Genomic DNA, 243,793 nt, shown 5'->3' with positions numbered 1-243,793 from the left:
ATGTGTGACGGGCCCTAAGGGAACAATGATCCTGCATGGTTTATCTTCTCCTCCTCTCCCTACCACCTTTGAATCCCTCCTTCTCCTAACCTCTCTACCTTCTCATATCATTTATCTACTTTACAATGCCCTCACCAATGCCCTATCAAATGGAGTTCCTCTGTATCTTGATATCTGGCAAAACAAGCTGCTGATTACTCGGAGTCAGATCGCCTCAAAATATTTACCTTGACTCAGTCACAAGATGTCAATATCCTGATTTGCTCAAGAAAATAACTTTAAGATCATAATTCGCTGGTACAGATGTCCTATGCTCCTACATGGAATCCTTCCACAATCTTCCAATGTGTGCTGGATATGTGGTGTTGGAGTTGACACTATGACCCATATCTGGTGGTCTTGCTGTAAAAGCAACTGCGGACGGTAGCCATAGCTAACTTTGTCTGCCCCAGGGATTTCCCATCCAGTCCCGCAGTGCACCTGGCATCCGTTACTTTCCATTCACGCGGTTACAGATCCATCGTATCCTGCACGCTAGATGATGAGGCACTCTTCGCAGTACCTGTACCGAGTGCTGAGCTTGCAGGATTGTCTGCAAGGGATTCCAGTAAGGTCTCCCACTTCCTTTAACAACAGGTTCTTGCTGGCACTAGCAAACCAGGGCACTTGAATTGACCTTGGTTACTGTACTTGTCTATCTGAGCATCCACTAGGAACTATCCCCCTTTACTGGGACTTTCCACCCTCCCTCTATGGGCCAGTCCCAAACTTCAACCATGCCTATCTCTACAGTATAACCTTGTTCACACGGTAATATAACTCAATTCGTGACATCAAGGGCAGGAAAACATTAGACTAGTCCACCACTCTTACGTTGCGTGCCATTTTGGCATGCATTGTTTAAATTTGCTCTCAAGTGACAGGTATTTGTCTGACCCCTTCATTTCAGGTTACACTTCTTTCTTTACTTCCTGGATCCATCTCCTCTACTAAGAAAAATATACTGCGATTCTTCCTCACTGCTGCTCGTACCATAATTCCCAGACATTGTAAATTCTCCATTATACCCACTACTAAGGAATGGATCACTTCTCAGACTTTTGGCCAGATCAAGTTTAGTATCTTTTGAAAAGTTGGTTTTAAGACCGGCTGCCTTAAATTGATACAATATACACATTGGGTTTGGTACGCTTGCTAGTACAACGGTAGGCCTATATAGTCACTGGTGTATAGAGTGGGTTAGGAAGGGTTATTTTGGGACCTTTCTCCTGTAGGAGGGGTCTGCAATACTGTAGATCGCATCCTAGTGCACTTTTTTTGTGGCACTTAGTCACCATTTCAAGCGCACTTGGGTTTCGAGCACGATTTCGGACTTTCAAAAAAAGAAAGAAAAATGCTACTGTAACTGAGATGGATCATATAGAACGTATGGGATCTCTTATGGCACATGGCCATGATAGCTGGGACCAGTTTGGTTCTCCTGGACTTTAAAGAAAGCCCCCTCACCAATGGACTGGGTATAACTGGTTATATCTATTTATCCTTTGTTAACGTCACCTCACTTTTTTCTCATCCCTCAATCTTTCATTTGTTCTATTTTCTCCCTCTATCTTAATTTTTTTCTTTTACCTTTAAGTCATAAATTGCACTTGATACTAGGCCCATGGAAAATATACCCTCGGTATAGCATACAGTACTATTTTTCGACAAAATCTTAATTTCAATTATTTTTAAACACTTTTTGTTTTGTAAAGACTTCTTATATTTATACAAACTTTCTTCTGACTTTTCTTACAATATGTAAAATCAAAGTTTACCTTTTTTCTTTCAGGGTTTTACTGTATTTTACCATTGAAAACTCAATAAAAGCATTATTAAAAAAAAAAAATCATTGTATGCAGTAAACACCAAAATGAAAAAAAAAAGATCAAAATGGATGAATCACTTTTTTGCTTACCTCAAAAACTACCGTAAATTAATTAAAAAAAATATGTATTGACTCCAAAATGATAGCAATTAAAAAATGACAACTCGTCCTGCAAAAAAAAAAAAAGCATATATGTTGTGATGACTCTAACCAATTTTTTTTTTTTAAACCACCATAACCATATTGATTTATAGAACAAAGCTACCAGGTAATTTAATTCAGAAAGTTAAAACAAAACACAAAACACGACAACAGCAGAATTTTTATGGTCGAATGTATGGTATCAATCAAAACTACATCTCGTCCCTCATACGGCTATGTCAGCAGAAAAATAAAAAAGTTTTAGCTCTTGGAAACCAGGGAGGTAAAAACAAAAGCCCAAAAATTAATTGTTAATTGTTCATGCATTTTGGATGTTCTCATCCTTTTTCATACGTGTCATTTGTGTTCATTTTTGATTCTGTTACACTGCATTGGACTTTAATAATGCATGCTCCCCTTTGTTCCTTTATATATATATTGACACGTTGGAATATTTCACTGTACTTATTACAATATTCTTTCTACCATTTTGCATTGTATTGTAGTCCCCTTGAGAAAGCGGCATTGTGCCACACGAAACGTGCGTCGGGGAGGACATCTGGTTCAGGGATCCCCCCTCTGATACCTCCACTACCTTGGTAAGCCCTGCCATTAGCGTTCTTAGCTGATTTTTCACTCTGTTATTGGTAGTACGCTGTACTATTATGGGTCACTTGGCCTGGGCTTCCTATACTGAATGGGGATAGTTTTTTCAGAGGGGTTGTTCCCTGTTTCTGCTTGTATGTGTTTTTCAGAGGGGTTGTTCCCAGTTTCTGCCTGTCTGTGTTTCTGGTGCACTATGGTCACTCTGTTACTATGTCTTTTAGACTTTTTGCATTTTCTACTTGAACAAAATTGTTCACTTTTTAAATCAACAAATTCACCTAGTACTCCTTTATTCTCCATTGTTGCATTGTATTGTAGTCGTAGAGATAATCATTATATATGTAACTTGTACCATCTGGTGGATTTTGGTGGGCACAACTCTATTACGAGCTGTATGGTCGGTATTGTTAGGCTGCAGGATTTTTTTAAGTGTTTTTTAATTATTTCTGGCTTGTAGTTGTTGTATCAAAATGTGGCGCCCCCAGGAGTATGGTTGCCACAGTGGCATTACCTTCCTCCTAGGGAGTGTGATGTCATGCTTGGAAGCAATGAAGGGTCTCTCTGTCAGGTAAATGCAACACACAGCACAGTTCCCACTCCAGGCCAGCAGAGGGAGCTCTGAACCAAAATTGGGGGAGGAGCTGCTCTCTGGGGGCCAGGAAGGGGAAGTTTAGTTATTTTGTGTGAGGAGGTAAACATGTGTGGATGTGAGGAGAAGAGCTGGAAGATTGAGCAGAGTTCAGGCTCACGTCTAGCTGTAGCGCATGTTCTGGAGTCCGGTCTCCAAGGTTGTACGGATACTGATGTTCCTGCAGCAGAAACTGGAGGAATACAAAGCTGTAAATGCTCTGTTCCCACATAAGAATCGGAGGCACAACAGCAACGTGTGAGCCAGAAGAAGAAGGCTACAGCTGTCTGCCATACAAGGGAGTTCTAAAAGAGAACAAGCAAGTGGAACTTCAGTGAAACACAGTACTGCAAGTACCTCAGATAAGCGCTAGAAAGGAGACTACACAACCCATCTGCATAGAGAGATTCCTTAATTGCTTCCAAGCTGGCCAGCCTCTGTTCCATCTGTAATCTGGACCCTGGACTGCACTTACAAAGCACAGTAAGGGTACGTGCACACGCTGCGGAATCCGCTGCGGATTAATCCGCACGGATTTTGCAAAAACCGCAGATAATCCGCAGGTCCAAAGACCTGCGGATTATCTGCGGTTTTGCCTGCGGTTTGGTCCTGCGGATTCACTATCTCCACAATGGTGGAGATAGGAACCCGCAGCGGTTTCCGCAGAAAGAATTGACATGCAATTCTTTCTGCGGATTCAAAACCGCAGCAAATCCGCGCGGTTTTTTCCGCAGCGTCGGCACAGCGTTTTTTTTTTTCCCATTCAAATGAATGGTACTGTACACCGCAGCTAAAACCGCTGCGGAAACGCAGCGGAATCCGCAGCGTGTGCACACAGCCTAAAGGTAACGGAAACTGCACCCTGTTGTGTCATTGCCTTCTTCCTGAAAACCCTCCAGCACTGCTACATCTCTGTGCCAGACAATACACCCTCTTCCTCTACACCTATTCTCACTGCCCTGGGACTACAGCTCTACCTGTGGGGAGCTATTACATCTTGCTGCCTTATACCATCTGTCCCAGAGGATCTGTCTGCAGCGTCTGCTTAACCCCTACATTGCCGAGCACCACAGGTGGCGTCACGTATCATCCACTTATAAACTTTAACCAGCCACGCTTAACCCCTTTTACATGGACGCCCAGGGCCACGGACCGGGTCACCGTAACTGTGGCACTTCCCTCTAAGATACCGGCCCAGTACCGAGTACCCCACTGCCCTGGCGGGCGATCCAAATACAATTTATTTTTATTATTATTTTTGAAAGATCCCCATTTATTGCATTTACTCTTTTCTCTTTTCTTACTGATAATATATGAAATTGATTTAATAACTACACATGTAAATTAATTTGAAGCCTCTTATGAAAGTCTTAAAAATAATTTATTAAAATCATTATCTACATTAATGTCAGTAACTCGGCATCATAGTCCATGTAAACATTAAGCACGAGAATACATCTTCTTTGGACACCATCTCTGTCTAAAGAAAAAGTCTCTCTTTAAAACGGCATTTCATCATGGCTATCATCTTCAGGACGCCCTGCCTGGCAAAGGCAAATGAAAGGTTGTCCATGTCGATGCATAGGTAATCTGCGAAAATGGGGCTGAGATTATGTAGTAGCTCTCCATTCTGACTCAGAGGATGATCCCAAAGCGAGGACTCCCTCTAAAGTGTCTATATCTCCTAAAGATCCATTTGGACAAGTTCTACTTTTATGAGACAACCCCTTTAAGCGTTCCCATTAGGTCCACTCATTTCATTGGGTGCAGTCTTCTTCCTCCGTATGCTGCGTCCGGTTGAGATGAGCTCGCCAAATCCCCTCTGATGGGAGAATGCATAGGCTGAACGTCGTATAGATGAAGCGCGTCGGATCGGGCTCACTTCTTCTTCCACTGGTTCCTTCTCTTTGTATCTCTCTGGATTTCTTTGGACCTTTAGAAGTAGAAAAAACATATTACATGAGACAACAATAATCAGGTGATTACAATATGTAATATACTCCAGAGGTGCATTCACAATTCTGCAGGCTTCGGAGATGAATTCATTGATTTTTGATTTGCATTGTAGGGAATGTAGGGTAATTAAGCAGGAGGTAAGGTCCCGGATGGCAAATATGTGCCACCGAGGTGATTGGCCTCTATGAGAAAACAGATTCCATATTTTGAGTGTGGTATCCATCTTATCTTCCAACCCCTTTGTTATGGTGATAAAATAACTCTGATGGTCGAGGTAGTTTTTTACATTTCAATTCCTTCCCCTTAAGTTCTCATTGGCACGACACACGATTTCAGTAGCTTACATATTCTAATAAACCTGAAGTCCTGAGTACACCATACAAGGCTCTGCAATATTTATTTCCTAGGGCTCGTAAAACAAATGTTATTAATATGGAATTCGAAAGGCATAGAAGAGAATGTATTTCATTCACAGAATTTGGTAACAAACTTCTGAGAACAGACCTGCATTACACCATCCAGATCTCGAGTGAGAATGGACCCTCCAGTAAAAGTGAATTCTAGCGCTGCAGCATAAGGTAAGAAGCTTTTACATTTGTACTTCACTTTTACTGAGAGCTTGGTCTACCTCCGTTCCAGGTGAGTTATTTTGCATTAAATATAGTCTGGTCCAAGAACTGGAAAAGATAACGATGCCGTTTTGAACTTTGTGCATGTGATGGCATCAGTGTAAAAGTGTAAAATGTTGTGGTACTTGTACTTGGAGATTTGCTAGTGCTATGTCTTGTTTGGCTGTTTAGAATGATCAGCCTAGGGGGTAACGTGTTTCCGTGAGTGGACCCTCTGGGACACGGCACTGAAGCTCCCTCGAGCGAGCGGACCAGGTGGGACTAACCCCTGTACAGGGATCGTTAGGGGCAGACCCGAGGGAGACAGGTACCACGAAAGCTGGCACCAAGAGGGACGGCTCAAGGGGGTGGCAGAGAAGCCACTCGGACTGAACTGGAAGAACGGACGAGGCACAACCAGGACGGAGCAAGGGGACAGGACTACCAGGATGGAGCAGGAGGACCAGGGACAGACTTAGGAGAACAAGGACGTACTAAGAAACAGAGAGAGTAGTGGGCAGAACACGGCCAAGACTACGTATAAGGTACACACGATAATCAGGCGCCTCCAATATGGAGGAGCCGCCTGATATATCCTGTGCTAGCACCTGATTGCAGCACCAGTGCTTCCGGGTCAGGTGCTGCAGGGTTAAAGAAGTGAGGGAGCGGGCGCTGGCGGGCTAGAGCGCATGCGCGAACCTGCTGCCGGCCGGAAGGCCGACAGTGATGGAGAGAAGTGCCGGGTCCCCCGAGCAACAGAAGCGGAGCGGCGCGAGGCGGGCACGTGAGTGGAGCGGTGCGAGGTGGGCTCGGCAGCGGCGGCCATGACAGGTGCAGCGGGCACCGTCATGACACAGAGGGGTATCTTGTAGTCTGTTTACTGGGCTTAAGGGTTTTTAACCCCTTCACTCCTTTTGGCATAAATGTGGACATAGGTTGTGTTGCTATATATTATAGTCTGTAGATAATTCATTGCTTTCTGTCCTAATCAAATCTCATAGTAGGAGACAGTTATTTTCCTTTTGTGCTTCCTAGCAGGACATGGACGTAAGGCCTCAGCAGACGGTAGTCTTCTTTGGACAAGGCGCCAAACATCTCACAGACGAAAGGAAGGTCACAATACAGCAGCTTAAAGTGCCTTAAAAATGCGATCTACAGCAGAGAACTTTGGTTTATTGTTAAGCCAGACTGGATCCCGTCCCCATATGGGTGGAGGCACCCTCTTGTGTCAGCCATTTCTGCAGTTCATGCAAGAAAGGCCACAGAAATGTTTCTTGAAGTTATAGTTTACATGATATTTATGGTGTTCTCGGTCAGGTAAAATGCAGACACATTTCAATGTACCCCCTTTCATGCCCCAAATGTAGAACACAAGTGATGAATCCAGCTACGCCCTTGTCACTGGATTCGAAAGATACGGAAAGTAACCTAATTTCCCTTAATAGAGGAGGGCACATCAGACATCATTGCACTGCTCTGACACAAGCACATTTTTTAATGCATACCGAGATGCTGCTCGATTCTACACTGGATATGTTTTGGTCACACAACGTGAGGTAATGTGGCGCCCCTGAGGCTCGGTCGCCACAGAGGTACTGCACCTTCTCCTAAGGTGTAGTGCCCCACCATCCAGGTAAGGTGGGAACTCCCTGCCACACTCCAACACCTGCATCCCACACACAGGATAGTTCAGCAGGGACACCTAGCAGCTTCAGGCTGGGGGTAGCAGAGCACCCTTCGTGGAACCCTGCTTCGTAACATGAGATGTGCTGGGAGGTGGGTGGAGTTAGTATAAAGAGACTGGGAAAGATAGAATTACAGGTCAGTCTCCCAGAGGGGAGGACAGGTCGGTCCCTGAGGAGGACAGGCTGACAGAAGGTCAGTCGGGACGGAAGCCACTCAGACAGGAGTGAGGGTCCCTGGAAGAAAGAAAGAGAAGAAAGAGTCCTGCAGCTGCCTCAGTGACCTGAGCCAGCTGGCACGGAAAAGAGAGAGAGAGACGTAGAACTGCAACCTGCATTTCCATAAGAGAGAGAAAGACAAGTACGGAACGAAGTGGAAGGAGAACAGAGAGGAGGAGTGGGTTGGATAGGAACCCTGCCTATAGGTTCTCAGCGCACGGCCGGGGCCCGGTCCCCGAGGTTGTATGGACACTTATGGTTCTGCAGCAGACACCGGTGGAGTAGTTGGCTGTAAATGCACTACTCCCATCCAAGACTTGGGACACAACAGCGAAACGGATAGAGAGCCGGGATTCAGGAGAAGGGAGTCCCCGAAGCAGGCTACAGCTGTCTGTCATACAAGTGAGAGAGTTGTTAGGAACATCTGACAGGAGGAACTTCAGAGAACCACGGTACTGGAGCTCTTCACATCAATAGGCGCTATAGAGGAGTCGTTCAGCAAAGGCACATGTTGGAGGGGTGCTGGCGGGGAGAGCCCTATCTTGCCTGGAGGTTGGTTGGGTCTCTGTCCGGAGGACACGGTACCGAAGCGGGCACCTGTGTGCACTGCGAACTGTGAGTAAAGCTTTGAAACTGCAAGCCCTGGTTGTTATGAATGAGTCACCGTAGGAGGCAAAAACAGAAATGCTAGCTAAGTCCAGAAAACCAGAGAAGTTGGCAGCTATTGGATTGCAGACCCCTGAACCTATCAACAACAGCTAGCAGTAGCCGTGGGGGGTTCCTACGATGCCCTAGACCCCTCGATCACAGCCGGAGAACTGCCTAGCCTAAAGACAGAAAGGGAAATCTAAACTGCCCCAGAGCAGACCCCAAAGCAATAGGCAGCCCCCAACATATAATGACGGTGAAGCAAGAAGAAAAAACACTAACACAGATAGAAAGATAGACTGAGCAAATGATGGGGCCCAAGCTAACTAGATAGGACAGGATAGGAAGACTGCTGTCTGCAATCCGCGAAAAACCCTATCAAAATAATAGCCAACAGACTGACGGAAAAAGGCCCTGAAGACGCTAGGCTTCAAAAAGACTATGTCAGTACTCAGGTATTTTCTGAAGACAGAGCAAACCGACAAAAAGGAATTCAGCTCACCCCAGCAGGGAATGGCAGAATCCAGAAAAGCAAGGCAAACTAAAACCAAATCACAAATGCAAAAAAGCAAAGCAGAAAACTTAGCTTTTGAGGAGCAGGAATCAGACTGGTCTCCTAGAATTCCACAGAGAAATCACCAGCGAGGCAGAAGGGCGTCGGCTGCCTTATATCCAGTCAGAGATCCCCGTCGCCCAGTCATCCTCTCCCAGCTCAGGTGCTTGGCAATCAGCCTCACTACCTTCCTTCACCAGAAGAGGGAGTTCATCAGCCCTCAATGGTGAAGGGGAAAATGAACTCCTAACACCTGGTGTTCTCCATTCATTCCCGCATCAGCACCGCTACATTGGGGGTATCAACATCTACACCATTCTGTGCCCCTACTCCTCCATCGCACCTATACACTGCCCTGAGACTACAGCTCCACCTGTGGGGAGCTACACCATCTTAGCTGCATCACACCATCAGTCCCAGTGGATCTGCAAGCAGCGTTGGCTTACCACCTTACTTGCCAAATACCACGGGTGGCGTCACAAACTTTATATTACAACCAAACACCACCGCCATTGATATTGGGGTCCAGAGCCACGGACCGGGTCACCGCTGCTGTGACACATCATCCCCCTGACATCGGCCCGGTACCGAGTACCCCACAGCCCTGGGTGAAGCCAGCGGGGGCGACCCAGTAACAAAAGCGGAACCACTCCTTCCTCACGTGTCGGCACAGGAGCCAGAGCTGAAGGCACTCACTGAAGCTTGTAGAATGGCAAGGGATAAAATGGCCAAATGTGTATGGAGACAGTAGATCTTTCCTCATGTCACATGAGAAATCTATTAAAACTGCAGGGGCCTTGATGGAGGCTCTACTATTACTGACCAAGCTTGGGATAGTGAAGCCACCAATGAAGCCAAAGGAAGTACTCGCTCAGATGTAGTAGACAAGGAAGCAGGAAAGAGGCCTAGAGTCACGAGTCAGGTACTAATGTAGACCAGGACCTCAGTGACACCTGTCACTCCTGATGTTTTCGAATCCCTACAGTTACAGTAAGAGAAGGAGTGGGAGACGCAGGGAGCCCATCGGACTGTGGATAAAGGGCGGTAAACTCTGTCTACCATGAGTTCTCTACTCAGTGATAGCCAAGGTAACCCGTGGACTAACACATTTGTCAAAAACAGCTGTATGTGATTTGGTGGACAAGGTATGGGTGGCGCCAGAGTTCTGGCCAGGTATACCCAGTCTTGTATGTCGTGTGCCCGAAATGACGTGGGAACAACTGTTAACATCCCACACAAACCCACCCCTCATCCTCTCCGACGTTTCAGTGATTGCAGATGGACTATACACAGTTACCACAGATAGGGGTATATGAACTTGTGCTTGTTTGCGTTTATCTTTTTAGATTGGCCTGAGGCAAGGATACTGCTCAAACACTCATGAAGGATGTGGTATGTAGATATGGGATGCCTGAAGTGATAGAAGTACACATCTTACAGGATAGGTCATGAGGCAGCTTTTGTCGTCTCTCGGAGTTAGCAGGCTTTCCACACGCTTTACCATCCACAGAGCAGCGGAAAAGGTTGATTGGGATAGTATTAAGTTACGTACCGGTAACGGTATTTTTCGGAAGCCCATGACAGCACCACGAGAGAGGGGATCCGCCCTATAGGAACAGGAAACCTACAGATACAAAAAGGGCGGCACCTCTCCCACGCATCAGTTGGATTACAGAGCTTGAGAGGCTACCATGGTTAGTACACAACATATAATATATACAACCTATCCACCCTATTTACCAGAATTATTTTATACCATCTCCCACCTAAGGTGATTTTATGAACAATCTTCTAAAGGAGTGCACCCCTATATGTGAACAAGGGAGGGAACTAATGGTGCTGTCATGGGCTTCCGAAAAATACCGTTACCGGTACGTAACTTAATACTTTATTCGGACTCCCATGACAGCACCACGAGAGAATTACAGAGATGTAAACTAACTTAGGGAGGGACTACAGCCTGCAGCACCCTTAGCCCGAAGGTGAGGTCTGAGGAGGCACCCATGTCTAACCGATAGTGGTTAAAAAAGGTGGAAGGAGATGACCAGGTGGCCGCCTTACATATTTGATCAATTGATACTCCAGATCTTTCCGCCCAGGATGATGCCATGGCCCGAGTGGAATGCGCCCTCAGATTCTGTGGAGCTGGGCCGCCACCTGCTGTGTAGGCAAGAGAGATAGCCTCCCTAATCCACCTTGCTAATGTGCGTTTTGATACTCTATATCCTTTCCTGGGACCTTGGAAGGATAGGAATAATGCATTCTCCTTCTTCCAAGGATCCGTGGCCGCTAAATATGTCAGTAAGCATCTCCTAATATCTAACGCCTGAAGTTTCTGCTCTTTAGGGTTGGTTGGATTAGGGAGGAAGGAAGGCAGAACTATCTCCTGTGTCCTGTGGAATTGTGTTGCTACCTTGGGAAGGTATGCTGGATCTGGCCTTAGGATTACTCTATCCTGTAAGAACTCTGTGTAAGGGGGCAATCTGGAAAGTGCCTGTATGTCGCTCACCCTACGTGCGGATGTTATTGCTACCAGAAATGCTGTCTTAAGAGATATAACCTTTAGTGAGGCGGAATCTAAAGGTTCAAACGGACTTTCCGTCATGGCTGTAAGGACTAAGTTTAAGTCCCACGGCACGCATCTGTCTTTGTGTATAGGTCTCGATCTGGCCGTTGCTCTGATGAACCTTGCTACCCAATAATTTTTTGCAATATCACCTGCAAACAGGGCCCCTAAGGCTGAAACTTGCACTTTTAGCGTACTTGTGGAGAGACCCAATTCGAAACCTTTCTGGAGAAATTCCAGAATATGTTTCGTGGGAATTCCGTCTCTGATGTCAAAGTGAAAGGTGGACAGGAAGCGTTTCCAGGTCCTAGCATAGATATTAGTGGTAGTTAATTTTCTGCTTTTTAGGAGGGTGTCAATTAAATTCTTGGAGAACCCTCTATTTTTTAATAGTGACCTTTCAAACACCACGCCGTCAAATGAAGTCCCGCTACTTGTGGGTGGCTGACTGGCCCCTGGTAGAGGAGATCCGGAAGGTTCGGCAGTACCCAGGGATCGCATACCGACATGGTCCTCAACCACGCGAACCAGGTCCTCCTGGGCCAAAAGGGGGCAATCAGTATGACTTTTGCCCGATCCTCTCTGATCTTCCTGACTACCCGAGGAAGAAGATTCAATGGTGGGAAGGCGTATGCCAGAGAAAAGTCCCATCTTATCAGGAGGGCATCCACCGCCAGGGGATCTTCCCTGGGGTTCAGAGAGCAGAACAATCTTTCTTTCCTGTTTTCTCTGGTGGCAAAGAGGTCTACCTCTGGCTGACCCCATCTGCGGACAATCTGGTGGTAAATATCTTTGTTCAAAGCCCATTCTCCTTGTCTTAGAGCCTTGCGGCTTAAAAAGTCTGCTCTTACGTTGTCCTTTCCGCTGATGTGGAGCGCAGTTAAAGATAGACAATTTCTCTCTGCTATCTGGAGGAGCCGTTCTGTTATCTGCATCAGAGCGCTGGAGCGGGTCCCACCTTGGTGGTTGACATATGCTACCGCTACCTGGTTGTCCGAGTGTATCCTCACATGATGGCCCTGTAGGTAGATAATGAGTTTCTTGACTGCCCGTTCTATCGCCAATAGCTCTCTCTGGTTGGATGAGATTTCAGAATCAGAATCCCACTGTCCCTGTAACACTATGTCCCCCATATGGGCTCCCCAACCGAAGGAACTTGAGTCTGTGGTTATAATACGGGTTATCTGTGTTATCCAGGGCACCCCTGACGCTAGGTTCTCGCTATCAAGCCACCATCTCAGTGATGTAACAGTTGAGGGGCTCAGCAACATCCGACCTTGTAAGGAGCCTTCCAGGGCCCTGCTATTAACCAAGACGTCGTTTTGAAAGGGTCTGGTATGGAACTGTGCCCACCTAACTGCTGGGATGCATGACGTTAGAGAGCCTAACAGGGACATGGCCTGTCTGAGGGTCATAGATGGATTATCAATTGCCCGAAGAACCTGCTCCTGTATCTTTTGTAATTTATCTAGTGGCAGCAGGCACCGCTGAGTCTCTGAATTTAGTACTAACCCTAAAAATTTCTGTATTTTTAAGGGCTGGAGTCGGGATTTCTCGTAGTTTAAAATCCATCCAAGGTTTTCTAACCTGGATCTAGCTTTTTCTATCTGGGATTTACAATGACCCACTGATTTTCCTACAATCAAGAAATCGTCTAAATATGGAATGATTAAGACGTCAACCTCCCGTAAGTGAGCCATAACTTCGGCCACTATCTTTGTAAAAACCCTGGGTGCTGCTGAGAGACCAAAGGGAAGGGCTCTATACTGAAAATGACGTACTGTGCCCTCTACTGAAACTGCCACCCTCAGGAACTGCTGGAAGTCTGTATGGATAGGTACATGATAGTACGCGTCTTTCAAATCTATGACTGCCATAAAACAACCTTTAAACAATTTTTTTATTGTTGTATTAATGGACTCCATTTTGAATGTACGATTAATCAAAAACTCGTTAAGGGAACGAAGGTTTATAATCGTTCTGAATGTCTTATCAGGTTTCTGGATTAGAAACAGGGGAGAGTAAAACCCTCTTCCTCTTTCAGCTTCTGGAACCTCTACCAGGACATTTTTCTGGCATAGGCTCAAGACTTCCGCTTCTAAAGCCGCTTGTTGGAGAGGAGAAGATCTTAAAGGGGTTAGTTTAAAGGTGTCCCGCGGGATCTGGGTAAATTCCAACCTAAGCCCGGTGGATATTACCTTGCGCACCCAGTCACTATTCGTAATCTGTGACCATGCCGGGAAGAAGGATGACAGTCTACCCCCCACGGGAATTGCTAGTCATTGATTTTGTCTCTTTTGATCTCTCGACGAGCGTGTGAACATATAGCCCGTACCTCGTCTCCTTCTGTCTTCCCATCTGGGCCGATCTCTAACAGGCGAAGAGTTGCGCCTTCTCCCCTGGCCAAATCTCCTTCTACCAAATGGACGACGGTAGGACGCCGATGAAAGGTTTGGGAATTTTTTCTTGTCGTCCCCCGCCTTCTCAAGCAGCTCGTCTAGGACAGTTCCAAACAAATATTCGCCCTCACATGGAATCGCACAGAGCTTTGCTCTGGACTGGATGTCTCCCTGCCAGCACTTTAGCCACAGGGCTCTGCGAGCTGCATTAGAGAGACCTGCTGCTCTGGCGGCCATTCTCACTGCATCCGCTGAGGCATCTGCTAGGAAGGCTGCTCCCTCCTGGATGGTCGGTAGGGCCCCAAGAATTGCCTGTATTGATGTACCCTGTTTTAGTTGTGACTCCAACTGGTCCAACCAGACCATCATGGACCTGGCCGTGCACGTTGAAGCCACTGCTGGTCTTAAGGACCTGGCCGCCATTTCCCAGGTGTTTTTCAGGAAAGTATCAGCCTTCCTGTCTAGGGGATCTTTAAGGGATCCCATGTCCTCAAAGGGGAGCGAGGATTTTTTTGATGCCTTTGCAATGGCTGCGTCTAATTTGGGGGCTCTGTCCCAAGAATTCACTGCCGGATCGTCAAAGGGGTATCTTCGTTTGAGGGCTGGTGGTAGCGACCCTCTTTTGTCCAGTTTTTTCCACTCTCTGTGGATCAGATCCTGTATCTTTTGATTTAACGGAAAGACTCTCCGCTTCCTCTGTTCCAGCCCACAGAACATGACATCCTGCATGGACAAATGGGGCTTAGGCTCCTCTACCTCCATTGTCCCTCTGACTGCTTTGACCAGCTTGTCTACCCGGTCAAGAGGCAGACAAAATCGCCCCGAGTCCTCTTCTCCTGAGGAGGACGAGGGAGATGAAGCCTGGGAGTCTCTGATTTTTCTCCACTCTACCGAGGAATCAGACTCCGCCGGGACCTCGCCCCTTAAACTTTCCGGCTGGGACAAGGACTTTAGGGTTTCCCTCATTTCTGCCCTGACAATGTCCCTTAAACTCGCTGCTACTGCGGGCGACTCTTCTGCCACCGTCTGCTGAATACAGGGGGGGGCACAATTTTTTGAGGCAAGCGTCCGGTAATGGGCATGCACAGAGTGCGCATTCCCTATGTTTATTTTTACTTGTAGCTTTTTTCCCCTAGAAAAAAAGAAAACACAAAAGGGGGGTCCCGTCACTGAGTGTACTTTCACGAAGATCACTTACCAGTGCCACAATCAAGTACCGGAGAACGAGGGGGATTTCTTTCGGTCGATGCTCCTGTCTGCCTGGAGGAGCTCTTACGAGTGGACTGGTCACTTCGTCCCGGCCGCTCATTACTGTCACGGGACACTTTCTTTTTCTGTTTGACCTGCCGAAGGTCATCCAGGGGCGGCAGTGATGTTTGCCGCTGCTGTCGCCCTTGCTTCTGCCGCTGCTGCTGCTGCTGCTCTCGATCACTCTCCATTACCACTGCTGCTGCTGTACACTGCTGCATGTAGTAATGTGGCCAAGGCAAGGTACCCTGCCAGGGTCCTGCCTAAATACCCCTCCTCCGGTCAGCAGTATCCATGCCGCGCCCCTCCCCCCCTTAACGTGGCTCCCTACCCCAGCTGGCGCCCGACCCGGTCCGCGCCATCGGTGTTTCCGATGGGCGCCGCCATCTTGGATTCCTCGCGCATGCGCAGTGGCGCGCTGACCCGGAAGCGCATCCTCCGCCCGCCCCCTGACGTCACCGCTACCCCGGGAAAGACCGGAAGTCACGCGGGACGCCCGGGAGCCCCGGAAGCAGCGCCACCCGGTCGCAGCCCCCTGCACCGTGCTGCCGTCGTACCTGCGCCGCCGGAGCCGGGAACCCCCGGGAGGAATATACTTACCGGCGGCGGCCTAATTCCGGAGACGGACATCCTCCGGACGCCGCTCCCTGCTGCACACGCCACGTGCACACGTGGCGTCCTCCAGGAGATCCGCACCAGGCCGAGGTAGGAGACCCCCTCGCTACCGGTATCGGCTGGCCGGCCTGGGATCCGGTTCTTCTGTAGGATCCCGTCCCCTCAGGAACAGGAAACCAACTGATGCGTGGGAGAGGTGCCGCCCTTTTTGTATCTGTAGGTTTCCTGTTCCTATAGGGCGGATCCCCTCTCTCGTGGTGCTGTCATGGGAGTCCGAATAAATTAACGTTAAAAATCCAGAAGGAGACGAAGACTGGCAAGCTATGGACCGAATGCTTGCTTTTAGCTCTTGTCCCAATAAAATACGCTCAGATAGAAAAACAAGTCTCTCTTCATATGAGACACTTTTTGGTTCAGTACCCAGAACAGGATTATATTTTCCACAGTCATTTCAGATGCAGCATGATAGTGTCACGGGAAGCTTAGGTAACTCTAGGCTGAACCCCGGGGCCCCTGCGGTGTCCCTCAGACTAGAGGAAACCCTGACTTTCCCTCAACCCAGGATTTACACTGAAGGTGTGCCTGCCTGGGCCTCCACCCTGTCCTTGTCTCCTGTCCAGCCCTAAGCTGAGCCCACCACCCTCCACCCAGTGAAGAGACCAAACACCAGACCCCACAAATAAGTATGGACAAGGGTAAGGGAAACGCACCACACCGCGTACACACAAGAGAAAACAATAAGGTGCAAGGGCAACCAAATAATACCACGCAGGGAGGAAATAATGGCAACAACGGAATATACTACACCAGATATTGTATGCTCCTAAGACGCCCCCTTCAGACCGGCAACGCTAGCACAAGGCAAGAGCTTTTGTCGGCGACGCCCATAGTCACGCAGGACAATTTAAAGGCAGGGGGCGTGGCTAAGCCCTCACCCAGACTAACAACCTGGTTAACCCAATCCAAGCGGGATCAGAAGACCAAATGGCGCCGCTGAGAACAAAGTGGTAGGATGGGGTATTACCGCTGTCTGCCGGACAACCTGGTGCGAACCGTGTCCGATATGACAGATAGCTTGACCATCAGAGCAAACGCCTTGCAAATAGACTAAATAGTGTTATAAACAGGTGTATTAATCCATTCCAAATCCTAAATAAGTGTCAGGAGCACATGATCTCTAGCCGGGAAACTGGATGGTCCAGAAAAGTCATGCGAGAAAAAGCCAGGAGTCAAGATTTGAAGCTTACATAGGAAATGAAACTGTCCCCTTATTTTACATTTAGCTGAGTTATTAGGGAGTGAGCCATTGCATTGATAAGCTTGATGACTATTTCCAATGCAAAAAAAAAAAAATCAGCAGAATTGTGAATGCAGCTCTGGAGTCTAATTAAAGCTGTATTTATGATGCAGCTCAATGTTTTTTTGCAGATTATATGCATCCAAAAATGATAAAAGTGTTTCTATTGTAAATCATGAACTTTTAGATGAAACCTAAATAAAACACTCATAATTTGCGTAAATGTTTGCTGCCGCTTCAACAAACTATGCATTAATTAATAGTACAAGCGAATATAAGAAACTTTGTAATATATTTTATCAGAAATATGCTTATTTCTCCACTTATGAGACCTCTCTTCTCATTCTCTCAACTCCAGAATTCTATATTTACTCTGAAAAATTGCTAGAACATGTCCTTGTCAAGAGGGGATGAACTCCTGGCTCACTGAGATATCAGATAGCAGCTGCCTATTGAAGACTATGGAGAGGGGCTAAGTAAAAAAGAAAATAGAAACTCAGACACACATAGATGGGGTTTCTAGTTAGTGTTTAATCTCACCCCAGTGATGGATTCACAGTTATAATGCTCAGTACTGCTAAATAATGTTCTACATGTTTCTACGTAGAGACAGGAACACAGGAATCCCTCTGGTCTGTGTGTACTGTATATAGGAGACAACATAGCAGCTAGGCTAGACTCTGTCGCTCAGAGACAACTGAAAAGTAGAGAAATAGCCTGCAGAGGGGCAATCAGTGAAAAATACAGACTATTAGTCATATAATGGCCAGAACTAGTGATTTATTTTTTTGTGTGCATAAGAGTTTACTGAAATGACCGGTACACTTTAATTTTTTTTTTCACAATTTTTGCTATTTTTTTTAACATTTTAATATATTTGCATTCACTGCTCATAGATTCCCTATAAATATATATATTTTTTTTATATACTTACTTTATCAGTCACAGATGGCCAAACGGTCTGCATCAGAAAATTTAATGCCAAATATGGCAGCAGACATATAGCGGTGGTCAGGATGATGATTAACCAGATGTACGGTTGTCGCAATGCATTCGTAATAGTTCCTGGATTGGGATAAGGAAAAATTAATTATTGAATCAAGTGCTTACTCTTTTGACTCCAAATACTTAGATATAAAAAAGAAATCAGACTCCTACATTTATATATACGAGTTGCATTATTGTAGTAGTTTGTGAGTTAAAGAGATAGTCAGGTTTCAGCTTATTCCCAGTGCCACGACTCTGCCCTGATTGTGTATTGACTGCGCAGGTCGGTGCCGGCTTCAGGTTTATGTGGACCCTTGGATGACTCGGTCCCAATGGGCCCCTCTTGCCTTTCAATATTTCCTCCTCGTTTTCCAAAATTCATTTATTTTTTGCAGTATGAACTGTAGTTTTTTATTATTATCATCATCTTGTGGCTTAAAAGACTTTCTAATTTTTATTTATTGATTTTTGGGGAAGCCAAAGTCCATTACCTTTTTGTTTTTATTTTGGCATTCACTCTATGGGATAAATATTATATACCCCCATTTTTTTTTCTGATGTTATTTTATGTTTCAGGATTATTAGTTTGATTTGATACAGGAAAGATGTATATCTTTGTACCGTGTTAGCCAGTAGATAGAAAAATATTCAGGATTGAGAGTCCTCAGTGGTTGATACCTTTTAATGGCTAACTGAAAAGATGGTAATACATTGCAAGCTTTCGAGACTACTCAGGTCTCTTCATCAGGCTAGACTAATACAAAATCTGAAGTCACATATTTATGCACAATACAGCCTAGAAAAAATGCAATAGATAAGACAAGTGACGTGAAGCAGAACTATCAATATGGGAGAGGGAGAAACAAATATAAACATTGGACCAGTTCATAGATAAGGAGTCTGGATGTTTGATTTGAACTTTTATGTATTTACATTTTTATTAGTCCTCCAAGGGGACTTGAATCTGTAACTTCTCCAATGCACTTGATACTTTCATATTGTAAAATTCCCAATCTCTTGTGAAGCCCAACCACAAGTGTACATACATAGCAGAAACGGGGGCTTTCAGTAGGCCCCTGGTTGTCATATAAATGCTATCGGCCAATGCATTTCCAATAGTGATGAGTGAACGTGCTGGGATAATGTGCTATCTGAGCATGCTCAAGTGAAAACCGAGTGTCTTTGGCATGCTCGAAAAGTATGTTGGCATCCCCCCGGCTGTTCGACAGCAGCAACACATGCAGGGATTCCCTGTTTGTTAGGCAATCCCCGGATGTGTTGCAGCTGTCTAACAGCCGCGAGACATGCAGCCGCGGGGACTCAAACATATTTTTCAAGCACGCCAAAGACACTCGGTTAGCACCTGAGCAAGCTCTGATAACACCTTATCCCAGGATGTTCACTCATCACTAATTTCCAACCTTCTAAATGCCACTGTCAAAAGGGGGTACAATTGGCGCAGTTATACTAAGGTGTCGGCTGTATAACACAGCTGGCACCCGTGCTGTATAAATTGGGCTCAGCTCGCTCCATACATGCAGTGGGCACAAGGCTGAGTGGGCACAAGGCTGAGTGGGCCCCCTGCATACATTCTTTGCTGACTCCTCCCCTGGCACAGAGAAATATGTACCATCATAGCTTCTGTGCTCCTTATGAGGTTGATATGCCGGGAGTATAACTCTTTCACTTATTGTTTTGGGTACAGTATATAACTATTTTAGTCATCTCCACAATTGATAAGATGTCCTTCAGGAGATGTGAGGCCACTCCACCTTTACTCACATTTCCGCTTGCCCCACATCCTTTTCCCAGGCTCTTTCCCATGATCAGACCCTCTATGGTGGAGTATCCTGACATGACAAACAGGAAATCTTTTTGAAGCACCATTTTTTTGAGTTTAAGATGGCACAAGGTGGTGTTGCCAAATCTTTCGGGAGTATGGAAGTTCTCCCTTTTTTTGGGAGAGTTGGTCCTTATGCTTTTACGTCCGCTATCATCCTACGTACCTGTCATGGTTAACATGGAGGTAAACAAGAGGTGCATGCCCTCGCCGTGTAAGTCGTATGTGATCGCAAAGTAAAGAATGATCGTCCCGAACACAGAAAAGGTAAACAAAAAAGTCCAGTATCTCATGATGAGGCCGACCTGCAGATGAGAGATAGAAAAACGTAAAGGACCACAAGGAATAATAATGCAATAATGTATGCAGTTGGATTCTAATGTGTAAGGGGGTCTCCCGACCTTAGTGGGCCATGCTCAGGCTGAGGTCCCCTGCACAGACGGTGGGTAGGGTTCTGCTATGAAGGGAAAAACAGTGAAGGTGGACGCAGCCCCTTTCCATCGATGTGGAAATACAGTAGCGTGCAGGCACTATATAGTAATATTGGATACTGCATGGAGGTATAGTATGGCCGTAAGACTGGCACTCCATGGTAGTATTGTTCTGCTGCAGCTCAGGTGTGCATTATAATGGTCTGCAGCAGATATGTATATTATGAGGTTCTTCTAGTTGTGTATGATGATGTTCTGCTGCAGCCGAGATGTGCATAATGATGTCCTGCAGAAGCTGTGGTGTGTATCATGATGTTCTGCAGCAGCTTATGTGTATTATGATGTTCTGCAGCAGCTGAGGTGTATATTATGAAGTTCTGCAGCAACTGAGATGTGTATCATGATGTTCCGCAGCAGTTGAGATGTGTATTATGAGGTTCTGCAGCAGCTGAGGTGAGTATCACAATTCTGCAGAACATATTAGTGACTTACCTGGAAGTTCACAACAATGATAAGAGCGGTGGCGGTTGTAAAAGCAAATGTTTGATAATCTGAATTCACTTTTCCTTCATTTGTGGTCATTTGCCAGAAAGCTCCATAAGGTATGAAGAAAATGGCAATGGAGGACACGGTGCCGTGGAAAAGACTCAGGAAGAACTTTGTGTAGTTGAACAATTGCCCTTTTTGCCCGGGGATATACAGACTAGGACACTGCATGCTGAGCTTGTCACCTACATCCTGGATGGTAAAAGAGAAAAAATACATTTACATGAAAATATATACACTGCTCAAAAAATAAAGGGAACACATGAACAATACAATGTAACTCCAAGTCAATCACACTTCTGTGAAATCAACCTGTTCAGTTATGAAGCAACATCGATTGTTAATCAATTTCTCCTGCTGTTGTTGAAATGGAAGACAAGAGGTAGAAATGGTCGGTAATTAGCAAGACAACCCCTAAAAAGGAGTGTTTCTGCAGGGGGTGACCACGGACTATTTCTCTGTTCTCATACCTTTTTGGCTGTTGTTTTGATCACTTTTACATTTTCTCATTGTTCTCAACCATAGAGCTACTGTACAGTAGCATGAGGTGGTGGCTATAACCCATAGAAAATGCTCAGGGAGTGCAGCTCATCCAGGATGGCACATCAATGTGAGCTGTGGCAAGAAGGGTAGCTGTGTCTGTCTGCACAGTGTCCAGACCATGGAGCAGATACCAAGAGACAGGACAGTACACCAGGAGATATGGATGGGGCCGTGGCGCCCCTGAGGATTCAGTTGCCACAGAGGTACTGCACCTCCTCCTGAGGTGTGGTGCCCCACCATCCAGGTAGGATGGAGGCTCCTGACCACGCTCCAACACCTGCATCCCACACAACACAGTAGTTCAGCAAAGCCACATTGCAGCTCCCTGCTTGGAGTGTAGCAGAGCACCTTTGGTGGCTCCCTGCTTGGAACACGAAACGTGCTGGGAGGCGGGTGGAGTTAGAATACATAAAAGAGCAGGAAGGTTTAGGATTTCAGGTCAATCAGTCGGGCAGTCAGAAGGAGAGAGTGAGGAGAGAGGATCCCTGGGAGAGGGATGGAGGAAGGAGGTGCTGCAGCAGACCTCAGTGACCTGGGTCTGCTGGCACGGGAAAGGAAAGAAGGAGAAAGACATCGAACAGAAACCTGATCTTCCATAAGAAGGAGAGACTAGTAAGGAACGAAGGAGTAAAAGGGAACAGAGGACATGGGTTAGGAGAGAACCCTGCCTAGAAGTTCTAAGCGCAAGGCCGGGGCCCGGTCACCGAAGTTGTATGGATACTAATGGTCCTACAGCAGACACCGGTGGAGTGTCAGCACGGAGGCAGGCACCTGTGTGTACTACAGACTGTGAGTAAAGCTTTGGAACTACATGCCCTGGTGTCCTCCAATTATTCCTGCGCTAACTGTTGTGAGCTCATCTGTTCATTCATCTTTTGTGTCCGAGGATCTCCCTCTTCTGGTGAAGGAAGGTAGTGAGGCTGATTACCAAACACCTGATCAGGTGGATGGTGACTGGGTAACGGGAACTTCTGACTGGATATAAGGCAGCCGACGCCCTTCTGAGTTGCTGGTGATTTCTCTGCTGGATTCTTGGAGACCAGTCTGATTCCTGCTTCCCAAAGATAAGTTTTTGCTCTGCTATTGAACTTATTAGTTTTGGTTTTGTTTACCTTGTTTTTTGGCGTTCAGCCATCGTCGGTCGGGGGTGTGCTGGATTCTTTTTCCTTGATCAGTGTTCTCTTTTGCTCTGCTTCCAGAATATTCTTAGTGTTGATATAGGGGTTGAAGTCTAGTGACTTCAGGGTCCTTTTGCTTATCAGTTGTGTTGGTAATCATTTTAGCAGGGTTTTCTCGGATGGCAGACAGCAGCTTTTCTATCCTGTCCTTTTTAGTTAGCTTGGGCCCCATCGTTTGCTCTACCTATCTTTCTATCTGTGTTAGTGTTTTCATCTTGCTTCACCGTCATTATATGTTGGGGGCTGCCTATTGCTTTGGGGTCTGCTCTGGGGCAGTCAGTTTGTCCCTTTTTAGGCTTATGTAGATCTCCGGCTGTGACGAGGTGTCTAGGATCACCGTAGGAACACGCCACAGCTACTGCTAGTTGTGTGATAGGATTAGGGGTCTGCAATCCGCTAGTTTCCAAACTCTCTGTTTTTCTGGGCTGAGCTTGTGTTTTGTTTTTTCCTCCTCGGTGACTCAATCATAACAGCTAACACACCCTGTACCACTACATCGGGGTACCAGCTTCTACACCGCCTATGCCTCTCCTCTACCCCTACATCTACACTGCCCTGGGACTACAGCTCCACCTGTGGGGAGCTACACCATCTTGGCTGCACCACACCACCAGTCCCAGAGGATCTGCATGCAGCGTTGGCTTAACACCTCACTTGCCGAACACCACAGGTGGCGTCACAAACTATTCATTTAAACAACTACATTCCACCATTCAAACTTCCCCTATTAATTGGGTGCCCAGGGCCACGGACCGGGTCACCGCTGCTGTGACACATCCCGCCGACACCGGCCTGGTACCGAGTACCCCACAGCCCTGGGAGGGTGACCCAGGGCCATAGGAGGGCAATAACCCAGCAGCAGAACCTCTATCTCCTCCTTTGTGCAAGAAGCAAGAGGATGAGCAGTGCCAGAGCCTGGCAAAATGACCTCCAGCTGGCCATTAGCATCAATATGTCTACTCATACTGTCAGAAACAGACTCCATGAGGGTGGTATGAGGGCCCAACGTCCACAAGTGGGTGTTGTACTTACAGGTCAACACCGTGCAGGACTATTGGCATTTGCCAGAGAACACCAAGATTAGCAGATTGGACATTGGCTCCCTGTGCTCTTCACGGATGAGAGCAGGTTCACACTGGGCACATGTGACAGATGTGACAGAGTCTGGAGACGCCGTGGAGAATGTTCTGCTGACTGCAACATTCTTCAGCATGATCGGTTTGGTAGTGGGAAAGTATTGGTGTGGTGAGGCTTTTCTTTGGAGGACCGCACAATCCTCCATGTGCTACCCTGACTGCAATTAGGTACCATTATAAGACCCTCAGACCCATTGTGAGACCATATGCAGAATCACTGGGTCCCGGGTTCCTTCTGATTCATGACAATGCTAGGCCTAATGTGGCTGAAGTGTGTCAGCAGTTCCTGTGTGGCGCCCCTGAGGCTCAGTCGCCACAGAGGTACTGCACCTTCTCCTAAGGTGTAGTGCCCCACCATCCAGGTAAGTTGGGAACTCCTTTCCACGCTCCACACCTGCATCCCACACACAGAATAGGTCAGCACTGATCACATTGCGGCTCATGCTTAGAGTGTAGCAGAGCACCTCTGGTGATTCCTTGCTTCGTAACACGAGATGTGCTGAGAGGTGGGTGGAGTTGAGATCCATATAAAAGAGTGGGAAAGTTTAGAATTGCAGGTCAGTCTGACAGGAGGTCAGGCAAGAGGAGTTCAGTTCGGAAGTTAGTTTTGAGTTCAGTTTGAGTTCAGTTTAGAAGGAGTGCTGCAGCTGCCTCAGTGATCTGAGGCAGCTGGCACGGGAAAGAGAAGAGAAGGAGAAAGACGTAGAACTGCAACCTAAGCTTCCATGAGAGAGAGAAGGAACAGCGCGGAACGAAGGAGTAGGAGAACAGAGAGGAGTTGTGGGTTGAATGAGGAACCCTGCATATAGGTTCTCAGCGCAAGGCCGGGGCCCGGTCCCCGAGGTTGTATGGACACTTATGGTTCTGCAGCAGACACCGGTGGAGTAGTTGGCTGTAAATGCACTACTCCCATCTAAGACTTGGGACACAACAGCAACACGGATAGAGAGCCGGGATCCAGGAGGTCCCTGATCGGGCTGCAGCTGTCTGTCATACAAGTAAGGTTCTAGGAACATCTGACAGGAAGAACTTCAAAGTAACCACGGTACTGGAGTTCTTCACACTAAAAGGTGCAATAGAGGAGTCGTTCAGGAAAGGCACATGTTGGCGGAGTGTTGGAGAGGAGAACCCTGACTTGCCCGGGAGGTTGATTGAGTCTCTTCCCCAGAGGACACGGCAAGGAGGCAGGCACCAGTGGGTACCACGAACTGTGAGTAAAGCTTTGAAACTGCAAGCCCTGGTGTCCTCCATTCATTCGCCGCTAACACCTTCAGCACCGCTACATCTGGGTACCAGCATCTATACCATTCTGCGCCTCTCCTCATTCATTGCACCCACACTGCCCTGGGACTACAGCTCCACCTGTGGGGAGCTACACCATCTTTGCTGCACCACACCATCAGTCCCAGTGGATCTGCATGCAGCGTTGGCTCAACATCTTACTTGCCAAACACCACGGGTGGCGTCACGAACTATCCAAATAAACTATTACACTATTAACATCACCGCCATTGATATTGGGTGCCAAAGGCCACTGACCGGGTCACTGCTGCTGTGACACATCCCACTGACACCAGCCCGGTACCGGGTACCCCGCTGTCCTGGGTGTGAGGGTGACCCAATTTTGGCGTCACGAACAGGATGACGAGACCCAATGCCATCGGGTTCTGTGCGCCTGAAATTTGTGAGACTTTGTACTTTTGAAAATGTGCAGAAGACCTGATTTAATAGACTGTAAAACGGACATTAGAAATGGCCGCTGGCGCGGAGAAGAAGGGCGTGAAGAGATGGGAGGTCCTAGGAAAAGACCGATCAGAGTATTGGGCCTTCCCTGCCTGAATTACTATGTGACAGCGACATGGCCCACCCCCCGAGGGGTTCGTATACTGGCTTGGTATGGAGGCGCTGGAAGAAGACGTCGCCCCCGGAAGGAGGGGCAGAGGAAGCCAGTGATGGGAAAGGGGCCGAGGCAGGAAGAACGCCATTTTGAAGAGTGAGGGAAGGAGGCCTGCGAAGCGCAGGGAAACGGATCTCCCTGGCGCCATGGCTGATGGCTCCAACCCGAACTCCGGAATGAACCGCCAGCAACTGGAAGCCGAAATTGCTGAATTGACAGCCAGTCTGCAGCTGAGGAAGGATGCCTTAGAGAAGCTGAGACGGCAGTGCACCCCGGAGGGGCCTACACCAGCGGTACCCTCTCCATGGATACCTGCCGCTACCACACCGGACTGTCCCCGGGCAGCGCTGAACTATACTTCTACCCTGACTGTACGGCTAGGTGCCGCCTGCCCGAAGGAGTTACCGGAGGACCCGGGAATGGAAGAGGAGCTCCCGCCCGGACCTGACACGGCTGTGCAGGTCCCCGCAGAGACACCTGCGGATCCGGAGCCACCATCCGTTCCATCACCGCCTGCACCGGAGCAGAGGCCGCACCGCCTGGAGGCCCCAGGTATGTCGGATGTTCCTCCACCTGGGGAGGCCCTGGGGTGTACCGCAGTTGCAGTGGCTGGCCAGGTCGTCCTGGATCTGGTCTGGGACCGGGATGCCAGTGCCGTGGGTGAGGGCAGGTCCCGGGAAGAGCGGGAGGAAGAAGAGAGTTGGGCAGGATGTCGGGACACCATTCGACAGCTGGCAGCGGAATACCGGGAGAGAGAGCAGAGAAAGAAGGCTGTGCTGGGCCCGGATCTGGCCCGGAAGGAGAGGGCCCATGCTGGGCATCATGGTCCCCGGGATGCAGCTGGATGGGGGCAGGTGCTGAATGTCAACCGAGAGAAGGGGTTCGGATTTATTGCGGACCCCAAAAGAATCAGCGACCTGTTCTTTAACCGGCGGGATGTGGAGCCCCATCTGAGGAGGGGTCATCCTGATAGAGACCTGCAGCCTGGGGAGTATGTGACCTTCACCTGGCATGAGGGACTCCGGGGGTGGTACGCCCTGAATATCCGCCGTATTCCGGAGGAGTTTATTGAAAGGTACAAGCCAAAGAGACCTGTTGCTGCCCGTCCACCCACCATTGCCACTCAGACTGCTCAGGTACCCGATCCTAGGAACCAGGCTGCTCTTGCATCACCTCCAGTTCGGCAGCCCAAACCAAAGATCCCTGGCTTGACACCGTGGAAAGAGGAGTACTTAAGGATTGCCAATGACTACTTTGAATCTGGTAGCAGTTCCAGTTCTTCCAGAACCCCAGGAGGGGATCAGCACTAAAAATTCAAATCCCGTTACCCAGGAGGGTTTGTTTGCACCAGTTGTGCCTTTTTCTATTTTTCTATTTTTGTTATCATGTTTTTCTGGTAGCACTTTTGTTGCCTAAGTTTTTGCAATGGCAGCGTTTTTCCCAATTTGAACTAGCGATCATGAACTTGGAGTGATCCAAAATTTTTTATTGTAAATAGTTGCACCTCTTTAGGCGCTCTTTCTTGCTTTTACATAAAAAGACACTTTGCGAAGATAATGTTTTAGCATGAACACTTTGCGAAGATGATGTCTACCTCAAAGGACACTGCAGGAGATCCCGGCTGGGAGCGGTGTCCAGCACCTTACAAGAATAATCGTTGAATGTTTTACTGTGAAGTATTTGATAATGTGTTTTATAAGAGTATTAGTAACTGAGAAATGGCTTTTATAGAAGAATTAGGAATGTATGATATAGAGCTGAGTGATATGAATAAAGAATTGAAAGTAGACAGGTGACGGACCAGGTACTTGCGGTCAGCATCTTGCGTCTAGGAGAGACAGTGAAAGTAGATAAATAAATGTGTACTAGAGAAGGAAAATGAGAGAAAATGTGTTACAGAGAACAGCACTTTGAATTGAGAATTGCACTTAGAATTAAAAATTTTAGATAGAATCTAAGATAGAATTGTTTGTAACATTCAAGAATGAGTACCTCCTATACTAGGAAGATTAGTATAAGAAATGTTTATGCATTACAAAATTTTTGTATGCTTCTTTGCTGTCTACTTTGTTATCTTGCAGCCCGCTGACGTGCTGTGTTTAACGGGGGGGTATGTGGCACCCCTGAGGCTCAGTCGCCACAGAGGTACTGCACCTTCTCCTAAGGTGTAGTGCCCCACCGCCTAGGTAAGTCGGGAACTCCTTTCCACGCTCCACACCTGCATCCCACACACAGGATAGTTCAGCACTGATCACATTGCGGCTCATGCTTAGAGGGTAGCAGAGCACCTCTGGTGATTCCTTGCTTCGTAACACGAGATGTGCTGGGAGGTGGGTGGAGTTGAGATCCATATAAAAGAGTGGGAAGGTTTAGAATTGCAGGTCAGTCTGACAGGAGGTCAGGCGAGAGGAGTTCAGTTCGGAAGTTAGTTTTGAGTTCAGTTTAGAAGGAGTGCTGCAGCTGTCTCAGTGATCTGAGCCAGCTGGCACGGGAAAGAGAAGAGAAGGAGAAAGACATAGAACTGCAACCTAAGCTTCCATAAGACAGAGAAGGAACAGCGTGGAACGAAGGAGTAGGAGAACAGAGAGGAGTTGTGGGTAGGAAGAGGAACCCTGCCTATAGATTCTCAGCGCAAGGCCGGGGCCCGGTCCCCGAGGTTGTATGGACACTTATGGTTCTGCAGCAGACACCGGTGGAGTGGTTGGCTGTAAATGCACTTGGGACACAACAGCAAAACGGATAGAGAGCCGGGATCCAGGAGGTCCCTGATCGGGCTACAGCTGTCTGTCATACAAGTAAGGTTCTAGGAACATCTGACAGGAGGAACTTCAGAGTAACCACGGTACTGGAGTTCTTCACACTAAAAGGCGCAATAGAGGAGACGTTCAGGAAAGGCACATGTTGGCGGAGTGTCAGAGAGGAGAACCCTGACTTGCCCGGGAGGTTGATTGAGTCTCCGGAGGACACGGCACGGAGGCAGGCACCAGTGGGTACCACGAACTGTGAGTAAAGCTTTGAAACTGCATGCCCTGGTGTCCTCCATTCATTCGCCGCTAACACCTTCAGCACCGCTACATCTGGGTACCAGCATCTATACCATTCTGCGCCTCTCCTCATTCATTGCACCCACACTGCCCTGGGACTACAGCTCCACCTGTGGGGAGCTACACCATCTTTGCTGCACCACACCATCAGTCCCAGTGGATCTGCATGCAGCGTTGGCTCAACATCTTACTTGCCAAACACCACGGGTGGCGTCACGAACTATCCAAATAAACTATTACACTATTAACATCACCGCCATTGATATTGGGCGCCCAGGGCCACGGACCGGGTCACTGCTGCTGTGACACATCCCCCTGACACCGGCCCGGTACCGGGTACCCCGCTGCCCTGGGTGTGAGGGTGACCCACCTGCATGATAAAGGCATTGATGCTATGGACTGGCCTGCCCATTCCTCAAACCTGAATCCCAAAAAGCACATCTGCGACATCATGTCTTGTTCCATCTACCAACACCATGTTGCACCACAGACTGTCCAGGAGTTGACTGATGCTTTAATCCAGGTCTAGGAGGACATCCCTCATGAGAACAACCGCCGCCTCATCAGGAGCATGCCCAGGTGTCGTAGGGAGGTCACACAGGCACGTGGAGTCCACACACACTACTGAGCATCATTTGCTTGTCTTGAGGCATTTCCACTGAAGTTGGATCAGCCTGTAATTTGATTTTCCACTTTGATTTTGCGTATCCTTCCAAATCCAGACCTCCATGGGATATTAATTTTGATTTACATTGATCATTTGTATGTTTTCTTATTCTCAACGCATGCCACTATGTAATGAATAAAGATTTGCATCTGGAATATTTAATTCAGTGATATCTATGATGTGGAATCTTAGTGTTCACTTTATTTTTTTGAGCAGTGTATATATACGTAAAAAAAACAAGAACAAAAACACCATACAGATAGCCCTAAATAAAAATATAAAATCTGCTGTATCGTGATGCCACACACCAAAACTTAAAATTAAACCCACTCCTGTAATTAAAGAGTTATCCCAATCTTATCAACTCTAAATTGCCCAATTTGAATACACCTAGAAAAGCTATTCCTAGTCTATGGCACAGTGCTGCATATTCGCGGCCATTCGCGAGGGGTACTGCAGAGCTCGGTGAGCATCACAGCAGTGGGACCCTCGCAACTGATCAGCAAGTTATCACCTATCAGAAGGACTTTCAAAGTTGGGAATAAACCGTTACGGGGGCTGAAGGGGCATTAAAGAGCACCATGGATCCCCGAATTTTAGTGATGTTTGCACCTGCACCTCACCGATAAAATCTATTGCCGTCCATATACCTTGTAAATGCACTCTGCTTACCTGGTCTTGCAGTCCAACAATAATTATAGGAAGACTGGAATACAGGAGGTTGTAGAGCGCAATGAACACAGTGTCATAAACAGTCTGATGAAAGAAAGAAAAAAATCATCAATAAAATACAACAAAAAGGCAAAAATGTAGGGGTGTCCACCTTTAAGGACATTTTTTTTTACTTAAATGTACATATTTCAGGCTAAAAATAATTTTTGCTATCGGCTTTCATTAAACTTTTGCACCCTCTGGTTTTTTGCTTCCCTCCACATTCAACTTTGATGGGGTAATACATCACCTAAGAGGAGCTCAGAAAAAGACAGATAAAAGAGTTCCAAACTTTCATGTCATTCATTCTGATTGAGCTCAATGACTGATTCTCAGATAACACATTCTGCAGCCAGCAATAGGCGGTGCGACTTAGAGGCTATAGAAGAAAAATTTTTCAACATTTTTGCTTAAACGCATTTGCAAAAAATGTTTTTTTTTTCGTCCAAAAAAAGAGGGTATGTATGAGATATACGTGCTCCTGGGTCAGTGGGCGCTGCCTCGCTTTCCAAACACTCGTACAAAAGAAATAACTACATTAAAAGTTGATTTTTGATTCAATGGCAGAAATGTAATATATTTTAAGTGAATGTCTAATTTTCTAGTAATCATTTTTCCATGATACCTGACCAGAGAATCCATTGAAGAATGAATACCAAAAATGCACAAGTGTGTAGGCAAAATTCTTGAAGAAGAAGTAACTTAGGAATTTGCACATGCGGATGTACGACCAGCGGCCGTGAACAAGGAGGAGCCTTTGGAGGTATCGGAACTGAGCGAAGGAGTAGTCGCTGGACATGACGGCCTGCATCCCCTCCTGTCCACTTATACCTACTCCTATATGGGCAGCTGTAAAAAAAAATTAAAATGAAATGAGGCACAACCATGATAAGAGATAAAATCAAGCACAAAAATTCTGTTGGTTGCTTTCGGCATCTGTCAGCACTGTGCTGACAGACACACCCAAACTACACCATATCCTTGACTTGCCAACTCTTCAAGATTGAAATAGAAGGGAAGATCTCCGAGACCTTTGGAGGAGTTAGAGAATCTCCCTGGCAATGCTGAAACCTCTTGTAAAGTAGCATCTCTGAGCATGATTGGTTGGGGAACCAGTCAAGGGGAGGGTAACTGGGAGAAAAGGGTGCCGCATTTAGACGTCTCTAAGAAACCTGAAAGTTGTCGAGTACGTGTGCAGAATTCATAATAGTAGAGCACTCAATGTGCAGAATAAATCAGTGCAGATCAGGCCTTGTAAAAATTGTAATACAACTTGGTTGGTGTCTACTTTGAAGCTCCTGGGGCAAAATCTGCAGTAGGCACCCACCTGTACTGGTGCCTTTGGGACTTGTTTAGGTAAGGAAGGCATTAATGTTTCCAGGCCTGTCAAATCTAACAAGGTGTGGAAATAATCACCAGAACACACTGAAACAAAGGCTTGCTGATGGCTGTGACTAAGTTGGAAGGATGCAGGAATTGTTTTTACTTATTATGCAGTTATGTATTGTGCTATTTGCAATTATGTAAAAAAAAAACCAAAAACCTAAATTTTAGTACGGAACACCTATATTCATCAAGCCTATAAATTAAATGGACACTCCAGAACTTGTTGGAGATCACAAGCCTGTGCATTTCTTTGTTTTTACCAGCCTTGAACTGTATCCGAGAAAAATCTAAGTTGGATTTAGAGTTGCTCTTAGGCTACGGCCACACGATCAGTATTTGTTCAGTATTTTTTCTCAGCATTTGCAAGCCAAAACCAGGTGAGGAACAATCAGAGGACAAGGTATAATAGAAACAAGTGCACCAATTCTGCATGTTTGACCCACTCCAGGTTTTGGCTTACAAATACTGATGTGAAATACTGACTAAATACGGATATGTGGCCGTAGCCTTATAGGGTCTTTCAGACTTTGATGTTCAGGTGTGACTTTTATTTCTGTACACTTTCATAGCAACGCCCCTGGTTAACCTACTAGATGTTTTCAGCCTTACTCTGAATTCCAGAAGTTGACTGTCCATAAGATAATGAGTGCGGCCAGGAATATCTCTATGCCCCATGGAAAGTGTAATTTGGTTCTGTCTAGTAACACTGGCATAAGACTCAGGAAAACCTTCTGAAAGCACTATGTTCCAGTATGCTTCTGGGGACTTAAGAGACCCATGGGAAGTTTGCCATCTTTTCGGGAAAGCATGGTGAGATCTCCCTTTTTATTTCTGGATTCTTCCTGCATTTTTCAACACAGTTGGTAACAATGCCGTAAGACTCCCATATCTCTTACTTTTTATCATGCTGACATCATTAGCGCCATCACCGATTGACAAGGTTACGGCCTTCTTGTACTTCTTCACCAAGTCAACCACCATGGCTTTCTGTTTAGGGGTCACCCTACAGCAGATGACAGATCTGCACTCGCAGGCCAGGTCCACAAAGTTCTTCTGTCGTTTTTCCTTTAGGGTCTTGGCTTTGCGCATCTCATCGGGATCCTTTGGTTTTTGCTCGGTCGTCTTTGGTAATCTCAGCTTCAGTCGTCTTTTCTTCCTTTTCTTCTTCTCCAGCAAGATTTCGTTCTGTTTGGAGAAGAGAACCAACATAAAGAAATTGTCACAGGGCTGGGTCCATCGGCCACATCTGCAAAAGGGGGCTCCCTGGACCACCACAAATCTTCATATGAAATGATAAGACTCATCATGCACTATTATTAGATTATAGAGCTATCAGTACTTGGGCACAGAATGTCAGTATTTATTTAGGCACAATGACCTACAAATTATTGGTGCAATGTATTGTGCTGGGAGACTTTTTTGGGTCATTTTCACATGCCCACACTGATTTTTTTATTTTTAATATATATATATGTGACCACTTACCAACCACGATCCGGTAATGATTAATGTCCGCTTTTTATTAGACTCTGGATTAAGCTCGCTGTTCATATCCAGTTCCCGGTGGCTGATGCCAGAGTTTTGGAGATCCATTCTCTGTTGTATTAGGGTGCTGAAAAAACATCAAGTCTTTTATATTCAAGTACCACAATGCAGCTTCAAGGGGGGTTGTTAACTTTAATTTTTACTTAAATATAGTAATTGAACCTAAAAATCATTTGTGTAATTTGATTTCATAAAAAAAAAAAAATTGCACCATTTGTTTTCTATAGCCTTTGTATTACACTGTCTATTGCTGGCTGTAGAATAAGCGACTATAGGTCAGTCGGCCCGCTATGGTGGTCTGATGGAGAGTTTGTAACTGATGTATCTGTGCATCTGTCCTGGGTTCTAATCCCACCAAGGACAACAACTGCAAGGAGTTTGTATGTTCTCCCCATGTGTGTGTGGGTTTCCTCCGGGTTCTCCAGTTTCCTCCCACACTCCAAACACATACTGATAGGGAATTTAGATTGTGAGCCCCATCAGGGACTGTGATGTTAATGTGTGCAAACTGTAAAGCGCTGCGGAACATGTTAGCGCTATATAAAAAAAAGATTATTATTATTTTTTTGAGCTTCTTTGTGATGATTTATAACCACAACTTTTCTTTCTGGTCACTGCCATCTTGGTAGAAGTGTGCGTCAGAGCTAGAGAGAGGATTCTCCTGTTACCTCTATCCTCCAACCTCTATCTTCTACCTCTTCCGCATCTCTTCATTTTCTATGACATCTCAACCTTATCATTGGTCAAGGTATTGTGAATAAACTACCTCAAAGTTCGTCCACTACATCTTGCTTCCTGGATCATCAACTTGCAGCTGGTCAGACCAGAAAGGCTAGAATAGTGAGTAAGCTATCTACCATTGCTTGTCACATCCTTCATACACATCTTAAATACATACATCGGTGGCAGAATAGTAGCAAATAACATACAGTAAGTCTACAGTGTCTGTGGGCATAGTCTACTATCAAGTCTAGAGCCGTCCACCATTTTAGAGAACACGTGTCCATCAGACGCTTTGTGGATTCCTCAGTGAGGCAAATGCATCATGTTTCTGGCAACATAGACACACCAGGAGCAGAGTCCATGCTAACTTCAGAACATGGCATACGTCCCAAATGTGTAACCAAACCAACAACAAGGGTTCAGAAAAAAACTTAGAGACAACCAGAGACGAGTTTCGTGACAACCTAGATGATTTATGGGGCAGAGTTAAACAGTATGTAGCAGAACTTCGACGCTCTAACAGTGTTGCAGCAGAGTTAACCGTCATATCGAATCATATATCTGCCCCCTATGATCGCTACCAGCGTAGATCTGCAAGGTAACTCACATTCTTATGTAAGTCTGACATGGAAAATGCCACAATAGAGCTTGCTGAAATGGAGACTCTACTCCACGAAAAGAATGCAATAGTGTGAGGTGCCCAGGATAAGGCAGAACTCCGCATAGAACACCAAGGTATGATAAGACTATGACCAAACGTAGAGAGTTAAACAGCAAAGTATCTGTTTGGAAGACTGACATTCCACTTACTGCACACTCCTTCACTAAACCAAATCCTCTTGCTATTAAAGATATGGACACTAACCTTATGTGCCCTATTCACAAAAGGCTTCACCCACTTAAGGAAAGTCAGGGCAAAGACTTTACTAGAGTGCAGAGATTCAGGGAGCTAGAGATATGTTACAAGTGTTGTGCCTCCTCAGGCCATATTGCTAAGGGCTGTAAGGCTGTCATTTAGTGCACCCAATGCAGTAGTGACAAACACGTTATGGACATGCTTACCTCACCATTCACAACCTTCAGAAGCTTCCATCCATACCCCAAAGCATGGCAGGGAGCTTCCAACTGGAACCGTTGTTTCCTCTTCGTGCATTGAAGGAGAAAATACTGTGCAAAGGTATGTCTGGTCAAGGTCTATGAAGAAGGACGACCTAACAATTTCACCAGAATGTACTCCAATGTACACCATAATAGATGAGCAAAGTAACAAGTAACCTAAATTCTTAGAGATCTTCAGAATAAAGGGACATGCGGCTCCGTACATCCTTAACGACTGCTCTGGTCCTATCGAGACTTCTGGCAGCAGAGCTACCCAATAGATTATGGCTTCAATCAAAAGGAACATGCACATACAATTGAATGTGAACAGATACCTGATAAAAGGGCAGAAATTCCCACTCCAGAAGCTGCGCTTCATCATTCCCATTTGAGTCACTTAACAAAGGAAATTGTTCTTATAGACATGACGTTGGGATTGTTAAGTTGTTTCCTTGAGGGGAGACAAGACCATCCCAAAGCCCCACACCACCCACATGTATTAACCCCATACGCCACTTAATAACTCCAGAGACCAAAAGTTTCTTTGGAATTTGCATGGCCACAGCAGCCTTTTTATTAAATCAACAAACAATAATAATGTATTATGAACAACATAAATACAATAACTTGAACACTGATGAGGAGTCCTTGAAGCCACAAGAACTAGGTGAATTACACCAAAATGCTGTGGACAAAACCCAACATATTACTCCCAGCCGTTACCCCACAGGCTCAGAAGCACCAACACACCGAGACATATTGTCCACTAAGCAACTAGGGGATCTGCCCACTTTACGGAAACTCCTCCTCCACTTTTCACCAGATCACGACCACCATACCTACAGTTGTGGCCAAAGGTATTGACACCCCTGCAATTCAGATAATACTCAGTTTCTTCCTGAAAATGATTGCAAACACAAATTCTTTGTTATTATTATCTTCATTTAATTTGTCTTAAATGAAAAAACACAAAAATAATTGTCCTAAAGCCAAATTGGATATAATTCCACACCAAACATAAAAAAGAGGGTGGACAAAAGTATTGGCACTGTTCGAAAAATCATGTGATGCTTCTCTAATTTGTGTAATTAACAGCACCTGTAACTTACCTGTGGCACCTAACAGGTGTTGGCAATAACTAAATCACACTTGCAGCCAGTTGACATGGATTAAAGTTGACTCAACCTCTGTCCTGTGTCCTTGTGTGTACCACATTGAGCATGGAGAAAAGAAAGAAGACCAAAGAACTGTCTGAGGACTTGAGAAACCAAATTGTAAGGAAGCATGAGCAATCTCAAGGCTACAAGTCCATCTCCAAAGACCAGAATGTTCCTGTGTCTACCGTGCGCAGTGTCATCAAGAAGTTTAAAGCCCATGGCACTGTGGCTAACCTCCCTAGATGTGGACAGAAAAGAAAAATTGACAAGAGATTTCAACGCAAGATTGTGCGGATGTTGGATAAAGAACCTCGACTAACATCCAAACAAGTTCAAGCTGCCCTGCAGTCCGAGGGTACAACAGTGTCAACCCGTACTATCCGTCGACGTCTGAATGAAAAGGGACTGTATGGTAGGAGACCCAGGAAGACCCCACTTCTTACCCCGAGACATAAAAAAGGCAAGCTGGAGTTTGCCAAAACTTACCTGAAAAAGCCTAAAACGTTTTGGAAGAATGTTCTATGGTCAGATGAGACAAAAGTAGAGCTTTTTGGGCAAAGGCATCAACATAGAGTTTACAGGAGAAAAAAAAGAGGCATTCAAAGAAAAGAACATGGTCCCTACTGTCAAACATGGCGGAGGTTCCCTGATGTTTTGGGGTTGCTTTGCTGCCTCTGGCACTGGACTGCTTGACCGTGTGCATGACATTATGAAGTCTGAAGACTACCAACAAATTTTGCAGCATAATGTAGGGCCCAGTGTGAGAAAGCTGGGTTTCCCTCAGAGGTCATGGGTCTTCCAGCAGGACAATGACCCAAAACACACTTCAAAAAGCACTAGAAAATGGTTTGAGAGAAAGTAATGGAGACTTCTAAGGTGGCCAGCAATGAGTCCAGACCTGAATCCCATAGAACACCTGTGGAGAGATCTAAAATGACAGTTTGGAGAAGGCACCCTTCAAATATCAGGGACCTGGAGCAGTTTTGCCAAAGAAGAATGGTCTAAAATTCCAGCAGAGCATTGTAAGAAACTCATTGATGGTTACCGGAAGCGGTTGGTCGCAGTTATTTTGGCTAAAGGTTGTGCAACCAAGTATTAGGCTGAAGGTGCCAATACTTGAGTCTGGCCCATTTTTGAAGTTTTGTGTGAAATTATCAATGTTTTGCTTTTTGCTTCATTCCCTTTTGTGTTTTTTTCATTTAAGACAAATTAAATGAAGATAATAATACCAAAGAATTTGTGTTTGCAATCATTTTCAGGAAGAAACTGAGTATTATCTGACAGAATAGCAGAGGTGTCAATACTTTTGGCCACAACTGTATGAATGTAGGAGACCCTATACCGTGAATCTCCAAAACCAATTTCCAAACGACTCCAAGGACTCCCCCCCCTTCTGAACTGCCACAACGAGGGCCCTTGAACACCTCAACGGCCCGACACCCCCGAACACGCCAAGCTATGGCCCTCTCAATGCCATCCTGAAGGCCCAGAGTCCAAATGTCGGAACCGACCGCGTTCAAATGGACACCATCAGCCAACCAAAAATCCCCTTCGCCATTCTCAAGATCAAAATGACGCACAACCACGCCCCCATTCCTAACCACAAAGGAAGACACCGCCCTGTTGACTTTAATCCTGGCCTTGTTGACCTTCACCAAGGACCTCATGGAACGCCAACGCTTGCGTGGAACAATTTCAGACCAGACGATGGTGACCCCCCCCGATACAACAACCACAAGCAATCCTGTTTGATGTCCTTTATCAGTTCCCTAAAAGGTCGGACCGCCAAATCGTTACCCCCGACATGAAGAACAAGAATGTCCGGTGCACGGTCCAACTGAGCACAACCATGAATTTCCTGTAATATCCTTCTCCACTACATTTCCCTAAAACTGGGCCACTGCACCATCGCCACGATCCTGGGTAAGCCCAGTTGTCTGCCTTCGTTCCTGACATCAGCTCGCAATGCTCCCCAATGAACGAAGGAGTGACCAAAAATCCAAACCAGCAAAGGCTCGATACCTGAAACAAAAAAGGGGAGTGCTAACATCAAAACATACCACAAATGCAAGAAAAACGTAACACTCCATATCCACCACCTAGCCTCCACACGAGCCACCCCCCCTCACATTTAAGACCTAACGTAACTTCGGTACCGATTAGACTTCCAACCACCAATATGCATAATAGACGCTGGACCCAATCCCCCAGCTGCCGCTTCCGTCGCTGCCCCTATCCTGAAAGAGTGAGGAGCGAAGCGGGAGTCGTCCAGGCCCAACAACCGAACAGCCTTCCTAAAAACAGCTCCAAACTGGTACCGGGACAAACTACTGCCATCAACATGACACAACAGGGACCCGCTCAAGCTGGGACGAAGCTCCCAAAAATTCCGTAAGCACTGGGCAGGGCACATTGGAGAGCCAGGCACGCTGCCCAACACCACCCAGCGGCCTCTTCCCGACTGATCCGTCTTGGACCGTCGCAAACAAAATTCCACACCGCACGATATCAATACAACATCCCTAGCCAATAACCCATCTACCGATCCTTTGCTGGGAGACACGAGCTCGCCCGCCCGTAAAGCCCCAAAAAAGGCGAAGGAGAAAGCTAAATGAAACAACAAAAGCTCATAACTTGAAGAACAAACCGACTCCAAAACAAGGCCCAACCGTTCCAATAGATTGAAAGATACCGGCCTCCTCAAATCCCCCCTGCTTTTGCAGCGGTGAAAACCCTTTGCCGCTTGTTTCTTTGTCAGATCCCGACTATCACGTAAGCGAAAGCCAAAGGACAATCCAGCCAAAACACGTGAAACTTTTCGCAAGACCAGCCCTCGATAGAGCCGCTCCCCAACCAAGCCAACAGCATCCCTTCTTGATCCTGCTCGAAACCAATGACCGGGCCGGCTGCAACAACTTCCTCCCACATCCGCCATACTGCCCGGTAGGCCTCCCAAGTTTTTGGAGCCAAGGAAGACTCAATCAGCGACTCTGCGGCCCGTAAGCCAATCTCCACAGTTCCTCCGGGTAAGCTAAACCCTCGACCTCTGCTTCTGGCGCCAAAGAGTGAAAATGATCCCACTGCGAATGAGAGCGAGAGAGAGTCAGCTATCTCATTCTTGACTCCAGGAACGTGAAACTCGGTCACGTATGCATTCAAAGACAAGCATAGCAAAACCAATTGCTGCAACACTCGAACGACTAGAGGAGACGATGCGGTAAGCCCGTTGATTGCGCACACTACGCCCATGTTGTCACAATTAAACCGCACGCGCTGATCCCGAAACTCCCGCCCCCACAAATGCACGGCCACAAGGATTGGAAAAATCTCCAACAACGTAATGTTACGCACCAGACCAGATGCAATCCACTCGTCGGGCCAATGAGACGCGCACCACTGTCCTCTGAAGTAAGCACCAAAGCCAAAACCCCCGGCCGCATCCGTAAACAGCTGTAGAGTGTCGTTTCCAACAACGTCAGACATTACCAAAGAGCGGCCATTGTACCCGACCAAAAAAGACTCCCAAACCGCCAAGTCCGCCCTGAGCTCCGACGACAATCTGATGAAATGATGGGGGTCTCGAATCCCTAGCGCTCGCTAGCCTACGTGAAAAAACTCACCCCATCGGCATCACACGACACGCAAAATTCAACTTCCCCAACAATGACTGGAGATCATGCAACAATATTTTCTTCAAACGGCGTGCTCGGACCACCTCAGCCCGCAGATCTACTAACTTGTCCTCAGGCAGCCTGAACTCCCACTCAACAGTGTCGATGACAATCCCCAAAAAACGCAGGCACGTACTTGGGCCATTCGTTTTACCGGGTGCCAGCGGGACTCTGAAATGCTCAGTCACCCACTCAATGGTTTGCAATATTCTGTGACAACACAACGAATCGCAGGACCGACACACAAAAAATCATCCAAATAGTGGATGACTGATTCAAAACCGGAAACGTAACGCACCACCCACTCAAGAAAGGAACTAAAGGCCTCAAAATACGCACAGGACAATGAGCAACCCATAGGTAAACACCTGTCCACGAAAAACTTGCCATCCCAAAAGCAACCTCATGCTGTCCGGATGGACCGGTAAAAGGCGGTGAAATGCAGCTTCAACGTCGGTCTTAGCCATAAGTGCCCCCCGACCACACCTCCGCGCCCACCGTGTGGCCTCATCAAACCAGGAGTAGACCTCCGAACATATCTCTGGATCAATACCATCGTTGACTGACCTACCCCATGGAAAAGACAAGTGTTGAATAAGCCGAAACTTATTTGGCTCCTTTTTCGGAACCACACCCAAGGGGGAGACCACCAAATCCGGAAACGGCGGGGACACAAAAGGGCCAGCCATGCGGCCCAACGAGACTTCCTTTTCAATTCTTTCCGAAACCACAGCGGCGTGAAGCAGCGCCGAACGCAAATTTTTTAAAACGAGCGGAATGACAAAAGGGGGGTGAGGAATCACAAAACCATCTCTAAAGCCCGCGTACACTGCCGCTTTTTCCCTGTCCGTGTATCTATTTAGATAAGGGACCATCCAGATTCACTGGAGTATCCCCCTGGAGAATTACCGCCCCCGGCTCTAGGCTTCCCTTTTTTGAAACACTTGGACGCTCCGTGGGAAGCGCCGTTGCAGGTGGAGCAAAGGTGTTTGAATTTGCAATTCGCCCCAAACTTACACTGTCCGTCGTTAAACTGCCAGCAAACCCCCAACTTGTGGCTTCCTGCCTGCCCCTGCCCACTTCCGCTCCTGGCGCTGGAGTTACCGCTTCTCTGGCTGGTGCTACCAGCCCCCCATGAAAGGAGCTTCCAAACTTGTTTTGTGCAATGACGCGCATCCACAACCCAATATCCTTCTGATCCCAATGGATGGCTGGGCGAATGGCCTTCCTCTGCCGGAATTGTTCGTCGTACCTCAGCCACGCCTGACCCCCATAAACTCTGTAAGCTTCACCTATCGCGTCCAGGTAACAAAATAATGCAGAGCAATTGTCCGGGGCCCTTTCCCCAATGACGCTTGCCAAAATGGCAAATGCTTGCTGCCAATTCACAAACGTCTGAGGGATTAAGCACCACCTGTGTTTCTCCTCCTCCTCCTTTTTGCTATCCTCCTTCTTGCTCTTATCCAAGTTAAATTTTTCGACGGGCAACAACGAAAATATCTCCACGTATTCGTCTTTCTAAATGCGTTCCTTTTATTCCTTCTTTAAATGAGCCCCCAGTGGGCCTTCAAAGCATACGTAGACCTCTCCATGAGGTCTGTCATCCTGTCACTCCTTCTCTTTTTCCGTTTGCACAGACACCGACACCGGTTCACAAGGGCGCCCTGCCATTTCCAACCCGCTCTGCCAAGCCTGTCCCCCAGCCTGCGACCCCACCCAAGCCGCCAATGGAGACTTTGCAACGAAACCCCGCTCCAAGCGTGAAAGTATATTGCGCACGTCAGCGAGCATATTCCTAACACCCCCCCACCACTTAAAACAGTCCACCGAGGGACCCACCCCCCCGGCGATGAAGACAACAGTGGCTGACATACAGAAGACACAGAGGCATACTCACCGGGCTGCGAGGGGGCTGTGAGCCCTCCAGCCGGACCGTCAGGATCCACAGATGAGTTCTCGCCCAATTGGCTCATGAAGCTGGACCTGCTGGACTGCCGCTGACGTCCGGGACTCCCCCCCCGAGGGAACCGGATTACAGGGCCTGACTCCCAGGGGGGATCCCGCTTGTTGATCCCCGGGTAACGGTGCTGCCTGGGTCGCCGCGTCAGTAGCCCTTGGTGTCACACCATCCGTCTGCGATGACACGTATGCGGCCCCGGTGAAGCATTCAGTGGAACCGGAGTGTACCCCCTGCCACCGTTTGTGGAGGTGGATGGCACATGCCCTGCAGTGCAGCAGGCCGTTATATCGCTGTTGCGTGGCCTCCTGTCACTGTGCCTGGGAGAGGGAAGCAGGCCGCGTTGGTGGCACCCCCTGCCGCGGCCCCCCGATGAACCCGATGCCCCCCCGCTGGAGGGTGGAGGACTCTGCCCTGCTGTTTGGCAGGCCGCAGCAGCTGTACTGGCCGACCGCGGCCTGGGGAGAGGAGCAGGCCACACGGCAGTGGAGCCACCTGCGCAGCCCTCCGATGAGTCCAGGATGATGCGCCACCAGGCGCGTGTCAGCCCCGCCCCCTGCACGAAGCGAGACTGAGGCCCAGACACCGCCGTAGGGCCTCGACGGGCTTGAGGATTTTTCCCAAGCCGGGGCGCGCTGGTGCGAGCAGCGAGCGGCGCCCGGCCTGGAGGGTCCCGGGAGGGGCTCCTGCGCCGACGGGAGGCCCGAGGAGCCGAATCGGGTGAGAGCCGCTCAGGAGGCCTCACCCGTCTTGCGCATCGCTCCCTCGATACTGGCTGAGCCGACTGCCAGAAGTCCCCGGGATGATCGCCGCCACTTGTGCCTCCAACCAACCTGGCGGCTGTAACATAGCAGCCACCCTGAGGCACACCAGCACCCGTCCACATCAGCCATGGTGAGTACAAGCTTCCTGGGAAAAAGAGCGGGAACTGTGGGGAGGGAGGCCCGTTGCTCCACACTATATATCGGCTACGCCCCCTCCTACCAAGCCCACTCCCCCGCCTTCACCCTCCAAACCCCCAGTCATGTTGGCCTCCGCCCACGCCTCTTCTGGGAGGAGGGGAGGCTCAGCTCCGGCCATTGCTCGAATGCTGATATTCTAACCCTACTCGGGAGGGACATTCTGGGTGTCTACAAGGTGCACCAACAATGCAATGGACCGGATGATGCTCCATATGCTAAAAGACTTGATCCAGGCTGGGTAATTGTGGGTGATGTATGTTTGGATAAGAGTCACAAACCATCCAAAGTTAACGCCTTCAAATGCTATGTGCTCCAAAATGGTTGCACTACTTACGTTAAGCCATGCTCTCATCACTACAAGGTGAAAGAAAAGTTCTCCAGCCTTATCCAGGAGCCTGATCTCATTCCTACTACTGTACCTATAATGAAAACTTAGGGAGAGCAGTTTTTTGCGGAACACAAGATGACAAAAAAGTCCTTTTCCATACAAGACAAGAAGTTTATTAAAATAATGAACAGAATGAACTTGACTGCTGGATTGCTCCCTTACACTTCAAGGCTGTGAGAGCCAAGCTTCATAACAACCAAAAGCAGCCTTTATCCAGATTAATCTAACTGCAGAGAACATTAAGAAACAAGACTGAAATGAAGGACCATTTTGTGTCCTTTATGGACAACATATTTTGCAATGACCACGCAGAACCAGCTCCAACCTTGCAACAGAATGAAGAGTGCAGGTATCTTGCTTCCTTTGGAGTATATCACCCAAGAAAGCCTAAACAAAATCAGAGTGGTGTCCAATTCAAGCGCCAAGCATTATTATTATTATTTATTATTATAGCGCCATTTATTCCATGGCGCTTTACATGTGAGGAGGGGTATACATAATACATACAAGTACAGTAATCTTAAACAATACAAGTCACGACTGGTACAGGATGAGAGAGGACCCTGCCCACGAGGGCTCACAATCTACAAGGGATGGGTGAGGATACAGTAGGCGAGGGTAGCGCTGGTTGTGCAGCGGTTTGGTGGATCGGTGGTTGCTGCAGGTTGTAGGCTTGTCGGAAGAGGTAAGTCTTCAGGTTCTTTTTGAAGGTTTCCATGGTAGGCAAGAGTCTGATATGTTGTGGTAGAGAGTTCCAGAGTAGGGTGGATGCACAGGAGAAGTTTTGTACGCGATTGTGGGAAGAGGAGATAGAGGGGAGTACAGAAGGAGATCTTGTGAGGATCGGAGGTTTCGTGCAGGTAAGTACCGGGAGACGAGGTCACAGATGTATGGAGGACTCAGGTTGTGGATGGCTTTGTATGTCATGGTTAGGGTTTTGAACTGGAGTCTTTGGGTAATGGGGAGCCAGTGCAGGGATTGACAGATGGGAGAGGCCGGGGAATAGCGGGGGGACAGGTGGATTAGTTGGGCAGCAGAGTTTAGAATAGATTGGAGGGGTGTGAGAGTGCTAGAGGGGAGGCCACAGAGCAGGACGTTGAAGTAGTCAAGGGCTTGGATATGTGGTTTGAAAGAGAGATCAGTGTCTAGGATAACCCCGAGGCAGTGAGCCTGTGGGACTGGAGAGAGTGGGCAGCCGTTTACTTTAATGGATAGGTCCGTTGGGGGGTCACATGAGATGGGGGAAAGATGATTAATTCTGTTTTGTCCATATTAAGTTTTAGAATTCTAGCGGAGAAGAAGGATGAAATAGCAGTTTAGCGAATTCTGCTTTGAGCAGTGGGTTGGACCAGATGGCCCAGGAGGTCCCTTCCAACTCTACGATTCTATGATTCTATGATTCCGACATTGAGGGATTCTGTTTAGTAGGGAGGTGATATCTGGTTCAGAGATGTAGATCTGTGTGTCATCAGCATAGAGGTGATACTGAAAGCCATGAGATTCTATGAGCTGTCCGAGGCCGAAGGTGTAAATGGAGTAGAGCAGTGGCCCTAGGACTGAACCTTGCGGGACTCCAACGGATAGGGGGCGTGGTGAGGAGGTGGTGTGTGAGTGGGAGACGCTGACTGTCTGGTCTGTTTGGTATGACGCAATCCAAGATAGGGCCAAGTCTGTGATACCAAGAGGTGAGAGGGTCTGTAGTAATAGAGAATGGTCCACTGTGTCAAAGGCAGAGGACAGGTCTACGAGGAGGAGGACAGAGTACTGTCGCTTGGCATTGGCGGCTAGTAGGTCATTGGTGACCTTAGTTAGGGCAGTTTCAGTGGAGTGGTGTGGCCGGAAGCCAGATATGGCGTCTCTGAATTACGTTCTCCTCACTGCTCCCAACTTGACCAATAACCTGGTGGGAGTGCATGTGAGATTCAGAAAAAAGCCAGTCGCTATTACTGTTGTTAACAAATGTTCTGTTGTTTCATTGTACAACAAATCACAAAAATTATCTCAGGTTTCTATGGAACTGAGACATTGACACCAGCAAAGAAATGGTTGAATACCGCAAGAAGGTACACATGTTTGGAAACAGTCCTCTTGCAGTCGATACATACGGCCTATGTAAGACTGCTTCAGATTGCGACTCAGAGTATAGGAATGATGCCCAACAGTTTGTTGAAAAGGACTTCTACCTGATCGACGGAAGTTTTAAAACCTGAACAATGACAGTATGTCCCAAATTAACCTTGCTGACATTGCTACTAGGCCAGCTTCTGCTGGTGTCTTCGCAAACTTTTCTTGGTTGACAGGACCGGAGTTCCTACTGAACAAGTTCGAAGGAACTACCAATGAAGATGTTTTCGGCATTCAAGATCCGGACATTGATTCAGAGATTCGTCCTGATGTCAGCACCCTCATCACCAAATCCAAAGAGAAAGTTAGCTTGGGCAGAAAGCGAATTGAACACTTACAGTTGGACAAGGTTTATTTGTGCCATCACATCTGGAACCTGAACTTGGAACTTGTATCACAGGATTCCAATGGGGTTGGAGACAGTTTGGCTTAGTGCAGCTTCTCCAATCTGAAGATGGGTCATCAATTGGATTATTCCATAGAGGAAAAGAAAGATAAAGAGCACCTTGTGCAGATCAGAAAAGACAAATGAAAAAAAATCTAATGGTGAAAGGGTTCACCTGAATAAGTAGTGCAGACACAGGCACAACATTGAGCAAGGTAGGGCGTGTAATCCACTGGCTGCTGCTCCACCATGCTGGATGCCGTCCAGAGATCCAGAAATGTAATCCAGTGAGAAGAGAGAGTGACTGGGTATAGCTCTGCCGGTAATGATTAAGATGCCACCAAATGTATTCTAAACAATAAAAAACAAGTTTTATAATACATTTGGTGGCATCTTAATCTTTACCGGCAGCGTTATACCCAGCCACTCTCTCTTCTCTCTGGATTGGATTAATCCAGGAACTTATTCATCAACCTTGTTCATATATTAATGGTGCTTTGTCTTTGAGGTTGAAGCGTCCTTCAGTGAAGTTCATTAATACCATTACATTAATAAAGTGAAATCCAAGGATTTCAGACAGGGAGTGTGCTGTCCAGCCATCTCTTCAGGGCATACAGACATTACTAGGACATACCTATATTGTTTATCAACTATCTGTATTTACTTCCTGGCTCAGATCTCCAGTTAACCCTTTGTCTCCTGTAAGTATAATTGTCACAACTGTAACAGTCCACAGGTTCAAAACGGCTGCCTTGGACAAACTTGACAAGCCACTCCATCTAGTCGATTCCAAAGATACCCCAAACTTCAACCTTTCACTCCTGTACAGGGATCTGGTCTTGCAATGGGGTCCAGTAGATTGCTTCCACGGCATGGCTGCTGTCCAAAGGAGCAAACTAGAGGCAGGAAGGGTTGCCAAGCAGGGTCAGAGAAAAAAGTAATGTCAGGAACAGAATGGTAAAACAAAAGGATAGTCAAAGTTCATGCCAAAGTCAGAAAACAGAAAGATTCAGGAAATCAGCAGAAGTAAGGACTAGATCTCTAGTCAGGCAGCAATACTAATTGGCTGACAGTGGAAGTTAGAGTCCCAGGAGTTGAAATAGCAGGCAGCCCAGCCCAAGGCTCTCATAAAGGAGTAACAAAAAGGCCAGACAATTAACTCCATAGCTCCCTGATCTAGCGGCACTTAAAGTCTGAGTAATTAAATACGACCAAAGCTGCCATAGTACTGTTGCAGGATTTCTCTGGGAAAGGAGCTTTTCCCTATCTCTCATGCTAGAAGGCACCCTAGTCTATCCTTGTTCCCTGGATTACCCTGGAAGGTGGTGACACCGGGGTCATTTGCCTTGCTATGCTCCTGACTTACCCTTATCTGTTTCCTCCCTCATCCAGGATGATGTGAGGCTGAAATATATAGGATTACACTAAACAGACACAAGAGAAATGGATAGGGATAAATGAAAGTTATGATCATACAAAATACAATCACGAAACAACACAGTGGAAACACAGGGGAGGGTAAGGTAGGTGAAACCAAATAGGAGAGGATGATGACTAACACGAAAGCAAACTCCACACAGAAATCTCCAGAACTCCTCTCCAAAGGCCAACTCCAAATACCATACAACTCCTCCAACCCCAAACCAAGCAGAATGAACTATCACTGGCAATTCCCAAATGCCAGTGGCACCAGAGGGGAGTGTCCAACACAGAACAGCTGAGGCCATCCGTGATGGAGAGCTCCAGGAGTTCAACTGAACTGATTAACCCTGGCAATGCCAGATCAAAGAAAACCTGCACTGTTTAGTATGATGGTGAAGCAGTTATAACCAGTGCAGGAGTTCGAGTAATCAGACACCGTGATCTTCTGGCCCCTCTCTGTTGTGGTATCTCTTTGACTGATGCATCACCCCGAACAAAAGCAAGGTGCTGCCTAGTGGCTAAAACAGGATCAAAATGGAAAGGAACAGGCACAAATTTTACAAAAATAAACTCTTCTCTGGATGCTTTTCACACTACAAATGCTGTTGCAACAGTGTGAATCTTCTCTAGAAGCAAATATTTATTTTGCGTGTACATTTGTGCTTCCTGCGGGTGAAAATTTGTTTGCTGATTAACCCTTCATCTACTGTAAGCATAATAAATTCTTCTGTGGAACTTTTCACACTATAAAAGTGGCTGCAGCAGTGTGTATCTTCTCTATGCAAAGGTCGACCAGGGCTGTAGTCATGACCGAGGTTACTGCAGAACCTGAGCCCTGGCCTCCCTTCACAGACACACTCCGATTCCTGTAGAGCATACGTGCCTCCTCACACTTGGGACTGTAAGGCTCCTTTGATGAATGATCAGATGCACAGTCACAAATCAACTTGATATGTAACACTTTAATATCCGAACTTCTCAGAACATCCAAATCCAGCACAGTGTAACAGCAGCCTTAAAATCACATATTAACTCTTCCTTCGTTTCCCTGCTTGTCCTGTCACACGGTTCTACAATGGGTTGTAACGCTCTGTTCGCTTCACCGGTATGTTCCTTGTGCAGCCTGGCTTCTTTCGGGAGTTCCTTTTGCTGTTTCACCCCAGCTAGAAAGGCGTCTACCCTCGCTAAGTACTGCCACAAGCTGAACATCCGCTCTCTTGATCCTGCTGTGACACTTCTCTTAAGAAACGTTCCTGTCAGCTCCTCTGACCATATGTGTAGCTCCAGCTACCTGCTTACACTTGTGGTGGGTGCTGGTGCTGCTGCTCAGGGAGACGATGCTGCTTCCTCCCACTATCTGGATGCCTGGGCAGTCTCTTCTGTACAGACGTTGCGGGGTATTTACCTTGCCCGGGCCAAAGGCCACCCAAGCACACAGGGCTTCCTCGCCCTGACTGCCTCCAACCAGGAAGCTCCCTTCCTCTAAACTAAATGACCCCTCCTATGTTAACTAAGTACATCCCCTAATGAAGTACTATACTTTCCACAGCTAGTGAACTCAGTGCCCTCATCTAGTGGCCAAAATACTTACTTCACGTTCCCTATTATGTATATGGTGCAGTAAAATGAAGTTTACATATATAACATAATATTTCAGGACTACAGCATAAATACTGTATGTATACACGTGCAATAATAACATGAGGGTTTAAAGGGGTAAAATTCTCAACCCCTTACATCTACAAGTAAGTACTCATCGAGCCTGTTAATCACTGCTACCTACCTGCTTGCCAAAGTAAGGACAATCTGTCTGCTGATCACACACCATTCTATCTTTAACCATTACTTTGCTGCAAGTACTGGACTGACTATACATCTCAAGTTCCTGTGTAAATTCATGGCTTTATGTCTCCTGGTGTTTCTTTGTCTTCTTGTCTGCCTGCTGTCCTGCATATCCCGTTGTCCTGGTCCTCACTGAAGCAAGTGCCAACCGGCAAGTTCTGCCCACTGTGCTTGCCTTTGGTCTATTGTGCCCACTATGCCATCACTTTTGGTTTGTGTTGCTCAGTCTGCCCCATGGTTTAGAGAATCCGCCTCTTCAGGTGAGAATTTAAGACATTAGACAGGACTCTGAGCAGAACTGTCAAGGCTCACTAGGTGAAGTGTATCCTCTAAGCCTTAGGTCCGGTGAGCACACGGATCCCGGGCTTCGAAGCAGAAAGCAGGAAGGTTGTGTGCAGCGAGGACTATAAAGGCTGACCAGGAATCTCATTTGTACTTATTTCTGCAGGGTCCAAATAGGCAGCACCTGACAGATCCTCCTAAAATTTGATTATAGCAGCATACCTATACATTACAGGCCTAAACTCAGAGTATAATTTTCTTGTACTTACTTGACTTCCTCTCCGTAGGTGATGACAGATTCATCTGTTAAGAGCTTACAGGCAAAACCAATGTTTTCGGCAGTCTCTGAAATAAAAAAAAACAAACATATAAATGTTCATTATTTTGTATTTCCAGTTGTTTCATCATGGTGTAAAATTGTGCGAATGTTACAGGCTATAGGTACAGTACACTAAATGGCATCATAATGTGCAGCAAAGTCAGCTTCATCTGTACACAGCATTAGGGTTATCTCTGGCACACTTACCTTTCTTGTCTCCTGTCAAGACCCAGATCTTTATGTCGGCTTTAGCCAATGTATAGATTGTCTGAGGAACGCCATCCTGCAGCTTGTCCTCTATAGCCGTGGCTCCCAACAGCTACGAAAATACATTGATTAGTTACCATCATAATTCCAAGTAGAGTATATGTGGTCGCTTGGTATTGAGGTGTCAGCACGGTAGGAGCATAATACAATTTTGGGCAATGCTGCAGAAGGGTTCTACACCTAAAGAGATTGTCCCATTACCAGGTTTCTAAAATGAGACCCGCTGATCACTAGGGGTCTGGCATCTGAAGCTTGTGACGATTTGTTGGCTACTTGCAAGTTTGCTTTTTTTTTTTAGTATATGGACCTATCTCAACAAATGGACATCCCTAGGTGCCACAGTGCTCCACGCTGGCCAATAGAGAGTAATCCCAAATATGCTACATAGGCTATTGATTGACAATCCTTATAAGTGTCAATAAATTAACGCTACGTCCAAAAATTAGCACCAAAAATCTTAGCACTATCTTCTACCAAATCTATGAAAGATAATGCAGGGCAGTAGGCAGAGCTTACTATTTTAAGTCTTCTACATGGTTCCACTGATTGTGCTTAATGCCGGTGCCAATTCGACCCTTAGCCACGGTTGCTACAGACCACTCATAGACAGCAGCCAAGGTCAAGGAGAAAGTGAAACTCTAATAGAGTTAAGTTACACACATATCACATGTCACATACCACTAAGTTATTCTCAATGTCTTCATACACTTTATCCAGAGCTTCGTCACGATCGTTGATGGCCACACTGGCTTGCTGGTATTTTTTATTCCATTTTTCAAAATCTTCCTCACTTATGTCCTTGTAGCAAAGGCACAGGGTCCTCAGAGTCTCATTGGCAAACACCTGGTAGCAAAACATTTAACAGCTTAATTTTTTTTTTTTTATTAGTACAGCTTAAAATAGAAAAAAAAAAATTTGGATCAATATTTGGAGTGAATCAAATCTTAAGGTGCATCAGGAACTGTTAAAGAGATCACCTCGTCTTTGAATTCTACCACTCGTAGATTTTTTTTGATCACCCTTTTGAAGGTTTATATTTACAAAAATGAATATCTAAAAGTTCTGCTGTACAATAGACTGCCTCTTGATACTTCACAGGATTGTTTTAGGCCCCTCCCACACAGGAAAAAAGGGGATGACACAAAAAGAAACATGCATGACAAGGGATCCCCATACCTTCCTGGCTACTTGATAAGTTAAACACTGAAGATCTACATGGTCCATGTCTACCGCGTCATATGAACTTACATCTAGAGCATCCTGAGTCCCATCTTTGATAGGGTTGTCTGGATGTAGGCGACGATAAATGACGGTGTCGGCTCCCTTGCAGTAAAGTTTTATTTTTCCATCTGGATCCCGAACTGAAATCAAACAGAGATTATTTTGGATATTAGACTGCGCAGCTAAGGATATAGGACTGTTTTTCTCTCCACGTTATGGGGTTATCTATCAGACAATGAATTGATAGTGACTGAATCCTTTCAAAAGGCATTGTCCACCTTAAAGTCGGAGTTAATATAATATTGAGGATCCTCCTTTCTTGGCCAGAGCATGAGTGGTCATAAAGACCTCATGCAGTACAAGCATGGCCTATCATTTTGCTATGCCAGCTTATTGGTTTCCTTAAAGGAAAACTCTTAGATCACCCATCAAAGTCCTCTTACCCAGCCAGCCCCTTACTTTTCACTGATGAGGGGCAAAAACCTGAAACAGCTGCCTGAAAATGGAGAGATTTTCCTTTTGAACAAAGATTCTGGTTTGGCTTTATATCCTAAGCCCTGTGCCAAGGCTTAATGTCGATTGTGATTGCTAGTTCCAGTAATTGGAGACCATGTTCCTCTCCTATCTGAAGAGGTTATTTTCATATTTCATTTCCCAGGGAGCATTGCATGGCTTTCAAGCCTTTGCAAAGAAAATTTTGCAATCTCATTTTTAAGGAATAAGTTTACCTCTTCGACTTACCTATTACAGACATGCGTTTTCTATCACTGTTGAAGTCAAGGATTGCCAGTCGTTCATAAGTCACTTCTTTCCCAAGCTCACTAATGGTGATGGTACTTTGAGTTCTCGAAAGAAAAACAAAGCCAAAATTTCTAGCAGCTGTTACCAGAGCACCTTCATCTGGAGAGGCTGCTTCGTAGCACAGTTCATCTCCTACAAATCAATGGACATATGCGGTAATTATCTTAATTATATTATTTCCCCGGAATGGAGTTTTCCTCCTGTCTGGTCATACATCTGGTGTCTCTATAAATAGGTCCTCCTTTTTATATCTTCAGAATGGCTTTAGATCATTCTGCACGAAGTACGAAATGCCAACATAACGACTAGAAAGGACCACTGAAACCTTCTAAAGTGATGGTCTCATGACATGAACCCCCATCCTTCATAGATTGGGGGTCTTCCACCAAGCACATATTAAATGGTTCATCCAGGACTATTTATTATGTAGTAACTACCTGCCTGTTCTACTTGACACAGATCGGTCATTGACCACTCCTACCAGCGATTCAGCTGCTCTACGTTAGCAAAGCAGCTCTGTCAACGGGGCGTGGCTGCTGTCATCATGCTGATTGTCAGCCAGCTCCCTGCAGTTAGGCTGTCAATCAGCATGGTGCCGGCAGTCATGCCAGTCAACTGCTGATCTGTCGATGTGATGTTAGCGGAATTGTCGGCAGTAGCGGTCTGTGACCTTTCTTTGCCAGTAGAGATCGACGCAAGGCACAAGAGGCAAGGAGGTAGCAACTACCTGCCTGTTAGTGCTTAGGCCCACAGTAAAAAAATAAATAGTCTCGATTATCCCCTGTGAGTTTAGACTGATTTACATGTTTGTTACAAGTATACATACAAAGATTATTGGACTTGCTCTCCTACAGACTTGTCACAACCTCAAAGCCACCAATTTGAATGTATCTGAGTAATAGACCACGGTCATGACTTGGATGCCCCCATTAACTTCACTTGCATCTCCCTACAATGATGAAGACACCAATGCCGTCAGTACGTACCATCTGCCTTGTCCACCATTACTGTGTGGCACAGAGCGAGTAACTTAAAGAACTGTTGAACATACGGATCCTTTCCAAATCGGATTTGTTGAATTAAATTATTGTCATTGTATGTAAAGCTGGGATCTGCTAAAGGATTCCAACCGAAGTCTACGTTCTAATGAAAAAGGAATCTAGGTCATGAAGTTATACAGTTCATCAGCAAGATCGGTAAAATAGTAAACGCTTTATCAAATTTTACTTTATGTTGTTTTGATTATTTTTGTAAAAAGCCATTGTCAAAATAATGCACAAATGTCAGAGTGAGTGAAGTTATGCTTCGCCGCAATACATCAATGTATAAGATTTGAATGTGCGATTTTTTTTTTGTACAGTTACGGTATGTTTCCAATTTCTACTAAGTCTTTTAGCTTGCTGCAGAGCTGGATTCACAGCTACACTGATCAGTACAGCTCTATGCTGCCTCATAGGGACTGGAGAGCAGAAACTTCCCATGTCTGTGTATGCTGTTTAGGAGACAACATAGCAGCCAATCTGCATCCACTAGCTCAGAGACAGCTAAAAATGAGAGAGAGAGAGCCTGTGAGGGGAAATCTGGTGAAAATGCAAGATACAATCATTTAATGGCCAGAGTTATTCCTTATGTACACATATAACATGTTATTCTGAGCGGTCACCTGAAATGATTGGTATGTTTTACAGTTCATATTGACCTCTGTGATACTAACCTTTTTACTATTCATTTTCTTCTGATTACCTGGAAGAAATATCAACATTTTATGATGGCAGCACTCCAGTCTTCAGATATTATATGTTTATGGTGCAAAATAAGATAATTAGATAAAAAAAATTCAAAGCTTCTCACTACTAGTGTCTTCTCCAAAGAGATGTTCTTAATTTCTAATTGTACAATCTAACAAAACTCAGAAACATCCAATAACATCTAAAATTTAAAAAAAAAAAATCTATCCTGGATGAGCCCCCAAGTTACTTCTAGGCTGTTGTTCTTGGGGTTGTCTTTTATAAGAGGTCCAGCACAGGGGAAACTAGGTACAAATACATTAGAAAAATAGATTTAATGCTCTAGTTAATCATAGGAAAAATGTGGCGCCCTATTAGTTGAGGGGATGGCTTTTACCACCTAGTAAAATAAAAATACTGAAACATTTTTCTTTGCCCAAGTTTTCCCCAAACATAATTATCCCAATTCATTTTTTTTTTTACCGTAAATGTTCCCATTGATAGAACACTTTTTGAACGTCATTATATTCTGTGTCAATGTCCCGGTCTTGTCAGTGAATATGTACTCGATTTGACCAAGCTGTTCGTTCAGTGATGTTGTTCTGGCCTTGGCTCCCGTATCTTTCTTTGGGTAGTACATGTGTAAATCCCAATTGATAAAATAACTCTGACCCAAACGAATCATTTCAACACTAAAAAAATAGATAAAAAATAAGTCAAAAAGTTTTTCTTACTTTCCATAAAGTTTTGTATTGCCGGGGTTTAGAAAAAAAAAAAAAGATTATTTCTCCCCAAAACAGCATCACATATCTCCGATATTACACCTTAGCACCATTCACTTTAATGGGGCAGAACTCCAATACACAGTCCATGGACAGATATGGTGCGGTTTCTGTAAGAAAGTAACCATGTGCTTTAGTTTGAAGGGGTTTCAAAGGGGTGAATGTAAAAATCCATTGGGAGGCCTTAAATGTGTGTGTATATATGTGTATATAAATATATAATATACATACACTGCTCAAAAAAATAAAGGGAACACTTAAACAACATCTGTTGAGGTCGGGCCCTCAGACCATCCTCATGGAGTCAGTTTTTAACCGTTTGTGCAGACACATGCACACTTGTAGCCTGCTGGAGGTCATTTTGCAGGGCTCTGGCAGTGCTCCTCCTGTTTCTCCTTGCACAAAGGCTGAGGTAGCGGTCCTGCTGCTAGGTTGTTGCCCTCCTACGGCCCCTTCCACGTCTCCTGGTATCACCTCTAACCTCTGGACACTACACTGACAGACACAGCAAACCTTCTTGCCACAGCTCGCATTGATGTGCCATCCTGGATGAGCTGCACTATCTGAGCCACTTGTGTGGTTTGTAGAGTTCGTCTCATGCTATCACGAGTGTGAAAGCACAACCAACATTCCAAAGTGACCAAAACATCAGCCAGAAAGCATTGGTACTGAGATGTGGTCTGTGGTCCCCACCTGCAGAACCACTCCTTTATTGAGGGTGACTTGATAATTGCCAATAATTTCCATCTGTTGTCTATTCCATTTGCACAACAGCATGTGAAATTGATTGTCAATCAGTGTTGCTTCCTAAGTGGACAGTTTGATTTCACAGAAGTTTGATTTACTTGGAGTTATATTCTGTTGTTTCAGTGTTCCCTTTATTTTTTGAGCAGTGTATATATACTATATATATTTATATACACATATATGCACACACACACATATGTTGCCAATCGATACCCTATTTGGCAATCGATACCTTGTTCTTGCAGTTTCTTTATACATTACGTACTCATATTCCTATAGTAACTATGTATATACAGTATGTGCATTACCTTACATAGAGCGATATCGGCACCATTGTATTTAGAACAATGATGTATCCCCAAAAGCCGAGAAATCCGCGGTAGTTTGGTGCGTAGTCATACCCGTCGTATAGATACCAAGACATGTTCCCGCTATTTACATTGCTCTCCCAAAATGTCTGACCGATGGCTAAACCAGCCGCGCATAGGATCAGCAGGACGAATATCTGTAAGACACACGTACACAGCGTATATAGAGAGGGAATACAGGATATAGGGTTTACTATAATGATGGCGGAGAATCTTTACCATGTACACCATTCCGTTCATGAGATGATCGATTTTTGTTCTTTTCAGAGTCGATTTTCCACTGTTTCTCATAATTTTAGTGTCCGGACCTAAGAAATAAAAGAAGTAAAGCATAGGACTTCAAGGGTTAAAGACGTTCCCCTGTTTCTCTATTAGTTGATTGAAAATAAGGTGACTACTATGTGGGCGTTTGAAATATCTTCTGTCGCGATCAAGTCATTGGCGACTCTTTTCTTTTATGTCATTAGAATTTTTAAAAATTGTCATTTTATGAGTCTAGGCCCCCCAAATTGACACCCATTGCTATAATTAAATGGACACAGTGCTCCTCTAAGACTCTGTTCACAACTGAATCCGGTTACATTGCTGTGACGGACGCATCACATGAAAGGCATTGCCAACGATCCATGGATCCATTGACTTATACTGACGTCCATTGGGTTCCATTGATGTGTCCGTCAATTTTATAGAAGAAAAAGCATCTCAAATGGAGCAATCAACATCATGGGCTCCTAGTAGATGATAGCACCCCATTACATCTCTTGGTGAACTTTCCACTTAATGTGGACATTTTACTGGATATTTTTTAGATTCAAACTGAATACCTTTCCCAATTGCCGCTGCTCCACTGACTCTGGAACAGTTTTTCTTTTTCTTCTGTGTCTTTCCTTTCCAATGTTATGTCCCCTGCAATAATGGTGAATTTTTTCCCTTCTACCAACTTGGCGTATACCACAGAACTTCTATGTGGGCATTTTCTTTTTTCCCCCACTAATTCTGGCCAATCAAAATGTAGCCACACCAACCGAGAAGTTCTGTGGTAAACGCCCAGTGCGTGGAAGGGAAAATTTTCACCATTATTACTGGTGGGCATAACTCTGGAATAGGGGGACACAGAAGAAAGATAAAAACTGTTCCGGAATCAGTGGAACAGCGACAAATGGAAGAGGTATTCAGTTTGAATATAAATCACAATCAAATCCTAAAATCTAAGGGGACACTAAGGCTTATAAAAGCTCATTAAATGGTGGTATGTGGGGCCATGCTACAAACTGGCCCAGACTATAGACTAAAACTTGACTTTAAAAGCTCTGCGGCTATCAATATGGAGCCATTAACGCTATCATAGATGAAGTCATCTAGTCTGCTTAAAATCCTGACTCGTACATGTCTAGTTTTCCAGAATTATGGATGTCTTTGAATGATCAAGGGTCTTAGGTGAACCCTCACCTTCATTGCATGAGATACTTGTTGGCCAATCCAACCACATATGGTGGAATCGAGAACAAAGATCATAGGCCTTTAAATGGCTGCATCTTCCAAATCAAACCTTAGCTTATGTTTTCGCAAGCAATAGTCAATGTCCACATTTTTTTCCATAAAGTTTATTAAACTTGATCATGAGTTTGACCGAGAAACAATGAAGCAGTTGTGTTGGACATCTATGGTACCTACTCTTACAGCAGGTCACTTGTACTGTAGACCACGAAGGTGCATCACATATACATTTACATTTACATTACACTATCCATGGAAATCAATACTGAGCCCATTTCTTGTATAATTTTGGTCTGCCATTGCCCAGAACATAAAAAGAACGTGGCATGAAAACCCCTTTCTAAGTGCATATACAGAAATATGAATGCAAACATTACCTGCAAATATGACAAGCCCAGTGCAGTACTGTGTGTTGCGGATTTTACAGCCTCGGAGTAAAATGTTATCATTGTCGAGCCCTGAACTTGATCCTCTCCAGAATAAAGTGCCCACAAACTTATCCAGGCGATTATTTGGTTCCTCGCATTCAACCAGACCTACAAAAACAGAATGCAATAGTAAGTATAGCTTACATATACAACTCACAGAAATATTATCAAGGCCGTGACAGCCTCACCATCAAATTCTGAAAGATCCTGCTCTTTCTGGAGAAATGTATCAGTTATTTCAAGGGACATTTTGAACTTCAGGTTTGTTTCACTAGAAAAAAAATATGATATATCGGTAAGAGAATATGAAGACAGTTGACAATACCAACTTCCAACTTAAAGTAAAAAAAAATAAAGAGCATTAAGTACTTCAGTCACTGTGTACATACATTAATTATTCTGTACTAATCCTGAGTTACCTCCTGTATTATATCCCAGAGCTGCACTCACTATTCTGCTGGTGCAGTCACTGTGTACATACATTACATTACTGATCCTGAGTTACATCCTGTATTATACTCCAGAGCTGCACTCACTATTCTGCTGGTGCAGTCACTCTGTACATACATTACTGATCCTGAGTTAAATCCTGTATTATACTCCAGAGCTGCACTCACTAATCACTGTGTACATGCAGAACTGCTGAAAGTATCAAGTTCTATAATTAGCCATCAATTAAACTAATAAACATCTATCATTGGGACAGGGCCTGTTAATGAATCTAATAATATAGGATGATGTGCAACAACTTGACAATTAAAAAAATCTATATATTTGTGATTTCTTACCCATCAAGCTCAGCTGTTTCCACATAGCACAAGCTGTTAGGCTCAGAACTTGAGAGCAGCAACACATCTGCCTATAGAATATCAGGACATGAGACGCATGAGACAAATGGAGCTGAATTTAGTAGTCATATTTTTGTATATACTGTAGGAACAGTATTATAGTAGTTATATTCTTGTACATAGGAGCAGTATTATAGTAGTTATATTCTTGTACATAGGGGCAGTATTATAGTAGTTATATTCTTGTACATAGGGGCAGTATTATAGTAGTTATATTCTTATATATAGGAGCAGTATTATAGTAGTTATATTCTTGTACATAGCAGTATTATAGCAGTTATATTCTTGTACATAGTAGCAGTATTATAGTAGTTATATTCTTGTACATAGGGGCAGTATTATAGCAGTTATATTCTTGTACATAGGAGCAGTATTATAGTAGTTATAGTCTTGTATATAGGAGCAGTATTATAGCAGTTATATTCTTGTACATAGGAGCAGTATTATAGTAGTTATATTCTTGTACATAGGAGCAGTATTATAATAGTTATAGTCTTGTATATAGGAGCAGTATTATAGCAGTTATATTCTTGTACATAGGGGCAGTATTATAGCAGTTATATTCTTGTACATAGGGGCAGTATTATAGTAGTTATATTCTTGTACATTGGAGCAGTACTATAGTAGTTATATTCTTGTACATAAGAGCAGTATTATAGCAGTTATATTCTTGTACATAGGAGCAGTATTATAGTAGTTATATTCTTGTACTTTGGAGCAGTATTATAGTAGTTATATTCTTGTACATAGGGACAGTATTATAGTAGTTATATTCTCGGACATAGGAGCAGTATTATAGTAGTTATATTCTTGTACATAGGGGGCTGTTATGATTGAGTCACCGTAGGAGGCAAAAATAGAAATGCTAGCTAAGTCCAGAAAACCAGAGAAGTTGGCAGCTATCGGATTGCAGACCCCTGAACCTATCAACACAACTAGCAGTAGCCGTGGGGGGCTCCTACGATGCCCTAGGCCCCTCGATCACAGCCGGAGGACTACATAGCCTAAAGACAGAAAGGGAAATCTAAACGGCCCAGAGCAGACCCCAAAGCAAAAGGCAGCCCCCCACATATAATGACGGTGAAGCAAGAAGAAAGAACAAAACACAGACAGAAAGATAGACTGAGCAAAGATGGGGCCCACGCTAGCTTAGATAGGAAAGGACAGGAAGGCTGCTGTCTGCAATCCGTGAAAAACCCTATGAAAATAAGAGCCAACCAACTGACAGTAAAAAAGGCCCTGAAGACGCTAGGCTTCAAAAAAGCTATGTCAGTACTCAGGAATATTCTGAAGACAGAGCAACAGGCAAAAGGAGATTCAGCTCACCCCAGCAGGGAATGGCAGAATCCAGAAAAGCAAGGAAAACAAAACACTAATGCAAAAAGGCAAAGCAGAAATCTTAGCTTTAGATGAGCAGGAATCAGACTGGTTTCCTAGAAGTCCACAGAGAAGTCACCCGCAGGCCAGAAGGGCGTCGGCAGCCTTATATCCAGTCATTAACTCCACTCAGCCAGTCATCATCATCAGCCCCAGGTGTTTGACAATCAGGCTCACTACCTTTCTTCACCAGAAGAGGGACTCCTCGGGCCTCAGTAGTGAAGGGGAAAATGAACTCACAACAGGGGGCAGTATTATAGTAGTTATATTCTTGTACATAGGAGCAGTATTATAGTAGTTATATTCTTGTACATAGGGGCAGTATTATAGCAGTTATATTCTTGTACATAGGGGCAGTATTATAGCAGTTATTTTCTTGTACATAGGAGCAGTATTATAGTAGTTATATTCTTGTACATAGGAGCAGTATTATAGTAGTTATATTCTTGTACACAGGGGGCAGTATTATAGTAGTTATATTCTTGTATATAGGAGCAGTATTATAGTAGTTATATTCTTGTACATAGGGGCAGTATTATAGTAGTTAAATTCTTGTACATAGGGAGCAGTATTATAGTAGTTATATTCTTGTACATAGGAGCAGTATTATAGTAGTTATATTCTTGTACACAGGGGGCAGTATTGTAGTAGTTTTACTCTTGTACATAGGAGCAGTATTGTAGTAGTTATACTCTTGTACATAAGGGGCAGTATTATAGTAGTTATATTCTTGTACATAGGGGCAGTATTATTGTAATTATAGTTTTATAGCATTATATTCCTGTCCTTAGTGGGCAGCAAAAACCAACTTTGGGTTTAGCATTGTGTTGAAGGTTAGGATTTTTATGGTTACTCACTGGAATAAATGCATCTTTTTTTATCCGTACAATATCTCCGACATGAATATCCTTCCATTTCGTGTTCTTAAAGCTTTAAATGAAAATGAAAATTTAGGTTCAAAATCATGTACATACTGCATAATACCATGATGTGCCTCTGTAGTATTCAAAGCAGTCTATTAAAGCTTGGACGTTATCCCCCATAATAACAGATTTATATACAGCTAAGAGGGGGATTTATCTCAGGAGCGTCGCAGAGCCAAAGAAAAACATCGCGGGTTGAGGACAACAGCAGAATTTTCAGCAGGAACAACATGTAAGGGAAGTGACAGGTCTTATTTAGGAAAACCAAGACAGTGAATGCTCCAGAACCTGCTCAGTGACCTCCCTGAACTGTCTTAGGTCAGCCAATCAACCGTTTCGCCCCATCCACAGCTCTCATATGCTAAAGAATGGTAAGTGCTAATGAGAAAGTGACTTTTACCTTCCATCTTTTATAACTTCACATTGTCGGTTATTGATCTCATTGTCCATCCTGTGACGAGACTGGAAAAAAACAAAATGAGGGACTTTAATTGTTCATGTTTTGCCAAAAGTAGGTGAACCCCCTTCTCTAATTTAGTGGGTTTCGCCTTCTATCCCAAATTCAGGGAAGCGCAATACTTAGGTTGATGGGAGCCCCTTGGCAATAAAAGTTACCTCATCCCATCTCTGAGTTCTGGACTTTGACTCTTTGCGCCGTTACTATAAATACCAATACTTGTACCATGCATTTTGCCCACTTTTTTTGAAAAAGTGTACCTGTTATCTCACAGAATAAAATAGACTTGTCGTCAAATGGAGGAAAAAGCACCTACTAGCTCCCTTGCACCAACTGATTCCTGGCTCTCCTGATCTGGTTTAATCTACTTCTAGCTAGCTCTGATCACAGCAGTTTTATGCCTTAGATGCAGCGGTCAGTCGTGACCATAACATCTAAGTGGTTAGACAGAGGGGAGATCCGCTATGTCACTGCAATGGCCCCTCTAGGATGCAATTTTTGGTTGCTAATGATTTATCATGGTAGCCTTCAGGCACCTGTGTCTGCCACCATGTTAGTCTGTAGGGCTTCATTGGAGATTGCCAAATATATAACACACTGAAATTTAGAAATATTGTGATGTATTGTACCTGAAATCAAGTAATTCTGGGCTAAAGTATCCCAGAAAGACTAATTATTTAAAAACAAATACTAAAAAAAATACAAAAATTATAGTTTTTCAGTTTTTTTCTCTATGGGAAAATAGAAGAAAAGCAATCAAAACATCTTATAAACCTCCAAAATAGAAACATAAACCATAAAAGAAACAAACCGTGTATCTCATAGAAAATAGAATAAAATACAAAACTTTATTAATTCAAATAAAAAACAATTTTAAAGATTCTGGTTTGGCTTTTATCCTAAGTCATATTCATTATCAAGTCTATATTGACTTTTAGGATTGCTGCCTCTAAGAGTTCTAGTCCTCTTCTTGTCTGAAAAGACAATATGCATAATTAATTTCCCAGAGTACCATGCATGGCCTATAAGTCTCCTCACTTTCACATGCCTGGCTTCGTTTGACACTCTCCACAAGTAGAAAAGTTACCCTATAGACCAAATTCCAGAACCTCTCACTTAGCCAAATCAGATCTCATTCTTTGCACTGATGAGAGTCAGCACCCTGAAACACCATGTCTGCAAATTGATTTAGTTTGGATTTTATCCTAAGTCCTATTGCAAGGCTTGTTAAAGGGTAGATATTGACTTATAGGATCACTGCTTCCAACAGGTGGCACTAGAGTTGTCGTTCTCTTCCTCTCTGAAGGGATAATTTGCATAAATAAAAGTAGAAAAACATACCTGGTGCCCCGCTAATGGGATACATAAAACAAGGTGGGACCACCTTGATTGCCTATTGGCATGGTACACTGGATAGTGTAGATGCCTGGGAGCAGCAGTGATATAAATGGTGGTTTAGAGATAAAACACCAAGGGTACCAAAAATCGCAAAACAAAGCAGATTTTAATATCCTTAAAAGTTTTTCATTTTTAACCCCTTTCTTGACATAGGATGTATTGGTGTTTTCTATGTTGTACCATGGTGTATGGAGTGGGGCCAAAAACTGCCTCTAACAGCTCCGCTATACAGCCAGGAGGCTGCAATTTCACTTTGACTGTGGCTAAGATATCATATCCAAACAGGGGAAATTAGGTAAAAAAAAAGTATTAAAATGTTGAAATACTGCCAAAATATCCTTTACAATCTTATAAGGGGTAAAATAAATGAAAAATAAATACATTAAGGTAGGAAAAAAAATACCGGTAAATTAAAAATGTAAATTGTCAAGAAAAATAAAAACATTTCCGATATATAAAAATAATTGGTTAGAAACAAGGAACTAATTAGAAAAATAATTTCAGTGGTCTTTTGTAGTCATAAAAAAAAGTGCGAAACAGAAACATTCCTTAATTTTCACACCAATATCACCCGATATCGGTAAAAAAGAAAAAAAAAGGATGAAAATAACATAAAAATAAGGCCCCATGTATCAGGAAAAAAAAAGATGTAAAAATTATTTGAACTTTTTTTTTTCAGTTCCTTAATCTGCATGTATGAAAAAAAAAATAAAAACATGAACGTGACAGGTCAGGAAGGAAAGAAAATGGCCTGAACTGGTTAAAGAATAAATGTCGGTTTAACATCTATTTAATAAATCAATAATACACATGAAAATAATTAACTTTGTAAGAATCTTATCAGATAAATCTGCACCTTTCTCTTCCTGGACTGATCATTCACTCTCAATTCAGGGGTAAAATCTGTATGTAGTGAAGCTCTTCCCATTATTGAGAGGAGGTGACAGTTGGTGCTTATAAAATTCTATGAAGGGGAGGAGCTAGAGGCGGACACAGACATTCTAGTGAGATTACAGCCATCTCCTACGTCAGTAATGGGAACGTCTACATTCACTGAATACAGCTTTCACCCATGAATTGAGAATTTTGAGAATGACTGATCATGAAAGAAGCAGATTTCTGTGATCAGATATATTGCAAAATGTCTTATGTCTGTATCTGCAATTGATTTATGGTAAAAAAAAATAAAATAAAACGGCGGTTAGTCCAAAAAGGCTGCTGTCAATTTTTCAAAACACTAAGGGTGTGTGCACATGTTACGGATTTGGCTGCAGATCTGCAGCGGATTTGGCCCTGCGGATCCGCAGCAGTTTTCCATGCGGTGTACAGTACTATGTAAAACCTATAGAAAACATGCACATGCTGCTGAAAATTCCGCGCAGATTTGCTGCGGTTTATTTTCCGCAGCATGTCAATTCTTTGTGCAGAATCCGCAGCATTTTTACACCTCTTCCACTATAGGAATTCGCAGGTGTAAAATCGCAGGCAAAATCCGCACAAAATCTGCAGAAAATATGCACTAAATCCGCAGGTAAAACGCAGGTCATTTTAGCTGTGGATTCAGCCAAATCCGCAACATGTGCACATACCCTTAAATTGCCTGACTTGCGGCACAATTGTTCTGGTGTCCATCGTTCACCCCAAAGATGAAATTGCGGACAGCTGACAGGTTGCCCGCTGTAGGCCCCCATTGTGGTGCCTGGACTTCATAGGAGATAATCAGTTATTTTTTAATTATTACTATTTTTTCACTATTGCAATACAATGTAATTGCATTATATGGTACAAGTGATCAAATGACCGCAGATTCAAGTTCCGTAAAATATTACAGTTTAAATCGCCTCATTTTTCCCATTTAAAAAATATATAAAATTAAAAAAATAAACATAGTTGACATCATGGTGTCTGTAAAGCCACAATCTATCAAGATGTACAATTATTTAAGATGGACTGTACAACAAAAGTAAAAAAAATTAAAATAATTTTTTTTTGGTCTCTGCACTTCCCCCCAATATAAAAATATTCTATGAATACCAAAATTGTATCAATAATGTCAAGTCATGTAATGTAATTGAGCCCTTTGTGTAAAATCATCCATTGGTCGGATGCCTGAGCCGTCGCCACGTGATCACAATATGATCTGCACTGGTGGAGCTTTATCCTCAGTGATCCGCGTGTGTGCAGATAGATCATGTGACTCACTGCGGTGGTTTCTTGGATGGCCCCAATGTATGAGACTAATTAGAACAAATGTTTTCCTATTTTTGGACTTGCTCCTTCAACCTTTAATATCACTGCAGTCTTCTTTGCCAAAGATTACTAACACCCTAATGAAAAAGTACCTAAAATGCTAATAAAATAAAATCCTGACGTTCTGGGATGTGATAAATATCCTATAGTGACTTATTGGAGTTGTCATTTTTTCCTTCTTGTCTGTTCCAATCATCAGCTGTCAATCATTTGTCTTATATAAAATAGCATTTCATATTACAAGAAGCCAAATGAGGAGAAAATAAGATTTTTGTTTCTTACAATGTCATCTGCAAGGTCTTTGATTGCTGTAATTCCCAGAACGATCACTAGGGGGATGAAAGTAGTGTACCACGAGACAGTGGATATTATAGGAATCAGCTAAAATGAGATAAGAACATTATTAGGTCATAGTCTGATTCCAAAAGATACAATATTTCACTTATCTTGTACTGATCCTGTGTTACATCCTGTATTATACCCCAGAGCTGCATTCACTATTCTGCTGGTGCAGTCACTGTGTACACACATTACTGATCCTGTACCGATCCTGAGTTACATCCTGTATTATACCCCAGAGCTGCACCCACTATTCTGCTGGAGGAGTCACTGTGTACATACATTACATTACTGATCCCGAGTTACATCCTGTATTATACTCCAGAGCTGCACTCACTATTCTGCTGGTGCAGTCTCTGTGTACATACATTACATTACTGATCCTGTACTGATCCTGAGTTACATCCTGTATTATACTCCAGAGCTGCACTCACTATTCTGCTGGTGCAGTCACTGTGTACATACATTACATTACTGATCCTGAGTTACATCCTGTATTATACCCCAGAGCTGCACTCACTATTCTGCTGGTGCAGTCACTGTGTACATACATTACATTACTGATCCTGAGTTACATCCTGTATTATACTCAAGAGCTGCGCTCACTATTCTGCTAGAGCAGTCACTGTGTATAGACATTACATTACTGATCCTGAGTTACATCCTGTATTATATTCCAGAGCTGCGCTCACTATTCTGCTAGAGCAGTCACTGTGTACACTCATTACATTACTGATCCTGTACTGATCCTGAGTTACATCCTGTATTATACCCCAGAGCTGCACTCACTATTCTGCTGGTGCAGTCACTGTGTACACACATTACTGATCCTGTACCGATCCTGAGTTACATCCTGTATTATACTCCAGAGCTGCACTCACTATTCTGCTTGTGCAGTCACAGTGTACATACAATACATTACTGATCCTGTACTGATCCTGAGTTCCATCCTGTATTATACTCCAGAGCTGCACTCACTATTCTGCTGGTGCAGTCACTGTGTACATACATTACATTACTGATCCCGAGTTACATCCTGTATTATACTCCAGAGCTGCACTCACTATTCTGCTGGTGCAGTCACTGTGTACATACATTACATTACTGATCCTGAGTTACATCCTGTATTATACTCCAGAGCTGCACTCACTATTCTGCTGGTGCAGTCACTGTGTACATACATTACTGATCCTGTACTGATCTGGCGTTACATCCTGTATTGTACTCCAGAGCTGCACTCACTGTTCTATAATCCACTTAGTTTAGCTATAGCTGACCTTGTATGACTCCTTGTTTTCACTGGCTCAGGTATAATTTGAAGTCTCCACCACCCATATTTTGATAGCACTGACCGCTCGTCACTATATCTCGTACCTGTATGATTAGGAGGAGCAGGAAATAGGCGTTGGCGATTCTCCTGAACTGTTCAAACAAGTTTAGCGGCAGGAAGGTGATGATGTTGTACTTGGACGTCTTGATTTCATTCGTCTGTGTGAGATACGGTGATTATCATTTGTAAAATTCATTACTGATTCTCGGTGTTTTTATATTGATAGTTTTACAGGCGACAATAACGTTTTACTATAGGAGGACGGAGAGCGGCAGCAATGTAACAGCGCCTGTCGTGTCTGATTATGGAGTCCGAATCTTTGAGGGTCCTTACACTGAATCTTCCACCACTTCCAAGTATTGAATATCCTCCATTGCTGAATTGCATCATTGAAGGGAACATTTAGCCAAAGATTCTCAAAGTAAATGTCCCCCTTTAGCCATCAGACTTCCCGAGGGTCCATCTCCAGTGCCATCTTCATGGCTGACCTGAAAGTCTCGTTGCCTCCAGGTTGCCCGAGTGGACGTCCATCTGCCCTTCGTTAGATATTACGTATGGTTGCATTGTATCATCTGTGGATCTCTTTTTGAGCACGATTCCCAGGGCAGTCATCAGGACCCCATATACTTATGTGTTTAGGGTCCCATCTAACCCCCATTTTTAGTACTTGCACTCCATTGTGTGCTTTTGGTAGACATGTGGGTTCTCACAATGACTATTTTATTCCCGTACAGAAATGCCCATATTTTCGTAATTTCTGGGTTCATCACCATTTTTGGTGGGGCTCTAGAGGAAACAGACTTTTGAGGTTTGAGAAGACGGCATGACAGTCGGCTGTCGTGTTGGACTAAGTCCGTGACAGCAGCCCGTCCTGTACTTCCCTGATGCCCACCCCTACCCTTCTTCCATCTCCCGAACAACAATAGTTGATGTTTTCAATAGATGATACATGTCTGATTTGTCACCTCAGTCTACAGATAGACGATGTCCATCTTTGGGGACAATTTTTTGGGGTTTACTCAAATCATTTTTGCAGTTGGGTTTCATAAAAAATATTGCACCTTTTGCCTCTGTGCAGACTATTGCGGGCTGCAGAATGAGGTAACTGAGAATTAGTCAGGCAGCCTGTTATGACGGTCTGGCAGGAGAGTTTTGTAAATCTTTTATCTGTATTTAATTTAGCTGATCTATGACCAAATTTAATGGCAAAATAGGGAGGAGGAAAAAATATGCCAATTTCAGCCGGACCAGCTGACCATTTGATGTGTATTGCATGGCAACAACTCTCTGCCGACAGTCGTTTAGAATGGTCGGATAGTTGGACCAGCAACTGATCGTTATGTTTTCAGAGGAGATAAGCCCCAGCCAGAGGTGTTTGACAGCGTCTCTCTCTCTCCTCTACCCATTGAAAAAACATGACTGCTCGGAGGCGCTGAATGCACGTGTGCATGGGGGAGTTTGAAGAAATAGATATCTGCAGGAAGAGGCTCATAAGGGACTGGGGCTGTTTGGCCTCAACTGAAATGTTCATCATTTGGCAGATGCCCTAATGGAAATTAAACAGATAAAGGGATACGGATACAAAGGCGTAAATACAATTGAGTGCAGGGAGGGAGCGACAACCGGGGGGCAGGACAGAGAGGGGTGAGTGGTGTCAGTGACTGACACCGCTCACCTCAATGCCTGAATCCCAGCCATCAATGAGCTGAATGTCTGTGGCCGGAGGAAGATTCTGGGTCGCCTCAGACATTCAGGCAAGGCACTTTTTTTTCCCAAGGACGCCCCCTTGTTGGGAAGCAGGAGACAGCGCCCTAAGCGGATACCTACCCTGTGTCTACCCCTCATCCCGGCCCTGGACCCACCTTTCATATGTGAGCCACCATAGGGCCTGGTTCCTGATACCTCCACCGTACACGGGAAGCTATATACACTGCTCAAAAAAATAAAGGGAACACTTAAACAACAGAATATAACTCCAAGTAAATCAAACTTCTGTGAAATCAAACTGTCCACTTAGGAAGCAACACTGATTGACAATCAATTTCACATGCTGTTGTGCAAATGGAATAGACAACAGATCGAAATTATTGGAAATTATCAAGACACACTCAATAAAGGAGTGGTTCTGCAGGTGGGGACCACAGACCACATCTCAGTACCAGTGCTTTCTGGCTGATGTTTTGGTCACTTTTGAATGTTGGTTGTGCTTTCACACTCGTGGTATCATGAGACGGACTCTACAATCCACACAAGTGGCTCAGGTAGTGCAGCTCATCCAGGAAGGCACATCAATGCGAGCTGTGGCAAGAAGGTTTGCTGTGTCTGTCAGTGTAGTGTCCAGAGGCTGGAGGCACTACCAGGAGACAGGTCAGTACACCAGGAGACGTGGAGGGGGCCGTAGGAGGGCAACAACCCAGCAGCAGGACCGCTACCTCTGCTTTTGTGCAAGGAGGAACAGGAGGAGGACTGCCAGAGCCCTGCAAAATGACCTCCAGCAGGCCACAAATGTGCATGTGTCTTCACAAACGGTTAGAAACTGACTCCATGAGGATAGTCTGAGTGGCTGACGTCCACAGATGGGGGTTGTGCTCACAGCCCAAAACTGTGCAGAACGCTTGGCATTTGCCACAGAACACCAGGATTGGCAAATTCGCCATTGGCGCCCTGTGCTCTTCACAGATGAAAGCAGGTTCACACTGAGCACATGTGACAGATGTGACAGAGACAGGAGACACCGTGGAGAGCGATCTGCTGCCTGCAACATCCTTCAGCATGACCGGTTTGGCAGTGGGTCAGTAATGGTGTGGGGTGGCATTTCTCTGGATGGCCGCACAGCCCTCCATGTGCTCGCCAGAGGCAGCCTAACTGCCATTAGGTACCGAGATGAGATCCTCAGACCCCTTGTGAGACCATTTGCTGGTGCGGTTGGCCCTGGGTTCCTCCTAATGCAGGACAATGCCAGACCTCTTGTGGCTGGAGTGTGTCAGCAGTTCCTGCAAGATGAAGGCATTGACGCTAAGGACTGGCCCACCTGTTCCCCAAAACCTGAATCCGATTGAGCACATCTGGGAAATCATGTCTCGCTCCAGCCACCAACATCAAGTTGCACCACAGACTGTTCAGGAGTTGGCGGATGCTTTAGTCCAGGTCTGGGAGGAGATCCCTTAGGAGACCATCCGCCGCCTCATCAGGAGAATGACCAGGCGTTGTAGGCAGGGCCGCCATCAGGGCACTGCTGCCCTGACTGGCATATGGGGCCCGGTGGGCAGATGGGGCCCGCATTGGGCCCCGTCTCATCTGCTTACTGGGCCCTACTGGCAGGCTAAACCGGGCCCAGCGGCGCTGTGGCAGTCCAACTCTATTGACGTGCGGTCCAAAAGTCGTTCAGGGCGCAGAGTGTTCACCATGTGGCAGATCCTTAGTAGGACTGTAGCTTGTAAGTCCGAGGCGAAACGGATGAACGGGATCCCCTATGTTTTGAGGTCCTACAGAAGTGAAGCTGCGGTACCGACTAGGGCGCTACTATGCCGTGATGTGCGTGAGGACAAAGAAAGCAGGAAAGGGAAAGTGCAGGAGGAATGCTGTGTAGACTGTAATGTTACTGATGTGTCCGGGACCGTTGAAGTGAAAAGTAAAATTGTTTGTTTGGAATCTGAACCGGTATCTGTGTCCATTCTTTCCACCTTATGCACCGAAACTGAGTGTACAGGAGCTGTGCCGCACTGCAGTGGAATCCCTGTCGGTGAAGCAGAACCCCATACAGGTACGTCGACAGGAGCTGACAATTTTTCTGTGGGAGAAGGCCAGGACAGCAAGGCCTTTGTGTCCTTGGCCACGACTACCGTCCTGGCAGAATCTTACAATAAGACAGATCGGAGAGCACTTGGCATTTTACAAGGATCTATGAATGCACCTGTATCATCTGCCTGAAGTCACAGACTCAGAAGGCTACCTTGGACAGATTTGGCACAAGCTACTCCATCTGGCGACTCGAGAGAAATCCCAATACCCTTTAACCCCTCTACAGGATCTGGTTTTACATTCGGACCCTAGGGCTATATGTACAGTCCCGGTGTACTTCCAGTCTTCACAGACTGTGTCCTGTCGCGGTACAATCTCGGGTGTGTCCCACGTTGAGTCCACATCAGCAGAGAACCTGATGCTATTGACTTGTTTGCTTTTGGTTATAAAAACACCTTCCTGGTTCATGAGCGATTCAGGGTTGTTGTTATCAGTTCACATCATCACCCTCCCTGGTGTGGGCACAACTCTGACCCAGTATGGCCCATGTGCCAAGTGGGAAGGTGCAGAAAACATTACCGTAGGAACAAACAGGGAAACCTACAGCGTATTTGCTTTTCTTAAGGCAGAAAAACTTTTTCTTCATGAATTCCGGCTGATTGTAGAAATTTGGATCATTGGCTTTAACTTTCCAATTTCCTCCTGGAAAAAAAACACAGGAGATTTTATGACCAAGATGAGATGTGCAGAAAAATTAGAAACAAAGGAGGAATTAGTTGGATTAGGTTGACTATCCTGTGATGTGGAGTCCAGCACTGCCAATTTTGGTAAAATCAACAGAATAATGTTTATATTCTCAGAATGTCAGATGTGCCAAAAAGAAGGGTTGGGCTTGTTGAATTTTAACATGCCCCAACCTTTGTTCCTACAGGAGTTACGGCAGACTGCCGAATTGTGTCGGTGTGTGATAAGCATGCTGTCATCACTCCCCTGTATTCCCCGTGCGACTGACGGTTATGTATGTGATGCATACATTACTGATCCTGTACTGATCCTGACTTACATCCTGTATTATACTCCAGAGCTGCACTCACTATTCTGCTGGTGGAGTCACTGTGTACATACATTACATTACTGATCCTGAGTTACATCCTGTATTATACTCCAGAGCTGCAATCACTATTCTGCTGGTGCAGTCACTGTGTACATACATTACATTACTGATCCTGAGTTACATCCTGTATTATACTCCAGAGCTGCAATCACTATTCTGCTGGTGCAGTCACTGTGTACATACATTACATTACTGATCCTGTACTGATCCTGAGTTACATACTGTATTATACCCCAGAGCTGCACTCACTATTCTGCTGGTGCAGTTACTGTGTACATACATTACATTACTGATCCTGAGTTACCTCCTGTATTATACTCCAGAGCTGCACTCACTATTCTGCTGGTGCAGTCACTGTGTACATACATTACATTACTGATCCTGAGTTACATCTTGTATTGTACCCCAGAGCTGCACTCAGTATTCTGCTGGTGGAGTCACTATGTACATTCATTACATTACTGATCCAGTACAGATCCTGTATTATGATGAATCTATTTTTATTGAAAAAACAAATAGACAAAGGTAACATACAAGACAACAAACATTATACACCAAGCCGTACAAAATCACAGTATAGTCAGTCTCGAATAAAGTTGAAACATCTTCTGAATCGAGGGCTCATAATGTCTCGGTGAGATAAATATTGGTGTATATTCATATACACTACCATGTACAAAAAACAAACCAAGTACTTGGCACTATAGGTTGGTAAGCTCAGCTAAATAATCATTTGTTGTACATTATTTACTTATGTGCATTGGAACAGTTGGAGAAATGTCATTCCTCCCCAAGTATCCTCTGATACATTAGCAGTGCATATGGTCAAACGCAAGAAAACAATAATTGCGAACAAACGTAGCAACATAGAATCATAGAATCGTAGAGTTGGAAGGGACCTCCTGGGCCATCTGGTCCAACCCCCTGCTCAAAGCAGGATTCGCTAAATCATCCCAGTCAGATGTCTGTCCAGCCTCTGTTTGAAGACTTCCATTGAAGGAGAACTCACCACTTCTCGTGGCAGCCTGTTCCACTCCTTGATCACTCTGTCAAAAAGTTTTTTCTAATATCTAATCTGTGTCTCCTCCCATTCAGTTTCATCCCATTGCTTCTAGTCTTTCCTTGTGCAAATGAGAATAAAGTTGATCTTTCTACAATGTGACAGCCCTTTAGATATTTGTAGACAGCTATTAAGTCTCCTCTCAGTCTTCTCTTTTGCAAACTAAACATTCCCAAATCCTGCAACCTTTCCTCAACCTTTCCTACATCTTTACATGTAGCAGCAGAGGTGTATTTCAGTAGAAGATGAGAAAAAAAAAGTGGGGGGGAGGGAAAGCGGACACCAGAGCTCCAAGCCGACCTCTAAGAAGTCTCCTCAACCAATTGAGATAGTTCAGTAGTTTCCTTGAACAAGATCCAAGGTTGCCACACACGGATCAAACGGATGTTGTCCCCTTCCATTTCAGCCATCAATTCTTCCATACATCCTGTATTATACCCCAGAGCTGCACTCACTGTTCTGCTGGTGCAGTCACTGGGTACATACATTACATTACTGATCCCGAGTTACATCCTGTATTATATTCCAGAGCTGCACTCACTATACTGTTGGTGCAGTCACTGTGTACATACATTATATTACTGATCCTGTACTGATCCTGAGTTACATCCTGTATTATACCCCAGAGCTGCACTCACTGTTCTGCTGGTGCAGTCACTGTGTACATACATTACATTACTGATCCTGTACTGATCCTGAGTTACATCCTGTATTATACCCCAGAGCTGCACTCACTGTTCTGCTGGTGCAGTCACTGTGTACATACATTACATTACTGATCCTGTACTGATCCTGAGTTACATCCTGTATCTCTTTTATTATAAAATATCAAAAACAATACAACACAACATTCCAGAAAAGAAAACACATAAACCAAAATACACACATTAATCATACACTTAGGACATACAGAAGCTTGTGCAAAACCGCAACTTGTTATAGCCCCCAAGCTTTCCAGCTTAGGGGACCCCCAGCAGGAACTTTCCAACAGAAAACTTTTCCCATAAAATAATGAAAAACAGTTTTTAATCTTTCACCCCCATTCACTCTCTTTCACTCCCCATTCACACTTCCACCCATACCTATATACAGGAAAACAGAAATAATATTCTTGGCCCATGCTGCCTTAAATAAACCTAGCCAATTCTTTTTTGGCAAAATTACCTACACCAGCTTAACACCTCAACATATATATATATATATATATATATATATATATATATATATATATATATACATACACAGTCATGGCCAAAAGTATTGACACTCCTGCAATTCTGTCAGATAATACTCAGTTTCTTCCTGAAAATGATTGCAAACACAAATTCTTTGGTATTATTATCTTCATTTAATTTGTCTTAAATGAAAAAACACAAAAAGAATTGTCCTAAAGCCAAATTGGATATAATTCCACACCAAACGTAAAAAAGAGGGTGGACAAAAGTATTGGCACTGTTCAAAAAATCATGTGATGCTTCTCTAATTTGTGTAATTAACAGCACCTGTAACTTACCTGTGGCACCTAACAGGTGTTGGCAATAACTAAATCACACTTGCAGCCAGTTGACATGGATTAAAGTTGACTCAACCTCTGTCCTGTGTCCTTGTGTGTACCACATTGAGCATGGAGAAAAGAAAGAAGACCCAAGAACTGTCTGAGGACTTGAGAAACCAAATTGTGAGGAAGCATGAGCAATCTCAAGGCTACAAGTCCATCTCCAAAGACCTGAATGTTCCTGTGTCTACCGTGCGCAGTGTCATCAAGAAGTTTAAAGCCCATGGCACTGTGGATAACCTCTCTAGATGTGGCCGGAAAAGAAAAATTGACAAGAGATTTCAATGCAAGATTGTGCGGATGTTGGATAAAGAACCTCCACTAACATCCAAACAAGTTCAAGCTGCCCTGCAGTCCAAGGGTACAACGGTGTCAACCCGTACTATCCGTCGGCATCTGAATGAAAAGGGACTGTATGGTAGGAGACCCAGGAAGACTCCACTTCTTACCCCGAGACATAAAAAAGCCAGGCTGGAGTTTGCCAAAACTTACCTGAAAAAGCCTAAAACATTTTGGAAGAATGTTCTCTGGTCAGATGAGACAAAAGTAGAGCTTTTAGGGCAAAAGCATCAACATAGAGTTTACAGGAGAAAAAAGAGGCATTCAAAGAAAAGTACACGGTCCCTACAGTCAAACATGGCGGAGGTTCCCTGATGCTTTGGGGTTGCTTTGCTGCCTCTGGCACTGGACTGCTTGACCGTGTGCATGGCATTATGAAGTCAGAAGACTACCAACAAATTTTGCAGCATAATATAGGGCCCAGTGTGAGAAAGCTGGGTCTACCTCAGAGGTCATGGGTCTTCCAGCAGGACAATAACCCAAAACACACTTTAAAAAGCACTAGAAAATGGTTTGAGAGAAAGCACTGGAGACTTCTAAGGTGGCCAGCAATGAGTCCAGACCTGAATCCCATAGAACACCTGTGGAGAGATCTAAAAATGGCAGTTTGGAGAAGGCACCCTTCAAATATCAGGGACCTGGAGTAGTTTGCCAAAGAAGAATGGTCTAAAATTCCAGCAGAACATTGTAAGAAACTCATTGATGGTTACCGGAAGCAGTTGGTCGCAGTTATTTTGGCTAAAGGTTGTGCAACCAAGTATTAGGCTGAGGGTGCCAATACTTTTGTCCGGCCCATTTTTGAAGTTTTGTGTGAAATGATCAATGTTTTGCTTTTTGCTTCATTCTCTTTTGTGTTTTTTCATTTAAGACAAATTAAATGAAGATAATAATACCAAAGAATTTGTGTTTGCAATCATTTTCAGGAAGAAATTGAATATTATCTGACAGAATTGCAGGGGTGTCAATACTTTTGGCCATGACTGTATGTATATATATATATATATATTTTTTTTTTTTTTTTTTTTTTTCCGTTTTTTTATTATTTTTCCCACCACCCACACCACAGGTCCATAAATGTCCATGGTCTTATCACGTCTAGGCCTGATGAGCACGAAAGTTTATGCCCACAAGCAAAACCCTCACCCATTTGCCCCCGATGTGCTCAAAAATGGTCCATTTTCCTTAATTTCCATGGTCCATGGTATATGTTATATCCATTTGCCACTTTCCCCTTGTTTTAGGGTCCTTTTACTTTTTTTTTCCGCTCTCACCCCCCCATTCACCCCCCTCCCAACCTCACTACGCCCCCCATGCACCTCTGACTACGGAAAAGAATAACAACACATACTACAATACATATACTACAATACATATTACAATACAATATTACAATGCAATGTCATTACATCATTTGCTTTACCGAATATTACCACACCACAAACCTTTACTTACAGGCCCAAGTTCAGTGCCTGCAAGCCCAATATCCATTATTTCTCTATCTCAAAACAAAAATCTAGGTGTGCCATGCAGTAGCCCACCACCAGGAAAAAGGAGTTCTAGAGGCCCCATCCCTCACTAACACATTCACCCTGTCCCTCAACAACTAAGACTGTCCCTACTTCTGTCCCTAAAGAAACTGTCCCTATCTGTCCTTACCTGCCCCTACTCTACCTACCTTATCATAACTAAATCTCTATCTGTCCCTCAGTGCCTGTCCCTTCCTGTCCCTATCTGCCCCTACTTCTGTCCCTCACCACCCACACCACCTTATGCTGTCCCTACCCACATTCACACAAAATCTATCTCTCCCTAGAGTGCGTTTTTAAAAGGAAAGGCCCCTCCAAAGCCAAGAGGCCCTCTTCACACCCAACCTTTCGAACTCCAAAGAACGCACCTTCACCAGGTCACCCAGGATGTTACTAACCACCTCTTCCCTTGGGAGGGCTTTCTGCTGCGTCGAAACTAAGCACCGTGCATTCCAAATGTAGAACCTAACCACTACACTGACTAGGAATAAAGTGCCCCTGTCTCGGCCACCCAGAGTTCTGAACGCTCCATAGGCCCACTCGGCATAGGAGAGGGACGCCAGCCGCGGCCAAAGTATGGAAGCCCCCACCCTGTTGTAAACCTCTGCATTAAAGGGACACTGAAGCAGGAAGTGCTCCATGCTTTCCAGCACGTCGCCACACTCCTCACAGGGACAACCCCGATCACCGGATTTCCTGCACTTCAGGTTATCCTTTACATACAGCCTCCCGTGGAAGCAGCGCCAGGTCAAGTCCCAAAACTTTGTGGGGATCCGCTTAGAATTTAAAAGCCCGAGCCCCACCTCCAGATCCCAGCCTGGGCAATCCTTAAGGGCCAGGGGCTTCTGGAAATGGGTCAACAGAACCCTCCTGTCAAGGCATTGCCGCGACATGGTCCTGATTTCCCACATTCCCAGACCCCACCGGCGGATCACCTTCAGAACCGGGGTAGCATAAGCCGGGAGATGCCCATGAGGTGTGCGGAGGTCCTTCACTTGCCCTCCTGTCTCCCATTCATGGAAGATGGGCCGAAGCCAACCCTTGCAGGAGACTACCCACGGAGGAGCCCTCTCTAGCCAGAGGTTGGAAATGTTGGCTTTAAGAAAGGTGTTCACTAAGAACACTACCGGGTTGACCATACCCAACCCACCTAGTCTCCTCGTGCGGTATGTGACCTCTCTTTTGATTAGGTTGAGCCTATTCCCCCATAACAGCTGGAAGAACAGGCTATAGACCCGTGTCCAGAGAGGTTCTGGCAAGATGCACACGCTGCCTAGGTAAATTAACAAGGGAAGCAGAAAGCCTTTAGCCAGGGCAACCCTTTCCCTTAGGGACAAAGACCAACCCTTCCATTGGTCCACCTTTTGGGCGGCGATCTTAAGTCTGCCCTCCCAATTTTGCTCGGGGTAGTCCCCGGGGCCAAATTCGATGCCTAGAATTTTGGCGGTGGCCTGGGGCCCTGGAAGGGTGTCCGGGAGATCAAAACTAGGATCTCCCCCTCCCAGCCAGAGACTTTCACATTTATCCCAGTTGATCATGGACCCGGAGTAGCGCACTACCTCTGACATGACCCAATCCGCCTCCCCCTCGAGGACACGAAAAGGGAAACATCATCGGTGTACGCCACCACCCTCAGAGAGGACCCAGAGCCCGCCTGGTCCATCCCGACTCCCGCCAATGGTCCACGATCTACCCTCCTTAGGAAGGGATCAATCGCGAACACGTATAAAAGCGGGCTCAGCGGACAGCCCTGACGGACCCCAGAACCCACCTCAAAAGGGCGACCTGACCAACCGTTCACCAGCGGAAAAGTCTCAGCCCCTTGGTACAAGATCTCTAACCATTTTACAAACCTCCCAGGCAGACCATAACTCAAAAGGACGGACCAGAGGTACTCATGGTTGACCCGGTCAAAGGCTTTCGCTTGGTCTAACGACAGCAAGTACCCCTTCCAGTGGCCTGCCCTACCCTGCTCCACTGCCTCCCGGACACCAAGCACAGCACTATAAGTACTGCGGCCTGGAACAGAGCAATGCTGGGCCCCTGAAAGGAGCCGGGGTGCAAACTTCACCAGCTGATTAAACAGCACTTTGGCCAGAACCTTCCGGTCCGTATCGAGAAGCGCTATGGGACGCCAATTCTCGATACGGGATGGATCTTTACCCTTTGACAGAATAATTAGGGCTGACTTCCTCATTGAGTCGGGAAGAGTGCCCGAGGATAGACACTCATTAAAGACAGGGGACCAAGGAGTCCCTAAAAGTCTTATAAAACTCGGATGTTAAGCCATCCAGACCTGGCGATTTCTTGGGCCGAAGCCCATCAATGGCCAGTCTCACTTCCTCCTCCCTAATTTCTTCTGCCAAAACACCAAGAGAGGGATCACCCCCTGGCTCAGGGACGGTTTCAGCCAGGAAAGCCGACATCCTATCCCGATCCAGATCCTTCTTTTCCAAGAGGCGCGAGTATAAGGATCTGACCACCTCCAGGATCCCTGATTTGGATCTGTTCAGGGACCCCGTACTGTCGATCAGTCCTGTCACCATCTTACAATTCACTGACATCTTACAGTTTCTGTAAGGGTCGGGCGAGCGGTACTTCCCGAAGTCCCTCTCAAAAACTAAAGATGTGTGTCTATCATACTGGCACCTCTTGAGCAAAGATTTCACTCTGGAGATTTCCTCACGATCACCTCCAGTGGAGACAAGCTGCTCGAGTTTCCTCCCCAGAGCCTGATACAAGCGGTGCCTGTTCAGACTTCTGAGGTTCGAGAGCTGACAGAAGAACCCCGCCACCTGCTTTTTGAAGATCTCCCACCACTCTGACTTACTACTACAGAGATCCAACAGCGGTACCTGGCTCTGAAGAAAATCCTCGAAGGATTGTCTCACCTCCGCTTCTTCCAGCAGGGACGAATTGAGCTTCCACAGCCCTCTTCCCATCCGAGGAGTCTCTGCAACATCCAGAGAAAAGAAAATTAAACAGTGGTCAGAGAACTCCACCTCAACGGCGGACACAGCAGAAAAGATGGCGCCCTCCTTCAAAAAAAACCTGTCTATTCTAGACCTACTGCTACCCCTATGGTAGGTGAAACCCCCGTGGCCTGGGGTGTGCCGGATGTGGACATCCACCAGGAGAGCTTCACTAGCTATGCTATTAAGCGCGATGCTGTCATAAGCCAGGCAGTCTCCGGGATCCCCCGGGTCATGGGACCTCGTAACGGTGTTGAAGTCCCCACCGAAGACCAACTGTCGGCTCGTAAAAAGAAAGGGCTTGATCCTCAGGAAGAGACATTTACGGTCCCACTTGGACTGTGGGCCGTAGATATTAATGAGCCGGAGCTCTTGTCCCCTCATGAAGACATCTAGGATCAGGCACCTCCCCATTTCCAACTCAGTAACCCGTCGGCATTCAACATCTGCAGTTTTAAAAAGGACTGCCACCCCGCTATACGGCTTGGCCGCAAGAGACCAGTATGAGGGCCCGCACCTCCACTCCCTCCGTGCTTTAAAGATGGCCCCCATGTCCGTTAGTCTGGTCTCTTGCAAAAATAAAATTTCTGCCTCAATCCGGGAGAAAAAAATCAAAGGCCGTGAAGCGAGCCGCATCTGACTTAATGCTGGCGACATTAATGGAAGCCAGCGTCAACGGGGCGAGTTCAGCCATCATGGGTGATCGAGTTGGATGGCCAGTTTCTTCCCTGCCCCGCTATCACCTCCTCCTGGGGAGGGGTCAGACACCTTCCTTTTTAGGGAAGCCCCCGACGTGTCCATCCCTCCCCCCCGGTGTCCTCGCCCCCGGGTTCCAGGCCCGTCCCCCCCTCAGGAGGAACAGTGCCCCCTGAGGGACGGACTCCACCATCCCCCGAAGGACCCTCCGGTGTTACCCCCGGCCCAGCACCCTCGTCTTACGGATCATCATCTGAACCTCCGAGGGCGCTGAATCGGTTGGAGAGTCTGATCAGAGGGGGGTCAGTGGGCCCTTCCGTATGCACTCTTGTGGTCGGGGGCGGGGGGGACTTTGAAGACTTGTCAGCCCTCTTTCCTCCCGATTTACGGTTGTGTTTTTGCCACCTGATGCTGTAGGCTGCCCCCTGACATCCTCGTCGACACTTTCATAACGAGAGGAGTCGTCTGAGTCAGCCGCTTTCTCCTCTCTCTCCATCCTCCTGATCTCCTCACTCACCGCACTCTCCCCCAGGGCCTCAGAGGCTTTTGCCATAGGCCTAGAGGGAGGGGCAGGCATCACCCCGGTTTCCCGAGGCTCCACCTGCCCCTTGCCTCCATGGCGTTTTTCTTGCCTCCGCTCATACGCGGGGCCCCTTGCCTTAGCATTGCCCTTCCTCACCGGCCCCTCAGCCCTTCCCCCTCCGCCACCACCTGCCATGGCAGAAGCGCCGCCAGAGGTTGCCCCCTCACCGTCTCCCCCCACCGGGCCTGCAGCGGTATTGGAGAAAGAGCGAGGGCAGCGGCTGAGCGGGTGACCTAGGTCACCACACAGGTGGCACCGAATGTCTTTGCACAAGGCGGCCAGGTGGCCTACCCCACCACACAACGCACGCTTCTGCACCTTGCAGCTGGCACTGAAGTGGGTAGGGTCGCCGCACTTGTGGCAGACCTTCGGTTGCCCCTGGTAGAAGACCAGGATCCTGTCCCTCCCCAAGAACACCGAGGAAGGGATGTGGGTGACCGTGCCGCCGGAAACTTTCAGCTTTACCATGAAGGTCCAGCCCCCCGACCAGATGCCAAATTCGTCCCTGTTCTTTTTTGGGACCTCGGTGACTTCCCCGTAACGAGAAAGCCATGTCATAATGTCCACGCCGGCAAGTGACTCGTTACAAGTGACCACGGTCACTCGCTTGACGGAATTTTGGCGAGACACCGCTTGCGCAACGAAGTCTCGCCATCCGGGCTCTTCTCGAACCAGCTCGTAGTTCGACCAGAAGAGCTCAAGCCCCTCTGGCCGCACGAAACTGACATCAAAGAAGCGGGACGCCGAAGGATGTATCAGGGCAAAGATGTCATTCACCCCGAAGCCCATCTTTAGGAGGAGCTCCACCACCTTGCTCCTGGGTGTAAAGCTTCATTGCCCCCCCACCTAAGACGGACCACATTCCTTCTTGGCGGCCCCTGCCCGGCTGTGGGGAGAGACCAAACAGTCCCTCCCTCCCTTTGATTTTGGAAGGCAGCAAGGCCATGTCTCTCTCTCCTCCCCTCTACTGTTACCGACCTTTCTCCCCTTTTAAGGGCCTCCAGGAAACGGTGGTGCAAAGCGCCGTCCCTGGAGCCCGGAGGCGAGGAGACCCCCCCAGGACCACCCTGACCCCCAGTCGCGGCCCCCGCATAGTTACGTTGGGGTCTCGCGGCCGGGGGGGCAGATGGGCCAGCCCTCCCACCACCACTTGTGCCTGCACCCTCATTCGTCCTCCCACTCACTCTCCCATTCACTCTATTATTCCCACTCACCCCAGCATTCACTCCAGCACTTTCAGCCACATTCACTCCCTCATCCATGTCACTCACATCCCCATTCACGTCCGCAAACAACTCCTCAAAAATATCAGACACCCCGCTCTCACATTCACTCACGCACTCCTCATACCCCTCAGCACCAATTTTATTTATATTTACATCAGCATTAACAGTTCCTTTGCCGCAATTTTCCCTCCCACCTGCTGGGGGCCCTAGCTGGCCAGGTGCTCCATGATTGCCCTTACTGGCCAAGAGTGCTGCTGCCCCTTTAAGTGCCTCAGCGCTGATGACATACTGCACATTTCCCTGGTTGTGCCTGGGAGTAGCAGCAGCTCCTGGTTTCTCCAGCACCATTTTTTTTCTTTTTCAGAGTTTCTTTTGATTTCCTCGCTCTGGGCAGGGACGGCCTCTGGCACCGCTCCCTGCCCTGCATCCTTCTTCACCCCCTCCGCCGGCTTGCCAGGGGGCGCCAGAGTCCCCGCAACCTCAGATGAAGGTAGGTGGGCTGGGGACTGCGACAACCCCCCGCCAGCTTTTGGGGGCAGCTTGCTTGCACTGCTTTTTTCAGAGGGCAGCGGGCCTGCCGTGGCCATGCCCCCCCACCAGTCACGGCCACCACGGGCAGAGCAGTGACCCCTTGCGAGGCCACGCCCCCCCAGGTGACGCGGACGTAGCGAGCTGGACAGCGGCTGAGGAGGACATGCCCCCCCCGCATGCCACAGCCTTTGCAGGCTGGGCAACACTCGCGGAGGCCCCGCCCCCCTCGCAGACCACCGCCGCCACTCTGTGCCCACCACTTGCCACGGGCAGGGCCGGCCACTCCCCCTCGTCGCCCAATGGCGGCGGAGCCCCCCGCACAGACCCCCTTTTGGGTCGACGTGCCGGAGACCCCGCTCTTACCACGGGCGCCGCCATGGGAGCGACCAGCTCCCTGCACCGCTTCAGTTGTCGTTTGATATTTTGTTCGCCCTTCCTAGACTTCTGGACCCCCACTAGCGATCCAGACTTAGCGGATCCGTACGTGGGGGGTCCAGAAGCTCCAGAACTTGCCGCCGGAGGTGCGGCCCTGGCTGTACCAACTTTACCTGGTGCCAGGCCTGCCCCCCCTGCCACCGAGGGCTGAGCCTGGACACCATCACCAACACCACAACCAGCACCGACCTCCATGTCGCTGCCCTGGTCTGAACTGTCACCAGATGCGACAGTCAGGTCACAACAGTCATCTCTTTCCCTGCTCCCTCGCTGCGGACCCACCACAGGGCCCGAGCCGGGGTGGGTAGCGGGTTCCACACAGCGGGACAGAGGGGCCCCGGGAAGAGGCGCAAAAACCAGTTGTTCCTCCACGCCTTCAGAGGCCTTATGCCTGCGCCTCCTGTTTTTCCTCTTCCCGGTTGCCTCATCCTCCGGGTGCCAAACCGTGCTGGGGATTCCATCTGCCGCACTTGCCTGAGGATGAGGCAGCCCCCCTCGGTATTACTCCCACTCCCTCCATCCTCCCCCTCGCTCCTGCTTTCCTCCGCGTTACTGGAGTCCAGTGGGAGGGCCAATTGCTCAGGGGCTATCCCGCTGCATGTTACCTGACTCCTGCTGGTGTCCATCAGGTCTTCAGGTGGAGGCGGCCCGGGTGTAGTGTGGGTGCCATCTTGCTCTTCCTTCTCACTTTCCTCCACCTGGGTGGGGCCTCCTGACCCCCCAGGAAACCCACCGGCCATGGCCCTGAACCGGTCCTCGTTCCGCAGCTTCTGCTGGAAGGGGCCACTGCCGGCCATGATGACACTTCCCCGGCCCTCCAGGGCCCGAATCTCCTCTTCCAGCCACTGGACTGTGGCGGCGACCTCCGCTTTCTTTGAGGTACGGAGCCTGTTTTTAGATATTATCCTGGCTCCCTCCAACTCCCCCCGAAGTCTCCTCAGCTGCTTCCCGGCCTCCTCATATTCGGAGAGGTGGGCATGGATGCGGGAGGCGTAGGTGGTAGCCGGCTCTCCCGCAGCCTTGGAGCCCCAGATGTTAAGGGGGGGCCCCGCCTCACCTCTGCCGGCTGCTGCACCTCCGGGGGAAGGGCCCGCCACAGGCTTCACTTCAGGGGTCTCGGACCCTGGAGCCTTGCGGCCCCCTGGGGTCCGCTTTTTCCCCATCCCTGGGACTGGCTGGCTGTGCCTTGGGCCTCCTGATGGTGGATGAGGCCCCCCCACCCCCAGCTGGCTTGCCGGGGGGTGGGAGCCAGGGGCACAACCCCGGCGCTCAGTCCCAGGGAGAGTCCTCTTTCCTGGGAAGGGGGCAGATGGAAAGTCCTTGCAGGAAAAAAAAAACCTCCCTTCCCAGGAGCTTAGCAAAATCCTAGCCTGCAGACGCTCAGCTGCGACGCTCCTCCTCTTCCTGGGCGTGTCCAGAGCTGCACTCAGTATGCTGCTGGTGCAGTCACTGTGTACATACATTACATTACTGATCCTGTACTGATCCTGAGTTACATCCTGTATTATACCCCAGAGCTGCACTCACTATTCTGCTGGTGCAGTCACTGTGTACATACATTACTGATCCTGTACTGATCCTGAGTTTCCTTCTGTATTATACTCCAGAGCTGCACTCACTATTCTGCTGGTGCAGTCACTGTGTACATACATTATATTACTGATCCTGTACTGATCCTGAGTTACCTCTGTATTATACTCCAGAGCTGCACTCACTATTCTGCTGGTACAGTCACTGTGTACATACATTACATTACTGATCCTGAGTTACATCCTGTATTATACTCCAGAACTGCACTCACTATTCTGCTGGTGCAGTCACTGTGTACATACATTACATTACTGATCCTGTACTGATCCTGAGTTACATCCTCTATTATACTCCAGCGGTGCACTCACTATTCTGCTGGTGCGGTCACTGTGTACATACAGTACATTACATTACTGATCCTGTACTGATCCTGAGTTACATCCTGTATTATACCCCAGAGGTGCAACTCACTATTCTGCTGGTGCAGTCACTGTGTACATACATTACTAATCCTGAGTTACATCCTGTATTATACTCCAGAGCTGCGCTCACTATTCTGCTGGTACAGTCGCTGGGTACATACATTACTGATCCTGAGTTAAATCCTGTATTATACTCCAGAGCTGCACTCACTATACTGTTGGTACAGTCACTGTGTACATACATTACATTACTGATCCTGAGTTACATCCTGTATTATACCTCAGAGCTGCACTCACTGTTCTGCTGGTGCAGTCACTGTGTGCATACATTACATTACTGATCCTGTACTGATACTAAGTTACATCCTGTATTATACTCCAGAGCTGCACTCACTATTCTGCTGGTGCGGTCACTGTGTACATACAGTACATTACATTACTGATCCTGTACTGATCCTGAGTTACATCCTGTATTATACCCCAGATCTGCACTCACTATTCTGCTGGTGCAGTCACTGTGTACATACATTACTGATCCTGAGTTACACCCTGTATTATTCCTGAGAGCTGAACTTACTATTCTGCTGGTGCAGTCACTGTGTACATACATTACTGATCCTGAGTTACCTTCTGTATTATACTCCAGAGCTGCACTCACTATTCTGTTGGTGCAGTCACTGTGTACATACATTATATTACTGATACTGTACTGATCCTGAGTTACCTTCTGTATTATACTCCAGAGCTGCACTCACTATTCTGCTGGTGCCGTCACTGTGTACATACATTACATTACTGATCCTGAGTTACTTCCTGTATTATACCCCAGAACTGCACTCACTGTTCTGCTGGTGCAGTTATTGTGTGCATACAGTACATTACATTACTGATCCTGATCCTGAGATACATCCTGTATTATACCCCAGAGCTGCACTCACTATTCTGCTTGTGCAATCACTGTGTACATACATTACTGATCCTGTACTGATCCTGAGTTACCTTCTGTATTATACTCCAGAGCTGCACTCACTATTCTGCTGGTGCAGTCACTGTGTACATACATTATATTACTGATCCTGTGTTACATCCTGTATTATACTCCAGAGCTGCACTCACTGTACTGCTGGTGCAGTCACTGTGTGCATACATTATTGTCATGAATGAGTCACCGGAGGAGGAAAAAACAAAAATACAAGCTAAGTCCAGAAAACCGGAGAGGTTGGTAGCTAGCGGATTGCAGACCCCTGATCCTATTCACAATAACTAACAGTAGCCGTGGGGTGTTCCTACGGTGGTCCTAGACACCTCATTCACAGCCGGAGAACTAAATAAACCTAAAGAAAGAAAAGGGAAATCTAAACTGCCCCAGAGCAGACCCCAAAGCAATAGACAGCCCCCAACATGTATTGACGGTGAAAACAGATGAAAACGCAAACACAGACAGAAAGACAGGCTGAGCAAATGATGGGGCCCTCACTAACTAGATAGGACAGGAAAGAAAAGCAACTGTCTGCAATCCGCAAAAACCCTGCCAAAAATAATGTCCAACACGTCTGATAGAAAAGGCCCTGAAGTCACTAGACTTCAAAATCACTATATCAGCACTCAGGTATATTCTGACAACAGAGCAAAGAGATCAACTGATCCGAGACAAAAATGGAGTTCAGCCAGTCCCAACCAGGGCAGGCTGAACACAAACACTAAGTAAACCAGACAAAATCTCATGGAACAATAACAGAGCAAAAACTTAGCTTTAGTAGACAGGACTAAACTGGAGGCCAGAGCTCAGAGCAGAGAGGATCACCAGCAACCCAGCAGGGCGTCGGCGGCTTTATATCCACTCAGAAATTCCGGATGTCCAATCACACTCCACCTGTTCAGATGACAGGTTTTTCCCATCCAAATCAATTTCACTACCTCCTTTCACCAGCAGAGGGAGTTCATCGGACATCAAAGGTGAAGGAGAAAGTGAGCTCATAACACATTATATTACTGATCCTGAGTTACATCCTGAATTATACTCCAGAGCTGCACTCACTATTCTGCTGGTGCAGTCACTGCGTACATACATTACATTACTGATCCTGAGTTACATCCTGTATTATACTCCAGAGCTGCACTCACTATCCTGCTGGTGCAGTCACTGTGTACATACATTACTCATCCTGAGTTACATCCTGTATTATACTCCAGAGCTGCACTCACTATCCTGCTGGTGCAGTCACTGTGTACATGCATTACATTACTGATCCTGAGTTACATCCTGTATTATACCCCAGAGCTGCACTCACTATTCTGCTGGTGCAGTCACTGTGTACATACATTACATTACTGATCCTGAGTTACATCCTGTATTATACTCCAGAGCTGCACTCACTATTCTGCTGGTGCAGTCACTGTGTACATACATTACATTACTGATGTCAAAAGCAATAATAAAGGATTTTCGGGATATGTCAAAAGTAAAGGAAAAGTCAAAGATGCTATAGGATTTTTACAGGATGAAAATGATGAAATGGTAAGACAGGATGTTGAGAAGGCCGAACTTTTAAATTCCTATTTTGCATCTGTTTTCTCTCAGAAAGGAAATGTAACATCAACTGTTCTTCACTGTCCTATTAAGGGAATAGAAGAATCCAGGATATCTATAAACAGAAAGATAGTGAGGAAACACTTAGCTAACCTAAATTAATTCAAGTCTCCATGTCCAGATGAATTACACCCCAGAGTACTGAAGGAGATAGCAGAAGAAATTTTTGAACCCCTCTCCATAATCTTTGAAAATTCTTGGAGAACAGGAGAAGTCCCAGAAGACTGGAGAAGAGCAAATGTTGTTCCTATCTTCAAAAAGGGGAAGAAGGTGGACCAAGGCAACTATAGGCCGGTGAGTCTGACTTCTATACCAGGAAAGATCTTTGAACAAATTATTAAACAACATGTATGTCAGTACCTGGATAAGAATGAAGTGATTAAACAGAGTCAGCATGGGTTTGTAACTAATAAGTCATGTCAGACTAACTTAATTTCCTTCTATGAAGGTATCACTGATTGGGTGGATCAAGGAAATGCTGTAGATATAGTATATCTTGACTTCAGCAAAGCATTTGACAAAGTATCTCATACAATCCTTATTGAAAAAATGACTAAGTATGGAATGGACAAGGCAACTGTTAGGTGGATTCATAACTGGCTTAGTGATCGGACCCAAAGAGTGGTCGTAAATGGCTGAACATCCAGTTGGAAGAATGTCTCAAGTGGGGTACCACAGGGCTCTGTCCTGGGCCCTGTATTGTTCAACATCTTTATCAATGATTTAGATGAAGGAATTGAGGGTAAACTGATTAAATTTGCTGATGACACAAAGCTAGGAGGGATAGCTAATACTAGAGAAGAGAGAGAGAGGATTCAAAAAGATATAAATAAACTGGAGAAGTGGGCGGCAACTAACAGAATGGTTTTTAACAGGGAAAAATGCAAAGTACTATTTCTGGGCAATAAAAATGAAAAAAGTATATACAGAATGGGAGGAATAGGGCTAAGCAACAGCACATGTGAAAAAGACTTGGGTATACTAATAGATCACAGACTGAATATGAGTCAACAGTGTGATGCAGCAGCAAAAAAGGCAAATGCAATTCTAGGATGTATTAACAGAAGCATACAGTCTAGATCACGTGAAGTCATTATTTCCCTCTACTCCTCTTTGGTCAGACCTCATCTGGAATATTGTGTCCAGTTTTGGGCACCACATTTTAAAAAAGACATCAACAAACTGGAGCAAGTTCAGAAAAGAGCAACCAGAATGGTGACTGGTCTGCAAACCCTGTCTTATAAGGAAAGGTTGCAGGATTTGGGAATGTTTAGTTTGCAAAAGAGAAGACTGAGAGGAGACTTAATAGCTGTCTACAAATATCTAAAGGGCTGTCACATTGTAGAAGGATCATCTTTATTCTCATTTGCACAAGGAAAGACTAGAAGCAATGGGATGAAACTGAATGGGAGGAGACACAGATTAGATATTAGAAAAAACTTTTTGACAGTTAGAGTGATCAATGAGTGGAAGAAGCTGCCACGAGAAGTGGTGAGTTCTCCTTCAATGGAAGTCTTCAAACAGAGGCTGGACAGACATCTGACTGGGATGATTTAGCGAATCCTGCTTTGAGCAGGGGGTTGGACCAGATGGCCCGGGAGGTCCCTTCCAACTCTACGATTCTATGATTCTATGATCCTGAGTTACACCCTGTATTATACTCCAGAGCTGCAGTCACTCAGCAGAATTGTGCAGTCTTCAGTGACAAGCTTGGTGATTGTTTCCCAGGCACCTGAATTGCTGTGATCACTTACCTTTGGTTGTCCGATTTTGCTCTTCTTCATATAAGTTGATTTGACTTCCGTCTGGAAGAGACAGCGGACTGTCCAACTCATTGTCCGTCTCATCATCGCTGTAGGGAAGCTCATCGTCATCTGGTGTTTCTGCATCCTCACTAATTGTCCGAACGCTACTCATGCTGCTAATGTGAAACCAGACACAATGCAGACACAGATTATTATCAACATTGCTTACAATAGTCACATTTTATACAATTTTGTATTTCTCAAAGATTCTCAAAATATGAAATTGCATCATTTTCATATTACTTGTAAATGTATAACATAATATTTAAGACAAATCCAAGCAGGTCACCACTGTCTGCTCACACTCCAGCAGGCAGCGATGGTGCAATCTCATTACCTGGTGCATTCATTGGAGACGTGACCAGTTGCTCCATGGTTATCACAAACTATTCTATTAGCACAAAATTCACTTCTTTAGTGACTGGCATTTCTGACGGTATGTGCACACGTAGTTTTTAGGTTGTGTGGATTTTGTTGAAAAATCCGCAGGTAAATCCGCAGGACTATCTGCGGATTAGCCTGCGGTTTCACACCTCATAATGATAAGGTGTGAAACCGCAGCGGAAACCGCACAAAGAATTGACATGCTGCGGATTGTAACCCGCGGAAAAATCCGCAGCGTGTGCACAGCGTTTTTTTTTTCCATAAGAAATAAAGGTACTGTACAACGCAGCAGAATCCGCAGCGTGTGCACACACCCTTATCCGGTAATCACTTACATAAATTGCAATACAGAAGATTTGATTTATTTGATTGAATGTGTTTCTAGCAAATTGCAATATGTTGAGCGCACAATTGGATCTTTTAAAAAAAAAGAATTTGCAAACACTTGTCAGAAGCCTCTAGTTCCACCGCTTCTAACATTTCAGACTTGTTCAAGGAGGAAACACTGATACCATTACTGCTATAGGTATTGAGAAGGTATTCAGATCTTCTAGAGGTGCGATTTTAGGCCTGTTTCATACTTACTTTATTCCCGTCAGTTGACATCCGCCAAAAAGGCGTAGAACGGATCCGTGTCCGTCGAGACACCAACGGGTGCCAACGGACCCTTGCATTGACGGGGTCCGCCGATGTAGGAATGTTAAAGGAACCGCAGGAAATCAAAAAGTACCGCCGTGGTAGTGGGGCCGCGGGACTGGGAAGAGATAGCGGGACGAGCCGCGAGAAGAGTCCGGGGTCGGGACGAGATCACGGGACGAGCCGCGAGAAGAGACCGGGGTCGGGATGAGATTGTGGGATGAGCCGGGAAAAAAGAGAGAGAGAGCGAGAGAGAGAGAGAGATTGGCATTTTCGGCAAAGCCAATTCCGGGCATGTGCAGTGTAGAAATGTGGATCCGGCAACCAAACAAACGTTGCATTGTCCGTCCTGCCATGTCAGCGGATGCTAAAATTTTGGCAGATCTGTACAAAAACGGATCCAACGGATAACCATCCGTCAAGATCCGCCGTTAATGCAAGTCAATGGGGAAAAAACAGATCCGTCAAGAAAAATGGCGGATCCGGTTTTTTTGCAAAATGGCGGATTTTGACTGATGGTGACAAACGGATGTGTGAGAAAGAGGCCTTAGGCGGAAGGTTTTAAACAGCGAGTCCTTCTAGGTATTCAAGTTTCAGACCGCTGGGCTTGAATAAACAGCAAGATTTGATTCTGCAGTATCATTGAATGAATTTTTTCTTTATTGTGGTTCTTTATATTTTCTTTTTCAGTTTGTTTTTCTAATTAGTCCTAATTAATTCTTCTTTCTTGACAGATCCTTCATTATTCTGTGTGCTTTTGATTTTGTTTTTTCTTTAATTCTTTTATAATTTCCTGCTAGTGCAGCCTTGTTTTGATGATTTTAATTGCAGCACCTGTTCTATGCAGTGTCTCCTATAGTTATTACAAAGGAGTGACTACAAGATATATATTTGAATCTAAAGGTTCCTTTTTCACATTTATGAATAATTATACTCGAGGATATTATATCTCTATATGAACTTGCTGCTATTTTTTTTAACCTACATATGTTCTTCTTATATGTAGTTTTCTATCACTTTTTCACACAGGACCCAGAAGGTTTGGATTTCTTTTTCCCTTAATAATAAAGACCTTCATTTATAAACTGCACTTTGTGATTACTTCTGTTATCTCTGTCCAATATTTACATTTGTTTTGTGATCTGAAACATTTAAGTGTGACAAACATGCACAAGAATAGGAAATCAGGAAGGGGGCAAACACTTTCTCACGCAGGGCCCTGTAGATTTGGATTTCTTTTTCCCTTAATAATTAACACCTTCATTTATAAACTGCATTCTGTGTTTATTTGTGTTATCTTTGTCTAATATTTACATTTGTTTGGTGATATGAAACATTTAAGTGTGGCAATTATGCTAAAAAATAGGAAATCAGGAAAGGGCAAACATGTTTTCACAACATATATTTCGTTGCTGCGTATACTATACCTCAAAGAGCCATATACTTAATTTCTTTTGTTTTCCTATATATGCATATATTTCACTTATCATTTCATTCTCATATTATCTTATGGTGATTTAATTTTTTATCTTGTCACTATTCAAAAAACGCTTTTTGTAACTTATTTGTTCTTTGCTTAGTTTTTTTTATTTGTTGGTTTGTTTGTCGCTCTTTCACTTGCTATTTGTCACCTTCTTTCTTCTTATTGTGGATTTGGCCATTGTATCATATCACACACATCTGTGTTATTGAACACGTTTTATATTTAGATTTTTTTTGTGGTGTATATATTTTCCTTATGCACATGACACTTTAAATTTATCTAGTATACTAGCTAACTTAATGGAATAATTTATATCTCTTGCTATATTGGTATATATTTTCCCCATGTATCTGCTATACATATTTTATCATACTAACTTTTGTTCCCACATTCGCTCATCACTAACGCCTGTATAGCAGCTCTTTGTTTTTTAATTGAATCAGGTGATTCATTCCGATCATGGTCACGTGATCGAAGTCGCTTTCCGGTGAGGTCATACGCGTCATAAGAGGGTATGGGGTAGTTGCATACCCTCGTTTTGGCCTAGGAGGTCTCATAGCGAACTGCAGCAATTCCACTTTCACCTGAACAGGTTCTCTTTGATTTTAAAGTACTATTTGGCCATTGGCTCGTGACATTTTAAATAGTCACTTTTCCAGCATTCCATCACCCCTGTGAACTTTTCCACATTTTTTCACGTTGCACCCACAAACTAGAATTAGTTTTTTTTTTACCAACACAAAGTAGCAAGTATTTGTGCAGGGTAAAGGAAATAAAATTGTAAGGTGCATTTGTATTCAGCGCCCCTGAGTCAATATTTTGTAGGACCACCTTTCGATGCAGTCTTTTGAGGTCTGTCTCTACCAGCTTTGATCATCTTGACGTGACATTTTTGCACCCTCTTCTTTCCACACTCGCTCTCGCTCAGTGAGATTGGATGGAGACCTCTGTGAACAGCAATTTTCATGTCTTGCCACAGAATCTCACTGTGATTTAGGTCTGGACTGTGACATGAATACGCTTTGTTGTAAACTATCCATTGTGGCTCTGGCAGGATGGTTAGGGTCGTTGTCCTGCTGGAAGATGAACCAACGCCCCAGTCTTATGTCCTTTGCAAACTCTAACAGGTTATTCTCCATTATTTCTGTGTATTTATCTCCATCCATCTTCCCATCAACTCTGACCAGCTTCCCTGCCCCTGCTGAAGGTAAGCTTCCCCTCAGCAGGATACGGCCACCACCATGTATGACAGTGATGATGGTGTTTTCAGGTAATATGCAGTGTTAGTTTTTTTCCACACATAGTGCTTTGCATCTAGCCCTAAAAGTTCTACTTTCTTCTCGTTTGACCAGAGCACCTTCTTCCACATGCTCGCTGTGTCTCCTACATGGCTTTTTGCAAACTGCAAACAGGACTTCTTATGGCTTGCTTTAACAAATAGCTTTCTTCTTGCCACTCTTCCATAAAGGCCAGATTTGTGCAGTACATGACTAATAGTTGTGGGGTGTAACGTGAAAAAATGTGGAAAAGTTCACAGGGTATGAATACTTTTTCAAGTAACTGTAAGCATTATTTAATACTACATGAAATATTACAATCCCACAGACAAAACCATTGCTGTAAAAATCTGGTATGTTTAGGACGAGAGTTATCAAGCTAGATAACAAGTTCAACTCTGCTGCACCTGCACAGTTTAATATTAGTAGGTTGGGTAGAATCTATAAATTGGGTCCTAACATGGGAGTTTCCACCTATTGCAACACGTGTTTGCCTTTGTCCACATCCATCCGGACGCTGCATCTGTCACGTTATTTGCCTTTGCTCATGTCACACTGGTTATTTTTATACGAGGAATGGAGAAAATGAACTTTGTTCCCAATCTTTACAGGCACAACGAGAAATACTGGTTGGTAGAAATGCCTTGTGGGTGTCGCGCTGGGAGAAGACGTGACATTAGATCTCTGACATTGCGGTTTGTTTAAATGTGGAAACTCTGACGTCCTCGATATCTTATCAGCGCTCAATACTGTGGGAATGTGGTCACCAAAAGGGCTTGGTGCACATTATATATAGGCTATCTGCTGTACAGACTGGGAAATGTTCCTGATCTTCAGCATTTGTCCAGTGCGTTAGTGGTGTTTGTCATGTGTCCAGTGCGTTAGTGGTGTGTGTCATGCGTCCAGCGCGTTAGTGGTGTGTGTCATGCGTCCAGCGCGCTAGTGGTGTGTGTCAGGCGTCCAGCGCGTTAGTGGTGTGTGTCATGCGTCCAGCACGCTAGTGGTGTGTGTCATGCGTCCAGCGCGCTAGTGGTGTGTGTCATGTGTCCAGCGCACTAGTGGTGTGTGTCATGCGTCCAGCGCGCTAGTGGTGTGTGTCATGCGTCCAGCGCATTAGTGGTGTGTGTCATGTGTCCAGTGCATGTCATAAGTCCAGTGCATTAGTGGTGTATGTCATGAGTCCAGTACGTTAGTGGTGTGTGCCATTTGTCCAGTGTGTTAGTAGTGTGTGTCATGCGCCCAGCGCCTTAGTGGTGTGAGCCACATGTATTTGTCCAGTGCGTTAATGATGTGTGCCACGTGCCCAGTGCTTTAGTGGTGTGTGCCACGTGTCCAGTGCGTTAGTGATGTGTGCCACGTGCCCAGTGCTTTAGTGATGTGTGCCACGTGTCCAGTGCGTTAGTGGTGTGTACCATGTGTCCAGTGCGTTAGTGGTGTGTACCATGTGTCCAGTGCGTTAGTGGTGTGTACCATGTGTCCAGTGCGTTAGTGGTGTGTATGCACTATTTCCAGTCTTTGAGTGTGAAGTGCAGCATGTGTCCAGAACTGTGTCTTCAATGTGTTAGTGGTGTGCTGCATGTGTATGAGTTTGTATTTGTGTGTGTGAATTTGCCCCTATTATACATAGGAAAAGTGGAGACCAGATGAAGACGCGCAATGTACGGCAGGTGATGTGAGGCAGGAACGGGAGTAAATTGGTAAGGAGTGAGGACATTTCACAGGCATCAGATTTGTGGCCGCATTAGCAATTTCATATGGGAGCTTATAAAAAAAAAAAAAACTTTCCAAAGTAAAAAGCTATTCTCAGAAATCCCAGTTAACTATAACACACCATCAGGTCTTCATTGTACCCATATGTCTTTTACATAATTCTGAAGCCCAGGGCTCCAGAACACAAAGGAGTGGCTGTAAAGTTACAGTTTCCTCATCCAGAGACTTTCCGCAGAGCCTAGTTGTACAACTTGTTTCTATAGGTGGCCATACATATTAGAGAAATGTCAACTAAACCTTTAAAACTACAAACGTTTTAACAACTCGCCAACCATGGAGGTGTCTTTCTACTTTACCATGATAATAGATGGTGGGAGAAAAGAGGGATTGGGCAGTTGGCATTCAGCATGCCCAATCCTTTTTTTTCTCAAGGGAAATAAGTTGTGGACAGAGCTTCTTGAAGGTGACAGGAACGTCTTTAAGTATGATGGCAAAATGCTCAAAAAACTGGAGCTTCCCCCAATTCTTTCAATTGTCAACACATAACAAATTGTCATTTTTCCCATGGCTCCATTATATATACGAAAGGTGGAGATCAGAAAGGAACTACAGCTCCTGATAAACACAATTCTGCATCTTGTAATTACGAGCAGACACTATATGGCATATAGCATTTGCACACGGGTAAAAAAACTGGCTAAGGGAACGGAAACAAAGAGTCATTGTTAAATGGTACATTCACTGAATGGGATACAGTCAGTAATGGAGACCACAAGAATCTGTAATAGGAGCACTGGAGACCACCAGAATCTGTAATAGGAGCACTGGAGACCACAAGAATCTGTATTGGGAGCAGTGGAGACCACAAGAATCTGTATTGGAAGCAGTGTGGACCACAAGAATTTGTACTGGGAGCAGTGGGGACCACAAGGATCTATACCGAGAGGAGTGTGGATCACAAGGATCTGTACTGGGAGCAGTGGGGACCACAATGAGCTGTATTGGGAGCAGTGGGGACTACAAGGATCTATACTGAGAGGAGTTTGGATCACAAGGATCTGTACCGGGAGTAGTGGGGACTACAAGGATCTGTACTGGGAGCAGTGGGGATCACAAGGATCTGTACTGGGAGAATTGTGGACCACAAGGATCTGTACCGGGAACAGTGGGGACCACAAGGATCTGTACTGGGAGCAGTGGGGACCACAAGGATCTGTACTGGGAGCAGTGGGGATCACAAGGATCTGTACTGGGAGCAGTGGGGACCACACGGATCTGTACTGGGAGCAGTGGGGATTACAAGAATCTGTACTGGGAGCAGTGGGGACCACAAGAATCTGTGCTACCTGTGGGTTCAAAATCCTCACCATATCCATGAAAAAAATCCTTGAGGCGTTTAGTTTCCAAGATGGAGGTCACTTGTGGGGGTTTTCTGCTGTTTGGGCGATTAGGGTCCGTGCAAATTTGATATGGTACTGTGGTATGGCGACTGGCCATGTGATTAATGGGCAGTAAATATCACAGAGGTGGGTGACCCTGTATTCGAAGCCTTGGAGAAATGGGTGGGTCCAGTAACCTACATACTCCATCCCAGGGGGTGTGTCTGGACATCCAAGATGTAGCCTGTGTGTTTGTGCACGGGCGGCAGTGTTGGTTAGAGTAAGCCAGGGTGAGGAGGCTTGGGAACTACCTCCGGAGTGGACGCTTCTGAAGATAATAGGTATCCGGGAACTGATGAGGTGGTCACAGACAGTTAACGGACACTATTCCGTGTTAGGCACTCCAGGGCCCAGTGAGGACCGTGGGTAATGTGGAGCCAAATTGTTGCCGGATGGTGGATGGGGTGCTGTATATCACCAAGTACCTGAGCTTCGGTTTATGCTGTGCCTTAATAAAGGGAATGGACTTTTTAACCCTGAGTGTTCCAGTGTATTCCTCAACAACCAGCCAAGTGAGCACTGCACGTTCACAAATAGTGGAGACACGTTATAATAGGTGTTAGACTGCGGGCATCGGTCCAGGAGGTACCTGGGAGAATTGCAGCGGACGGCTTGCTATGGATCGGGGGATCCATTAACTCCGGGCGGCCTGCTGTGGATCGGCGGGTCCACAAAGTCTACAGAGTGGAGCCATGCAAAGAGGTGTGGAGCCGTGCAGAGCCATGCCAAGCTGTGAAGAGAGATACGGGGCTGTGCAGAGCAGTGCGGAGCTGGGCAGAGCCTTGCAGAACAGTGCGGAGTCTCAGTGTGCGGAACTGTTGGGGCAGACAGACTGCTGTTGTGAGTTCATTCTCCCCTTCACCTTTGATGTCTGATGAACTCCCTCTGCTGGTGAAGAGAGGTAGTGAAATTGATTGGGATGGGAAGAACCTGTCATCTGAACAGGCGGAGTGTGATTGGACATCTGGAATTTCTGAGTTGATATAAGGAAGCTGACGCCCTGCAGGGCTGCTGGTGATCCTTTCTGCTCTGAGCTCTTGCATCCAGCTTAGTTCCTGTCTACTAAAAGCTAAGTTTTTGCCCTGCTATTACTCCATGAGATTTTGTCTGGTTTCCTTAGTGTTTGTATTCAGCCAGTCCTGGTTGGGACTGGCTGAATTCCATTTTTGTCTCTGATCAGTTTATCTCTTTGCTCTGTTTTCAGAATATACCTGAGTGCTGTCTAGCGACTTCAGGGCCTTTTACCCTATCAGACGGTTGGGACATTTTTGGTAGGGTTTTTTGCAGATTGCAGCCAGCATCTTTTCTGTCCTGTCCTATCTAGTTAGTTGGGCCCCATCGTTTGCTCAGTCTGTCTTTCTGTCTGTGTTTGTGTTTTCATCTGTTTTTCAGCGACAATACATGTTGGGGGCTGTCTATTGCTTTGGGGTCTGCTCTGGGGCAGTTTAGATTTCCCCTTTCCTTCTTTAGGCTTATGTAGTTCTCCGGCTGTGATGAGGGGTCTAGGGCACCGTAGGAACCCCCCACGGCTACTGTTAGTTGTGGTGTATAGTGTGACGTATGCTGTGATAACAAATAGGTTACGTCCGAGAGTGGACCCTCTGGATCACGGCACTGGAGCTCCCAGGGGTGAGCGCGCCAGGTGGTGCCGACCCCTATACAGGGGCCGTTAGGGGCAGACCCTAGGGAGACAGATGCCGCAACTGCTAGAACCAAGAGGGGCGGCTCGAAGGACTGAGTGGAGGGTGCCGGACTGAGAACTGGAGTATAGGACTGGGCACTGGAGTACAGGACGGAGACACGGAGTGCAGGACGGAGACACGAAGCACAGGACTTGGCAGTGGAGTGTAGGACTGGGCACTGGAGCACAGGACGGAGGCACGGAGTATAGGAGGGAGACACAAAGCACAGGACTGGGCAGAGGAGTGTAGGACTGGGCACTGGAGCACAGGACGGAGGCACGGAGTACAGGAGAGAGACACGGCGTACAGGACTGGGCAGAGGAGTGTAGGACTGGGCACTGGAGCACAGGACGGAGGCACGGAGTACAGGAGGGAGACACGGAGTACAGGACTGGGCAGAGGAGTGTAGGACTGGGCACTGGAGCACAGGACGGAGGCACGGAGTACACGAGAGAGAAACGGCGTGCAGGACTGGGCAGAGGAGTGTAGGACTGGGCACTGGAGCACAGGACGGAGGCACGGAGTACAGGAGGGAGACACGGCGTACAGGACTGGGCAGAGGAGTGTAAGGAGTGAGAAGGGGAGAAACCCCTAAACACCCAGGCCAGGATACCGTACGGGAAGTCCACACGATAATCAGGCGTCTCCACCATGTTGGAGACGCCTGATATACCCTGTAGAAGTCGGCTGATTGGGCACTCAGACCGCTGGGCGGGCGCTGCAGAGTTAAAGGATCTGCAGAGCGCGCGCCCGCGGCCTAAGGCGCCCTCAGGAAGCTGGCACACACCGGACGGAGAAGGAAGAGGAGGCGGGCACAGAGCGGCGCGGCGAGCGCAGGTAAGTAAAGGCGGCGGCTACCGCCGCTGATGTGACATATAGGATCAGGGGTCTGCAATCCGATAGCTACCAACCTCTCCGGTTTTCTGGATTTAGCTTGTATTTTAGTTTTCTCCTCCTCCGGTGACTCATTCATAACAGACTGCCATGCACAGGCGGTGAGGGGCTTGAGAGGACCATGGGGAATCCACGGTGTACATCTAAGGAGCGATGGTTGCCCAAAATGGGGTGAAGTCCCAAAAGGGGGAGGTGATACATACAGGGATGGTTGCCCACAAAGGGGTGGGGTCCCAAAAGGGGGCGATGACCAAAACAGGGATAGTGGCCCAAAAAGGAGTGGCGTACCAAAAGGGGGCGGCAATCCAAAAAGGGGCGGCAGCGAATGCACCGAAGGACTCTTGCGCTGTTCGAACGTTGTTCCTGGCATGTCCGGGATTATGAATAGTCTAGTCATCTGACAAGATGTCACAGAGGTGTACTGTGGAAGTCAATTGAGAGAGTGTGAGTGGACTTCTAGACTAAGGGAGCCCGGTGACTTTGGTGAGCGCCACACTCCATGTCAATTTGATTACCGGAAGAAAGTTGGAAGTCCACTGCATCCATGAGGTCCCTAGGGATTATAAAGTGTCCATGGTAATCATTGAGATGCCGATGATCATTACCAGCCTTGACGTGCCTGTAGTCCTGGACTTGCCATACCCTATTAATAATAATAATAATTTTTATTTATATAGCGCCAACATATTCCGCAGCACTTTACAATTAAGCGGGGACATGTACAGACAATAAATTCAATACAAGTTACCCTATTGTAATCGTCCAGGAATATGAGTTCTTTTGGGACTTGTGGGAAGAAAAGGGAGTGTCGAGTTGCTCAGAGGAGAGCCGGAGTAACCCTAAGGCCGGGATCACACATGCGAGAAATTTGGACGAGTCTCGCATGTTAACACTTGGATGGGAGCGTTCGGTCGCATAGCAATACAGTGGGGAAAAAAAGTATTTAGTCAGTCAGCAATAGTGCAAGTTCCACCACTTAAAAAGATGAGAGGCGTCTGTAATTTACATCATAGGTAGACCTCAACTATGGGAGACAAACTGAGAAAAAAAAATCCAGAAAATCACATTGTCTGTTTTTTTTTCATCTTATTTGCATATTATGGTGGAAAATAAGTATTTGGTCAGAAACAAAATTTCATCTCAATACTTTGTGATATATCCTTTGTTGGCAATGACAGAGGTCAAACGTTTTCTGTAAGTCTTCACAAGGTTGCCACACACTGTTGTTGGTATGTTGGCCCATTCCTCCATGCAGATCTCCTCTAGAGCAGTGATGTTTTTGGCTTTTCGCTTGGCAACACGGACTTTCAACTCCCTCCAAAGGTTTTCTATAGGGTTGAGATCTGGAGACTGGCTAGGCCACTCCAGGACCTTGAAATGCTTCTTACAAAGCCACTCCTTCGTTGCCCTGGCGGTGTGCTTTGGATCATTGTCATGTTGAAAGGCCCAGCCACGTTTCATCTTCAATGCCCTTGCTGATGGAAGGAGGTTTGCACTCAAAATCTCACGATACATGGCCCCATTCATTCTTTCATGTACCCGGATCAGTCGTCCTGGCCCCTTTGCAGAGAAACAGCCCCAAAGCATGATGTTTCCACCACCATGCTTTACAGTAGGTATGGTGTTTGATGGATGCAACTCAGTATTCTTTTTCCTCCAAACACGACAAGTTGTGTTTCTACCAAACAGTTCCAGTTTGGTTTCATCAGACCATAGGACATTCTCCCAAAACTCCTCTGGATCATCCAAATGCTCTCTAGCAAACTTCAGATGGGCCCGGACATGTACAGGCTTAAGCAGTGGGACACGTCTGGCACTGCAGGATCTGAGTCCATGGTGGCGTAGTGTGTTACTTATGGTAGGCCTTGTTACATTGGTCCCAGCTCTCTGCAGTTCATTCACTAGGTCCCCCGCGTGGTTCTGGGATTTTTGCTCACCGTTCTTGTGATCATTCTGACCCCACGGGGTGGGATTTTGCGTGGAGCACCAGATCGAGGGAGATTATCAGTGGTCTTTTATGTCTTCCATTTTCTAATTATTGCTCCCACAGTTGATTTCTTCACTCCAAGCTGGTTAGCTATTGCAGATTCAGTCTTCCCAGCCTGGTGCAGGGCTACAATTTTGTTTCTGGTGTCCTTTGACAGCTCTTTGGTCTTCACCATAGTGGAGTTTGGAGTCAGACTGTTTGAGGGTGTGCACAGGTGTCTTTTTATACTGATAACAAGTTTAAACAGGTGCCATTACTACAGGTAATGAGTGGAGGAAAGAGGAGACTCTTAAAGAAGAAGTTACAGGTCTGTGAGAGCCAGAAATCTTGATTGCCCCCATTCTCCACCTGGCTCATTCCTCCCCCGCCGCTCACCCCTCCCCCGCCCCCCATTCTCCCCCCCGCCCCCCATTCTCCACCCGGCTCATTCTCCCCCCCCGCCCCCCATTCTCCACCCGGCTCATTCTCCCCCCCCCGCCCCCCATTCTCCACCCGGCTCATTCTCCCCCCCCCGCCCCCCATTCTCCACCCGGCTCATTCTCCCCCCCCCGCCCCCCATTCTCCACCCGGCTCATTCTCCCCCCCCCGCCCCCCATTCTCCACCCGGCTCATTCTCCCCCCCCCGCCCCCCATTCTCCACCCGGCTCATTCTCCCCCCCCCGCCCCCCATTCTCCACCCGGCTCATTCTCCCCCCCCCCGCCCCCCATTCTCCACCCGGCTCATTCTCCCCCCCCCCGCCCCCCATTCGCCACCCGGCTCATTCTCCCCCCCCCCGCCACTCATTCTCCATCCGGCTCACCTGTGCCGTGTCTTGGTCCGTGCCCTGCTGCTGCTGCACGTGTATGTCTCTCGTCCAGCCTAGTTCTTCCTGTTTGTGTGTGTGTGAGCGCACGGTCACGTGGTACCGCTCATTAAGGTCATGAATATGGGCACCACACCTATGAGAGTGGAGTGGCGTCCATATTCATGATCTTAATGAGCGGTACCACGTGTGACCATGCACTCACACAGGAAGAACAGATATCGGCGGAGGACCATTGGAGCTGCAGCAGGCATCGCTGGAGGAGGTGAGTATGATGGGGGGAGGGGAACAAGGGGGAGAGACGACCCCGGACTTATAAAAAAAAAACAAAAAAAAAACCTTGCTCAGGTGCCGCCTCCCCGCAGAGTCCCACCCTAGGCACATGCCCACGAGTGCCTAATGGCAGATACGGCCCTGTTTAGGGTTCGTACTCACTTGCGAGAGACTCGCATGATTCTGCCGCTGGCACTCGGACTGGAGCATGTGGCTACATGTATTTCTATGCAGCCACACGCTCCTGTCCGAGTTCTGGAGGCAGTGCCAGGTTTTCATGCGAGAGACTCGCACAAGATTCGTGCGAGTCTCTCGCAAGTGAGTATGAACCCTTAGAGTAAAAAATAAGTTCAATGTGGAAAGTGAGGTCACAAAGTGAACAAGCCCTCCGGGAACTGTCCACAGACTTAGAGGAGAAGAATGCAGGCATCATAGATGTCGTTTAGTAGCATCAGCAGTAGCTTCTCTGGAGAGAGGATTAGCATCGCTGCCTTGCAGGAGAGCGGGATAAAGTTTTTCGAGAGCTCAAGATCGAGCAGGAGGCTAGGCAGGAGGCTGAGGCCCAGCTGTAGAAATACATGGACAACCAGAAAAACTAGTTCTCCGCTCTACAGAACGAACTGTTGCGCTTTCTTGATCTGATCGTAATAAAGGAGAGTGACCTGGAGAGACTGGCCAAAGAAGTGGCACCCAGGGAGGAAGAAATCCAGCAAGAGAAATGCTGCGCTGCCGGTCTCACAAAGAAGGTCGACATCTTGAAAAAACACTTTGCCTCTCAGGCTGAGGAGAACAAATACTATGTTCAAGAAGGTGAGACTTCGCTTTTCCAGTGCGTGGTAGAGGTACCCGAGGAAGTGCGGGAAGCTTGTGCCAGTGAGGCTGTGCATGAGGCCTTTAGAAAGGCGGTGGAAGTGAAGCGATGGCCGGGGGACCACCACAATGCAAGGAGACTATGGTACACAAGATGAGGTGCAACCAGCAAAGGGTTAATTTATTTAAAGGCAAGGAATGCAGTGTTAGGAAAGTGTAAACAGGGGTATGCAATGACATAAAACAATTTACAAAAGTGATATTCTCTAGCTGTGCCTTACAAATGCCACGGAGCACCAACTATTACAGATCAGTGTATTTTGCAAAAGGCCAAACAATACAATAAAGTACAGTATGCTGCTACTCTAAGGCTGGTTTCACATTTGTGTTTTTTTGTGCTGCGTTTTTGTGCATACGTGCGCATGCGCTTTTCCCCTATATTTAACATGGGTGCGCATACGTGCGCGTTGGCATGCGCACATATGGGTTTTTCGTGCGCTGCGTTTTTTTATGGTGTGCGTCCTTAATTTCCAGATGCTACATGTTGCATTTTTTGGTCCACCCAACCGCTTAAAAAAAAAACGTATGCGCACCTTTTGCGCAAAAAATTACCATTATGGTCTATGGGCGCGCATACGTGCGCATTGGCATGTGGTTTTTTTGCGCATGCGTTTTTTTGGTGTCCATTGGTTAGACTAGTTATAAAAATCCCCACCTAAAAAAGCTTCATGTCTATATAAAAGGAGGTGTTTGCCCGCACTGTACCATAACTATAGAGACAGCCTGGAGAGCAGAAAGATTGCAAAAGAAGACCCCATTTTCAATTCCAGCTTCAGCGGCAAGACTGTGAGTATTATTACATCTAAAAAATGTATGCCTGTCCTTTTAAATTGTATATGTACTAATGCTTTGTATTATTTTTACATGCAGTATGTCTTCGGAATTGGAATATTCACCATCTCGGCAGGAACTGGCGCAAGCAGACTGTGAGATGATTATTTTCGTGCGTTTGGTAAGTATATGTGCTGCTTCTCAAAATCTCTAACGTCTGTTGGTTTTTTTCAGACATCGTCATCTTCAGCGGACGCGACTAGTGAGGGTGAACAGCATGAGCAGCCAAGCCAAGTCCTGGTGGTGATACGGAATGTAACTTTCAAATGATTTCTAATGTTCTTTATTTTTTATCTTCTATATTTCCTCTTTTCTGGATCTTTTTTGTAACTTATTCACACAAAATTCGAATATTCTAATGAATGTGTTTTGTCTAGGCTCCACAACGGGATAAAGACGTCTACCTGGATAATGAGCACCTTATCCGCCTGGTCCAGGAGCGTGCCCCGTTGTGGGACAGCCGTGACCGGCTGTACAAGGACAATGTGGTGACCTGGTGGCTATGGAATGAGGTGGCCGCAGCATTGATGGATGGCTGGGACAGCGCCACTGCATCCTCCAAAAAGGCGTTTAGTATTTCCCTGCTCTGTTATGCCGCAGTGACTATTGTCCTTGATGACACTGTTGGGTTTCCTGCTAGATATATTCTAGCAGGAAACCCAACAGTGTCATCTGGCTCAACAGTGACTGCTTTGGGTATTGTATTGCTGCATTGTGCCGCATTGACTCTTGTTCATGATGGCACTGTTGGGTTTACTGATAGCATATGTCGTGCATCAAACACAATTGTTAAATGTTGTTTGCTTTTTTTTCCAACAGTGGACAAAGTCCGAACACATTGGCGCTCGATCAAGGACCGCTTCAACAGTGAGGTTCACGCTGAGGGCCAGGTTCGCAGTGGTTCAGCGTCAAGGACAAGAACAAGATACTGGTACTATCATGCGTTGCAGTTCCTAAGACCGGTCCTTGCCACCAGATCGTAAGTATTATAATTTTTTGGTTTTTATTTTTATTAATCTGTGTTTTTCTAATCCACAGCTGATGCTTCTTGTAAAGGCATGATAGTAATGATTTTCCTTTCTTCCACAGCACCTGGAGCAGCACCCTGCAACCTGGCCCTGGAGCGGTCCTTCATCGGACGTCCTCTGACCCGTCCCAGCCATCCGACAGTCAGGAAGCACCTTGCAGGTCAGCCACACAGACAGCTGGTGACCAGGAAGCTGGTCCATCAGGTGTTCGCCTGTCCCAGGTCTCTGCCACTGGTTATGCGGGCACTACCCGCCAGCGGCAAAGGGCCTTGGACAGGAATGTCTTGCCCGAGTTTATGCACTTGAGCGAGGCCTTTAATGCCAGCCTCAAGTCGGTGTCAGACAGAGTGGAAAGTGGTTTTTCACTCATGGAACGTGGTTTTAACCACATGGAACACCGCTTCCATTCTGTCAAACAGCGCCTTGACCGTCTCGAGGCCGACCTCAACAGACCAGCGCACCATTTTTTTTAGTGAGATAGAAAAGGGCACGGCGGAACACCTTAGTCCTGAGCAACAGCTGAGTGTGCTGCAGGCCTGCAACAATGCTTTCTTGCAGGCTATGCAGCATAATCGGTACGGGCAGCAGTCAGTGGTGTCATTCCCAACTGTGCCACCATTGACTCGCTTCACCTCACTACCGACTTGTGCTGCATACCACTGCACGGACACCTCTATTCAAAGGCAGGACACCCACCATTACACCACCACAAGTCTGAGTGCTGCTGGTCACTTCACCGACACCACCATGGCAAGTGCTGCTCCTGTCTGGAGCACCACCACCACCCCCATGCAAGCTTGGAGCACAGCCACAGTAACCACTCCTCAAACATGGAACAGCCCTGCCGCAAACACTACAACATGTAGTAGCCCTGCCACCACCACTCCGCAAACCTGGACCATCACTGCCGCCACCAGTCCTCCTGCAAGGACGAGCACTGCCACCACAGAGCATCAGCAGCAGCAGCAGCATGCACAGCAGCAGCCACAGCAGCAGATGGGGGACCAACATCCCTTATTTGCCCCAAGTTCCAGGCGGCGCCAACAATCAAGGCGGGCATTGGGCCCAAGTAGGTCCAGGCAGGCCAGTTTAAGGAGACAAACAGTTAGGACCACTGTAGCTGAACCTCTGTCCTCTCCTCCTAGTGTGTCTAGTTCCATTCCCATAACTGGACTCCCTTCCCCCACAAGTTTTGTTGCCCCTTCCCCTAGAACACCTTCATTGACTATAAGCTGTTCATCTTCACTGCACACCCCCAACTTGCAACCATCTACCCCCAAATGCAAAAAAAAATTAAGTTTTTTATAATTTTTTTGGTTAAAAATAAATTTAAATTTCTGGTTCACCATAACAGAGTTTGATTAATGTTTTTGGCGCCGCATACACAAACTGCGCCGCACACACAATGCGCCTTAAACTTTGCAAGGTGTCATAAAAAGTGTTTTGAGGATTGGCTGTTTTTACCATCCTCATTTCACTTATTGTGATACTAGGCAAGGGGGATTATTGCTATACCTTGTAATTAACAACATACTCTTATTACGTGTGTGTTGAATGTACTGATGGGTAAAATACACGTCATATGTGAAATACCAAGGCCTAGTATTATAACTAGAGTTGACCGACTAGGATCTGGTTTCATGATACACAAACTGGTCAAACTAGGGCAAAAAAGAGTCGGAGTTTCGTTCGAAACCCTACCACAATGTTAGTTAATGGGAAATAAAAGTCGGCATTGAGCGGATTACATTCATCCACTCAATGCAGACTTTTATTCCCCATTGACTTGCATTGGGGTCGGGTTTTGAACGAAACTCCGACTTTTTTTCCACTAGTCGGACCAGTTTCATTTGAAACGAATTTTGTTTCATGAAACCCGATCCTACCAAAGTCGCTCAACTCTAATCATAACTATTTATCAATCATGACCTGGTTAATGCACATATCATATTTAACCTGCAGCGTTGCGTACGTACCAATATATTTCACGCAGACTAGCGATGCTGCAGTTTAACTCATATGTGTATTTACCTGCCCAGGTGTGAGAACATCATGAATTCACAGGTATACATGGGAAGTTTTTTAATTTTATTGGAGTGTAAAAAACAGAGTGCACTCGGTACTGATATCAAAACAGTTTTTTTATTAACATACACACACGAAAACATTTTTACACCATTTCATCTTGCCAGTGCACCCATCCTACATCAGAGATAAAGTAGGCTGCAAATTGGTCCCTCGTTTGGCCAACTTCAACGGATGACCTGAGAGGGTGCTGAGTGAATTCAAGCAATGGGTTAGGAGCAGCATCATCGAGTTCAAAGGTCGGGTGCTCTTTAGCCATCACAAAGTTATGTAGAACCACACACGCCTTCACCACCTCATCCACTGTTTCAAGTTTAAGATTAATGACTGTGCCGAGAATTCGCCATCTGGAGACAAGAATCCCAAAAGCACACTCTACAGTTCTTCTGGCCCTGGCCAGCCTGTAATTAAAGATTTTTTTGGTGTGGTCCAAGTCACGGCTGGAGTAGGGTTTCAGTAGGTTTGCGCACATTTGAAAAGCCTCATCCCCAACCATTACAAAGGGCAGTGGCGGAGCTCCGGTGTGGGGAAGAGGCCGTGGCATAGGGAAATTAAATTGGTTGCCTGGGAGTCATTACCACGGCCAAATGCTCCAATGTCCACTGCTACAAACATACATCCGGCATCCGCAATGGCCATGAGTACTATTGTAAAGTACTTTTTGTAATTATAGTACTCAGATCCAGTTCTTTTGGGTTTGATGATCCATATGTGTTTACCATCAACAGCTCCCAAACAGTTGGGGAAATTGCAGACTGTCCAGAATTTGTCAGCAATTTCCATCCACTTTTCAGCGGTGGGCAGGGGCATAAATTCTGGACAAAGAACGTTCCACATAACACGGCAGGTGTCCGCAACAATTCCAGACAAGGTAGAGATTCCAATACGGTACTGGAAGTGTAGTGAAGATAGGGTCTCTCCAGTCGCCAGGAATCTGCGAAACAGAGAAAGAAGTAAAATTAATATTTCTGTATATGGTTTTTTAAAACTATAAAATAAAAAATTAGTACATTCACGAAAAATAATTAGCCCAGGTTTTGAATAGTACATGTGAAAAAAGAAAACCATCAGACCCCACCCTTTGGTTTTTAAATATTACATACCGTAATGTCACCAGGAGCCGTTCCTCAGGAGGAATCGCATGACGGAGCTGTGCGTCCTGTCTCCGGATGGATTCTTGGACACGAGCAAGCAAATCCCTGAAGCTTTCTTGGGACATCCGGATATAATCTGTAAATTTCTCCAGGTTTGCCTGTAGCTCACTGTAGAGGGTGTGGTACGCCCCACGGCTCTCCCGGAGTTCAACAATCGGATGTATCCACATACGCCGCCGCTGCCGTCTTCGCTGTCTCTCTCTCTTCCTTTGTTCATAGCAAGCAACTGCATATGCCCTAGCCATCGCGATGTCCAAATCCAAGTTGAAGTGAAAACTCTTCCAGCGCAGATCCATGTTGACACGAGAAAAATCAAGCAAATGTGAAGAATACGTAGACAGGGTCTATATATTAACATACCACACCGCCACTGATGTCCCATTGGTCGTGTGTGTTGCAAGATTGTTATCTAGATTTTTTTGGGGTGAGGACAAACAGTGTGCAAAAAAAAGCAAACGCACTAAAAACGCATACAAACGCTGCGTTTTTTTCCTGCACGCACATAAAATTGCTTGAAAAAAAACGCAGCGTTTGTATGTGCAAAAAACGTACCACAAAAAAATGCAAGTGTGAAAGTAGCCTAACTATAAGCTCTCTGGCCACTGCTACTCCGGCCGCACGGCTACCATGCTCTGTTTTTTGCAGCCTATCATAAGCCCTAGACATGTGCGTACACGCGGTTAACACTCATGGTAAATTCAGCGTCTCAGTTCCTTCCTGGGGGCCCCCTGCAGTTCTCTGCAAGATGATGTGACATCCTCCCTGGAAGCTCTGTGCAACGTGATCTTGTCCTTGTGTGAAGATTCCAAGCCTGTTCCTTTCTTGTCTTTTCTTCGTGGCTTTTCGCAGCAAGACAGGAAAGCCACCTTTTAATCCCCAGAATAGTTTACAAAGTCACAGTCTCAGGATGAACGTTCTTCTCCTCATAGCTCAGGCAGGGACGTCTGCTTCTTGCAGAAATCTCCACTTCTCCACACAGAAAAGCAGCCCCTCCTCTCTGTAGTCAGGCAGATGAAACCAAAACAGCCTTACAGCAGGGAAGTGCAGAACGTCCCACTGATCTAACCAAGGGGGTTCTGTCTCTTAAAGGGGCAGCTTGTCTCTACTGTCCATAGCAATGCCACCACCTTACATGCCTCCCTACTTAAAGATGGTCAAACTCGACCATCACAGCATCAAGGTTGCAGTGGAAGAGAGACATTTGCAATGCAGAACAGCACCTATAGGGGAGAAAACACAAGTGGAGAAACAGACAGAGAACACTGTTCTATGTATCGGGCTGGTGGCACCCCTGCAGTAGACCTCTGGGATCTCCGGATGTCTTGACTATCCTCCAGAGGAATACTTGCTGCAGGAGTTGTAGTAGGCTCCTGTCTGGACTCATCGCCACATGGCGGCAGTGGTACCACCAGAAGATTACCATCTCTGTCCGGCTGAGGGCCCCCCACGGTGTCAGGGCCGATCCACCATTCATCATTGATTTCACCAGCAGGTTCAGGAGGTGGAGGATCACCCTCAAGCGGCACTGGTACAGGACGGGCCTCTGAACGGCATGGCCGAAGCATATTCCTGTGGAGCACTCTAGGGGCGGACGCTCCATTCTCAACCTGCACCTTGTAGATCGGACCATCAGCATACATTCGCTCAATGACTTTGTAAGGCTGGTTTCACATTAGCGCTTTTTAAGCGCACGCACGGCCGGGGGTAGCTCCGCCCCCGAGCCGGCTCTCTGCCCGGCGTGCCCGCCCCTTGCTTGTAGCGCCGCCTCCTAGCTCACAGCGGCGTCTGCGATCAGCGCACCCTATATTTAGCATAGGGTGCGCAGATCGTGCGCAGGCCGTGCGCTAGTTGCGCTTTGACCTGCGCTGCGCACTTTTGACGGTGCGCCGTGCGCGCCAAAATCAAACTTTTCGGATTTTGGTGCGCACGGCGCACCGTCAAAAGTGCGCAGCGCAGGTCAAAGCTCAACTAGCGCACGGCCTGCGCACGATCTGCGCACCCTATGCTAAAGATAGGGTGCGCCGATCGCAGACGCCGCTGTGCGCTAGGAGGCGGCGCTACAAGCAAGGGGCGGGCACGCCGGGCAGAGAGCCGGCTTGGGGGCGGAGCTACCCCCGGCCGTGCGTGCGCTTAAAAAGCGCTAATGTGAAACCAGCCTAAGGCTGTACTTCCCATCTCTCGCTTAGTTTACCCTTGGGGCGTTTCTCTCTGACTAATACTTGTTCCCCGGGCCGGAGCGGTATCTCTTGAATCGTTTTACGGCCCGTATGTTCTTTCTCCTGTAGCTGCTGACCCACCAACCGCCGTATTGTTTGCAGTCGTTTCCGATGCTCTTTCACCCATGAAGTGACGTTTCGCTCCATCAGCTCTTCTGGCTGTTCCAACTTCAATTCAATGATCTCTCGTCCAGCTCATCCAAACAGCAGCAGATAGGGGATGTAACCCGTGGTGGAATGGACCCGATTGTTGTAGGTCCAGACCAACTCTGGCAGGAAATCTGGCCAGCATGCTTTCTTGTCCTCTTCAAACGTCCTCAGCATTTGAAGTAAGATCCGGTTGAAGTGTTCACATGCTCCGTTGCCTTGAGGATGGTAAGGGGTGGTCCGGGACCGCTCGATGCCATACAAACGGTACAGTTCTTGCATCACCTTGCCTTGGAAACATGCACCTTGGTCAGAGTGGATGCACTTTGGGCACCCATACACTCGGATGAAGTCTTGACAGATGGCCCGTGCCGCCGTCTTGGCTGTCTGATCTCTAGTCGGGGTGACTACCGTGAACTTGGAGAAATGGTCGGTCATCACCAAACAGTACTGTGGCCCCAGGGCTGAGTGTCCCACGAGGAGATAGTCGATCATCAAGACTTCTAGCAGTTCCTTAGTATGTATGGTCTGGTTGGGTGTCCTTTGTTCAGTACTCTTAATGAGGTCGCATACCCGACATTGCCGGCAAACCTCATCTACCACGGACTCCAACCGGGGGCAGTACACATGCCGCTGTAACCACTGGTAGGTCTTTGTGGACCAGAAGTGGGCTCCGAATTCGTGGGCATCTTTAGCCACTTCTTGGGCCATTCCTCCTGGGATGACCACCTGCCACCTTCAGTATCTTTCGGCTGTTGCCTCTTGCGATATAGCACTGATTCTCGCACCTCCAGCCTATCCCACTGGTGTAAGACACTTTTCATCTCAGCGTCCAGACTCTCTCTCTCTTGTTTGCCTGGCTTCCGCTTCTGCGCTACCCAGCATTTCATCTGTCTCAGCCCTCTGTCTTCATCTTGAACATTTCCCCACTCTTCATTGGTTCCCCCCAGAGATCGGGGTAGTGCGCGGTCCCCCTACTCGACTGGACTGCAACCACTGAGGTCTTGAACTTAAGGAAGACTGGGGTTTCTTCCTCTTCAAGTTGTTCATAGAGATCCCCCACTGGAGTTTCCACCGTCACTCATGACAGGCCATCGGCATTTGCATTTTCAGTAGCAGAGTGATAACGGATGGTAAAGTCAAACTTGGCCAGGCGAGCCACCCACTGTTGTTCTAAGGCCCCCAATTTAGCATTCTCAAGGTGGGCCAGGGGATTATTGTCCGTTCGAACTTGAATCTTGGTCCCTGCCAGGAAGCCCGCAAACTTCTCTGTCATGGCCCACACGAGGGCCAGGAGCTCTAATCGGGAAAAGCTGTAATTATGGGGGTTTCTTTCACTGTCTCGCATGGACCTACTGACATACCCGATGACTCTCTCATGTCCATCCTGTATTTGGGAAAGTACTGCACCGAGTCCATGAAGGCTACCGTCTGTGTACAACAGGAACGGTTGATCGAAATCTGCGTAGGCCAAAATCGGGGCTGAAGTAAGAGCATTCTTTTTAGCCTGGAAGGCCTCATCTTGCCTCTAATCCCAGGGGATGCACTGGGTCTTCGGCACTCCGGCGGTCCCCCTCAGCAGTTCATTCAGAGGACCCGCCACCTTTGCGAAATCTTTGACAAACCGTCGATAGCACCCGGCGAGTCCAAGGAAGGCCTGGAGTTCCCGCACGGTGCGAGGGACTGGCCACTTCTGGATAGCAGCCACTTTTTCTGGTGAAGGCAGAACTCGGTCTTGTGACACTGTGTGGCCCAGGTACTCGATCTCTCTCTTGAAGAGGTGGCACTTCTTTGGCTTCACCTTCAGGTTATGAGCCCGCAATCTTCCGAGTACCTATCCAAGCCGGGCAAGATGGTCTTTGAACGAGGCAGAGAACACAATTTCATCCAGGTAAATCAGGGTAGCCTCAAAGTTTAAGTCTCCCAACCACTTTTCCATCAGCCGTTGAAACGTGCCAGGAGCATTGGAGAGGCCGAAGGGCATCCGGTTAAACTCAAACAATCCCATAGGGAGGATGAAGGCAGTTTTTTCCTTGTCTATCTCGGCCACTTGCCAGTATCCGCTCGCTAGGTCCAAAGTGGAGAAGTACTTGGCTTTTCCGAACGCTGTCAAGGATTCCTCGATGCAGGGTAACGGATATGAGTCTCGCACAGTGTAGGCATTAAGTTTCCTGTAATCTACACAGAACCGGATGGTCCCATCCTTCTTCTTGACGAGCACCACCGGTGCCGCCAAAGGGCTCTGACTACTCTGCACTACTTCTGAATCCAGCATCTGCCTCAGTAATGTCTTCATCTCTTGGTACATCTTGGGTGGGATTTTACGGTATCGTTCTCGAATTGGACGAGCATCCCCGGTCGGTATCTCGTGTGTGATTGCTTCGGTGCAACCAAAATCTTCGGTGTGACGGGCGAAGGCAGCCTGATTTTCCCACAGCATAGCTTCTATCGCCCGCACATGCTCAGGGACAAGAGCCTTCACATCCACTTCCATTTGGTCAAGGATATTTGCCCATTCTACTCTGGGGATGGCTTCTCTTTGGGCCCCGCAGCGACTGCCAGGGTACACCCCGCACCTTCGATCGACATCTCTTTCTGACTCACCACTTTGCCCTTGTGTAGGTACACCCGGGCCAGATCTGTCCCCCGTGCTAAGGTGACTTCCCCGGGGCCCACATTCAAAGCTCTTATGGGGAAATGTCCTCGCTGGACCACAGCTATCGTATGAGCTATCATGACTTCTTGGTCCGCTCCTCCGCCTAACACAGGCTGAACTATCACCTCCAGCCCATCAAGGTGGCGATGAGTCCCCACTGGAAGGTGTACTTTCTCGCTCGGGAGGCAGGATTCTTCCCAGGGGCCGTGATGACCCCTATCACCTGATAAGACGGCACACTCTTCTGCATCCCACAGACGCGGATCAATTGCTGAAGGGCTTCTTGAGTAGGCTTGTGCGTGGCAGCCTTCTTCCAGTAACTGGGTCCCTGTTTGGTGAACATCTGATCGAGTTCTCGTAGGATATTCATTCCCAGTACTACAAGCACATCTTCTTTGATGGGCTCAGGGACTAGCAGGATCCCTTTCTTTCCTACTTCTTGCCCGCAGATTCGAATAGTCATCCACACAACCCCTGTGACCAGGATCGGCTGTTGATTGGCAGCAAACAACCGGATCAATGTCTCCTTCTCTGTCTTAGCCAGGGCCTGAAAATGCTGTTTGAAATATGATTCTGGCATCGCTGTCACTTGTGAACCGGTATCTATCAAGCAATCCACTGGAACGCCCTCAAATTCAGCACGCAGGATGGGACTCCCAGCAATCAAGTGTTCATTATGATAAGGAGCGGCCTCTCTTCTTGCTTCCCCCACAGAGTGCCGCGTTACTGCGGGGGTTGGTAGTTTATCGGTGGCTGTTGCTGGCTTTGAGCATAATTCCGGCAGTCCCTGGCAAGGTGCCCTTGTCCTCCACATTCCCAGCATTGTATGCCTCCTCTTCGCCAAGGGGCACCCCCAGCCTGTCTTCGTGCCTCTGATGCCTGGCGGGGGGGAGCTTGCACCCACTGCCCCCTTAAAGGTCGGGCCGAAGGATGGTTATATGAGTGCTTTGAGTCAGACTGTTGTTCTCCCATTCTTTGCTCCATCCGGGTTAATTTATCTTGCATACAGACAAGAGACCGCTGCAAGTCGTGCACTACCTGGACCAGCGTCTCCTGATGATTTGGGTCTCCTCTGGTATTTGCATCCTGGACATGCATCACACCAGACATGTAACTGTCTTCCTTGCTTCGGGCCACTGCTTCTGCCAGGATTTGACGGAATGAAAGAGTCGGATCTACACGGACCCGTTCTGACAGCGCTCTCCTCAAGGATGTGCTATGCAGTCCCAGAATGAATTGTTCCCGTAGTATCCGGTCTGTGGAGCCCAGGCCACCAAGCCAATCCGTCTCTTTCCTTTGCACTTCTGCCAACACTTCTTGCAGTGCTGTTGCATACTGAGAGATCCCTTCTTCTTCTTGCTGCAGTCTAGAAAAAAATTTGGCACGGAGGTGTCCCGCGCTAGAAGTCTCGCAGTAGATCTCTTCCAGAAATTTCACTAACTCCTTCAGGGTACTACGGGTGAGTTCCGGCTGTAGACAGACGTTTTTACGGGCCTCTCCCTCCAAGGCAGTCAAAGCAATGTCCACTTCAAGGTCTCTGCTGATGTTATAAATCTTCAGGGTGCTTTGCAGCCGGGACACCCAATCACAGGGGCATATTATTGCCATCAAATTTCATAAGCACACTAAATATGGTGCCCATAGGGAGTGTCCTTGCAGGGGTTCCACCAATGCCCACAGCATCCCCACTAACACTAGCATTCTTGGCGCCTTCTGCCTGCATCTTGTTGATAGTCACCCTGCTCGCAGCGCCACTTGAAGCAATGGCCGGGGGACCACCACAATGCAGGGAGACTACAGTACATAAGATAAGGTGCAAACAACAAAGGGTTAATTTATTTACAGGCAAGGAATGCAGTGTTAGGAAAGTGTAAACAGGGGTATGCCATGGAGCACCAACTATTACAGATCAGTATATTTTGCAAAAGGCAAAACAATACAATAAAGTACAGTATGCTGCTACTCTAGCTATAATCTATCTGGCAGCTGCTACTTCGGCCGCACGGCTACCGTGCTCTGTCTATTGCAGTCTATCCTAAGCCCTAAACATGTGTGCACACGGGGTTAACACTCACGGTAAATTCGGTGTCTTAGTTCCTTCCTGGGGTCCCTCTGCAGTTCTCTGCAAGATGATGCAACGTCCTCCCTGGAAGCTCTGTGTGCAACTTGGTCTTGTCCTTGTGTGAAGATTCCAAGCCTGTTCCTTTCTTGTGTTTTCTTTGTGGCTTTTCACAGCAAGACAGGAAAGCCACCTTTTAATCCCCAGAATAGTTTACAAAGTCACAGTCTCAGGCACATCTGCTTCTTGCAGAAATCTCCCCTTCTCCACACAGAAAAGCAGCGGTAGTTTTCATCTGTAGTCAGGCAGATGAAACCAAAACAGCCTTACAGCAGGGAAGTGCAGAACGTCCCACTGATCTAACCAAGGGGGTGCTGTCTCTTAAAGGGGCAGCTTGTCTCTACTGTCAATAGCAATGCCACCCCCTTACAGAAGCATGTAGTGTGAACTGGGTTCCAGAGCTGAAGCAGTTAGTGATACTATCGACTAGGGAAGTCATGGTGAAGCACGTGGCTGTCCTGAGTGACATGCATCTACACTTTCTTCGTGTAGGGGGGTGGTGCTGTTATGGACAGTAAGGAACACGCTGCCACTTTAAGAGACAGCACCCCCTTGTCTGGTGTGATGAAATGTTCTGTTCCCCCCTGCAATATACTGTGTTAATAGACTGCCCTGTGCTGTGAGGAGGGGTTGAGCCTGGACAGTGTGTGAGCTGGGGCTGCTACAGAGAACTTCTGTGCTTGTAGCTGTGAAAGAGGTCCCACAGCCTGGGATGGATTGGACTCATAAAATTGGAGAGACTCTTTGGGTGTAGCAAGGGTGGCTGTCCTGTTCTAGTTTGAGAATCCACGAAGATACCAAAAAAGGGATATACAGCTTCCAGGAGCACCTCCCAGACCCAGAAGCAAGGAGAAGTCCACATTTCACGGAGCTGGAAGAGAGCCGTGCGCACCACCGTACTAGACTGTTGGGGGTCCCCCAGGACTGGATCTGAGTCCCCAACCGTGACTTTGTGCCTGTTTTGTGCACATGTCAGGGCCTAGCGTAGTTTTCAAAAGACAGAACACCATGTGGCCTGTTTAGTAGATGCCAGGGAGGCTATATGTAGAGTAACATTATTCTTTGTTTATTGTTTGCATTTGCTTGTGTGACATATATTGATTCTGTAATAGTTGGAGCACCGTGCTATTTGACGGCCCGGCTAAAGAATACAACTCTTGTAAATTATCTTTTGCCATTGCATGCCCCTGATTGCACCTTCCTCGTCCACTTCATTCCTTGCCTTCCAATAAAATTACCCTTTGTTGTTTGCACCTCATCTTGTGTACGGTAGTCTCCCTGCATCATGGTGGTTCCCCAGCCATCGCTTCATTCACACAAAATAGAGGATCTTGTTAAGGAATGAGGAAGCCGCTAGACGTGTGGAGCGTGCAAAGAAAGCCCAAGGTCAGTGGGAAATGGTGGAGGACATCATTCAAGTGCCCAGGAATCTGGTGAGAAAAATCATTGGGAGACTTGGCAAAGTAATGCAGGAGATTGTAGACAAGTCTGGTGTGGCGAGAGTGAAGATTCTGGCTGATGACGAAGCCCAGGTAGCTTGTAAAGATGGAAGGGTTCCATTCTTCATTGTTGGATGAATGGAGCTCCTGCAGAATATCTGAATACTGCTGGAATATTGCGTGGCATACCTAAGAGAGGTAGAGCAGCTAAGATTTGAGAGACATCAGATTAATAAACAGCTGCAGGAAATGCGAAGAAGATGGCGGCCACTTTCAACCCGAGGTATGGGTGGAAGTACTCAACCTGATGAAAAATTGAACAACTACTCTCTGGGTAATAAAGACCATAGGAGAAATTGCCAAATCAGAGACAACCGAAGGTGGCCTGATGGAACAGGACAAGGAGGAGTGTTACAGTGGAAGTGACGGGCTTCAAGAGTGGACCCTCTGGGCCCCGAGCGAGCACGTCAGGTGGGACCAACCCCTATACAGGGACTGTTAGGGACAGGCTCAGGGACCTCAAGTACCGCGACTGCAAGGACTAGGGGTCGGCTCAGGTAGACATACAGGAACTGAGGCAGGGCAAGATGACAGGGAGAAATACTGGAGGAGATGGGTGACCAAGAGGAGCGGGTATGGCGGAGTGCGGAGGAAGGGACGAAGCAGGACACCAGGAGGGCACAGGCTGGAGAAGGATTCTGGAAGAGACAGAGGGAGACACGTGGGGTTAGGAGACACAGAGCTAGCGGTGACAGGCGGTGGTTAGAAGCAGCAAGCAAAAGCAAGCGGTGGCAGACTAGCGGAGGCAAGCGGGGACTAAGTATAAGTTAGGAACTCAATAGTCAGGTGCCTCCACTAAGGGAGGGCAGCCTGAAATACCTGGTGGTAGTTCATGATTGGACCGGGGGTGCTGCCGGGTCAGTCATGCACGGGGATAACTGCAGTGAGGGAGCTCGCGATCCAGCGCTAAGGCGCATGCACGAGGACACTGGGCGTGCGGCCGTCGGGGGTGAGGGAACGCGCTATATGCTGCACGCCGGGGAGGGCTAGAAGGAAAGGCTTCTGGCAGAGCAGGCGCAGCGGCAGAACCCAGAGCGGCGGCGGTGAACACGGAGCTGGCAGCGGCAGATCCCGGGCCGGGAGCAGTGAGCGGGGCGCGGGCAGCGGTGGTAACAAGGAGTTAGAAGTAGTGACTCTTCTATTAGCTCAGTGCTAAGCGACCTAGGCGGGAGACCCTGTAGCGGACGTGGTGCCAGAGAGTCAGACTAGACACAAGGTGTGGGTGTCAGGAAATCGCAACACTGTATTGACCGCCGGGGTGGTCCAACAAAGGGGCAACTCTATCAGATGAGGTGACGTAGTTGGATGGCGGATGGTTCAAAAGGGCTCAGTTACAAGGCCTGACTTTGACAGACGGTTTGACTGTCAGAGAAGTCCGAGAAGGGTCTCTGTCCGGGTGATAAAGTGCCAAGCTCCACAGCTTTAGACAGAGGGGGGAGGTATGTGGTATGGCGACTGGCCATGTGATTAATGGGATGTATCTATCACAGAAGTGGGTGGCCCTGTGATGGAAGCCTGGGCTTGTTTTGGCTCAGCAGATCTACTGCTGGGGTTTACTATACATTGGGAAAGCTTCCAGGTGACTTATAGAGATGGGTGGGTCCAGTCACCTACATCCCCCACCCCAGGGGGTGTGTCTGGACATCCAAGATGGAGCCTGTGTGTTTGTGCACGGGCGGCAGTGCAGGCTAGAGTGAGCCAGGGCGAGGAGGCCTGTGAACTACCTCCGGAGTGGACGCCTCTGAGGATAAGAGATATCCAGGAACTGGTGCGGTGGTCACGGACAGTTAACGGACACCAGTCCATGTTAGGCTCTCCAGGGCTCAGTGAGGACTGTGGGAACTGTGGAGCCGAAAGGTTGAAGGATGGTGCACGGGGTGCTATATATCACCAAGTACCTGAGCTTCAGTTTATGCTGTGCCTTAATAAAGGGAATGGACTTTTTAACCCTGAATATTTCAGCGTATTCCTCAACAACCGGCCAAGTGAGTACTCCCCGTCCACAGATAGTGGAGACACGTTACAGTGCTACCATCTATTTCAGACAAAATTGTGTTCCAAAATTCAAATTGTGCTCCTTCACTTCTGAGCCCAGCTGTTTGTTCAAACAGAGGTTTCAGACCATAAGTGGGTTATCAGTGTGCTCAGAAGAATCTAGGTAACAAATTGTGCTATTCATTGTAAAGGAGAAAAAACTGAGGTAAAGTAACATTTTAGAGAAAGATTAAAAAAATTTTCATTCGATTTTGGATTAATTCCTGTGTAGCACCTAAGGGTTAAAAAAATTCCTTACAGAAGTTTTGAAGTATTTGGATTTTAAAATGGTATCACTTTTGGGGATTTTCCAATTTATAGGCCCCTCAAAGTCCATTTAAATCTGAGTAGGCCCCCAAAGAAACAGGTTTTGTAAATTTCTTGAAAAAATTAGAAATTGCTCCTAAAGTTTTAACCCTTCTATCATCTTAAGAAAATAAATTGATGTTTTGAGAAATGATGCAGATGTAAAGCAGACATATGGGAAATTATATTTTTTTTATCGTTTTGTACAGTATGACTACCTGGTTTAAGGATATAAAAATGAAAGTTTGAAAATTGCACATTTTTCTAAATCTTCACCCCAAATTTTCACAACTAAGCACAAAACATATTGACCTAAAGTTACCATTAACATAAAGTACAACGTGTCATAAAAAAAAAATCAATCTCAGAATCACTAGGATATGTTGAAGCGTTCCAGAGTTATTACCACCTGAAGTGACATGGTCAGATTTGATAAATTTGGCCTGGTCATTTAGATTAAAATTGGCTCAATCACTAAGGGGTTAAAAGGATGGAAGGCCTCTGATACGATGAGAGGTTGGAAAAGTTGGGCTTGTAATGCTTAGAAAAAAAGACGCCTCAGAGGAGATCTCATTCACATATATAAATATATATGTGTGGTCAATATAAAAGACTGACGCATGGCTTATTCCTTCCAAAGACCATACTGAGGACCAGCAGGCACTCATTACTGGTGGAAGAAAGGAGATTCCGACAGCTGAATAGGAAAGGGTTCTTTACAGTTAGAGCAGTCAGACTGTGGAATGCCCGAAAACAAGAGGTAGTAATGGCAGACACTATAACAGTTTTTCTAGAAAGGTCGGATACTTTTCTCACAACGAATAGCATCGTGGGTGATAATCTAGCAACACAGAATGTACAACTGCTGGAGACAGATTAGCCTTGATGGACCTGTGTCCTTTACCATCTATGTAACTGTAGTCGGAAGTTTTGCTTTTTCAGCTTTAGGCGAGAAATTACTAACCCAACATAAAGTCAAGACCAGAATGACAAGAATTTGGTGTAAAACTCTAAAACTGGGCGTAGGAGGACAATAAACTTATCAAAGATGCCGGGAAGTCATATCCACATGAAAAATTCATAGCTACAGTCTCTGCTTCTCTACCGTATTATGGGACTGCTTCAATCAATGGTGGGAGTATTGATAATATATTTATCCCACTAGTGGGTCCATTGGCTTCTCAGTTCGGCAATACATGGTCACGTGTCATACTCTACGATCATCAATGGGTCTCACCGGGAAGAGCAATGTGAAGTCAAGAAAGGAAGAAAAACCAAGATCACCGGGGATCCTAAAATTTAAGGCCCTCACAGTCTGTACATGGAGCACCAACCTCATTAATAGATCAAACCACAAACTACGTCTACATCATTGTGCTTCATTTTAGATACCTAGGCTGGTAGATGTATGAGAAGGTGTAATTACCGGCATGTTCTGAAGGCGAACCCGAGCAAATGCACCTAGGAGGAAAACTCTTCCCAGTGTTTCCATAGGCAGTCGATGAGCGCACCCGCATACAGTGTTACACAGCTAGCTGGCGCCTGCTACGACCAAAGCTAACACCGATCACAGCAGTCTAACCTCTTAGATGCCACAGTCAATCTTCAGAGCGGCACTTAGGAGGTTGGAAATGGAGGAAGGTGTCCCTTCCAACACCTATTGACCCCCTTCTTTTTCCCAGGGAGGTACGATTGCACAACGCTAATGACCATGTCATTGCAGCTAGGAAATGTAATGTAGACCCCCATGTCTGCCATTTTTGTGCCATTTTTGCACACGTGCTACTGAACTTTAAAGGACAGTAGTCATTTTACACTACACTGCAATATTACAGTATCGCATTACACTGCATTGTTCAAAACAATCAATAAAAAATTATTTAAAAATTGAAAAAATTACATGCTCGTTCACATTATCCATCCTTTCACCAAAACATAAAACACAAATTAAATTTTTTGTATTGCTGTTTGCACAACTGTCTGATTTAATAAAATATTATTAAGACTTAACTAATTTGTTGCCTGTCGAACCAATTAAAAAAAAAATCGAAATGGCATTAGTCCCTGTCTTTTTGGTTACCTCGACTCCCCCCCCCCCCAAAAAAAAAAAAAAAAAATTGAATTATAGAGAGGTCAAAAAGATTTATAGACCCTAACATGGGACTAAAAAAGTGACAGCTGGTGATGAAAAAAAAAAAAAAAACAACCATGATACAATTCCTTGAATTGAAAAATAAGAAACAAAAAAGTTATAGGTCCTGAAAGGCAAGGACTCTATTGCCCAAGAGCCCACATAAACCTGGGGCCGGCACTGTGGCAACAATATTAAGAGAGAGATGAGAGGGACTGTCTAAGGCCACGTTCACACGTTCAGTATTTGGTCAGTATTTTACATCAGTATTTGTAAGTCTAAAACAGGAGAGGAGCAATCAGAGGAAAAGTATAAGGGCTCATACTCACTTGTGAGAAATACGGATGAGTGCAATCCGGATTGCACTTGGACCAATGTTCTTGAATAAGTGACATCTCATCTGTGATTTTTTTCTCAGCTGAAATTGGACTGAGAAAAAAATGGCAGCATGTTGCATATTGCTGCATATCTCGGACGAGACTCGCCAATATAAGTCAATGGGTGCGAGAGAAAAAAATCATACAGCACTCGCACCATGCGAGTGCTGTCCGATTTTTACTCACCGGTGTTCTTTGAAAAGCCGGCAATTCATGTCCAGCTACTGTAAAAATCACACTGACAGCTCACAAAACAATAGATATATACACATAGAATACATACATATATATATATATATATATATATATATATATATATATATACAGCGAGAGAGATACACAAGTCAGTGACACATAGACACTGCTCAAAAAAATAATGCGAACACTTAAACAACAGAATATAACTCCAAGTAAATAAAACTTCTGTGAAATCAAACTCTCCACTTAGGAAGCAACACTGATTGAGAATCAATTTCACATGCTATTGTGCAAATGGAATAGACAACAGATGGAAATTATCAAGACACCCTCAATAAAGGAGTGGTTCTGCAGGTGGGGACCACAGACCACATCTCAGTACCAATGCTTTCTGGCTGATGTTTTGGTCACTTTTGAATGTTGGTTGTGCTTTCACACTCGTGGTAGCATGAGATGGACTCTACAACCCACACAAGTGGCTCAGGTAGTGCAGCTCATCCAGGATGGCAAATCAATGCGAGCTGTGACAAGGTTTGCTGTGTCTGTCAGCGTTGTGTCCAGAGGCTGGAGGCACTACCAGGAGACAGGCCAGTATACCAGGAGACGTGGAGGGGGCCGTAGGAGGGCAACAACCTAGCACGAGGACCGCTATCTCAGCCTTTGTGCAAGGAGGAGCAGGAGGAGCACTGCCAGAGCCCTGCAAAATGACCTCCAGCAGGCTACAAAGGTGCATGTGTCTGCACAAACGGCTAGAAACTCCACGTGGATGGTCTGAGGGCCTGACGTCCACAGATGGGGGTTGTGCTCACAGCCCAACACCGTGCAGGACGCTTGGCATTTGCCACAGAACACCAGGATTGGCAAATTCACCACTGGTGCCCTTTGCTCTTCACAGAGGAAAGCAGGTTCACACTGAGCACATGTGACAGACGTGACAGAGTCTGGAGACACCGTAGAGTGCGATTTGCTGCCTTCAACATCCTTCAGCATGACCAGTTTGGCAGTGGGTCAGTAATGGTGTGGGGTGGCATTTCTTTGGAGGGCTGCACAGCCCTCCATGTGCTCTCCCAAGTTAGGGTAGCCTAACTGCCATTAGGTACCGAGAGGAGATCCTCAGACCCCTTGTGAGACCATATGCTGGTGCGGTTGGCCCTGGGTTCCTCCTAATGCAGGACAATGCCAGACCTCATGTAGCTGGAGTGAGTGAGCAGTTCCTGCAAGATGAAGGCATTGAAGCTATGGACTGGCCCGCCCATTCCCCAGACCTAAATTCGACTGAGCACATCTGGGACACTGTTGCTATCAGTGTGTCAAGAGTGGGAGAAGAGGGTTGCATTGACAATCCAACACAATGGGCAGCACTTTGAACACATTTTATAAGTGGTCATAAACTTGTAAATAACTCATGAAAGAATAAAGTTACGTTAAAATCAGGCACACCATTGTATTTCTTGTGACATTCTCAATAAGTTTGATGTGTCACATGACCCTCTGTTAGGCATCGGATTCCTGCGGCTACACAGCAGGAGTCCAGAGCCTCACATACTGCTTCGCAGCAAGTTACTCCTGAGGCTAAGTCCCTCTGCCGCTCCTCTGAGCATGCTCATGAGACGATCTCCCATTGGAAGTCGTGAGTCACGTGCTCAGGTCCTTCTCCTGATCTCATTGGTCCATCTCAGAGATCTGGAAGGTCCCGCACGACTATAAAAGGTTGAACCCAAGCGCTTTATACCGCGTCTGCCATTGTTTACCATTGTTTACCAGCGGTTTTAGCACCTACTGCACGGTGGACCCCGAGCGGCGAACGCACTTTATTACTTATTTATTTAGTGCGTTCCGCCGTTCCTAACACCATAACTTCCCATTGAAAAAAATAAAGTTGGATCCAAAATGGCCAACCCATCTTGAAAAGTTTCCCCCCTCCAATATACTAATAAACTAATGTGCCACAAACAGGAAGCTGATATCACCAACCATTCCCATTTTATTTAGGTGTATCCATATAAATGGCCCACCCTATATATACAGAATATATATATGTATACCTTATATATAAATATAATATAGATATATAATATAACATATTTACAATATATGTAATATAAATATAGTTTATATATACTGTATATAATATATACATATAACATGATATAAATAAATAAATAAATATATAATATATATATATATATATATATATATATATATATTATATATATATATAGCTCTGGCAAAAATTAAGAGACCTCTTCCAAATATTCAGTTTATCTGATTTTTCTCTTTATAGGTATAATTTTTGAGTAAAATATAAATTGTTCTTTTAGTCTACAAAAGTCTGACATGTCTCCAAGTTTCCAAGCAATAAATTTAGTGGGGTTTTTTTCTGAAAAAGAGAAATGGTCAAAATAAAAAAAACAAAAAAAAAAAACAGTGCTTTTAGACCTCAAATAATGTAAAGAAAACAAGTTCATAATCATTTAGAAACAATAAATGTTTTAACTCAGGAAGAGTTCAGAAATCAATATTTCGTGGAATAACCATGTTTTTTAAAAAACAACTTTCATGCGTCTTGGCATATTTGCCACCAGTCTGTCTGCATAGCTATTGCTGGCTATAAATTATAGGGGGACCCCACGCCATTTTTTTTTTTTCCATGAAATAATCATTAATTAAATATATGTCCATAATTTTGCACACACATTATAGTAATTGTAATTGTCTCTGACATGTGTGTGTGTGTATATATATATATATATATATTTTACTGTAATATATATATATATATATATATATATATAAAATATACAGTGTGTGTTTTGAAGAATATTTTGTTTTAAAACAATGTGCCAATGACAGAGAACTGCTGCATGCAAAAGCTCATGTTAAAATCGCATTGCATACAGATTGCATGCGCATGTTCCGTTTAAAAATCTCAAAGAAACCGCATGACAATCGCATGGCACACGTCCGTTTTTTCGGTCCGAAAATCGGACCTTTTTTTTTTCTCACAGATGGGTATTAGCCCTAATAGAAACACGTCACCACTTCAGTATTTATCACCCACACCGGGGTTTAGCTGCAAATACTGATGTAAAATACTGACCAAATACTGATGTAGCTAAATGATGCGGAGAGAGAGAGTGAGAGCGAGAGAGATGGAGCAAGTGAGAGAGCGACAAGGAGAGAGCAGGAGACAGATGGAGCAATGCTGAATTAGCTTTTTCCCCACTTTGCTATAAAACATATTTTGAGTTTTGATAGCGGAGGCGTTTTCCGTCCGCTCTGAGCACGTGAGAGAACAATGAGCCGGGCTGATATCACAGCTCTTCTGATCCCCTCACACGTTTTGACTTATCATCTAAATGAAACCTTTAGACCTTCCTTTCGTACATCGGAGACATGGACACCAAAGATGATACGACTCTCCTAAACTTACACTATAAAGCTAGAAATCCGCCACGTCTTACCTTGCGAGTCCTCACTGTGGAGAAGTCCTGGAGTAACACATCGGTCTGTAGACACTGGAAGGTGTGACCATGAAGAATGATAACTGCTGTTGTCAGGGATTGGACGGACGATCGCGGGGACAGCGACACAAACAAGTTCTGCAGGCTCATTCTTTGTACCTCCAGGTGAAGACAAGACGCCAACAGGTAGGGGAACTGACTATATACTGTATTCTAGAATGGAGAAACACTCCGAGCAGGAGGTGATCGGAAAATATCTCAGACGCTTTCCATTGACAGTTTTTTTTTTCTCCTTAGGGAGGCTTCACATTTTTTGGAAAAAACCGAAACTGAAGTTTTTTTTGTTTTTTAAAGCCAAAACCAGAAGTGGATCCACTACTACCTTTGGCTTAAAAAACACTTTCCAAAATGTAAGTGGTGTTTTTTCCCAAAATAAAACACAGATTATAAAACCATGTGGGAAAATATGAGTGGATTGTTGATGTGGAAATGTGGTGAAAAACCTGCAACAGAAAAACATATCAACGCAGCTTTTTTGCTCAGTTTTTCGACAAGCTGAAAAATCCACATTAAAAACTGTCAAAAAAAAGAATAATCTACTTTTTTTATCCAAAGGTTTTTTTATTAAGTTTTCTATGTATACCAAAGGAAAAAAAACAGTGCACAGAATTGTTAGATCTTATACGGCTGCAAATAATTGGTGGCATCACAAACTATATGTGGTAGATGTATATTAATACTTTTTATGTGGGGGTCAGGGATGCACAAGATTTTTTGGACCAAGGGCCATATTGCCATACTGAACCAATTCGAATGGACGCAAAACAAAAGTGGTATTTGCGTGAATACATAATCAGAACCAAGTCTGAGTAATAGATAAGGATTTAGATAGCTTCTGCTAAAAAAAAAAAAAAAATAGTGTGAACACACCCGAACTTACATTGAGTTTTTGGAGCAGAAAATCCACCAAATACACCTCATATTCATAAAACAAAGTATTTTGGATTTTTCAGTTTCAACATGAATCACGTTATAGATTGTAACATGATCAGAACCACCACGAGTACTTGAATGCAGAGCCAGAACCACCACCAGTACATGAATGCAGAGCCAGAACCACCTTAAGTACATGAATGCAGAGCCAGAACCACCATCAGTACATGAATGCAGAGGTAGAACCACCATCAGTACATGAATGCAGAGCCAGAACCACCTTAAGTACATGAATGCAGAGCCAGAACCACCTTAAGTACATGAATGCAGAGCCAGAACCACCATCAGTACAGGAATGCAGAGCCAGAACCACCATCAGTACAGGAATGCAGAGCCAGAACCACCATCAGTACAGGAATGCAGAGCCAGAACCACCACTAGTACATGAATGCAGAGCCAGAACCACCATCAGTACAGGAATGCAGAGCCAGAACCACCATCAGTACAGGAATGCAGAACCAGAACCACCGTAAGTACAGGAATACATCACCAAGCTTAGTACAGTGAACAATTGCAGTTTCAAGTCAGAGCCATATACAATATACAGTTGGATCACGTGAACTCTCAGTATGTCTTTAACAATGGTAAGAAGATACTGGGAGTTGATGCTACCAGAAATCATCAGCCTGTGGCCCATACAGGAACCACAGTACTGATGAGTCACAGGCAGTATCACAAATAAACATTTACAACCAGGTACCTTATATGTGGCATCTGTTCCCATCTCTTTTGTTTTCAACCTTTTTGTTATAGCACAGATGCCATGATGAGATTTCAGGCCCATAGCTTATCTCTCCAGACTTCCTCTTCTCGATTCTTCTGAAGCACTTCCCGATACGGTGCCCCTAAAAATAAATGTATCGTTATACTGCCCCATAAATAAGAATATCTCCCATGCGGTGTCCCTGAATAAATTAATGCCTCTCACTGTTTCCTATACAAAATATCTCCCACACACGGCCCATCTCCATAATATCCTCCTATTGCCCCTTTCCATAATATAACTCCCCACACTGTCCCTCTCCATAATATACCCCCCACACGTCCCCTCTCCATAATATCCTCCTACTGCCCCTTTCCATAATATAACTCCCCACACTGTCCCTCTCCATAATATACCCCCCACACTGCTTCTCTCCATAATAAATCCCCCACACGTCCCCTCTCCATAATATTCTCCTACTGCCCCTTTCGATAATATATCTCTCCACACTGTCCCTCTCCATAATATACCCCCCCACACGGCTTCTCTCCATAATTTATCCTCCACACTGCCCCTCTCCATAATTTATCCTCCACACTGCCCCTCTCCATAATATAACTCCCCACACTGTCCCTCTCCATAATATACCCAACACACCCAGCACCTCTTCATGATATCCCTCACAACACCCAGCTCTACATAATGTCCCCACACGCAAATACCTCTCAATAATATCCCCCCCACACCCTGCAGCTCTCCATAATGCCCCCCACATTGTTTCTCTACATACTGTGCCCTCTTTACAGTCCCCTCCCTGCAGGCCATATGTTGTGCAGACCTGCTGTGGTGCATTTGATGGTCAAATTTGGAGCCTTATTTTAGGCAGAAATGCTCCAGAAATTGAAGCTGTAAAAAACACATGGGAAAATAAATGCGTTCTTCCCATTGATTTCAATAGAAAAGGAATTCAAAGAATATTTGAAATTGTTTTTAATGTAAAACTTTGGAGAAAATCTGCTCCAAAATCCACAACTAAATCTCAACCCTAAGGCTATGTTCACACAGAATTTTTGGATTGGATCCTGTACAAAATTGTCCTCAAAGAAAAGTTCCTAAATGTTGGAAAACTTTTATTATTCATTTCTTTGGGAAATTCAATTTACTGTTTATATTAGAATTTTGTTTTTCCTGAAGAAGTTTTGAAAAACAGCAAGTGAACAATTGATCTAATGTATGTAACTTCTTTGATACTCAAGGAAACCTCACCAAAAGTTAGGCACAGTCCAATTAGGGGGCTATATTAAAAAGCTCTAAAAGGAAAAAAAAAACAAATAAAAAAAAACAAAAAAAAAACTTCGAAACCTTCCGTAAATGAAAAACGCTTAAAATAAATGATTGTTTCCATTTGAAAACTGTTTTTGAACACTTCAAAAAAATTCTCAGTTGGATTGTAGATCTGGTGTCTGATGGTGCCAGTTCACGTGAATTACTGTGCATGGGCTAGAGAGGACTCGGTAGCCTGCAGTCAGCTGAATTTAAATGTCCATAAAACAGTCCGAGTATGGATCGGCCACTGTTCTCCTGACCTAAACGCAACCACCTATATGCCTATGAGGCTGTTGCGTTTGGGTCTGGAGTCCCATGGCCGTTCCAGATATCACGGTTCCCGACATAAAAACATATCAAAACTATATGGCTTTGTTCAGAATTCGATAACTATGATTGCTTTGTGCCAAAAACAGTACCACCCGTTTACAGGTCATGTGTGGTATTGCAGCTCAGACTTATTGATTTCAACGGCGAATAGCTGCAATTACCAGATGTAACCTGTAGACGACTGTAGTGCTGTTCATGAAGGAAAGCAGCCATCATTTTTCTAATATTGTCCTATTCCAATCAAGTCACCATTACTCTAATATTAAAAGACAGTTACAGGTAATATCTGTAAAGAGTAAATCCTTAAAAGGCATAATCAACAGAGATTAAGACATATTGAAAATCAGGAATGTCAAAAATAGGTATTAGACCTACCGGTAATGATGTTTCCAGGAGTCCATCCTGACAGCACCATGGAGGACGTCCTCCTCCTCCTTACAGGGACAGGAAAGCACACGAGAGGTTAAAAGGCCCCCGTCCCACCCCTTTCCCTCAGTGACTTAACAAGTACCACAGCGTGGATAATGCTATAACTCTTTTAATGGTATCATCATATTACATCATATGACATAACTTAACATAACAACCTATCCGGGAGGGAACTACCCGTGCTGTCAGGATGGACTCCTGGAAACATCATTACCGGTAGGTCTAATACCTATTTTCCAGGACGTCCACCTGACAGCACCATGGAGAGTACCAAAGCACCTCCTCAGGGTGGGATCACCGCCTGGAGAACTTTTCTCCCAAATGCGGTATGTTGACCTGATAGCACGTCAACTTTGTAGTGCTTGCAAAATGTATTCAGGCTGGCCCAGGTTGCCGCTCTACAAATCTGCTCGACTGAGGCGCCTGCGCGCTCGGCCCAGGAGGCTGAAACTGCCCTAGTAGAGTGGGCCCTTAAGGTATCTGGTGGGCTGGCGCCTTCCGACTGGTAGGCATCTGAAATTACTGATGTGATCCATCTTGCGATGGACGCCTTAGAGGCTTTTCTCCCCCTATTTTTACCCCCGAAGAGGATGAACAGGTTTGAGTCAATACGCCAGTCATTGGTGGCCTCTAGATAGCTTATAACTGCCCGTCTTACGTCTAGGGAGTGGAGACGCTGTTCTTTCTCATTGCGGGGATTGCTGCAGAAGGATGGTAGCACTATCTCCTGATTTATATTCTGGTAAGAGGCTACCTTGGGGATAAAAGCCGAATCTAATCTTATATGATAGTCTCTGATCTGGAGATATGGATCCTTGGTGGACAGGGCCTGGATATCCCCTATTCTTTTGGCCGTGGTGATGGCTACGAGGAAAGCCGTCTTTCGAGAAAGTCGAAATGGACATTCTATCACTAGGCATGTAGGGGTCCCTACATAAAGATCTGAGTACCAGGCCGAGGTCCCAGGGCGGGGTGAGCTGCCTAATTGTGGGGTGAAGACGCTGCGTGGCCTTAATGAATCTTACCACCCAAGGATGGGAGGCTAAAGGGTAGTCGAAGAAGGCGCTCAAAGCCGAGATCTGGACCTTTAACGTGCTGGGTTTAAGCCCCTTATTATATCCCGACTGCAGAAAGTCTAGGACACTAGGGAGGTCAGGGGTACCTGCAGAGAGGTCGGACCTGCCACCTTGCAGGCAGAATCTCTTCCATATTTTTCTGCAGATTGCGGATGTTACCGGTTTCCTGCTGGCCAGTAGAGTGGATATGACCTGCTCAGATAAGCCCTTTGCTCTCAGGATGTCCCTTTCAGGATCCATGCCGAGAGGCGTAGCCTTGCTGGGTCTGGATGGCGAATCGGCCCCTGGTGGATAACATCTCCCTTCAGGGGTAGCTCGACTGGGTTTCCTACTGCCATGGCTCCTAGCAGCGGAAACCAGCTTCTCTTTGGCCAGTATGGCACTATTAATATCACCGACGCGCGGTCCTCGCAGATCTTCATGAGTACCGCCGGTATCAGCGCCAGTGGTGGGAATGCATACAAGAGGGGTTCCGTCCAGGCCTGGCTCAGGGCATCTACTCCGTCCGGGTGGTCTGCTGGGTTCAAGGAGTAGAATCTGGCGACCTTTGAGTTCTTCCAGTTTGCAAACAGGTCTATACTCGGGGTCCCCCAACGCTGACAAAGCTGATGGAAGATTTCTTCGTTTATTTCCCACTCTGTCGGGCTGACCCGCTGTCTGCTTAGATAGTCTGCTACTACGTTCTGAGAACCCTCTAGGTGGATTGCCGTTATGGAGAGGACCACCTCTTCTGCCCAGGCAAATATTCGTCCTGCGAGTGCCTGGAGTGGTCGATGTCTCGGACCTCCCTGGTGCTTCAGGAATGAGACTGCCGTTGTGTTGTCGGACAATATCCGGACATGTCGATTTCTCACTACCGACCGGTTCTGACGCAGGGCTTCCCAGACCGCATAGAGCTCCCTGAAGTTGGAGGATCTGCTTCTGATGCTGACCGGCCATCTTCCCTGAAAAATTCTCCCTTCTACGTGGGCTCCCCATCCCCACGTACTGGCGTCTGTAGTGATTACCACGTACAGCGAGGTTGTCCATAGCACGCCCACCTGTAAGTTCTGGGGCTGTATCCACCACCGCAGGGATCGTCTTACCGTGTCTGGTAAGGATATGGGCCCGTCGAGAGAATCCTGACGCCTGTTCCATCCTGCGAGGATTTCCTTTTGCAGGGGCCTCGAATGGGACTGGGCCCATCTGACGCATGGAATGCAAGCCGTCATCAGACCCAGAACTCCAATGCACCTCTTATGGAGGAGCGATGTCTCAGTAGTCCCTTGACTCTGTCTTGAATTGTCTGCTGCTTTTTCCTCGAAAGCCGGGATATTCTGTCTCTTGAATCCAGAAGGACTCCCAGGAAGATCTTCCTGCTTTCTGGCTTTAGGTTTGACTTCTGGTCGTTGATCAGCCAGCCGAGATACTCCAGTGTTCTGATCGTTCAGCTCCTGTCCTGGATGAGCCTTTCTTCTGATCCTGCGACTAGGAGAAAGTCGTCTAGTCGTCTAGATACGGTATTATAATGACTCCCTGCTTTCTCAGGTAGGCTACCACCTCCGCTACCAGCTTTGTAAATATTCGGGGGGCCGAAGCCAGCCCGAATGGAAGGCACTGGAACTGGAAGTGGCAGGTCCGGGATGGTAGACTGATTATGAATCTTAATAAGGTTTGAGATGCGGGATGGATGGGGACCTGATAGTATGCACTCTTCAGGTCCAGAGTACACATGACAGCATCCCTGTCTATAAGTTGAATCGCTGAGTGTATTGATTCCATTCGAAACCTTTTGTATACCACCCAGGCATTTAGGGGTTTTAAGTTTATGATTGTTCTGGCCTCACCAGATGGTTTTGTAATGGAGAATAGGGAAGAGTAATAACCTTTTCCCCTCTCCTGCTGCGGAACTGGCACTATGACCTCTGACCGGAGCAGGTCCTGTAGATCTGCCCACATGGTAGAGTTTTCCGAAACTACGGTGGGGGCGATGTATCTGTCGGGGGAGGGGAATAACATTCTATGCTGTACCCTTCTGTGATGGTTCTGAGGACCCACCGGTTCTGCGTTACCTGGCGCCACCTTGCTGCGAATCGTCGCAGTCTTCCCCCGACACCTATGGCGTCATTGCCTTCTAGACCTGTAGGATGACGCGAAAAGAGGGGCCTTGCTTCTCCCCCCTTGGCTCTGAGTGTTTCTAAAGGAGCCCCTGCTGGATCTACCCTGGCTCCTAAAATCAGTCTGTCTTCTGAAAAAGGACCCTCTACGAAAGGACTGGGGACGCTTGGGTTTTTCTTCTGGAAACCCCTTGTTTTTGCCAGACACCTGCTCTAGGATGCTATCTAGAGCTGGCCCGAACACCCTTGAGCCTGAAAAGGGGATGGAGCAAAGCTTTGCCTTTGAAGCGTTATCCCCAGACCAAGACTTCAGCCAAACCGCTCGCCTAGCTGCGTTGGAAAGGGAGCTGTTTATGGCTGCGAATCTTACTGACTCGACCGATGTATCTGAAAGGAAAGCAGTGGCTGATTTCATCAGAGGGAGGGAAGCTAGGATCTCAGATCTAGGGGTCTTTTTGGATAAATGCTCTTCCAACTGCCCCACCCATAGGAACATGGACCTGGCCACTGAGGTGGCTGCTATGTTAACCTTAGTAAGGGCAGCTGCCGATTCCCATGTTCTCTTTAACAGAATATCCGCCTTCCGGTCCATCGGGTCTCTGAGACTTGATGAGTCCTCGAAGGGGATGGCGGTTTTTTTGGTCACCCTAGCTACAGGAACATCGATTTTAGGAATTTCCTCCCACAATCGTGTTTCCTCTGGGTCAAAGGGCAGTCGGCTCTTAAAGTCCCGAGACAGTACAAGTCGCCGTTCTGCCTCTTTCCATTCTTCTAGGACCATTGTCTTAATGTGTTCGCTTACGGGGAACAGTTTGCTTCCGAGCGACCAGTCCCCCAAACATCAGGTCCTGTCGGGACTGCGGTTTTGGAACATCCTCTATCTGCATGGTGTTCCTTACCGCCTGCACCAAGTCCTCGGTGTCCTCTAACTTAAACAGGTATTTCCTGCCTTGGTCCCTCCTGTCAGTCGGGATCTCCCCCTCCTCGGGATACAGCTCCTCTCGTATGTCCCTCCGTGCAGGGACAGGAAAGACACTGAGGGAAAGGGGTGGGACGGGGGCCTTTTAACCTCTCGTGTGCTTTCCTGTCCCTGTAAGGAGGAGGAGGAGGACGTCCTCCATGGTGCTGTCAGGTGGACGTCCTGGAAATTATGAGTGTGGGGTCCTCCGAAACTTTATCGACCAGCAGAGGGAAAGTAGACAGCTGTGGGCAGGTGTTTACAAACAGGGAGGGGGTAATACACATGGAGCGTTCCAGGCTATATCAGCTCACAACTGTATGCTTAGCTTTCACTGGATATAAAAATGGAGGGACCCCCCCCACCCAAAAAAAAGGCGCATACATAAGATGCGCCAATTCTGGCACTTAGCAACGCAAGTGGGAAGAGTGAGGCTAAGTGTGGTAATAGTATTGAGAGTTGATGTCAGCTTTGTATTGTATTGGCAGCCAACATTAAGCCCGGGGGTTAGTAGTGGAGAGGTGTCTATAAGACGCCCCCATTACTAACCCCACTGTTGTAATGTAATTTAAAAAAAATCTTGAATAAAGTCCTTTATTGATATTAAGGCACTGACTTTTTTAAATTTAAAAATAAAAAAACAATTTATGTTGCAAAAAAGACGCATTTCACTCTTGCAGCAAAGTGAATCTCATGCACATGCTGCAAAAAATGTGCCAAAAAATGAAAATATTTTGTGCGATTTTTTTTCTGCCAACACTCCAGTATTTGTAGTAGAAAAATCTGCTACGAATACTGAACGTGTGCACATTCCCTTAAGTTTGTATATGGACAAGTCTCATTAAAAAGGGAATGTGCAACCTGGTTCGTGGTCCTCAGACTGCAAAAGGCAGAAATTGGATCATGGCTGCACGATTGCAGAACTCAAGATGATTGACAGGTTTCTCCCATAGCAAAAGACTGGAGACATCCCCCTTTGGAGTCACAGGCCGTGCAGGACTAGGGACCCCCAGGGTCCAGGAAATATATATCTGGCTGCAATTGAGCAGCCCCGGTCTGATTCATTCTGATTTGGGCAGCATGAAACTAGTGACAGATTCCCTTTAATACTAGAACGTTGCACTCAGAAATTCCACAGGGCAGGGTGGGAGCTGCAGAGTCTGCCCTTGTGAGTTCATTGTCAGTAGCTGGATCCACACTTTATAAATGGCTATTCATGACTTGCAGAGAGTGTATTTAGAGAAACAGCACCCCCCATGGGTTGATATTAGTACAGCAGTCAGATAAATTAGTTTTTTATGGTGGGGTTCACCTGCCACCTCCCCAAACAGAAACAAAAGTAATAGAGGAACAAGGCATTAAATGTTTAATTCAGCTACAGCGCCTCCGCAGGAAGAGCAAAGCATTACATTTTTCCAAATGAGAAGGTACGAGCCATCTGTGTAATGCACTTCTACGTACACCCAGAAATGCACCTTTTACTGCAAAAAAATCATATTTTCTTGCATGGGGGGGGGGGGAGGTTCATCCAAATGCATTTAAGAAAATCATGTTTTAAAAAGAGAAAAATAAAAACATTTCCTGCAGTTTTTTATTACAATTTATTAACAATTTTAAATAAGGCGAAGGCTAAAACGTAAACAGTATCGTCACAGATTTATGTGCTCGTAATAAAAGTCTCCCTCCCTGTCCCGGATGAGAGATACAAAGCAAGTCCGCAAGTCCCGTCTTCTTTACGTGCATTTAAAGGGGTTTGTCGCCCTCTATAGGAGAAAGATTGCATTACTGCAAATCAGCATTTGGCGCCTCCTAAAGGTTGACGAACTAATCGTAGAAAAATGGATACTGAAAAAATTGGTACCCAAAAAATTCACAAAGCGAATAGTCTCCAGGTTACATGTACAGTCTGTATTAAAAAAAAAAAAAAAAAAAAAAAAAAAAAGTCCTGAGCATGAGGAATGCTTTTTTTTATAAAAATATATACAAAAATCCTATGTGCAAGAATCTGCATAAAAATGCAAGGTCAAGTATTCATCATATAGTTCCTGCCGACTGGATGTTTTCTGCTGCATTGGCTGCAAATACAGCATTAACTGGAGTCCGTTTTTTTGGGATACTGCGTCCGGAGGCGATTAGTTCAGCGTAGCCCCTCTGGTGTGAGAAAGCGTAGGCTGAGCGTCTACCAGAAGCGCCCCGTCTGATTGTGCTGATTCGCGGTCTCCACTGAGCTTCCTCGGTCTTAAATTTCTTACGATTTTTCTGAATCTATGAAAAAAGGGGGAGAAATAAACCGTTTGTCATCGTTCTATTGAACATTTTAGACTGACTAAGACAGATTACAGCAAACGAGTAAACCGGTCACTTTCTTCCGTAAGATGAACACACTCTTCTCCATCTGCCATCACTCATTAATTGACGAGACAAGAGTGTTCACTTTCTGTTCAAGACATGACACTTGTATCAACTAAAAGAGGTCACTACATGCTGCAAAATCAACACCCTCCTCTCCTGACATTTCCATCACTCACAATCACAGAGTCTTTCATTCTCTTCTACTTCATTTCATTCCTCCGAACATATGAAGCCCTTTCCTTACTGCCCTCAAAGTCACTGCCTCCTGCGAGATCAACACAGTCATATTCTTCTGCTGACAATATTCTCATCAACTCAATTTCTACATTGGTGTTTTATCCATATCTGTGCAATTTCTTAGCCCGCATCAAATATTTTTAACCACATAATCACAAATTGATAGGTCACTGCCTGCTAAAAGATCAGTACACACCTCACCTACTGCGGTCATCAGTTCCATTGGCTCCTGCACAAAGTGTGTTGTGTCCCCTAAGTCTAAACAACCCTATCCTTACTAACATAATAATATTGCATTATTAGACAGGTCACAGCCTCCAGAAAGATCAACAGACTCCTCACCTACTGCTGTCATCATTTCCATAATCTGCTGAGAAGAAGCGTATTGTGTCCTGACCAATTAAGCAAGAATCCTATCCTTACTAACATAGTGACCTGTCAAATCATACAGTAAAATTATGTCAGTAATTATAGGGTTGCTTAGTTTGTGGAGACACAATACACTTTTACCCACCAGATTATGGAAATGATGTCAGCACTAGGTGCAAGTGTGTTGATCTTGCAGGAGGCAGTGACCTGTAAAATCATGCAGTATAATTGCCTCCTAGAAGATCAGTACACTCGTCACCTGCTGTTGATGCCTTCATTTTTTGTTAGTTGCTGGGAAAAATGTTATGTTTGCCCATCGACTAAGAAACACTATCCTTATTAACATAATTATAGTACAGGTCACTGCCTCCTACAAGATTAGCATACTCCTCACCTGCTGCAATCATTTCCATGATCTGCTGGGGAAGTGTAATGTGTCCACACTGACTAAACAACAACCTTATCGCTACTAATATAAATATACTGTTTGATCGGACAGGTCACTGCCTCTTGCAAGTTCATCACACTCCTACCCCGCTGCTGTCATCATCCCTATCTCTGTTAAGTGTAGCACGTCACATCCCCCATCCTTTAGGATTCTAGACGAAAGCACAATACTTACTTTATCACTTTCTGATGGTTGCAAGATTTTGCTAAAAAACCTTAAGGCAACAACAGGAAGCAAACACACTGCCACCGTAAGAATTATGGTCAGCCAGAGGTATGGCTGCCTGAGTGCATTAGGCGCTGCACCTGTAATGCGAGAACAAGGGTCAATGAACGCGTATAGAATTCTCAGTATGTCCCTGAAAAAGTCTTTGAGATAAATTCACACATACCCCCTTCCACTCCCAAATCCCTGGCTGTTGGATCACTAGATGGTCGTGTACGACCATATGTCCTACATGAAACAGATACTCCGTGTCTTACATGTAATGAGGGACTCACCGGTGAATATGAATTTGGATGGGAACAGAACGTGGATTCCTGCACTGTGCAGGTCAAACATGATTCCAAAGTAGATGGCAATGCTCCCAAATACGGAGAAGGCATTCACAAAGGTCCAGTATGAGGTGTCCAGACCGATCTGGAAAATAGAATGCATAACAGTCACATTTTACCAAGGTTTGCAGATTTTACCATATTTAGTGAATGGATAACCCCCCCCCTCCACAAGGCCACATACAGCAGGTGCTACCTCACCCAAGGGGCAACCAAAAGGCAGGTACTCCACCAACACCAACCCATCCCATCAATTAAAAAACAAAACAAAAAAAACAAAGCTTGAAAAAAAGCAGACGACCCTCCGATCACTCCCAGGGCTCAAAAAAGTAGCCCCCCTACAGTCACCAAGAAAGCAGTTCCTTCACCCAAAAGACCCCAAAAAGTAGGTACTATCCCACCCAAAGGATACCAAAAAAAGGGGACTACTTTAACACCATCCCATCCACTCCGGGTAGAAAAAAAAAAAAGGAAAGGAACCCCTTCCACCAATCCAAGGCCCAAGAAAATGCAGGGGTCCTCCCCCCGAGGATCAAAAATAGCTTGCAGGTAACATTTCCATTTCCTTTCTTCCCTTTACCTGAAAATTGACAGTGATGATCAGAGCCGTCGCCGTCGTCACTGCGAATGACTGGTAATCTGATGGCGCCTCCCCGTCCTGCCCCATGGTTAACAAGAAGGCTCCGTATGGGATGAAGAAGATGATGAGGGAGGTCACCACGCCATGGAACAGGCTCAGGAAGAACTTCTTGTAGTTGAACAACAGATCTTTTTGGCCGGGGATATACAGACGTGGGAAGCGCAGACTCAGCTTATCACTGACATCCTGGAAGGAGGAACAGATCAGATGGGTGGACACATCCGGATGGACGGATCTTCCATTCAACACATAAATGGTTTATGAAGACGAAAATCCAAAGTCTACGGACGGCGTAAACCCGTGCGACTCACCTGATCCAAGAGGCCAACAAGAAGGACTGGGAGACTGGTGTACAGGACGTTGTACAGCGCAATAAACCAATCTTCATACACCGTCTGGAGGAAGAAAGCGCGAGGACATACTAAGGCATACCCAAGTCTGTCTACCATATGATTGTACATACTTTCCTTTTTTTTTGCTATGAGGTTGCATTAAACATTTTGTACAGTATGGCTTTTACAGACTTTTTCTACGTTGCTGGCTGCAGAATGAGTTATCTGAGAGTCCATCAGGGAGCTCCTTCTGATAAATTTTATATGTCTTTTTCTGAGCTCCACTTGGGCAGCTTATGACCGCAGACAACTAGAAAGTTAGGCTCAACTTTGATGTGGTCAAAAAGATCAGCACAGAAGAGTTCAGAAAAAGACAGATGAGAGAAGCCAAGATTTTTATTTTTTATGCTTTCGAAAAAAAAATTGTTAGTTCTTTTAAGTGGAAACAGCTTCAGGAGAGTCTCCTTTTTGGGGGAAGATTTTGTCTTTTTTTCCTGCAGAAGTTTCAAAGTGGATTCCTCATTGGAAATGAATAGTAAGAGCTTTCCGAACTTTATTGAACGATTTTTCAAGGGGATTTTAGAGCGGATCTGATGCAAAAACTCCTAAAAATGGTGTGTGTGGTACTAGCAGGTACGCAGGCTGCAGTGTCGAGACGCGAGACGGTTTTGTGTTTTTGGTAACAACTTTTATAGGTTTATAGGTAACTATCCGCAGGGATAGTCTAAGCAACCGACCAAAATAACAAGAATTGTCCTCGCAGGGACTCAATACAAGCCAACACGGAAATCTAAGAACACGACTAAGTCCGGCAAAGCCGGTCACTATAGGGCCGCGGTATGGCCGACTACGGGTCCTTAACTATATAGTGTCACTTAGCCGGCTCGACGTCCCTCGGCGTCCCAGACAATGGTTCTTCCGCGTAGCAGCCCCTGGGCCCAGCCGCTGAAGATCTTTCATAGTCTTCGAGCGTTCCAACGCTCCGGTGAAGCAGGGGCACAACAGGCCCTGGAGGAGTCTTTGGACAGATGGGCCGCAGCCCTCGGATAGGGGCAAGCAGCGGTGATGCGGGGTGGCGACCGGCAGGCCACCTGCGCAGCCAGCAACTGCAACGGAGGACCCGCAGCGAGCAACGGCCCGGCCCTTGCCGCGGACTGGAGCGGGACAGTGGTGGCCGCTGACGGCACAGAACTAGCCATGGGTAGAAGCGGGGCGGCTGCGGGCGGCGGGAGACAGGCCGCAGCCTCGGGCTGAAGTGAGACGGCAGCGGCCGCTGGTGTCCGCGGGCAAGAGCAAGGCGGCAACGGCCGCTAGTGTCCGCGGGCAGGCCGCAGCCACGGGCAGGAGCGAGCCGGCAACGGCCGCGAGTGACTGCAGGCTGGCCGCAGCCGCGTGCTGCAAGAGGGCGGCAGCGGCCGCTGGTCGACACGGGGCAGCGGTTCTCGGACGGTCATCTCAGCGCCGTCCCACTGATGTCCAGGGGAGTCTCTCTCCTGTCTCTGGCCTCCTTCCTGGCTCCGGTAAGTCGCTCTGGCTCTCAGTCGCTCCCACGGTCTCCTGCTCCTTCTGTCTCGTTCTGCTGACTCAATGTGACTCGCGTTCCCCGCCCCTTTTATATTGGCTCCTCCCCCTGCCCACCTGTCAGTCTTCACGGTCTGTCCCTGAACTCTGTCCCCTGGAAACAGTTTCCCCCTGGAACCCAGGTGACGGTCCCCTTGGTTCCGACCCGAACACTCGGCGGGGACCCTCTCTCCCACATGTGAACAGAGCTTTACAATCTCCCATTCAGAAAGAGCTCACCGACGGATTTGCAGTTAGTTCATTCCGCAGCCAGCAAATATACAAAGAAACAAAGCTTGTGAAAGCCAAAACGGTGCAAAAGTTTTAACGACATCAAATAATGAAAGTATTTTGAACCCAAAACACATGCATGAGGGAGAAAAAAAAAAAAAAGTGCAGCAATTTAAATTAAAAAAAGAAAATAAAATTGTATTAATGGCTACATAAAATAATACTATTGGAAATAATTTTTATACATTTTTACCCAAAAGTGTAACAGAAAACAAATACTAACAATTATTCCAAAATGAAATATATTCTATTTGTTTTGTATATGTGTAATAAATATATATATATATATATATATATATATATATATATATATATATATATATATATATATATATATATATATACACACATACATACACACACATACACACACCTTTTTTTTTTTATTTTACACATATATGTAAATAACTCATATGAAAAAAATAATTTATGCAGAGATGCACACGCCCCAGAAGAAGGTAGGCGAAACGCGCTTCAGGTGAGGGACGCAGCTGGTACCATCACCATTTCAACAGATATATATAAAATTAGTATTGAACAGGTCACCAATTGGTTTCTAAAGGTGCTATTGACATGAAATTCTCACCAGATGTCGGTAACAACCCATCCAATCCACACAGGGAAATATATCATCCATAGAGGTGCATAAGATGAGTTATGCTTAATAATGAGAAATGTGATCTCTCTTTATGCATAGATGTAGATAATCGAAGCCTAGCACCTTTTACCTTAAGGACCAAGGCAATTTTGGAATTTCGATATTGATCTAAACAGGATAACGTGACTCCTGGACATTATGCACTTTATACGGAAATTGTAGGGCCAATCACGGCTGCATTTAGGAATTTTGTCTAGGATGGTCTTACTGAATTAGCACAGTTAATTGGAGAGTAGATGGTGTTGATTTGATCTTCTTACAGTCGTGGTGGAGACATCTTTTATCTCTACCAGCCCTTAAAGGGGGTTTGGAAGAATTAAAATAATAATAAATAAAAAACATGGTAATTTTCTCTTTCACAAATAGCGCCACACTTGCTCTCAGGTTGCGTGTAGTACTGCAGCTCAGTTCTATGAATTAGATTCTGCCCCGATACAAGTTCCTTGAAGATCCTTCAATCCTGTACAAGCCCTTTAAGAAGATATCAGATTGAGAATGAACGCTCTGGAAATAAGGAAACGTACCTGAGCGGAGAATCCATTGAAGAATGAATACCAGAAATGAACCAACGTAAAGGCGAAGTTCTTGTAGAAGAAAAAGCTCAGGAACTTGCACATGCGGATGTACGACCAGCGGCCGTGGACCAGGATGAGTCTCTGGAGGTATCGGAACTGAGCGAAGGAGTAGTCGCTGGACATGACGGCCTGCATCCCCTCCTGCCCGCTTATACCCACTCCGATATGGGCAGCTGCCAGACAGAAAAACAAGACATGGATGACGAGAAAGCCTTACTCTGTCAGCTGCACATCCCCGTCCCATAAAGCGGTGCACTGAGCTGCCCCTCTGTTATTCTTCCTGGAAACTTAGGAATACATTAACAATTGGGAGCGACACTGTCCAATCACTGCTGGCAATACAAAGCTAGACGTGGTCACAACCATTTTGCAATTGGCAAGTCAGTCATACATTTCCAGGAGGAAAAATAGAGGAATGACTTATGTAAGAAAAAGCGATCTGCAAGGAGCTCCAGCTAGTGACCAATTAATCGGAAAAACGGACCTCCGATTGGGCTCAAGTCCTCCCTCCTGATCACATCTTACTTTTAATCATGTTAACATCGTTGGCGCCGTCTCCGATAGCCAAGGTTACGGCCTTCTTGTACTTCTTCACCAGCTCCACCACCATGGCTTTCTGCTTCGGAGTCACCCTGCAGCAGATGACAGAGCTGCACTCGCACGCCAGGTCCACAAAGTTCTTCTGTCGCTGCTCCTTTAAGACATAGGTCTTCCTTTTCTCTTCCAAATCCTTTTGCTTCTCTTCAGCCGTTCTGGGAAATTTCAGCTTCAGGCGTTTCTTCCTTTTTTTCTTCTTCTTTTCTAGGAGAATTTCGTTCTGTTTGTAAAAGGAGACAGTCACGTTATAGAACTCGTTGTCAGGACGCGCGGCGCACAGGTCGCCGTTCTGTCTCATCTGGATATCAATGGCGTAGAATGGCCAGAATGTTCTGCCATATTGATTTCCAGTTCCCATCGTATCTTGTGACACAATCCCTCAGAAGGCGTGCGCTACACGGAAAAGTTCATTGCCTTCTATGACAAACTGTTGTGGGCATGCTCTGTGGACTGTGCAGAAGGTCATTACAAAGAGAGGAGGAGGAGGTGAGCTGTGATATCACCTATTGTGAATGGTGGATCCTGTGCCATCTACTGTATATAGAGGTGTTATCAGTCATTGTACAGGAGGAGGAGGTGAGCTGTGACATCACCTATTGTGAATGGTGGATCCTGTGTTATATACTGTATACAGAGGTGTTATCCGGCATTGCACAGGAGGTGGGAGAACTTGAGGGCCCTAGAGTTACTGTCTGACATTGCTCACTCCTCCCTCCAGCTTCCTGACCATGATGTTGGCCCTGTGCACACGGTGCGGATCTGCAGCAGAACTGCAGGTGATGTACAGTACCATTAAACACTATGAAAAAAACAAAAAACGCTGTGCACATGCTGCGGATTTTTCCGTGCGGTTTTCATGCGGAAAAAAAAAGCAGCGTGTGACTTCTTTTGTGCGGTTTTCCTGCAGTTTTCCACCTACTCCACTATAGGAATCCGCAGGTGGAAAACCGCAGTGGAAAACCGCAAAAAAACAGGAAGAAATCCGCAGGAAAAATGCAGGTCATTTGACCTGCGGATTTAGTGAATTCTGTACAGAAAATGCATGCACAGAATACGCACCGTGTGCACATAGCCTTAATGTGGATTGCTAAATAAAGTGGACTTTTTCACCTGGATCGGTGAGTGCTATGCCATTCTTTTCTCTCATTGGATTCATACATTGTGTTTTCTGCACCAGCACCCAAGATCTCGGGGTTCAGCCTCCATGAGCAGTATGGACATGACAGCCTCACATCGGCAGTAGTATTGGCAGTGCCGACTGGCTTTTTCTTTACACGCTTATTGCATATAATGTTTGGGACTTGCCCACAAGGGGTGGGGTAAGTGATGGCATTCCTGTTAGTTGTCAGATAGGGTCTGGAGTGTAAACTGGACAGTGAAGAAGAGCTACAATCAAGAGTGACCCTGAGTGAGAGGAGACTAAAGACGAGGCATAGTGTGATCCTGAAGAAAAGTGGCAGAAAGAGACAAAGTGGCTTTCCGAAGAAGGGTCTTTGGAGATAATGCAGAGTCACGAACCCGAGAGCTTGTAACGCACAAGGTAACGGGCATAACAGAACTGAATATGTGGGACTAATGGGGGTCCTGAGTGCAAGGGTTCCTGGATGCCAGTAGTGGAAGAAAAAGGATGCAGAACCGCTGAGCAAGGAGAGACCTGATGATCGGGATTGCAGGGTTAAAGCTGGGCTGTGGCCACGTAGGGTGAGACAGTGTGCCTCACTAGCCATGGAGTAAACTACGGAGGGATGGTACGACATGGAATAATGCATCATATTGTGTAGGAAACGTCCATAAGACTTTGTACCCGCTATCCCTCATTTATAATCCTTACCAAGCTCCCGTTCACCATAGACTAGTTGTGACGGGTGATCTCCCACATTGATCTGTGAAACCCACAACACCCGCTACATGCGACCTGCACAGCACAAGTGTACACACCCAGCCAGGGCCCACACTTTCATGTATCGCGCCACGTTACATTGGTGGCGCCATCACCAGAAAGGCACCCATTGTAATTTTTGCTGTAGGGCCCCTTCACCAATAAATACACCTCCTCCCCCCGGCGTCGATCATACGATTTTCACCCATTGTTTTTATAATATATATCATATAAAAATATATGAAAATTGGTGACATACCAGCCAAGAACCGGTCAGGATTAGAGAACGTTTCTCATCAGTTTGGAAGGGGGGATCGGGGTTACCCGCACTTGCTCCTGGGTTACCTCCTCGCCTGTTCTTCTGATTTTCCATCCTCGTGTGCAGGAGTGCGCTGAGGGGAAACATTAGTAGCAGAGATTTGGCTTGTGGGATATTATTATATGGTAGCAAAGAGCAGTGTCGGACTGGGGTGCCAAGGGCCCACCAGTAACAGTGACTGAGGGGCCCACTTTTCACCTGCATACAAATATTACACTCCCCTCATTCACAAATTTACCTATATCTCTAAATAATAATAAGCTAGGTAGTTTGGTTAATGAATGATGAGATGCTGCTTTTTTCTGTACAGAGTAAATCAAGTGAATTATGCCTAGTACCATCATATCACATATAGTGGGGATGGGGGCCCATATGTGCACAGGGGCCCACCAGGGGATTCCTCTGTTACCCTGTGGGCCAGTCCGAGCCTGGCAAAGAGTATAAGTCCCAATATGATACCGAGAGGTGGGAATAAGGTCAGACTGTTAATGCAATATCAGGAGCTAGACTTGTAATATTGTACTCTAAGGATAGTACTAGTGATGATCCTTACATAAAGTTACTTTTCGAAGTCTCTCCATTTATTACAGGGGAAATCTAACTTTGATGCACAGATGCAGGTGAAGTCTGATCTGGGATGACTCAATTGATCGCCAGAATAAAAGGGCATTTTAGAAAGATGAAACCCCCCTTTGGCACTGCTCAGTGGATACATGGAGAATTTCCAAATAAATCCAGTTCCTATGCCATAGCATTCTATATTTCAGCTCTCCCACTTACTTAATGTCCTCTCCGTAGCAAATCTTTGTCTCATCCGTTAAAAGCTCACAGGCAAAGCCGATATTTTCTGCAGTTTCTATAAAAAAAAAAAAATAATGAATACTAATACATAAAAGAATTACCCAAACGTATTACACTGTAAGTTGTGCAATAACCAATTTCCCCTGTAGTGGCCGCTGTGGAGGAAATGCATCGCTGGCTGCAGCTTCTCTTGGTGGCAAGAAGTGATCGTTGGAGGTTTCTAAAAAAAAACCAAACTTCTTACAAAACAAAAAAAAAAAAAAAAAAATCAAAAAAATTTTTTCGTTAAGTTTATGCTCCGAATGATCAGTCTCCACATAGTCTTAAAGGGGCTTATCCCTGGCCAGCATCAACAGGATACATAGTAAATGTAGGATCTTTTGGACCCCCGAATCACAGAAGTAGGGGACCCATGGGCACAGTGTCTGACATTGGGATTGAGCAGCGCCATTCAAAGTCTGACCGAGACCCAAGTAGAGCACCTAACTACAAGAGAGGGATATTGGACCCCCATTCTTGTGTTTGTTGGGGACTTCAGTTATGGGATCCATGGTGATTATACATTTGTCACATATCCTATTCCTAGGCCAAACTCCCTTTAAATATAATAAGTGTCATTAAACAGGGCCCCCCCTAAATCAATTTTTAAAGTGACCCACAAAATAAAATTTACCGTTAATGCATGGACCTCTCATAGGAATTACAAATTACTAACCTTTTTTGTCCCCTGTAAGCACCCATATCTTTATATCTGCTTTAGCGAGTTTCGAGATGGTATGTGGCACCCCATCCTGCAACTTGTCCTCAATAGCGGTGGCGCCCAGTAACTGTGACAATATAACGACAGGTCAGCGAATATACATATATACGCACATTTATCTGTACGTATATACTGTAGGTCTATGACGCACATACCACCAAGTTGGTCTCTATTTCTTCGTACACTTTATCCAGAGCCTCGTCCCGATCAGTCATGGACACACTGGCCTCCTGGTATTTTTTATTCCACCTCACATACTCCTCGGGGCTGATGTCCTTGTAGCAAAGACAAAGCGTCCTCAGGGTCTCGTTGGCAAATGTCTGAAAAATAACAGGAGAACACAATTATACGGACAGCCTATACATTTGAGAAATCTGTAATTCCTCATTGTTCCTGCGGAGGCACTGCAGGGAAACGGAATACTTGATAATGAGTTTGAGCCGTTCATTTGGGGTCTAATCTCTTATTGAGTATCCAAAGCCATTGGGATCCCACCAATAATAGCCTAATATCACAGTATTGGTGTTTTTTTGTGGCCATGGGGGTGGGGTTTCTGGGTGGTTAATGGGGTAGGGCTTAAAGGAAACCAGAATGCCCTGCTAGGCCTGGAAATTTTCCAGGTCCAGGCATTGTCATCAGTAGTTTACATCAAATTTGCAATAATAAAGAGGAATGACCTGATAAAAGTTAAGGGTTGGGGGGTCCTGAGGAAATTGAATAGATCCCCCCATTCCCTTCTACACATGCAGGACTTACATCCAGCGCCTCCTGCGTAGTATCCTTAATGGGATTATCTGGATGCAGACGCTCATATATAACCGTATCTGCCCCTTTACAGTATAGCCTGATGTTCCCACTTGGCTCCCGCACTAGAAGAAGAAAAAAAAAATCTGAATATATTGAAATTTATCACGTGAAAAACAAAATAGTTAGTCTTATAATGGGCTTGTTCTTGTTTAACCAGTGGGCACCTTTGTGTATGGACATTTATCTTTATCCAGGTCTGGTATTTAATTGCAGGGACTAGAGAGGGGGCTTTTTTTTTTTTTTCATCCCCCATTAAGTTTTACATGCTGCATATTTTGCCACAGCCAATCAGCATTAAAACGACCAGCGGATTCAACAACATTGTGGGGTAACGGGAGTTAAATCCACAGTAAATCCACATTTATCTTAAACTGGTGCTCAAAATTGACATGAATCTGTACAGGATGTGCAAAATGGTTATTGAACTGCTTTTCAATGTCTACCAAATTTTTACCGAGAATTCGGATCTGCCGGAGTACAAATTTTTTTTCATTTTGGTTTGAGCAAATCCATCAAATTGGATTCCTATGGGGCGGGAAGGGGTGAAAATTAACCCACTTGCGCCGATCTCGCTGCAACTCTGTCCCTCCACCAAGGCTCAACACCTGAGCATCTGATGACTAACTGTGGCTTAGGGGTCTTCTTCTAGCCAGGTGTTCCTCTTCTAGATCTTCAGTCTTCACCGGAGCTTATGGCGCTGACTAGGCTCCAGTAATGCACAGTGTAACCATACGCACCACCCAAGGTCTTACAGCGCCCATCAAGGCGCGGCGTGATGTCCTGACGTCACGATGTGCATCGCTGATGCCCATTTACCGCTGGTGAAGACTGAAGATCCAACACTAGCCACAGTGCAGGGACAGGTGAGGTTATGCTCTGGGGTCATAAGACACATTCCATGAAAAATGCAATTTCCTGGCCAAATTCAATTGCGGAATTCGGATTTCAGCTTATTCACTCATCACTAATATCCACACTTTGATTTAAAAGATACCTAAATTTTGAAGGAGATTATTTTCTTCATCACTGTAGCAGTTGGATCATTATTTCTCCAACTCAGAACTTAAAATAACCTTTATAAGCATAGTGATAAAATTCTGCATGTCCCCAGCCACCACTAGGGGGAGCTAACTGCTTTGTGTTTACAAAGTAAGTATTCAGTAAGCTCCACTGCGCCCTCTATTGGTGACTGTTGGAAGCTAGAATTGGATCATTTAACTTTATGGCTACTGCAAGGAATTTGGATCCCTAACCACTTTTTTTTTTTTTTAGAAATAAAGTATTAGCACACATGTGAACTAAAATCCTGAAGCTTACCTATAACGGACATGCGCTTTCGGTCACTGTTAAAATCCAGAATACCAAGAACTTCATAGGTGACTTCTTTCTCAAGTTCACTAATAGTAATAGTACTCTGGGTTCTGGATAGAAACACAAAGCCAAAATTCCTGGCAGCAGTTACCAATGCCCCTTCATCAGGAGAGGCCGCCTGGTAGACTAGTTCACCACCTGGGACCAAGATGAAAGAAATCAATGCAAAAAATTGCATCTTAAAACGATGGACAAAACTCGTATATGCCAAAATCGAAGAGCAGAACATACCTTCCGTCCTCTCCATCATTACTGTATGGCACAAGCCGAGTAGCTTGAAAAACAGGCGAACGTTGGGATCTTTCCCTGACCGGATTTGGTCAATCAGATAATGGTCTCCAAATGTAAACTTTGGGTCAGCCAAAGGATTCCAGCCAAAGTCTACATCCTGCAAGCCAAAAACCAAGATTTAAAAATAAAAATGTTTTCTTCTGTCGTTTCCCTAAATTAATGCATTTATGTTTAAAAAGTAACTTTTTCAATATGGCCTTATAATATTTTTGCGCCTTTCGGACTCCACATCCTCTATCTGTACATAGATTGTTGTCAGGTTGAGCTCACTGACCGAGTCACTCATTTTGCAAAGCCTGTAATCCTTATCCTTGTTCTCCTCAACCGTCTAAGTGATTCATGACCACATCAAAGATCAACTGGTCAGAAATCGGCTTAGAAGATGGTTCAGGAGAAGAGAGATAGGACCCGTATCAGCTTGTTGCCAGAAACCTCTGACTTGGAGGGATGGGGGGGGGAACATTAAATAGTTGCTAAAAAGTTTCTTCTAAACGCAAAACGAGAAAACATATGATTAGTGATGAAAGTGCTGGGATAAAGTGTTATATGAGCACTCTCGAGTGCTCAGTGTGTTCGGCGTGCTCAAAAAATATGTCCGAGTCCCTACCGGGGCATGTCTCGCGGCTGTTTGACAGCCGCAACATGTCGGGATTCCCTTTTCTTTTGGCTATCCCTGCAGATGTTGCGACTGTTGAAGAGCCGCGGGGACTCTATTATATTTTTTGAGCATGCCGAAGTCACTCGGAACGCAGCAGAGCATGCTCAGATAACACTTAATCCGAGCGCATTCGCTCATCACTACATATGATCAGGCAAATTTCCTATAATGTATTACTCCCCGTTATCAGCCATTTTAGGCTTGGTGTGGGTGACCTTACATTTTTCAACAGAATAATTGGCAGGAAATTCACAAATACCTGTAATAAGCAGAAAAAAGGGGATGACGTACCTCGTTATAAGTAGATTTGTTTCTAGCTTCTTGTCTCTGTTCACCTAAAACCAAAATTCTAGAACATTATTGCCATCTAAAATTGTACGGATTTTCCTACTCTACTGTAAAGTGACAATAAAAAAAAGGCCAATGCGGCATTTTTATATGGAGATTTAGATATTTTTTAAGATTTCATATATTAGTTAAGGAGGCGGGGACCATTCAGATATCAGAAATTTTAATCATGTGCACAAAATCTGACCAGGTTTCACCAATACTTTGGGGATCACTTTCATCAGAAAGTCATTTTTTACCCTCAATTTTTCTCTTTTGCAAAAACACAAAAAAAAACAAAAAGAAAAAAAAAAAATAACTGCTAGCAGTTTCTCAAGCTTCTATCAAAGGGTGTGAGCATATGACACCTTTTAGACGTCGGTGTAACAGCATAGTTTTTTAAGCAGAAGACACTTCAGGAAAAAGCCATGTATGTTTTTAGTAGTTGTCATTTTAGTGTTTTTTAATTTGCTTTTTTATCTTTTTATTTTACTTTACATATAAACAGAAGAATGGTCAGGTCACTTCTTTTGGCCGCTTCACGGCTTTCGAAGCTAGAACTTCCAAAAAGATGGAACATACGAACAGCAGATTGTTTTTACATTGCCATGAATATTTTTCTCCTTTTTTAGGCCGGTTTCACATTTGCGTTAAAGGCCGCCGCTAAGCCCCACCCCCTGCCGCGCCTCCGCCGGTAGCTCCACCTCCGGGCGCATGACTCTGCATGCGTCCTCTATCTTTATCACTGAGGACGCAGGCCATGCACAGTATGCGCTTGGCGGCGCCTGCGTCCTTTTGACGGTGCGCCGAGCGCAACCAAATTGCAACAGGTTGCGTTTGGCGCTGGGCGGCGCACCGTCAAAAGGACACTGGCGCCGCCAAAATGCATACTGCGCACGGCCTGCGTCCTCAGTGATAAAGATAGGGGACGCATGATGCATGCAGCGTCATGCGCCCGGAGGCGGAGCTGCCGGTGGAGGCACGGCAGGGGTCAGGGCTTAGCGGCGGCCGTTGACGCAAATGTGAAACCGGCCTTAGTTTTTTGGTTTTTTTTGTGCATTTTCAGGTGTGTTCCAAGTGGAATCTGCGTGAAAAAGACGCACATACCCATACAGTGAAAAACAGAAAGCACATGGACACTACACGGATGGCATCAGAGAGCTAGCCGATTATTTCACGGACCCATAGATTTGCATTGGCGACTTTGATCTGCGAGTGGGCACCGCTTGGTCAGCAAAAATATACGACCACATCAGACTCCTAGACTACGATAGACCTCGTACCTATCTGTGAAAAACACAGAACTAGTACATAATCTGACACCCGCTTCAGCGCTCCTAGGAACTCACCGTAGGTTTCGCCGTTAATTGTGCATTTCTTGAAGGTCATGATGTTCTGGGTCAATGTCCCAGTTTTGTCGGAGAAGATATACTGGATTTGCCCCAGCTGCTCGTTCAGGGTTGTGGTCCTGGCTTTGGCCGGCGTGTCCTTCTCGCCGTGGTACATCTGCAGATCCCAGTTTATGAAGTAGCTCTGGCCCAAACGAATCACTTCCACACTAAAAACATAAAATAGTTAGGAAAATATCAGCGCAAAAGGTTTCCTAAATGTAATGAACAAAAAAAAAAAAAAAAAAAAACCTAAACATTTTGGAAATTCTATATTTTTTTAATAGAAGCCAGATGTAAGAAAAAGTAAAAAGCTGACAAATTTTACTCTACGGGATATGCTCTGATGTGGTCACACCGGGCACATCAGCTGCCTCTGAAAATGGGTGTCTCAGATGGACTTTTGGCATTGTGTGAGCTCTGTATGATTATTATGGAGTTTTTTCGGCGGATGGTGGAGGCAGTGCTGTACTCCATTAATATCATTTTGACAGACATAAGACAGTGTTCATATCCATGTTAAAATTTCAATCATAATCAGAAACCATGGACACACAATAGGCTGATACTTTCTGCAGCTCAATTGTCAGCTTTGCTGTGCAGACTGGGACAGATTCAGCAGAGTCATCTCATATTTAGGAGGTAGCGGATTTACCATTGGCTCGGTTATACATAAGGAGGAAAGTGTGTGCCTATAAGGTAATTAAGCGTAATATAGGCTTGTACATTTTGCTAACATGAAGTGTTCAGATTTCCAAAATACATTTCTTATCCTATGGGATTATCTTTACGCTTTGTGCTATGAACATGATCCTTCCCTTATTTTTCACAAAATGTTATCAGCTGCCCTACAAATAAGCTCTAAGGATCAACCTAATCTACGTCTTTATTACATATATTACGTTACAGGTCAGGACCTTCTACAAGATCATCAGTGGAGCTAGGGTGGAGACGGGACCATTGGAAATTCAGGAGAAAGGAAGCAATGACACCTAATAGAGGACAGAACAAGTATTCGAGCCCCGGGCATCACATGATGAAAACTTAAGGCGTGTCAAAAAGAAAAAAAAAGTCAATGCAACCTCTTAAGGCAAGTTTCACATACATATTTTCTAAATTGTCTTCTGTAATGGGGGCAAAAGAATACAGGCCTAAATGACAAAGCCATATGTCAATAGTAGACATGTATCAAACAATCTATTTTTTGGAATGTTCTTTTCACTTTTTTTTTTTTTTTTTAACAAAATCTTGCATGTTTTCAGTTTTAAACAACTTAGAAATATATATGACAAAAAGGAATATAAAAAAAAGTATTAAAGGATAAACAACCCAGAAAAATCATGGTAAAATGAATAATAATGCATGAAAGGAGACCCAGATGTCAAGAAGATCTATAAAAAAACCCCGTAGGTCAGTATCACACGCCAGGAGTTTCACCGTCCATGCATTTCCAAACTAGCGTAGGCATATAGGAGGCTGGCGAGATCATGTCAGTAGACCCACGGTCGGTCCGTGAATGTCGGTCTGTACATGGACCATGAAACCGGACTTATATTGAGATGTGATTGACTGATATTACAGGTCTAAAGCCTGAGGCTGCACCACTGAAATATTTTGTTATGTGATTGACTGATGTTACAGGCCTCAAGCCTGAGGCTGCACCACTGAAAAATTCTGAAGACATGACCTCTAGTCATCAAGTGAGATTAATGCAGCCCCATAAGTAAAAATATTTTAAGGTCTCCTATATCTAACATGAGCAGAACATAGTCTAAACTGATGGGGTGCAGGGCAAGATATTAATCAAGGGATGAACAAAACATTCTGACATTTTGGTCCTCTTCGGAGCTTAATATGGGAGCACTGGACCATTTGGAGCCTGTGGATGTGTGTCTGGAGCAGTACAGTAGTCACTGTCTGCATTTTAGCTGGCAGCTATATACTGTATCTATACGTTGGGCCGGGGTAGCTCACATGTACAAGTCCTTCAAGAAATAGTAGACAAAACCAGACACTACTCACAAAAAGTTAGGGATTTTTGGCTTTCGGCAAAACTTATGGAAAATGTAAAAGGAACAGTTCCCGCTAGAGTGATATTTTCTCATGACAGTCGGGCATTAAGTAGAAGCAGTAATGGCGATTTCCTCATCTCAAGCGATTTATTGAAACATAAGCCAACAACAGTGGTGGGTATAATGCCCCACAAAAAAACGTCACCGTCTCAATCTGTCGTGTGGCCTTCAGCATCAATTACAGCTGACAACGATGTCTCCTGCTCCTCACAAGTGGAGTTATTGTCTGCTGAGGCATGGCGTCCCACTCTTCTTGAAGGCGGCCCTCAGGTCATTGAGGTTCTGTGGTAGAGAGTTACGTGCCTCTATACGGCGACTCAGCTGATCCCATACGTTTTCTATGGGATTCAGGTCTGGAGAAAGTGTAGGCCTCTCCATCCATATAGGATTTTTACAGGATGAAAATGATGAAATGGTAAGACAGGATGTTGAGAAGGCTGAACTTTTAAATTCCTATTTTGCATCTGTTTTCTCTCAGAAAGGAAATGTAACATCAACTGTTATTCACTGTCCTATTAAGGGAATAGAAGAATCCAGGATATCTATAAACAGAAAGATAGTGAGGAAACACTTAGCTAACCTAAATGTATTCAAGTCTCCAGGTCCAGATGAATTACACCCCAGAGTACTGAAGGAGATAGCAGAAGAAATTTTTGAACCCCTCTCCATAATCTTTGAAAATTCTTGGAGAACAGGAGAAGTGCCAGAAGACTGGAGAAGAGCAAATGTTGTTCCTATCTTCAAAAAGGGGAAGAAGGTGGACCCAGGCAACTATAGGCCGGTGAGTCTGACTTCTATACCAGGAAAGATCTTTGAACAAATTATTAAACAACATGTATGTCAATACCTGGATAAGAATGAAGTGATTAAACAGAGTCAGCATGGGTTTGTAACTAATAAGTCATGTCAGACTAATTTAATTTCCTTCTATGATGGTATTACTGATTGGGTGGATCAAGGAAATGCTGTAGATATAGTATATCTTGACTTCAGCAAAGCATTTGACAAAGTATCTCATACAATCCTTATTGAAAAAATGACTAAGTATGGAATGGACAAGGCAACTGTTAGGTGGATTCATAACTGGCTTAGTGATCGGACCCAAAGAGTGGTCGTAAATGGCTGCACATCCAGTTGGAAGAATGTCTCAAGTGGGGTACCACAGGGCTCTGTCCTGGGCCCTGTATTGTTCAACATCTTTATCAACGATTTAGATGAAGGAATTGAGGGTAAACTGATTAAATTTGCTGATGACACAAAGCTAGGAGGGATAGCTAATACTAGAGAAGAGAGAGAGAGGATTCAAAAAGATTTAAATAAACTGGAGAAGTGGGCAGCAACTAACAGAATGGTTTTTAACAGGGAGAAATGCAAAGTACTACATCTGGGCAATAAAAATGAAAAAAGCATATACAGAATGGGAGGAATAGGGCTAAGTGACAGCACATGTGAAAAAGACTTGGGTATACTAATAGATCACAGACTGAATATGAGTCAACAGTGTGATGCAGCAGCAAAAAAGGCAAATGCAATTCTAGGATGTATTAACAGAAGCATACAGTCTAGATCACGTGAAGTAATTATTTCCCTCTACTCCTCTTTGGTCAGACCTCATCTGGAATATTGTGTCCAATTTTGGGCACCACATTTTAAAAAAGACATCAACAAACTGGAGCAAGTTCAGAAAAGAGCGACCAGAATGGTGACCGGTCTGCAAACCCTGTCTTATGAGGAAAGGTTGCAGGATTTGGGAATGTTTAGTTTGCAAAAGAGAAGACTGAGAGGAGACTTAATAGCTGTCTACAAATATCTAAAGGGCTGTCACATTGTAGAAGGATCAACTTTATTCTCATTTGCACAAGGAAAGACTAGAAGCAATGGGATGAAGCTGAATGGGAGGAGACACAGATTAGATATTAGAAAAAACTTTTTGACAGTTAGAGTGATCAATGAGTGGAACAGGCTGCCACGAGAAGTGGTGAGTTCTCCTTCAATGGAAGTCTTCAAACAGAGGCTGGACAGACATCTAACTGGGATGATTTAGCGAATCCTGCTTTGAGCAGGGGGTTGGACCAGATGGCCCAGGAGGTCCCTTCCAACTCTACGATTCTATGATTCTATGATCTGAAGTCCCCCCGTCTCCAGCAGCCGTTCCCCAATCGTGTCACCTCGATGAGATGGAGCATGGTCGTCCATGAAGATGTAATTAGGCCTGTGTTGTTGGTGCAGAGGCACAATGACTGGATGAATGAGGTTATACATGTAGTAGAGGCTTGCCATGGTACTATTCACTAAGTGTAGGGAAGTTCTGCATGAACTAGACACACTGGCCCAGACTAACGCCACCACCATCAAAGGCTCATCTGGTGATTACAGTGGCGGATACATAGGGCTACTTGACGTCTCCAACGTTGTTGGCGGCCATCATTTCTGCTCAGCGTGAATCGACTTTCAGGAGTCCCTGGTCCATCGTCTAGCGCAAATGCTCCCTGGCCCATGGTGGTGTGGTCAGGTACCATTGCTGATAGTCTAGATCGCTGACCACGCTGATGTTAACGGTCCAGGTCTCATGATGTCAAAATGTGAATAGCATGATGAGAACGACTGTTTAATACCAATACTAATTAATCCTCGAAATTTATTGGCCGACCCATGGATCAAAACACCCATTCTGAATTTTGGCCATTAAGATCCTTGGTAGAGAACAGCAAGTTGTGCAAAATGTACTAGACCATTGAAGATTTGGATGAGTGCATCCAAAAGTTTAGAGAGTGTCACATTAAGTTCACCTGAAAAGATGTATTTTAGGTTCATCCTGAAATTTTCGCCGGAAAGCCAAATATCCCTAACTTTTTGTGACTGTGCCAGAAATGCTACTCCAGTCGGGCACAAGCGCAAAGAAAAATGCCCCCCCCCCATTATATGTCCATTCACTGAAAGTTCTTGCAAATGGTCAGGAATTGATTCCTTATTGCATATGCATCTTTATTTTGTTTAGTTTTAGTGGTTTTTCACCAGTTTTTCCTTTGCTCCTTTTTTTCCCCCCTCTTTTAAATTTGAGCCTTTTTTACTCTATTTTATGTTTGTTCGCCCGTTATTTTCTCCATTGTGAGAGGCTTTTGGGATTTCCAGATGTTTATGCCAGAATCATCGATTAGGACTTTTCATAAAGTCAAAAAAAGTGTCACTAATGTACTCCAGTCACCTGGCAAAAATATCCGATGTACGTAAAATTATTTTAAAAGGGGGAAAGAGTAAATGGTCGTCATATTATGAGTTTTTACCTGATCTGTCATTTGCAGCTTTTCGAAAATGCCTAGAAAACCCACACATTGCTCACAGAGGTGAATTAAAGCTAAAGTATTAAACGGGGGAACACATAAAATAGACCTCAAAACAGCGCAAACGTAAAGATTAGGTGCAAAGGAAAACGCATGAAATAAAAAACAGACAAAAAAAATCCCCTGCAATTAAGGAGTCGGTCCCAAAGTGTGGTGTAGGGGGGTGGGGAAATTAGTTTATGCCAAAAAACAGGGGTATGAATGTAATAACGTGCAGGTTATGTCACCACGGAACAGAGACAGACCAAAAAGTTAAAGGATTTATTTACAGGGGTAAGATTCTCCTCGCAGGGAGAAACAGTGGGGGTTAAACTGATAAGGTGATCATGATTTAACGGTATACGAAACCTAGACAAAGTTATCAAACAGTCAAGCACAACAACGGTAATTAACTGGTATTCTTGCAACTTATCAGTCTGATGAAATCTTGATTGAAGGTTCGTCTTCTCCAACGTAGGCACCGTCAACAGCGGCACTTGTAGTCTCTGTTAGCAGGTAACCGGGGCTAACTCGTGCTTCACCCCCTTACATGGAAGTTGCACATTTTTGCAATTTTTGAAAAGACCACCGAAGAGAGGGGAGGCTTAGCGTGGACTGACAGATTCCCTATAGTTCATGCCAAAAACTGGTATAAACTATAGAGGACGTACGCCTTTTCTATATTTTCTGACTCAGGCCAAATTCATGATCAAGGGTATAGTGATAGTAAGAAGGGTCTCACCTCACATAAAGAGAAATGGGCACCATGGTGTTCAGAACGATGATGTAACCCCAAAAAGCCAGGAAGCCTCGGTATGATGAGGCGTAATCCTTCCCATCGTACAGATACCACGACATATTAGCTTGACCCAGTTTCGCGTCCCAAAACGTTTGACCAATAGCAAGTCCGGCCGACGCCAGGATGAGGAGAACAAATATCTAATGGCGAGAAATCATTACATTGTGCCATTTATATCTTCCTACAGACACAAGCACTACAACTGTGACTGTTATTAGTGATCACCGCCACTAGAGGGAGCTCACTAAACACTTTTGGGGATTTTTTTTTTTTTATTTTTTCACATAAGTAAAATCAGGGTCAATTTTTTTTCGCAATTGGGCTTCATTAAAAATTTGACACCATTTGCCTTCTATAGCCTCTGTGTTGCTTCTATTATCGACAGGAAAATGAGTTAACCGAGTATCCATCAGTGAGCTTGCAGTGACCGTTTAGAACTATTTTCTCTGTGCTAATAAATGGCCGCAAACCACGTCGTAGTTGAATGTGCAACAACAAAAAAAAAAAAAAATTGTATAAGCCAAAAAAGGTGCAAAATTTCTAGTTAAACCCAATTGCAAAAGTGATTTTCAACCCTAATTATATGCATTTATGGAGAAAATTCTGAGTAAATCTGAAATTTACATTGTCCCCTAAACATTACCCCATTTAGAACTAGAGACTACAGTCATACACATGGAATAAACAGTAACAACACGAGTTATAAAAGTGCTTTTATATTTTATTTTTTGTCCTTTTAACTCTTACCGTGTAGACCATATAGTTCATCAGATAATCAATTTTTGTTCTTTTCAGTCGGGTTTTCCCACTATTCCGCATAATTTTTGTGTCTGCGCCTTTAAAAAAAAAACCAAATAAAAAAACAAAAAAACAAAACAAAAATAATTAAAACACAAAAGATGTTTTATTAAAAAAAAAAAAAAAAAAAAAAAAACACTTAATAAAAAAAACCCAAATATACCAGTACTAGATTAAAAAACATAAAATAAAAATAAAGAATAACTATGACCTTATATTGATGAGTGGGGTCATCGGACATTTTACCTGCAAAAAGTACAAGGCCGTGGCAATACATTGTGTTGCGGATGGTACAGCCCCGCAGGAGGATTTTATCTACATCCAAAGGGTAACTCATTCCTCTCCAGCAAAGCGTCCCGACAAACTTGTCCAGGCGATTATTAGGCTCCTCGCATGTAACCATGCCTGAAAATAAATATATATATGGTAAAAGACTCCTAAATCTTCATACAGTAGATACGGAAAAATCATTGTAATTTTGTCTGTGATGATAACAAGACTGCTGGAAAGTCTGCAAAGTTCTAGCGACTGATGGAACCCAAGACGGGTCTGCAAAAAATGAGGAAGCCTGACGCCAGCAGGCGAGGTACAGTCTGCTGGGGAGGAGCCAATTTTATTCAAATGCAATAATAGTGTCCGCCTCCAGGTGGCAGCAGACTGTCCTATGGTTCTCTGTCCCCCAACGAGAGGAACCAGAAATTTAAATTTGTGTCGATACTGGACGTCCCTAGAATTATTGTGCGTGGGCCTTATTTTATAGGGAAAGGGTCATCAGAAATTTGATCTGTTTAATTCACTATTTAGTAATTGTTATAGATCTATATATCTCAACAATAAAGAAAAAAATATTACAATTTTCCCACTGGTGACTAGACCCAATATTAGACTCCTACTTCCTGCTCTTGTATAGAAGCGTAATTTGGACATACTCAGTGCGAAGACCATTGGGAAGCAAGAAGGGGAAAGTGAGCTGTGACATTATTAATTTTGATCCTGTGTTTTCAACTGTATGTATATTGAAGTATTATCAGTCATTGTACAGGAGAAGGGGGCGAGGAGGCGAGCTGTGACATCACCTGTTGTGAATGGAGGATCCTGTGTTATCTACTGTATATAGAGATGTTATCAATCATTGTACAGGAGGAGGAGGAGAGCTGTGACATCACCTATTGTGAATGTTGGATTCTGTGTTATCTACTGTATATAGAGATGTTATCAGTCATTGTACAGGAGGAGGTGGTGAGCTGTGGCATCCCCTATGTTGGCTACTGTATACAGAGATGTTATCAGTCATTGTACAGAAGGAGGAGGTGAGCTGTGATACCACCTATTGTGAATTATGGATCCTGTGTTATCTACTGTATATAAAGGTATTATCAGTCATTGTACAGGACGAGGAGGAGGTGAGCTGTGACATCACCTATTGTGAATGGTGGATCCTGTGTTATCTACTGTATATAGAGGTGTTATCAGTCATTGTACAGGAGGAGGAGGTGAGCTGTGTAATCCTTTCTGTGATGATAATGAGACTGTTCAAAAGTCATCTGTAATCTGTACATTCTAAGAATTATGAGTCTAGTATAAGGCCTAGTGGCCAAAATGATTATTGCAAGATTTCAAATTAATTTTAATTAAGATAGCAATATGGAAAATAGATACCATTATTCAGGGCCTACAGACCATGCCCTCCATTACCAGTCTTACATGGTCACAAATATTTAGGAGCAGAAAATGGGACTGAACCCCACATTGCACAATTATTAGAAGAAAGCAAAAGTGGAGAACTCACCATCAAAGTCAGCCAGGGCCATCTCCTCCTGCAGCAGCTTGTCCGTCACCTCCAGGGACATTTTAAACTTCAAGTTGGTTTCCCTGGAATGATAAAAAAAACAACAACAACTTTAGTCTATATGAGAACGAGTGTCTAAGGTCTTGATAAACAGATCTTTTTATTTCAAAGCTAGCGCCACCTCTGTCAACAGGTTGCGTCAGGTATTGCAGTTTGGCAAAAAAAAAAAAAAAAAACACGTATAGGACCGATCTGCAATACCAGAAATAACCTGTTTAATGGTCGATGGACTTTTTTTTTTTTTTTGAAAGCAGGCGTCGCGGCTGTTAGCATATTTACCCATCAAGCTCGGCGGTCTCTACATAGCACAGGCTGTTTGGTTCGGAGCTGGATAGCAGTAGCACGTCTGCCTGGAAAAATGGAAAATATATGTGGTACATAATTAAAATAAATTCCCATACACTAACAAGTTATACATTTTTTTTCAGCCGCAATGACACTCACCGGAACAAACTCATTCTTGTTAATTCGTATGATGTCTCCGACTTGGATGTTTTTCCATTTTGTTTTTTTAAACCTAAAATGAGAAAGATAAATGTTCAGCATCTTCATTAATGATAATAATTAATAAAGACTATAAAAAATATTATAATGAATTATGCACAGAAAAAGGTGTATATAAAAATTTTTTAACGGTGCCATGTAATGCATCATTTCCCCTGTGGAGGTGCTGCAGGGAAGTTGAACACTTAAAAGCGAGCGGCTTCAGAGGGGAGGAGAGCTCAGTTTCGTGTTCCTCCTGACTTCATTGGAAACCTATTTTGTGACGCACTGAAGACAGAAGGAGCACGAAACTGATCTCTCCTCCTCTCTAAAGTCGCTTGCCACACTTCTGGGTGTAGAAGCGGCGGTGCATGACGGGAGGCAGTGAGAAAAGAAGGACCCGACCCAGTACTGCACGTCCACCACTGCTTCCTGTTAAGTCCGTGCACACGCTACTCAGCATGCAAATTGAAAGAGGTGTTACTATGCACCAACCTCTTGGACACCAAGGGTGCACCAAAACCCCCTCATTAGCGTATGCACCAACCTCTTGGCCACACCAAGGGTGCACCAAAACCCCCTCATTAGCGTATGCACCAACCTTTTGGCCACACCAAGGGTGCACCAAAACCCCCTCATTAGCGTATGCACCAACCTCTTGGCCACACCAAGGGTGCACCAAAACCCCCTCATTAGCGTATGCACCAACCTCTTGGCCACACCAAGGGTGCACCAAAACCCCCTCATTAGCGCATGCACCAACCTCTTGGCCACACCAAGGGTGCACCAAAACACCCTCATTAGCCTACACACCGAGCTCTTGGCCACACCTAGGGTGCACCAAAACCCCCTCATTAGCCTAAGTTACATAGAGTTTTCAAACTAATTATAGCAGAGAAATGTATACTGCAAATATGATGGGCCAAGTCCTCTACATAACTGTTTAACTAGTTCACTTTGCATTTCGGGGCGACAGTCTCCCTTAATTTTCTGGTGATCGCTTCCCTTTTAAAGTTTTTTGAAAAGCCCCTTACCTTCCATCTTCTATAACTTCGCTGGGTCGGTTGTTGATCTCGTTATCCATTTTATGACGAGCCTGTAGCAGAGAACAGAAACAAGTCACTTATGCTGTATAGACAGACGGGTAGGAGAGACGGAAGCTTGAGAAAGATTCTGCTCTTTTGAATTGAATCTGTATCGTGGCGTGGGGCGGAAATAGGGGGCGAGGTACTCGTCTTACACCCCGGCGTGACGCATATTGGTGGAGGTCCTGGCTGAGTGCGTGGACTGTGCGACACCCTTGCTGGTCACATGTAACCGATGTTGGTTGGCCAGGATCAGATGTTTGACAGTTCAATGAGGGAGACCACCGGTCAAAAAAATAAACTTTTTACTAAACGATAACTTGGGGGAAGGGGGGGGGAATACATACAGTGGAAAGCGGGTACACCTCTTTATGAACGGGTCCTTCACAACACGGATCATTTTCCACACACATTTTCACGTCCTTCTTCTCCATCTTCACCGTTACTCTCCACTTTATCACAACCAGACCAGTACTACAGTCTAGTTAGCAAGAGTCCTACCCGCGTCTTCTTTCCCCAAGAGGGAACCATGATGCCAGTATGGCTGGAACTTATCTTCTCTGTCACTGATGCTCTAGAACACTAGCCCGGGGCACTCTATTCTCTTACGTACTCTGTCCTGTTGAGGCCCTGTATCTATGCGAGTTATCAACTCTGGACTGTACTGCTGGGCGTCCTTCTCTTTCACACGTCTGCGATTGATCACTCTTTCAGTCATCTCTCCCTCTCTCCTCTGTCTCAGTCTCCTCTCACTTTAGAGAGACACCCAAATCAGGTGGCACAGCACTATGACTGTCTAGACCTTGGGTCTACTCCAGACACATGCCGAGATATTGACAGTAAATGGTCTCCTATCCCTTCAGCTTGTCCCCTCCCACTTTGGGCTAGTCCAAAAAGTAACTAACTATCCCTACGGTCAGGCAGCATACACCACTAACGCATGCTACAGTTCACATTACATAATATAACATTACCTTTGCTCTTCAAGGGGGAACATGGTCAGTATCATGGTCTGATTAAAATTTGCTTCCTCATCATCAACTTTGGAGCACTGCCCTCATTTTTTAGGGGGGCGGGGGATTGTATACAACAGATTTTAGTGCTAGCCTTGGGGGGGGGGGGGTTCACCTATTTTTTTTGCATGGGTTTGTGCTAATTTTTCAATAGAGATGATGGTGGCCAAATGGTGACGGTGGCCAAAAACCACTCAGGGTCTAGCGTTGTGGTTTTCGATGATGGAGCAAGCGCAGGTGTTAAACATATCCTTCATGGTTTTTAGGCATCACAAAATCACACCAACTTGTAAAAAATAAAGCGTCCATTTCTGACTGTATACCATGTACAGGTGAACCGCAAGGTTTTTATGCTTTTCACCCTTTTGGTGCCACTATATTGCCATAAAACCATGTACATTTCACCACCGCACAGCAAAAACGTCTGTGTGCTGATCGGGACCCAGAACGAACCAGATCCCTAATAGTAAAATAACCTCAATATTATGCTGCTGGGGATCCATAATTTACTTACAATGTCATCCACCAGATCTTTGATGGCCGTGATGCCGAGAACCAGCAGTAGTGGGATCAGCGTTGTCGACCAAGAGACAGTGGAGATTTCTGGAATTGACTATTAAAAAAGGGAATAGAATAATTATTCTACAAACATGGGGTTTTATAATAAGGCCAGGTGACCATGAACATGGCTATAACTCAAGTTTCCGAGAACCCTGAGTCTGGGGTAACTTAGGGGGTGTACCAGAATTAGTTACACTTGGGTCCTGGTGCCCCATAAGAAAGCACCATGAAAGGTCGGGCACGGTTACAAAATTTTGCATTCACAACAGGAAAAACAGCAAATATGACATTGTTTCCCAATGTCCCATCACACAGCAGGAATGTACAGCGGCCTCCGCCCCAGTGATATTGGGTTACAGGTGTGATGATTCACCCTCCGGCGCTCAGATTGTCTCTTCCCGTATTTTTCAGGCTGGGTTCTCACTATGTAAATGAGAAGTTCTTTATACATCACCTTCCAGGATGTCGGATGATGATGATGACGACGACGAGGTGTCGTGTGTAGAAATAAACCCGACAGTGTCAGGAGGGGTGACGTAAAGCAGTCATTACCTGGAGGATGAGGAGCACTAGGAAGTAAGCATTGGCCGCTCGCTTGAATTGCTCAAACAGGTTCAGAGGTAGGAAGGTGATGGGGTTATACTTGTAGGTCTTGATTTCATTTCCCTGTATACAAAAAACAACTTGAAGATGAAGATCAAGATGAAGATTGCATGAAGATCATGCGATTCCACAGAAGAGAACACTCACAAAACATTAACACATTGCAGCAATCGTATATATAAAATGGTTTCCCCGAAACACAAAGAAAGAAAGCAAAGCCCCTCCCCAGACATTATTACAGTAAGGAGCCCAGGACGTGGAGGGACATTATTACAGTAAGGAGCCCAGGACGTGGGGGGACATTATTACAGTAAGGAGCCCAGGACGTGGGGGGACATTATTACAGTAAGGAGCCCAGGACGTGGGGGGACATTATTACAGTAAGGAGCCCAGGACGTGGGGGGACATTATTACAGTAAGGAGCCCAGGACGTGGGGGGACATTATTACAGTAAGGAGCCCAGGATGAAGGGCGGATCATTACAGGAAGGAGCCCAGGATGAGGGGACATTATTACAGGAAGGAGCCCAGGATGAGGGGACATTATTACAGGAAGGAGCCCAGGATGAGGGGACATTATTACAGGAAGGAGCCCAGGATGAGGGGACATTATTACATGTAGAGAGAAAACACAAGTCTTTATAGGATATAGACGGGTTCATGGGCTCATACATCTGTCCAACATGCAGGTGGGGATCCAGGTCCAAATTTTGCACCAGAACCCATCGGACTCTAGATACATAACTGAAAATTAACACCCCATGAAAATTTGCAAAGCATATGGCCATATACATTTTTAGTTAGGTCTATATAGCCCAGGCTAGAATGCAGATATATCAGGGTGTTATCCATCTCCTGATGATTTACTGACATAATAGGAACCTCTGAATGATTTGTAAGTAAACAGTTTTCTTGATTAAATTATTGATCAGTCTTTGCCAAGTTATGAATCTTTGTATTTTACTCCATCCCTTTATCTAGCCTCATTTCTTTCGACCGTCATACTGAAAGTTCTGTTTTCTCTGCCTTCTGCCTGCACTTTGAGTAACTGTTTTGATCTGTAGGTCTAACAGATATCCTCCAGCGTGAGTGTCTCTAATCAGGTCCCCCATGCTCAATCACTTGTGACACTTGTGTCTCACCCCATCCGAGCAGTGTTTGCTACATACCGAGTACTTGCTTTTCTTAAAACAAAGGATGGATTTCTTCTTGAATTCAGGCTGGTCATAAAAATTGCGATCGTTCGCCTTCACTTGCCAGCTACATTCTGAAATCAGAAAAAAAAGACAAATCAAATTAGTCTTTAGGACCTCTGCTCGATTTACAAAATGCACGCAACTTAATATATATAATTATATGATCAGTGATTTAAGTTTATCTGTGTGGTCTCAAAAAAATAGTCTACAATACACCCCCGGCTGCGCTTTTCCTCCTTCCTGCTTTACACTGAAGCGCTGCTTGTTCAGGATGTCTGCTGTTTACAGGCAGAAGCTTTGCACAAAAGGTAGAGGAGTATGTATATGGCTGGGGTACAATGGTGCCGTTGAACAAGACACAGGTCACGCAAAGATTGCTCAGTGCCGCCGTGGCATCACTATGTAATGCCGAACAATGTGGTCACATTGAGAGCCAGGGCCGGCCCGAGAGATTACGGCGCCCTAGGCGAAACTATTTTGTTGCGCCCCTACTATTCTTGGCAGTAGATGAAAACTTGGGATATAAATTTAGGAGCAAAATAAACCACAACAACAATGATTAATTAACTCTCTCCTAACTCTTTAATCTTCTGAGAAGTTGTATAGGACAAATATATACAAAGTAATCAATAACACAAAACAAAAACGACCATAGGTAATTAAAATTTTTGTTTCCTTGCCTTTTTTTTTTTGAAAAGGATGGCACTAAGTCACCGAGATTAATTTGTTTAGCAACTTCAGATTCTATCGAAATTGTTGCCAACCCAACCAACCTCTCTTGCGTCATATTTGCCCTTAAATATGTACACTTTTCTTTCCATCTCTAAAACTTTTTGCCTTTTGAAAAGATTTTTTATAATTTTTTCTATTTTTTCTCTGGCGCCCCCTTTGGGTCGGCGCCCTAGGCGGCCGCCTAGTTCGCCTATACGTTCAGGCCAGCCCTGTTGAGAGCCGCACAATACCACAACCGAGACAAGACACTTGCAAGAAAAAAAAAAAAAAAGTGCCTTGCTTTTTGCAATTTGCTTACCACGGACCCAAAGGAGTGGCGATGCGACCCTATTAACTTCATTACCCTGCGATGTAGCGGCAAAACCTAGCAATCCTTGGCCAGGCGACCAGTGTCATATAAACTCAGCCTAAAATGGAAACCTCCGCACAAAAACAAAAGGCCTGATTCATTATTGCAATTTTTAGTCTTAAAGTTTTTTTTGTTTTTTTTTTTTAAGCCTATTCCTATGTGTTTCCCTGTTTTTTTCTTTTTTTTTTTTTTTTTTTAAATGTTCATGTTGTGAATGGGATTTGGGATATTCAGAGGTTTTTAGTCAATTCATCAATTGTAACTTTTTAAAATTATTGCCAAATTTTTGTGCAAACTTATTACAGTTCACTCCCCCTCCCCCCAAAAAAAGTGATTTTTATGTATATCTGACTTTTTTTTTTTTTTTACAGATTTAGCAACATTTTAGCAGAATTGATGCTTTTGCGCCAGAAGGTTGCAAAAAAAAAAAAAAAAAAATTAAAATAAAAGAGCATTTTTGATATTGCGTAAAATTCATGAACCATTTTCATGAATTTGATGCAAAAAAAAAAAATAACAAATACAAATTAGGTAATTAATTTATTATTCACAGGAATGGAGATAGAAGAAATGATGCAGTTATTAAGGAGGCAGGATTTTCTCTGGACCCCAGTGGAGGTCAGGAGAGTCTCCCTCTCCTCGGGCCATTAGGTGCCATGAATAGAGACTGAAATTTTGGGATTTATGCAAAAACCATGGAGAAAACAGAAAGTCTAATCTCCTCAATATCTACCATGAGAGGACACACGGTGCCAAATGTCACATGAAAATCCTGGGTATTAGATTGTGATTTTCCTTGATTTACAAGGCTAATAAAACCACATTGTTCTTGTTAGCTCAAGTTTCGGTTTTTAGGACATGATGTAATACCCGACTGGCCCATAAATCTGTAAGATATTGCCGGTCAGGTGCTGAGAACATGACCAACCCGTGAGGCTTCTGCAAAACTTGAAGAACTCCCATGTAGCCTGCATTAAGGTTACACCTTTGTGGAAGACTAGACTGGATGTCCACTACTGGTCCACCAAAAATACACAGGAACCCAGATGACCGAGACCGGCCACAACCGTTAGTCAGCGAGGCTCGCCAACCTTTCACACACACACTCGGAAGAACAGAGAATGCATGTGCTCTATGTACGAAGGGGGAAGTGTTGTGAGTTCATTTTCCCCTTCACCAGAAGAGGGAGTTCATCAGACCTCAATGGTGAAGGAAGGTAGTGAGGCTGATTACAAAGCACCTGAGCAGAATGATGACTGGGTGACTGGGATTGCTGACTGGATATAAGGCAGCCGACACCCTTCTGCCTTGCGGGTGATTACTCTGAGGGATTCTTGATGACCAGTCTGATTCCTGCTCCTCAAAAGCGAAGTTTTCTGCTCTACTTTTTGCATTTGTGTTTTGGTTTTGTTTTGCCTTGTTTTTCTGGATTTCTGCCTTTCCCTGCTGGGTGAGCTGAATTCCTTTTTGCTCTGTCTTCAGAAAATACCCGAGTACTGATATAGTCTTTTTGAAGCTTAGCGTCTTCAGGGCTTTTTTCCCTATCAGTCTGTTGGCTCCTGTTTTTGAGAGGGTTTTGGCGGATTGCAGACAGCAGCTTTTCTATTCTGTCCTATTTAGTTAGCTTGGGCCCCATCATTTGCTCAGCCTATCTTTCTATCTGTGTGAGTGTTTTTTCATCTTGCTTCACCGTCATTATATGTTGGGGGCTGCCTATTGCTTTGGGGTCTGCTCTGGGGCAGTTTAGATTTCCCTTTCTGTCTTTAGGCTATGTAGTTCTCCGGCTGTGATCGAGGGGTCTAGGGCACCGTAGGAACCCCCCACGGCTACTGCTAGTTGTTGTTGTTAGGTTCAGGGGTCTGCAATCCGATAGCTGCCAACTTCTCTGGTTTTCTGGACTTAGCTAGTATTTCTGTTTTTGCCTCCTACGGTGACTCATTCATAACAGGGAAGTAAATCGCTGCCTTCTTCAATTACAGAAGATCTTAGCCTCATGAGATCCAACAGTCCAATTCTTATCTCCCGGACATCAACTTTTGGGGTAGATACTGTAGGCTCTCCCCAAAGTACATTAAATGGTGGGATAGTTCTATTGAAAACTGGTCATAGTCCTAACAGAGCGGAGTGTAACAGTGCCCAAGGCGGTAGTGGTGGGAGAGGGCCTCATCTTCAACGCCTGGAGAGGTTCACAGGCAAAAAAGGATAACGCCATTAATGCAGTCTTTCACAGGTCAAGCATTTCTGGTTTTCAGAATTTAGCTGTGCTGTGTCTGCACACGAGAAATAACATATCTAGCAGTTGTTTGAATTTATCCTGTATTTTTCCACCTGATTTCTGCTCTGCAGGCTCTCACTCTAAATTTTCAGTTCTCTCTGAGCTACTGGGTCCAGAATAACTGATATGATATCTCCTATGAGCAGCAGACACAGACATGAGGAATTCCTGCTCATCTTCTATTATTTCTGTATTACCGCCTGCCTTATACTCCAGAGCCGCATTCACAATTCTGCTGGTTGTTTCTGTAATCAGTCTATTGACCGATACATCACTAACAGCTTAACTGAGCCAACGTCATTTCCAGGCATTTCCACCCTGAAACCCACTGCAAAAAGCATCCAGAAGAAGCTCAAAGAACGGACACAGGCATTTCTAAGTAAAAACGACTTGTTCATGTTTTGTCTTTTGAGCATCTTTTAACGGCTTCAGATTTCCAAAGAAGCCAAGGGACAGATCAGGGTTGGACAGGAGCATAGTAAGGTCAGAGACTCGGGCCTTTCTACCTTCAAGTGTTCCCCCTGAACAGGGACAATTAGGGTCCCAGTTCCAGGGACAGGTTGAAGCCACCTCAGTTACTTACTGAAGACTGTCACAGCATGATACAAAAGCGAGGAGTGGGTGAAGAATGCGCAGACGACATTTTAAGAGTTTGTCACAATTAGGGTCAAAAGAGGATTCTCGAATTCTCCACTCAGGATGCCACCAACTGCTTACCATTAGGCACAGTGTAGATCTGCTATATAGAGGGTCTCCTACACTTGGTGTGTCAAGGGTCATCTATAGTCACATTTCTCCTACAGGAACCATATGGTCCTCCAGTCGTAAAAGCAGATCACCAATAGTTCCTACACCCAGATTCAAGGTGGACCTCACTAATATATGGAGTTAACCAGATGTGACAACCCTCCCTTTAAATGAGATCCTCCCTACTCCTCTATATGCGCACGTCTGCACATATCTTGACTCTTAGCCCTAGAACTAAGTAAATCAACCTAGTCGCAGTCCAACCCTGTGAGCAGGGTGCGGAGCAGTCTTATTTAAAGGTACAGAGCAGGACAACCTGATAGAATACAGCCACTGGCGTGAATAATTCAGCAGCCGGCTGTCAGCATGCAGCTTACAGATAAAGACTAGTACGTGTAAGCCCATGTATCCCATAACCAACCGTACAAATCAAACTGTCAGCAACTAGAGGCAAATAACAGCGGCTCCTCATATGGCGGCAGCTTGTAAATGCTAACAGAATGGGCCAGATGACAACATTTTTTATTACTTAAGAGTTGTCCATTTTGGATAAAAAATATGATCAGATGATATTCAGGAAATCATCATACATGATCGATTGTTGGCTGGTCATGCTTAAATGGGTAGATTTGGACAGTTTATATTTGAAACAAGGCCTATAAGTCTCCTTACACAGCATGTCACTCTCCACAAGGAGGAATGTTACCCTTTGGACCACAGTCTGAGGCCTCTTAGACAGCCAAATCAGATCTCATGCTTTGCACATATGAGAAGCAAACACCCCTAAACACTAGTCTGTAAATTTAGATTCTGGTTTGGATTTTATTCCAAGTCATTTGTCGAGGCTCGTTAAAAGGGTTGACATTGACTTTTGGGATTCCTACTTCCCATAGATGACAATAGAGTTTTATTCCATGGGCAGCATAGTGGCTCAGTTCTTAGTATTATTGCTTTGCAGCATTGGGGTTCTTGGTTCAAATCCCACCAAAGACAACATCTGCAAGGAGTTTGTATGTTCTCATATTTGCACGGATTTCTTTTGGGTTCTCCAGTTTCCTCCCACATTCACAAAACACAAACTGATTGGGACTCAACAATCTACATTTCCTATGGAGACTGTGATGATGATGATGATGATGTCTGTAAAGCGCTACAATCAAGGATGGCGCTAGACAAGAAACAAGTTTATTTCCTCTCTGAAAAGTTAATTTGAAGCAAGAAACTGACCTGTTCATTATTATTAAATTAATTATTATATAAAAAGACTTTATGGTAATGGAAAAAAGTCACCCCCCCCTGGGCGTTTTAGGTAAAAGAGCCACCTTCAGCAGCACTATGGCTGCACTCTGAAGGTGGCGCTTCCTTTTCTGACCCCTAGTAACGCTGAAATATTAACTTTTATAACTAGCTCCTCATACCTGGAATGCGTCCCCATAGGTATTGGTGTGTCACCCTGTATCAGCCGGCCATCATGCCTCTGTCCTGTGTCTGGGTGCCGCCTCCTCCTGTTTAGTATGCATGTGCTAGTGATTGGCAATCTGGCTCTTTTTGGTGATCTGGCTCTCACGGCTCTGCTCACCAAAAAGAGCCAGCTCTTTTTGGATCCTAAATGGATCCCTATTGCTTACGTGCTCAGGCGTCCATAACTCCGCCCACCTGCCGTATAAGCCCCGCCCACTTTCAAAGAATTAACATGCTGAGTGGGCGGAGTTTTGTTCGGGTGGGTGGAGTTACGCCTGCCGAACACCAGGATTTTACACCCAGTGAGAGCCAGTCAAGGATTTTAGTGGCTTTCACTGGGGTGCCGGCTCACATCATTCGCAGCAGGGAGCCGGCTCTTTGTGTCGGATCATTCGCGAACGACACATAACTAGCCTGTGCTGTGACAACTCTAGCTGCAGCTTCCCCCATCCCCCTCCTCCGCTTTCTTTTTCCTCCCTCAGCACGCAGCGTCTGATGAGCTGACCTGCCAGTGACCTGCTTGTTTGCCGAGAGAGGAAAAAGAAAGAGGATGGGGGAAGCTGCAGCTAGAGTTGTCACAGCACAGGTATACTACACAGGAGGAGGCGGCGCCCAGACACAACAGGGGCACGATGGACGGTTGATACAGGGGGACACACCATACCTATGGGACGCACTACAGATATGAGGAGCTAGTTATAAAAGTCGATATTTCAGCATTAACGGGGGTCAGAAACAGAAGAGCCACCTTCACAAAATGCAGCCTTAGTGCTGCTGAAGGTGGCTCTTTTACTTAAAAACGCCCTGGGGGGGGGGGGTGACAGGTTCGCTTTAAGGGTTATCCAGGATTAGAAAAAGAAATTCCAGAAATAGCGCCACTCCTGTCCGTAGGCTTTGTCTAGTATTGCGTCCAATTACAGTGCTAGACTTGTGCTATAAAACCAGATGCAACCCAATGTGACAAGACTGCTCACTTTGAAGCGATCTGAGCTATTGCAGGAACCATTTATATCAAGTCCGGCTGGTTAATTTCGGTCCTCATAAATCACATTGCAGGAAAACTTAAATACAGCCTTTGTCCGGCACAAAGTGAAACAAAGTAACAAGTCCATACAATAGTGCTGGTTAGCCTGCTTGGCTTAGAGTCCAGCGTCTTAGTGCTTTTGAAAAGTCACACAATCCAGAAGGTCTGCACACCTCCATACACAGCACGGTGGCTAGCAATCCCACCAAGGATAACATATGCAAGGAGCTTGTATGTTCTCCCCGTATTTGCGTGGGTTTCCTTCAGGTTCTTTGGTTTCCTCCCACATTCCAAAGACATACTGATAGGGAATCTAGATTTTGAGCCCCATCGGGGACAGTGCCGATAATGTAAAGAGCTGTGGAATTAATGGCGCTATATAAATGAGTAAAATAAATAAATAAAAAATGTGTCAGATATAGTCCCATTTTACAATGTGTACCACACCCAGGGGTGAAGATATGGTGAGCAGCCTATTCGCCCTAAAGGTACTGTCACACTTAGCGATGTACCAGCGATCCCGACCAGCGATATGACGCGGTCAGGATCGCTGGTGCATCGCTAAGTGGTCGCTAGTGAGCTGCCACACAGGCAGATCTCACCAGCGACATCGCTGGGGACGGGGATCGCTACTTACCTGTCACACCAGGCGATCCTGCGTCCTCCCGCCCGGCTCCACGCGTCTCTCGTCCTCACAGCAGGAAGCGCCACAGGAAGCTGACGACGAGAAACAGTCCTGGACGTTCTCGCGTGATCAGCGATAACCAGCGGGGGAGCCGGTCGTAGGTAAGTATCAGACACAGAGATATCGCTAGCAATATCGCTATAACGTCACTAGTTATAGCGATATTGCTAGCGATATCTCTTAGTGTGACATGCCCTTTACTCTTCAGCTACTCAAAATTAGAGATGGCCCCAACATGGCTGATTAACCAGTCATGTACTATGTGTACTAGAGCATTACTCCAGGTTTATATCACAGAGGAAATGCACCTCTGTGATACATATCTCCCATCCACTGCGACCGGCAAACACTTTACACCAACAACATGCAGTTTCTAAACCTTATGTCATGTATAGAGCAGAGGGTGGCATTGCACAGGAAAATTACGCAATCATATGGCATGCTGTATCTATTGCGCAAGTATGCTAATATTCTGTTTAGTCATGCACATAAGCTTTAATGATACCAGTGTGGGGAAATTTAGGGATTTGATGTGCATTCACCTTTCGAGGCTTGCTCTCGGCTAAGCTCTGCTTGCTTGTTGATCCGGTTTTGCTCTGGTTCAGGCGACTCAGGCGTTTCTAGTTCATCGTCCGTCTCGTCGTCACTGTATGGAACCTCATCATCATTTGGCATCTGCGAATCTTCCTCAAAGGTTGTGTCATCATAATCTGTATCCATGATATCTAAAAAGGGATGAAAACAAAACCATCAATTTGATGGGACATAAATTCCGGATGGCAAAATTCCTCTTTTTTTGCCCTCAATTACAGTATACCCCCTTTATCAACTTTGTACTATATCCTAGATTTTTAGATTTGGCAGGTTATATGCACTCCACCGATCGACATTGAAAATCCCAGAAAAAAAAGTTTTATTATGAAAAATGGTTTTGTTTGAACAAGTTTTAATGGCCCTTTTGTAGGAAATTTTCTCTTTTATCTCCTTTTGCAAAAGTGGAGAAATAACACTCAGGAGGAGCAAGACAAAAAACAAACAAAAAAAACACGCTCTTCAACCATTGTTCCAAAGGACTATTCAGAAGATGAATAGAGCGGAGCCTTGGGTAAATAAATCAGCAAATTAAATATTAAACTTTGGAGTCTTATAAACAATTGTGCGGGGCCCTCTAAAGCGGCAATCAAGGAAACACAATCAGTGCAAAATGAAAAAATAATAAGACCTTACAGACGGCACAATGGTGCGAGCACAAAGGCCGCCGTCATACAGGAGCTTCACGGCCATCATCTTTGGCACAAAAAAATTATTAAAATAAAAAAAATACAAAAAAAAAAATCCTATTCAGAAGGTTAGAGCCCGTCAAACCCCCAATGACATTTTCATCCATAAAGAAACGCAACTTAAGTCCCGCTGCTCACAAAAGAGATTACATCGTATTCTAAGCAACAATTGAGGGCGATCACAATTCTCCATGGATCAAGTTTCAAACCTGAAATCTCAGTGTACGCCATGCAAAATGGGAAAAAAAAAAAAAATAAATAAAATAAGGAACCTTATTGGAATACAATGCTGGCAAGACATCACATGGTCTGGAAACAATGGCTGTGTCATACAATCGTCTCTCGGGCCCGTATGTCCGGAACATAATGACTCATGTAAGGACTCAAATACATGGCTGACCTCGTATTAGGAGGACCATAGATAATGGATTTCTGATGCCAAATTCTAGCAATTTTGATTGGAGCTACTAATTGCGGCTATAGAACGTCAATGGCCGTCCCAGGAGACACTCCGGCTAGCTTCCCCATAAATGATTGGTTCAGTAGGAAGAGTGCGTGTATTCTCAACGGCAGAATAATCTGCCGCCATACAATTACGGCTGCTTCTCTCACATGAGACCCAATGAGTGGACATGTTTAATTCAATAAGCCCCATCCTTTTCTTCCCCAACATCATTTAGGGATCAGTTAGCACACGAGACTTTGTTCTTACATTAATTATAGAGTACACTTAGCAGAGACATCCAACCCATAGAAAATCTTGACTAAGCTCACCTGAAGCAACCCCACAAGTACTTCATATGCAGAAATCCAAGGCGGTCATGGATTTGTGTGTGTGCGCGCGCATCATATCTGCAGAAGGATAATTCCTATAGTCACTGAATGAGTGCTGAGTGATAATACATGGAATTAATGAAGAAAGTGGAACACTGGATACACAGAGAGGCCTCCCATTCAGCCTATATTACTGGGAGAGACACACAGACTTCACATCCATCTTATATTACTGGTAGAGACTCTCAGACCTCACATCCAGCCTATATTACTGGGAGAGACACACAGACCTCACATCCAGCCTGTATTACTGGGAGAGACACACAGACCTCACATCCATCTTATATTACTGGGAGAGACACACAGACCTCACATCCATCTTATATTACTGGTAGAGACTCTCAGACCTCACATCCAGCCTATATTACTGGGAGAGACACACAGACCTCACATCCAGCCTATATTACTGGTAGAGACACACAGACCTCACATCCAGCCTATATTACTGGGAGAGACACCCAGACCTCACATCCAGCCTATATTACTGGGAGAGACACACAGACCTCACATCCAGCCTATATTACTGGGAGAGACACACAGACCTCACATCCAGCCTATATTACTGGGAGAGACACACAGACCTCACATCCAGCCTATATTACTGGGAGAGACACCCAGACCTCACATCCAGCCTATATTACTGGGAGAGACACACAGACCTCGCATCCAGCCTGTATTACTGAGAGAGACACAGACCTCACATCTAGAGATGAGCAAATTTGTTCAGGACCCTGCTTATTTGGCAAGCTATAGTGCTTATCGAATAAGCTACAGCAGGAACCCAGATACATGGATAGCTCCAGCTGATTGGTGCCGCAGCTGCATGTATCGTGGCTATGTCACAGTCACAACACATACATGGAGAGCCCAACAAACAGGTTCTCCATGCATGTGCTGTGACTGACACAACCGCGATACACGCAGCTGCGGCGCCAATCAGCTGAAGCGATCCACGTATCTGGGTTCCTGCTGTAGCTTATTTGATAAGCACTATAGCTTGCCGTATAAGCAGGGACCCAAATAAATTTGCTCATCTCTACTCACATCCAGCCCATAGGATATTATACATTATATTATATACAACCCCTGGCAAAAATTATGGAATCACCGGCCTTGGACGATGGTCATTCAGTTGTTTAATTTTGTAGGAAAAAAAAAAAAAAAAAAAAAAAGAGAAAGCAGATCACAGACATGGCACAAAGCTAAAGTCAATTCAAATGTCTGCTTTCTGGCTTTAAGAAACACTAAAAGAAATCAAGAACAAAAAATGTGGTAGTCAGTAATAGTTACTTTTTTAAACCAAGCATAGGGGAAAATTATGGACTCACTCAGTTTTGAGGGAAAAAATTATGGAATCACCCTGTAAATTTTCATTCCCAAAACTAACACCTGCATCAAGTGAGCACACCTTGGAGAGCTGTTGCACGAAGTGGACTGACATGAATCATGGCTCCAACATGAGAGATGTCAATTGAAACAAAGGAGAGAATTATCAAACTCTTAAGAGGGTAAATCATGATGCAATGTTGCAAAAGATGTTGGTTGTTCACAGTCAGCTGTGTCTAAAATCTGGACCAAATACAAACAACATGGGAAGGTTGTTAAAGGCAAACATACTGGTAGACCAAGGAAGACATCAAAGCGTCAAGGCCAGAAACTTAAAGCAACATGTCTCCAAAACAGGAAATGCACAACAAAACAAATGAGAAACGAACGGGAGGAAACTGGAGTCAACATCTGTGACCGAACTGTAAGAAACCGCCTAAAGCAGCGGTCTCAAACTCAATTTACCCGGGGGCCGCTGGAGGTAGAATCTGGGTGAGGCTGGGCCACATCAGGTTTTCCACAAGAAAAGCTCTTACAAAAATATTCCAGTGTTATCAAATGTCTTTATTTTTTCATCTTATTTTGTGTTAAAAATTAAAAATAAATTAACAAAATCATAAGAAAAAAATAAATCAATAATAAATAAAATGAAAATGATAATACAGCAGATATAGAAGACTGAAGAAACCACATATAGTTGCTGACTAGAGAAATGTAATTATTATTATTATTCAGATGTCTGTATTAATAGTTCTTTAACATTTAACTTTCTGAACAGTAATGGAACATTGAACAAACTGTTTTGAACATGACTTCTTCTGCCTACTTCTTGCTGCTAGAGATCTGGCAGCGCTTACTCTCGCATAGCCGAGCCACATTTGGCTTAAGGGAGGAAGCAGCTGAGACCCTCAGTAGGGCTTGAAGATGCTCATCAGTAAGTCTGGACCTGTACTTGGACTTATTGAAGTTCAAGGTAGAGAAGAGCTTTTCGCACAAGTATGTGCTCCCAAAAAGACACATGGTCCACTTGAACATTCGAGAAAGCTCAGGGAAGCTGGGGGGCAATTCTCTCAAAAATTGCCCGAGCTTGTCTGCTTTTCCACTCACCTCCCTGAACTTGGCTTTGAGTTCAGAGTTGCACTGCAGGTCAATGAGCGCCATTTGAAGCACAGGAGGGGCATCTTGCACATCAAAGGAGAAGGGGTCGGCAAAAATTTTAAATGTGGCTCTGTGCGTCTTGAAGTCTGCAAATCTGTGATCAAATTCCTCCTGTAGCTTCAAAATGACATCCATATACTCCTCACCACTGAATGGTGCGCCTGCTTCCATGAGTGCCTTGCATGATGGGAAATGGCAAAGTTTTGTAGAGAATGCTCTCGCGTTGTCATAGGCAGCGCTGACAAGTTTCCCCTGGCCTTGTAACTTCTTGTTCAGTACATTAAGCTCATGTATGATAGCAACAAAAAAAGCGAAGTCCATGAGCCATTTAGGATCACTTAGCACAGGACCAGCAGCCCCATCTTTCTCCATGAAGGCTTTTTCTTCAGCTCTCAACTCAAAAAAATCTCTTCAATATGTTTCCCCTGCTAAGCCAACGTACCTCGGTGAAGTAGAGCACATCCCCATATTCTGACTCCATTTCCTCTAAAAAAAAGCACGAAACCTTCTGTGGTTTAAGCCCCTGGATCTGATTTGGTTGATGCATTTCACAAGGAAAGACATCACATTGTCAAACTTCAGGCATTTGCTGCAAAGGGCCTGCTGATGGATAATGCAGAACAGAGCAATGACCTCCTCCACACCTTCCTCTTCCAGTTTTTTTTTTTTTAACAAGTGCCACCAGTCCATTTTTCCTCCCTGTCATTGATGGCGCTCCATCAGTTGTTATTCCAACAAACCTCCTCCAAGGTAAACCGGCATTGTCAATGGCATCACACAGCTGGTGAAATATCTCCTGAGCGGTGGTCTGGCCATGCAATGGAATCACTGTGAGCAACTCCTCTAGGACTTCACAAAGGTCATCAACACCACGGCCATAGATTGCGAGCTGGGCAGTGTCGGTGACGTCTGTGGTCTCATCAAGAGCGACTGAGTATACACTGAAACATTTTGCTTTCTCACACAATTGATCATAAATGTCACTTCACAGGTCAGAAATGTGCTCTGCTACGGTGTTGGCAGAAAGGCTTTAGCAATCATCTCACTAACCACGTAGCTAGCTTCGACTGCTGCAGCATTCTCTTTGGTTGCTTTAGGCTACTTTCACACTAGCGTCGTGTGACATACGTTGCGATGCGCCGTTTTGGAGAAAAAACGCATCCTGCAAAGTTGCCTGCAGGATGCGTTTTTTCTCCATAGACTTGCATTAGGAACACATTGCGACGTATGGCCACACGTCGCATCCATCGTGCGACGGATGCGTTGTGTTTTGGCGGCCGCGACGCACACAAAAACGTTACATGTAACTTTTTTTGTGCGTCATGTCCGCCATTTTCGACCGCGCATGCGCGGCCGAAACTCCGCCCCCTCCTCCCTGGACATTACAATGGGGCAGCGGATGCGTTGAAAAACTGCATCCGCTGCCTCCGTTGTGCAAATCTTTCACAACGTGCGTCGGTACGTCGGCCCGACGCATTGCGACGTACGTCACACGACGCTAGTGTGAAAGTAGCCTTAAAGAAATCTTGTTGCCTCAGTAGATCTCTTTTAAGATTAGCAACCCGGTTGGCTCTTTCATCTCCCTGGTATTTTGCAGACTCCTCAGCATGGCTAGTTATGTAATGACGTTTCAAATTTTATTCTTTGTGCACTGCAACTTTCTCTGTGCAAATAAGACACGTCGGGATGCCCCTGTGCTCAACAAAGAATTATTGCACTTCCCACTTTTCCTGAAATTGTCTGTGCTCATCACCAACCTCTCTCTTCACTGCAGGCTTTGAAAAAGACATGTTTGGGGCTGTGTAATAGATAATTCCACTTGGTGTCACTGTGTCAGCCGATGCGTCTTTTCCGCTTTTTTTTCTGTCCCGTTGAGCAGCAACTTCCTCGGCCGCCTCCGCTTCTGAGTCCGGGGTAATGGCGCAAGTTCGCAATAAGGTCGGCTGATGTCCCGCCTCCGAGAGCAATATACCGCACCACCCCACCCCTCATTCTGAACCCGGCGCACCCGAGTCTGTGGTGTGGTCCGTTCTCTGCTCGGCTGCTCCTGCTGCATGTGTTGTGAGTGTGACTCATACGCCTTGCCTGCTGACAGCAGGCTGCTGTGACTGTCTAGCCATCATCATACTCACCTCCTCCTGCTGCAGCTCCGATGGTCCAGCGCCGACATCTCCTTCCTGTATGAGCGTGGTACCGCTCATTAAGCTCATGAATATGGGCACCACGCCTATGAGAGTGGCGTGGCGTCCATATTCATGACCTTAATGAGTGGTATTACGTGTGACTGAGATTTCACATGCGAGACTTGGCCGTGTTTCTCACATGTATGATCTCAGCCGAGGTGAGGGCCGCAAACTATTATCCCGAGGGCCCATGAGGTGAGGGCCGCAAACTATTATCCCGAGGGCCCATGAGGTGAGGGCCGCAAACTATTGTCCCGAGGGCCGTAGATGGCACGTGAGTTTCAGACCCCTGGCCTAAAGGAAATGGGATTTACATACAGAAAAGCTAAACGAAAGCCACCATTAACACCTAACAAGAAAAAAAAACAAAGTTACAATGGGCTAAGGAAAAGCAATCGTGGACTGGGGATGATGGGATGAAAGTCATATTCAGTGATGAATCGCAAATCTGCATTGGGCAAGGTGATGATGCTGGAACTTTTGTTTGGTGCCGTTCCAATGAGATTTATAAAGATGACTGCCTGAAGAGAACATGCAAATTTCCACTCATTGATGATATGGGGCTGCATGTCAGGTAAAGGCACTGGGGAGATGCCTGTCATTACATCTTCAATAAATGCACATGTTTATGTTGATATTTTGGACACTTTTCTTATCCCATCAATTGAAAGGATGGTTGGGGATGATGAAATCATTTTTCAAGATGATAATGCATCCAGCCATAGAGCAAAAACTGTGCAAACATTCCTTGATAAAAGACACATACGGTCAATGTCATGGCCTGCAAATAGTCTGAATCTCAATCCAATTGAAAATCTTTGGTGGAAGTAGAAGAAAATGGTCCATGACAAGGCTCCAACCTGCAAAGCTGATCTGGCAACCGCTATCAGAGAAAGTTGGAGCCAGATTGATTAAGAGTCCTGTTTGATACTCATTAAGTCCACGCCTCAGAGACAGCAAGCTGTTAGAAAAGCCAGAGGCGGTGCAACAAAATACTAGTGATGTGTTGGAGTGTTTTTTTGTGGGTTTGTTTTTCACGATTCTATAATTTTTTCCTCAGAATTGAGTGATTCCATAATTTTTCCCTATGCTTGGTTTAAAAAAAGTAACCATTACTGCTTACCACATTTTTTTGCTCTTGATTTCTTTTAGGCTGCGTTCACATGTCGCGTTTTCGCGGTGGTTTTAAACGCGCGATTTTGCCGCGAAAAATAAGCATCCTATGCAATCCTATGGGATTCCGCAATGCTGTGCTAATGCTGCGTTTTTTTCCGCTGCGGGATCGCTTTGCGGTAAAAGAAAAAAAAAAAAAAAAAATACAGCATGCTCATTAATTTAGCGGAATCGCGGCGATTCTGCCCACATAGGAATGCATTGTTCTGCTTACTTTCTGGATGTGGCTGTGCCCACCATGCGAAAAGTAAGCAGAACATTTGCGGATGGTACCCACGGTTCGGAGGAGAGGAGACTGTCCTCCGGCCTTTAGGTACCATATCCCTGTAAAAAAAACAGAATTAAAATAAAAAATATTGTTATTCTCACCTTCCGCGCAGCCTTCCCGCCTCTCTCCACGCTCCAGGCATCTTCTGGTCCCAGCAATCCTTTGCGAGAATGACCACGATGACGTTGCGGGCTCGCGGGACGCCGGAAGTTGAAAATAACAATATTTTTTATTTTTTTATTTTTTACATTCTATCTTTTACTACTGATGCATAGGCAGCCTCAATAGTAAAAAGTTGGTCACACTCGTCAAACACTATGTTTGACGAGTGTTACCAACCCGTCAATCAGTTCTCCAAGCGATGCTCCAGATCACTTGGAAAACGCTAGCATTCTGTAAGCTAATTACGCTTGCAAATCGCTAATTTTTCCGCGGGAATTTAAAATGCGATTTTCCTGCGGAATAGAATTCCGGAATTCTCGCGGTAACTTCCGCGGGAATTCCGCTACGTGTGAACTTTGCCTTAGTGTTTCTTAAAGCCAAAAAATTGCCATTTGAATTGACTTTAGTTTTGTGCCATGTCTGATCTGCTTTTTTTTTTTTTTTTACAAAATTTAGAAAACTGAATGAACATCCTCCAAGGCCGGTATAACCGTGTATTGTACAACAGCTTCATAGGAGCGCTAGTGTGGCGCCCCTGAGGCTTCAGTCGCCACAGAGGTACTGCACCTTCTCCTAAGGTGTAGTGCCCCACCATCCAGGTAAGGTGGGAGCTCCTGACCACGCTCCACGACTGCATTCCACACACAGGATAGTTCAGTGGGGCCACCTAACAGCTTCAGGCTGGGGGTTAGCAGAGCACCCCTCGTGGAACCCTGCTTTGTAACACGAGATGTGCTGGGAGGCGGGTGGAGTAAGAGGATACAAAAGAGTGGGAAGAGTCAAAGTGATTGGTTAGTTGGTTAGAGGAGAGAGAAGAGAGAAGATGGGTGTCTGAGGGACGTGCTGCAGCAGGTCCCAGTGATCTGGGCTGCTGGCACGAGAAAGACCAGAGAAAGAGACTGATAAGATTGATAACCTAACCTTCCATAAGAGAGATAGAACAGATCGGAACGAAGGAGAATAGAAGGACGGTGGGAAGCAAGTTGAGAAAGAGAGAACCCTTCCAGTCCAGAGAGCGCAAAGGCCGGGGCCCGGTCCCCGAGGATGATTGGATCTTTATGTCCGGCAACAGACACCAGAGGAGTAGTGAGCCGCTAACACCTTGCTCCCATCATAGACTTGGGACACAACAGCAACTGAAGAGAGAGCCGGGACGCAGAGAGGAGTCCCCGAAGCAGGCTTCAGCTGTCTGTCATACAAGTAAAGACTAGGAACACCTACAGAGAGGCATTCCAGGGTAACTAAGTACTGGAGTGCTTCGCACCTAAAGGCGCATTGGAGGAGTCGTTCAGTAAGGTACATGTTGGCGGAGTGTGGAAGGGAGAATCCTATCTGGCCTGGAGGTTGGCTGGAGCCCTGACCTGGAGAACACGGTACGGAGGCAGGCATTTGTGTGAACTGCAAACCGCACACTCTGGCGTCCTCCAGTAATTCCCGCACCACTACACCTGGGTACCAGCCTCCATACCATTCTGCGCCTCTCCTCATCCATTGCACCTACACTGGCCTGGGACTGCAGCTCCACCTGTGGGGAGCTATACCATCTCTGCTGCACCACACCATCAGTCCCAGCGGATCTGCATGCATCGTTGGCTTACCATTTTACTTGCCAAACACCACGGGTGGCGTCACGAACTATTCATATAAACTTAAACACCATTAACATCACCGCCATTGATATTGGGCGCCCAGGGCAACGGACCGGGTCACCGCTGCTGTGACACTTTCCCACCTCGACACCGGCCAGGTACCGAGTACCCCGCTGCCCTGGGTGTGCGAGGGCGACCCACTAGCATGGCAGTCACTGGGGTCTTATGTAAACAGCCGATCATCACCCCATGATCACATTTCACGACGTGCATTTGGTCATCTGGAGTGGCTCAGTGGTTAGTACTGTTGCTTTGCAGCGCTGGGGTCCGGGGTTCAAATGCCCAGGACAACATCTGCAAGGAGTTTGTATGTTCTCCCCGTGTTTGGGTGAGTTTCCTTTGGATTTTCCGGTTTCGTCCCACACTTCAAAGACATACTGATAGGGAATGTATATTGAGAGCCCCAATGGGGACAGAGATATTAATGTCTGTACAACGCTGAGGAATATGATGGCGCTACATAAGCATAATTAATAACAAAAAAAAAAAAAAAAAAGGATCACCGCTTTCTATTACTGAGACATAAGCATCGACAATAAGACTCCTCTATACACCAAAATAATTGGCAGTATAATATGCTCTAATAACCGTAGAATACCAAACATGTCATAAATAGGATATATAAGGAACATCAGACCTCCCAAATGTTAAAATTTGAGGATTTTTTTTTGTTTTTTTTAAGAATCGGATAAAAATATTTATTACATTCTTACTTTTTAGGATGTAACTCTGGATCAGTAATGTAATGTATGTACACAGTGACTGCACCAGCAGAATAGTGAGTGCAGCTCTGGAGTATAATACAGGATGTAACTCAGGATCAGTAATGTAATGTATGTACACAGTGACTGCACCAGCAGAATAGTGAGTGCAGCTCTGGAGTATAATACAGGATGTAACTCAGGATCGGTAATGTATGAACCTCTCGCTTCCTAAAACTCATCGTAGACAAAACTGAACTCATTATCTTTGCTCCATCTCACGTATCTTCCCTACCCGATCTATCTATTATGGTAAACGGCATCACGCTCTCTCCCCCGCACCTGAAATCCGCTGCCTTGGAGTAACTCTAGACACTGCCCTGTTCTTCAAACCACACGTCCAAACTCTTGCCACCTCCAACTCAAAAATATTTCCAGAATCCATCCTTTATCTACTAAAACTCTTGTACATGCCCTCATCATCTCCCGCCTTGACTACTGCAACACTCTCCTCTGTGGGCTCCCTGCTAACTCTCTTGCACCACTCTAGTCTGTCCTCAATTCTGCTGCCCGACTAATCCACCTCTCTCCTCGCTACTCCCGTCTCTCCCCTCTGCAACTCCCTCAATCGGCTCCCAATTCCCCAACGAATCCAGTTCAAACTACTAACACTGACCTACAAAGCCATCCACAACCTTTCCCCTCCCTATATCTCTGAATTAATCTCTCAATATCTTCCCTCACGTAATCTTCGATCCTCCCAAGACCTCCTACTCTCCTCCACACTTATTCGTTCCTCACACAACCGAATCCAAGACTTCTCCCGAATATCCCCATCCTCTGGAACTCCATGCCTCAACACGTCTGATTATCCACCACCCTCGGATCCTTCAAACAGAACCTGAAAACCCATCTTTTCAGGAAAGCTTACAGCCTGCAATAACCATTCTGTCGACTCACCACCGCCTGAGCTGCCACCTCATCACCACCAGAGCTGCTGCACCCCCGACCTTCTGTCTCTTCCCCACTATCCCATAGAATTTAAGTCCGCAAGGACAGGGTCCCCTCCCCTCTGTACCAGTCTGTCACTGTAAATTTGTTTACTGCTAAGAATATCTATAACTTTGTATGTAACCCCCCTTCTCATGTACATCACCATGGAATTAATGGCGCTATATAAATAATAATAAATGTTCACAGTGACTGCACCAGCAGAATAGTGAGTATCATACAGGATGTAACTCAGGATCAGTAATGTAATGTATGTACACAGTGACTGCACCAGAAGAATAGTGAGTGCAGCTCTGGAGTATAATACAGGATGCAACTCAGGATCAGTAATGTAATGTATGTACACAGTGACTGCACCAGCAGAATAGTGAGTGCAGCTCTGGAGTATAATACAGGAGGTAACTCAGGATCAGTAATGTAATGTATGTACACAGTGACTGCACCAGCAGAATAGTGAGTGCAGCTCTGGAGTATAATACAGGATGTAACTCAGGATCAGTAATGTAATGTATGTACACAGTGACTGCACCAGCAGAATAGTGAGTGCAGCTCTGGAGTATAATACAGGATGTAACTCAGGATCAGTAATGTAATGTATGTACATAGTGACTGCACCAGCAGAATAGTGAGTGCAGCTCTGGAGTATAATACAGGAGGTAACTCTGGATCAGTAATGTATGTACACAGTGACTGCACCAGCAGAATACTGAGTGCAGCTCTGTAGTATAATACAGGATGTAACTCAGGATCAGTAGTGTAATGTATGTGGGACGCCCTCACACCCAGGGCTGTGGAGTACTCGGTACCGGGCCCGGTGGATCTCAATGAAAGTTGTCACGGTAGCTGTGACCCGGCCCGTTGCCCTGGGTGCTCATTGCAAATGTTCAGTGTGAATGAATAAGTTGTGACGCCACCTGTGGTGTTCGGCAATGTAAATGTTAGGCCGACGCTGCAGACAGATCCTCTGGGACAGATGGTGTGGTGCAGCAGTGATGGTATAGCCCTCCACAAGCAGGGCTGTTTTCCCAGGGCAGAGCAGACGATGACACTTAGGTGGTGTAGTGTCAGGCGCAGGGGATGTAGCAGTGCTGGGCAGGTTGACGCTGGAATAAGTGGAGGACACCAGGGCATGTAGTTCCAAAGCTTTACTCACAGTCTGTTGTACAAACAGGTGCCCGCCTCAGTGCCATGTCCTCCGGGTCTGGGACTCAGTCAACCCCCAGGCCAGATGGAAAACTCCTTTCCAACACTCCGCCAACTTGTGCCTTTCTGAACGTCTCCTCTTATAGTACCTTTAGATGAAGTACTCTCTGTACTGAGTTACACTGGAGTTCCTCCTGTCTGATGTTCCTATGAACTCTACTTGTACGTCAGACAGCTGTAGCCTGCTTCGGGGACTTCTTGCTACTAAGTCCCGGCTCACTATCCAGTTGCTGTTGTGCCCCCAAGTCTTGTGTGGGAATAAAGTGGTCACTACTTCTATTCCTCCGGTGTCTGCTGCAGGACCATTAGTATCCATACAACCTCGGGGACCGGGCCCCGGCCTTGCGCTTAGAACTTCTAGGAAGGGTTCTCTTCTAACCCACGTCCTCTGTTCTCTTTTACTCCTCACGTTCTGTACTAATCCTCTTTCTTTCTATGGAGAGTCAGGCTTTCAGTCTATGTTGCTCTCTCTCTCCCCCTTTCCAGAGCCAGCAGACCCAGATCACTGGGATCTGCTGCAGCACTTCCATCCATCTATCCCTCGCTCTAGGGATCTTCTCTCTCCAACCAGCTACTGACCCCCCTTCCTAAACTCTTCCAGCTCCTTGTAATGTCATCTAACTCCACCCACCTCCCAGCACGTTTCGTGTTCCAAGCAGGGAGCCACCAATGGGTGCTTTGCTATACTCCAAGCAGGGAGCCGCCGAAGGTGCTTTGCTACACTATTTTGTGGTGTGGGGTGCAGGTGTTGAAGCGTGGTCAGGAGTCTCCACCTTACCTGGATGGTGGGGTACCACACCTCAGGAAGAGGTGCAGTACCTCTGTGGCAACTGAACCCTCAGGGGCGCCACATATGTACACAGTGACAGCACAGAATAGTGAGTGCAGCTCTGGGGTATAAAAGTATGTGCCGCTGCGGATCCGCTGCAGATCTGCAACTGATTTACAGTACAATGATAACCTATGTGAAAAAAAGTTGGCTGGGCACATGCTGCGGGAAATTCCGCACGGAATCCGCAGCTGTACAATTTCCGCAGCATGTCAATTCTTTGTGCGGATTCTGCAGCATTTTTACACCCATTCCATTATAGAAATCCGCAGGTGTAAAAACGCATGCCAAAACCGCAAAAAATTACACAGAAAACCCGCATTAAAAACACGCGGATTTTGACCTGCGGATTCTGCCAAGAGATGCAGAAAAATCCGCACAGCAATCCGCAACGTGTGCACATACCCTAATACAGGATGTAATATTACAGGTCGGGATTGTTCTTGTATTGGTCTTGGCATTATAAATGTATTATCTATGGATGGCTTTCAGTAGGGAGTGTTACGTCGTATTATGCACAGCTTCTCTGTATACACTTACAAAGTACTGTAAATTAAAATGTGACACAAGAAAGCAAACAAAATGACTCACAGTTATAACGCTATGACTAAATCACCAAGAATACAACAAAAAACAAGGTAAAACAATAACGACGTCACCTTTTTGTATCATAAATATTTCAAATTGTGGCATTGTTGTTGTTCTCTAAACTAAACAAGCATTAAGAAAAAAGGCGAGCAGCAATTTTCGGGTTTGTGGACATCAGGACTTCCACTACCGAGGACGGGGTTTTATAACTTAGTGCAACCAATAATTATTTCTCCTCCCTGAGACAATCTGTCAGTGGGACAATTACCCAATTGGGGCCTTTAGTTACATAAAGGCCACTTAAAAGATTTATTGGAGGAGTGTAATTGACATAACAAAATTGTTCAAGAATAAAAAAAAGTAATCACTCTTATTAAGCAAAGACTAATTTGCCCCATAGCAGAAAAAAAGCAAAAACAAAAAAACAACAATATTCCCAAGGCCTACTAGCCATCAGAGAGATCCCTATAGCAATATTCCACATTACGACCAGTAACTTTGTATATATTTTTTTAATAAGATATGTCATCAGCTCACAAGTGTCCGCTTTATACTCTTTATTTTTTTAATCTCCTTTACTCCCCTTATAAGAAATGCTCCGTATGCCCCCGACCCCATGAATTAGCCGTAGTATAGATCGACTACATAGAGGGTCTCCCACACTTGGTGGTCTCTGTGCATCCAGGGTCATCTATGTACTTTGCAAACTCTTTACCACCACTTGCAATTGTTGTCTTACCTCTGTGTAAAGCAGAGGATTAAGTTATACCTTGTATCCATTCCAACAGTAAAGGATGTTTCCCTGTTAACGGTTAGTGGACCGAAATCTTCCTTGTGTTCTGCATAAACCAGGAAGTTACTATATCATCACACAGACTGTGAGGGATACAAGAGTCAAACCATAACATAAAGCGCCCCCCCCCCCCAAAGAATCACTACACTGGTGCCACAACTTCACTCTTACACCCCGAGTATGACTTTTATTGTTTGTTTTTTTAAATCCGATACACAGTTCCAGAGATACCGGCCTAATTATATAGTGCAGGATCCTCGGGGGCGTGTCTTTAGCCTGCTCTGCTTAATTGCTGCGAGCCACGCCTTCTTTTTAAAGAACCATAAAAATTAGCACTATATGACGAGACATCTCTGGAACCGTATTGAGCATTTAGGAAAAAAATAAAAAATAAAGGGGGAGCAACAAGGATAAAATAAAAGCAAAAATGGTCCACTTTTGACCACTCTAAGCTTATCCACATTCCCATCACCAAATCCTGCGCAGCAGCTTCTATAACTGTACAGTTCTTCTCGTAAATGGGGTTGTCCCTCAAAGGAAAAGAACGGAATCAAGGATCTCCTTCACCTTGAACGTAGATCAAGTATGCTGCCCCTAGCCCTAAATACCCCACCCAATTCTGGGCTATGTGACCTCCTAGATCGCCTCCTGTGTAAGCCCTGACATAGCGATGAACTAGGACATAAATGATTTATAAACTCCAGTAGATGAATTATTGAGAAGAGCAGACGAGCCCAGAGGGTAACACATTGTTACAAGGATCTAATGAAACATTCACACGGGTAGCGAGAGATACAGTAAATATTTTACGATGGCGTATACTCCCACAGCAAACCACAGCCGGGCGTCACACCGGGACATTTCACCAAGATTTTTCTATTTGCCTCCTTCTCAAAAAGAACAAAAGAATGTCTGTTCCAATAATCTTAAACAAGAAAAAAGTAGTATCCCACCAAATCATGATCTGGGAACGGGAAACCACATTACAAGAGGCGACATGTTTATACACATTGCAGAATTATTGGGCAGTGAGTTTTTTGACCAGTTTATTATTTTTCAGCAGATTTTCCCCCTCCGGGGTGTATAAATGTGAATGCTAATTGACATCAACCAATCAGGTGATGTGTAATGAGGGGGGGTGATGCCTGAGGATACAACGTCCTTTATTAGGCACCAAAGGCGCACAGGTCCCGTCTCCAGAGAATCAGTCACTCCTATCTCTCTCATCTCTACCCTGGATCACGCTATCTATTGCCTCGGTCTCCTCTCACTTCATGGACATCAATTTCATGAGGCTCTGCTCACTGGTCAGACCATAGGTCTGCTTCTGCTGCACATTTGGCCCTCTCAATCCTGAGAGAAAACTCTCTCTGTCCCTTCACTTAAACCCTTTCCCACTCCAGGCTAGTCCCAAACATTAACCCTAGCTCTCCTTACTGTTAGGCAGAATACAACACAGTCACTAATTACATCTCTAAATACTTCATGCAGTTAAATACATTACAGCAACATACGCATCTACAAAGGGGAAATGTGGACAGAACTTCCATCTTATAAAGTGACCAGCAAGTCATTATCGTAGAGTGCTGTCATATTCCAGAACTGCAACCTCCCTGGAGGCCAGAAGTACAAGGTGCTCAGTGCTCAGAGAGACGGCCGAGGTGAGGAGGCCGAGCCCGACCACCACTAAGCAAGACACAGAAGTACAAAGGTGCTCGGAGACACAGCCGAGGTAAGGAGGCTGAGCCCGACCACCACTGAGCAAGACACAGAAGTACAAGGTCCTCGGAGACACATCCGAGGTGAGGAGGCTGAGCCCGACCACCACTGAGCAAGACACAGAAGTACAAGGTGCTCAGAGACACAGCCGAGGTGAGGAGGCTGAGCCCGACCACCACTGAGCAAGACACAGAAGTACAAGGTGCTCAGAGACACTGCCGAGGTAAGGAGGCTGAGCCCGACCACCACTGAGCAAGACACAGAAGTACAAGGTGCTCGAGACACATCCGAGGTGAGGAGGCTGAGCCCGACCACCACACAGAAGTACAATGTGCTCAGAGACACATCCGAGGTGAGGAGGCTGAGCCCGACCACCACTGAGCAAGATACAGAAGTACAATGTGCTCAGAGACACATCTGAGGTGAGGAGGCTGAGCCCGACCACCACTGAGCAAGACACAGAAGTACAAGGTGCTCAAGACACATCCGAGGTGAGGAGGCTGAGTCCGACCACCACTGAGCAAGACACAGAAGTACAAGGTGCTCAGAGACACAGCCGAGGTAAGGAGGCTGAGCCCGACCACCACTGAGCAAGACACAGAAGTACAAGGTCCTCGGAGACACATCTGAGGTGAGGAGGCTGAGCCCGACCACCACTGAGCAAGACACAGAAGTACAAGGTCCTCGGAGACACATCCGAGGTGAGGAGGCTGAGCCTGACCACCACTGAGCAAGACACAGAAGTACAAGGTCCTCGGAGACACAGCCCAGGTGAGAAGGCTGAGCCTGACCACCACAAGGTCCTCGGAGACACATCCGAGGTGAGGAGGCTGAGCCCGACCACCAGCGAGTTAAACGCTCAAGGGGAAACATCGAGACTGGGCCAAGAAATATCTGAAGACGTTTTTCAAAGGTTTTATGGACTGATGAGACGACAGCGACATTTCATAGGCCAGATGGATGGCCCGTGGCTGGATCAGTGATGGTCGCAAGCGTTCACTTCCACTCAGACACCAGAGAGGTTGAGGAGGGTTGTGCTGTGGGCTAGGATTATTAAAGATGAGCTTGGATTTTTCTGCAGGACAATTCTCCATCGCAGCATTGCAGTCTCCATCACTTGGTGCCAGTAAAGGCCTTAAATTTGATGAATAAATGACTCGGCCTCTTCCTCACCCGACCTAAAGACCCACTGAGAACTTGTGGGGTCTTCTTCCATGGGAGATCTATGGGTGAAGGAGAACAGTCTCTGATCAGTGTCTGGGGCTGTGGTTGGTGCTGCCTTTAAAGCTGATTGTCAACAGATTAAGGAACGGATAGAATCCATGGATGGAGCTTATGACCATTATTGAGAAGAAGGGCTGACATATTAATTTTTTTATATTAGTCTCTTGGTGACAGATTTTTGATGGAAATGTCATATATTTTGTATATTTAAGCTGATCGGTTCAGCAAGCCCTCATAGCAGGAGAAGAACTTATAGAGATGCTTAAGGTGGATACAACTGCAACTAACCCTCAGCTGTGAGAAGTACCAAGCATTTACACAAGTTTTCGGTGTCTGAATATAAAACAGAATTTTGTATTTCACCAACAGCAATCATAACAGAAAGGTATAAGATAAAGATGCAGAACCTTTAATTTTACAATTAATAAGCTTCACTCACGTAACAACGCAGTCATGTTTTTGGAGTTTTAGAATTAACACGAAAAACGTACACATTATATATTTACACACACTCACTCTCTCTCGGAAAAGGTTATCTGGCCAATAAACAAGAGTGCTTTTGTTGTTTAGTTGTCTCTGAGCTAGTGGGTTGAGAGCGGTTATGATGTCTCCTATACACAGCACACAGACATGAGGGATTCCTACTCTCCTTTCTCTATGTAGCACATGTTCAGAAGCAGCAGCAGCATGGAGGTGGTTATACAGCAGTACTGAGCAGTGTAGATGTGAATTCAGCACTAACGAGATAAGCACTGAATATAAAGCTGCAGTGCACCACGTTTAAGTCTTTGTCACTATGGTCCTACACTTAAAAATCCACAGACTTTACCAGGCAGATGTAATCTGATCTCTTAGTAAGCTTCCAGTCCATCCTTCCTTAAGCAAGACACATTTTAGCAGTTTTTAAGAGGATGATGAGCTAAGAAGACAATGGGAAGGAGAAAAAATGGCTCCTAAGTGCAGAAAAAAGCGCCAATTTTGGTTTGGTGCTGGGAGGTGCACTCTCTAGCTCCCCTATCCCGGCAGTAGAGGATCGCATGCATAGTGAAGCTTCTACTTGTAAAAAGGCAACTTTGAGAAAAAAAAAAAAAAAAACTAAGAAACCGGCCATATTGCCAATGCCCAGACGGTTGGGCAGTGTAAGGCTATGTGCACATGACATCTTTTTGATCCGGTGTCCAAGGGGAAGATAGTTCAGGTCCTGCCGGCGTCTTTTATTCTATGCCTCCATGTACAGAGAGAGCGGCTTCCCAGTGGCAGCCATCCACATAAAAAAAAGAACAGTCGCTTCGTTCCACCGCTTCAGGGTTTCCTCTTGCATGTGCGCACATTAAGAATCTGCAGCAGACATTTGTGCGTCGGAAAGCGGCTTATTTTTTCCTTGCAGATTTGAAGCAGTTTCACGTTCGCAGCATGTCGATTCTTTCAGTGTTTTTCCAGCATTTTCTCCCATTGAAATGACTGGAGAAAAAAACTAAAGCAATAAATGCATAAAAAAAAAAACATTTTCCTGGCAAGAGTTTATTTTTTTTGGGGGGGGGGTACAAAAATTTCTACTGCAAACACTAAGTCTGCGCACACATTGCAGCTTTGTGGCGTTTTCAGATTTGGCAAAAACAAAACTAAAAACCCTGAAGGGTTTCCTGATGCCAGAAAAGTGCATGAGATTCCTGATGTCTCACGCACACGTTGCTTATTTTTTCCTTGCAGACTTAAACTCTTTTGGCATTGTGCTGCAGATTTCATCCTTACTACTGAGTGGAGAAAAAAACCTACACGTTGGGCCAGGTTCACACACACACACGTTGGGCCAGGTTCACACACACACACACACACACACACACACACACACACACACACGTTGGGCCAGGTTCACACACACACACACACACACACACGTTGGGCCAGGTTCACACACACACACACACACACACACACGTTGGGCCAGGTTCACACACACACACACACACACGTTGGGCCAGGTTCACACACACACACACGTTGGGCCAGGTTCACACACACACACACACACACACACGTTGGGCCAGGTTCACACACACACGTTGGGCCAGGTTCACACACACACACACACACGTTGGGCCAGGTTCACACACACACACACACACGTTGGGCCAGGTTCACACACACACACACACACGTTGGGCCAGGTTCACACACACACACACACACGTTGGGCCAGGTTCACACACACACACACACGTTGGGCCAGGTTCACACACACACACACACGTTGGGCCAGGTTCACACACACACACACACACACACACACACGTTGGGCCAGGTTCACACACACACACACGTTGGGCCAGGTTCACACACACACACACGTTGGGCCAGGTTCACACACACACACACACACACACACACGTTGGGCCAGGTTCACACACACACGTTGGGCCAGGTTCACACACACACACACACACGTTGGGCCAGGTTCACACACACACACACACACACGTTGGGCCAGGTTCACACACACACACACACACGTTGGGCCAGGTTCACACACACACACACACACGTTGGGCCAGGTTCACACACACACACGTTGGGCCAGGTTCACACACACACACGTTGGGCCAGGTTCACACACACACACACACACGTTGGGCCAGGTTCACACACACACACACACACACGTTGGGCCAGGTTCACACACACACACACACACGTTGGGCCAGGTTCACACACACACACACACGTTGGGCCAGGTTCACACACACACACACACGTTGGGCCAGGTTCACACACACACACACACGTTGGGCCAGGTTCACACACACACACACACGTTGGGCCAGGTTCACACACACACACACACGTTGGGCCAGGTTCACACACACACACACGTTGGGCCAGGTTCACACACACACACACGTTGGGCCAGGTTCACACACACACACACACGTTGGGCCAGGTTCACACACACACACACACGTTGGGCCAGGTTCACACACACACACGTTGGGCCAGGTTCACACACACACACACACACACGTTGGGCCAGGTTCACACACACACACACACACACGTTGGGCCAGGTTCACACACACACACACACACACACGTTGGGCCAGGTACACACACACACACACACACACACACGTTGGGCCAGGTTCACACACACACACACACGTTGGGCCAGGTTCACACACACACACACACGTTGGGCCAGGTTCACACACACACACGTTGGGCCAGGTTCACACACACACACACACGTTGGGCCAGGTTCACACACACACACACACGTTGGGCCAGGTTCACACACACACACACGTTGGGCCAGGTTCACACACACACACACGTTGGGCCAGGTTCACACACACACACGTTGGGCCAGGTTCACACACACACACGTTGGGCCAGGTTCACACACACACACACACACACACACACACACGTTGGGCCAGGTTCACACACACACACACACACACACGTTGGGCCAGGTTCACACACACACACACACGTTGGGCCTGGTTCACACACACACACACACGTTGGGCCAGGTTCACACACACACACACGTTGGGCCAGGTTCACACACACACACACGTTGGGCCAGGTTCACACACACACACACGTTGGGCCAGGTTCACACACACACGTTGGGCCAGGTTCACACACACACGTTGGGCCAGGTTCACACACACACACGTTGGGCCAGGTTCACACACACACACGTTGGGCCAGGTTCACACACACACACGTTGGGCCAGGTTCACACACACACACGTTGGGCCAGGTTCACACACACACGTTGGGCCAGGTTCACACACACACACGTTGGGCCAGGTTCACACACACACACGTTGGGCCAGGTTCACACACACACACACACGTTGGGCCAGGTTCACACACACACACACGTTGGGCCAGGTTCACACACACACACACGTTGGGCCAGGTTCACACACACACACACACACACGTTGGGCCAGGTTCACACACACACACACACACGTTGGGCCAGGTTCACACACACACACACACACGTTGGGCCAGGTTCACACACACACACACACACGTTGGGCCAGGTTCACACACACACACACACGTTGGGCCAGGTTCACACACACACACGTTGGGCCAGGTTCACACACACACACACACACGTTGGGCCAGGTTCACACACACACACGTTGGGCCAGGTTCACACACACACACGTTGGGCCAGGTTCACACACACACACACACGTTGGGCCAGGTTCACACACACACACACACGTTGGGCCAGGTTCACACACACACACACACGTTGGGCCAGGTTCACACACACACACACACACACACGTTGGGCCAGGTTCACACACACACACACACGTTGGGCCAGGTTCACACACACACACACACGTTGGGCCAGGTTCACACACACACACACACACGTTGGGCCAGGTTCACACACACACACACACACGTTGGGCCAGGTTCACACACACACACACACACGTTGGGCCAGGTTCACACACACACACACACACACGTTGGGCCAGGTTCACACACACACACACACACGTTGGGCCAGGTTCACACACACACACACACGTTGGGCCAGGTTCACACACACACACACACGTTGGGCCAGGTTCACACACACACACACACGTTGGGCCAGGTTCACACACACACACACACGTTGGGCCAGGTTCACACACACACACACACGTTGGGCCAGGTTCACACACACACACACGTTGGGCCAGGTTCACACACACACACACGTTGGGCCAGGTTCACACACACACACACACGTTGGGCCAGGTTCACACACACACACACACGTTGGGCCAGGTTCACACACACACACGTTGGGCCAGGTTCACACACACACACACACACACGTTGGGCCAGGTTCACACACACACACACACACACGTTGGGCCAGGTTCACACACACACACACACACACGTTGGGCCAGGTTCACACACACACACACGTTGGGCCAGGTACACACACACACACACACACACACACGTTGGGCCAGGTTCACACACACACACACACGTTGGGCCAGGTTCACACACACACACACACGTTGGGCCAGGTTCACACACACACACGTTGGGCCAGGTTCACACACACACACACACGTTGGGCCAGGTTCACACACACACACACACGTTGGGCCAGGTTCACACACACACACACACGTTGGGCCAGGTTCACACACACACACACGTTGGGCCAGGTTCACACACACACACGTTGGGCCAGGTTCACACACACACACGTTGGGCCAGGTTCACACACACACACACACACACACACACACACACACACACGTTGGGCCAGGTTCACACACACACACACACACACGTTGGGCCAGGTTCACACACACACACACACGTTGGGCCTGGTTCACACACACACACACACGTTGGGCCAGGTTCACACACACACACACGTTGGGCCAGGTTCACACACACACACACGTTGGGCCAGGTTCACACACACACACACGTTGGGCCAGGTTCACACACACACGTTGGGCCAGGTTCACACACACACGTTGGGCCAGGTTCACACACACACACGTTGGGCCAGGTTCACACACACACACGTTGGGCCAGGTTCACACACACACACGTTGGGCCAGGTTCACACACACACACGTTGGGCCAGGTTCACACACACACGTTGGGCCAGGTTCACACACACACACGTTGGGCCAGGTTCACACACACACACGTTGGGCCAGGTTCACACACACACACACACGTTGGGCCAGGTTCACACACACACACACGTTGGGCCAGGTTCACACACACACACACGTTGGGCCAGGTTCACACACACACACACACACACACACGTTGGGCCAGGTTCACACACACACACACACACGTTGGGCCAGGTTCACACACACACACACACACGTTGGGCCAGGTTCACACACACACACACACACGTTGGGCCAGGTTCACACACACACACACACGTTGGGCCAGGTTCACACACACACACGTTGGGCCAGGTTCACACACACACACACGTTGGGCCAGGTTCACACACACACACACACACGTTGGGCCAGGTTCACACACACACACACACACGTTGGGCCAGGTTCACACACACACACACACGTTGGGCCAGGTTCACACACACACACACACGTTGGGCCAGGTTCACACACACACACACACACGTTGGGCCAGGTTCACACACACACACACACGTTGGGCCAGGTTCACACACACACACACACGTACACACACACACACACACACACACGTTGGGCCAGGTTCACACACACACGTTGGGCCAGGTTCACACACACACGTTGGGCCAGGTTCACACACACACGTTGGGCCAGGTTCACACACACACGTTGGGCCAGGTTCACACACACGTTGGGCTTTTGCAGTGTTTTTTTTCTCTGCAAATTTTCAGCTGCGTTTTACACTACCAGCAAAGTCTTTGAGAATTCAGAAATCTCATGCACACATATTTGTTTTCTTTTTCCTGACTAATTTGCAAACTGCACCATATCACTTCTTTCAGCAATTTTTTAAGCATTTCTTAGCCATAGGAAAAAAATGGGTAAGTGCAAAAGCGCAGAAAAAAAAAATGCAGGAATCCGCTTTTGCTGCATTTTTGGTGCAAAAACCTAAGGAAGTTGAATAATGATTTTTTTCGGGGGGGGGGGGGTAAACTTTATGAACACGTAACGTACAAGAGACAACAAAAACATAGCAATAGAATTGCAGCAAAAAAAAAAAAAAAAAACACATAGTAAAACCTGCTTTACTTCTTTACTACCAAGAGAGCAAATTTTGCCTGCGGAAAAGAAAACCCCCAGCAAAAACGCAACGTGTGAACATAGCCTAGAAAACACAACACAAACGCCTGTATTTTATGCCGCATTTTTCCTGCCGATGCATCAGTATTTGGAGCAGATTTGCTGGAAATTTTTCTGCTGCCGATACTGAACATGTGCACATCACCGAAGACTTTAGTTACTTTGTGGGCTGCTTTTTTCATTGGTATTATTTTGGCATCCAGCAGACTAAGCCTATGTTCACATCCACACTCAGACTCCATTGGGGGAGAACCGGAAACATCACGTTTTATGACCAGTAAAGCACAGAGCGCAGCACTATCTGTGCCTCCAATATCGGGATCCGTCCGCAACAGTCCGAGCTAGTTCGCTCTGGTGTCATTATTGGTAATGGGCGAAACCTCTATGGTTCTGGATGTTTCGCACATCTGATATGCATTCCCGACGCTGCGCACGATCATCGTTAACCTCATCTTCATGTCCGCATTTGGTTTTCTTGCAGGAAACACAATACTGTATTTGACTACACTTTGGGAACTAAATCTAAACCAAATCCAGAAATTTCAGACCATGTCCTCGAGATTCAGTAGAATCACTTGCTGATTTTTTTACACTTTCCTTTTTTCTCTTTTTTTTTTTTTTTTTTTTTTATTTCTTCCTGACATAAAAAAAAGAAAAAAAAAAAATTAGGCTCCCATTCACTTTACCATTTAATGTGCAGAAAACCAGGGGGAAAAAAAAAAAAAAATCCAAGTGTGTGAAATGGTTACAAAAAAATAAAAAATTGCAATTCCGCCTATGTTTTTTTTTTGGGGATTTTAAGTTTTAGTGTCCAGTAAAAACCACCTGGTTCCACTATTGGTCATGTCGGTACGATTATGGTGATACTAAACTTGTATTAATTTAAATCTTTATTTTTTTATGCAAATATCTCCCAAACCGCCACACTTATCCAGATCACACCACAGAGAGCGACAGCGGCAATTAAGTGCTTAAACTGCAGCAATCAAATCCAGCTCCTATCGCTGCTGCTGGAGGCAGGATCCAGCTGTGTAACACAACCGGCACCCGACATTGATGGTGCGGGCTCAGCCGCTGTGGCTGCTCCATACATCGGCACCCAAGTGTCAGGAAGGACTTGTATATAACTAAAAAACATTACGTCAAAGCCATACCTGTTCACGAGCTGTATGTGGGATCACAGCTCGGCTTCTACAGCTGCAGTACCACACACAACCTGGGAAACAGGTGTGGCGCTGTTTTTTTTTTGTAAGAAAGCAGCTTTTTTCTACTCTTACACAATCCCTGTACTATGTAAAAAACGGAAAAAAAAAAAAACTGCCCTTCCAGAAACGTAGATTATCTTGTAGCAACCTGTAGAATCCTACGACTAGTTTCCCAATTAACTCACTGCATGTTCTCGCTCTGCAGGGACTAGCTTGTTTAAACAAGAAAGCAAAATAAATTAAAAAAAAAACAAAAAAACATGTTTTTTCTATTTCCCGCCAGCGGCAGTCCGGCTCTTACTGTAAACACAAATGTTCTCATTCACTGACAGCAAGCAGAACTCATGAGAAAGGTGAGGAATCACAGAACAGAACCAGATTGCACAAGTACACAATGTGATTGGGATTCTTGGGCAAAAAAAAAAAGTTTCCTCTACAGGAAACTTGAAATCTGAGAATCCAAGATGGGGAAGGTTTAAATCATCAAACAACCGGAAATCCTCCTGCAGATTTTAACTAGGCCCTAACTATATAATGAGAAGCACCATAAAGAATGATGGCCGGACAATGGAAACATACCGTATATTGCCAAATAAATGAATAAATGTCAGTACTATACAGCGTTTGACAACCAGGCATGGTAAAAAAAATAAAAATACTAAATATACTATACACACACACACACACACACACACATATTTCAAACATAATATATATATCTCTATAGCAGTTCCAGTACATACCGCCGCCATATATTACTAAAATAGTAACGCTATACAAAGATGAAACACAAATTTATACATTCCGCATATAATAATAAGAGTGCCATCCTCGTCATACACTGCACTATACATTGTACAGTATCAGTGTAAATACCGCCATATGGTTCTCATGTAATAAAAACATAACCTCTCCACAGTCTGATAAAAGTGCAATACCTTGTCGGAAAAATGTAACATAAAATGATTTCGTCCAAGCGCAGTCCGATATGTTTTTTTTCCACGGACTCAATGACTGTCATGGCAGAGTACAATACGATTATCGGTTGCAAATTGTGTGTGCTGCAATTTTTTTCCTCGGACAGATTCGATCCAAAATTGGACATGTGCACTGACCCATAGAATACCATTGGTCCGAGAGTGGAACCAGTGCTGTTCTGCTCCTCTTTTAACCAACATCACTGCTCTGCACACTCTCCGGGGGGGGGTGTGTGTCACATTGCGCTCTACACACTCTCCGTGGGTGGGGTGTGTCACGCCGCGCTCTACACGCACTCCGTGGGTGGGGTGTGTCACGCCGCGCTCTACACGCACTCCGTGGGTGGGGTGTGTCACGCCGCGCTCTACACGCACTCCGTGGGTGGGGTCACACCGCGCTCTACACGCTCCCCGGGGGGGGGACACGCCATGCTCTGCACACTCTCCTGGGGGGGGGGGGGGTCACGCCGCGCTCTGTGGGACCCGGGAGTGGCTTTTAGGCCGGGCTCGCACTTGCAAGAAGCTTGCACGAGTCTCGCATCTCGATACCCGGCACTGTTGCTGGCGTTTGGGGCCGGAGTGTGCGGTTGCATGTATTTCTATCCAGCTGAGCGCTCCGGTCCGAGTGACGGCGACAGCCCCGGGTATTGAGATGTGAGACTCGTGCAAGTTTCTCGCAAGTGTGACCCCGGCCTTACAATGTAAGTCTATGGAGTTTCAGAACACGGCTCCATAGGTTTCCATTATAAAAGACACTCCCAGCTCTTGCATTAAGTGATGAGTAGACTTGAGACCGGTGATGTCACTGAGAAGAGGAGCAGAACAGCACTGGATCCTGGAAATATTCATAGGAAGGCTTCCTGAAATGTAACATGTTTTGAGCGGGAAAAAAGAAAAAAAAAAAATCATAGCTTGCTTTCTATAGTTGGCTGCAGAATGGGTTGACCGAGACCCCATCAGTGAGCTCGTTCTGACAGGAGAGTTAATAAACTCTTATCTTCCTATTTCTGATCACATTAGGGGTATGTGCACACATTAGTGGATTTGGCCCTGCGGATCTGCAGCAGATTCCCATGCCGTGTACAGTACCATGTAAACCTATGGAAAACAAAAACCGCTGTGCATATGCTGCGGAAAATTCCGTGCGGAAACGCAGAAGTTTATTTTCCGCAGCATGTCAATTCTTTGTGCGGAATCCGCAGCATTTTTACAACTATTCCATTATAGGAATACGCAGGTGTAAAAACGCACAAAATCTGAAGAAAATCCACAGGGAATCCACAGGTAAAACGCAGGCATTTTACCTGTGGATTCAGCAAAATCTGCACGGAAAAATCAGCAGCCAAATCCGCAACGTGTGCACATACCCTGAACCAAACCGTCCTGGTAAATACTCCCCACTGCTAGAAATGAGTTACAGCCCATCCTCACAGATCAGCCCGGTCCATGACATGTAGAATGACACCCAAGGAGTCGCAAATGGCTGAAGGTTGTACAAACTTGAAAAAACAAACATTCTGGGTCTTTTTTTTTTTTTTTTTTTTTTCGGTGTGCTCCCCGCAGGAATGATCTCTGCATCCGCCCGGGCTTGCTGGCACATGTTGAGCCACGTCCCTGAGAAATCACCTCTGCACATAGCTATGCAAAATCTTGGCACTGAAAACTCCGGGAGCATTAGAATATAGCAGAGCCGGGTGTGCAGAGCCTAAACAGCCGCACACAAGCTCCCTGCTCGTAGATATGGCCTCCACAATCCAGAGCCTTACAAATCCCTTCCCATTAAGAAACTGATTAAAAAAAATCCACTTCTATTATTTATTAATCATATGGAAACAATCATTAAGCAGGTTCTCTTATTACCGAAGCCAAAAAAATTTGCACAATCTCAAAAAACAAATCTTATGGAAACCATCATCAAGCAGGTTCTCGATTAGGACACGAGCACGCTCGCTCATCACTAATCATCAGCACTATAGTAAATATAAAATATTTGTATTTTTAAATAATATTATGGAAACCATCATCAAGCAGGTTCTCTCAATACTGTATCCAATAACACATTTCTGTTTGTATTTTTTTTTTTAAAATATGCAAGTCATCATCAAGCAGGTTTTCATTACTGTATCCAAATATATTTCTAAATAATATTATGGAAACCATCATCAAGCAGGTTCTCTTACTACTGTATCCAATTATATTTCTACTTGTATGTTTAAATAATATTATGGAAGCCATCACCAAGCAGGTTCTCTCATCACTGTATCTCTTTATATTTTTAAAGAATATTATGGAAACCAAAGCTGCATGCGACTTTACTATTTTTTTTTCTTTAATCTTTGTGCGGTTTCTACAGGTTTTTAAAATCTGCATAATAATAATCTTTATTTTTATATAGCGCTAACATATTCCGCAGCGCTTTACAGTTTGCACACATCATCATCACTGTCCCCGGTGGGGCTCACAATATAATTCCCTATCAGTGTGTCTTTAGAATGTGGGAGGAAACCGGAGTACCCGGAGGAAACCCACGCAAACACGGGGAGAACATACAAACTCCTTGCAGATGTTGTCCTTGGTGGGATTCGAACCCAGGACCCCAGTAATTCTGCCAATTTATATTTTTCTTTGCTATTCACTTTATAGGAGGATTAATATTAGGATATTTTAATCAGTGCACATGTGGCGATATTTAATAAGATCATTTTTTTAGAATTTTACATTCCAGGAAAAGGGGGATAGGGGTGTTAAAAAAATATATAAATATTAAAGTTTATATAACTGTTTTTGTAACTTTGTTTTTCATTACTCTTTCTAGGTGATTTAAACCTGTGACCACTTGATCTCTTGTACAATTACTGCAAAAAAAAATTGCCTTTGGTACCTAGTCCCAGTTTGTGCTTTACAGATGTACAACCGTGGTAAGGTTTGACTTCCGTGATCAGAGCTATCTCTGGGTGGCAGCTGCCCACTACATAGCAGTTCACACATTCACACTACCCACCAAAGCTGATTGGTCAGCCATGCAGGAGCTTCCACAGTGGCCATAGTTGTCGTCACTCATCACCCAACTTTCCTAGGTTCCTGGATGTTTGTTGCACTGTCTGGAACATAGATTGTCCACTCTTTGGCCACTTGAATGGGATGAGCTGCAGTACGAGGTGCTTCAAAGGGTGGACTGCCATGCCTGTGCAAATAATGAAGGTGCCAACTCAGACTGATGATAGTTCCGGAGATTGGACCCCAATGATTAAATAAAAAAAAACAAAATTTCCGAAAATGGATTTAATTTCCACCTTAAGAAGAAAAAAAAAAATCCTTCCAGCATTAATGCAGCCGAGGTACGAGGCCTAATGCCCACGACGTTACAGCACGTTCGTGGCCATCGTTCGCCCCAGTGAGGCAGAGGTGACTGTTCGTGGCCACATTCCCAATGTCTGTTGTGTGTAAATACCATTATTGTGTGTGGAATAAATGTCCACCATGATAAAATCACCATGAAAAAAAACAAAACAGATACTTAAAATAGACCATCCTCAGGTAACGGGGGCGGCTGGGGCCTCACTAATACCCTATTAATGACACAGGTAACGATCCCTCTCCGGGGACAACATCCACTGTCACATCCTCAGATACTAGATCCCAGGTGCCAACTTCATACATCTCATACAGTCATTAAAACCAATCCCAAAACAGCAAAATTCACTTCTAAATGTCTCACAGTTCAGGACTAAACATCTATTCCCATAGATCCTGGCTGCAGAAAGTCCAGGATGTGCAGAGAACTTGTAAATTGAATTTTTTGGGTTGTTTTCTCCAAAATTAGGGTTTTCTTGCTTTTGCACAACCGCTACTTCCCGCACGCCCTGACAGTCAGAGGCCACCGTGCCTACTAGTAGCTGTGGTTTCACAACATCTAGAGATCCCTGGTTTATAGACTTGTGTTCCGGCACAACGTCTAATCCACCCCACACACGAGCTCCACGTTTATCAGAGGAGTCTCCGTCATCAGACATTGGTGAGCAGGTCAGACCGCTCTGACTCGAAGGCCACATCACCACTGAATAACCACATTATGAAGTGTCCTAGCTGAACGGTCTATAAATCAGTCTCCTCGGATGGATAAATACAGTATGTAGCACGGGAACATCCATCCCAAAGAAAGAAACACATCACCAAGCCATGGAGCCCCATCGTCAGGAGCGGTCACCTCTATGTAATATGCTCAATCATTTCTACAAATTATAGAAGAAGGTTATTTAGAGGTCTCCAGGTTACAGATCTACACAATTTAGCAGCCCATCTCCCCTCCCCCTCAACATGTCTGCAGCACATGGTCTTATCCCCCCTTTCCACAATCATCCATCTCTCATCATTCGTTTTCACTGTACCATGCATTCTTAATCACATTGTCTTATTTCCCGCTTCCCCCATCTCTACGGATTATCGTCCATTCCTCCTGCTTCCCCCATCTCTACGGATTATCGTCCATTCCTCTCGCTTCCCCCATCTCTACGGCATATCGTCCATTCCTCCTGCTTCCCCCATCTCTACGGATTATCGTCCATTCCTCTCGCTTCCCCCATCTCTACGGCATATCGTCCATTCCTCCCGCTTCCCCCATCTCTACGGCATATCGTCCATTCCTCCCGCTTCCCCCATCTCTACGGCATATCGTCCATTCCTCCCGCTTCCCCCATCTCTACGGCATATCGTCCATTCCTCCCGCTTCCCCCATCTCTACGGCATATCGTCCATTCCTCCCACTTCCCCATCTCTACTGTATTTCATCCATTTCCTCCCACTTCCCCCATCTCTATAGCAATATTGTCCATTCCTCCCGCTTCCCCCATCATCTCTACAGCACATTGTCCAGTCCCCCAATTCTCCCCCCCCCCACCATCTCTACGGCATATTATCCAGTCCCCCATTCCTCCCCATCTCTATAGCAATATTGTCCATTCCTCCCGCTTCCCCCATCATCTCTACAGCACATTGTCCAGTCCCCCAATTCTCCCCCCCCCCACCATCTCTACGGCATATTATCCAGTCCCCCATTCCTCCCCATCTCTACGGCATATTGTACCATTTCCTTGACCATCTCAATGGCATATCGCCCATTCCTCCCTTTTTCCCCATCTCATAGAATGGCAGAGTTGGAAGGGACCTCCTGGGTCACCGTGTCTTACCCCCTGCTCAATGGGGGATTCACTTCCGAGCAGGGCCCTCACTCCTCTTGGTATTTGTTATAATCTATGTGATTATTGTTATGCTGTAATGTCTATTGTCTGTACAAGTCCCCTCTGAAATGTAAAGTGCTGCGGAATATGTTGGCGCTATAAAAATAAAATTTATTATTAAACCAGCTCAAACAGATGTCTGTCCAGCCTCTGTGTGAAGACTTCCATTGATGGAGAACTCACCACCTCTCGTGGCAGCCTGTCCCACTCATTGATCACACCAACTGTCAAGAAGTTTTTTCTAATATCTAATCTGTGTCTCCTCCCATTCAGTCTCATCCCATTGCTTCTAGTCTTTCCTTGTGCAAATGAGAATAAAGATGATCCTTTTACAATGTGACAGCCCTTGAGTGCATCGTCCTATTCCCCTTCCCCATTTTAGATGCTGGCATACCCACAATTATTGAAGCATAACACGCTTCAGAAAAATCAACCTGCAGCAACTTTTCTGTGCACATATTCGTTCAGTGATTTTCTTGTTAGCTTAGTAGAAAGTGTTCACTAGGACAAGGCAGCTGATATAATTCAATCAGCCTGATAAAATGCTAAGACCAGACTCTAGAAGAACGACCTAAAAATTGTGATAAACTCCAAGCACTGAGTAGACAAGAATGAGAAATCATCAGTCAGAATTTGGGGCACAAGCAGATTTCCAGCTGCCGGAGCAAAGAACGATTCAGCAGATCTATACAATGTATGCGCGTAATAAAAGTGATCAAACGCCTCCTGATCTATACATTATATGTGTCTATCCCCAACAGGAGGAACACCAGAGCTGCACAACGCGTCCACCTACAATCGAGCCACATATCTCACAGTGTATATGCAATCTATACAATATATAACCCTAAAAAAGGAACCAAACTCACGAGTCAGACACTGGCCGTGTTATTGCAGCTTTGTTTTTTTTTTTTTGTTTTTTTTTTGTTTTTTTTTTAACGCTGCGTAATTTCAGAGAAAATACTGAAAAGTCTACCGAGGACATTGGCCCCGATTCATTAAGATCGACGTTTCATACTCCAGTCTTAATGACGGGCGGATAATATGCACAGAACATCACTCAATGAAGTCGGTGGATCTTATCAGTGGGGTGCGCTTTGCCTCTCTTTATGGACCTGCCCAGAACTGGCCTGAAAATGGCAGAAGTCGTTGAGCTTTTGCTCCACTTCGCCGTGCAAAAATAATAATAAAAAAAAATATTTTGCAACTTTTTAAAGTGTTGGACAAAACTTTTCTGGGAAAACGCTGATAGATCACAGCCTGTGCGTCTCAGAATAGAGGTGCTAATAAAAGTGTACCTTACATCAAAAAACAGGAACAAAAGTAACTGAATAGGCCCCAATGGGGCTTTAAGTGACTTTTTTGTTAATGTTTATGCGCCAAATTCTCCAAAATAGCGCACATAATTCTTGATTTTTTGGGCAAAAGTAAAAGTCTCTTTATTTTTACCTTTTATTTTAACTTTTTATACACCTTATTAAAAGCAAAAAAAAATATTTTTTACAGTCTGGTAAACTAGTGAATAAGCAAAAAAAAAAAAAATTTAGACAAAAAAAAAGCACAAAATCAACATTCACTCGGTCCCAAAGACTGCATGTAACTACCGATCATTACAATGTATGCCCAAAAATTACGATCATTACATTTTTGCCATAATTGCAAAGACCAAATACAGCCTACTCTCCAATGGAAGAACCCATATCCGGACTCCAACTAAGTCATCCATGTGTTTCCCCCCCCACGATCAACACAAGGCATCCCCATAGCCCCCCCCACGATTGGCACAGCATATACCCATAGCCCCCCAATCGGCACAAGGCATCCCATAGCCCCCCCATGATCGGCACTGGCACTGCATATACCTATAGATCCCCCCAATCGGCAAGAGGCATCCCATAGCCCCCCCCCCCCCATGATCGGCACAGCATATACCCATAGCCCCCCCAAATCGGCACAAGGCATCCCATAGCCCCCCATGATCGGCACTGCATATTCCTATAGATCCCCCCAATCGGCAAGAGGCATCCCCATAGCCCCCCCCATGATCGGTACGAGGCATCCCACGATCGTCATGACGCATCTTCATAGCCCCCAATTGGCACCACACATCCTAATAGTCCCCCCGATAGCCACGTATCCACATGGCCCCTCCGATGGCCACAGCATATCCTCGCAGCCCCAGTTATTACACTGTATGCACATTTCCATGTTTACCACAATGTAGCCACGTATGTCTTGGTCGTTACAATGTGTCAGCCTAGACCTGAGCTCCACCTAACCCTCCATCCACAATGTATCCTCACATCTCCCCAGGTATCCCCATCTTCTCCCAGTTCCACACAATCTGTGGATAGCAGAGCCCCCCAGGGGTCAGGTAAGTCTCAGCCTCCAGTGATCTCCTCCACCTGAGACCTACTCACCAGTTCCTGTACTCTCTCCCTGCTGTTTTCGCCTGCAGTTTGAGCAGGGCTCCTCCACAGCACAATCCCAGGCTGCTGTGTGCACCTGGAGCTCAGTCCATCCTCAGTAATGGCTTCCTGCTTCTTGTGTCACACACCTGACAAACAAGTTTGACAACTTTGCAGTTGCTGCCTGCTCAGTCCATGGAAATGTTCACACAGAGGGTGCTCACCTGCAGCAGGAGGGGAGGGGTGGGCAAATGATGTATGGAGGGTCCTGGGAGTGTCTGACACACATCATGTGACCTCAGGTAAGGGGAAGCCTGGGGTACCTGGTGTGGAGCCCTCCTCCATCTTCAGTGACCTCCTTACATCCTCCAGTCTAGGCAATTTGAATGTGATCATGTTACAAAGTTACTCAGTCAAATAAAAGGGAGACAAATAAGAAAAGCAGGCAAATCCTGAGCGCCTGAGAAGAAAGAGCAGCTACGACACGACAGGTATTTATGTACTGACGGATGGCTCAGCCTTAGGCCTCTTTCACACTTCAGTTTTTTGCATCAGTTATAATCCGCCAAAAAGGCGGACAAGCGGATCCGTTCTCAACTGATGTGAATGGGTGGCACAGGATCCGTTTTCAGACGGATCCTGAAAATGAAGAAATTTAAAGGAATCGCTGGCCGAGAGAGAGAGAGAGAGAGAGAGAGAGAGAGAGAGAGAGAGAGAGAAAAAGAATGAGAGAGAGAATTTTTTTTTTTGTCCGGCACCCAGAAAGAAATTCGGGTTAAATCAGTGTTTGCAGGATCCGCCAGAGAAAAAAACGTTGCAAGCTCCGTTTTGAAATTTTTGAGGATGGTGACGGACAGCAACTTTTGGCGGATCCTCACAAAAAAACGGATGCAACGGACAGCAATCCGTCACAATCCGCCATTAATGCAAGTCAATGGGAAAAAAACGGATCCTCAAAAAAAAATTGAGGATCCGTTTTTTTTCAAAACCTGGAGGATTGTGACTGATTGTAAAAAACGGAAGTGTGAAAGAGGACTAATGGGATCTCCATTCCTAGGGGGTCACATAGATTCAGAACCAAGATGGGTCACACAGATTCAGAACCAAGATGGGTCACATAGATTCAGAACCAAGATGGGTCACATAGATTCAGAACCAAGATGGGTCACATAGATTCAGAACCAAGATGGGTCACATAGGTTAAGAACCAAGATGGGTCACACAGATTCAGAACCAAGATGGGTCACATAGATTCAGAACCAAGATGGGTCACATAGACTCAGAACCAAGATGGGTCACATAGATTCAGAACCAAGATGGGTCACATAGGTTCAGAACCAAGATGGGTCACACAGATTCAGAACCAAGATGGGTCACATAGATTCAGAACCAAGATGGGTCACATAGATTCAGAACCAAAATAGGTCACATAGATTCAGAACCAAGATGGGTCACATAGATTCAGAACCAAGATGGGTCACATAGATTCAGAACCAAGATGGGTCACATAGATTCAGAACCAAGATGGGTCACATAGATTCAGAGCCAAGATGGGTCACATACACTCACTGGCCACTTTATTAGGTACACCTGTCCAACTGTGTGTTAAGACTTAATTTCTAATCAGCCAATCACATGGCGGCAACTCAGTGCATTTAGGCATGTAGACATGGTCAAGACAATCTCCTGCAGTTCAAACCGAGCATCAGTATGGGGAAGAAAGGTGATTTGAGTGCCTTTGAACGTGGCATGATTGTTGGTGCCAGAAGGGCTGGTCTGAGAATTTCAGAAACTGCTGATCTACTGGGATTTTCACGCACAACCATCTCTAGGGTTTACAGAGAATGGTCCGAAAAAGAAAAAAAATCCAGTGAGCGGCAGTTCTGTGGCCGGAAATGCCATGTTGATGCCAGAGGTCAGAGGAGAATGGGCAGACTGGTTCGAGCTGATAGAAAGGCAACAGTGACTCAAATTGCCACCCGTTACAACCAAGGTAGGCAGAAGAGCATCTCTGAACGCACAGTGCGTCGAACTTTGAGGCAGATGGGCTACAGCAGCAGAAGACCACACTGGGTACCACTCCTCTCAGCTAAGAACAGGAAACTGAGGCTACAATTTGCACAAGCTCATCGAAATTGGACAGTAGAAGATTGGAAAAACGTTGCCTGGTCTGATGAGTCTCGATTTCTGCTGCGACATTCGGATGGTAGGGTCAGAATTTGGCGTAAACAACATGAAAGCATGGATCCATCCTGTCTTGTATCAACGGTTCAGGCTGGTGGTGGTGGTGTCATGGTGTGGGGAATTTTTTCTGGGCACTCTTTGGGCCCCTTGGTACCAATTGAGCATCGTTGCAACGCCACAGCCTACCTGAGTATTGTTGCTGACCATGTCCATCCCTTTATGACCACAATGTACCCAACATCTGATGGCTACTTTCAACAGGATAATGCGCCATGTCATAAAGCTCGAATCATCTCAGATTGGTTTCTTGAACATGACAATGAGTTTACTGTACTCAAATGGCCTCCTCAGTCACCAGATCTCAATCCAATAGAGCATCTTTGGGATGTGGTGGAACGGGAGATTCGCATCAGGGATGTGCAGCCGACAAATCTGCGCCAACTGTGTGATGCCATCATGTCAATATGGTCCAAAATCTCTGAGGAATGCTTCCAGCACCTTGTTGAATCTCTGCCACGAAGAATTGAGGCAGTTCTGAAGGCAAAAGGGGGTCCAACCCCTTACTAGCATGGTGTACCTAATAAAGTGGCCAGTGAGTGTAGATTCACCACCAAAATAGATCACATAGATTCAGAACCAAGATGGGTCACATAGATTCAGCACCAAGATGGGTCACATAGATTCAGAACCAAGATGGGTCACATAGATTCAGAACCAAGATGGGTCACATAGATTCAGAACCAAGATGGGTCACATAGATTCAGCACCAAAATAGGTCACTTAGATTCAGAACCAAGATGGGTCACATAGATTCAGAACCAAGATGGGTCACATAGATTCAGAACCAAGATGGGTCACATAGATTCAGCACCAAGATGGGTCACATAGATTCAGCACCAAGATGGGTCACATAGATTCAGAACCAAAATGGGTCACATAGATTCAGAACCGAGATGGGTCATGTAGATTCAGAACCGAGATGGGCCAAGTAGATAGAGCCATGTAATCAATAATATCCAGATTGTAGGGGGGTATAATCAGGGTCGGACATACCATTGGTGTCACCCGTGCAGCCTCTCAGGGGCCCGGAAGCTCCTGTGTTCTCTATCAGAAAGCAGCTGCCAGACATCTCTGGCTGAGACCTTTGAACAAAATGGATCTGCAGTCTGAATGTCTTCCAATATTCAATTATGCAGGGCCCCTATTAGCATCAGTCTAATCTGGAGGGGCAAGTTACCACAATGTTTTTTTTTAAGTGGTGGATTTTCTGCACCAATTGGCTAAATTAGGTTACTTGCGTATTTTTTAACTTGCATTTAAAATTTTTTTTTCTAGTGCAATTTTCATCCCATTTTGGGTTGTTGTAACAAAAAAAAAAAGCTTTTTTTTATTTTGAAAACTTCCTAGCTTTGACAAAACTTCCAACTAATTGTCATGTGCAGGTTACAAGCATTTTTAGTGCATTTTTAGGCTATGTTCACACTAGGCATTTTTTCAGAGATGTTTTTTTTTTATTTTTATGCAAATTTTCACCTGCGTCTTGCAGTGCCAGCAAAGCCTATAAGATTTCAGGAATCTCATGCACTCAGCTTGTTTTTTTCGTCCTCAGGATTTTGTGCCTTTGCTTGGTTTTTGCAGAATGGAGCATGTCACTTCTTTCACTGTTTTTTCAGCGTTTTTTACCCATTGAAATTAATGGGTAGTATAAAAAACGATGCAGAAATGCAGGGATCAGGTTTTGCTGTGTTTTTTTGGCCAAAACCTGTTGAAATTTAATCAATTTTTTTTTTAATTTTTTGCATAAAATTTTATGAGCATGATGCACCAGAGACAAATGTAGCCTGACAAAATCGCAGCAAAAAAACAAGCAAAACCTGCTTTTTTGAGACAACCTTCTTACTTACCAAAAAGCAGGTTTTGCTGCAGAAAAAAACGCCCAGTGTGAACATACTGTGGAAACGATCGAAAAATGTATATATTTTTTTTTGTGTGTGCAGATTTCTCCAAGCAACCTCTTTCTGCTGAGCTTTTACACTGCAACCTAGTTAATCAAGCAGAGCTGCAGTGTAAAGTATGGTGGTGAAAGAGTGCAGAAGACCTTACCACTCCACTTTAGGCTTCCTTCATTAAAAAAAAGACATTTGTACACTGGATCCAATTCCTCCTTGTCTCAGCGTCTACCATTATTGATGTTGGGGATTTAGATATTTGTACTTTATCATTATTTTTAGTAAGCCGAGCTGGAGTGTAAAGCATGAGGGTGAAAGCACAGCTTATATACCTATAGATGGATAAAGGTCCTTTCTGTTTCATAAGATGAAAATTCATCTTTTTTTTTTTTTTTTCCATTTTGTTTCAAACAATCGTTCATTCCCGGCCCCGATTGGAGATCCTTCATTTTGACTCAAAGGACAGGATTAGGCATTAACTCACTTATTAACCAGGAAAAGATTCATAAATGACCCCAGAGCCCCGGGAAGAGAGGCTGCTGGTAATACAGAAAACGCCGCCCTGGCTTGTATCAGGCGTGGGCAGTCAGGACATGCTGGGACCTGTAGTTTCACAACACCTGCGGGCCATCAGTAAAGAACAGAGTCTGTGGTTTTCTTAGCTTCTGCTGCAATCCCCATAACTTTAGAAGAGATTAACCTGTTCCTGCCTGCAAGCTACTTCACAGCGACATTTCTCATTTCCATCGTTTAACCCTTTTTAGGCACCCTAATGAAGCACCCTGGGGTGGCCTTCGAAGGTATGTCCAAAATGCTGTCTGGAACTCTACAGCGCCAGAAGAAATATGAAAATATCGGAAATTGCTGACATTTCATACACCCTGACCAAAGAAGGGAAGGAGAAAGAGGACATATGACTAGCCTCCACTTGGCCAAACTGTCAAGAGCCCCCTGGCATATACACCGAGTTGGCACAAAAGTCAGGTAGGGCTGAAGTCTGGGCTCTGTGAACCCACTTGAGATCTTTCTCTTGAAACTCATCCCTCCCTATCTTTTTGGAGGCATGTATACAGGGAGCGCAGTCATGTAACCCCAAACTGTTTCTGCAAAGTTGGAAGCGACAATTGTGTAAAATGTATTTTAATGCCGCAGTAATAATATTACTCTTTACGGCTCATTCTCACGTCCGATTTTTTTGACATACAGGAAAAATAAGACTGATTATTACATAGTTACACAGGCTGAAAAAAGACCTAGGTTCATCAATTCTGATCGGAGTTTGGTACGAGTGTCATTAGTTTTTCTCGTATGTGGAGAAAAAAAAAAGTTACTCCAATCTGATTTTTTTTTTCACAGAGCCATTGCATGGTCAACTTTGATCCAACCCTCGGAAAAAAAATAAATTGGACACGTCTCTAATATTTTCCACAGACCACTCAGTCCGAGGAAAAAAAAATCAGACCTGCACATCCCCATAGACTATCATAGGTACGAGTGCTATCCATGAAAACCTCGGATAGCACTCATGTGCAAAAATCAGACGTGTGAATAAGTACTTACTGGGAAAAAAGCTGGCTATGCACAATTTAGCTGTCGGACGAACGTGTGCTCTTTAGACAGCCATGTCTCCTGACTCGGCTGAGGATTCATGTGCTTTTCATAGGAAGAAAGAAGTGATCGATCCACTACAAGAAACCCTGGAAATAAAGGATCCAACTGATGGATTCTGCTCTCATCCGACATCAGTTGTCAGGACAGATTCGGGAAGCTCCCATATGTATCGGATGGTCAGCCAAAATCAGAGGGTTTGGATGACTTTCACCTAATGTGAATGGGGGCTTTAGTGACTTGTTCAATGCATTCAGTTATGGCTGAAAGTCTTGGCACCCCTGAAATTGCTCCAGAAAATAATTGCACTTACACGTTTTGTTATACACATGTTTATTTCATTTGTGTGTATTGGAACAACACAAAAAAAATGAAGAAAAAAGGGAAATTGGGCATAATTTCACACAAAACTACAAAGAAGCGGATTTCTCTGATAAAATGTTACAAACTGTCTTATTTTCATGTGTACAATTAAATTATTAAATAAAAATGAAAACATATTTGATATTTCCGGACCAATATTTCGTACCAGATTTGACACCTATCTTCTGTCAGGAGACATGGGGGATAACTTCACGATCGTCGATGATCCGACTGCTGGGACTCCCAATGATTAGGAAGCTCTAAACTTGGTATAACCTCTAAAACGAATGAAAAATAAATAAATATAACCAAATAATTAAAATACAGAAAAAACATGATGGGTTAATAAGATAGTAGATGATCAGTCTCAGCCTACAGAAGATAGTCGTTTTATGTCAGATTCCCGGGGTTAGATGAGGATACTGATCTCTTCAGTCTGAGTCGTTACTTGATTTACAAGTTTAGACATGTCATCATCCCGTATAAGAACTGCAGCCGGGACCACGGGAAGGGAGAGCTCCATGATGGAAATGCTTAAAGGGACCCATGCGATGCTAAAAATCTCACTTGAATTTAAAGGGAATCTGTCACCCCTTTTTTGAGATATCATATAATGATATCATTCAATTGTGTGTCACATAAGGATTCTCTTAGTACTTTTGCTTCCCCCTGACCCCGCACCTTTCATGCATAAATACCTTTTTCATATCGGTTCAGATGTATGTAAACTGCCACGGTCCGGTCCAATGGGCAGGGCTTATTCAACTGCTCCCCCCTCCCTGTCTTCCTCTACACAAGAAGAAATGCGTAGAGCAAGACAGGGAGGGGGGAGCAGGTGAATAAGCCCCGCCCATCGGACCGGACAGCAGCAGTTTACATACATCTGAACCGATATAAAAAAGGTATTTATGCATGGTTAGGTGCGGGGTCAGGGGGAAGCAAAAGTACTAAGAGAATCCTTATGTGACACACAATTGAATGATATCACTATATGATATCTCAAAAAAGGGGTGACAGATTCCCTTTAAGTAAATTCTTAAAGGGGTTGTTCAGGATTGGAAAAACACATGGCTTCTTTTTTTGCAGATACAGCGCCCCCTAATGTTCACAGGTTGCTTGTGGTATTGCAGCTCAGCCCTATTTACTTTGGTGGATTAGAGCTGCAATACCAGACAAAACCTCTGGATAGATGAGGCACTATTCGTTGCAGTCATCCTTTATTTAGGCTTTTCTTGGTTCTTTACACTAGTCCGGTCAATTACCTCTCACCCACCCATGCAATACCCTTCTCTGTACTGACAAGGGGCATAAAACCATGTGCCAAAACTCATTAAAGGGCCGGACAATGACTTATAGCTGTCTCCTGTAGGTGGCACTAGAGATCCAGAATTTTTTCATATGCAGGATGGCTAATTTGCATACATTTTACCTAGGAAGCATTGCGGTTTCCTCAAGGAGAAACAATACACCTTGGAAGAAGGTTGGATGATATGTATTATTATCAGTTCAACTTACAAAAGAGATTGATCCTCACAGTTGTACAGTTACATACTTCTTTATCCTTCGCCGCAACTGGAAAGATGAGCGATGCAGAATCTAGGAAAGCTGGGTGACATCCACAGGTGCATGTGTAACAGTAACATGAAATTCACGTCAACCCTTGAACATAATGGGGGAAATTTATCAGCCATTATTTATCTCCATTATAGGCATTGGATGGGGCTGGGGTCTGGGCTCTGTGCGGCCGCTCATTTTCTCCCCCCTCCATGTCTGTATGGATCTTGTGCACTGGGCGCAGTCATGGGGAACCGAAGAGGGTCTTCCCCAAACTGTTCCCACAAAGCTGGAGGCTACAATTGTCCACATTGTCTTGTATGAAGGATTAGGATTTCCCTTCACTGGAACTAAGGGATCAAGGCCGCACCCTGATAACAGCCCCTAGCATTATCCTCCTCCACCATCTGTACAGGGGCACAATGCAGTCAAGGGGGTAACGTTCTCCTGGAATCCCCAAACCGAGACTCCTCCATCAGACGCAGATAAAGAAGTGTGATCTGTTACTGCACATAACACGTCTCCTCCCGAGTCCAGTGGTGGCTACTTTACACCACTACATCCGACACTCGACATTGTGCTTGGTGATGTACAGCTGCATGCAGCTGCTCGGCCATGAAGCTCCCAGCGGGGGCGCAATGTTTGTTCTGATGCTATACCAGAGGAGGTCTGGATTCTGCAGTTATGGAGTCAGCAGAGGGTTGGTGAAGCTTGTGCGCTCTGCTCCTCACCATTACAGGGCCTCCACTTCATGGAGCAGTTGCTGTGATTCCTTCTACTGCTCATTAATATCAGTCACAGGAGATGGGGGAAGAAATACCATGAACGGACTTGTTGCCCTGCTGGCTCCTATTACTGGACCAAGCTGGGATCAGTGAGCGCTGCATCACCGGCCGTTCTGTCACGTGTTAGTATATGTAGACAGCATGGCGGGGGGCCGGATGTTATACACTTCGGATAAAAGGGCCGGATATTATACACCTGGGGCGAGGAGCCGGATGTCATACACCTGGGCGAGGGCCTGGATGTTATACACCAGGGGCGAGGAGTCGAATGTTATACACCTCAGGCGAGGGGCCGGATGTCATACACCAGGGGCGAGGAGACGGATGTCATGCACCTGGGGCAAGGGGCCAGATGTCATACACCTGGGGCGAGGGGCCGGATGTTATACACCTGGGGCGAGGGGACGGATGTTATACACCTGGGGCGAGGGGACGGATGTTATACACCTGGGGCGAGGGGACGGATGTCATACACCTGGGGTGAGGGGCTGGATGTCATACACCTGGGGTGAGGCGACTGATGTCATACACCTGGGGCGAGGGGTCAGATGTGATACTCCTGGGGCGAGGGGCCAGATGTCATACACCTGGGGCGAGGGGACGGATGTCATACACCTGGGGCGAGGGGCCGGATGCCATACACCTGGGGCGAGGGGACGGAAGTTATACACCTGGGGCGAGGGGACAGAAGTTATACACCTGGGGCGAGGGGACGGAAGTTATACACCTGGGGTGAGGGGACGGAAGTTATACACCTGGGGCGAGGGGACGGATGTTATACACCTGGGGCGAGGGGATGGATGTCATACACCTGGGGCGAGGTGCCGGATGTCATACACCTGGGGCGAAGGGCCGGATGTCATACACCTGGGGCGAGGGGCTGGATTTCATACACCTGGGGCGAGGGGCCGGATGTTATACACCTGGGGCGAGGGGCCGGATGTCATACAGCTGGGGCGAGGGGCCGGATGTCATACAGCTGGGGCGAGGGGTCGGATGTCATACAGCTGGGGCGAGGGGCCGGATGTCATACACCTGGGGCGAGGGGCTGGATGTTATACACCTGGGGCGAGGAGCCGGATGTTATACACCTGGGGCGAGGGGCCGGATGTCATACAGCTGGGGCGAGGGGTCGGATGTCATACACCTGGGGCGAGGGGCTGGATGTTATACACCTGGGGCGAGGAGCCAGATATTATACACCTGGGGCGAGGGGCCGGATGTCATACAGCTGGGGCGAGGGGTCAGATGTCATACACCTGGGGCGAGGGGCCGGACGTCATACACCTGGGGTGAGGGGACGGAAGTTATACACCTGGGGTGAGGGGACGGAAGTTATACACCTGGGGTGAGGGGACGGATGTCATACACCTAGGACGAGGTGCCGGATGTCATACACCTGGGGCGAGGGGTCGGATGTCATACACCTGGGGCGAGGGGCCGGATGTCATACACCTGGGGCGAGGGGCCTGATGTCATACAACCCGGGGCGAGGGGCCGGATGTCATACACCTGGGGTGAGGGGCCGGATGTTATACACCTGGGACGAGGGGCCGGATGTTATACACCTGGGACGAGGGGCCGGATGTCATACAGCTGGGGCGAGGGGTCGGATGTCATACACCTGGGGCGAGGGGCCGGATGTCATATACCTGGGGCGAGGGGCCGGATGTCATACACCTGGGGCGAGGGGCCAGATATTATACACCTGGGGCGAGGGGCCGGATGTTATACACCTGGGGCGAGGGGACGGATGTCATACACCTGGGGCGAGGGGACGGATGTCATACAACATGGGTCGAGGGGCCGGATGTCATACAATTGGGGTGAGGGGCTGGATGTTATACACCTGGGGTGAGGGGACAGATGTTATACACCTGGGGCGAGGAGACGGATGTTATACACCTGGGGCGAGGGGACGGATGTCATACACCTGGGGCGAGGGGACGGATGTCATACACCTAGGGCGAGGGGCCGGATGTCATACACCTGGGGCGAGGGGCCGGATGTTATACACCTGGGGCGAGGGGACGGATGTCATACAACCTGGGGCGAGGGGACGGATGTCATACAACCTGGGGCGAGGGGCCGGATGTCATACACCTGGGGCGAGGGGCCAGATGTTATACAACTGGGGCGAGGGGCTGGTTAAAAAAAATCTGAATTCAGCGATAAAGATGTGTCCCGATACTTTCCTCCATGTAATGTATCTGACTACGTGACATGATGCTTGTGTTCAGTGACATGTGACACCACCAAGGTTTCTAGAAACTGATTTGTAAATTCACTTTAGTAGTTTGGTTTTTTTTTTAGCAACAAAAGCTGTAGATAGACGGGTTAAACACTAACATAGTAGGAAATGAACATGAGGAGACAAATATGGGCTCACCCTCCTGCCCGACCTTCTGGCATCCGCACTATAAACACACAGATGAAAAGGGAAACTACAATTGTAATTACTACAAATATTGCAAAACCTCGCTCATCGAGGCCTCAGTCACATCTGATACAACAGAAGCGTTGTTTGTAAAATTAACATTGAAAATTAATTTATTCACTATTTAAACTTGAATCTACCGTACTTACCAGATCACGAGAATACCGGCTTCAGTTTCCAAACCTTGACGCAGTTAAAAAAAACAAAAAATTTGGGTTTTAGGAATTCTTATTTTTGTGCCAAATTTATAATGCATTTTGCACTGCTTTCCTCTCGTTTTTATCAGTTATCATTTTTTTTATATTTTCTCAACAATATAGTTATGGTTTTCATTATGCCGATGTTTTAGCCTAACTTATCATTTACGATTTTTCATACTTTAGCAACCTAATGGAGAACAAAATCTATTTTTTTTCTTCACAGCTGAAAGTAAAACGTGTCGAAAGTCATGCAACGATTTAGTTAAAATTGGGCAAATAAAGCTAAAGATAAAAAAAAAGCCGCTTAGAATTCCTGTCAAATTCATTGAATATCAGGCACCATTTTTGATTTGATACAAAATCCACCGGTACAAATAGAAAAACAAGACAAAAAAAGACTTCTAAAAAAAAAATGCAAATGATGACCTGTAGCTGTGTGTGCATTTAACCGAAGGGAAATATAATGAAATACTTTTCCTTGCAGTGAAAATTCATTACGCAGTGATACTTGAAAATGTCTCCCAGAACTAACCCTAAGGGAATTGTCATGATCACGTGTGTCAGGACGCAGATGTTTCCGCAAGGCGAACCCATGTGACACACGTGACCCTGGATACACCGCCTCCAGTGGGGCGCATTTAAATAATAAAACGTGCAGGTGGATACGCCGCCTCCACCTGGCGAATTTAGGTATTACACGTTATACATACAATAATCAAATAATAAAGGGGGAACCTGGGAAACTTTAACAATGGTGGGCCCTGCGATAGGGAATGGGGACATGGAGACCTCCTAAGCTCCCCTGAGCCAGTGTCCCTGCACTCCTTACATTCCCTAAGCAGGCTCCGCACCTGTCGCCGCACGCGTACCTTAACGCCCTTGCTCACCCTGACCCTAAACCCTCACTAGGGAATGGGTCGGTGCGGAGACTAATCCCACCACTGCACTAATAACACACATGAGGAAAGAGACAATACAGGGGAAACACCACTTAGCTTTGCTCTGCTGCGTGCGCTCCTAGCAACAGAGCCCTCCACCTGAGTGCATCTTCTCCTCCACCTGGATCCATCACCATAACAGGATCCTCCACCTTAGTGCAGCCTTGGAGCAGAGTCCAACACCAGTTGCAGCTACTTAGTACCAGAGTCCCAAGGAAGTGTTCAGCTTCTGCCACGAAGTCAAGCATGCTTGAATCCAGCTCAGCGGCCAAGTCCCACATGGTGAGTGCCACTCTCCATAGTAGCCACTCCACTAGACCATGCAGACACTCCCCGCTGACACCATCACTGCGACCCCACCACGCCATGCCAGCCCTTCGTCCATACACTGTAGCTGAAACTCGTCCCCACTGGCTAAGCTGCGCAGGACTCCTCACCAGCTCCATCCTTCCTCCAGGCTCTCCAAAAACAGAGTGAACACACTCACAATATCACAGGCAGTGATTGCACCCGCTAGCACACCTTTATAGGGTGTCACACCTGATCCCTAATTAAGTGCACAAAAATCTAAAGTGCAATACTGCTAACCACCATCGGGAACAGTCAAGACACCTTGGAACTTTCCAAAGTAAAAAAAGTTCACCCAGTGCAATTTAAAACTGTCAGATCATGACAGTACCCCCCTTAATGAGGGGCCTCTGGACCCTCAAGACCACCCCTCATTAGGGAAACACCTACAGCGGGGACGCCCAGACCCTGAGTCCACCCCACCATTACCTGACACTTCAGGTTTATGACAAACGCACCGCTGGTATTGGCAAAAAAGTTCATTTTGGAGGCACCACTCATCTCCACAGCGCCGACCTGGGGAACGAGTTTATGTATGTGTATGTTTGTTTGTTATGAGCTGATCAGGCTCCACAACACACTTCCACAAGATGTTTTTTGGTGGCACACATACACGCTCGTTCACACACAGGTCCGGACCTGAACGTTTATTACACACATTCGTTTGTCAAAAAATTGGTGAACTCATTCAGGACCAGATAACAGAGGCGTCCCCCTGTGTCACCACACTCACACCCCCGCTATTCACCAAGGGGTCACCACCCTCCAACCCTCTTCACCATGAGGTCTGCGCCTCCCAGGGTTGGTTTAATGGCGAGGGTTGAGATTTGTCCCTACTCCCCCGCAGCGCACCTGCTGCTCACACCAGGAGGAGAAGGGGACGGGGAAATGGAGGAAATATACTCTCGCTGGTCACCTCCACACGACCAGGAGGGCGGCTTCTTCGATGGTATGAAGATTTGGCGTAAAAACCCCGCGGACTCTCACACCAGTCAGTTCACCACAGGGGCGTACCCCTTCACCTCGGGGAATACCAGGCAGCTCCGTGGGGCACCATTCCTCCCACCTGCCTGGGTGCGCCCGCCTGCATGAACCAGTCCTGCTCCCCAGCAGCGACTCTAGGGGGCTTTAGTACCATAGCCGCAGGAATATGGAGGAAAATATATATACTCGCTGGTCGCCTCCACACGACCAGGAGGGGCGGCATCGAAGATTTGGCATGAGCCCCGCGGACTATTCACCAATCTGCTCACTACAGGGACGTACCCCTTCACCTCGGGGAATACCAGGCAGCTCCGTGGGGCACCATTCCTCCCACCTGCCTGGGTGTGTCCCCTGTAAGAGCAAGTCCCGCTCCCCAGCAGCGACTACACACCTAGTCTGCTCACCACAGGGATGTACCCCTTCACCTCGGGGAATACCAGGCAGCTCCGTGGGGCACCATTCCTCCCACCTGCCTGGGTACCTCCCCGTGCGAGAGCAAGTCCCGCTCCCCAGCAGCGACTCTAGGGGCTTTTGCCAGACCGCAGCCGCCATTTTTTTTCCTCTGGTTATCTGAGCAGAGGCCCCAGAACGTGATAACTGCTGCTGCAGCGGCTCCAAACACCTTGCCGCTCCCCACTCACATCAGTGAGGCCCGGCAGCAATTACTCAGCGGTCTCCACATGGCCAAAGCTCACCAGAAAAAAAAACTGTAGGGCCTGAGATAATGTCATGATCACGTGTGTCAGGACGCAGATGTTTCCGCAAGGCGAACCCATGTGACACACGTGACCCTGGATACACCGCCTCCAGTGGGGCGCATTTAAATAATAAAACGTGCAGGTGGATACGCCGCCTCCACCTGGCGAATTTAGGTATTACACGTTATACATACAAAGGGGGAACCTGGGAAACTTTAACAATGGTGGGCCCTGCGATAGGGAATGGGGACATGGAGACCTCCTAAGCTCCCCTGAGCCAGTGTCCCTGCACTCCTTACATTCCCTAAACAGGCTCCGCACCTGTCGCCGCACGCGTACCTTAACGCCCTTGCTCACCCTGACCCTAAACCCTCACTAGGGAATGGGTCGGTGCGGAGACTAATCCCACCACTGCACTAATAACACACATGAGGAAAGAGACAATACAGGGGAAACACCACTTAGCTTTGCTCTGCTGCGTGCGCTCCTAGCAACAGAGCCCTCCACCTGAGTGCATCTTCTCCTCCACCTGGATCCATCACCATAACAGGATCCTCCACCTTAGTGCAGCCTTGGAGCAGAGTCCAACACCAGTTGCAGCTGCTTAGTACCAGAGTCCCAAGGAAGTGTTCAGCTTCTGCCACGAAGTCAAGCATGCTTGAGTCCAGCTCAGCGGCCAAGTCCCACATGGTGAGTGCCACTCTCCATAGTAGCCACTCCACTAGACCATGCAGACACTCCCCGCTGACACCATCACTGCGACCCCACCACGCCATGCCAGCCCTTCGTCCAGACACTGTAGCTGAAACACGTCCGCCCTGGCTAAGCTGCGCAGGACTCCTCACCAGCTCCATCCTTCCTCCAGGCTCTCCAAAAACAGAGTGAACACACTCTCACAATATCACAGGCAGTGATTGCACCCCCTAGCACACCTTTATAGGGTGTCACACCTGATCCCTAATTAAGTGCACAAAAACCTAAAGTGCAATACTGCTAACCACCACCGGGGACAGTCAAGACACCTTGGAACTTTCCAAAGTAAAAAAAGTTCACCCAGTGCAATTTAAAACTGTCAGATCATGACAGGAATGGCAGAGATCACCTCCAAGTGTGCAAAGTTCACTTAGTAGGTGCTGGTGTGGTAATAGCAGGTACGCAGGATGCAGTGACAAGACGCGAGACTGAGGTGTACCTTGGAAAGCAACTTTTATAAATGGGAGCCACTAGGGCTATACTAAGGCCTCTTTCACACTTCCGTTTTTTACAATCAGTCACAATCCGCCAGGTTTTGAAAAAAAAATTGAGGATCCGTTTTTTTCCCCATTGACTTGCATTAATGGCGGATTGTGACGGATTGCTGTCCGTTGCATCCGTTTTTTTTGAGGATCCGCCAAAAGTTGCTGTCCGTCACCATCCTCAAGATTTCAAAACGGAGCTTGTAACGTTTTTTTCTGTGGCGGATCCTCCAGACACTGATTTAACCCGAAATTCTTTCTGGGTGCCGGACAAAAAAAAAAAAAAATTCTCTCTCTCTCTCGCTCTCTCTCTCTCCTAGCCAGCGATATTCCTTTAAATTTCGTCATTTTCAGGATCCGTCTCAAAACGGATCCTGTGCCATCCGTTCACATCATTTGACAACGGATCCGCTTGTCCGCCTTTTTGGCGGATTATAACTGATGCAAAAAACTGAAGTGTGAAAGAGGCCTAAGCAACCAAAACAAATTAACAGCAATTGTCCTCGCAGGGACTCAGTACAACCAAACACTAGAAAAGAGAACACGACTAACCCGGCAAAGGCTGGTTACTATAGGGCTGCGGTGTGGCCGACTACGGGTCCTTAGTTACTATAGTGTCACTTATCCGTTCTGACGTCACTGAAGAAGCTGCTTTGGCGTCGCAGCCGCTGGGCCCAGCTGCTGAAGATCTGGCGTAGTCTTCGGGCGCCCCAGTGACCAGGAGGGGTTGGGGCACAACAGGCCCTGGTTGAGTCCTTTGATGAGGTGACCCCCTGTAAAGACAGCGGGGTTCCAGGAGGGGAGAATCGAGTCCCCAAGCAGGGGTGTGTCGCACTTACTAGGAGTGGCGGTTGATTGCCCAGCACCAGGACGTGCACGCGGCCTAAGAGTTTCTCTGTTGGCGAGGAGCAGGCCCCAACTGCCGACTGCAGCAGGGTGATGGTGGCTGTGGGCGGTGATGGACAGGCCACAGCTGCGGGCTGAAGCGGAGGAGCGGCAGCATCCACGGGCGGCAGCGGGCAGGCCGCAACCGCGGGCTGAAGTGAGGAGGCAGCGGACAGGCTGCAACAGGCTGGAGCACAGCGGCAACGGCCGCGGACGACCGTGGGCAGATCGTTACTCCGGATCGGAGTGAAGTGGCAGTCTCTTGTCGGTATGCTCGACGTCTCCTACCCGAAGGCCGCTGTAAATCTTCCCTCTGCTGTGGGCCTCCTCTCTGGTCACTGTTTGTCACCCTGGCTCTCTCACGCCCCCACAGTCTCTTGCTCCTTGTCTGCCGTTCTGCTAATTGACTCCCCTGTGTGCTCCCTGCCCCTTTTATACTCGCCCCTCCCCTTGCTGTTCTGTCACTCTCAGCCGTCCACCTTCCTCCTCCACCCCCCCGGGTACAGTTTCCTTAAGAACCTAGATGGTGGTTCCCCTGGTTCCGGCCCGGACACTCTGCGGGGGCCCTCCTCCCCACACTCCCCCATCCTGTATGCTCGCCAGTCCTTGGGCGACGGCCTTATAATGCTGGGGTTGGTCTGTGGAGGAGTCAGTTTTCGTTGCCATATGAACTGGTCCTGTTTGTATCGTTCGGGTGGTGTGACAGCTGTTGACCGCTCGGAGCGTCTAGGTTCGACTAGGGTGGAGTCTTCCGGGGTGGTGGACGGTGGTGGGCTAGCTAGTTCGGGCAGGCTAATTGGGTCAGTTGAGCTGTCATTGAGTGGAGAGCCCATGGATATCGGGGGAAAGTCTTCTTCGTCGTCCGGGTCCCAGGCCACTGGCAATGGTTCAGAGACCTGGGGGGTAGGCTCAGGTTGTACCGGGTCGGTGGAAGTACATGGGCGTAACATGTTGCGAGTAGGCAGTGTTTCGTCTTTCTCGGATCGTATTTCGTATACAGGCTCTTCAGGGTTTTATTCTTGGGGCGTTCGTCTAGTACGAGTACTCGGTCTCCGATTTGGAGGTGGAGGTAGATTCCTTCCTGGGTGTTCTAAGTCTTGGAGCTTGGTATGAACAATTCAGTGGAGAGTTTGCAGCCGGTGTCGGTGATTTCGTACCCATCATGATACTCCGGTCCAGGGCTGGGGCTCCTCTGGGTCCAACTCTACCTCCGTGATCCCTTTGCCTTCTGGTCCGAATAGCAGAGAGTAGGGGGTATAGCCGGTAACTCAGTGCACACGGTTGTTATAGACCCATACTAGTTCAGGGACATATTCGGGCCAGCGTGCCTTCCTGTCACTCTCCAGAGTACGCAACATTTGAATTAATGTCCGATTAAATCGTCCGCAGGCCCCGTTTCCCTGCGGGTGGTATGGCATGGTCCGGGATTTGTCGATACCGTAAAGACAATGTAGTTCCTCCATAACTTTTCCCAAAAAGCATGCTCCTTGGTCGGAATGTATACGTTGAGGGCAGCCGTACACTTGTATGAAGTTTCTACAAATTGCGGAGGCGGACGACTCCGCGGTTTGGTCTCGAGTGGGGGTGACCACAGCGAACTTAGTGAAATGGTCCACCATGACGAGGCAGTGTTCGTACCCCTGGAATGCGGGACCAATGGTCAAGTAATCCACTGTCAAAAGCTCGAGGGGCGCTGAGGTCACTATTGTTTGCACTGGGGCTCACTGTGCGGGCGGTTTGGCTAACTTGCATAGGCGGCAGGCCCGGCAAGTCTCGTCCACAACAGCATGTAAGCGTGGATGGTAATTTATCTGCTGCAACCATTGCAAGGTCTTTTGAGCTCCGAAGTGAGCCCCTTTTTCATGGGCTTCTCGAGCCAGTTCGTTGAGTTGGGCTCCGGGCGCAACTACCTGCCAGATTGTCATAGTTGTTGTCCATGATGTCATTTTACGATACAATAGTCCCTTTTTGATAACCAATCTCTCCCATTGTCGTAATATCAGCGACATATCCTGAGTCAAAGTCTGTCTTTGGGAGTCAGGGGACAGTTTTCCAGCAGCTACCCATTGCCGGAGGAGTCCAATTTCTTTGTCTTCTTGCTGCTGTTGGATCCATTTGTCATGGGATTGCTCCAGCATGCCCCTTAGGGTTTCCGAGAAGGATACTTTCTGGGTGGCAGCCGTGAGCACGGCGGCGGTGAGGGCGAATGGTATCTCTTCCCCTTCTAGTTCGTTGTCTCGACTTTTCCCTGGAGTTGTATGTCGGATCCTGGAGAGGGCGTCAGCGTGTACATTTCGGCCCCTCGTTTATAGATGATCTTATAGTTGAATTTAGCCATCCGGGCCACCCAGCTTTGTTCCAGAGCTCCCAGTTTGGCGTTCTCCAAATGGGCCAGCGGGTTATTGTCGGTCCGCACCACCACTTCGGAGCCCGCTAGGTACTCTGCGAACCGCTCAGTCATGGCCCACACTACTGCGAGGAGCTCGAGCTTAAAGGAGCTGTAATTGTCAGGGTTGCGCTCGGAATCATGAAGTGATCGGCTTCCGTACGCAATCACTCTCTCCCTTTATCTTGAACCTGTGACAATACAGCCCCTAGCCCGTGGAGACTCCCATCAGTGTGTAGGATGAACGGTTGCGAGAAATCCGCATAAGCTAACACCGGGGCACCCGAGAGTGCAGCCTTTAGGTCTTGGAAGGTCTCTTCTTGTGGTTGTTGCCACTGGATTTTCCGTCCATTTGCCCCGGTGGGAGCCCCTTTCAGCAGGTCGTGCAGGCTCCACCTGCTTCTCCATGCCCTCCAATGGTATCGAGGCTCGGATTGGCAGAGGCTCTGCCCAGGGGTAGTACAAGCATGGGAGCCGCTGGTGCGATGACTTTGCCCAGAGTTTCGCCCTTCCGGCAGTCCTGGTGCACTCGCGCTTCCCGCACCAACTGCTGGAACACCTGTCTTTGGGCTGTGCGGGAACCCCACTGCTTCAGGGTCTCGTGCGTGGGCTCATTGAGGAGGAGGTTGCCGAACTCTCGTAGTATGTTCATACCCAGGGTAACCGGATGTTTGCTGTTTGCGTCTCCCTGGGTCAGGACCAATCCCCGGCGGCCGAGTGATTTGCTGCTTATTGAAATCTGCATCCCGGCTACTACAACGACAGGAACTGGTAGGCGGCTAACAACTTTATTACCGACCCCCACTGAGGTCTCACTGCTTTGTGGAAAAGCTGCCGAAAGTAAGTCTCTGGCATGGTCGTCACTTGCGACCCCGTATCTACTAGGCATCGTACGGCACGGCCTTTGACCTCTGCCCATACCACTGGACACCGCGCGACCAGGCCTTCGTGACTTCCACCACCCCGTGTGGTGGGCTCTGGCTCCGGGCTGTGCCCCCATGGTTCAGGGTCCTCTGATCTTCTTGGCTAGCGGGGCACATTTCTTCTACAACATGGTCACTCTCGGGCGCAGTGTCCCAATTCCCCACAATCGTAACAAGCGAAGGGTCGTGGGAACCGACTTGGGTGAGGGCCGCGAAGGTTCATGCCTCTTTGGCCCGGCCCTGGCTGACTCTTTGTGGCCTCTTTATTGGCTTCGGCCAATTCCTGTTTAATACTCTATATCTCTTGCTTCATCTCTTGTACCCAGTGGCGTTCGCCCAGGGCGCTTATGGATGCTTCGATACTCCGAGCCACCCCCACAGAGACCGTCACCCCTGGCTCCTGTTCCTGAACACGTGCCTCCTTCCCTATCTCTGAAAAGGTCAGATGCGGGTCCACTCGCACCCACTCTCGCAAAGCCTGTCTCGTCAGGGTGTCTCGTAACCGGTTACTAAAAGGTCACATAATGTTACGTCCACGGTCCCCACGCCGACTCCATCCTTCCTTTCAATGGCTACAAACTGTTACCATGGCTGGTCAGGAGACAAATCTCCAGGAGTGGACCCTCTGGACCGTGGTACCGAGGGGCCCTGGGCGAGCTGCCAGGTGGAGCCGACCCCTATACAGGAATCGTTAGGAGCAGGCCCAGGGGTTCGGGTACCACGATAGCCGGTACCGAGAGGGGCGGCTCAGGACTGACTGGAGTAGGAGTGCGGGACTGAAGCGTAGACAACAGAGCGGGATCACTGGAGACTAGACCGGAGTAGGACTACAGGACTGGAGCATAGACAACAGGACGGAGCAGGAACTCCGGAGGCAGGACTGGAGTGTAGATAGCTGGACCCATGGAGTACCGGACTGCGGGGCTACTGCAGGGTCCACGGAAGGCAGGACTGCGAGACTGCAGAGAGCACACGAGGAAACAGGGCCCAGTGTGTTAGCAAACACAACGATCAGGCGCCTCCCTCAGGGGGGAGCGGCCTGATATGGCCCTGTCAGGTCTGCCATTGGTCCGTAGGTGCTTCCGGGTCAGGGCATTGCCGGACCACAAGTAACAGGAGGGAGGCGCGGCCGCGGCCTATGGCGCATGTGCATTGCATGCAGAGACCCCGTCGACCGCGAGCCTGTCAGAAGGGACCGCCGTGGCTGTGGGGCGGCGGGGGGCTGCAGCATGGGAGCGGAGGCGGCGTGACAGTACCCGCTCCCCTAAGCCGCCCTCCCCTGAGATTAGCAAAAAATCTCTTGAGGATACGGGGAGCATTTATATTCTCCCGAGGTTCCCAGGATCTCTCCTCAGGACCAAAGCCCTTCCAGTTAATAAGAAAAAGAGTTCTACCTCTAAACTTCTTCATGGCGATGATGTCCTCCACCTCAAAAACATCATCGGCACCAAGCGGCTGAGAACCAGGATCAGACATGGAATGGAAGCGATTCAGTACCACAGGTTTCAGGAGAGAGACGTGGAAGGTGTTCAGGACCCGGAGCGAAGCAGGCAACCTCAATTTGTAGGCGACTTCGTTGATACGTCCAAGAATTTCAAACGGACCGATGTAGCATGGACCCAACTTGTAAGAAGGCAGTTTCAACCGGATAAATTTGGACGAGAGCCAGACTTTGTCCCCGACACGATACAGTGGGGAATCCAATCTCTTCTTGTTGGCATAATTCTTTATCAGATCTGCGGCCCTCTTGAGTGACGTGTTGGTCTCAGCCGAGATCTTGGAAAAGGGGAACACCAGGATGTCTGCCAAACACAATGAAAAACGGAGACTTGGTCGAGGACTCGCCAGCGTGGTTGTTATAGGTGAACTCTGACAAGGGGAGTAAGTCAACCCAGTTGTTCTGGTGGGCGTTGGAGAAATGACGTAGGTACCCAGTCAACGTTTGGTTGGTACGCTCCACCTGCTCGTTGGACTGTGGATGGTAGGCAGAGGAGAAGTCGAGGGAAACATTCATGAGCTTACAAAGTGCCCGACAGAACTTGGAGGTGAACTGAACCCCTCGGTCAGACACAATGCGTTGAGGTAGTCCATGGAGTCTGAAGACCTGATGGATGAAAACTTTGGCCAACTCAGGAGCCAAGGGGAGACCGGGCAGAGGGACAAAGTGGGCCATCTTGGAGAAAAGATCCACCACCACCAAGATGACTGTACAGCCCGAAGAACGGGGTAGGTCGGTGATGAAATCCATGACAATGTTTTCCCAAGGAACCGCAGGGACGGGCAACAGAAGCAACAAGCCGGACGGAGGTCATCGTGGCACTTTGTTTTTTGCACAGGAGGGACAAGAGGCCACGAAATAGAGCACATCTTGGTGAGTATCTCCCCTTAAGACCAGTTGAGGACAGGCTGATGAGTCCTTAACCATGAAAGACCGAGTAGAATCGCATGGGAGAGCTTGGGCAGAACGTACAAGGCTATCTTCTCTCGATGTAAGGCTCCGACTTGCAACTCTACTTCCTAGTGACCAAGGTGACGATTTCCTGTAGCGGTTTGCCATCCACTGCGGCAATCAGGCGAGGATTACGTAGGGTAACCACGGGAATCTGGTATTTGTCCACCTCTTCACGCCGGATGAAGTTACCTGCGGAGCCCGAATCCACATAGGCCACCTAGGACCCACATCTCTCCCCTGAAACCAAAATAACAGATATAGTAAGAGGTTGAGAGGAATCATTAGCACCTAGGGAGGCCTCTCTTACCTGACCTAGGTGGAGGAGTTTCCCTGTTTCTCAGGACAGGTACGGACAAAGTGTAACGAGCCTCCGCAATAGAGGCATAGACCTTGTGCCCGCCTCTCTCTCCGACACAACTCGGCCAACTTGAGGTGATCTACCTGCATGGATTCGACCGAGGAGGGGACGAAGACCCGGCAGGACGGGGACTGACAGACTGGATGGAAAAGGACGCTGGCCTGGTGGACCTCCTGTCTCTCGCTGACTTTCGGGCACGCTCCTGGAAGCGTAGGTCAATGCGGGTGGCCAGCGAGATAAGGTCCTCCAAGGTGGTCGGGGTATCCCGACCCGCGAGTTCATCCTTTATTCTGCTCGAATGGCCGCTCCAGAATGCCCCTACCAAAGCTGCGTTGTTCCAGCCGAGCTCAGAGGCGAGAGTGCGAAAGCGGATTGCGGAATGCCCGACCGTGAGAGAACCCTGATGTAGGTTAAAAAGAGACTCGGTGAGAGAGGCTAACCGACCAGGCTCGTCGAAAACCCTGCGAAAAGTATCCAAGACCGGAAGACTCGAGACAACGGGATCGTCACGTTCCCAGAGAGGATTCAGCCAAGACAGGGCCTCTCCCTCCAGATGGGACATAATAAAGGCCACTTTGGCCCGGTCAGAGGGATATTGCTGAGGCAACTGTGGCGCCCCCAGGAGTATGGTCACCTCAGTGGCATTGCCTTCCTCCAGGGAGGGTGATGTCAGGCTTGGAGGCAATGAAGGGTCTCTCTAACAGTTATCCATGTCATGCAACACAGTTCCCACTCCAGGCCAGCAGAGGGAGCTCTGAACCGGAATTTGGGGAGGAGTGCTCTCTGAGGGCCAGGAAGGGAAATGAGGAGTTAGTGTGAGGAGGGCAACGAGTGTAGACATGTGGAGAGAAGCTGGAGGTTGAGCTGAGTATAGGGAGGTCCCTCCCAGTGATAGCGCATGATCTGGAGCCTGGTCTCCATGGTTGTATGGATACTGAAGGTCCTGCAACAGAAACCAGAGGAATAGGAAGCTGTAAATGCTCTATTCCCAACTAAGACTCGGAGGCACAACAGCGACGGGTGAGCCAAGAGAGATAGAGGGCTACAGCTGTCTGCCATACGAGGTAGTTCTAAGAGAAGATAAGAAGGAGGAACTTCAGTGTAACACTGTACTGCATGTACCTCAAGCCAGCGCTAGGAAGGAGACTACACAACCCATCTGATTGAGAGATCCCTGAGTTGCTTCCAGGCTAGCCTGCTCCTGTGCCATCTGTAACCAGGACCCTGGACTGCTACATCTCTGTGCCCAAACACTGCACCCTCTTCCTAAACATTCCGCTACACTGCCTTGGCACCAACAGCCCTACCTGTGGAGGGCTACAACATCATTGCTGCACTACACCATCTGTCCCAGAGGATCTGTCTGCAGCGTCGGCTTAACACCTCCCTTGCCGAACACCACAGGTGGCGTCACAAATCACTTATAAACTTTATTCCCAACTCAACCCCTTTTACATGGGCGCCCAGGGCCACGGACCGGGTCACCGCTGCTGTGACAATCCCCTCTGAGAGACCGGCCCGGTACCGAGTACCCCACAGCCCTTTGAGGGCGACCCACAACCATTCAAAATGGAGGCTACACTGATTTAAGAACCCCTGCAGAGTTTGGGATCACCAGTAAACCACGGCGGCTTGGCGATCCGGTGCGCCGGGAGAGCTGTAGACACGGGGGGAGGAGTCGGGATCGCGGTGGCAGACTGGAGAACCAACAAGCGGCTATCAAATTTATGCTAAGGACCTACATCTCTGCCCTTCACCTTGCCAAATAGACCTACTTCACCACCCTGATCTCCTCACTAGCCAACAACCCCAAGAAACTTTTTGACACCTTTCACTCCCTCCTCAGGCCAAAAGCACAAGCTCCTATCTCAGACATTTGTGCAAATGACCTGGCCTCCCATTTTATAGAGAAAATAGATAATATCCGTGAGGAAATCCGCTCCCAACCACCAAGTGCCGTGACTCACATCCCTTCCTGCATCTCGCCTGGCTCACTTTCCACATTTGATCCCATCACAGAAGAAGAAGTCTCCAGACTCCTCTCTTCTTCTCGCCCAACTACATGCACTTCTGACCCCATTCCCTCACAACTCCTCCAGTCTCTCTCTCCAGTCATCACAACTCACCTAACTACAATCTTTAATCTCTCCCTCTCCTTAGGCATTTTCCCATCTTCCTTCAAACACTCTATCATTACTCCATTATTAAAGAAACCTGCTCTCAACCCATCCTGCACAAACAACTACAGACCAGTCACCAATCTCCCCTTCATCTCTAAACTCTTGGAGCGCCTAGTCTACTGCCGCCTTACCCGTTACCTCTCCACTCACTCCCTCCTACACCGTTCACAGTCTGGCTTCCGACCCGTACATTCGACTGAAACTGCACTCATCAAAGTGACCAATGACCTTCTGACAGCAAAATTTTACGGTGAACACTCTCTGCTCATTCTTCTCGACCTTTCTGCAGCTTTCGACACTGTTGACCACCGTCTCCTACTCCATAGGCTCCAGTCACTAGGCATTAAGGACATTGCTCTCTCCTGGTTCTCTTCCTATCTCTCTGACCGCTACTTCAGTGTTTTGTTCTCTGTCTCCACGTCATCTCCTCTTCCTCTTGCTGTCGGGGTACCTCAGGGCTCAGTCCTTGGCACCCTTCTCTTCTCTCTCTAAACGGCCCCAATTGGACAGACCATCAGCAGATTTGGCTTTCAGTACCATCTTTATGCTGATGATACACAACTATATACGTCATCCCCCGACCTTACCCCCACTGTACTACAGAACGCCAGTGACTGTCTGTCCGCAGTCTCTAACGTCATGTCCGCTCTCTATCTGAAACTTAACCTCTCAAAAACTGAACTTAACCTCCCTAAATCTGACATTTCCCTCTCCGTGGGTGGCACCATAATAGCGCCCCGGCAGCAGGCACGCTGTCTGGGTGTTATGTTTGACACCAACCTCTCCTTCACATCCCATATACAATGTCTTGCCCGCTCTTGCTGCCTACACCTAAAGAATATCTCCAGAATTCGCCCTTTTCTCACCATGGAAACAACAAAAACCCTCACTGTAGCATTGATCCACTCCCGCCTGGATTACTGCAGCGCTCTATTAATTGGCCTCCCCGCTACTCGACTTTCCCCTCTCCAGTCCATACTTAATGCAGCAGCCAGGGTCATCTACCTGACTAATCGGTACTCGGACGCGTCCACTCTTCGCCAGTCCTTACATTGGCTGCTCAGTCATTATAGGGTCCAATTCAAAGTACTTGTTCTCACCCACAAAGCTCCCCACAGTGCAGCACCCCCCTACATCTCCTCCCTCATTTCTGTCTATCGGCCTAGCCGACCGCTGCGCTCTGCAGAAGACTTTTGACTAACCTCTGCACTATTCTGCCATCATCAGATACAACGTTTCGACCCCATTGTGGTCTTTATCAAGTAAAAATCATGACAAAGGGGGCGGCCATATATAGTGTGGAAGGACCAATCACCATTATGGTTACGCCCCTACATACAAAGTACATAAAAAATGGTCAAAAAAGACATCAGACATATAAAATAAAAAATACATTACATACAAAACAATGTATTAATGCATACATACAAAAATTTATTATACAGAAATGAGCACCAATATTTGTAAACAAAACCATGTATTAATGGTCCAATCACCTTATTGTGTAACTGTCACCATGGTGATACTTCACCAATCATTATCGCTCTTCCATGTGCTAAACCCCTAGGCCAATGAAAGCGCTATATGGCGTTTGCGCCAAAACAATAGCCACTAGCCTCCTACATTACAGATGGCGTAGATCGCAATAGCCAATCAGGTTTCTACATGCTGACTCACGTCTGGATCGCAAGGGCGCCGCGCGGCCACAAGGGAGGCGGAGACCGGGCGAAGTCCCGCGATGTATCAACGCTGGAAATCCCGCGCCTGCGCCCGGCAATGCCGACGGGACAACATCAGCAGAGACAAAGGCCAGCCCCATTCTCACATGATGGCGCATGCGCAGGAGCCCACAAGCCAACGATAAGCCCAGTCCATGACTCAAACACACCGGCCTAACAATAGGGGCCAATCAGAGGAGGGAGCACGTCACACGACAGGTCACATGACCTGCCATGTAAACAAAACATCCCACCGCCAACCAGACACCACTATCAGAGGCCAGACTGTTGAGTAAATAGACAAAATATAGCCAAATCCATGGCAACATAAGGGCTAGACACATAAATACCAAGAACAGCATTATGTATCTGATATACAGAAAATGTCATAATCTTTATTATAGCAGCTCTAACAATAGTGGTATATAGGTAAAAAGGAGAGAGCACAGGGATCGGACAGAGCAATAAATCACATAAAATATAAGTGCTTCTGGGGCTGTTCAGTCCCTATGACCTCCAGTCGTTCCCCAAACACCACCTATAATTAAAAAACAAAAATATGATTAAAAACAATGAATTATATACACTTGACCATAAGAGGAAGATGTCAATGTAATAAGAGGACCAAGAGGATTTAACGGGTACAGATATGCAAATTATAATCCACATTCAAGCCTCTTGGCTGTAATGTGTCCAATGTAGATATCCACCTTAATTCCTTCTGTTTCAAAAGTTTAACCCTATCTCCTCCACGCCTCAACAACGGGACTCCATCGATCACTCTAAAGCGCAGTTGATTGACTAAATGTTTACATTCAATAAAATGCTTAGGCACAGGTAAATCAAGAAGTCTAGTTCTAATGGTGCTTTTGTGCTTACTGATCCTTGCCCTGATCTCCATGGACGTCTCTCCCACATACAAAAGCCCACAGGGGCAAGTAATTAAATAAATAACAAAACTAGAAGAACAGGTATATCTCTCTTTTATAAAGAACTTCTTGCCCGGCCGTGGATGACTAAAGCTGTCCCCCTTCAACATGTTACCACAACAAGCATATCCCAAACACGGGACGTTTCCCAACCTTGGTGGACAGAGTGTCTGCTGAACCAGACTTCTAGTAGGACCCACATCCGATTTAACTAGTTTATCTTTCAAATTACGGCCTCGTCTATTGGAAAAAATTGGTCTATTGTTGAACTCAATAACTTGTGGTAGACCCTTTTTGTAAAAGATTCCAGTTGTCCCGTCGGCATTGCCGCGCGCAGGCGCGGGATTTCCGACGTTGATACATCGCGGGACTTCGCCCGGTCTCCGCCTCCCTTGTGGCCGCGCGGCGCCCTTGCAATCCAGACGTGAGTCAGCATGTAGAAACCTGATTGGCTATTGTGATCTACACCATTTGTAATGTAGGAGGCTAGTGGCTATTGTTTTGGCGCAAATGCCATATAGCGCTTTCATTGGCCTAGGGGTTTAGCACATGGAAGAGCGATAATGATTGGTGAAGTATCACCATGGTGACAGTTACACAATAAGGTGATTGGACCATTAATACATGGTTTTGTTTACAAATATTGGTGCTCATTTCTGTATAATAAATTTTTGTATGTATGCATTTATACATTGTTTTGTATGTAATGTATTTTTTATTTTATATGTCTGATGTCTTTTTTGACCATTTTTTATGTACTTTGTATGTAGGGGCGTAACCATAATGGTGATTGGTCCTTCCACACTATATATGGCCTCCCCCTTTCTCATTATTTGTACTTGATAAAGACCACAATGGGGTCGAAACGTTGTATCTGATGATGGCAGAATAAAGCTTCAATAATTTTTTCACCTGGATACGGATGCTGTTCCTTCTTTCCATTTTGTGCATACCGTTGGACCCGACGGGCCCCGGGACCTTTGTAGCGTGCATCCCAGACATCTGTGTGCTGTCGGCTGTTTCTTTTACGTAATCTCTGCACTAATCCGCACCTCCCACTCCCGACTGTTTGGAACCAGTGCTAATGACTGGCATTTCTGGGGTTAAAGGTTGTGATCCCGATGCAGGCTTACCTGCACACCTGGGGCTATGATTGTGGCCTCTCCCTGGTTCTGGGGGAGGCTTCTTATAGCCTCAGGACGCTCCCATCCCTGTCAGTTATACTCTTGCCCTTGGCATTGTGTGGTGACCCCTGAGTGTGTTTTGGTTGCTTGATTCTCTGTGTATGACTCAATCTGTTCCCTGGATATCACTTTGGATTCTGCCTGGTACCTCCTATGTCCGTTTGGTTTTGATCTCTGCTTGGCCCTGATTATCTGCTCTGTCTCCTCCCTGGTACTGTACTGATATCTTGTGTATGACCTTTTGCTTTGTCTGACCTCCCGTCTGTTTATCCCTCCTGTACCTCGCTGGTCTGTACCGTGCATGACTTCTGCTTTGCCATAATCTGAGTTCTCTGGCTTCTCTGACACTATTAGTTGAAGCACGCTTTGTCACCTCTGCTGCCCTGCTCCCCAGGTAACTCTTAGCACTGCTTATGTACTCAGGACACGTGCACTGGCTCTATGAGCAAGTGTAGTGCGGTGTCTCTGACAACTTGTGTTTTGAAACTATTAAACTGTAAAACACTGCAGAATATGTTGGCGCTATATAAATAAAGATTATTATTATTATTATTATTATTATTATTATTATATCAAAGCAGGCCATGTAACTCATAATATGGGCTTGAGTATCTCGTTGCTGACCCAGCTCCTGCTGAAAGCAGGCCAGTTGAGTGGCATTTCCAGGATCAGCCAACTGCAGGGCCGACAAACGGGTGTCCATAGACTTCAAGATGGACATGATGCGTCGCTGATTCTCCCACAAAAAGAGCAACTCCTTCTGGGTAGCAGCAGTAGTACCGGCGGAGTCCATGGCCTGATCGTACTGTTACCATGGCTGGTCAGGAGACAAATCTCCAGGAGTGGAGCCTGTTATGATGAGTCACCGAAGGAGGAAAAAACAAAATACCAGCTAAGTCCAGAAAAACCAGAGAGGTTGGCAGCTATCGGATTGCAGACCCCTGAACCTATCCACAACAACAAGCAGTAGCCGTGGGGGGTTCCTACGGTGCCCTAGACCTCTCGATCACAGCCGGAGAGCTACATAGCCTAAAGACAGAAAGGGGGAAAAGCTAAACTGCCCCAGAGCAGACCCCAAAGCAATAGGCAGCCCCCAACATATAATGACGGTGAAGCAAGATGAAAACAATAACACAGATAGAAAGATAGGTTGAGCAAATGATGGGGTCCAAGCTAACTACATAGGACAGGATAGGAAAGCTGCTGTCTGCCATCCGCAAAAACCCTATCAAAATGAGCCAACCGACTGATAGGAAAAACAGGCCCTGAAGTCGCTAGGCTTCAAAAGACTATATCAGCACTCAGGTATATTCTGAAGACAGAGCAAAAGTTCAACAGATCAGAGACAAAAAAGGAATTCAGCTCACCCCCTGCCGGGGATGGCAGAACTCCCAAAAGACAAGGCAAAACAAAAACAAAACTGAAGAGTACAAAGCAGAGCAGAAAAACTTAGCTTTGAGACGCAGGAATCAGACTGGTCTCCAAGAATCCAGCAGGAAAATCACCAGCCAGGAAGAAGGGCGTCGGCAGCCTTATATCCAGTCCTCAATTCCAGCCACCCAGTTATCATCTAGCTGCCCAGGTGTTTGGTAATCAGTCTCACTACCTTCCTTCACCAGAGGAGGGAGTTCACCAGACCTCAACGGTGAAGGGAAAAATGAACTCACAACAGTGCCTCCCCCTTGAGGAGGGGTCACCGAACCCTCATCCATGCCACCAGGGCGATCCAGGTGAGCCCGATGAAAGGCACGCACCAATCTTTCGGCATGAATATCAGAGGCAGAGACCCAGGAATTATCCTCCTGACCATAACCCTTCCACTTAACCAAATACTGGAGTCTCCGTCTAGCCAGACGGGAATCCAGTATCTTCTCTACCTCATATTCCATGTTACCTTCAACCAATATAGGGTCAGGAGGTGCCACCACAGGAACTACTGGTTCAACAAACCTCTTCAACAAGGACTTATGAAACACATTATGAATTTTAAATGTGACAGGAAGAGCCAACCGAAAAGAGACCGGATTAATAATCTCCAAAATCTTGTAAGGTCCAATAAATCTAGGCTTAAACTTAGGAGAAGCCACCTTCATAGCGATATTTTTTGATGACAACCAAACCATATCACCCACCTTAAACTGGGGACCAACGGTCCTACGCCGGTTGGAAAACCGCTGGGCCTTTTCCTGGGAGAGAGACAACTTATCCACTACTTGGTCCCAGATCTGGTGCATTCTCTCCACCACAGTGTCAACACCTGGGCAGGCAGAAGGCTCCACCTGCCCTGAAGAAAATCGAGGGTGAAAACCAAAGTTACAAAAAAAAGGTGACATCAAAGTGGCAGAACTAGCTCTATTATTTAAAGCAAATTCGGCCAAGGGCAAAAATGAAACCCAATCATCCTGATCGGCAGAAATAAAACATCTCAAATACGACTCCAAAGTCTGGTTTGTTCTCTCCGTCTGCCCATTGGTCTGAGGGTGAAACGCAGAGGAGAAGGACAACTGAATTCCCAGCTTGGAACAGAAAGTCCTCCAAAATCTAGACACAAACTGAACTCCTCTGTCAGATACAATGTTCTCAGGAATCCCGTGCAAGCGAACCACCTGTTGCAAAAACAAGGGCACCAACTCAGAGGACGATGGCAACTTAGGGAGTGGTACAAGATGGACCATCTTAGAGAATCTATCACAAATCACCCAAATAACAGTCATTCTCTGAGAGACAGGCATATCAGAGATAAAATCCATTGAAATATGGGTCCATGGCCTCCTGGGCACCGGCAAAGGCATCTACAAGCCACTAGAGCGAGAACAAGGTTTATACCGGGAGCAAGTCCCACAGGACTGCACAAAATTCCTGACATCACGAGACAAGGCGGGCCACCAAAAAGACCGACTCACCAGATCTCTAGTACCAAAAATACCTGGATGACCAGCCAATGCAGAGCAATGAACTTCAGACATCACTCTCTTCCTCCACTGGTCAGGAACATACAACTTTCCACTGGGACAACGCTCAGGTTTGTCTTCCTGAAACTCTTCCAGAGCACGTCTCAAATCGGGTGAGATGGCAGAAAGAACTACCCCCTTGCCTAAGATGGTAGCAGGCTTAGTCACAACAGGAGAATCAGCAAGGAAACTCCCAGAGAGGGCGTCTGCCTTGACATTCTTAGTGCCCGGAAGAAAAGAGACCACAAAATCAAAACGTGTGAAAAACAAGGCCCACCTAGCCTGTCTAGGATTCAAGCGCTTGGCCGACTCCAGGTAAATCAAATTCTTGTGGTCAGTAAGGACCACGACTTGGTGTTTGGCTCCCTCCAACCAATGTCTCCACTCCTCATATGCCCATTTCATGGTCAACAGTTCCCGATTCCCCACATCATAGTTACGTTCGGATGGGGAGAACTTTCGGGAAAAGAAAGCACAAGGATTCATTTTAGATGTCACAGGATCTTATTGGGACAACACCGCTCCTGCACCAATCTCAGAAGCGTCCACCTCCACCTGAAACAGGAGTGAGACATCAGGTTGCCGCAAAACCGGAGCAGAAGTGAATCTTCGCTTCAGCTCCTGAAAGGAAGAAACAGCCTCCGGAGACCAATTCAGCACATCAGCACCCTTCCTAGTAAAATCCATCAATGGCTTGGCAATACCAGAAAAATTAGCTATAAATTTCCGATAAAAATTAGCAAAACCCAAAAACTTCTGGAGGGCCTTCAAAGAAGTGGGCTGAACCCAATCATAAATGGCCTGTACCTTGGCCGGGTCCATTTCAATAGTTGACGGAGACAAAATAAATCCCAAAAATGAAACCCTCTGTACCCCAAAAAGGCATTTCGATCCCTTGACATACAGGGAATTCTCCCTCAAAATCCGCAACACAGTCCGAACATGTTCCACATGAGAGTCCCAATTCTTGGAGAAGATCAAAATATCATCCAGATAGATAATCAAAAATTTATCCACAAAGTCTCGGAATATATCGTTCATGAAGCACTGGAAGACAGAAGGGGCATTAGTGAGCCCAAAAGGCATCACTGGGTACTCAAAATGTCCCTCCGGAGTATTAAACGCCATCTTCCATTCATCCCCATGCTTAATGCGAATAAGATTATACGCCCCCCTGAGGTCAAGCTTGGTAAACCAGCAAGCACCTTTAACTCTGGAGAATAGATCAGAAATCAGGGGTAACGGATACTGATATTTAACAGTAATTTTGTTGAGGGCACGATAGTCAATACAAGGCCTTAATGAACCATCCTTTTTAGCCACGAAAAAAAACCCAGCACCTAAGGGTGAAGAGGATGGTCTAATATGACCCTTCTCCAATGCCTCCTTAATATAGGATCGCATAGCCTCGTGCTCGGGTACAGATAAATTGAAAAGCCGACCCTTGGGGAATTTACACCCCGAGTTCAGCTCAATTGCAGTCATAACTCCTATAAGGAGGCAAAGACGCAGACTCATTCTCACTAAATACATCATAAAAGTCAGCCAAATAGTCAGGAACATCATGCGACTGGGGAGAGGTGGAGAAAACAGGAGCATCACTAAGGGCACACCGACAACCCCAACTCACCACAGACAAAGATTTCCAATCCAGAACGATTATGGATTTGCAACCAGGGAAACCCCAGAACAATGGTATCATGCAAATTATGCAACACCAAAAATCTGCAATTTTCTTGATGGTCCGGGGCGACCCGCATTACCACCTGGGTCCAAAACTGAGGTTTATTCTTCGCCAAAGGAGTAGCATCAATACCCCTCAAAGGGATAGGCGTCCGCAGAGGTGTCATAGGAAATCCACAACGTTTAGCAAAATCCAAGTCCATCAGGTTCAGAGCTGCTCCTGAATCCACAAAAGCCTTGGCGGAAAATGTGGACAGGGAGCAGATCAGAGTAATTGCCAGAAGAAACTTAGGTTGAACACCACCCACAGAAAACGTGTGTGCACAACATTTCTCTCGTTTAGGGCAGACAGATATAATATGCGAGGCATCTCCAGAAAAAAAACACAGCTTATTATGCCTTCTGAACTCCTGACGTTGCACCCTAGACAAAACTCTATCACATTGCATAGGTTCAGACATTTGTTCAACAGGTGGCAACATCTCTTGTGTAGTTTTGCGTTCACGTAAACGCCGATCCACCTGAATGGCTAATGACATAGAATCGTCAAGACCAGAGGGAACAGGAAATCCCACCATAGTATCTTTTACAGTTTCTGACAAACCCTTCCGAAAGAGGGCTGCCAAGGCACCATCATTCCAGGTAGTAAGGACCGCCCACTTTCGGAATTTTTGACAGTACAACTCTGCCGAATCCCGACCCTGGCTTAATGCTAACAGGGTCTTTTCAGCCTGATCAATAGCATTAGGTTCATAATACAACAACCCCAAGGCTTGAAAAAATGCGTTCACATTATTCAGAATAGGATCATCTGGTTTCAAAGAAAACGCCCAATCCTGGGGATCGCCACGCAGCAAAGAGATGACAATTTTAACCTGCTGCACGGATCTCCCTGACGAGTTAGGCTTCAAGGCAAAAAATAATTTACAATTATTTTTGAAATTCAAAAATTTAGACCGATCCCCAAAAAACACATCAGGAGTAGGAATCTTTGGTTCAGCAGCATGTGAATGAGCAAGATAGGCAGAAATTCCCCGCACTTCAGCAGCGAGCTGCTCCACACGATCAGACAATTGCTTCATCTCCATTGAGAGAAAAATTCCCCCTACGGCTTCAGAGATATAGAGGAAAAAATATGCACACAAAAAAAAAAATTCTGACACTTTTTTTTTTCTTTACAATTCTCTCCTGCTATTGAGTACCCTAGGATCTGCGGTATGGCTGGTGATTCTGTTATGATGAGTCACCGCAGGAGGAAAAAGCAAAATACCAGCTAAGTCAAGAAAAACCAGAGAGGTTGGCAGCTATCGGATTGCAGACCCCTGAACCTATCCACAACAACTAGCAGTAGCCGTGGGGGGTTCCTACGGTGCCCTAGACCCCTCGATCACAGCCGGAGAGCTACATAGCCTAAAGACAGAAAGGGGGAAAAACTAAACTGCCCCAGAGCAGACCCCAAAGCAATAGGCAGCCCCCAACATATAATGACGGTGAAGCAAGATGAAAACACTAACACAGATAGAAAGATAGGTTGAGCAAATGATGGGGTCCAAGCTAACTACATAGGACAGGATAGGAAAGCTGCTGTCTGCCATCCGCAAAAACCCTATCAAAATGAGCCAACCGACTGATAGGAAAAACAGGCCCTGAAGTCGCTAGGCTTCAAAAGACTATATCAGCACTCAGGTATATTCTGAAGACAGAGCAAAAGATCAACAGATCAGAGACAAAAAAGGAATTCAGCTCACCCCCTGCCGGGGTTGGCAGAACTCCCAAAAGACAAGGCAAAACAAAAACAAAACTGAAGAGTACAAAGCAGAGCAGAAAAACTTAGCTTTGAGATGCAGGAATCAGACTGGTCTCCAAGAATCCAGCAGGAAAATCACCAGCCAGGAAGAAGGGTGTCGGCAGCCTTATATCCAGTCCTCAATTCCAGCCACCCAGTTATCATCTAGCTGCCCAGGTGTTTGGTAATCAGTCTCACTACCTTCCTTCACCAGAGGAGGGAGTTCACCAGACCTCAACGGTGAAGGGAAAAATGAACTCACAACAGGAGCCTCTGGACCGTGGCGCCGAGGGGCTCCGGGCGAGCTGCCAGGTGGAGCTTTCCCCTATACAGGGATCGTTAGGAGCAGGCTCAGGGGTTCGGGTACCATGATAGCCGGTACCGAGAGGCGCAGCTCAGGATGGACTGGAGTAGGAGTGCGGGACTGAAGCGTAGACAACAGAGCGGGATCACTGGAGACTAGACCAGAGTAGGACTGCAGGACTGGAGCATAGACAACAGGACAGAGCAGGAACACGGGAGGCAGGACTGGAGTAGGACTGAAGGACTGGCGTGTGGATAGCTGAATGGAGCAGGAACACCGGAGGCAGGACTGGAGTAGGACTGAAGGACTGGAGTGTGGATAGCAGGGTGGAGCAGGAACACCGGAGGCAGGACAGGAGTAGGACTGAAGGACTGGAGTGTGGATATGTCAGGGGTGCTTCAGCAGCACCGCCACCTCAAGTAACAAGGACACAGAGTGAATGTGGAGGACTCTTACCCGCAGCCACGGACGTCCTGGCGTCTAAAGTGGGTAGGGGGAGAGTAGCTTGAGGACCTGCGGGAGGTGGAGCAACAAAGCAGAGCTAGGTACGCACAGGACCTACGATCATGTGACCGCAGTGGGCGGGGCTTAGCATCCTACTACTGCAGATGATGTAGTATACTTGCTACAGGAATACTGAAGTAGGGGAGAAGGGAATTCAGGTCAGGCAAGCCAGGAGGTCATACACAGAGCGGGCAGCGAGGTACAGGAGGGATAATCACAGAAAGGTCAATACGTAGCCAGGGGTCATAGACAGAGCGGGCAGCGAGGTACAGGAGGGATAATCACAGAAAGGTCAATACGTAGCCAGGGGTCATAGACAGAGCGGGCAGCGAGGTACAGGAGGGATAATCACAGAAAGGTCAATATGTAGCCAGGGGTCATAGACAGAGCGGGCAGCGAGGTACAGGAGGGATAATCACAGAAAGGTCAATACGTAGCCAGGGGTCATACACAGAGCGGGCAGCGAGGTACAGGAGGGATAATCACAGAAAGGTCAATATGTAGCCAGGGGTCATACACAGGACGGGCATAGAGGTATAGAGTCAGAATACAAGAGACGTTAATCGTGACAGGACCGAATCACACACCAAGCAAGCATACGAAGACAGGCATGAAGCACAGACAGAACAGGGTCAGGCACACTCAGCTAGGAGTATAAACGACAGGGGACGGCTCCTCCATGAGGCTATAAGAACCCTCCCCAGATCCATAGAGAGGCTTCCCAGATTAACCTCTGCACCGCTTAACCTGGAGCCTCAGTAAACCATGACAGTACCCCCCTTTCAACGGGGGGCCTCTGGACCCCCAGGTCTCTCAGGATATCGAGCATGGTATGACCTAACCAGGCGGTCAGCGTGCACCAATCTGGCTGGTACTCACGACCGGTCCTCCGCACCGTACCCCTTCCAGTGCACCAAGTATTGTAAAGACCCGCGAACCCATCGGGAATGTACATTGTGTTGCACTTCAAATTCCATATGTCCATCCACCAGTACCGGGGTTGGAAGGGAACCTGGATCCTCCACCACTGCACCTAAAGGTTTAAGCAGGGACCTATGGAAGACATCATGGAGTTTTAATGATGAAGGAAGACGTAAACGATACGCTACCGGGTTAACCACTTCGGTTATCTCATACGGGCCAATGAATTTTGGCTCTAGTTTGGAGGAGGGTAACCTTAGGCTTATGTGTCGTGTGGAAAGCCACACCTTATCTCCGCACTGTAACGTCTGACCAGAGTCCCTCTTATTATCTGCGAAATATATATATTTCCCTTGCGCTCTGGAAATATTTAAACGAACCTTAGACCACAGATCGCTAATCCGATTGATACAATCCTCGGCCTCTGGACAGTTGGAATCCAGACGCGAAAATTCCCCGAAATGGGGGTTTAATCCGTAATTAATAAAAAACGGTGACCTACCAGTAGATTGATTAATTCGATTGTTGAAGGCGAACTCCTCCAATGGTAAGGCATCGCACCCGTCATCCTGTAAAGTGGAAGTCAAACACTGGAGAATCTGCTCAAGCGACTGGTTGGGGCGCTCCGTCTGTCCATTGCTCTCTGGGTAATAAGCTGAGGAAAAAGACAGAGATATTCCCAGCTTTTTGCAAAAGGCCTGCCAAAACTTAGCTACGAATTGCGCTCCCCTGTCGTACACAATGTTCATGGGCACTCCATGAAGACGAACAATCTGGGACAGGAAGTGTCTTGACAGGATTTCTGCTGATGGTAGCTTAGCCATAGGTACAAAGTGTGCTAGTTTGGAGAACCTGTCTACAATTACCCAAACTACAGTGTTACCCCGGGATGGAGGGAGGTTAGTAATGAAGTCCATGTACAAATGAGTCCACGGTCTTCTCGGAATTGGTAAAGGTACTGTCATGATCCCAGTGCAGGGTTTTGAGCTGCACGTCAGGGGTTAATGTCTGGAGCTCAGTGCAGGTTTTGACCTGCACACATGGGGTTAATGATGGTGGCCTCTTTCTGGTTCTGGGAGAGCTTCTTAAACCCCTGGGAAGCTTCAATCCCTGCCAGTTATACTTTTACCTTTGGCCTAGTGTGCTGACCCCTGTGTGCCTGTGCCTGTTTGTTGCTATAGCTTGTTTATATGGTTCTGACTCAGTTCTGTTTCCCGTTGTGAGTTTGCCTGTTGATTCTGTACTGCGTTATTATCTCTGTGCATGACTCATTGCCTGTGACCTGACTACTCTCTGCTCGCCCCTCTTGTACCTTGCAGCTATCTCTGTTATGATTGAGTCACCGAGGAGGAAAAAACAAAACACAAGCTCAGCCCAGAAAATCAGAGAGGTTGGAAACTAGCGGATTGCAGACCCCTAATCCTATCACACAACTAGCAGTAGCCGTGGAGTGTTCCTACGGTGATCCTAGACACCTCATCACAGCCGGAGATCTAAATAAGCCTAAAGAAAGAAAAGGGAAAAACTGACTGCCCCAGAGCAGACCCCAAAGCAATAGGCAGCCCCCAACATATAATGACGGTGAAACAAGATGAAACACTAACACAGATAGAAAGATAGGTTGAGCAAACGATGGGGCCCAAGCTAACTAAAAAGGACAGGACAGAAAAGCTGCTGTCTGCAATCCGAGAAAACCCTGCTAAAAATATTACCAACACAACTGATAAGCAAAAAGGACCCTGAAGTCACTAGACTTCAAACCCTATATCAGCACTCAGAATATTCTGAGAGCAGAGCAAAAGAGAACACTGAACAAGGAATAAGAATCCAGCACACCCCCGGCCGGGGATGACTGAACTCAAAAAACAAGGTAAACAAAACCAAAACTAATAAGTTCAATAGCAGAGCAAAAACTTATCTTTGGGAAGCAGGAATCAGACTGGTCTCCAAGAATCCAGCAGAGAAATCACCAGCCACTCAGAAGGGCGTCGGCTGCCTTATATCCAGTCTGCAGTTCGTGTTACCCAGTCACAATCCACCTGATCAGGTGTTTGATTTCTTTCATCCAAATCAGCCTCACTACCTTCCTTCACCAGAAGAGGGAGATCCTCGGACACAAAAGGTGAATGAACACATGAGCTCACAACATATCTCTGTGTGTGACTCATTGGCTACGTCCTGACTATTCTCCCTGTCTCTGCCCCTTGATAACTTTGTCTCGCAGTTACCCTGCTAGGTGTTTCTTGCTGCTCCTAGCTCCCTTGAGTTTAGGCCACGCCCCTAGCAGTCACGTGCTTCTGGTCCTGCGGCTCTGAAGTACGCATCTACTCGGCTGCTGCCCGCTCCACAGGTATCGTTGAGCACAGTTCGCTTTACTCAGGACACGTGCACTGGCTCAGTGAGCAAGTTCAGTGCGGTGTTCCTGACATTATAACTGGCCTCTCAATTTTTTTTTCTTCTCTCCTCACTTCTGCAGCATGGACCCAATGTATGCTTTATCTGAGCAGGTGAAATGCTTGACTCAGTCGCTGCAGAAGCTAAGTTTGGAACACCAACCTCTGGCCCAGTCTCAACGG

General features: G+C 46.2%; 2 protein-coding genes and 1 long non-coding RNA gene across 6 annotated transcripts; 1 reads left to right on the top strand and 2 right to left on the bottom strand.

Annotated features, from left to right (window-relative positions):
* Positions 1 to 4,601: 4,601 nt before the first annotated feature.
* Positions 4,602 to 123,956, bottom strand: LOC141097576 (phospholipid-transporting ATPase IC-like). Its single transcript, XM_073584822.1, has 28 exons — positions 123,843 to 123,956; positions 88,109 to 88,275; positions 70,380 to 70,477; positions 66,079 to 66,192; positions 64,648 to 64,746; positions 60,661 to 60,722; positions 60,195 to 60,267; positions 57,901 to 57,971; positions 57,301 to 57,383; positions 57,062 to 57,220; positions 55,407 to 55,495; positions 55,128 to 55,324; positions 53,774 to 53,982; positions 53,278 to 53,306; positions 52,550 to 52,706; positions 51,504 to 51,695; positions 50,790 to 50,902; positions 50,220 to 50,384; positions 49,482 to 49,593; positions 49,225 to 49,300; positions 32,885 to 33,011; positions 32,296 to 32,584; positions 30,639 to 30,862; positions 29,975 to 30,058; positions 20,784 to 21,029; positions 20,027 to 20,165; positions 17,968 to 18,098; positions 4,602 to 5,175 (listed from the first exon to the last, which is right to left on the bottom strand). The coding sequence occupies exons 2-28, from the start codon at positions 88,269 to 88,271 to the stop codon at positions 4,972 to 4,974; spliced, it is 3,705 nt and encodes a 1,234-aa protein (XP_073440923.1). The 5' UTR covers positions 88,272 to 88,275; positions 123,843 to 123,956; the 3' UTR covers positions 4,602 to 4,971.
* A 9,370-nt stretch (positions 123,957 to 133,326) lies between these two features.
* Positions 133,327 to 205,132, bottom strand: LOC141097574 (phospholipid-transporting ATPase IC-like). Of its 4 annotated transcripts, none has more exons than XM_073584819.1 (28): positions 204,995 to 205,132; positions 170,561 to 170,743; positions 162,719 to 162,816; positions 161,500 to 161,613; positions 160,901 to 160,999; positions 159,323 to 159,384; positions 158,250 to 158,322; positions 158,085 to 158,155; positions 157,746 to 157,828; positions 156,203 to 156,361; positions 155,906 to 155,994; positions 155,102 to 155,298; positions 148,929 to 149,137; positions 147,544 to 147,587; positions 146,535 to 146,691; positions 146,250 to 146,441; positions 144,882 to 144,994; positions 144,281 to 144,445; positions 144,081 to 144,192; positions 143,345 to 143,420; positions 142,505 to 142,637; positions 140,295 to 140,586; positions 139,719 to 139,942; positions 136,665 to 136,748; positions 136,294 to 136,539; positions 135,660 to 135,798; positions 135,334 to 135,464; positions 133,327 to 134,018 (listed from the first exon to the last, which is right to left on the bottom strand). In XM_073584819.1, the coding sequence occupies exons 2-28, from the start codon at positions 170,736 to 170,738 to the stop codon at positions 133,788 to 133,790; spliced, it is 3,771 nt and encodes a 1,256-aa protein (XP_073440920.1). In that variant the 5' UTR covers positions 170,739 to 170,743; positions 204,995 to 205,132; the 3' UTR covers positions 133,327 to 133,787. The 4 variants fall into 4 exon arrangements, with proteins under 4 accessions (XP_073440920.1, XP_073440919.1, XP_073440921.1 ...); XM_073584818.1 differs by lacking the exon at positions 204,995 to 205,132 and adding an exon at positions 204,783 to 204,988; XM_073584820.1 differs by lacking the exon at positions 204,995 to 205,132 and adding an exon at positions 204,666 to 204,689.
* An 18-nt stretch (positions 205,133 to 205,150) lies between these two features.
* LOC141097577 (uncharacterized) lies at positions 205,151 to 211,011 on the top strand. Its single transcript, XR_012234002.1, has 3 exons — positions 205,151 to 205,261; positions 209,668 to 209,887; positions 210,567 to 211,011. It is a non-coding gene; the product is annotated as an uncharacterized lncRNA (long non-coding RNA).
* Positions 211,012 to 243,793: the final 32,782 nt, after the last annotated feature.

This window comes from Dendrobates tinctorius, unplaced genomic scaffold (genome assembly GCF_039654945.1).
Source record: "Dendrobates tinctorius isolate UK_male_01 unplaced genomic scaffold, ASM3965494v1 ptg000085l, whole genome shotgun sequence".
In the NCBI taxonomy this organism is placed as follows: domain Eukaryota; kingdom Metazoa; phylum Chordata; class Amphibia; order Anura; family Dendrobatidae; genus Dendrobates; species Dendrobates tinctorius.
The sequence above is the reverse complement of the archived record's forward strand: the minus strand, read 5'-3'. Positions and strand labels throughout refer to the sequence as shown.

Coding starts and splice junctions, on each gene's coding strand:
- LOC141097574 (XM_073584819.1), bottom strand. CDS start 170,738: ATGGATACAGATTATGATGACACAACCTTTGAGGAAGATTCGCAGATG. Junction 149,138..155,101: donor CCCATTTCTCTTTATGTGAG/GTGAGACCCTTC, acceptor TTATGTTTTTAG/TGTGGAAGTGATTCGTTTGG. Junction 144,446..144,881: donor CTACGCAGGAGGCGCTGGAT/GTAAGTCCTGCA, acceptor GTTATTTTTCAG/ACATTTGCCAACGAGACCCT.
- LOC141097576 (XM_073584822.1), bottom strand. CDS start 88,271: ATGAGTAGCGTTCGGACAATTAGTGAGGATGCAGAAACACCAGATGAC. Junction 66,193..70,379: donor TTAAGAAAAGCAAATACGCT/GTAGGTTTCCCT, acceptor TATCTCACACAG/ACGAATGAAATCAAGACGTC. Junction 64,747..66,078: donor TGCTCCTCCTAATCATACAG/GTACGAGATATA, acceptor ATCTCATTTTAG/CTGATTCCTATAATATCCAC.